At 32.7% G+C, this 247347-nt stretch overlaps 7 protein-coding genes and 2 long non-coding RNA genes across 14 annotated transcripts; 4 read left to right on the top strand and 5 right to left on the bottom strand.

Annotated features, from left to right (window-relative positions):
- The first annotated feature begins 5904 nt into the window (after nucleotides 1-5904).
- On the top strand, nucleotides 5905-12135 carry LOC148622717 (tyrosinase-like protein). Its single transcript, XM_088572788.1, has 3 exons — nucleotides 5905-6257; nucleotides 6631-6743; nucleotides 9423-12135. Exons 1-3 carry the CDS (start codon nucleotides 5943-5945, stop codon nucleotides 10321-10323), a joined length of 1329 nt encoding a protein of 442 aa, XP_088428914.1. The 5' UTR covers nucleotides 5905-5942; the 3' UTR covers nucleotides 10324-12135.
- Nucleotides 12136-12576: 441 nt separating this feature from the next.
- LOC148622716 (E3 ubiquitin-protein ligase RNF4-like) lies at nucleotides 12577-26239 on the bottom strand. 2 transcript variants are annotated; one of them, XM_088572789.1, is made up of 7 exons: nucleotides 26195-26239; nucleotides 23270-23432; nucleotides 22273-22385; nucleotides 18737-18758; nucleotides 18421-18496; nucleotides 16260-16362; nucleotides 12577-15196 (listed from the first exon to the last, which is right to left on the bottom strand). In XM_088572789.1, the coding sequence occupies exons 1-7, from the start codon at nucleotides 26198-26200 to the stop codon at nucleotides 15047-15049; spliced, it is 633 nt and encodes a 210-aa protein (XP_088428915.1). In that variant the 5' UTR covers nucleotides 26201-26239; the 3' UTR covers nucleotides 12577-15046. The 2 variants fall into 2 exon arrangements, with proteins under 2 accessions (XP_088428915.1, XP_088428916.1); XM_088572790.1 differs by having other exon boundaries at nucleotides 26009-26201.
- Nucleotides 26240-29309: 3070 nt separating this feature from the next.
- Nucleotides 29310-200008, top strand: LOC148622713 (phosphatidylinositide 4-phosphatase SAC2-like). Of its 2 annotated transcripts, XM_088572779.1 has the most exons (21): nucleotides 29318-29541; nucleotides 35535-35977; nucleotides 36593-36673; nucleotides 39124-39257; nucleotides 41880-42011; nucleotides 42369-42413; nucleotides 42976-43167; nucleotides 44782-44971; nucleotides 45543-45610; nucleotides 62079-62190; nucleotides 181178-181370; nucleotides 185384-185461; nucleotides 186349-186469; nucleotides 188040-188168; nucleotides 189314-189384; nucleotides 190107-190337; nucleotides 191250-191321; nucleotides 192397-192470; nucleotides 193029-193184; nucleotides 195838-195931; nucleotides 196401-200008. In XM_088572779.1, the coding sequence occupies exons 2-21, from the start codon at nucleotides 35947-35949 to the stop codon at nucleotides 197389-197391; spliced, it is 3195 nt and encodes a 1064-aa protein (XP_088428905.1). In that variant the 5' UTR covers nucleotides 29318-29541; nucleotides 35535-35946; the 3' UTR covers nucleotides 197392-200008. The 2 variants fall into 2 exon arrangements, with proteins under 2 accessions (XP_088428904.1, XP_088428905.1); XM_088572778.1 differs by lacking the exon at nucleotides 35535-35977 and having other exon boundaries at nucleotides 29310-29541.
- On the bottom strand, nucleotides 96028-120828 carry LOC148622715 (octopamine receptor 2-like). Its single transcript, XM_088572781.1, has 2 exons — nucleotides 120600-120828; nucleotides 96028-99004 (listed from the first exon to the last, which is right to left on the bottom strand). The coding sequence occupies exon 2, from the start codon at nucleotides 97737-97739 to the stop codon at nucleotides 96090-96092; it is 1650 nt and encodes a 549-aa protein (XP_088428907.1). The 5' UTR covers nucleotides 97740-99004; nucleotides 120600-120828; the 3' UTR covers nucleotides 96028-96089.
- LOC148622714 (carbonic anhydrase 1-like) lies at nucleotides 169724-179770 on the bottom strand. Its single transcript, XM_088572782.1, has 8 exons — nucleotides 179607-179770; nucleotides 176445-176477; nucleotides 174338-174511; nucleotides 173805-173950; nucleotides 173450-173545; nucleotides 171837-171903; nucleotides 171031-171194; nucleotides 169724-170820 (listed from the first exon to the last, which is right to left on the bottom strand). The coding sequence occupies exons 1-8, from the start codon at nucleotides 179689-179691 to the stop codon at nucleotides 170257-170259; spliced, it is 1329 nt and encodes a 442-aa protein (XP_088428908.1). The 5' UTR covers nucleotides 179692-179770; the 3' UTR covers nucleotides 169724-170256.
- On the bottom strand, nucleotides 188163-221962 carry LOC148622712 (uncharacterized). Its single transcript, XR_015920684.1, has 3 exons — nucleotides 221132-221962; nucleotides 200225-200388; nucleotides 188163-188278 (listed from the first exon to the last, which is right to left on the bottom strand). It is a non-coding gene; the product is annotated as an uncharacterized LOC148622712 (long non-coding RNA).
- LOC148622711 (uncharacterized) lies at nucleotides 215669-223643 on the top strand. The gene is made up of 2 exons (XR_015920683.1): nucleotides 215669-216349; nucleotides 223136-223643. It is a non-coding gene; the product is annotated as an uncharacterized LOC148622711 (long non-coding RNA).
- A 387-nt stretch (nucleotides 223644-224030) lies between these two features.
- LOC148622710 (uncharacterized) lies at nucleotides 224031-230949 on the bottom strand. 4 transcript variants are annotated; one of them, XM_088572786.1, is made up of 5 exons: nucleotides 230930-230949; nucleotides 229168-229290; nucleotides 228709-228886; nucleotides 226505-226687; nucleotides 224031-226287 (listed from the first exon to the last, which is right to left on the bottom strand). In XM_088572786.1, the coding sequence occupies exons 2-5, from the start codon at nucleotides 229285-229287 to the stop codon at nucleotides 225533-225535; spliced, it is 1236 nt and encodes a 411-aa protein (XP_088428912.1). In that variant the 5' UTR covers nucleotides 229288-229290; nucleotides 230930-230949; the 3' UTR covers nucleotides 224031-225532. The 4 variants fall into 4 exon arrangements, with proteins under 4 accessions (XP_088428912.1, XP_088428910.1, XP_088428909.1 ...); XM_088572784.1 differs by lacking the exon at nucleotides 230930-230949 and adding an exon at nucleotides 230694-230766; XM_088572783.1 differs by lacking the exon at nucleotides 230930-230949 and adding an exon at nucleotides 230415-230653.
- Nucleotides 230950-231239: 290 nt separating this feature from the next.
- On the top strand, nucleotides 231240-242106 carry LOC148622709 (uncharacterized). The gene is made up of 4 exons (XM_088572787.1): nucleotides 231240-231399; nucleotides 237770-237847; nucleotides 239390-239506; nucleotides 240328-242106. The coding sequence occupies exons 1-4, from the start codon at nucleotides 231316-231318 to the stop codon at nucleotides 240370-240372; spliced, it is 324 nt and encodes a 107-aa protein (XP_088428913.1). The 5' UTR covers nucleotides 231240-231315; the 3' UTR covers nucleotides 240373-242106.
- The last annotated feature ends 5241 nt before the right edge of the window (nucleotides 242107-247347 follow it).

Genomic DNA, 247347 nt, shown 5'->3' with positions numbered 1-247347 from the left:
GAGTTTCTCTTCATCACGGTTTTAGCAAATATTTTGGTATACATTTAATTAGATCGATTCATTGTGTGAATTTGTTTTTGGATACCCTGTTTTAAAGGGAGCAAATTAAGGCAAATACCTGTTAGATATATTTGGCTAAATGATACTCACTCTAATTATTTTGCTTCATAAAATACTTTTATCGTGAATGTAAACAGCTGGCGCCAGGCGTGCAATGAACGTCAAGCGTGCAATATCTCAAAATGTAGATGTGTCAGAAATACTTTGTTTAAAAAATGGATACTGTACGAAGTTTAATAAAGGGAGTCAACTAAGGTCATATCAGTTTAAGGGAATATGTGCCATTTAATAGCACATCAAGAATATTGAAATCACAATTACATGCTACCGGATCCTTAAAGTACATGTATTTGCTGTATGTGTTTAAGATTCAGACGATTTTTGGCCGAACTTCAGATGTGAAAATCGGATTATAGGAAATGTCGGGCGCGTGGGAGGGGAAATTATTTTCGTAACACTTTTCTCAGCAACTACTTATCATAGCCTCTTGATGTTTGGTATGCAGCATCAGGTACATGTAGTCCATGGGCTGGGACGGTCCATCGTGCACCCCCTACTCATCAACTTCATGGTGATTTTTAGGGACCTTTATACCTCCCACTACCGAATCAATTTGTCGCCAAAGAATATTCTCGGATTCTTTTTTCAGTATAAGCTTATATATGTAACCCGCTGGGTAAAAAAAACAAGATTTTTGTGACTCAATTGTTTGAGCGTCAAAGCCTTTCTGGGATAGCACGTGTAAACAAACTAAACAGGTTTAGGTGTCAATATGTAGCGCAGTGTCTCAGCTTTCAAATGGTACCAAGAAAATTGCAGTAACTTTCAGTGTTTTGCGGTAAATGAAAGAAATGTACCCCTACTCCGCCGAAAAATCGCTTTAATAGACAAATTTTTCAATGTCAAAACTCCTAGAGTATTGATGCTTCAATAAAAAATGGCTTATTTAGTATTTTATGTTTAGGATTATCACAATTTATACTTCTGGTGTTCTTTTTCATGAATTTTGGCGATTTTCGTAGTCAGAATTTATCAAAAAATGCGAAAAATGGGATTTTGGATTTTTCGGTCAAAAGTCATATAAATTCGACTCTACAAGTTATTGCTTAATTAAAACGTCTCAAATTTGGTGTCATTCGATATATAATTTAATTTTCTGCATAAATAAACAACGAAAACCTAATTTTCAAGAACGAATTTTCAAAAAAATGTTAAAAATATTACCCCTACCCTAAGAAAACTGGTCTCAGTATCAAACACAATTCTCATTCACAGCATACTGACATTGTAGAACTCATATTTTAGGCATTTATAATTAAGATAATGATGTTCCCAACGTATCTGATAAATTCAGGAGCGTAGATTTTCCTTTTAGGGTGACACTTATTATAAAATCGGAAAAAATGCGAATTTTCAGAATTTCAGAATTTTCTTCTATTTCACCCGATATTGTCTTTTTTCGGTATACCGTACTTTAAGTGATACGGTACATTAGTATAGTGTCTTAGTTTCAAAATGAGCCCAAGAAATAAATATATGAATTTTTCCAAGTCAAGTTAGGTGAAAAATTGCCACTCCTACCCATGAAAAAATGACTCTAAATGAACTAAAATGTTAATTTTTGGCATATAAACGGTGTATAATAGACATGTTGGGTACAATTATTTTAATTATCGATATATTCAACATATCTTCTCATTTCAGGCGCGTATTTTTCAATTTCAGTGTGACAATTATAAGTTTTCCATAAAAAGAGGAATTTTCGGAATTTCATATTTTCTTCAATTTCACATACAATTGGCAATTTCTTTTTAATACTGTACTTGAAACATACTTTTGTTGCTCAAATGCAATTACATAGTGTCTAAGCTTTCTTACGAGCCCGAGTAATAAATATTTTAACTTTTCCAAGTCCAAATTGGTGAAAAATTGCCACCCCTACCCATGAAAAAAGTACCTCCAAATGAACCCAAATGTTAATTTTCAGCATATAATCAATGTAAAAAACAAATTGTGTTTTAGTGTTTCAATTATCGATATGTTCAATATATCTGCTCATTTCAGGTGCATATTTTTCTGTTTCAATATGACAATAAAGAGTTTGTCTTAAAAAGAGGAATTTTCGGATTTCCATATTTTCTTCCATTTCAACGGTAATTGGCATTTTTTCCCCATGTACCATACCTCTAACAAGCTTTTGCATATATAAACACGTCTATGTAGCATATAAGCTTTCTAATTAGCCAAGGCAATACATACTTTAACGTATTCCAAGCCATATAGGCGAAAAATAATGCACCATACCCACTAAAATTTCCGTGAAAAAACCAGACTTCGTATGTGATAGATTAGCGTTTTTTAAATAGTGTTGGATATATGTATGTTAATCATTCATCGTAGTTGCCTCTTTGAAACCTTATATGTATAAAAATAAAGACAGCAAACAAAATCAAATCATGCATGTCGTCTTCATGACAGTAAAAGCATAATTTTGCTTGACAATGTAATTGATACAGGAAGATCTCCATAATAAATGCCAGACAGACATTGCGTACAGTTCGTGTATGCTATTAACAATCATTTTCTTTCACATTGTGGCAGATTTTACTGGGTAGGGGTAACATTCTTTTGACCAAATGGCCTGGAATACATTTAATTGTGTATTGCCTTGGCTCATTAGTAAAGGTAAGATACTATATAAATGTGTTTGAATATACATAAGCTTGTTTAGGTAGGGTACTTGGAAAACATTGTCCATTACAGGTGAAATGGAAGAATATATAAAAATCCGAAAATTCCCCTTTTTATGAAAAACTCATTATTGTCACATTGAAACTGAAAAATACGTGCCTGAAATGAGAAGATACGTTATTTATATCGATAATTAAAACAATAGTACCCAACATGTCTCTTGTACACCGTTTATATATCAATAATTTATATTTGGGTTCATCTTGAGGTAATTTTTTCATGGGTAGGAGTAGCAATTTTTCACCTAACTTGACTTTAAAAAGTTCATATATTTATTACTTGGGCTCATTTTGACGCTAAGATACAATATTAATGTACTGTATCACACAAAAGCTTGATTAAACTACGGTATTCTGAAAAAAAAGGGGAAGTAACGGGTGATATAGAAAGAATTCTGAAAATTCCCGTTTTTCCGGTTTTATAATAATTGTTACCCCAAAAATAAATTCTAAGCGCCTAAATTGATCAGATATATTTGGAACATCACTATCTTAATTACGAATGCCTAAAACATGAGTTTTACGGTGTTGGTATGCTGTGAATGAGAATTCTGTTTGATACTGAGACCAGTTTTCTTGGGGTAGGGGTAATATTTTTAACATTTTTTGAAAACCCTCTCTTGAAAATTAGGCTTTGGTGGTTTATTTATGACGACAATTAAATTATCTATCGAGTGATTAATAATTTGAGACGTTTTAGTCGAGCAATAACTTGAAGAGTCGAATTTATGTGACTTTCGAAAATCCCATTCTTCGCATTTTTTTTTTATATAAATTCTGATTACGAAAATCGCCAAAATTCACGAAAAGAACTCCAGAAGTGTAAATTGTGATAATCCTAAATAGAATATACTAAATAAGCCATTCTTACTGAAGTATTAATACTCTAGGGGTTTTGACAATGAAATATATGTCAATTAAAGCGATATTTCGGCGGGGTTGGGGTACATTTTTTTTCATTTTGCCGCAAAACCCTGAAACTAACCGCAACTTTCTTGGTATTATCTTAAAGCTGAGACATTAGGCTACATGTTGAAGCATACATATGTCAGGTTACTTCATTCGTAGAATCAAAACACCTAAAGAATTGATTTTTGCCTCAACGAGGTATACAAACTAGCCAAAAAATACAAAAATGCTTCAGTTCATTTTTGGCGACAAAACAAAATCGTAAATGGGAGGTATAAAGGTACTTTTCCCAACATACCAGTAATACCAACTAGTTCTTTCCCAACATACTAGTAATACCAACTAGTTATTTACAAACTTCGCTTCATAAAACATCAAAAAGGACCCACACTATACCTTATAAACTATTTTTGAACACTATAGGCATTCGTACCATTGATGACATGACAGTATATTTGTGGGCACCGGACAGTTTGTTAAAACACAGCAAAAACATACTCAGCCAAAGGCTTGCTTTTTCATGATAATAAGACTTCGTTTTTTGTTTTTGTTTTTGTTTTTTTTATTTACGGTTATTATATTAACATCATGGTGGGGTGGCATTCAAAGGGAAATACATCTGACACGCCGATAATGTTATCTTTAAATAGATCTGCTAAAAGTGAATGATATTTTATGAATTATTTTGTTAGCAATGAAAATATCATTTCTGTACGAAGATATAAATTCAAGTTCGATTAGAACAGTTCTTATATACGGTTAAGTCTAATATGCAAACTTGAGTGATTTGATTAATACAACCCACAAAACAAAAACTAACCACAGAATCGATTCTTTACATACTGGTCATTTTGTTCGAGATTCTATCCAAACCCATCGAAATAAGCACACACAGTTTTGAGTGATAAATGCAGTATTAGACGTACATGTACGTAAAAACTCATCGAAAAAAAAAATCATCCGTTAAAATGTAGGACAATTCACACACCCACAAATATATGCCCACTTTGAATATTTAATTATCAGGACTGTTCTAGATCCCATTGAATGACTGAACCGAATCAAATATGCATCATATAAAAGTTCCAATTACAGCTGTTGGTCATTTTTTACCAGGTCTAATTCATATGAGTAATACTGAAAGCAGGGCTGCTTTTCGAGACACAACAAACAATATTGACTAACAAGAGAAGAGTTACCACCACTAGTCACTGTCTAATAATTAGTTTGTCGCACACTTGAAGTGAAATCATGTCCAATCATTACAAACATACTAGTACAATATTCATACGTGGAGGAAAACTACAATGAATAAATATATATTACAAGTAAAAAACTCCAAAGATGGTCTCGATCCTCGTGACAAGTATACATGACCAAAATTTATGTTAATACATGGCCCATCAAGGGTCGATCTTACAGGATAACAAAGCTAAAAGAATACATGTATTACAAATAGTAAATCGGAATTCTGATGAGTACTATCTCAAAAGAAATAAAATATTACACCTATACAGAAATAAATGATGGAAGATCTTTACCAATCACAGTCATACACTTGTTCTTGCGTTTTATATTTCCACAAAACACGGACTTCGTGAATTACTCGCGTTATTCAAATATTAGTCTTATACCAAACTTAATTTTAGAAAAATTTAAGACTTGAACGAGTATTTTTCTATAAATAACATTTTTGTGTAAAGTTATTAAAACTTTATTAGTTTTATGCTGAGGAAAGATATCGGTTATCCGAAATATTCAATGTAAATTTTACCATCTTTTGGTGATGTTAAACATATTTAGACGTTTATTTAATTTATTGTTTCGCATCGTTTTTTTTTAACGATCCATCACCCCGTAGGAGTGATTGTTGACTTTTATTTAGACGGTTAATAGATATGATAGTCATTTTCTCACGGTATCACATGTCTACTTCATCCATAAAGACATTCGCCAATTGCTGAATCGCAATTAAGTATTAGCATTTGATCATAATTTAAAAAATGATGCTATGTCAATACATTAACAAATGGAGAAAAAAATGTATAATAATATAGCAGAGAATTTTCATTAAGCTTTTCTATTTTTAAAACTTTGCAAATAATCCTATTTGTTCATGTATGACCATGACCAGACACTATTTATGAGTACATGCTAATGGTATATAATAAAGCTATGTTTTCGGGACATCTTATGATTTATTATTTTAGAAGTTGAAGGAAGATGAAAACTTTGATTTTAGCTTATATTTGCTTTGTAATATTCCTTCCATCCGACATTGAAGCTAACGGTAAATCAGATGAAACGTGTGTTGTCAAAAATGAAGGCGGTTTCAGTTATGCTCAATGTGATTCAAACCTGGCGAGAAAATACAGCTGTTCCCTATCACAAAACCAACAATCATGGCTGAAATCTTTATACGATGCTGCCCTGTTGGACCGAACTATCAATAAAAGGAAAAGACGAGAAATACGACTTTTGAGCGAGGAAGAGCGGAATAATTTCTTTAAAGCAGTCAATACACTCAAACATGACAGGGTATGCCATAGATGCTAATGATATAAGAAAATTTAAAACAAGAAAAATATTCAGACTATATTGAAAATAATTGTATGGATATATCACTTAACGTTACACCTAAGCCGTTAATTTCGACGTTACGATGAGTGGTACCATCTTGCGCGACGTCATAATATTACCACAAGCTTCATAATATGTAAACGATCAATGTATCTAGCGTTCAGCTACATCTTGTGTATATGCTGTTCGTGGTTTCTTCTTTTAACTAAATTGTCTTTTAACTAAATTGTAGAATTAACTTACTTTTTTTTTAAATCTTCACATGTTTTATGAATGAGTCTAAACCATAAATATCGGTGTTTTTTTTTTTTTTTGTTTTTTTTTTTTTCAGTCTGTACCTCCAAATAAGTTTGATGTGCTTGCACTTGTCCATACAAACAATACCATCTGCTCAGTCCATCGGGGGTCCAACTTTTTAGGATGGCATAGAGTTTATTTGCTACTGTAAGTAAAGTTTAAACATTATCAATATACTCATATATCATATATTAACTTAGGATTAAAATATGTTTTTTTTTTGTACAATGTAAATGCATTATAAGTGATTGTTTAAACGCTATGTCGCATCCCAACTCGTATGTTAAAACATATCATATAATGAACATGTCAAAATGCGGTATCAACCCTCGATCTATGTCACTCCACGTGGCCTTTGAGGTGATATAGGAGTCTCGGGTTGATATGATTTGGCATGTCATATTTAGTATATTTAGGTATCGTCAACTTCGGTAATGAAAACAATACATCGAAGCTTTGTTTTTTAGTTCAAATGTATTGTATACTAAAGTACATTTTCTTCGTTTTATTCGACCTATGAAAAAAACCATGTATATATATCCGATTTCATTTAGGAATAACTGTAAAAAAACCTCGGCTTGATCATTTCCATGTTTGAAACAATTAGACGGATCTAACCACTTGAAAAGGATTGTCAACTGTCATTAGGAACACTGGTGTGTCTAACCGTCACGTGAAAGTACAATATTTTTACGCAAACTTCAACCGAACAAATTTAGAAAGTTCCAGTCGTTTCAACTTCAAATTTCTCAATTTATATATTAAGAGCTAAATAAAAGGTTTTTTTTTACCCTACAAACTTCAAAATTTTATCTGAAATTAAGAGTTTAGCAAGTGTGTACACAATATTAGTTTCTGACACACATGATTATAGGGACTTACAACTCAATTTGGACACAATATAGCACAATATTTGAAATTTAATTGAATATTTCCGCAAATCAACAAAAAATAAATAGGTCGATGTTTTGGGGTGTGGCCTCTTTGACACCTTATAACACGGAAACCGTAAGCCATGGCAGAGATTTTCATTTGGAATCCAAGAAACAAAAATTTTGAAATCGGACCAAAAAATGGAAAGATTATTTGGGGGCGTGGCCCAATGATATCTGAAACATAAAAATCGGCCGACAATAAGCCTTTCCTATCAATTCTAATGATAACACATCTATTTCCCCTTTTTGCCCCTTATAAAAAGGGGTGTACACATTACCAAGAAATTTCTACAGATATATGATATTTTTTTCCAACTGTCACACAAAGCGTAAAATTGATATCCTAATTGAAAATATACCATTAAGATTAAAATATGAATCATTAGTAAACAAGTTTAAATTTATGATAATGGGTAACATGTTATAAGCATTACAAAACCAGTGTCCATCTTTTTTGGGGGCAGGTCCCTCAGACCGAGTTGTCGCGTCAAGTCTTTCTTTGGTTGGTTGTGGTACGAACTGCGTCAATATATCGATCAGCGCCTTTCATTTAAAAGTAAATAGGAGATCATTTAAGTGCTTGAAGTCATTCAACACAATTTTTCAAAAAAGGTGTCAATGAGTAACAGATATACGAAAAGTGCTATCTTTTTTCAACTTTATTCTTATAGTGGTATTTATTAATAACTAGATGAAATTATACATGTAAGCTTTAACTTCTTAAAAATGGCCGATTTACATAATTGAATATTAGGGTCCAGGAAATATTTATCATTGGGATGGGACAGATACAAAATAAGTTACCAATATAAAAAATACTTGTCCCGTGACCATAGTTTAAAAAAATGTCCTATGTACTTGGTTGTTAAAAAAAGTCTATGTCTCATTCAAAGGAGATTACAATGGGCTCTTTAACCGACCATCTTTTATCTTCTTACGTTTCATAGTAAATGAGGGCCTATATTGTACTTCAAATTCTTAATTTAGTGTAGATGAGAGCCTACATTGTACTTCAAATTCTTAATTTAGTAAGACAAAAATGTACATCTTTTTTCTCTCTAAATAATAAAACATTTTCAATATTTTACACAATAATTACATTGACTATTCAAATAGGGAGTAGTAATTAGCAGTATGATGCAATAAGTTTATCCCATTTTCATCAAAGTAGAAAATAATGGCATATAGATGCTAGGGGCCATCTTGATATGGTCGTGGGGTATGGGCAACTGTCGACTCTAAGACCAATAATAAAAAACCCTATTCCTTGATAACTGGGCACTGTATATGTATGCTCTTGTCACATCTGAATTAAATCAATAAGTAAACTATGCAAACGTTTATAGCTTTCATTCCTACTCTTCATCTTGAAAGTTGTTTGCAAGGCCTTTAACAAGGAACAAGTAGATCAATAAATATAGAAGTCCAAACATATATGTCATGTGCATTTCTGGTATTAACACCACCCCCTAAAATAGTAAAGTCTTGAATTAAGCTTTATATCTTTATTCATACATCTCCATACAGAGGAAATAGCATACACAAACATAACTTAAAAAAATTGTCCCATACTCATTTCATCTGAAAAAAACTTGTTCCATAGTTTTCCATGAAGGAAAAAAATGCCATGCCCATTTGTACCAGCCCCATCCCGGTAATAAATATTGCCTGGTCCCTTATGGCCACCAGAAAAAATATTTGATTCTGTTTATGTTTACATCTGTAACCACACAAGGAAGTCGACCCATTCACGTAAAAAAGTATGTGTAAAGATTATCACATTCACTCATGGTTATAGAACATTTTCTGATCTTAAGAGTGCATACATTAGTGGCAATAGTGATCAGTGTATGTTAAAGCACCTTATTAATATAGTAAATTATACTTGTAGGTTCGAAACTGCCTTACGACAGACAGACAAGACCGTCGTCTTACCTTACTGGAATTCTGCCATGGATAACAACGAAATAACACGACCAGTCAATAGTGTCATCTTCTCTGACAAATTCCTTGGCAACGGGAATGGTAATGTCAATACAGGTCCCTTCAGAAACTGGAAAGATTTTAGAGGTTGTCCTTTACCACGTAATATCAGTGTTGGTAAGCCACTTCTTTCACCCGAGATTGTGAACATGATAGAAACTTGCGACAGTGTTAATTTGACGGAATCAGTAGTTGACGGAGGACCGTCTTGTGCTTCCCTCACTATTGAAGGTCAACATAATCTGGTACACGACTGGGTTGGAGGTGATATGGGAGATTTGGCCCTATCTGCAAATGACCCAGCGTTCATCTTACACCATGCCTTTGCAGATTATATTTGGGAGAAATTCAGACAAAAGCAGAGAAAACTTGGTATTAATCCCGAGATGGATTACCCCAGTATAGGTAAAGTAACTAAAAACTCAGACCTACGGAAATTTCATGTAGCAAATAGAACAATGGATTGCTTTCCATGGATTACTAATATGGAAGGATATTGGAATAATTTCACAGACTTGTATGAGTATGAAGACTCTCCAACATGTCCCAGTTGTGGAAATTCTAAGTATCTGACTTGCAACATGGCGATTAATGTGTGCATTGGCAATGTACCAAAGCCGCCAAATGCACTTATGTCAACACATCTTACTTTGATTATTGCCGTTGTGTCTATCCTGGGGGTTTTAACTATTTTATCTGCCGCATTGGCGTGTGTCAGTGGGTATCGGTCAAGAAATAAACCCAGAATAGGTGAAAAGGAAAGGCTTCTAGCGAATTCAGCCGATCTCCACACTAAAATACATACTTGAACTATTATTTCATTTTAAGTTTTTTTACAAGAAGTCTGATAACTAGTTCCATTCATCAAAATGTGAATATAAAAAGCAAAAATCAAATAACAAAGATCAAGTCATAAATAATTCAATGTCCGCAACCTAATGAACTACCCCGAATTTGATTGTGTTGTGTTTCACAAAGCCGGTACTGGGTCCGTTCGCCCTAGTGGACCCAGTTCATTTACCAACTACCGTCTAGCTAAGACAACAGAGCAATGCCATCCCCACTCCTACAACATAAGAGATTTGAATTCGCTTCCTCAATAGTCCACCAAGTCAGAAAATAGATTGTCATCTAATCCTTGATAGAGTATCTGTATTAACACCCTGGCTTGAACTCTAAAACCAGACCCATCTCCTCTACCTTCCCTTATTAATGATAACTTTCCCGGGGGAACATATATTGCTGTGTTCATCGCTAAGCTCAGACATACATTGTTTTATAAAGAACAAGGTAAATATGAATATACAAAATGTAACTATCTGCGAAATGTACAATAAAATACTTTATTGTATTGACTATAAAATACTTTATTGTATTGACTAATGTTCGAATATTAGCCTTAATATGATCACAACTGCCAATACAATACAAAGTATAAAAAGTGCGCAAATACGGAATTTAGCTGTCCAATACGTCATATTGGCCTGTTTAAAATCCATATTGGACTAATTAGTGAATAAAGGTATAATTGTCTAAGGTTTTCTATATTGGCCGAGTTGTTGGTCCTTGGCTAGCAATATTGGACTTCGGCTAAGCCTCAGTCCAATATGGGTAGCCTCTGACCAATAACTAAGCCAATATGGAAAACCATATGCAATAATACTAAAGCATTATACTAGGGAGTGTATACTGTATTATAAATTTCATGGTCCTGTATTAAATGTGCAGGGAACAAGTAATTTCATCATGTTATCAAAAAGTGGTCAAACATGTTCTGCCAACAATTCAGTTGTCCAAATTATCAAGGAAACCTCCAATTTCAACCACTTTCCAATGAAATTCAAGAAAACCCCTATTCCCTGCAATATAGTTATATCATATAGTACTTGTTCCATTTCACACCAAAATATAAGCTTAGAATTACAGGAATTCTGGGCACCTCTTCATATCATATCTTTTCAAAGGTTAGTAGACACATCAACATAGAATCTGTTGAGATAAGACAGCATTAAAACCTCAGACCTTCAGTCATATGAATGTACCTTTGTTAAATAGTATATATTATTTAACAAAAATAATGTGTAAATATTGACCTTAAAATTGTAAATAATCATGCTCACTGTTTTTCCTATGTTGTTTTTTTTTTCGTTCTCATTTTGTGTATTGACTAAAGGATGTTTGTTGCTCATGTTCAGCTAGATTTTCAAACTCCTCTTGTTTTATCCATTTCATAGCATAAATATTTGTTGCCCAGTGACCCCATCCACACTTTTCTTTTCATAACTTCATTAAACACAGCTTTAATTGTTATTTGAAAAAATTTCTTGTGAAATCATAGTTCAAGATCTTTTAAATGGATAAAACTTACTAAGACAAAACCTATGAAAAATCAACAGAAATCATTTTCTCAGCAAAATTTAAAATGCTTATATCTCAAAAACAAGCACACTGACCCATATTTTACTATTTATATTATTCTATCATGAAAGATCTTATAAGCTTTCACAACCCTTTGAGATCCTTGTTATACTTAAACAAAGCAGCAAACATATTTAATGCTGGTAGAATTTTGTAAACTCTGTCCTTTTTTTGGGCCAATAAAAACTTGTCGTTCATTGCAAGTTGTACTCTATGTTGAAGGTTGAACTATGCTCTTTTGTTGTTCATTTGTTACATGTCTATTGCATCTGGTTGGTGGAGATGCTGTCTCGAAATGTTTATCTCAACTTCTCTCTTTCAAAATTCTTTGACATATTTGTTTACACACAAAAGTAGTTTTTGGCATGCCAAAGTTCGATATTCTCAAAGACCTTTGTCACAACAAAGAACTATGGAATATACAAATGCTCTACAAGTTTCATGAAAACTGAAGTATAAACTAACCAAATTATAATTGAAACTCTTCTTGATCTTTTATTTCAGTTAAATAGATTTAAATTTTTGTTTGCAACTTGAGTTAATAGCTCTTATCTTTGAAAAATCATCCCATTTACAAATATTCAGAAAATGTTGCATTTCTCTGGTGATACAATCAATGATCAAATATAAAAAAAACAAACAAAACAAAGCTATGATTTATTTTATGAATGATATGTTACATCACTTTTAATGACACAGTTGAGAATTACATACATACAAGATGTACAAAGAATCATTTTTTTCATTCATTCTTTTGAATATTTTTTATCCAAAATAAATACATCTGTTTGAGCAACTATCTTTTTTTGATTTCCTGATTGATATGTTCTTAGGTAATATACTGTACATATAAACTAATGAGTGTATATCCTCACATAGACCATCAAATAATGCAAAACGCTGTCAAATTAACACTCACTGAGGTGGTTTGCCAAAAATAGATGTACAAAAATATGTATGTCCAATCAAACTACAGAATTCTATCTATAATTAATAACTTATATATAAGGATAATTTAGCCTGAGATAACAGCACCTTTAGAAATTATGAATGTACATGTAGTAAGATCATACTGCATACATTTATAACTGTTAATTTTATATTTATCAATATTTTCATGGATGTCCTGTTGTTATTTACTTTTGCAATGAAATATTGCTAACATTTTAATTTCATTCAAAATCTATATAATATTTTGACCAGAATGGAAGCGGTCATATAACTTGAATACTTGCAATAAAACTTTTAAAAGACAGCACAAATGGACAAAAAGACAGATGGACAAAGAACTGTCAATAAATCCCAAAACTCAAAAATGTAAAATCCAAAAGACATAAAAATCACACTAATAGAAATAAACTATTCCCCAAAGTTTCTTAAAAATTGCTCGAAACATAATGAAGTTAATGCACAAATATATGAAAGTTTCCTTTTTTTATGAATAAAGTCCCATAACTCAAAAATGAAAAATCAGAAATTTATAAAAAAAAAATCCAAAGGTAGCTCACATCAATCAACTAAAACAATTCACCAAAGTTTCATGAAATAAGCTTGTAAACTGCAAATGTCCACCTTTTATAATTAAAACCACATCATGAACTCTACATTGTAAAATCACAAATTTGCAAAAACTGAAAGGGAGCTGTCATTTATTTACAATTAACCATAATTTCATTGAAATTGCTCAAGTATTTTAAAATTTATAGTCCTAGACAGAAAATCACCTCATTTTTTTTGTACAAATAAAGTCCCATAACTCAAAAACAAAATTACTAAAAATCGTAATGGAACTCACACCAATCACAGGAAACAATTCACAAAAATTTGTGGTAGCATTTTTTGTTTTTGTGCAAAGTGTGAATGACAGCTGGAAAAGACGAACACTGGTATACCATAATACAGCCCAATTTTAAAGATAGGCATATGATAACAAATAGTTTAAATCAATTTTATCAATGTACAATGGCAATCAATTTACAATACAGGAAAATACAGTTTTTTTGCAAGCAAGGAGTTATTTGTTTTTAGTTAATTCTACAGATGAGATATTCAAATTTCAAAATATGGCAGCCTCTGGAAGAGTTTAAATAATAACTTCTGAGAAATACAAAAATTAACAAATGACAAAGAAAAACTTTCTTCTTGAATATTTTAAAAATCACTTTTAAATTACTATTCTACTTTCATAATAACAAGAGTAATGAAAAAAAAGAGACAATTAAATAATCAATAATCAATATAATATCTGTATTACAGCACAAATAAACAAATCAATGTCTTGCTCTATTCATGTACTACAGGTAACTTCATACAATCAACACAGTCATATTTTCTTAAAGAAGACTCCATACAAGTTCTACAATAACTACATATGACAACATTGTCATACCATCTAGTCATGTCTGTATTTATATGTACTGATTTATCACAAATTACACTACAGAACCATAGCATGATATGTATTGAAAAATTACAAACAAAAGTTTCAACAAAAAGTATTCATTATTGTTCATTTCATAAAATTTCATCAAATGTAACTATTTCGAACTCACCTCCAATGACCAGAAAGTTTAAAGCAAGTATCATTTCTGATACAAAACAAACAAAAAGTTTTTTTTTCTCCAACTCGAAAATAAAAAAAATCAGTAATTCATAAAAATCCAAAGGGAGCTCACATCAATCAAACAATTCACCAAAGTTTCATGAAAATAAGTGCAAGTTATAGTTTGAAAACTGTGATATTAACCTTTTTTATTTTTAAAGTCCAATAACTATAAATTGTAAAATCACAAATTTTCAAAAATCATCAGTATAAATAAACAATATACCAAAATTTCATTGAAATTGCTGTAGCTGTTTTTAAGTTATACAATGTAATCCTAAACAAAAAAACATCCTATTTTTGTATAAATTTTATTCACACAACTCAAAAATGAAAAATCTGAAATAACTATAAACAAAAGGAAGCTCACATCAATTAAAAGAAACAATTTGCCAAAGTTTCACAAAAATTGGTTGCAGCATTTTTGACTTATTGTGAAAAGTGTGAAAGATGGAGGAACCAACATTTTTTCCTTGTGATGGATATTTATGGTGTAAGCTAGCAGATTGTAATCACACAAATATTGGATGAATACCTTTCTCAGTCAGTCTCTTTCGACAAGTTGGGCATCTATGGTTTGACCTAATGGAAGCTTTGATACAAGGTTTACAAAACAAATGTCCACAGATAGTTGACATCAACTGTACTTTCTCTTGTTGTAGCTGATCATAAAAAAAAATGGTGGAACTTATTTTTTTATCATAGAAAGTAATTAGGTCTGTTGTAATTTACTTAGAACATTATCTATCATCTCTGATGTCATAAAATGCTTAAGTTAAGATAATTATTGCCATATGCATGGAATGCCACATAAATAAATCAAATAGTTCTACCACCTCCTATAAATGTTTCCTAATGGTACTATGCTTAAGTACTAGTTTTAAAGTTCACACAAAATTATTTTTTTTCTAAAATATTGAATTGTTTAAATCAGGTGACATTGTTATGAATAATCTAGCCATATTGCATTTGAAAATATATTTTCTTATTCCCAAATTTTTGAAAATAAATATTCTGCCCCAATCAAAACTGTCAGCCCCCTTCAGAATCAAATGGGTATCCTCTTGGTGTTTTGACTAAAAACAAACTTTACTACAAACACCAGAACTAAATTTTTCTTGCAGGTCATTGTTGCTATCTGTTCATTTTCAATTTTTTCTGGAAATAACACTACTGTCAACAAAGAAATTAGAACACATCTAGGATCATTATTTGTCAACAAAGTATCAGTAAACTGAAAAGGCTGAATAATAATAGAATTTTCTCAAAATAAATTGCAAAATTCAGTCAGCATAAACAAAAAGCCATGACTTGAGAATAGCTCCTGAGACAATTATATAATTTTAGTCAATGAGATTAAGTATATTCATCACAAATTAAGTTCTGACAAGCTTTCAAAAAAAATATTTGATAGATTTCTACAAAAAAACATGAAGTTGCAGCCTACCTATATTAAGCCAGGTACCAAATATTGAATACACCTGTCCAATGGAAAATGTCAGTCCATACGGTGAAAAAATGGGAAAGTCCCACAAAACACGAAGTTCATATCAGACATCAATCAAAATTTCTAAGTATGAACAATCTAGATGAAGCCACCAACCAAACTTGAAATCAATCTACTAAGTGTGATTCCAATTTATATTTTGTGACGACAATTTGGATGGATTGAATGACGGATGGACAAGGTGATTCCAAGATACCACAATTTATATTTGCACCTACCTCTTTATAATCGTCCATGCAGACAGGACAGGCTATTCTCCTTATACCAGGGGAGGAACATGTAACTTTATCAGCAAGAGAAGAACTGGGACTTTTATCTGTTCTTTATAATAAATAAAACAAGCATTTTGATAATACTGCATGCCAAGCTATAATCCCCTAATGGCTGAATATCAACTGACAAGAATAGAATGCTAACTTCAATTGTGATATATTGAGCAATGTTTTGTTTATACAAATGTATGTGCATTATGTTATTATGTTATTATTGTGTCATGACCATTTAATGTGTTTGAACAGTACCGGTATGTAATTTGAATTTGAATTTTCTCATTTGGTATGGATTCAAGTCTCCAAATTTGCAATAAATTTTTTCAATACTTCATGACTAATTTTCAGGGTATATGAGGCTAAGGAGAGGCTTTATTGCTCATTCTCCTACTTTAATATCATGAAAATCCATCATTTATAGTATGTTTGTCAGGAACAGAATATATGTCAATGTTCAGGATATCGGAAATATTTTTTTTATGCAGTGTATGAGACATCCTAGGTTTTTTTCAGTACAATATGGATGATTCTCTCTTTCAAAATTCTTTGACATATTTGTTTACACACAAAAGTAGTTTTTGGCATGCCAAAGTTCGATATTCACAAAGACCTTTGTCACAACAAAGAACTATGGAATATACAAATGCTCTACAAGTTTCATGAAAACTGGAGTATAAACTAACTAACCAAATTATAATTGAAACTCTTCTTGATCTTTTATTTCAGTTAACTAGATTTAAATTTTTGTTTGCAACTTGAGTTAATAGCTCTTATCTTTCAAAAATCATTCCATTTACAAATATTCAGAAAATGTTGCATTTCTCTGGTGATACAATCAATGATCAAATATAAAAAAAAAACAAACAAAACAAAGCTATGATTTATTTTATGAATGATATATTACATCACTTTATGATATCGGAATTATTTTTTTTATGCAGTGTATGAGACATCCTAGGTTTTTTCAGTACAATATGGATGATTACAATACTTTTGTACACTAAACTGTATTATAGCCTTATTATTATACAGCTACTATAGAAAATATGAGTACAATAATTGTCCATTGCCATATATGAGTGAGCATAAGTAAATTTTGTATGACCAAATTTATGAGGGCCCAATACAAAACTATTTTGAACAGTAAATAATTGTCATGATATCCAATTACATTCCATTTTTATTCAAGTTATCGTATACCCATATAGTTCAGGAAAATATTTGTTTCTGACCCCTTTATTCCTAAAATGGGCAATGCAGCAACCCCTAAAAAAATCCCAGTCTTCCTTGGACAGTATGACAATTTGAAGAAAAAAAAATTCACTTATAGTCAACATAATGTCGGGATTTTTTAAAAATGCAGAAAAAAATTTTGGCCCCTCATTTGTAAACAGTATATATCATAATCACCATAATCATTACTACTATGACTTTAGTTGTATAGAATATTGTGGAAAAATATTATAAATGTAAAAATGTTTTTAACTGAAGTTATATAATTCAATTCAATGAAATGTTTACTTTTGCCCTATAGCTGGGGCCATAACCATAAATTTGATTCCAACCTTCCTTTTGTGATTTCAAACTTTGTTGTAAAATTTCATGAAAAACAAACAACTAATACTTGTTGCATGAAAACAAGGTCTACAAATGACAATGATCCCATGCTTTTATATGACTCCTAATTTTTTAGATCATCTGAAAAGGAAGAAATGGATTGCGGCAGGGAATTTACTATCTGAAGGAGGCTCCAAGGAGTCTTCTCTGACAGTAATCTACGGATGGGGTCTTTTATGTGCAAGAAGAATGGCACTTTCTGCACAAGCTGACCTACTGTTTTAAGTGGTCAGGTTTTCCTCTTATGGCTTGACGTCACCAAGCCTGGGCTACCCCATTACGCCACTTTTGGTTCATATCTTAAAAGCTGTGGGCTTAGCATCAGACCGCTAGCCAGATTTCTAATTACTCATTCCCTTTCCTTTCTTTGACAAGCTGGGCTCTACTTCAGGCCAATACTTAATAACACCCATGTCCCACAGTGGGTTCTCAAGTTTCGGTAAATAATGATCTGATAAGTTATTTTTCCAGTGCTTATAACCAGCATACTTACAAATCTGAAGATAAATCCAAATGGTCAATGTCATTTTCAATATCATGCACATATCCTCTTTCCCTCAATGGTGATGCTGAAAGTAAACAAAAATATCTCGATATAATATGCAAATATTGCAATAACTGATGTATCATGATTTTTAATCACTTAAGAGTTTTCTTTATGATATACTTGTAATAGGCCTTTTTTCCTTTCCTGTCTATAAAGTGTACAGTTAAATTTGTCTAAATGTACTTTGAATCTAAAGGAACTAATTTACTACTCAGTCCACCTTTTTAGTGTTATATAATATGAACTTATTAATTTAACTTACATGGATCCCTTGAGTTCAATACCTGAAATACACAATGTACAAGTGTTTGTATTTTCTAATATTATGTTAACTTAATTCAGTTTAAATAGGTAATGAAACTCCAATGGCACTATACAAAGCCAACAAAATAACGGCATTCTGCTGTAAAGCAGGATTTTTTGGGGGGGCTCCTAATTTTAACATATTTAAGTAGTTTGTTTAAAACATATGGACCAACAAACAGAAAGGCAGACAATGTGATTTCTACATATCCCTAAATTTGGCTTCTAGAGTGTATGCTATTCAGTGTAAAATAAAAAGCTTTGTTGAGCACAACATGATACGACTGCAGTAATCAAACCCTGAACACTTGGGGCAAGTGTGGACATAATATCAGTATTTGACAAACTTAAGCATAGGAACTTACAATTCATTACGGACACAATAAACAGCTTGAACACTATATTGCAAAAAATTTTAAATTTAATTAAAATTTTAAAAAATCAGACCAAAGATAAAGGAGTACATTTTTTTCAGGTGTAGCCCCTTTGATGCCTTATAACTCAAAAATTGTAAAAGATATCTGACATCTGATTTTAAAATGCAGGCAGGGACTTTTATGAGAAATCCAATTATACAAAACATATATTTAAAATTGGTCCAAAAAATTTTAAAAAGTCAATTTTTTCGGGTGTGGCCCCTTCGACACCTTATAACTTGATAACCGTAAGAGATATCTATACAATCTGATTAAAATAGCTGGCAGGGAATTATATGAGGAAGCTAATAAAAAAATTTTGAAATCTGACCAAAAATAAAATAGTTGAATTTTTTTTTGGCCTTATCCAACTTTAACACCCTATAACTTGAAAACAGTCCAAAACACATAAAATGTACTGATACATTTGTTTACCAGAATTAAATAAGAAACAAAAGAAAAGAAGAATAATTAAAATGGAAAAAAAAAACCAAACATTCTATATGAGTTTCAATAAAACACCTATTTTTAACTTTTTGGCCCCTTTTTCTAAAACGGTAGGGCCATAATGTCTAAATTAAAAGGAACCTTCCTTGAGTGGGTTATAATTAGAAAAATCATACAAAAATTTCAGAAAGATTGGTCAACCACAACTGAAGTCATCACACGGAAATGAAATGCACCATAACATTATATGATGGCAATTTTTTTGCGGTTGTATAAAAATGGAAAGGGAACTTAAATTAATCAAAATAAGTAATTCACCAAAGTTTCATACCAATTTGTGGTAGCTATTTTTTTTTAAGTCCGAAAAGCTGGTACTTTTCCCATTTCCATAAGAATATTAAGTTTCACAACTTGAAAATGTATAAACGGAATCGTATAAAAATCATAAGGGATCTTATATCAATAGAAATAAACAATTCATCAAAGTTTCATAAAAATTGCTAGAAGCATTTTAAGTTTTGCCTTTATTAAGAATTAAATCCCATACCTTAAAAAATTAAAATAAGAAATTTATGCTTCTTAAATCATTTCCGGAAGTTAATCATAAGTACCTGTCCCATTCTTGGAGATAACCAGCTGTATCTACTGTTTACTTTTGGTTTTTTCTTCATTTGATCAATGAAGAGTACAAGGGCTTCCGCCGCAAAATAAAAAAAAATAACCCCAAAACAAAAAACAAAAGGACAGAAATAAGCTATTTCTTAAAGTTTGTTAGGAATTGCAGACCTGCTTATGATACATGATAATCTGTACTTTATCATATACTAATTAAGTTGCATAAAAAATAATATTGGAATTTTATAAAAATTGATTGGTGATCAAATCAATTAAAAGAAACAATTCATCAAAGTTTCATGAAAATTGGTGGGAGTGTTTTTGAGTAATTAAACTTTTTGTAAAAAAAGGGAAAGGCAGAAAGACAACAGTACACCATAATGTATCCTGTCTAAAACAATAGCCATATAAAAATTGAACATTGGTATTTTTCAACATTTAAGACATACCCGGTACATTATTACAGAAGCAGAAAAAAGCTTGCTGCACCAGGGTCCACATGAGCTGTTTTAGCATGGTGGGCTGCCACAGTTAAAAAATCAGTACCTTGATTAAAATATTTTCTTCCCATGCCAGGAAATTAAAATGACTCGTGAAGACTCCCACGCTTACCATGTTTACAGCTGTTATTCATAATTTTGATCAATTAAATACTTGTTGATTTACGAATGTTATTCACATTTTAAAAGATTAGTTGGTAGTGTATTAACTTGATATCGATGACTGGAGGGGAGGTCCTTGATGACGTAGTTTATGTTGGCAGAATTTAGGGTGTTGTTTAATTTATTTTTTATGGTTTTATTCATGAGAAAAACAGATCCTCCCTCATTTCTCTCGGGGATTACAGGATTAGTCCACTCTTGATAGTTAAAAACTCGAGTGAAGAAATCCTGTAATATCCCCTGGAGACTCAAGGAGAATCTATATCTCCTCCATCGTTAAAAAATCAGTGCCACAATTAAACTGGCATTCGCCATCATTAACTTTTAATTTCCATTATTGGCATACAATGCCACAGAAACCCATCAATTACAGACTCAGATTATATAAACCAATTAATAATGACAAAAATATGGCTGAAGCCAATCTGAAGATAATTATGACATTCATAAGAATCTTAATTATTTATCCCAAGCTAATTTTAAGGGAAGTGTCAATCAGATTAAAAGATTTATAGTGAGCCAATCAAAAGTGACTATGGTCAAAGGTAAGTCAGCCTTGGCTAAATGCATGTGGCTATTTTTTAATGCAAAGTTTAATATAGGTTGAATATTAAAGCATTTTCAACATATAGAAACTGATTTACCTAATCAAGGAACATATAGAATCCCAAAAGCAATGTTTATTCCATCTCGATACTTGCTACAACACTTCACATTAAAAATTCATTGGCTGGCTTTTGTTTACACTGCCGTGCTATTGTCTTGTTGTGTATCTTCCTGTCAGGAGAACACATGTTTTTTGGCAGAAAAATAGATTAGAATTCTCAGTCTAAATATAGTATCAATAGCAGGATTAACAAAAATGAATTTTTCAATAAATAACCACATGCTTTGACCCATATTAATCCAGTTTTATGACTGTAAATGGTTTTTTTTTCAATAATGAACTTCTTATTAAAACCCCTTCCCCAAGTCAGCTTCTCTGATTCATGAATGTATTTTTTGCACCTAAATGTACATTTTGTATATGCTGGTTCCATTAAATAACTTCCTGAAAAATGGCAGCTGACACTATTTCAGGCAACATATTTTTGAAGACCAGAGTAATACACGTACATGATATTGTTAATGCTAAAAATGACTAGCAAAGCTGGAAAAGTTAGGGAAGACATGGATATCATAATTCTAACAAAACACAAAAACAATAAAATGAAAAATTGTTATATCTTGACTTGGGATGGGGGGGAAATGGGTCAGTTGGGTAACTGTAACCAGACAATTTTTTTTCTTGACCTTTCTTGAACTAAATGACAGCATATTGAGGTATAACAAAGTATGCTTATGGATGAACTTACCATTACTGGTGAGTTAATGATCCTTGTAGGAGCATTAGTATGTGTTGGACTTGTCAGATCAATAACCAAATCTTCATCCTGGTCACTGGTTAGATCCACAAACTCAGCATGGGCTGAAAAATCAATTCTATCATGTATCTAAAGCATATGATGTACACTAATGCTTAAACAAAAGATAAGAAATTATTGAAATTCTGCTATTTTCCATATTTTTTATATGATAAAGATTGTAGATATAAGTGGCTACTGAGTTTATAAATTACCCCCATGATCCTAAATTGACAAAAACAACCTTTCTTCTAGCAGAATAATCATTTAACTGATACATATTCAGGGCTACTTTATTATTTGTGGGACACTACTTTCATGTTTTTCTGGGGGGGGGGGTACTATGGAACAATAAAATCAAGAATCCAATGAACAATGAACTGCATGGAGGAACATTGACTCCGATAGAACTACTAATACTGTTCAATATCAGTATTTTTGGCCATAGGTGGATTGTGACATTCAGTATCCTATAACTTCTGTTTTCTCCATCTTTCCTAGGTGAACAGGTGTCACTAATGTGGCATTCTGAACATGGGGCTTTACCACTTTTCGTTTAAAATAGAAATTGCAAGGAGTCTGAATTTTTCATTCAAAAGAATTTGACTTACTTAAACTTTTACTTGTAATCAGGGCATTGAAAGGGGTAGTCTGGATTCCCATACAAATATACCATATATTTACAAATACAGGTATGTAACTTATAAATGACTCTTAAATGTTATTGTTGTTAATAATTTATCTGCAAAAAAAACCAACTAAATGTTCACAAAATTCTGGCTTTAAACTTTGAGTGAAAATAGCTTTGCTTTAGTGATAAATGCAGATCATAGCTGATTAGCATAGATTTTTTTCTATTTCATTGACCCATAAAACCTGAATTGAAGTATCAAAAACAATGTCTTTTCCTTGAAGCACCAAAACTGATAATCATGAAAGTACAGTATACCATCTACATCCACAACATCATTTCTCTCACTAAGGGGCCTCCACTGGCTCCTAGCACGTCTAGTTGGTACAACCACTGGTGACCTTTGACCTGAGGAACTTCTTGATACAAGTCTTCTGATCCTCCTTATTCTATTATGGTTTCTGTTCAATCTTGGCAACTCCTAATAAAAAGAAAATATCAGACAAACTGCAGAAAGGTTAATTGAAATGTTGCAATATAAAATGTACATTAATGATTCTTGTGTGTTTTTAGTTTTAGTTGATGTAATGGTGAGCATTACCTAGAGGAAGTGCAGATTGAGACCATCTTTAATCTTTAATGTTGCAAAGTAGTATGAATTAATAATTAGATAGGGAATACATGAAAAAAAAACTTTACTGTATTCAGTACTCCATTTTACATGTATATAAAGGGTTTTGTTAACACTGTTGGAGCCTATTAATGTAATGTATCAAACATGTACAATGCACAAATTTATTTGAAAAACAAAAAAAAAAGGTTGTATTGATCTGTTTTGTCCCATGAAAAGTCTCCTTTGAGTTTTAGACTTTGACATTATGAGAATAAAAGGGATATGGTATATTGTACAAATGTATGTTACACCTTACAGTGGTTTAAAAACACTATCTTTACATCCATACATATAATTATGATACATATTGTATCAGCTACAGTGACTGAATTAAGAATATGCAGTATATGACTGCCCTTTTACTACCAAATCAAATCAAATTTAAGTATAAGATACATGTACATTGAATATTGAGTCAGGAGATTCAAGCTGACACTAAAATAACATAACTACTGGCAATATGTTGACTATAAATTGACATGAAACATGGCAGTATGGCAAGCAGTAGATGCATTGAATGTACATGTATTTGTGTTGGTTACTGGTAGTTTAAAGTGGTGATATCTTACACAGCTCTCAACAATATTGTATAAATGTGGACTTTTTTTAGCTATCTTCATGCTTATTTTATATAATATACATGGATTAAACATTATGTACATACACTTCTTCCATAGTGCGACCTTTCTGCTTGAGCAGTCATAATATACATGTATGCACTGTATATTTACAGGCAAAATATGCTCACTGACTGTCAAAAATGTCATTGTTTTGAACCTGTCTGCTTTGCATTAAAAACCCCTTTTTATAACTGGCCTAAAAATTTCTCTTTTAAAAATTTTGTTGGAGTAATAGGACAACAACAATCACCACACATAACTTTGCTATATTTGGCTTGCAGTATTAAGTTCTGATATCGGGAGTGTCTAAGCTCCCATCGGGGAGTTAACACGAAAATTTAAGATTCAGGAATTAGTTAAAACTTCTTTTAGGGCTATTTGTAGCATTTATTGACAACATTTAATGCTCTTGTGATAATACCCAAGTTACCTTCAACAATTTTCCTTAAATAACTTTAAACTTCTTTTTCCTCTGACCAGTGTATACATTTGTACCTCATTCTGGTGCAATTTCAGAATTCCGTGTTTTTTTTAAATGAAAAACATACACATGCACATCTGGATCATTCCTCATCAAGAAAAACAAGGTATTTCACCTTTGCACCAGGAACAGATTACACAAAAAATAATGGCAACAAATGACCCTTGCCAATGGCATTCATTCATTTGTTAAGAAAGCCATAATTTGCAATTATGATAATTTACTTTATTTAAGAAAAAAAAAAACATATGAATATCCAGAAATTTTCAGAAAGATCCATTGACAGATAAATGAATAATGGGTCCTGAAATGGATTTTTTCTAGAATTTTACATTTTCAACTTCGAAAAACTTCTACTCTTAAACTACTAAATGGATTGAAACAAAACTTAGCATGAAAGGTATGTAAAGCATCTTTATTAACAATATGTGCATAGGCATTCTTAATCTTGCGAAAAACATGGCCATTGTTACTAAAAATACACCACAGGGGTCAAATTGCAGAATTTTGCACAGGTCTCGAAACAGCTAGGTTTAACTAAAATCTGGCAGAGGTAAATTTATTCATCATGATGGGATGGACCTATGCTGAAATTTTCAGAAAGTTCCATTGATGGATGAATGAGTTACTTGTATGGGTCCTGAAAAGGATTTTTTCTGGAATTTTACATTTCCAACTTTGAAAATCTTGTCTTCTTAAACTCTTGCATGGATTGAAACAAAACTTAGCATGAATATTCAGAGGAACATCATTAACAATTTTTGTACTGAGATTTTTGATCTTGTGAAAACATGGCCATTGTTACTAAAAATTGACCATGGGGATTAAATTGCAGAGTTATACATATATTAACTAAAAAACTTGGGTTTAGCTAAAAACTAGCATAGGGTAAATTTGTTCAGCATGATAAGATGGACATATGCTGACATTTTCAGAAAAATTTGTGGACAGATGAATGAGTTTTGAGTCCTGAATTGGATTTCTTTCTTGAATTTTACATTTCCAACTTTGACTATCTTCTCCTCTGAGGCTACTAGTGGATGGATTTCAACCAATCATGGTATGGATGTTTGTTTGGCTATACTTAACAATCTGTGTAGAGTCAATACGATACGAAAACTTTATTTAGATTCCATAGTAATAACAAACAACACAAGCTCTTGTGAGCTTTCAACCAAATGAATATACATTGCACACACAAGACATTCAAAGCATATAGACTGCACATACAAATAGGCATGCATAGCTGAAAAGCAAATGCGCAGCAAATTACGTACACATACCAACATGAATTACACAAAACGGCAATAAACCAAATAGTACAGCAACAAGTGCATTATACAAGGCAACCCCGCGTTTGCTTTGTTCATAAACGAAAAGCAAACACGAAATGTCTACATGTTTGGCAAATTATATAGGATTCATAATGAGATACAACAAAGGTACATTGTATGTTTTGTTTTTCTTACACTCATTGCAGCTGGTTCTAGTTGGAAGCACTTATAAATTGAAAAACTGTCTAAAATTGATATTTAGAGGAACGAAACTTAAATAAAAATGAAACACATTGACCGAAATTTACTTCAGCTCCAAAATCCCCCCCCCCCCAAAAAAAAAAAATCTATTAAAAAAAATGATAATAATAATAATAATGATACACCGCCAAAAATGGGTTTTCTTGCAAGTTGGTTATGTTAATTCAACGACATCATCTATATATATATATATATATATATATATAAAGGTCTGAAAAATTCCCAACGATGTTAGAACTATCAAATTTGCGATGCAAATTTTTGGTCGTTCCCTCCGCGGGACTCGTACTCGTACCGCTGTGACATCTATGGCAACACCGCCTGCACGAAGTCCAGCGCCCTAGACCACTCGGCCAGCTAGGCTATATAAAAAATATAGCTTTCGCTGGCCGGGTCATTCCTCCTCGTAGGATTAATCTAGGGCAGTAACTTAGTACACGATGTATGGCAGTACGGGACAGTTCATCTAGATGTTATTATGTAGGATAGAGGATCAAATTAATGATGCATGTCACAACAAATCAATATTATACAACGTCTCAGAATGTGACGACTCTATTCGCTAAAAATTCCCAACGATGTTAGAACTATCAAATTTGCGATGCAAATTTTTGGTCGTTCCCTCCACGGGAAGCCATAGATGTCACAGCGGTGCGAGTTCGAGTCCCGCGGAGGGAACGACCAAAAATTTGCATCGCAAATTTGATAGTTCTAACATCGTTGGGAATTTTTCAGACCTTTCTATAAGTTTACGTTATCTTCCCTGTATCAATTTGATCCGATGGAGCAGTGTAGCGAATAGAGTCGTCACATTGTGAGACGTTGTATATATATATATATATATAGATTTTCACTGTCCTTATTACATGGTAATTGGTAAAAATTTGTTAAAACTAAATTTGGTAAGATGGTGAAAGGATTAGGCATGCATTTGTAGCTTTCGTAAAACATAACTTAGTATAATAATAACTATGAATATTACATAATAATGAAATCTAGATGTAAATCTTTAGGCACTGAGATTTTTGTTAAACCCAGGTTCGGTGCAAATAAAAAGAATTGTAGTTGAGTAACAAAATGCAATTTTACGCATGTTACACTAATTAAGTTTGTGAAGAAAAGGTTGATTTGTAACGCGGTCATAATATTGAACTTTTGATTTACACTACAGAAGTTTTATGGTTGTCATCATGAACTCGTGAATCGTTACGGTGTATCAATCTGCACCATAAAAACTTATTTGTTCAACGTGTCATAGTTTTCCTTTCCTCTTTCGTCTACCCCGGACTTGACTTTTTATGAGCAACTCGGCGGGTGTTTCTAGAAAAGTAGAGGACGCTTAACCTGTCGCTTCACCTGGTCCATGCCCCCAGTTTTTAGATGACTTAATAGTGCTCAGAACCCTGGTCGGAGCTAGGGTGCTCTGTCTACAGAGCAACTGGGTTGTGTGCACCAGTTGGTGGAATAAGGTATTCCTGGTATGTTACATGCTAGGGTCGTCAGACCATAATACTGAAAACCTGACCGCAAACCATAGTGGTGCAAGGTGTTGAGGAAGATGTGACCACGTTCCTCGCACGTTTAAGAACCCTTCTATATGGTTTTCTATCGGAGTAGGAACCACTGGGCTCTGCCACAGGATGATAAATTATCCGACCCTACCCAACTCTCCCTATTTCCAGTTGCATTCAAAATTTGTCGACCCCATTATACCTGTGTCCCATCCATTTTTTATACCATGTTCATTTTATCACCCATTTCATGTTCATTGCCTGGATAAAGCCGAAATATTGCTGCTCGGTCATTAAACCCCAACAATCAATCAATTACAATTTTAACTTTTATATTTTTATAAGAAGAAATCTGTGTCAATTTTTAAATGTTAAAATTTCTATTTTACTTTTATTAATGTGTACAATTTTTGAAAATTTTATTAAAAATTGAACCTATTTAATCATTTTTTTATGACAGAAAATCTGTAAATTTCTAATGATTAGAATTCCTATTATGCTTTAATTTATGTGTAATTGTTTTATACTTTTCATTTAAAATGTCATGACTTTTTATAAAATTTCATTCTACATCATAACTCCAGTTTTATACTCTCTTTTGGTTGTAACCATACCTATTATAGGGGTTACAAATGTTGATATATTGGGTTTTGCACACATTTCTTGCCGTAAATGACAAAATATTCTAGATATTACAAAATTTGAATTACTAATACTTTTTTTTTTAAAATTATACCATTTATAAGAACATTTTCATTTTTTGCTCCGGATATTTTTTTTACCGTTAGATAAACGGAATTTTGATAATTGTCATGAAGAAATTTTTGTTAAGGTGAGGAATTTCACGAGATTGATACCCTCAGTACGAGAGCAAGTCATTTTTTAGCTTTTTGGTCCTGCAGTTTGTTACACCCGACAAGCACAAGTCGTTTTGACGGGTCACGTCCGACAAGCACTTGTCGTTTAAACGTAATCCCTTTTGGGATTCGGCGCTGGAGATATTTTGGCGGTCAAAACAAAAAAAAATATCTCCAGAGCCGAATCTCAAAAGGGGTTAGTTTAGACAGGGTTTTTGACAAGTTTGATTAAGACGGTCATATTTTCAAAAATGTGAAAAATACCAATATTGTCCTGATTCAATAGTATACAGGTTTTACAGCTTCACTATTCTATTTGTTTACAATAAACATGTAAAGTTAATATGGGTGTATTTTTCAGCATGGTCATAGTAACTTTTGTTTGCTTGTTGGAGTTTAACGTCCGAGTAGCAATATTTCAGCTATATTCAGAGGACATTGCGTGTTACAAAAAGCTTCAGCATTGTCTTTGCTGCTCTATGTTGTTGATAATGCTTAAATTGTGTATATTTAAATATGTATGCGGGTTTTAAAGATTTTGTAGTTAGTGTTGTTCGTTTACATGATATATAAATCCATATCACCTGTTCATGGAAAGACGCAATTGTTTCGGTTTATCAAATGTTATTGCCTGCCCGTTTCGCATTTTTTAATAACTTCAGAACTCTCTTTGATAGAAGATATAAATGGTGTCGATTTCCTGTAGCTGTCAATTTTCCCGAAATTTTTCTCCTACATCGATTTTTCGTTCAGAACGACTTGTGCAATGATAATGAAGTGAAAATATACACTATTTAAGAAAATATTTCTATAATGATACAAGTTTTTCATACAGAAGACCATTATATTCTTCAGGATGGGGATTTTACCCTGTGGTGTAATCGAACCACAGGTGCACTTGAGCCAAAGAAAGGTATCTCACATGTACAGAACACGCATGAATGCCAGAATATGTCATTTAAAATTATTATAATATCTCATTGATATATAAGCAGGTGTAATATGTAGTCTTACATCACAAAGTCATGGGGTAAAGTTATCCATTTTGGGATTCGGCGCTGGAGATATTTTTGGTTTTGACCACCAATGCAAAACAAAATATGTCTCCAGCACCAAAACCAGGAATCCCAAAAGGAATTAAGGGTAGAGATGCCTTAATGAAAATATGAAATGTACATGAACACCATGTACATTTTGAAGCTGCCAATGGAGTATGATGAAGGGTTTTTCTGGGATTTCATGTACATGTAGATGGGCCAAACATCGATGTGAAATCCAATGGGCTTTAAAAATCAGGCCAGGTTGATTGTTTTGGTTGCTTTAGAGTAACACATCAGTGATGTATTCTCTGAACATGATGAGGTGATAGTTTTTTTTTGTTTTTTTTTTTTGGGGGGGGGGGGCATGTTTATTTGATCTAAGGGACAGAATTTTATCATCTTTTAATTAATTGTAGATATATGAATTTACATATCAGTGACTAGATTTAGACACAATTTGATTAAGACAATGTGCAAAAGGAGTGCAGATATTTTTGAATTTAATTATACTCAAAAACCTATGATATCATGCTATCAATTTGAAAATGGGAACTATACATTTGGAAACAAAAACATGAATTTAGACTTTTAAAAAGGAACTGGTTTCCAAGATGTGCTGTCTTATGAATATCATTGTAGCAATTCAATAATCATCCAGTATAATCTAAACAAAGTCACTGATGACAAACATACAAATTTCATGGAGGTAAGCACACTTAAGACATTTGATGGGGCATTTCAGAAAATCAAGTGTCCATGAAATGCACTGTAACTTTAATAGTGCAGCATGTGTTGATTCCATGTCCAAGAACTATCCCTGATAATGAATTGAGATAATTGAATGAGACAAGACAGTCTTCTGTGTTGAGTTGTGAAAATATTTCTTAGTAGACATTTAACATAGCGTGGGTTTCATATCAGATATTTGTGCATGCATGTACAACACAGTGTAGTTAATACAAGTAATGATCTTTAATATGTGTATGATGATTCCCCCAAACCAATTTGAAATAATGAATACTTTAAATCCTAAAAAATAATAAATTTGAAAACAATAAAATGTTCACACAACTACAATTAAGGTTACTGCTGTTATTGAAATACATTGTGCAAATCTTCCAAACTTTTTATGGTCGTCATCATGAACTCGTGGATCGTTATGGTGTATCCATCAGCACCATGAAAACTGATTTATTCAACGGGTCATAGTTTGCCTTTCCTCGTTTGTCAACCCCGGACTTGACTTTTTATGAGCAACTCGGCGGGTGTTTCTAGAAAAGCAGAGGACGCTTACCCTACTGGTGTACCTGGTCCATGCTCCCAGTTTTTAGTGGAGTCCGAATTGCTCATTTACTTTTGTTACTTTGTATGTATGATTTTAGTTACTTTATGTTCTTTGTTGTGTGTGTCTGTTTTCCATGTCTGGTCTTTTTACCTGGATTACATTCTTTTGATTACTGCTATAACCTTGGTTCCCTTAATTACTCTTTTAAAGAGAAAAAGATGAAGACTTTTGGCAGAAAATATTAATAATTATTTTGCAGGATAAATTCATGAAATCTTCACAAGTGTGTCATCCTAAAAAGATGAACTGTCTTGATGAATTTGATGACACTTGTTTATATTTTAATAGCTAGTGCTTCTTTTATATTTACTGGTAACTGTCAGGTGAAAGTTTCAGGAAATATAACAATATTCATGATTGCTGATACAAATTTCCAAAAAAAATAATGACTACATTTGTATCCTATAACTATTTCAAAAAAAGGCTTTCATCAGGGGCAGATACAGATACTTTGGAGTGGAAGGTTACCAGCTGGGGTTCCTCAGAAAATTGGGAAAAGGTGGGGTGCCAAGACATTATTTATCATTTTTTGTCAATTTTACACATAAAAATGGGAAATTTTCCATTAAAAAGGAGAGGTGCCAACCCCAAGCACCCCCTTGGATCCACTGCTTTAAGACACTTGGTTTTACAAAATTTTAAACTGTGGAATTGATGTAGACTTGCTACAAGTCTAGAATTGATGCTGATGATCATAGTAATTTTACAGTAGATATTAATCATAAACAAATGGTTTTCACAAATATGGTGATGGATCCATTCATATAAATTTTTTACTTCTTAAAAATTTTATTTGGGAAACCCTTATTAGCTGATTGTTGATAAACTCTATGTATTTAGTTATCATGTATAAACATGTGGTTTGTATATAGAATTTACTTATGTCTTTCAACAGTCTCTCATAAATCTTTTTAAATTGGTGCATACAGTGCATATGTTTTATTTGTTCTATGTAGATTTTAAATATGTATGTTTATATAACAAAATATTGAATTTGAATTTTGCTTTTTGTTGATCATTTACCTGTCATTAAACTTCTCATTACCTGTTTAGACAGCAATTAAAGAAGTTAGATTTATGGCTCTTCTAATCATGGAAAGGGGATTGGAAGATTAATTTCAAGAGACAAATGGGTTTTCTGGGTCATTTATACAGAGTTGGGTGAAAACCTGAAATGCATCAGAAGAAAGATAAGTTCATGCCACTTTTTTCTTTTGGTTAGACTTTTCACATGTTTTGTTGTGATGTCATGGTATTGCGGTAGTTTGAGAAAATTTAAGTACCAAAAATCCTCTTTCTCCATCTTGCAGAATTTTTTTGGGCCCATAGTTTATCAGATCCTTAGTCATCATTTTATCATTATTTGACCTTTTCTATCACTTAACTCCCTTTGAAGTATATAAATTTGAATATACAAATGTATTGTGCTAATATGAGTCCGGTGAAACCTAAAACTCTACTGAAAGAATGTATAAGTTCATAATCCTTATTATAATGTCTGAGAGCTGCTTTATTCCATCAGTTTTCTCATGTTCTGATGTGATGTCATAATAATACCTGAGTTAGAGAAAATTCATGACCAGACACCCTTTTTTTTACCATTTTACAGAATTTTTTTGGGGGGCAATTATGAATAGTGTAACAATATCATAATTTAAATTTTTTCCATTCTTGGTGGTCTCTACCATTTAGCTCCCTTACAATAATACATGTATAACAGGAATACAGTGCACCTGAAAATACAAATTCTTTTTATATGACCACAAAAAATTTGCGGTCATATAATGGTATCATGCTGTCATTGTTGACAGGGGTGACCTCAACCATAGACACTTCCATATCCACTCAATAAATTGAATACAACTGTAAAGATCTGTATGAAATTACACCACAAGGTTCCATACCACAAAAGGAAGCCTGGGATTGTTTTTTGGAGGTTGCCATACAATATGAGGAAGACAAGGTTGGAATTGAATTTGGGGGTTGTGACTTGAACTATTAAAGAATGAAGGCCTAAAAAGGGCTAGAAACCAAACATTTTTTAAGTTGAGATAATGACTTTCGTAAAATTGATTGTATCTCTTTGAAATTGTAACATAAGCGGCCACACCATCAAAGGAAGGCGGGGTTCAATTTGTGGGGGGAGGGGGATTGTGACCAACCATTTCAGTTTGTTTGTTTGTTGGGGTTTAACGTCCGAGCAGCAATATTTCAGCTATATTCAGACAATTCAACCATTTCAGAACGAGGGGCCTAGAAAGAGGCTAGAAACAAGCATTTTTCTGATGTCCTGACAATAATTTAAGATCTCCATGAAATTATATCGCAAGGTGCCATACAGTAAGAGGAAGACAAAGATTGGGCTAAGTTACTTGTATTGAGTAGGAATTAGTGGCCAAAAAGGGGCCACATCATTTCTGGGCAAATACATCCTGTGTCAAACATTTAACCTCAATTCTGAGCTTGAATGTTGTGTCCATAATTGTTAGATATAAACATGTGTTAAAATCTGTATCAGTAGTGTGTTGATTATATTATAATACGTGTCCATGAGGTACATGAGATAAGGTAAAAATACTTAGATGGAATTGCACAACACATAAATTCTATTTTTAGGTGTCACTCATTATAGTTGCATACTAACTGTTATTTATCTGTTATAAATAGGGTTCATTAAATTGAATGTAAGAGTATTATACTATTATAATTATTGTATACTGGTACTATGTGGTTAGAAATTCAATGATTTTTTTTAAATTTCTACAACTAGCTGAGTACCTAACAATTTATATAAATATGAAAGGTTCAATGTAATCATTTTCGGATTTAACTTGCAACCTCTTGTTACATTTTTTATTCAATTTTTATTACTGGGTATATTTTCATGGATGGATCCATGGAAAGAGGGGTGACATTAACCTGCCTTTTATGAAATTAAGAATTTTTCAAAGTATTATATATTCTACATTTTTTGTATGTCAAAACATAATATCAAAGGTTTATTCCATGTGGTCTCACATAAATAAAACTACTGGTATTCTTTGACTTGCTTTGGGCTATATATTTCTCTGCTTCTGTATGGGGGTAGGCTTAAATATTTGATATATTGCTTTAGCATGATGACTTTGACCTCTTTTTAGATTCCTCGCTCATCTACTTCATGTTTACTGATCACCTTAGTGCCTCCCTTTCTAGGTTGAGTTGGGGTATTCTTAGAACAACATATCATGCAACATCTTGTTTAATTTTTAGTTCTGAAAATCAGGTCAGATTAAGAAAATATTTATGTTAAATTTTAAAGTTTTTTTAACAGTTTCATTCTGTATCAGAATCCTATCTTGTGTCAAACATTTAATCACAATACAAACTCTGAACTGTTACAAGTTTGTATGATGAGTCCATATTTGGCCCAAATGTTCAGGGTTGACCAATGTAGTTGTATCAAGCTGCTCCCTGAGTAGCATTTTATTTATTAAGATCTTTTTAAAAGTTCTGTTGTAATGTCATGGTATGGTGGAAGTTCGTTTATGACAAAAACTTCTCTTCTCTTCTGTGGAGAAATTTTACATGCCAAAAACCCATTTCCACCATCTTGCAAATATTTTAGAGCCTATAGTTTATTACATGTAGATCATGAATGTTTTCTTTACCAATTTTGGACTTCTCTACCATTTAGCTCTCTCTGGGAGCATATTAATCCAGGAATGGATGGGATTACTTTTGAAAGACTAGTCTTTGGATTGACTTGTTGTCATCTTCTATGTATTATTTTGTTGTGACAAAATATTTTGTTCAACAAATTTGACAAAAATAAAAAATCTTGGCTAACAAGTTACCAAAATGAAAAGGTTGATCTTGATAAGATTTACAACAAGGTTTGTGTTGATTTTTGAGGTTTTGACCTCCACCATTTTGGAATTAGGAGTCAAATAAGGGCAAAAAGAAAGGATGTCATTAAATTTCACCACATACATAATTGTAACTCTTGTGTAAGCATTTAGGTCTTTATGATATTGTACCTCAAATGTCAGACTTCGATGGATTTTTAGGGGATATGACCTATAAAGGGCTTGAAAAGGCTAAACATGAGTGTTTTTCTTATTGCCAAACAATGGCATAAGTAAAAGTGTTTGGATCTCAGTGAATTGTAACATATTTTGGGTGTATGTATAAGTCCCGTATCACAGAACAAAGGTTCTGATAGATTTTTGAGTTACAGCCTTTGCTGTATTGGATAATGGGTCTTAAAGGGACTAAGAGCAAGCAAAGACTATATAAGTTATGTTAATGTATATAGATCTTTTTGAAACTGTATCTCTAGGTTACATGCCACCCAAGTCAGGTAAGATTTTCAGTTTTGGTCTTTTGGGTGATTAATGCATCTAGGAGGGAATTAAGAACCAAAACAGGGGGAACAATATTTCTGTTATCTTTGCAATAACTTGTGTAATTGTGAATGCTTAAATATGGAATTATTCTGCTAACTTTTCATACCATAAAAGGAGTTTTTTTTTTTTTCAGGAGTTAAGGAGTAAAAAGGGGTCAGAAATAAGCATTTTGGTTATCTCTTATGTCTGACTGTATTCAGGAGTTGAGTGGAAGATCCTGGACTGGTTGGAAAAAAAACTGAATAATTCATTTAATCAAACTGTCTTCAAAGTCTGACAAACTCTTACTGTACAAGGGTGTTTAGTTCTCATAATGTGTTCATTCTATGTGAATATAAATGGGGTTGACACTATAGTTAGATAAAAATATTGATATGATTAAACTACTGCTTAACATGAGACATGGGGCCCTAAAACTGGACAGAAGTAAACTGTTTAAAATTCATACAATTCTTTTTTATTGGGAAATTGAACTAATGTAAGCATGATTTCATAAAAATGAAAAAGAAAAGTTGAATAATAGCAATTTTACATCATTTTTAGAAATGGTAGTTTCCTGTTGTTGTACTGTTACGTGTAGGTTCTACAATTTTTATATAGAAACACAAACATTAAAGTATATGGTTTTTTTGAAAAAGATTGTACTGATTAATTTATTTGTAAACTTAATATATAGACAGATAAAAAAACCAGAAACTGTTAAAATATTATCAGTACTAGAAAATGTTAAAAGAGTAGATACAATGGAGATAACAGAATCTACTGATATAATATAGCAATACTAGAAAATTAATAATTGGGATACTAGAAAATGAACAATAGCAATACTAGAAAATGTTTAAAAAATGGAGAAAACCCAAACTGTTTAATTAAGGAAGATATTTGATAATAAAAACATGCATAAATTATTTCCTAAAGTCACAATTTTTTCCCAATTGCATGGACACCAGGCCCATCCCCCAAAACAGGAAAAAAGTCACTGGAATCATAAAGGAGTATAGTGAGACTCAAGTATTTAAAGTAAAATGTTCAAAGATGCTTATCTAAAAATATTGATTCTTCCAACAGGCCAGATACAGAAATCATTTATGCAAGACATTTAACATGTTATCTTAATTTAAAAGTACTTAATCTTCAAATATAGAATGGCCTTAAAGAAATTGTAAAAATAATTTGTTGAATCTATTTCAGGCATTGATTTGTGTTCAGCATGGAACCCAATATGTATGGGTATGGTTTATGGTGTCATAGGAAAGGTCAAAGTTCATCCAGGTACATGCATAATACCAGTTTCTCATTAATAATCAAATATGTACAAAAAGGACTTTTAGTGCATCATATTTTAATCTAAAAACAGTAATACATAATGAATGGGTAATGAATTTCTCTAATTATATAACATATTTGACTGATAAATACATCAAAGTATAACATCATAGACACTTTACATTCCCTTAGGTATTAGTGATGTAAAATTTATACAGTTACCATGCAGATCAATAGTAAAAGCTGACAATACTGTGAAATATCGTTTAGTAATACAGGCCAGTGATAATTCTGACAAATGAACCCTGTTGATGTGTCTGAGAACTTTTCATTTATCATGTTTTTTCACACTCATTATTTAGTCTGATGAACGTATATGTAAAGATTAAGAACATGTCTCATCACTCACCTTGAAAATATTTTGATTATTCTGGAGCAGACTAATTTAACAGGAGCATTTCTCGGTCCGTCCCTCATAATGCAATTGAGATTCATATATGTACTTATATATACTATGATTATAAAAGTGAGAAGTCAGTGTAGTATTATATGCCAGGCCATCACATATACAATGTACTCTCCTTATATACCTGGCCACCAAATACACAATCTACCTAGTTATATACCAGGCCACCAAATACACAATGAACTCTCCTTATATACCAGCTACCAAATACACTATGCACTCTACCTATATACCACTAAGACTGAGACTAAGACATTTAATTTAAAGTCGGGTTTCAATATAACATGAAACATAATTCTGTAGAACTTTTAGCCGACATACATATAGCAAAACATAATAAATAATAAATCTAGACACATACAAGAAGCACAGCACATAAAATTCACAAGACACACACAGTACCATGAACTAAATAATAAGTGTTAGTTGAGATACTATGTAACTAAAAATGATTGGAAAAATAAAACTAGAACTAGAAACAACTAAATATTAAGATCTGCAGGAGCCACATCTACATGAGATGCCATTCCAGGTATTAATGAGGCTTTTGAACTGGTCCAAGTTTGACTGAGAACGAATTTCATTTGGCAGCTCATTCCAGAGTGTGGCCCCAGCATACCTTACTGAGTGTAAACCAAATCCTGTTGTTCTTACCCTAGGAACTTCTGATAAATTGTCCTTCCTAAAAGAGTAATTAGATTTTTTTTTAAGTTATAATGTCATGTAAATAAGAGACTTGTTATGGATTTTTTACCAGACCACCAAATACACAATGTACTCTACTTACAAACCAGGCCAATACACAATGTACTCTCCTTATATATTTGGCTACAAAATATGCAATGTACTTAAGTAATATACCAGGCCACCAAATACACAATGTATTCTCCTTATTTATCTGACAACCAAATACACAATGTACTTTCCTTATATACTTGGCCACCAAATACACAATTTTCTTTAGTTATACACCTTACCACCAAATACACAATGAACTCTAGTTATATACCTGGCCACCAAATACACAATGTACTCTACTTATATACCTGGCCACCAAATACACAATATACTCTCCTTATATACCAGGCAAATAAATACACAATGTATTCTAGTTATATACCAGACCACCAAATACACAATGTACTCCCCTAATATACCAGGCCACCAAATACACAATGTACTCCCCTAATATACCTGGCCACCAAATACACAATGTACACTCCTTATATACCTGACCACTAAAACACAATGTACTCTACTTATGTACCAGGCCACCAAATACTCAATGTACTCTCCTTATATACCTGGCCACTAAATACATAATGTACTCTACTTACAAACCAGCCCACCAACACACAATGAACTCTAGTTACATACCTGGCCACCAAATACACAATGTACTCTCCTTATATACCAGGCATATAAATACACAATGTACTCTAGTTATATACCAGACCACCAAATACACATTGTACACTCCTTATAAACCTGGCCACCAAATACACAATGTATCCTACCTATTAATCCTTTCTACCAAATACACAATGTACTCCCCTAATATACCAGGCCACCAAATACTCAATGTACTCTCCTTATATACCTGACCACCAAATACACAATGTACTCTAGTTATATACCAGGCCACCAAATACAAAATGTACACTCCTTATATACCTGACCACCAAAACACATTGTACTCTCCATATATACCAGACCACCAAATACACAATGTACTCTCCATATATACCAGGCCACCAAATATGCAATGTACTCTCCATATATACCAGGCCACCAAATACACAGTGTACTCTCCATATGTACCAGACCACCAAATACACAATTTACTCTCCATGTATTCCAAGCCATCAGTATACATAGTAGTCAATTTAAGTTCATGCAGCAATGTATCATTTACAGCAAAAAACTTATTCATCATAAAAGTAGGGCATGCTGATTTCTTGTATTATTCATTTACTTTGTACATTTGAAGACTCGGAATGGAACTTGTTGTTGATCCGACAAAGAGCCCATGTAGGTAGAATATACCATCATGACATCTACAAAATCTTCAAGATAGCAGTCTTACCGCTGTCAGGGAATGAACCAGGGGAATTAGATCTAGAGGTATATACATAAAGAATATTAATAGGGGAAAATCTGTAGACATCTATCTGACCTCTGTGCGGAATTACATATTGAAAAAAAAAAAGAAATTGATGAAGTGCTTAGACCTTTGATTAAGAGTTTTAAATCAGTATCTTTTTCAGTAGTACTGTGAAAGTACTATTGTTCGTGGGGTACCAATTTTTGTGGTTTTTCGTTGGTAGTCCAAATTTCGTTATCCAAAGAAAAGGAGATTTCAATTGATGTGTATACTGAAAATCTCAAAACTATGAATTCAAGAATCCACTAACTTGTATTTCTTCCCTAATCCACGAAAATTGGTATCCATGAAAATTAGTGTACTTTTACAGTATTCTATGATTGATTGATTGATTATTGGGGTTGAACGCCCGAGCAGCAATATTTCAGCTATATTCAGGTGATGAACATGAAATGGATGATAAAATGAACATGAAATGATGATGAAATAACAAATCAGATGGGTCAACAAATTTTGATTGCCACTGGAAATAGGGAGAGATGGGTAGGGATGGGCAATTTTGCCTTCTGTGGTGGAGCCCTATGGTTCCTACTCCGTGAGAATACCACAGAAGGGTTCTTTAACGTGCGATGAACGTGGCATCTTTTCCAACACTGTGCACCACTATGGTTTTCAGTCAGGTTTTCTGTGTAATGGCCTGATGACCCTAGCATGTTACACGCTAGGGGTACCCTATTCTACCCATGGGGCACACAACCCAGTTGCTCTGTGGGCAGAGCACCCTAGCCCCCAGCCTTTTACGACAATCTTAGCACTGCTGCGGGCCTATTCTTTTGACACCCGGACATGTACGGGCTCACAGTATTCTAATATTCTGATTAAAAATGTTCTATTTTGTTTGTGTCTTTGAAGTCAGAGATTCATGCGTTTCAAAACGTTGTGGTCCCAACAATTAGGAGACAGTTAGACAGGATGTATAGATATTAATAAAACCACCCAGATTAAAATTTATAAGAGTTGGCAAATTTTTATATGTGATATTGGAAAATTGTTATCAGTCTTTAGCCAAGTTTGTTGGTCAATGACTGGCATTTTTTCACATTTCCTGAGCCTTAGTTTGGACTTATGTTTTGACAATAATATTCAACTTTGATAATTAATTGATTAAGATTACTCAATCTTACCACCATTAGCATGTGTTATAAGGAGTGGCTTCATTTGGGAAAATTAGAATGAGTCACCTTTCTGTTAAAGGTAATGAACTTGTTAGCCTGATAGTAATATAATGTAACGTGGTTGTTCAGTGCTAAATGTACATTAACCTGAGTTTTATTATACCACCTGTAAACAAAGTTTGGTCGGTTCATAGGAATACCCCTGTCTGTCTATCTGTCTGTTCGTCTGTTCGTTTGTCCATATTTCTTGTAACATAACTCTACCTTAACTACTGAAGGTAGTTCGATGAAATTTCATAGGAATGTTGGGTATCATATGTAAATGTACAAAATGGTATTGTTGGTATCTGGAAATTCCAAGGTGGGATAATTCAATTAAAGTGTTTTACATGTTGAAACTATTAGCACAACTCCCCCTAAACCATTAAATGAATTTTAATTAATCTCTACAGGAAGGTATTGCATCATATTTAGATTTGCATGAAGTAATATAATTACTGTGGGATTACTCAAAAGGGAGGTGAACCAGTATAAGAATTTTCCAACATTGAACTCCATTTGCTCACAATATTTTTATTTATTATACCCCCACAAAGTTAAACCCTGTCTGTCTGTTCGGCTGTATGTCTGACTAAACTATTTTCTAAGCAGCTTGCAGCATTGTTATGAAACTTTGTGGGATTAAATATAACCATATGTAGATGTACATAGTGTCAGGACTTAATGTTTGAAAAAAAAATTGTAGGAATGATGCCTGTTGGAACTCAGGCATTTTTCAGCAAAATTTGGTTTGATGTGTTGTTGTTCACAACTCCTCCTCAGTAACTTGCAGGATTGTTATGAAATTCTGAGGAGTGTAAGAATATCATATTGTGCATATTGTCAGGAATTTATGTTTAGACAAAAATTATAGAAAATTATCGCTGTTGAAACTAAGGCATTTTCAACAAAACTTGGTCTGATGCATTGTCCACAACTCCTCAATGACTTGCAGGATTGTAATGAATCTCAATGGAGTGATAGATTATCATATGGAGATGTGCATATTGTCAGGAATGAGGCATAAACTGTTATTGTGATGTCAACAAAATGGCAGCAAATTGTATGTTCTGTGGGGGTATTAAAATCCTGTTAGGAGCAAAGTCTAGATTATACATTTTTATATTTAAATGGGAGTTTGATCTTCTGAATAGGATGACTGGAGCCAACCTATTAAAATTGGAGATTAGACTTTCTTTACAGGAGGTTCACAACTATGCTTGTGTATAAAAATAAATTTACATTCTTTTTTTCTCTTTTCATGCAGATTTATAATCAATTTTAGCAAATTAATTTGTCTTGTTTGTTGAATTTTAAAGTTCTTCTACAGTATTTTGATGGAACCAGTATTTTGTTAGAACCAGTATTTTGATGGAACCAGTATTTTGTTGGAACCAGTATTTTGTTGTTTAAATGTATGTTTTGTAGCTTTGTAAAATGCATCACTTTGGTATAAAGAAGGCATCACTGACAGGAAGTGAAGGGAATGCTGGGAAACAAATACAAAAAACATTGAAGTCTATCAAAATTGTTGCTACAGAAAATATTAAACCAAAGAGGGTAAGCAATGTATTTACAAACTAAATAAAGGCTGGCATTGATTTTTGGAGTTATGACTCAGACTATTTAGGAATTAGGGGTTAAAAGGGGGTAAGAAAAAATCATTTCCACCATGTCCAAACAATAAGTGAATGAATTGATGTACCCTACAACCATGGTTGTGTCTGGAACCAAAAAAGTGACCACTATGATTCTGGTTAAATTCTTATTCTTTTTCAAATATTTTATCAAAATCAAAATTTAGAGCTATATCAAGATTGAATGGTGTGTCCATACTTGTCCCAACTGTTCATGGCACACATCCTTGGTTGTATCAAAGCATTTTATTAATTTTGGAAATTATTTTCTAATTATCAGAAAGAATCCAAAGACAGGGAAAAGTTTGTCAAAAGAATAATGGAGGTATGTTCTGTTCTAAGCAGTGCAGTGGCTGTTAGTATGTACAATATATTAAAACTTAACTGTACCTTACTGGAGATTTTCACTGAAGGGTACTTACTAGTCAAAACTTATTTGTATCTTACTGCAGATTTTTACTGAAGGGTGCTAACTAGTCAAAACCTTACTGAACCTTTCTGGGGATTTTCACTGAAGGGTACTTACTAGTCAAAACTTAAGTGTATCTTACTGGGGATTTTCACTGAAGGGTACTTACTAGTCAAAACCTAATTGTATCTTACTGCGGATTTTCACTGAAGGGTACTTACTAGTCAAAACCTAATTGTATCTTAGTGGCTGCTTTTTGTTTTACAAGGCAGAATTTTAGAAGCCTGTAAGATTTGTGTAAAACTTTAATCACTGTTACATTTAGGCAATGAATTATAAGTGCTGCTTTATGCTAAAGGCTGACCCTTCATGTATTTTCTATATAAATATTTAATTTTTAAGGTTTTTCTGAAATTATTGTGTCTACTATAGCCATGAATTAAGGGTTCATTAATAAGAAAGGTGCTTTATTTTGTAGGAGCTGCTAAAAATGTTCAATGAGTCTGATTCATTCTACTACAGTGAGACATTTGACCTTACAAATACTATAGAAAAACAATACATAATAGATGGGAATATGAAGAAATTTCCATGGCAACGAGTGGATGACAGATTTTTTTGGAACTATCATATGACAAAGGAAATCAGGGAGACAAAAATCCAAAATGAGGTATATATTTTTGTTGTAGACATGCAGATATATACTGTATCTATTTCAATGATGTGCACAGTGTGATAGAATGACAATAGACAATTTCAATTGTTCAATTATAGTGAGTTAAGAAGGAATTGATCTCAAGTGAAAGAAGAAATTGCTCTTATGGAAAAGTCTATTTACATTGAAATGAAAGCTGATGATGAAACAATCAAACAGATTAAAGTCAACTGCATTAAAGTAGTTAAAGTGATAATAAAAATAGCAAAGATGTATAAATCACAATTGATTTATAAAGTGTGCAATGTCTGCATGAGGGTTTATCAAGCAGTTAAACACAAAGTGCATCATTAGTTGTTAAATTACTTCCTTGAATAGATTGTGTCTGGTCTGTTGTAGCCCATTTTCATCATGAATTACTAAGAGATGACATTGTAGTTCTTTTTGTTCAAAACTTATCATAACTTTGAGACATTGGGCAGTAAAATGGATTTATATAAAGAATGTGTCTCCATTCAAGTAACTAAAAGATTTATCTTTTATCCATAAATTGTTTATGGCAGTATTTTCTCCCTAGTAAAGATTCTCTTGTAATCATAAATGCAGACTTAATTGCATACAAACTAAACCATAACCAATTTGTAGCAGTTGACCAAAAACCTTGGAACTTTTGGTCGTGAAATTTGCTTTAGCACTAGAAAGGTTGCTCTATTAACAATTTATACTTAGTTTTAGGATACTTCTATAATGCAAAGTTTTGCCCATCAAGTTTGAATTTTTACAATTTTATGGGAATGGGAGCTGAACCCAGTTAATTTTTAAGCCCCGTCTATCGGACATGATATGTCATTTTGCATATTATCAGGAATTTTGTTAAATATATGTAAAATACAAGAGCAGTGCTCCAGGTACCCCGCCTCACACCCAAGTAAAATTTCATGGAGTATTATTTCCTTACCCCATAAGCCTTCAACAGTCCAAGTGGTGATATTTTATGAAGGCTTTCAAAAGCTACGCTCCGGAAACCAAAGTTCATCTAAAAAATTCTGTTTCATGAAGTCCATGTGACCTTGACCTTCAACCTACTGACATCAAAATCAATAGGTGTCTTAAGTCTTCAACTATCCAAGTTTAATGAAATTCTATGAAGGCGTGCAAAAGTTATGCTCTGGAAACCAATTTTAGATGGACAGATACCCAATTTTATACTCCCCCTTCGTTAAAGGTGGGGGACAATAAGAATGCTACATTTGAGAAAGTCTAGATATTTCATGAAACAAGTGCTTGTGTAAAAAAAAAATCTTTTCAAACTGAGCAACTTTATAATCATAAAAACGAACAAGTATCCTGTCACTTACAAATATCCCATTCATATCACTTATATTCTAAAGGGCTAAAATTGCATCTCAAATAACTTCCTTCTTTTAGGAACTTTACTGCAATTCTTTAAATTATGATAAAAGTATAAATTCTGTTGATGTTATATCCATCAAAATTCTGTCTTGTTTTGAGTGTAAAGTTATTGACTGTTAGTTTTTTATAGTGATTTCAGTACAGATTCTCATCTGAGAAAATAATTCAAACTCCTAAAAAAATTGTGACTGGACAGTAGATACAATTGATTTTCAGGACCCTGAGTTGTGGTCTCACTGGATACTGCCTGTAATACAGGGTTATATACAGATAGAGAGATGTAAGATGGATTTTAAAGAGGATCAGGGTCTTGGAGACCATATATCAGACTTTGGCAATCAAAAATATACCACTCCCCTCGAGTATACCTTTGGTATTATATCCAGAAGGAACAGACATCGTGCAGGTATAGCTATGTACAGCACTTTTTGTAAGGCAATGAATGTATGTACTGTATACTAAACATACACTTAATCTCTTCACAGAGGTCTAATTTATTGGAAGTGAAGACAAGTGTTAAAGCAACAACTGTTGTGTTACACTTCCACTAGATATTCTGTCCACTGTGAAAATAGCCAAAATTAGCACACTGTATACACTTGTTGGCTCGACAAAATTTTGCAAAACTGTTATGATTCCATTAAAACTGCTATTTGTTCATTGATATGAAATATTCATTGTAAATATGTTTGTTCATTATTTAAATTTAGTTCAAAGTTGTACTATTATGCCACCAATGAGGCCTTTAGTGAAATTAAAGTATCAAAGTTTCAAAAGTTGTGGAACCTTGAAAATATATTCTTAGATATGCACCCAGATTCTACTGTGTGAGTTATAGGTAACATTTCAGTGGTTTCTCTGATCTCAGTGAAGGCATATTAAAACTTCATCAAAATTCTGTTATATAAATGAGAAGATTTTGTCATTATTAGATTTGTTTTTATGATGTTTTAATATATTTAAATTTTGTTAACTAGGTACAAGATCAAAGAAAAGAGGATTAGAAGAATCGGGAGCATGTGCTAACTATGTAGAAACAGAGCAGGTATGTGACTTTTCTCTCCCAATTTAAATACAAAGCTGGTAGGTGATGAATTTCTCTCCTTAGGTACAAAGCTTTAAGTGACTTACCTCTCTCTTGTAGGCTCTTGTTATAAAGAATTTATTGTCTCCCTTACTACACTTTTTTATCTTCAGTTATTTTAAGAAACTGTACGTGTTAAATGTTGCACTAATCATCCGTACAGTCTATATATGATCAACATTTTACATGAAGACTTTTCTCTAATTTCAATACTTTGGATGGAGGGAGTTACTGAAAATTATACTTTAATAGTTGTACTAAAAGTAAACAGGTAACACCCATTAAAAGTAATAAAATGTATTTGATATACAATCATTTTATGTCCAACACCTTAAGGATACATATTTCCTTGAACAACAAAAACTTTAGAGTCAGCAACAGACATGTTATACATTATTTTTATTCATGTTTTATACCATTAGATTATATCCCAGAGATTCCAGAAAGGTGATTGCTATTCTTTGTTTTGCTAGATTATAGACTTGTCTTTTGTAAAAGAAAGTATATCCATTTGCTATAAGTTAATGTAGAAGAAAGTACATTTGTTGTCTACAGGAGACATATTTTTGCAGTTTTTAAAAGTTTTGAAATAATATGAATCTATAAATCACATAAACTCAAATTATGAAAAACCTCAAATATTTTTTGGTGTATGGGATTTACCTTATCTAAGGAAATTCTATGAAAGCCATACCTCAATAAGTAGAAATGTATATTGACTACTACCAGTGGTATTTCCTTTAAGATCAAAGGGATAGTTTTAATAAATGTTTGATATTGATTAAAGACCTATGACACTGCTTTGAATAAAATTATTAGTGTGCTGTGGGCAGATGGTACTATATGTAAGCAGCATGTTTATAATAGAAGTGTGTGCATCACATTCAGTATGTGACAAATGTAGTGGACTAGAACTTTTATGTCTTTCTTTTTTTTGAAACTTGGCTTGTGGGTAGACAACCTCAGGATGATGTCGGCCACTAGATAATGGAACCTTTGACCTTGAACTTGATATAGGTGTTGAAATTTAGTGTTTTCTTTACTTTTTATATTTGACTGGTTGTGTGTTAGTTGTAAATCATGTCCAGGTTAACTTTAGAAATCAAGTAATGGGAACTTCTTCTGGACTGTAATTTTTATAGCCCTGCTCCAAAGGAGTGGAGGTATACTGTTTTACCCTTGTTTGTGCATCTGTGTTTCTGTCCATAACAATTTTTTTCGGCACAGTTTTCTCAGCAATTACTCATCACAGTGGCTTGAAATTTTTACATTCTTCCTTTAGATATGACATTTGACCACAACTTCCTGTTTACTGAGGATTTTTTTCCTTACATCATGATTGAAAGCAGGGGTATCACTAGTGAGTCATTGTTCTCAGATTTCTTATTTATGTATGGAATTTTGAAATTTGGGTTACTATCAGCCTGTGTATTTTCCATAAATTGAATACTTTTAAATAGTACAATAGAAGGGCCAGAATGTGTAGTTTTATCTGTATAGACTCAAGTCTACATGTTAAGAGGACCACCTCGTGTAGACCTTTCTCTATAGACCTATTGTTCATGGTGTATTTACTGAATGTGTGACAGGTGTTCATATATTTCAGTCTTAATCAAATTGGTCTTTACATAATATTTGTTTTAGATATGGATTTAACTGGAATTCCTTAATCATGGATCATAGATTTGCAATGTTTAATGTCAGTATAAATAATGTATGATTTGATTGTGTTACTTGATGATTTATATATGAATGTGGTACATTTTCTAAAAGTGTTTATATTGGAAAAGTTGGTTATGATGTTGGTATATTATAGATATGGTTCCAGACAATTCCATTGAACATAGAAATCATTTTGAAATCATCAGTTCTTGATATAGAATTGAAATATGATCTGACTTGTTATGATCAAAGGCATAGATATATCTAAAGGTCTGATGAACTTCTTCCAGTGAAGATGACCTTCCATCTAGTTAAATAGGAATATCATTACAAAAATGTCCCAAGTGGATAGTATCAATGGATGTCAGTTCCTAGTCATATTAATAAAAAAAAACTCTCAACCAGATAGCTTATTGGAAAGTCTGGACAGTGCAGGCTACATGTTGACATTAAATCGAAGATTCTTGATATTATCATGATAAATCTAATGATGATTTTATAAAAATGAAGCCTTGTGTTTTTCTTACGTCATGGTGTAACAGAATAATCTACAATGCTAATCAAAAGACATGATATGTCTGCCCAGGATAAAATGTCACAATCTTCTCATAGATCAACAAATACATGTAATGGCCTACGTTTCACTCATTTTTTACTAAGATGTTTATATGAATAAGGAAGCATCTACATACCTGACTTTTTTGTTCAGTTTCTGATACTGAAAAAGCTTTATTGTTCAAATGAGGATATTATCTCACTCTTATATTAACAGAGTGAGAAGTATAGAATTCCTAGTAGGTTTATGTAGCATTGGTTGGTTTCACTAACAGACAATGGTTACATTTATTGCTATTATGTTGAACTTTTTTATATGAAAAAATGGGATGTGGTATGATTGCCAGTGATATAGTCATTCACCAAGTGACTGTCATGTTTATTTTTAATAATACAAGTCTGGCTATACATATCATTTTTTTATTTTCTATACCTTGACAAACTTCCTGTTAAACAGATACCTTCATATCAGATTATATAAACTGTAAGAGTCAGGCAGTAGATAAATCATGGTCTTATCATCCCTGGGTAGTGTAATAAAACCCATGTCTCTGACTGTGTAATGAAAGTGTAATAAAATCACATCTTTCTGACAGTGTAATAAACCCATACCTCTGACATATGATAAGACATATTTCTTAAACATTGCAATAAAACCCATCTCTCTCTTTCTCTCTCTCTCAAAACAGTGAAAGAAAACAATTTTTATTTTCAGTGTAATTAAAGCATCTGACATTGTAAAGCTAATTTCTATGACAGTGTTTTATCACTCATCTCTGACATTTTAAGAAAACCATCCAATTGACAGTGTAAAAAAAACATCTCTTTGACAATGTTATCAAAACCATCTTCCTGACAGTGTTATGAAATCCTCTCTCTGACAATATAATAAAACCATCTTTCACTGTGTAATAAAAACCATCTCTCTGACAGTGTAATAAAACATCTCTCCCTGGGTAATAAAACCCATGTTAAAATGTGTTATAATTTTATTGAAATACATACACTGTATAAGAGTAATTAAGGGACAAAGAACTCTGTAAAACAACATTCAGTAAAGTTACTTTTATTAGTGATTGTTAATTTCTGTGTTTTTTTTTTAATTTCTTAAGTTAATGGATTTTCAAATTAATTAATTTATCTTCCATCACACAATCCCAATATAAAATTGACATTAAAAAATTTCCAAATGTCTTCAGATAGAGACCAATAATCAGTATTAGAACATTCAGATACCATTATGAGTTAAATTTCTGTTCAATGGAATTTTTGTTTATATGCATGCATCAGATTTTAAACACATTGCCAGATTATAACAAAGATTTGTACTTATGAAATAGTTTTGTGAGTGTTAAGACATTTTTTATTTTGTCTTTTGCTTAGTGTTGCTTTTGCATATTTATATTTTTCCTTTTGCCACATGATTTGAGCGTATCAGTTTGTGCAATATGAGTAATATTGTCTAAGACCAGAACATTGTGCACAGCTTAGTTTGTGCTAGTGCAAGTTTATTGTATTTACCTTTTACTGGATTAATTAAAAATTCATGCTGAAAATTGTACGAATGGTAATAAATGCTTGGTTAGGGATTGAGTGTTTTATTTAATACTTTGTGAAGCAGTTCCTGGAACATGAATATTCTGTTATGCTTAACTGTTATTCTTTAATATAAGAACAGGGGAAAGGTATATAAACAGTCATACATTTCTGTAATCAATCTTGAGTCACCTAATATCAAGTAAATGCTAATTACAGGGATATCTTGTGAAGAGACTGTTAATTATAACTTTCAGGAGAGCTGCCATGTGAAAAAACAAACTCATTTATAATTGTTGCCCATAACAGCAATTTTCACGAGTGCCATTTATCCATTACCCATATGAAAAGACTGTTATTTATAATTTAAGTGTTGTTCTTAGCAACAACTTTTATACCAGAGTGTTGTTTGTATCTTACTTAAATACTGCAAAATGTACAATTTTTAGTGAAATCTGTCAATAATGTCAAATTGAAATTCACATACCCGATTGAAGCATTTATGTCATGCTAATCAGATTTAAAAGTATGTGGGAATTTGTTTGATATGAAAATCATTACTATTTCAGTTTTAACAATTATGATTTCCAGTAAATATATTACAGCAATCATAAGGCATTTATTTACTGTCAGAAGACTTCATAATGAGATAATTACATCTGTAAAAATAATATTGAATGTAATACTCTCTTCATGAGCTTGCTTACCATATATCTAGTTTTTTATTGACCCAAAATTAATATCTTGGTGTAAGTAAAAGATATGCAGCAAGACACATGTGGATATTAAGCTGTCAGCATCATACATTACATATTTATAAACTTCTATGAAAATATTGAACATAAACAACAAAAAATTGTGAAAAAATTTGTATAATAAAAAATACATTACCCAAATATCTCATTTTAATGTAGAAATTATTCTAGATTTAGATGCAATCATATTACAAACTGCACGCATGTTTGAATGTTGTGTTTTCAATAAAATAGATAAAGCTCAAATATAAGTAAAGCATTTCTTGTCAGGAAATAATTTGAATGAATAATATTTTATTTGTTACCAAATTGTGATTTCAAAATGCATGGAATACCATATGAAGAATGAATTGTTATATAAAGTTTGATATTGATTAATGATGGATTGTCACTATGTGTTTTATATTAAATTTCTCCAAGACTTCAAATTTGCTTTAATGTACTTCTGTCATGTTGTTGATACATTCCACCTTTGAAATAAAAAAAATGGGTGACACAGAACCAGAGTAGCATATGATATATAAAATTGTCTAATCATAATGACTAATGCAAGGAATTTCTCTGCATGTTTTGTGACTTAATGAGTTTATGTAACACTAGTGACTTATTACTTCTGCTTTGGCAAATACATAATTATTAGATTTACTCATCGAAAACAGATTTTTAGAGACATAGAAATGAGATATAACAATACTTTTCCATTGTTGATGAATTAATCATAAAAAATAATAACTCAAAATTTCTGATATTATTAATGTACACGACTTGCAATAAGATAGCAGAAAGATATATTGTAAAACATGGAGAAATGAATTGAAAATTCTTGTAACAGTTGGTATAAAAATCAGAGATTGTTTTATGTTTATTCATATCTTAGTGATATTTGGCTGGTAGATTTTTTTTATATATCTATGAAATATTGTAGCTTGTATACATACCGTCTTTGTGCCCCTATAAAAATATTGGTTTACAAAACTTGAGACCCAAATGAAAATTGGTACTGTTTAATGATACCCTGAAAACAAAGTTTTAGGGTTACATAGTAATCAATCAGCATATCTGTCAGTCTGTCTGTCCACTCACATTGTAAGGACAAAAGTTCACATTGTTTGGTGGATAAAACATAATGCAAAGGTTTGGCATCATATCTGGAGATTTTGTTAAAACTTTAAATGGATGTTAGGCACCAGGTGCAGTTTGTTATTGTCAGGTAATTTGCAAACAGACATAATTCAGGGTGACACATGTTCGGGCCTTGCAAAAACTCCTGAACTATTCAATAGTTTTGATAAAACTTTAGAAGGGAATGTTTGGCATCATTATAAGAATGAAGCTTTATATTGCTGTATACATGTACTTGTATACAATATGAGGATTTCACACATCAGGTCTAGTCTGTTAAAAGCATGGATGACCTTTATGAACAATGTATAAATAGGGAACACACTGAACCCAGATCTATGGAAATGGAAGTGAATTACCTGTTGCCTATGATATTCCAAAGAGCTGAATATGTATTAATGACCAAAGTGGCACATACCGGACTATATCCACTTCTAACACTATCCAGTGTCATTTATAAGGTTTCTGTTCAGTGTAAATATATTACTTCCTGATGAAGCCCTTCTATTATCTCTAGATTATGTCATCTTTTTGTGGGAGCCTTCCTAGGAAATCTTTTATAGATATTTAAACAAGTATCTTGTCCTTTTGACCCATTACATTTATCCACCTGTTTTGGAATGTATTTGCATTTTAATACTGATTGAAATTTTTTGCTAATCCTGAGAATTAAGTCAGTGATGCATGCTGGGAAAGAAACCTGATTTGAAGAACTTGTCACTGGCGTTACTTAATTTGGTATAAATTACCTGTAATGTTATATAATGATTGAAGCCATGAATAGTTGTTGCATCATTCTGAACTGATTAAAGCTATCTGTGTTGTCTTACTCAAGACAAATTAAAGGTCAGATCACTCAGTGCACTTAAGGGTAAAACCACTTAAATTTTTTATGATTTCAGTAACTCTCAGATACATATGAGAACAAACAGTTATTAAAATTTAAACATCGAAGGATAAGTATAACCAAACTATTATAAATTTGCAACTAAAACAACAATTTTCAAAACAAAAATAACTAACAAACTAAAGTCAGGTGTATCTGTTTGGTAAGCACTCCTCAAGTAACACTTTTAAGTTGCTGTTACAAGATAGATGAATTGGTTATCAAAAGTGTTTTTATCAGAAGCAGTTTCAATTTTAGCGCAACGGTTACACACTATATATTTGTAGTTGTACAATGATCTCACTACATGACAGTGTAAACTGTGGTATATTGTACTTGTAGTTGTACAATGATCTCACTATATGACAGTGTAAACTGTGGTATATTGTACTTGTAGTTGTACGATGATCTTGCTACATGACAGTGTAGACTGGTATATTGTACTTGTAGTTGTAAGATGATCTTGCTACATGACAGTGTAGACTGGTATATCGTACTTGTAGTTGTACGATGATCTCACTACATGACAGTGTAAACTTTGGTATATCGTACTTTTAGTTGTACGATGATCTCACTACATGACAGTGTAAACTGTGGTATATCGTACTTGTAGTTGTACAATGATTTTGCTACATGACTGTGTAGACTGGTATATTGTACTTGTAGTTGTACAATGATCTTGCTACATGACTGTGTAGACTGGTATATTGTTCTTGTAGTTGTACGATGATCTCGCTACATGACAGTGTAGACTGTGGTATATTGTACTTGTTTAATTACACTCTACTTTGGTCAAACAAATGTTTTCCACTGCATTATCTAATCTAGTGCTGTCCCTATTTGCATGTTGTGAAATACAATCCTATTTCCAATTACAACAATGTTTGTTTATTATTTTTAAAGCTACATATATAGGTGATTGAGATATCTTTATATAGTTCTGTCTACTATACTGTCTTTTTTCTTCTATAATTTGAATTCAGGCCTACCTACAATTCACACAAAGAACAAAAAAAAATAGGTGCATTCAAAGAACATTGCAGTGGGTATATTTATAAATATCAGGTTAAACAATGGATTTTGATATTATTCCCCATTACTCATGTTAATATTTTAAGTGTGTTTATGTTTTTTGTTTAATGCTTTTAAAACAGAGTGAATTTCATAATCTTATTTTATATATCCAGTATGATTAAAAAAGATTGCACATGTCATCACAGTTATGATGAAATGGTATTCCTACTTGTGCAATACAAAATATTTATTGGAAGTTTATGAAGATTGTTTTTATTTCTTGTTAATAGTGAATATACGATTTACTGAGTAAAGAATGCTTCTTATTTCTATCAATGTTATCACATTTTAATTTCCATTGAACTTCCATTTATTTTATGTTTTTTTATACAAGATTTTAGAATATCAGACCTTCGTATTAATATAGGGTTATGAAACTTAAATTAAAACATGGGGTTTCTGAATTGACAGAACTTATTGATATCTTATTATGATCCTGCTTTGTATTGTATATAGTGTTCAGGATGTCTGGTTTCTTACACTTGGTCAATTCATTCACCCATCATATTGTCATTAGACTTTTAAAATGTTAGGATATAACTATTAGTGGATGCCAATGTATACTTGATATTTTTATTTTTTATCTGAATTATTTTGATTGGGATTAGGGTGATATCAAGTATTAGGAAGATCAGGAATTATACCCAGCATGAGGGGGATCAGGAATGGTAAACAGTATAAGAGGGGTCAGGGTGATACCCATTTTGAGGAGCATCAGGGGTGATACCCAGTATGGAGGGGATCAGGGATTGTACCCAGTGTGATTTTTTTTCAATACCTTGTGATCTGAGCCTATAGTATATCCAAAATATTTTAATATCATAGAGAATAGATGAACTAAAACATTCAAAGTGTAATTTACAGTTTAATGTGTTGTTTGCATTATACAGCTATGACTAAACCTCATTCTTTTTTCTTTAACTGAACAAATCCAAAAATACTTCATTCAAAAGTGCATTTACTTTGTACTTTTTTTAACAGTCATTTGTCATTTATAATTTAACATTTCCAGAAATGATAACATGCAATTGTCCCATCTGTTTTAACTGAAACTCTATTACAGAATAATTTGGAGCTGAATCCAAATTTTAAAGTCACTCCATTGTCTAGCCGTCAGCCATAAAACTAATTAGTGAGTAAATGGATATTTCTCAATTCCCCTTGCATGAGTTGCAAGTTTATACCTTTTCTTTTACATGTGTCAGAGAAATTTGTCTTGTAAAAAAATTATTTTTGTTTGTGTTTTATAAAATATTATTAACTGTAAGAGTTTGAATATTGTTTATTTTTGTAAAGTATCCTCAGCTATGTCTTTGATGTCTATACATTAGTCATTGAATCACTGACTATATATATATATGCTTATGTTGTATTGTATTTATATGTATGTAAGTTTCCACAATCTTTTAATTAAATATCAAACCTGCAATCATGTTAATTTTGACAAATAATAATTTATCATTTTATTTCTTGATATATAATTTCATTCTAAGTTCTAAAAAGAATATTTTATTATTGAAGGGGACTATTCTCTCAAGATAGTTTGACTGTGCTAATCTTCATTATTTTTCCACTGGTTAGATTTTGTTGAAACCATGTATCTGTAGAATATCATTCCTTTTGGTATTTGAGGATTATCTGAGGACTATTTCATTGATCTTGAGAAGAAATAAATTTGAAATAATAAACAAGGATACCTCTTATCACTTATTGTTTTTTCTCACTTTTCTTAATGTTATTTAAGTCAATATCTCAAATCATTACCAAGGGTATAAGCTGTCATTGTGAAATTACCATCAGATTTTGTATATAGTTAATATTTTCCATTGAAAGATCAGTAATGAGATTTAGTTTTGTTTAAAAAATGAAGTAAATTTTCATTTCCTTAGATTGAAATTGTTTTCCATAATTTTTTCATTACATTTTTTCTGACGTCAAATTAAAAGTCGTCCAATCAATATTGTCTTTTGAATGACAAAACAAATCAAGAGAACTGAAGTTGATAACATGTAAAAGTTTAATTGCATTTCTGTACCATTTCAGATCAAGAAATTGAAATAAACATTTAAATAAAAAGTTACTTTGTATGTTTACACCTTTAATGTTTTTGACAAAAAGAGAAAAATGAGTCCATAAATTATTGGTTGAGTTAATTATAATTAAATTGTTTGCTAATAGCATCATAATTTAATTGTTTGACTTTGGATAACTTCTGGCATATGATTTAGTACATAAAAAGTACAAGTGATTCTCTGACTGTAAAGTGTTTTTATAATTGCTTGTAAAATTTATTCATAGTGCCTTTAAGATATATTCTAGTAATGCACATTTGAGTAACTGTGATGTGTACAAAATATTTTAATGTTCTATTCTAAATCAAACATCAAGTAACTTACTTGTCTGAAATACCACATGTTCTTAGGATGTTAAATCTATTTGAAACATTTCAAGAATTAACAGTATATCTGGACAAATCAAAGTCAGTGCCATGCCTTGTCAAATTTATTGAATCTGAATGGTTAAGACAGTAAATGTAGTTACATGTTGATGCTGTTTGATTATGTTTTATAAACGCTATATGCAAGTTGGTTTTCATTTAGTTCAGAATTATTTCTAAAAAACAAACCAAACACATTGCATTTCAAAAATGTCTGGTTGTTTTTAAAAGTCAGACAGGTCATGTACTTAAATTTTAAAGTTGAAATGGTAGTAGGGTAATGAAAGTAGAGTTATTTAGTATATTGACCAATGAGTTTCCTGTTCTTCTGAATTACAGTAAAATAATAGGATGTAAATATCACCCATTTTGAGTCTATTATTGTAATAAAAACATTTAATTAAATGTAGTTTATTGAATGTTCTGATATTGTAAGATGTAAACAGTCATATTGAAGTATGCATTCCCCCCTCAGGGCATTTAAAGATTTTTTTGTCTGAGCATTACAAAAATTGCCTCATTTTTTCTTTAAAAAATCCACAGAATATGAAAATCTGCAGGTCAATAGGTCAGTCATTCTAAAAGTTTCTATGAAAACAAGGAAAGTGGATTTAAAATTTCAGTAGAGCTTTCAGTCGGGCACTGTAAAAAGATTTTGGACTGGAGAGGACAGATGGTCAAGTATAATTCAATAGGTCTGATATGAAGCTGACACTTGGTTCACGTTCTATAACTTGAATATATGTAGATTGATCTTAATAACATTTTACAAGGTTCAAAACCACCAAAGGAAGACTGGTATCCATTTTGGGGCTTATGACTTTTACTGTTTTGGAATTGGGAGCCATAATAGGAACTTCTAAGAATTTAGCGATATAACTTCATCAAATGCGTGTGGGAGTTTTTATGATATTGTTGAACAATATTCTTTACCACAAAGGTCAGCTTTGGATTGATTTTTAGGGTTAAGTATAAAACTGTTGAGGAATAAGATGTGAAAAAGGGGCCAGAAGCAGGTATTTTATTGAATTCCAAACAACAACTTGACTATACTAAAACTGATCTCTTTGAAATTTGAAAAAAGTTGTAATACTACCACTGGAAGACTGGGATTCAATTTTAGGAGTTGTGAGGTTAATTAACTGTTTAGGGATTAGGGGTAAAAAGGAGTCAGAAACAAGATTTTTCCTGGTGTCTGGATGATAACTGGAGTAAAAGGGAATGTATCTCTAATGTACCACAGGGTGTCATACACCAAAAAGGAAGGTTGGGATTAATTTTGGAAGTTTTGGCCTGGAACCATTAAGGAATTAAGGACCAATGGCAATTTGTTTACTGTAATCCTGATCAAAGCTGTATCAAGCTTGAATGGTGTTCAGCAGTCATATCAGGCTGTTCCCTGTAAAGCATTCTATTTGCTTTGTTCATATTGAGGTCAAAAGGATCTTAAGTTAAATTTTATCTGATTACAACAAACCTTGATTACTTTGGGTTCTTTGGCATGTTAAATTTGTATCTGTCAAAACCTACAAAATTAACCTTTTTGTTTGATTTCATGATTAAATTCTATGAATTCTTAGATATGCTGAATCTTTTAGTTTATTAATTTTCTGTAACCCTGTTTTAAGTAGGTACAAATGAGGGTATAAATATTACTTTAACAATTTCTGTGAGGGTTCTTGAAATGCTGAATCTTACCATGTATTTATTTCATATATTTTTTTTTAAATTGAAGCATCCAAACTTATCCCAAGTGTTTTATGTGTGGGGTTTTATCAACCTGCACTTTGTTGAGCATTAACATTGGTAAACAACAGAAGTCATTTTCTGTTTTTAGCTGATACAAGAATAAAATTATATATACATTTTATTGCATAAGATAATGCAGAAATGTTACAATTGTTGTAGGTGATTAATTTAGTTTTTGTAATGTTTGTTGTCCTTTGGATAGAAAGATGAAGGATTTTTTAACATGTACAAATTAGATTGCATTTTTGTTTTACAACACAGCACATGCAAATTTCTTCAAATCTTACAGCTGTGTAGAGCCTCTTGTAAGATTTTTTCTTGCACGATGTAATAGAAAATAAATTAACATGTGATGAATATTTGCTGGCATATTGGTGAAAACACACCCAACTCTAAAACAAACAAACTGAAAATTTATCTTGTGTATTTTGGGTGATGTTTTTGAATATTTTAAAAAAAAAGAAGAAGGATGAATTCTGCCAATTGGAATTTAATTTTGTATAATTTGGTGTATTCTTGAGTAATACATGTAATCTTTATTTTAGCATTATATTAATGTATTTTATCCAAAAGCATAATAAATGATCTAACTATACTAGTAACTTACAGGAAATGGTAGGAGAATCAGATCAAAATAATGATACCATCAATTGCTTTAAGCATCAAGATTTAACTGCAGTATGCTTCAATTAAATTATGAGCAATTATTGGGATTTTTTTTTTGAGATCCTTAAAGACAAAATCATAACAATTTGTTTCCAGATCTTTTTCACATAAGATGAGTACTGGATTGGGACAATAAGTATAGATTTGTTGTAGATGAGTCACAATTTAGGAGAATTAAGAATTAAATGATCAAAATAAATATACAATGGTAACACTTAAATATAGACCATACCTAGTAACAACTTTATTTCTATAGAAACAAATGTGTTTAAAGTGTACAACACTAATCTACTTCATATGTTTAGTTTACTTTAGGCATGCCAGAAACCTCCTAATATAAAATGCACAATATAAAAGGTTGAATTCATCTTGTTGACCAGCACCAAGACTACTTTAGTTTAATGGGCTTAGAGAGTACTGTACTATAAATAAACAGAAAGAGTAAGACAAATTGATGTAGTTTTAGAAGATCCTAGTTTTTCAGTGAACTATTGGATACATCTATAAAAGCTGTGTTGTTTGAAGATTTCAAAGCGATTAAAAAAAATCAAACAAATGTTGAACTTGTCATGAATTCTGCTGTATTACCGATAGATATTTTTTGACATGAAGATTTGGGTTTGTTTGTCTGGCAAGCTCTTTCTCCAAGTTTAAGGCTTGTTGGTGCACTCATTGATTCACTTAAATTGTTTGATGTTTGTCATTGGCATTTTTTCTCCACAAATGGTTTTAACTAAAAATACCAACAATAAATAAATAAATACAATACTAGAAATATCCCCACATGATATTATTAGTTTATGGTATTAATTTAAAATTGGTGTGATGCCTTTTTTTTTTATTTGGTCTTCAATTAAAAACACTGAGAGATTTATTGCCCTTTTATATATAATACTCAGGAATGTTTTACTTTGAGCAGTATAAATCAATATTGGTGCAATGACTCTTATCATATGATATCAATGAAATGAAAAAATGTCAACAAAAGAAAAAAAAAACAAAACAAAAAACAAACAAAAAACAAAAAACAAAAAACAAAAAAAAAAAAAAAAAAAAAACAAAAAAAAAAAAAAAAAACATAACATCCATCAGCTTTAAATGGCCGTAAGAAAGAAGAAATTAGACAATGAATTATGACATCAAACAAACTCGTTTTCTGCAGCAGTGTTGTCAAGCGTGATGGAACATAATGTGATAATGGGATCGTTTGTAAATAGTTTGTTTAATCTCAATTTGGTTAAAATATCATCAGGATATTGTTGGAATGCTTCATAGAAAAAGCGATTAATTCAGAAGCGTTTTACTTTGAAAATAGAACATTATCGTTATCGTCTTCCCAGTGAATTACGTTAAAAGTGACTGTATCAAAGAATTGTAGGATTTATTTGATGTAAACTTATCATTGGTAATAATCAACACTAGACAAACAGAATATAAGTTAATCACTATTTTTTTCCTACTTCCTAGTAGACGGAAAATACTTGATTCTTCCCACAGTTTATGTAATTAATGATATCTACAGAATACATTAATTATGATTTCATACATTGTATTAGAAATAGCAGTAAATTTTTACGCTTAACGAAAACAGTTGGTTGAATACTAACATTATCCAGCAAAAAGAAATATTCATAATGACTTCCTCTGTAAGGGCTCGTATACTCACTATTACTTCTTATGGCAATGATGCTGTGGAGCCATAAATATACAATAAACAGTTACATTACATTATATTATTTTTATTCATTTATTTATTTTTACTTAATGCTTGTTCTTTAGACATTACTGTGTTTATACCTATCTAGAGATTAGCTAGTTGTTTTGGAAACGTTACCACTTACCTGGAATTGAGTATTTGTGCTATACATATATAGCGTACAATCAATTCAACCGTCTGAGCACGTGACACATGCACAATAGTCATACATTCTTGTACAGTGGAAAAGTGCTCACTTTAATTTACAAATTGAAATTGGTTAAAAACTTTTTTGAACATTTTATAATAAAAACCTTTATTTTAATGTACCCCCTTATTTGTTAAATCGAAGGGATTTCCCGTGCTATTTATAGATACTTTAACTCTGGTGGTCAGTATTCCGCTGAAAGTCTGTTAATTCTGTATGCCATTGTGAGGATTATGATCTTTAGGTAAAAATTAAGCTATAGTCTAAGGAAGCTGTCTGGCCTTACATGTATGAAAATCGAAATCTATTGGAAATGGAATTAGTGGTTTCTAATTTAAAGGTAGTTGGATGCATCAAAAATGATTTATTTGTATGTTGAAATAATGTGTCACATCAACATGACTAATTATTTCAGTATGTCATAATATCAAAGGTTTATTCCTCGAATGCCAACATCCTTTGATCTACCGATAATTTACCTGTAACATTTTGTTGGCGTTCAAAGAATTGGTGTTAGTGGTTACCACAACAAAAATGCATGCTTATCAAACATCCATACTAATTAACAGATAGATAAGTCTCAGGTGACTTACTCCAGTTCATATCTAGGTAGTTATTCCAATTGTCAATTTTTTTTTCTTTCTGGCTGTTTCTACTTTCTTTTTTGCATTTTCTTCACAAAATCAGACATATACATGTATAGCACAATAGACTTTTGAATTAGTTTTGTAGTCCAATAACTTGAAGATATTTCAATCTATCATTCTACTTTCTGTAGGAATACTAGTACTAAACACTAGTACTAGTTACTAAGTATGCGGTTTTTGTTCAATTTAATAAATATTTGTAATTGCTACACAATAAATACATTCATATTAATTAGTTGAAACGTTAGAATGATAAAGAATGAAATAAATCAGTGTCTTCAATATTGAAGTTCAGAGGTTGAAATAATGTTTATTTATGTTAAATTTCTGAATTTCTTTAATATTTAGGATAGAATTTATACATGCCTTTAAATAAAAGTTAAAAAAAAAAATGTTACAATTTTATTATATTTTTACAAATTTTTAATGATTCAATTTTATTATGTTCTTACATATTTTTAAAAATCTGCTTTTTTTCATATATTAAGGTATAAAACGTTCCATTTATCAACTTCACTAATTAATTTCAACAGTTAAATACTTATAAAAAAATTTAATTGTTATAAAAACTCCTATTGTTATAACATAAACATCTATTGAAGTATTTTTGTTGGCATTCAAGGAGTAGGTAACGTAAAAGGTTGGCATTCGAGGAAGACACCATATCAAAGTATGTCATGCATTTAATGGTATTTTTTAAATAAAAATCCAGACTACTTATACACCATCTCAATAAATATTGAAAAAAAATGTATATAAATTTTACAACAGCAGTTATATAGCATTGTGGAAGCTAAATCCTGATACAAGGCACGGTTAAAAAGCGATTTTTGACCTCGAGCTGTCAATACGCCCAATCAGTTAATCTGGACATCTGGATTGTGACATTTTAAAGGAAATCAAATGCTGAAATTGATGAATGAATGCAATAATCTGAAGTAAACCCCAAATATAAGTTTCAGGACCCAATACTTTACTGAAGCAAAATTGTTAATGTTGAAACTTCATTTCCGTAGATGATATCTGGACTTGGTTTCATAAAAAATCTCAAATTGAGATTTTTCTCAAATCTTCATTTCCAGGCAATTTTATTGGTCTAAATTTGTCTTGGGAAAGGTTTTAAGGAAAATCTCAATTTAGGATTTTTCATGAAACCAAGTCCTAAAATCTGTATAAAATCTTAAATCTTGCGACTGCTTTGCCAGTTCAGATCTTGATCTAAGATCTTTATTGACATTGACAATGAAGTTTAAATCAACATAGCTGTTTTTGAAAACTCAATGAAACACAACACTTCTTAGTGTTGTCAAAATGTTGGCTGTAAGTTTTCATTTCTTATGTACTTTATATCTGATTTTTTCATTATATGGAAATGTGTATTTTCTTTAGATGATAAGTTAAGGAAACTTGAAGCTAATTTATTGTTTACCTTTCAGTTTATAGAATTCATGCCTCACATTGTGTCCTTTGTACAAGTGAGAGGATCAATACCATTATACTGGAGTCAGACTGGATTTAAATATAGACCACCTCCTCGGCTAGATAAAGGTAGGTATTCATCAATATCTACAATTAATCAGCATGTAAGATCCAGAATATACTTGCACCACATAAGGAAAAAACCTGTATGGCATTGCATATAGCTGGTCTGATGTTAAAAATCGATAATCACTAGTAAGGTAGATCAAAAGTATTAGCAAAAAAAAACAAAGTTTGTGGAAAGATAAATATATGTTTTGACAGACTTCTGTAAAATTAATTGAAACTTGCCAAGATCTTAATGCCAGAGAACTTTGAAGACCAAACAGTTCTTATACTTTAAATATTGACCTTTTTACTTGTAAATATATTGGGAAGTTTGTCTTTTATAAAGAAATAATCCATGGATAATATAAAAACTTAAGACACATACTGGTACTGCCTTATTTGATGTAATTAACATTGTCATACAAAATATTCAGATTGTTGTTATGTAACACCCAAATCTTACCAAGTTTGGTTGCATTTGGTCCAAAAATTACATGATCATCTTTTTGTCTATAAATTATTGTTGACCTCTCCGGGCATTACTAGTTGTAGATAATCACACCCCTCTTAAATTAGTGCCAATGGTATAAGCTGTTGTAGGTAGTTGAGTTATATAATAACTTTGCATCAAGCGCAAATTCGGTTAACCACACGAGAGTAAGAATTGTTTACGTGTTGTGGTCACTTGATACAATGTTCAACACAAATTTATGAGTTACTATGAATGACCACCACGAGTGAAGGTAGAAAACTTACCAAGACTATCTGGATATATTTTAATTAATAAGTATTGATATGCATGAATGGGGTGTTTGAGTCAGTGCAAAATTATTCAGAAATTTTATAGCGAGAAAACATCATGGTATCAGGAGTTGGCCTATGTGTGTGGCCTTTAGTAGTACTTCTTTCTGTACCCCGGCGTCTTTAAATATATCATTTTAACGTTCGGACATAGGCATTGCACCTGTTTGTGATATCTACCTGAAACAGAGTTAACATTCTGATTGTCTGTTTTGGTAACAAACACGGGTATGAAAGAATGTTAATTTTGAGGGCATGCTCTAATAAAAGCGAAAAAAATTTTTGAATTATATGTAAACAACTGGGGACACGTTGTTCAACTAGTAAAGTATAAGTCCGGAAAAAGTCAACCAAATAATAATCAAGAGCTGGGCTTTCCACTATTTCAGATATTTAATCCACTGTTCTAAATAACTTGTTTATTATGATGTTATAAAGATGTTAAAATAAGTTATGAATAACATGAGTAACGCTCGATGTTACAAGAGCGGAGCATGATGTTAAACTATCTCAAGATACAAAACATGCCGAGAATATAACACCCCACAAACTCCTCCCACAAATTGTAAATAAAACATTAAAAATTCTAAGTCTGACCAATGGCTAACTTTCTAAAGTTCAATCAAACCAAAATATTTACTTGTCAGAAGCAATTGATTAAATCTGTGTAATGTTCAAGTCGGATAGTGTCATAAAATGTTATGTAAATAAAACTATAGATCTTTATCATGTGATGCTGGGATCAATCAACAGATGGTCCCGAGAAAGTCTGTGCATACAATTGTTAACATTAATCTTAGTCCTGATCTAGCTAATTACCATTTACAATTTACTTACCCATAATTAACCCAATACTTAACATATATCTTACAAGCGAAGATGATGGTGAAATATAAATCTAAAAATTTATCCTGGTAATCAAACTTAAAATGCTCTCGGCTAAATTATTACATAATTGTAGAGCAAAACTACAGGAAACTATCATAGTCCTATCGATATTGCAAAAAAAAGAGTAAATTTGGGAGTAAAACAAAGTCAGAAACAAAATGACGAAGAAGACAACACAAATGAATTAAAACGTACCCACGGATACAAATACCAAAAACATCACTAGAAACTTGGTTACGCCATGAGTTAACCAAGAAACTTGGTGAGGTCATTAGTTCACCTAAAAACCTGCTGAGGTCATGAGTTCACCAATGGTTAGCAATTCCTTCCCTTTGTAAGACATCTAACGTGGAGATCATTTGTCACAGGAATTCGATATTGGTCAATCAGGTCGCGACGAAGACGGTTATACATTTGAAGTTACGACCTTAATCTGTACATGTAGCATATGACCTTGTCCAAATAACTTTGTGTAGGCCACTGAGTCCAGTTGGTGCAACGGTAACAATTTGTAGCAAATCCAAAGCATCTGTGAAAATACTATAGGAAAGATTATTTGACAGTAGAGAAATCAATGTCGTCGCATTTGGCATCCTGTTTAGTTTTACCAATTTTGGGATGAAAATATGAAGCAGTCTTAAGTGTGTCTGTAGTTTTCTTAATTGCAAGCTCTTTTGGAACGATGAGACGAAATTGAGGATTATTTAATGATAAAACGTGATCTTTATAGCGGAAGCTGAAGTCAGAGGACTAGCATTTCTTTTGCTTGAGTAAGTTGATCTCATAAGAGTGTAGAAAAAGAACGTCAGCTAGGCGTACATAATTGATACATCGTCTGTTGAAGCACTATTTCTAAACCGCATAGAAATATTATCGCTCTGAAAGGAGATATAAAAACAACTGAAACCGAAAAAAATACAACCTACTACTTATGTAAAAGTAAATTAGACATCTGAACCAGGTGCAACTGCAGTGTCCTGTTCTTTGAATAAACAAGACATTATCTTTTTGTCATGTTCACTAATCACATGATATTAAAATTGATATGAAGGATATAAAAAAATATAAAAAGGTACATCAAATTGGTTGACAAGTTCATGAAAGGGACCGTTGTAGTTTTGAGGTGATGACTTCTGTACAATACAAATAGAAAGGTGAATATAACTGCCGTAAGCTGTCATATAATGTACCTACGGAGACATCAGATATAACCGCCGGAAACTGTCATATAATGTACCTGTGGTAACATCCGGTATAACCACAGGAAGCTGTCATATGACGTACCGTACCTATGGTGACATCTTATGTTATTTACTGTTATACACTTGTGCATTTGTTGCGTTTCACCATAACCGTTCTCTTTCCACGTGAAACTAGTAAATGAAATAGTGAAATATTGGCAGTTCGAAATGAAAAGTCGTCTCGTTTCCCGTAGTGTTGAATCATCACAAAATCGTGGATTATCATGAAAAGTGAGGACTTGAATAAATGTCGTTCTTTTTTTAACAAGGTACATTATAAGAACTCTCACACAAGTGTACAAAAATATGAAAAACGACAAAGAATTCGCTGTGAAGGTAATTAATGATATGGAGTGAAATGTTATCGTACTATAAGTCATTACTAGGCATAGTTCACATGACAGGACAGAATACCGGTACACATATAGGGGATGACCCGGAATGAATACGTCACTATAGCATGTTTACTATAAGTGGTTCTCACGTGTTTAATATCATTTTAGGTACATTTTCAGTTGATATCCCTAACAACTCTTTTTGGCATAAAATATGAACTGTGTGGCAGAGTAATCAAGGGAACCAAGGTTATAGCGGTAATCAAAAGAATGTAATCCAAGGACAAAGACCAGACATGGAAAACAGACATACACAGCAAAGAACATAAAGTAACTAAAATCATACATACAAAGTAAAAAAAGTAAATGAGTAACTCGGACTCCACTAAAAACTGGGACCATGGACCAGGTGCACCAGTAGGGTAAGCGTCCTCTGCTTTTCTAGAAACACCCGCCGAGTTGCTCATAAAAAGTCAAGTCCGGGGTAGACGAACGAGGAAAGGAAAATATGACCCGTTGAATACATCAGTTTTCATAGTTCTGATGGATACACCATAACAATCCACGAGTTCATGATGACGACCATAAAACTTCTGTAGTGATGACTTCAATCTTGTAGCAACATAACCCTGTTCCAGAAGCCTATTTGTTAGAGTTCTAGCGCGATACAAAAAGTCTGTGTAGTTTCGGCAAGCTCTGGCATAACGTATGAGTTGTGATATGAACACGCCATACGCAGGAGCCGAAGGGATGTTACCACAGATGAAAGGAAAGTTGATAATTCTGAATGAAAAGTCATCACGTTTGTCGTAAAGTTTGGTCAATAGTTTTCCTTTACCATCGATTTCTAAGTGTAGGTCAAGTAGTATTTCCATGAACCGATTGACTGTCAGTACATTATTTAGTGAATAAGAAAGTCTTGAAAATAACCGTGCGCCTGAAGCGATTGTTTCACCAGGTAATTACTTTAATGTAAAATCCTTTCGGCGAGACGAAATTACCATATTTTTCTTTTGTTCTACCCAAGCCCTACCTTGCGGAAGTGTATATTAACCATGCTCATCAACTTACCACAAATGGGTGTATTTGGTCTAAAAGGACTGACAAGGATTCTAGTGGTCTCGAACTGTTACATTTGTACACGTTTAACAAACACTTTAATTGTCAGTCAACGCTTACCTCGTAAAATGAAAATCGAGGTGTTTTTGTTTGTTTTGTGTTTACATGTTACACCATTTGTTGTTTTTACAGGAAATAATGGATTGCTTAATGAGAATTGTAAAATTATAGAAAGAATATATTGTAACTATTTATCCGGATGAAAACATGTTTGTGCAATGAAATAAGCTTGTTATGTGTACCCAGATAGTAGAAATTCAATCTTGCATGATTGATGATTTAGGCCAAATTCATCATGCAATGCACGATTTCTGTTTGCTAAAATTAATTACTAATTGCTTTTTAATGAGGAAATCTTTTATCCTGCATGGGGCTAAAATGATCTTCCGCATTGTGCTTTCTATTGTTTTTCAAAATTCCTGACAGGCTTAAAGATCTTAAGCTTTGTGTCAGGAGATAAGGAATAACAAGTGTCAGAACAAGACAAATTTTCCATGCATCAAGTTTTGCGAATTAGCAATTTATGATCACGCTCTTTATTCTGCATGAAATATATGTTTAGACAGAAAATGAATGGTGAACATGCAATCGTTGAACTTCACTTCTTTTAATACTTTATCAGTTTTATTCTTGCGCATTTTTATGCTAGTACGTGTACAGTTTACGTTAATTTTTTGGTGTTGAAAATTTGTAGATCTCCATCAAAACTATCTCGAAGATGGAAGAAAAACAATGGATAACATATTAGGCTCTCGTACCACAAAGCTAGAACGTATGTTTCAGTTCAAATTTAATTGAAATTAGATGGTGAAATTTAATTATTTATAGAATTAGTAAATCATTAAGTTTTGTTTCAATTGGTCCTTAACACAGATTTGAGGCACAAAAGGTTATAATTTATTTGAAATTATCACTATATATTTCTGTAATGTCATGTTTTTTTGTATCTGTTTTAGTGATAATATTCATCTAGAACACGTGTATGAAACTTATAAATCTTACATCTTTCATTGGCTAGCAATCATGTTAGATTTGATTATTTTTATGTTCCAATGTGTTGATCTAGTGATGTAGTATTGATTTATTTTATTAGAAATACTAGTATCTTTTTGATTTTCAGTTCAAAACTTCCCAGGAGTCACTTGGTTTTAAAACGTCCAGTTTCTCAGTGAAATATATGCATTATTGTCTCTAATATACCATGACTATAGTAAAAATACCACATGGAGGATATTACTACTGATATTTTCATGAAATGTTAAATAAGCAAATAAACAATGGATAGACAGTTTTTCTCTGTCTGTGTGACACATATAACTTGATTCTTTGATAAAAGTGCTCTTGCTTCAGTGTGACGTATTCGTCTTTGATTTCAAACAGAGATTAGGTTTGCCTGACACAATTTTATAAGAAAACTTTCATTGGTCTTTGTTATAATGAATGTAAGAACACCACATGCTTCGTACCAAACCAAGTGTCCTACGTCTTCATGCCAACAATAAAGCAGAACAAAGGCATGTGTCTTACTAAACTGAAAAATGTCAGGTTTTATGTTAATTCATTCAGAAAGTACAGTTGGATCATGAATATTTTATTTAAGGAGTAGAAGAGAACAGCATGAATTCACAGTTTGTCTGTAAAATGTCATTTTCACAGTTTCGTATTTATTCTCCGACATTAAAGTGGGTCTGCCAGTCTCACTGTAGCAGTATATATATATATACTGCTACAGTGCTATACTGAATATTACTTGCCACCAGCCCGCAGGGTGATATAGGCAGAGGGTTGATACCGCATGTGATACAGATTTTGACATGTCATGTTCTTTATATCATATATTTTAACTATACTTTAAGTATTGTTTGTGAAGAGGTGTGATATAGGTTATGCGATATAGGTCTAGGGGTGTGATATAGGGTATACGATATAGGTCTAGGGGTGCGATATAAGGTAAACGATATAGGGTTTATACACACACTTATAATGTATATGCAAAAAAGGTATACTTCTATTTAAATATTGCAAGTCTCACTGTATCTGTATAATAGTTGGCTATTGCCATCACTTGGCGTCCGTCGTCGTCGTCCGTCGTCGTCGTTAACAATTTCACAGAACTCGTCTCCTCTGAAACTACTTGACTAATTAGAACCAATCTTGGTATGAATGTTCATTGGGGTATCCTGCATAGAACTGTTATGGGGATTTTTGATTCGTCAAAAACATGGCCGCCGTAAAAAAAAGAAATAGAACATAGGGGTTGGACAGTAGTTTTTCACATATATCTCCTAAACCGTTAGGTTTAGCTGAATTCTGACGTGGGTAAAATTGTTCAGCATGATGAGATTTTTGATTCATCGAAAAACATGGCTGCCGTTACTAAAAATAGAACATAGGGGTCAGACAGTAGTTTTTCACATATATCTCCAAAACCGTTAGATTTATTCAACTTCTTTCAATAGCTGAAATGATCCATATTATTAGGACTACAAAAGTCTTCAGACTCCTTGTAAGAGGTATTGCCCTTGAAAGGGGATAAAATGACTTTTTTAGTAGTTTTCAGTTAATATCTTGAATACTATGATAGGTTGAAAGAAACTTTCACTTGTTGAAAATATCTTGTGATAAATCCTACCAAAGACTTCTTGAGTCAAAATTGTTGGACAACTTTTTGTTTAATTTATTGCCTTTGAAATGCAAAATTCAACAAGGTGAGCGATTCAGGCTCCTGGGAGCCTCTTGTATATCTTCGAGTCTCACTGCATCGGTATATATCTTCCAATCTCATTGATCGGTATATATATATATATATAGAAGGGTCTGAAAAATTCCCAACGATGTTAGAACTGTCAAATTTGCGAAGCAAATTTTTGGTCGTTCCCTCCGCTTGACTCGAACTCGTACCGCTGTGACATCTATGGCAACATCGCCTGCACTAAGTCCAGCGCCCTAGACCACTCGGCCAGCTAGGCTATATAAAAAATAAAGCTTTCGCTGACCGGGTCATTCCTCGTCGTAGGATTAATCTAGGGCTGTAAATTAGTACAAGATGTATGGTAGCACGGGACAGTTCATATAGGTATTGTTATGTAGGATAGAGGACCAAATTAATGAAACATGTCACTACAAATCAATATTATACAACGGGGGATTGTGTTAGTAGATGTCTGTTAGTAATTCAAGGTAGCGGACCCCAGCTTTCGAGATTCCTGACCGAAGAACTCAGAGTATGTCCTACTTGTGGCTTGGCTGCTCTGTTGACGCTCTGTCCGAGCCCCAGACCGAACGTGGGTCCCAGAGCGTTTCCCCACTCTAACTGTTTCTGAGTACGTCAACGTGTAGAGTGATATCTTCCAGTAGATCTATGCAACAGTCTTTTTTTTATTGGTTATTATGATCACGTGATGGATATTCCACATAAATGAATTCTTGTTTCTATTTTGAAATATATTGACGCTATGTTTCTATTTATATGTATATTGATGCTATACTTCTAAATTTAGATCCGGATATAAATTGGTCCGTTCCGTAATTACTCTCAGCCAATCATGGCGGAACTGCCGCAGACGGAGCAAAACACTCAAGTCATATCCAAAATATATTATTTATTCAACGCATCATAGTTTTCCTTTCCTCGTTTGTCTACCCGGTCTTGACTTTTTATTAGCAACTCGGCTGGTGTTTCTACAGAAGCAGAGGACGCTTATTCTACCGGTGCACCTGGTCCATGCTCCCAGTTTTAAGTGGAGTCCGTGTTGCTAATTTGCTTTCGTTACTTTGTATGTATGATTTTAGTTACACTGTGTTCTTTGTTGTGTATGTCTGTTTTCCATACCTGGTCTATGTCCCTGGATTAAATTCTTTTGATTACCGTTACAACTTTGGTTCCCTTGATTATTCTCTCATCTACATTTGTAATATATAAATTAAGGACATTCACTCAGTCAGTACGTTGTATATGGATCTATTAGAGTATATTGACCTCGGACTTCTTGCTCGGTCAATTTAATCTGAACAGGTCCATATATAACGTACTGACTTCATTAAAAGTCCATAATTGATAAATATCGTTTAGTCTCGCCGTATCTGTACGATATATTTTTACTGCATGGAATGATAATGAAAATTACGTCACAAAAATCTCAGCTGCCACTGGGCGAATCGACTTAAAGTGTGATATTATTCTTTAACTGGGATTTTTTGCTCTTTCTTTTTTTTGTTGCGTCGTTGATTAATCTTTTTTCACGTAGTTTTGAATTCGCAATCGTTCCTCAAATCTAAATATGATATTCTACAAAGAAATTCTATTCGCGAAAGTTTAATTTTTGCTTTACAAGTCGTACTGCGAAAATAGCAAAAACTTAACTGCTGCAAAATTTGCACAGTTTACTGTATATATTGTGCATTAGTTGAAAACTGACTGATACCAACTTCCTGTTTTGTGGGATCACAGTGCACGCGGGAAATACGTAGCACGACAGCGCGTGTAACTTTGTGATATTTAAAACAATGCAAGGTACAAGCCAAGCAATGAAACCATGAATTTACCAAACGTTTTTCCTCTGAAATTTCATTCACACCTTTGTTAATGAAACCCACAGCTTTAGAAGATTTGTTATTTTTTTCAGTTTGCAAACCTTCTGTTGGTTATCTTTTTCGTACAGTGAAATTGGAAACCGTTATAATGCACATGATTTTAAAAGTTATTTTCCCCAACAAATAACCCAGAGCATAGCTAATGCAATCTTCCAATGTTTAATTTCTATGTAGTCTTAATTTTTACCCAGTATTTTATTGCATTATTACTAGAATACGAAAGCAGAGGGATTTTCTATTACAAAGAAGGTGATGAAATAGTGAGGGAGTACTCTCTATCAAACATCTTAAAGTACTTCTGGTGAGAACTTTAACTCTGGTCAATTGTTTTGATCTATATATGCCAGGGTAAATTAACATTGAGTGGATGAACTTGAACCGTTGATTGATACTCTACATATTATAACAGTCTGGTAATGGTTGCTATTGTCTTCAAAGGAGACATTATAAATGAAATGGTGAGTCAATTATCGGTATGCTCTATTCTGGAGACACATTTCTTGTTGATATTAGCAACAAATATTGCTTATATACGATTATGTTTGATGTGGAATTGTATGTGAAGTATAAAGGAGATAGATATCAATGAGGATGTACTGTTGGAAAAACAACAGATGAAATATTGATCATATTGCATTTATCCACACAACATACCAGAGACACTCAGATCATGTACCCAACCTAAACTTCCTCAGCGGGACCTTCTCTTCTCTGACATCTATGGCAACATCGCCTGCTCTATTTCCAACGCTCTAGACCACTCGGCCAACTAGGCTGTATATTTATAGATATACATTGCGTTCCAGTTATTTTTTTTTCTAAAGTAAATATATATGTACCCCACTTAACGAGTGGATGGTATTTTGGAATCACCATTTCCGTTCGTCCATCCGATTTTCGTTGCAATTTTCTCGGTTCTTAATTGGTGGATTGATTTCGAAGTGCTTGAGCCAGCTATCCCAGTATTTTGTTCATATTACAACACCTATTATATTTATACGAACTATCCTTTGACAAAAGGTGGCTAATCGATTATTGAAACAAAGAAATGGCATTATAATAAGAGCATTTAACGAAATGAAATAAATAAAATAAGATAAAATTTGTCAGGATCAGGCTCGAAACAAGAACCTTTTCAATATCAATGAATGCAGATTAGGACTGTCAAGTGCATGTTGAAAACTTTAATTTTGTGCACCGTCTCGAGTGGAGAAGTAACTTAAACCACTCATTACTGAAGGGGTTTATTTTGATTGTATGATGCTTGTATAGTTTGTTATTTATAAAAAAAAATAAATAAGAACTCCAACATGGCATTTGTGCACTGTTTAGGCAGGTGATTTGTTGTCTGACTCCAAACAGACGGTTTGTTTATTTTTAATGATTGTTATTACGTCTGTGAGTTTCTTTATTTTAATTAATATTTCAATTAACATCTGCAATACTGTTATAAAATAACATCTTGAGAATATAAAGTTTTATATTAAGTGAAGGTGTGATGACATTATATAAACATAGTGATGCTAGGTACAGGTGCTTGATGTTCGAAATATGGTTTTGTATTTAAAATACTCGTAATACTGCCAGGTAAAATACTCGTAATACTGGCAGGTCGAGATGATTTACTTCAGAAATTCAAAGGGCAATTAAATGGTCGAATGTTTCATTACATATGATCAAAATGTGGAAGTTATTACATGTACTCTTTAACTGTCCATAAAGTGGATTCTGTTTTATATTTTCGTCGTGTGAGTTGTAAAGTGGGTAAATCATTATATCTGTTATAATAGTTATTTTCATTTGAATGGCAAACGATTATATATCAAATATTTTGAGTGATGATTCGATATGTAGATGCTATTCGTAAAACTATTATACATTTACGACTACAAAAGATATACGGTCGTATTATTTTCTGCGTCGTCATATGTGTCGTCGTAGTTAAAAGACCCTTTTAGCTCACCTGGCCGAATCGTCCGTCGTCGTTAACAATTTAAAAAAAAAATGATAGATGGAAAGAAACTTTCAATTTCTAAAATGATCATTATGATAAGTCCCACCAAAGACTTCTTGAGTCAAAATTGTTGGACAACTTCTGGTTAAATTTATTGCCTTTGAAAGGCAAAATTCAACCAGGTTAACGTTTCAGGCTCCTGGGAGCTTCTTGTATTTTCATGCAATAACTTTGGTTTTAATGATTAGTATAACTATGTAAAATTTAGACCTAAGTTCTTACCGAAAATGTGGTTCCTATGATATTGAAATTAGGGACCAAAAGGAGGAAAAGAACGGTTTCTGTAATTTAATCCAATTAAAAATATTGTTATTAAGACAATGTACCCTACAACCGCAGCAATATAAACAAATCTGACACAGAGTGATGAAACATGTTGAAATGGTTTTTTTTACCATTTTTTTATTTTCAGCTTAAACCTCCAAATCTGTAATTATAGCTAAACAATAAATTAAATTTCAAACTCTATTATCATACCATTCTGTGTCAAATAATTCTAACTGAGAAATATGTCAAAGAGTCAACACAGGAACCGAGATTCGAAATCAAAAGGATTTATTCCCAGGATAACGACTAGACAGGGGAAATAGACGCACACAACAAAGAACATGAAATAACCAAAGTAACACGTACTAAGTAACAAATTAATATAAACGATTAGAGTAGAAGTTCGTTCTTACTTGGCCCATCATTCAAGTTTTGGCATTTCAAGCTACGTTCTTCGAAACATGTTGTGATTGGAAGTAGAAAAGCGTCTTCCTAAAACCAATTAAATTTGAAATATGACATTTTGTCCTTTACTCATTCAAATCTTCTTTCTAGCAACCATTAGCTTCAAAGATCACTAATTTTTTTGCAAAAAATGGGAAAAAAACAAAAACGAAAAAAAGAAAACAACAAAACAAAAACAACAAGCGTATCCCCAAAGTATTCCACATTCCTTTCTTACACAATGTGATTTAAGCTGGAATTTTCCCAAATATTACTTAAACTTGTTTTATAGTATTGTATTAAATGTAACTTTTAATGGTTCCAGGAACCAATTAATTACATTTCATGGTCTAGAAAGTCCAATAATGTATTCATTTGAACAATGACAGACTTGGTTTATGTCATATCCTTTGTCCCAGTGGGACATTGTCTCTAATTATTTATTAAGTAGATATTCTATTGATAGGATACCAAAATAGTTGTCTGTGATGGAGATACTGAATTGATTCTCACTTTGTGACCATTGCAAACAAAACAGCCTTCAAAACACTAACTCAGTTATGTTGTTTACTGGTCATGTTGTCACTCAACTAGAATTCCTCCATCATGTTTAACCGAAACTGCTTTCACAGAAACGGATATATTCAATTAAGATGTCTTTTTTCGTGAATTCATCATTCTGTGTTATATAAAAATTCGAAACTGACCTATTTAACTCTTGTAAAACTTTCATTTCTGAAATCTTGATTTCTTTAAATGCAAATATTTAAACATTTATATGTAAATTCCAGAACTCTAGTTGCACGCATGTTTGAAAATTCTAAAAGATTGTACGTAATGGCTTCTAAAGGGAAGTTGTATACATGCTACGTCAACATGTTAAGGCGGTGGGTTAGAAAATACAGGTTAATCTCTTGGAAATATTAGATGTAATTTCTACAGATTTATGCAGTGATTTCTGCCTGGATGATTTTAAACGAATGTGAAACCTAAGTATGACTTTAATGACAGCATTGGTTGACATTTGAACTATTCTACTTGTGCTTTACACGGGAACATTGACTATATTTCGTGGTTCAAAGGAAATGTCAATAGTCTTTCCATCCTCACAATATATTAATGTAAACTTTATCTATCTGTGAAATTTCCTTATATGTCTTTAACAAATACATTAGTTAATTGGTTTTTCTATAAACAGTAGGGTTAGACTAAGTTCAGAAAAATAAGACTAAGCATCTTTAACTAATGGATATGAAAGCTGAGTGATTTAATTTATATTAGCTGCAGGGATGTTGCTATGACTGTCATTCAGGGTAAAGGAGTTATGTTTTTCATTAAATAATACAAATTCATAGTTGCTTTATCAAGCTGGTAAGAATTTCCTCTTGGAGCTTAATAACTTAAAATAATTAACATTTTTATATTTATCTCAGAATGCTTTAAACATTTAATCATGGTAACACAACATTACGTCGTAACAGAAATGTCGTGCGTCCGTTTTATTACACTAAATGTCATGGACATATAACCTTCTGACCACCTAACAATTATTTCGGTCTAAATGTGTAGATTACTTCTTATGTTATCATTGATTTTGCTGCATCTGCTGTTCGTTGATATGAAAAATTATTTAAAACAATGTTTATATATATTTTTTTAACATAGTGCAATAACTTGAATAAAAGGCTGTAGATCTTGATAAAATATTACATCAACATTCCAAAACACAAATCATAAAATGAAGATTGGTATTAAGTTTTGTTGGATACTAATATTGTCCCTGTCGTTTTGGAATTAGGGACATAACCTTTCATAAAATTCAACTGCGTCACTTGGATATACGCATATGGGTTTCTATGATATTTTAAAAATATGTTCTACACTACAAAGTTCAAAGTGAGATTAATTTTTTGGAGAAAGGGGGGGGGTGACCTACATCTTTTATAATTTATAGATTGAAAGGATCAAAATAGAGTTTTAATATTTCCAAATATCGGTAAAATAAGCACTCAAGCGTTAGCTGTGGGATGATCCAAATACATCAAAATCCAAATGAGTTAAAGTGCAGGGCAGCGAATTTAAAAGTTCTTTTACTACTTCCATTCGGCCCTGAGACTTGTGAAAGTGATAATAATCCAAATTAAGAGCTATCAAGTTTGAATGTTAGTCATATTGTTTCAGTTGTTCAAAGTTGGACCTCCGCTGTCATCAGCCTGTGCCATGCGAAGGATTTCATTAAATACCATACAGAGTACACAGCTACCGTAGAAGACTTATTGATATTTGGCATTGTTTGCATGCATATTTAATTGCTTATTGTGTCATTGTAGAACGATGAGATATTATTACTAAATTATTTAATTTCCACTGGGTGCTAGGGTATTCTTGGAAAAGTTATAAATTTATCGTAGCCTAAAGTAAACATGAATTTGCTTCATTAACAAACCATAACGTGAGTATATAACTACCCTTTCTTAAATAGAGGTAGTTAGAAATGGTTTCTTTTCTATAGTTCTATGAATCAATTGGTTGCTTGACATGGTACATGCTAAGTCTTAAAAATCCACCCTTTTTTTAATAATGGAATATATTCCATTTCTATGATATTATTTTCACTTAGAAGAATTTAAAAAAGAAAAGGCTGTACACTTAACAGTAAGTTTTTTTAGGTTAAAGTTATCAATTTATAGTAAACATACTATGCTTTATTGATATGTCTTAATGGTGTGTCATTCCATTCATATTATTATGGTTGTCTAGAGCATGTTTTTTTAATTAAAGGGTTTATTCTCTGTACCAATAAATCCAACTTATTTTTGGAGTTTTCGGTTTCGGTTTTATTATTATTTTTTTTTATTTTTTAATTTGATTCAGCGTATTTGTATATTATTTGTTCCTTGTAATAAAAATAAGCTAAAAACTAAATAAAAACAGAACGTATTTCAAAGCTCGTGGCAATAATTGAATTCTTCTCAGAATAAAATGTAGATAAATATAACTGGATAATGTTTTTGTGATTGCAACCAATTTAGTTCCTGTCATATTCTGGAAGTCTAAAACTGTTAATTACGCAAAGGTTATATTCTTACTGCAATTACTATATTTAGTGTCTTTTTAAATCACAAACAAGAGAAAGCAGTTACTGTTAGGGCCATAGTTCCCTAATGTCTGAGCATTGATTATTTTGTCTGAAAGAGTTTGTGCAGGGTATAATTAAGCAACGTTCTAAGTGAGACTAGGAATAAAAAGCAATTTAAATCAAAATGTCAGCTATAAAAACTGTAGTTTGATTTTATGCAGCCGTTAGAACATCCTAATGACAGTCTGTTTGGTAGTTGTTGGGTAGCATGTTCTCCCCTGAAATGAATTGTTATCTACAAGTAGATTTTATTTGTTTGTGTTGTTTATGTGTTAATTTGACTGTTACTATTAATGTGACTTATATGGGTTCATCGATCCTCTATAAAGCCATGAAAATTTATGGTTAAGTTGATATAAGTTCTGTTTAAATCAGGCAATAGTTGTAACCACCCCGACGATTTATAAACAGTATAACACTGACGATGTATAAACAGTACAACGCCGACGGTATAAAACCACTCCACTCCGACGTTGTTATTTGTTAATAAATATGTAATTCCATATTGGCCCTGTTATAGGTTTGAGGTCTGTCATTTTGGTCGTGGCGATGCCTCGGAGCCGATACGGCTGTCGAGGCCAATATGATCGACCGAAACCTATAACAGGGCCAATATGATATTACATATTTATTGACAATTTTATTAACCAACTCAACTAGATGATTTGCAGAACAGTTGTTTTCATGTTTTAAGAAGAACATGAAGGTTAATTTGCATTAATCAGTCTTAAGTATCCTTTTGTATAAAATGGAAGATTTTTGTGTGTTTCTGCTGCTTTTAGTCCTGTTGATCAAAGTTCCTGAAATAACACAATTCTGAAAGCACATTTTAGATATACAAATGTACAATTGAAGATATATTACGCACTTTTGCTTTAGACATTACAATGGACTTGCCAGGTGTAACAAATTATTGGTTTTCACATCATAATTATGTTGGATTCCCTTTTTTGTCTTCTATGTGCACATCCTTTCATTCTAGTTTGTCTTGTTTATGTTACATAATGTATGTTTTCATTTTTGGTCTGAAGCTCCTTGAAGCTTGTGGATGTATTTGAATGACGTGCCAAATCAAAATAAAGTTTTCTTGCCTTATTCTAAGTTTCTTATTTGTTTGGTAAATTATATACATGTTAATTATAGAAGGTACATATGCATAAATAATCCAGCAGGATAATGAAGTGAGAATATCAAATTCGAAATGGCGGTTTCAAACGATCGGAAGTTCTGATGCCGTATTGGCCCTGGTTTGATCCATATTTGCCCCCTTTTTTCGTATTGGCCCCGTATAGATGACCGATTTGAATTGATATCAATTGGTCAGTTTTTTTTTTAAATATTTTAACGTATTTGGGTAGTTGGTTAATAAATAAACAGTACAACACTCACTGGGTTAAAGCGGATGACCGTGTAACGGCCGTTACGGTCATCCCAAGATGGAGTGAGGAAATTCGGATAAGAATATGTTTCTATAATAAAGTTGTCTATTCAAGTTATTCAACAAAATAAATATGACAAATAGTTAGTCATTCATCAATGCTTGATATGTGGAGCGGGCAGCGTATGGATAAAATGTATGATTAATGAGAAATTACGAGGTAAAAATATCGGCAGGTTGACCGCAACAGAACAAGAGACTGACGAACGGGATGACTGTAACGGATTTATTTGATACGAAATACCAGAAATACGAAGTACTGGCGAACAACATATCGACGCATCAACATAGACACTTCAAAGACATCAAAATCAAATGCATGGTTATAACGTAAAACAGGAGCGGATCCTTACGCGTTGAAAAGGAGGGGTGCTAGATGAGGTTCCTCAGAAAAAAAGGGGCTGCTAGGACATTATTCACTATTTTTTGTCGATGTTATTAATGAAAATGACAAATTTTCCAATAAAAAAGGTGAGGTGCCAACCCACTAGCACCCTCCCCTGGATCCATCACTCTAAAGCAGGACACGATATATACATATACAATGTAGCTAATAGAATAAAATACAGTTAGTTTAGACCATAGGTCTATGTAAATAAAAACTGAAGATATAAATGCATATTATAATTGTATATTAATATATGTTATGTAAAAGCGAAGGTGTAAAACAATTATTATGTATGCTTAAACTGAATTAAACTGAAGCAAATATAACTAATGTAGTTGGGAGCTTAGTCACGTGAATGGTTCACGATTCATGGAAGCCTTAGCTGCCCCCTTCTCTATCATTGTCATAGTATTGTTCTGTTTTAATGCCAAGAAAAAAACACGTCTATTTAAGGTTTCATTGGATGAAAAAATTAAAAGGTAGGTAAAACCGTTTTATTTGGTTTTAATTATTTTACATTTAAAAAAATATATATCAATTTCAACATTATTCAGTGAAATCTTTTGCAATTTAACGTTTATCATTATGGTAAAGTACCAACTCTTATCACGAAATATTTTTTGTTTCTCTATAACGGACATCCTTTGTCGCATCTGACGGTCATCCTTAGAAAAAGAAGATTCTTCGTTACGGTCATCCTGCCGATATTCTAACCTTGTAATTTCTTATAAATCTTATAAATATGCTTCCCGCTTCAAATATCAAGCATTGATGAATGACTAACTATTATACTCATATTTATTTTGTTGAATAACTTCAATAGATAACTTTATTAAAGACAATTATTCTTAACCAAATTTCCATCTTGGGCTCCATCTTGTGATGACCGTAAAGGCAGTTATGGTCATCCGCTTTACCCCAGTAAACACTGGCGGTGTAAAACCACATCACCTCGACGGTGTAAGAACCACACCACTTCGACGATGTATAAACATTACAACACTGACGATGTAAAACCAAATCACTTCGACGGTGTGTAAACAGAACAACACTGAATGTGTAAAAGCCACACCAATTCGAGTGTGTATAAACAGTACAATACTGACTGTAAATCACCACTCCTACGGTGTATAAACAGTGTAAAACCACATAACCAACACCGACTGTGTAAAAGAGTAATCAAGGGAACCAAAGTTATAGCGGTAATCAAAAGAATGTAATCCAGGGACAAAGACCAGACATGGAAAACAGAAACCACACCACTCCGACGGTATATAAAAATACAACACCGCCCCTTCGACGTTGTATAAACAGTACAACACTGACGGTGTAAAACCACACCACTTTGACGGTGTATAAACAGTACATCACCGACGGTGTAAAAACCACACCATTCCGACGGTGTATAAATAATATAAAACTACATAACCAGTACAACACCGACTGTGTAAAACCACCACCCCTTCGACGTTGTATAAACAGTACAACACCAACTTTGTAAAAACCACACCACTTCGATGATGTATAAACATTACAACATTGAATGTGTAAAACCATACCACTTCGACAGTATATAAAGAGTACAACACCGACGTTGTAAAACAACACCACTTCGACGGTGTAATTACAGTATATCACTGACTATGTAAAAACCACACCACTTTGACGGTGAATAAACAGTACAATTCTGACGGTGTAAAACCACAACACTCCGACGGTGTATAAACTGTGTAAAACCACTTAACCAGTACAAAAACGACTGTGTAAAACCACACCACTCCGACGGTGTATAAACAGGAACACACTGACGGTGTAAACCCATATAACCAGTACAACACAGACGGTGTAGAACCATCCCACTCCGTCAGTGTAAAACCAAACCACTGCGACAGTATCTGTGTTGTTATGCGCCATCACATTTTTGTGGTTTTACTCAATCTGAGCTGTGTTGTTATACACCATCTTAGCTACGTGGTTTTACTCCATCTGAGCTGTATTGTACTATTCCGTCTGAGTTTTTGGTTTAAACACTAAAATACAGATGGAATTTGATATACATGCATCTTTTTTGGTAAAATTAGTAATATTTCGTTTGAAATACACTGAAAAGAATATTTTAGGACCAACTCAATTTGGCAGAGGAACATACTGAATTTTTTTTAAATCAAAATTGTAAAAGACCATTTCAGGTGACTATTTTTGTCATATAAGCAGATTTTTTAAATTGATTGATGAATATTTGAAATATTTTTAACCATGTCTTCTTTCAGTTAAAAACTGATATCATGTTTTTGCATTTGTAAAGGAAGGAAAAACATTGAAACTAACACATATTCCTTACGATCCACCCTTATAACCCCCCAGTACAGTTCTAAATAGAATTTTCAATTATCCACAAATAACAGTTGATTATAGTACGTGTGCCTCTGGATCTAACGCGTTTTCATACAAACCGAATTGATGACAATTGACAATTATTTTCTTGGTGATGAATGTTTTCTAGGACTTTGATTCGATTAAAACTCTCCCTGTTCTGTGCTCGTGTGATTCTGATTAGACTGTCAAAGATTGCAGCAGTTGCAATTGTTTCTTATTTTCTCTGTCAGGTCTGCTGTAATGATATCCAAGCTTTTCTCTTTTATAATTGCTAATTCTGTAATTTCCTTTGGTAAACACTTCGTATGACAGGACTTACTGTAGTTTCCCAGGAGATGACAGTTACTATATGCGCTGTCATTTTTTCCATCACAATTTTTCCGTTTGGTTTTGCTTCATCTGTTTTTAAGATGTTTTTTTTTTCTGAGATTAATAAAATATTCAGTGTCATTTTGAAATTTGAAAGATAAAGCTTAAGAACAAAATACGGTCATTGAATAATAGATAGTTTGTTGTGCGGAATACTAATGTAGTACAAATGTATTTGTTTCTGTATTATTAAAAAAAATAATGATCAACCTTAACTTATTTGAATGTTTATTTAATTTTTTGTAGTTTGTAATAAATAGGTAATGAAACAGTATGTTGTAGACTTCCCTGACAAGCTTCCACACAAATCTCACGGTTTTATAAATTAGAAGTGTTTTTAATCGGCGGTTAGATATTATATGTAGATACAGGAAATATACATGAGTATTTACAAAGTAAATAAATAATTAAAGTAAAAGAATGAAAGCCATGGAATAGAACTCTAAGGAAGAACTTTATGTAGCAAACTTTTTTCCGACTTTGAACTTGCTAAACTAAATTCATTGGCAAACCAGTGAATTTTGTTCGGACTTCTGTCCAGAGTTGTTCTATATATTATTGTATGTAAATTCTTTTCAAAGAGAAAGTAAACCTGTTTAGATAGGGAAATTGTTATTAAAGCGATGTTAATTGTATTACCAGTCTACATACATTAGACTTATGTCATTCTTTTGAATTTCCAGTTTTGTTCATTCTAATCACATTCTGTCGCTTTAAACGATTGCGGGAGCCTGATTCGTGTTTAAATATGATGATTTTCTCAGAACAATCCCATAATAACTAGGTTACGAACAGCTATTTCATTCAAGGTAATTAATACGTCGATTTATGTCTGCGGAGTTGACATTTTGAGTGGACACTATTTGTGTTCTATCAGAAGTACAAACAATGAAACTAGCATAGTCTTTTGGGTTAATTTCAGGAAACACGGATAAAAAAGGGGAATAAATGTCTTCAATACTAATCATTTAACATTACAAACTGATGAACCAAGACTGGTTTTATTTCTACCGAGAATGCTTGTTGTGTCACACCCTCCAACGTAGCTGAAGATATATAATGGTCATTATGTCATCATTTCCAAACTTCTCTGAAACGGCTGAATGGAATCTTATGGAACATCCACAAACTCTGAATTACTTTGTACACCTCCTATACTCTGTTTTCTATCAGAAATACTTTTTGGTTTCTTTATCCATGGACTTTGCCTTTGGTCGACCGGGGGCATAATCTAATCCTCAACTCCTCTAAAACCATTGAATAGAATTGATGAAACAAATTCTTTATCATTATGAATCTTTTATTTCATTTTATATACCCGTCTAAAATGGGACGTATTATGGTATACCGTTGTCCGTTCGTCCGTCCGTCGTCAACAATTCGGACAATAACTCCAAAACACTTTCACCTACTTTTATGATACTTTTGTGCATTGTCTATATCTACTGACATAAGCTCCCTTTCGATTTTTATAAATTTAAAATTTTTCGTTTCCGTGTAATGAATTTTTAGACTTAAAAAGGTGTATTTTCAAGTTTTCGGACAATAACTCAAAAACACTTTCACCAACTTTCATGAAACTGGTGAGTTGTTCATATCTATTGACGTAAGCTCCCATTCGATTTTTATAAATTTCAGATTTATCGTTTCTGTGGTATGTATTTTTTACTTAAAAAAAGTGGGATTTTCAAGTTTTCGCACAATAACACAAAAACACTTTCACAAACTTTTTGGAAACTTTGGTAAATTGCGCATATCTATTTAAGTAAGCTTCCTTCCGATTTGTATAAATGTATATGCCTTAATAAATATTAAAGGTACTTGGTAACCTTGTCAGAAAAGTGCGTTTAAACAAGATAGAGAAATGTTTTTGTGAAAAATCAAGACAACAAACTCAGTTAAACTTGAGGTAGCCTTGATAGTGCCAATTTTTTTGTGCATTTTTAATTACTTTTTTGGGAGGTGGGGGAGGGTATTTGACAGGGCTCACATTATTTCTAGTTGATCATATAAATTCATTAAAAGCTTAAGGACAAGTTTAAAGGGCAATCGGCGTATCATGCGCTTAAAGCGCAGTTCTTTATTCCATCTGAATGAGTTATGGGGTTTCATATATATTTTTTTTGTAATCAAGGGAACCAACATTCTAGCGGGAATAAAAAGAATGTAATCCAGAGACAAAGACCAGACGGGGATGCATCATGGGGTGGTATCACCAAGTGACTTGTGCCCACAGTTTATTTTTTTCTAGTTTAACTTGTTTCCGATATGTATTGAGCAAAAAAGGTCTGATTTCTATTGAGTTTTGTGACAATATTTTGTTTTTAATTAATTCTTTGGATTTATCTCCGCTGCCATTTCCTTAAACAAAGAAATTTCGTATTCAAATTATTTGATTGGCAGGTATAAATAAAAAAACTCTTGTAATCAATAGAAGCGAATTTCCTAAAATTGGTGTACTCTTAAACCTTATTATCTTCTTCTTTTTCTATTTCTTCCTGTAAGGGGATTTGTGCGGGAAAATTAACTTTCCCTTTGAATTTTCAAATGAATTTATTGGTGAATAAAGGGAATCATGTAACTAGAGGGGATTTTACGCTGTGCAATTAAATCGAGCTATAGCATTCGTATTTTTTTCAGCATTCATGGAATTTGATTTGAACAGTGGTTTTACATGAAAATCTCCAGATATTAGATGCGATGAAATGAATTTGTTCGTTTAATTAATGTCTTCATTGGTCGGTGTTACATGCCGACACTTAAACAACTTTCTTCAAGGCCACTATAACTAGTTTATCTTCTTTAAATATTTTACCATGCATTTGCCCAATCTTCTCGGGGTAAGAGTGCATTTTTATACGACGCTAAAGAGTAATCAAGTGAACCAAGGTTATAGCGATAATCAAAAGAATGTAATCCAGGGACAAAGACCAGACATGGAAAACGGACATACACAACAAAGAACATAAAGTAACTAAAATCATACATACAAAGTAACAAAAGTAAATGAGCAACTCGGACTCCACCAAAAACTGGGAGCATGGACCAGGTGCACCGGTAGGGTAAGCGTGCTCTGCTTTTCTAGAAACACCCGCCGAGTTGCTCATAAAAAGTCAAGTCTGGGGTAGACAAACGAGGAAAGGAAAACTATGACCCGTTGAATAAATCAGTTTTCATGGTGCTGATGGATACACGATAACGAGTTCATGATGACGACCATAAAACTTCTGTAGTGATGACTTCAATCTTGTAGCAACATAACCCTGTTCCAGAAAAATGCCGTATAATAAGATCATGATGTCGTTGTCGTCCGTAGAAAATTTGGTTTCCAGACATTACTTGAGTATAAGAGTATAGATTCTTATGAAATTATACCACAAGGTATAGTTCAAAATTCGAGACAATTCGAAATTCCGAGTCGTCCTAATTATTTTGGTAACATAAATTTTCATTTGAAATACTTTAAGGATAATATACAAAGTTGAGATTTTAACAATAACTGAGTTAAGCACTGCGAATAAATTAGATGTATGTTGATTTCCAAATAACAATATCGGGTGATTTATTTTGGCACACCCTTGAAATAAAATACTAGTAACATATATTTCATGGGAAGAAATTGCAAGTACGCATTAGCTTAGCCTGTGTTACTGCATTTCCTTTAGATGTAATTGTCACAAGTCCAGGGAGGTACATAGACGAATAAATTGTCTCCAGGTCAATGTCACTAGTTTGTTGTGTTCATGTTGTTAACAATTTAAATGTTCATTTTAGTCTACTCCATGTTTGTCAATTCTGTTTATTGCCAATTTAGCCAAGATGTTTCCTTAGATTTTGATATGTAAAATGTCTGTTGTTATACAATTTGCAATTAAGTCCTGCTTTTGCTGTGACTAAATTGAACAGTATTGATATAAAGTTCAATCGTTTTATTGTCTGATGATAATCGAGTTGACCATTTTCTATACAATGATACCGTCTTAACCCAGATGAGTAATTGACCTAATTTTAAAGCCAATTTTAGATTTTTTTTGCGCTTTGACAAGTCAAATTAGGCAGCTTTATTGCGTTAATTTAACTCATTCATTACAAGAGGTTTTGTAATATTGTGCTGATACAAAGTCAATAAAAACTGAATGGGAATGAACAATATGGAATGAATCTCTTGAGAAAATGGTTGTAATGAACACTTTAACTAGGAACTTTTTGCGGGGTTCATTATTTTCCCTTACTGTTATAGACCTATTGTCGGCATGTTTTGATAAATCGGGCTACATTTGGGATTCTATGTCATGTTCGACCAGACAAACATCTTGAAAAGAGTTTAATTATTTCTGATGTGCTTCTAGAGTGTCTTGATTAATCAGTCTTTGGTGGTAGATGTTTGACAAAAGTCAGAAGAAAATTAAATTTCCAGTTGAACTTTGACGGCAACTTCGGCTTCCCATAGTAAACATAGTCTGGTTGTGTATAAAGACAATAAAGTTTACATAAAGGAAGAAAAAGCAATAATTTATCAATTTATTTTGTAAAGCCAGTATTATATATATAAAATTCCCAACGATGTTAGAACTGTCAAATTTGCGAAGCAAAATTTTTGGTCGTTCCCTCCGCGGGACTCGAACTCGTACCGCTGTGACATCTATGGCAACACCGCCTGCACGAAGTCCAGCGCCCTAGACCACTCGGTCAGCTAGGCTATCTTGTAGGTATATCCTCTCTGTGTGACTATCATCGTAAGATTCTCAGTATTAGTTGCTCTTCGAAAACCATAAAAACAAAACACTATTTTTTTTTATTTCGTTTGCTTGTATTCTACATATAGATAAATATTTCTTGCGTGCATCAGTATTCACATCATAATTTTGCTTGTTTCTCCCCCAAACGAATATATTAAGAAATAATAATAATAATAATATTAACAAAACTACAAACAACATTAAAGCTGTAAGTGGCTTTGTATTTGTAAGGTGTAACTACATTTAGTACATGAATCATCAATGTCTCTGACAAACCTCGCCTTATGGAGATAGTGATACAGTTGTTGTTAATACTGCCAAAGTAGAATTTTCAGATTTAAAGTACTAATTTAAAAAAAATAAATTATCGTCCTTGCATGACTAAGTCAAATTAATTATTTGAAATTGACGAGTGCAGATATATGCATAGAATACATGTTTGGAATAAGCTTTCAGATTTATGGGATGGCATCAAAGAGAATCGCAAGGATTAAAAGATTATGTTGCAGTTTGCGCCTACATTAATGACAGTTAGATGACATTGTATTCATTTTAAGATCCTATTATCGTCAAGATGACATTAACGTTTATGGATAATTTGCATTTATTGTTTTAATAGTTTATTACCAATGTCAGTCTGACTTTTAAATGAACTCCAACCGGCTTTTAATGGGATATGTAACTTAACAGTGCCAATATTCACCTGTCTTGGTATCATCGTTTTAACTAGTCCAAATGGCAGACTGATGGTCTGTAACAAGTACTCAAAGTGACTGTAAAAACTGGCGGCTTTAATGTTCTGAAAAATGCTAGAGGCTTATTTGTTGCTTGTACATATGAGCTGCTCATGGTACTGTAGATAGATGAATATTTCTATCACTTTTTGAAAAAAATGACATAATTTAATTCAAAGAGTAATCAAGGGAATCAAGATTCTAGCGAAAATTAAAGAAAACAAACGCTATCAAGTGACAAAGACCAGACGGGGAAAACACACACACAAAAAGGAACATAAAATAAACAAATTGATACGTACAAAGGAAAAAAAAGTAAATGAGCATCTCGGACCCTACTAAAACTGGGAGCATGGACCATGTACTCCAGTAGGGTAAGCGCCCTCTGCTTTTCTAGAAACACCCGCCGAGTTCCTCATAAAGAAGTAACATGCGGTGTAGACGAAAGAGGAAAAGAAAATTATGGCACGTTGATTAAATCAGTTCTCATCTTGCAGATGGATACACCATAAAGATTTGCGAGTTCATGCAAACCATGAAACTTCTGTTATGATGATTTCAATTTTGTTGCAACATAACCCTGTTCCAGAAGCCTAATTGTAAGTAGTCTAGCGCGGTATAAAAAGACCGCATATTTGCGACAAGCTCTAACATAACATGAGTTGTGATATGAAAACTCCATACGAAGGTGCTGGAGAGATGTTGCCATACATGAAAGGAAAATAGTTTAATGAAGTCCAGTTATTTTGTTGTTGTCTAGCTATGCATGGTCATCGTTTATAAGTGCAGCGAAATTGTATAATGTTAGTCAAAACTAATTAAGAACATAAATTTATGATACATATGATTGATGATTATACATATCCACAAAAAATTTAAGATCATGATGATTTCAAACAAAAATTAAGGAAGAGTCTATACAATCTGCAGTAACGATCAGACTTATAAACAGACATAAAATGCCAAAATTCGTGATTTCTTTCCCAGGGAAATAGATATAGCTTAAGGTTGATATCCACTTGATATTATCTGTTTTACCACAAACTTTACATATCGTGCTGTATAAATATCCCTAACGTCACGAGTTATATATTCTTATTTTGTTATCGGTGATAACAGTCTCCACAATGGTTTATATTTGGAATTTAAAATTGAAGGTTCTTTTTTAGAATTCTTTTAATTCAGGAAATAAACAAAATTAAACGTCGATATAGCCGTCTAATGATAGCATAACAGGCGTCAGTGTTAAAAAATGACTTTATCGTCTTATAAAACGGAGGTAAATACAAATACTTTATAGCATGTAGTCAACAACATGCCAAGAGTTCGTTAAATTTTAAAATTTTATGGTAAACTCTTGACACTTATTAACTTGGATTGAAGTAAACATTGTGGACTACTGGTACTGAAATGTTTTCGGTTTTTATATAGAGTATTTAAATTTTGTTTTCCTTTCGTCGTTCTTTCTTCCTTACAAGGTCTACTATGAACAAGTCTGTACTGTTGTTTGTTCTTCCTGAAACATTCTCTATGAGAATCCATCTGATGAGCAAGTCATCATACAATTCATTCTTTACGAGAAGTCATCATACGATTCATTCTTTCTGGGAAGTCATTATTCGGTTCATTTCTCCTGAGGAGTCATGTTATGAGCAACTCATTGTACTGTTAATTCGGCCTTAATAAACCTGTACTGAACAAGTCATTGTACTTCTAAACTCATAATAAAAAATGGGAGGTTCATGATATATGATACACGAACTTGCGAAGTCAAGAAGAAACCGTAAAAAATGCACTATGATCCTGACTTTGTACAGACATTAAAAGTGAAATGGCAGGTTAAACAAGGTTAAATGGCTAGCCAATTACTCGGTTCAGTTCAAGTGGTTTGAATCATCCATGTCCCAAATGCCGAAATGTTAGTATAGGGAGAATGGATATGGTGAATATGTCAAAGATACAATATCCTTACCGTGATGAAAAGTGTCTGCTCAAGGCCACCCATGGGTCTTCAATGAATGACGAGAAAACCCTCACACTACTGGGCGAGCTGCAGTTGGCCCAAAACATCATTATACACAGTTACAGCGAAATAGTTGCTTCTATTTACCCCAACAACATAAAGTAAACTGAAAGTGAAAATGGAACAAGACATACAGAGACCAGACATTCCTGACTTGGGACAGGCACAAACAATGCTGCGGGGTTAAAGTACTTTGTGTTATCACCCCCTTTTAAAAAAAAAACTGGCCACTGTGGTAAAAATATTACACAATTATAAATATCTTAACTATATCCCTTACGAATGGGCCTATCCAACGGTTTAGTTAACATATTCTGTCCGTGTGTTATAAAGAATATTGCCTTGAATATAGGACGGGAGATTCCTGCACATGTAAATCGTTTACAAGTACATCTGTATTTGAAAATTAGTTCCTTGTGTCGGTTGAAAAAAATTGTGAATGTTTTTACGAGCTTGTGATATCGAAAATCTGGATACTAGTAGTTAACAGTGGGAAATGAAAATCATCCCGAATGTCGTAAATGCTAGTATAAATATCTGAAGGTGTTATTTAATTTTTCCACCAAATATTGTATAGAAGGGTCTTTATTGATTCTAGCAATAAATTGCGATTCGTAACAATACAGGAAGAGATCCGCAGTAATTGATGTACATTTGGTTCCCGTTGGAATTCCAATAACCTTACGATAAACGGTATCGCCAAAGCGAACGAAAATTTGGTGTTACAGGAATTCGAGTGCTGTAAGCATATCAATGGAAGTCGAATTAACGTAGTTTCGAACAAATATATTCAAACCCGATTTATCACATGACCGTTTGATAAGCTGTGCAAAGTTTTGTTTTATTAGATAATGTGGGCTGTATATAGGGTAGAAAAAATCAATCAAAACTTTGAACAGATTCGAAAGTTCCCAAGTGGGCATGTAATTTATCATGCAGTTCAAGCAAATTTTTAACACAGTTGACTCCAAAAACAGATAATTCCACTATTTTCATAAGTTTATAATTATATTTTTTATGATATTGAGTGCACTAGTAAGTAAAATAGCATTTCAGTGTTGTCAAGTCATTGTACGGTCCTTTTTTCCTCAGAAGTTCTGATTTTAACAAGTTACTGTATGGTAAATTTTTTTCCTGAGACGATATGAACAAGTCATTGTACTGTTGATGTTAACTTAGTAGTAAATTTAATTTTTTTGCAGTTCTGTGGCGAAAATGTCATATTGCTCGATCGTCGATAACAGTCATATGACCCTGTGTCAGTAAGAGACCGAATGAATTCCGTTTGCCTATGCTATAATTTGATTACTTGATTTAATCAAAATAAGAACAGCCCCAATCGTGATAAGTGATAGGATTATTAGTGTTTTGTCCTTTCATACTATAATTTACGTTCTGTGAATTTATGCAGACAATAGAAAGATGTTCCATGCTGGGCGACCGGAAGTCAATAACCTTGCGGTCTGTTATGTGGGACTTTATTCCCATAGTTTTGTTTATTGTTGCCGATAAAGATAAAATGTCAAGGTAATTTTCACTTTTTGGGTGCGTTACACGAGAAAGAATATGGAATTTTCTAACTGTAAATCGGCCAATCTGATTTAAGTCTACGTGGATGAAGGGACATTATGTGAAACTAAATGTTTCCTGGCTAAAATAAAACAAATAGTGTCTTAAGTACTTCTCTGTCTAAGAATCAGACAAAATGTGTATAAAGTGTGGCACATGAAAGAAAAAAAACGCAGAGATTTTATTGCATTAACCAAGTATTAATACCCAATAACCTCCCGAAAAAATCATCAAAGTGTTTTTAAAATTTGCCTTTTTAAGATAATGATGGGTCAAATTAATTTGAAATGCACTTTGGAAAAATGGCGGGAAAATATTCCAGCACTTTTCCTTACATAAGCAGTCAAAAATATCTACGTCATAGATGCTTCAGGATAAATTTTAATAACTTTTCAGTTGTTTTCTAGATGTATTGAATATATTTGGGGGAAAAAACGACACAATTGAGAAATATTTTGTGCCACCCATTGCTTGATTCTTACACAGAATTGGTACTTAATTGTATATGTGAATTTAAAAATCTTGAATGTATAAGTTTTCACGAAACTGGTGATTATCATTGACAATGTAGGTTTACATAAACCAGTCGGAAATTCACAAGCTTAAAAAAGGGAGCAGGTTTATTTGGTTTCTTTAGGAAGATATTTTTACTGATATTTGTTTTAGTTCGAAGAATGTTAATAGGTCATACACTGTATATCTGGTGATTAACATCAGCTTATTTAGGAAAAGAACATACACTCTATTGAATCTGAATCAACGTTGCATTGCTACCAATACATTATTTAACACTTGGGACATGAGTGATTCTAACTACGCGTCCGTTTTCCTCGGAAACCAATATTTCTTTTCGATTCGTTCTCAATTTCTAGGCTTATTTATTAAACTCCGATTCTGCTAAAGCCAAAACGGTAAATGCATGCAACACCAGGATGGTTAGGAAATCTTCCTCATATTCACATTTATTTATCGTGGCAGATAATCTGTGGTATATAATAATTTAGTTGTGTAAACCCTTGTAGTTGTAAACCTCTTTCAATTTCATGCACAGAAACACGGTAGTCTTTCGTATACTACCCACATTAAACTTGCTGAATATTCTGAATTCGAATTGAAAGTCTTCGTATTTCATAAGTCTCGAAAGTGGGTACGTAGTTTTTCGCACAAATGCAAGGCCACGTGGGGGTATAGGGTAATCCGAACTATCTGTGATCTTAGTGTCTGTGCTCATGAATTATTCTGTTATATTCTTGTGTTTATTTTACTGGAAAGATGACATTATATTTAATGAACGAGTTTCATGTTAAATTCATTTAAACTTGAGGCTTTCGAAATAATAACGAACAATGTATTGTTCAATGATAGATAGCCTAGATGTTATACAGAACTGGATGGGTGTAATAGATTACAATTATTCTCTTGTTTCAACTACCACAAGTGCAAAATGAGCCGTGTTTCCACCACTATCACTGGTGCAAAATGCGCCTCGTATGCACAATAACTGGTGCAATACTCGGCGTGTTTCCATAATCAAATGCGAAAAATCCGGTTTGTGGTATATTTTTTTTGGAACTTAATACTACTGAGTTGAATGATCTTCATGAAGTGTTTTTTTTGTGATTTCCTGAAAAGTCGCATTGGCAGATTTGCATGAACTTTTACAGGTTTATTTTCGTTTGTGGTCTTCATCAAGAAAGGAAAATCATATCAGAAGTCCTTTAGATAGCAATAACACTATGAGTTTGAAGGAAATGACGACTCGTTTTACTTGCAGTACTGATTGACTGTTAATTATGATGTGAATGACCTATCGGTGACCGGTTATTAATCATATTGACAGTGTATTGTCATATTAACATCATAAGACGATACATAGCCATACTGTCTTAGTTTCCATCTTCTTCATATTAATATTCTCCTTGTTTATTTCTTATTTAGTATTCTGTACAAGTTGCTAATGTCTAAAAATCTTGTTGACGGTTTTATCTGTTCAATTATACAGTTTTGTATGAAAAGCTTTGGATGTTGGAAAACACTTGCCGGTTATTTTATTGTCTTAACAGTTCGCTTGATGAATCCAAAGCATTGATCTAAATCTGGCTGTAAAAGCGATTTCTTCCAAGTGATGATTCCATAATTGTAGCCATAAAATATACTGATAAAAATGTATTTTTTGCACGGTTTGTCAAGATAAGGAACATACACTTCGGTTATGAAACATCTACTCTATATCATTCATCCTAGTTGTGATAAAAGGAGTGACATAGCCTATAACGAACTAGTTTGACAATCTTAGGATTTTTTTTCTGTGAAATATTTACATAAATGCGTTTTCTATGAATGAAATTGTTAGCAACGATAACGGATAATTCATTCATTTATTTCGTTCTTTATTTGTTTCAATCCCCCATGAAATTTAAGGGCCTTAACAACTGGGAAGTTATATGAATCAAAGCGTCTGCTTAAAAAATAAAACAAAATAATTCGATCTTTCAGAATTTTTTTGATTGATTTTGTTGAAACAATAATTCGATTATTACCTCGTTTATCTAACTTGTATAAGTTGATTGCATTGGGATGTTGAGTCTGGCGTTACCCACACTGTTGAAAAAAGTTTATAAATTTTGAAATTTCTTAAAACGTAGTACCGGCATTGGTTTATTATAAGACAGTATGTTGACCTAAGAAATATAAAAAAATGGTATTATATTTGCAACGTCAGATATATATATATAAAAAAGCAGTTTCTACGCATTATTTAAGAATTAGAATCCACAAGAGAATCTATTACACATTTCGTTACGGTTATTTTGAGAAGCGCTAACTCTTGAGAGTTATTCATAGACACAAATATATAATATCAGTGGATTGTACAAGATAGTAGTATTTTTATCGATGGCTGTTGTTAAAGTGGTTGGTAACAGCTGGTCTGAACAATAGAAATATTTCCTGGTTAATTACATCAGTAATATATCGTTTTCAGTGAAATTGATTGCCTTTTGTGATCGTTATGACATACTGTGTTTTGTAAATATATGATACTACCAGAGATCATTTTATTTGGTTAATTTCCAAGCCTGTTAAATGAATAGTCTAGTTTTTGTTTGTGGGTTCACGTTTTGAAGTCTTTCATAGCCCTTTTGTGCAAGATTTTTTTTTGTGAATAGCGTTGACATAATATGCATATTATTGGTATACGTAGCAATGACATGTTATCATAGTGTAAAATGATGAATTGATATACAATTTATATGAAAATTATAAAAATTGTATGAAATGAATAAAAGGCAAATAAAATGATAAGTAAAAAATTATAAAAACAATATAAGACAATAAAAACAACAATTTACGTTGCTAGGTTCTGGTCATATTTGAAGTCTGGATGGTATGAATGTCCATTATTGTCTTAGGAATCTAGTGGATGTTTTCTCCACTACAATGACTTTATTTTGTAGATCTGCATTTTAGCTACGTTAAATTTAGCAAATTTACATAGTTCAAGATTTTAGTGAATATTTTGCATAGTGTTTAAACGATTTGTTAAATGTGTTTCAATGGAAATAACTATTTATTATAGGTATCTTTGTAAAGTTGCATTTTTATAGCTTTATTTTCAACGGACCTAGAGTAGTATCGTTTTCATCTTTAAAACTTCAACAACTGAATGTGTGGAACCTGGAGAAACTGCAGACTTACAAGTCAAATAAACATGTTCCTGTGGTTTTATATATTTGTTATATAGTTAGTCATTAATTACGGTCGTATACATTAATTTCTTGTCCAAGGTATCAGATTATAGTTTTATGACATGTAAGCACGAGTTTCCCTGGCTTTGTATTTGAGACTAGTAGCTCTGTGATTGTAGTACCTTATATATTGAGATGCAGTGTACTCTGTATTTATTGTAATTGTGCAGAATTTCTTTTAAAAGTTAAGTATTTTACAAGAATAACAAATAATAATAATAACATATTATCAAAATATTTCCCACTTTTTTCCAAGTGTTGTCTTACCCGTGTATTATATATGATGAACCGTTTTTACAGCTGTGATATGGCGGTGCAGTACCGTACACTTAAGAGGAAATTGAAATGATAGATTATGAAGGGCACGGTGTTTTCTCTTGCCAATCTATTGTATTTTAAGACAAGACAAACATAAAATGATAGATTATGAAGGGCACGGTGTTTTCTTTTGCCATTCTATTGTATTTTAAGACAAGACAAACGTGTATCATCACCAGTAGTTGAATAAAAAATAAAAACAAAGAATGAAAGAATGGAAGCAGAAATGTAGAAAAGGTGTCATAGGATCAAAAACTAATTTTAATATTCATATAAAGTTATTATTATTCGTTAAAGTCTTTGCCATCTTCTGTTTTAGTATACAAAATGGAAGATATTTTTCCTGTTTTATATCATTTTCTTGAATCGTCCTTGAAAATTGATCTTTGATCTATGGTCAGTTAAGCGTTCTGATTAATGTTTAAGTACCATGAATCTCTAACAAAGATCGTGCAATCCTTGTCAGTCCAGTTTTTGCTGTAGGTGTGAAGTTCTCTATGACATTGTCATTCATGATTTTAGCTGTATTCAAATTTCTGCTGAACGTTATTCTAATCAACCATGATTAAGAGTTGAAATGTCCTTGTGAGTGATTTTCTCCTGGTACTAGGTACCATGCCTATAAATGGACATTTCGTGAATGACTTTTACTCTCTAATTTTGGTAGTACTTTTATTACCCATGCGTTATTACCAGCTTAACTTGGCATCGTTTATTTTGAAAAGATTTAGTTTTTTTTCTGCAGATGTTACTGGTCCATCAAATGTCACTTCTTGGCAATCCTTTTATGAAACATCTGTAGTACTTTGGATGATACTCAACTAGATAATAGCGGTGGTAGAAGTTCAATGTGGCTATTTTGGGGGAATCTAATTACTTTTGTACGTTATTATAGATATAATTTATCTTAATTGCTCTCTAGAATAGTTTATGTTGGAAGTCTAATTACCAATTTAATGTCTAGTTACTGTATTTGCAAGTGAAAAATGATTTTAACAGCACGGACAATTTCATCAACTTTAGGTTAAAGTTATTTTAATGTGAATAGTAAATGAGTAACATTAGTCATAGTAATGAAGAGAAGTCATTCTTTCTCTTATTGTTATTAATAAATAGTGAATGTAGCATTATTGTGTATGTGTTACAAGTCTAATTTAAGTTGTATATCTAAAATCCTTATAGAATGCTTCTCTTTGAATGAACTTGAAATGCTAGCTGCTTAATATCAGATAGTTGTTTAAACATTTCTTTGTTGGGTCGTCATAGGAAAGTGCTATATCAAATATACCGAAGTACAATGTCACTGACAAAAAAAAATTTTAATGTTTAATGCCTTACCTATAAATGAAATCAATGTAATACCACCAACATTAACAATCCTATTGTCTCCTTTTCTTATGCTTCGATCGTCTAATTCCTAGAATTATTTCGAAAGCTCTCCTAAAATCGTCATTGAATAGAGTATACAAGATAGGATTTATACCAGAGTTTGCATATCCAAGCCATATTATAGCTGCTTGGATATGAACATCAAGTTCACAATTATCACAGAAGCTTCGTATTAAATACATGAAAAGAAAAGGTATCCAACAAAAGCAAAAGCATGCCATAACAATAGCCATACGCTTTGTAGCTCGCTGCTCTCTCAGTTCATATTTACTCTTTATTCCACTCATACTTTTGTTTCTTAGTTTTATTGCACGCTGCTTTAAAGAACTCCCCTTTTTATGTTTTAAAGATCTCTGTCCTTCACTATTCCGTCTGTGATTGTTATTATTTTTTGACGAATGTCTTAGAAGTAGACAGTTTAACATAGGAGAACACTTTTTACACTCACAGGAAGTACAGCATACATTTTCTCCATCATAACTGACTGTATCTCCTGAACTATCGTCCATTATAATCCCGTTATCATCGTCACCAGATTGACTCGGCTCGCTGTATTTTTTTCTCCCATTTAAAGCAGATTTTGGCTGTTTAGTTTTGGGAACAGTCAGAAGCTTCTGTTCACTTGTGCCTTTGACATCGTTGCTAACTGTCAGTAACATAGAGGAACTGTTTGTTTTTAGGTCTTTTTCATTATTCAAACTCTTCTTAGATTTCGAATCATCTGTCGTTTTCTTGACATTTCTTTTTGGAACAGGACTAATTTGTGTTGATTTGTCTTTCATTACTACTTGTGGTTGTAAATCGACTTGAGTTGTACATGTTGCTGCTGGTGGATTAATACAACTTGTCTCATTGTCATTGTCTATATTACAATGTTTCTTTTTCGTTCGTGGTTTAAGAATTCTTGTTCTTTTTTTCAGTACAATAAAAATTCTCACATATAAAAATGTCATAAGAAATATGGGGATGACAAAAGAACCCATTGCAGAATAAACTACGTACCCACCGGTTTGGAAAAGTACACATTCATATCTGTTTATACGTTGATTAAAACGGTACAAATTTTGTATCATGTCTCTCCATCCTATAAAAGGTGCAAATGATACGATGAGTGAGAAAACCCATACAAAAATGATGTAAACTAGCGCTCGAACAGGTGATCGTCTTTCAAAATACCACACTGGATATATAGTAGCCGTGTAGCGGTCAACAGCGATAGTACACAAGCCCCATATAGATGCTGTACAGTTTAAGACGTCAATGCATAACCACAATGTGCACATTGTCTCTCCAAAGACCCAAAAGCCGAGCAAGTCGTGAACGGACGATAGTGGAAGAACAGTAATAGCCAGAAGTAAATCGCTTACTGCTAGATTACCTATCAAACAGTTCGATATTGCTCGGAGATTTGGAAACTTGTAAAGAGCGCACAAAACAAGAATATTCCCAAATATTGTCCAAAGAGTTATCACAGCAAGCAATAAGGCAACCACAACTAATAATGGAAAAGATGAAAAGTTTATGGAACAAACAGGTCCAGTAAGTTTCCAGATAGTACTGTTTGAGTCACATTCATAAATGAATGATCCATTCTGAGATAAATTGAAATAAACAGTTGTATTTTCACGAACAAAACCCATTTTTGGTTCTCTGAGACGAATGTTGACCAATCATTTACTATCACCGGAAAGTTTTTTTTACAAGTCTTTGCTAGGATGACTGCATGAAGTTCCTGTAAACGGTTGGGATAATCCACTATTTATTCATTGCGAAAGGCCCTTAATGAAACATTGGTTGAATATTAACCGTTAAGTCTTAAATCCATTTTGATCCATCGTTGGTATTTATCCGATACTGTAGCGCTTGTCAATATCCTCCTTCACTGGAGCTCCTCATTGGCGATAAAATACAATATTGTAAACAAATCATATTCACATAATAAAGAAATCAAAATTAATCAACGACAAGAAGTTGTTCTCTTGTGAAGACAATCAGATAAAATCACTTTACTGAATCAGTCGATGTCTTGGGCAATGTTGATGGGTGCAATAATAGATTATTCCATTGAACCTCCATGATTCACCAATTCGCTCGGAACAATGCCATTTCAGAATTTAATTTGTTTTTCCGCCATAAGTTCTACTATTTTTCAATACACTAATAAGAAATCCTTTGAGAAAACAAATCGACTAACTAGTTGCCGTTCTCTGCTATAGCTTTCCTCTGTTTGCTTAAAATTTGATGTTTTTAATATTGGCTAAAAAACTTTCATGGTCACGTGAATGACGGATTTAATTCATGGTTTCTCGCAATACAATCTACACTCTTTATCGCGACAACCTCGTTAAACCTTTGACCTTTTAAAATAAAGAAAGTCGATTAGTCCAAGGCATCCGTCTTGACTTGATATTTAGTTCGTTGAAATCTATACTTGTAACGTTTGTCGGTTTACCAAATCAAATCTAGCCTTAAAACAAATTATATACCACAAAGAAACCTATTCTTAGAAGATTTGTTTAACGTTAGAATGAAGAACCTCTTGTCCAATGAAATTGACGATATTTCAAGTATCAATATCTTCAGTTTACTGATTTCGTTTAATCAAACGAATACCGCTTCACGCCACTAAATCATTGGAGAGCGGACAGTCTACATACAACATTTATCTAAATAAGCCTAGTCGTGATTAGCTCTGTTTGTGTTCGCTAATCCGTCTCTCTGACCAATATAATTACCAATCTACCTAAGCTTAGTTTAGTCTGTCTGTTCTAAATGCCTGCAATGTAGCCGTTTAGCAAATACTTCGCAAACGTCGGAACCTGGATGAGGGTTTATTACCCATCCTTATCGTGTAAGTGTCTAGCAACAGTCCTTCGGTTTCCCTGCCAGTTATGAGGAACAGTTTCTGCAAATAGAAAATAAACATTCATGACAACCCAGTATCAATCTTCTATTGTTTTGTCTGTGTAAGGTTGCTTGTAACATGGCTAAACCGTGGAAATGGATGGTTTCTTTCATACATTTATTGGTGGCAGGGATCTGTTCTTGAGCCTGACAAATACGAGGGCAACATGCAGTAATATTATTTTTCTATGTTTTGCGTTTCACAGTCGTTTCAGGAAGTCAGCTTTTTAAATGTTCAGGAAGTTTTTTCTAAAATAGTGAACAAGATATGCAGATGAAGTTTTATTTGTTTTTGATACAATACATCGATATCACGTCTATACGTTGTTTTCTCGAATGACATAAGAAGTGTTGTATTGATTTCAAAATAATTTTATGTATAAAATGGGTAATTTCATGCGAAAGCTACACCAAAACATTAGTGAAAAACAGGTTTTATGTGTGGCTTATAAATGAGACCACAGAGACAATTACATTTGGCTTTTTAACCCCAAATGGTAAAACGCAGAAGAGAATATAAAAAAAAAACCATACAAACGAACATACCGGCTTCAACAAAATTATGTCATCCGACGTCACTAAAAAATATCAAAGAAATAATACAAAAAAGACCAACAATTAGCATAATCTTTCAAGTCAACAGTGACGCCATTAGCTTTGTGTTAGGCTCTCATGATTAACCCAGTATTATCTTTATTTTAAATCTTAATTACTAAAAGGTTAATAGAAATTTAGTTTGTACAGCTAAAACCATGATTGAAATAATTACTGATAACATAACGACTGTTTTCGCCAAACTTAATTGCTTATACACTACGTCGTCGCCTGACCATGTCTGCACGACTGACTTTGCCAAACATAACTACCTGACTATGTCATATACCGATCATGTCTAAATGACTGACTTCACTGAAATTAATGTCATCGCTTGATCATTCCAGATGATACTTGGTAATGGCAACTAGTTAAGGGTTTTTTAATTGACATTTCTCCTTTCTTTTTTTGCGTTTAATGCATTGGTGGATAGTAGTAGCCGTAATACGAAGATTATGGGTAAGTCTTATATTTACAGCGTGACAGAAAACTTCTATTAACTAATATTGGTCTGACAGAAAATGTGTTGTTAATTACGGTTTTGCTCCATTACGTAGAGAGAAATGGTTGCTTATTGTTCACTTAGATTGTGCTTCTATTCACTCATGTTTTACTGGAGTTTTTCTCCTATATATTAATGTCAGGGATTATGTACGTGGTTAGGACTGTTTAAATAGACAGAAACCTGAACTTTTTAATACGTTCATGAAAGGTAATAACAAAATTAACCGAACTGATAGATTTAGGCAATAGTCAAAAGGATAAGTTAAAAGAGAAAGTCCATATAACAAAATGCAATATCAAGGAAAAAACCGGAAAGTTGGAAACCACCGTAATGGTACTGACTTGGTTCAACCAAGTTTTATAGAGCGCCTTACCTCCGCTTTCATTACGTTCATGTCATTAGATTTAGTCCTAATAGATGGTTAAGGTGGGCAATTGTATGTTACTTCGATTTTTTTCGGCCGTGAATCAACACTTCAAGACTTCCATATCAAGACCGAGAGCTCTACTCAAGGGCTGATATGAATTGAGAGTTGACGCAAGAGGAAATATGAAACAATGCAATGTCATAACTTTTTTTATCAGATATTTGAATCAATAAAAAGAAACTCTAAATTTACTTTTCAAGTCATATTTCAATATATTTTCTGCTTTGATAAACAAATGATGTGATTTACGTTTCTTTCTTTACCTATGACGTTACCAGTGAGGACGGGCTGATATCGATGACGTTGCCTATAGCGACGGATCAATAACCAAGTATCAGCCCGGAACTGACGTTCAACTTCCGGTGTTACTAAAGGATAAAAACGTCCCCATCACTTTCAAATATGTGAAAATATTTTTTTACGTAAAAATAAGTTATAACACTGCACTATCAGTACTGGTCTTGGTGTTGTGAAAGTCTTGTTTTTTGAAATGTTTTTTTTTTTCTGAAAATGACTTGTTACTGCAAATTAATTGCAAGAACAACGTAACGGCATGTGACATCATTCTACCGACACTATGAAAAATAAGATGAAATGTCCTTTTTATATGAAACTAATAGGTCCCTGTATGTCAATAACAGCTGTAATGGTAGTATGATATTGTCTATTAATTGTATACTGTTGTATCTGTCGAACGTTCTATCGCCATGTCACGGAACCATTTTCATATTTTCGTATCGTTCTCTTATCAGTGGAGGAAGTTCGATGCTATAATTTGTGACAATTGAATTTTAATTTCAGCTCCTTGTATCCTCCAGGATACATTCTTGCCATGTTTGATGAATGCAATATACATGTGATGGTAATAACAAAGTCATAAATTTCAGTTAATGTATGTTGTAATTGTCGATTATACAAGAAAAGTTAGCCAATAATACTTGTATACAAATGTTATCGACTTACTGTAGAGGAAAAATAATCTTTATGAATTTCGATTCATCTGAATTTGACTGTTTCAGCTGTAGTTGCAGCCGTTTTCGTGTTTTCTAGTTATGTATCATCTCTTAATATTACCTCCAATTTTATTTCAAGACCTTTTTTTATCTTGACATCAAAGGCCTATCATTAAATACATCAGATCAATTCTGTAATGATTTGGTGCAGAAAGGAGACAGTAATAGACATTTATACCTTTTCGTTGCTGAAGATAGATAAATTTCATGAAATAATGCTACCAAGATAGTTCAGTGTCTCCTTTTTGTCGTTGGTTGGTCCCCTGGTGAATTGAAAACATGATGAATTATATTTTAATAAGTATTAAAGTCACCTAATGTTGTTCCGAAAGTGTATTACTTGAAACCAGATTGTAAATGTATGGGGGAAAATAAACTCAACTTCCAATACAAGGATCAAATAGATAAATGTTTTTTAATTGTTGGGAAAGTAAGCAAGGGAACTAAGGTTCTAGCGGAAATCAAAAGAAAGTTATCCAGGGACAAAGACCAGACATGGAAAAGAGACAAACGCAACAAAGAACACAAACTAACCAAAACCATACATACAAAGCAACAAAAGCAAATAAGCAACTCGGACTTCACTAAAAACTGGGAGCATGGACAAGTTGCACCGGTAGGGTAAGCGTCCTCTGCCTTTCTAGAAACATCCGCCGAGAGATAACATTAGAATCAGAGAATTTAGATTATGATTCTTGAATGAATCTAGTAACAATTAATAATATCAGACAGTATATGCACCGAGGGGTCGGTAAGAAATGAGCAGGTTGGTTCTAGCATATACTGTAGTAACATAATATATATTGATAGAAAGCAACCAAATTTCCAGTTTCCATGATATACAATGCTGGATCAAAATTAAATAAAGAATATGTAACGATAAGAAAAAATTTTAACAATGCATCTTTTGAAACGTATGTTTTTTTATCGCTGTGTGTTTTATTTTTTTATATAGATTATTTTCCATAATAGGATAAAAGTATTTACTATTGTTTTCAAGAACACTATTATTTGGCTATCAACCACGATCAAAAGTATGTAAATTGCATATGTTACATGCATAACATTATATTGTTAGGAGGGTATTAACACTGTATTTCGTTATATTCGTTGCAAACGTGTATGGTAGAGGTAAACTTGTATGTTTGTGTTACATATAGGATACTCATGTCATATTCGTTGCATGCATAAATAATTACCCTGGCATCAAAATAACACAGTTTTAGCGTCACTATCAAGAATCTGACATATTTATGAAGTGATTCTGATTATTTCTCAATGTTAACTTGGATTAAACCTTAGAAATGAAAGGATTTTCGTGTCAGTAAGCTGAGGACGTTAAATTCACACATCAACTTAAAAATTAACTTTGAAGTGCTAGTCCTTTGATAATATTCACTGGAAGTTCGTGTTGAACAAAAAGCTTCCTTTTCCAAGTTCATTCAACTTATGACATTTGATTTAGTAATAACAATTCATATTTCATAAAGTTTATTCGTTTAAGGTAAAAGCTTTTAAGCAAAACTATTGTTCTCAAGATAGAACCAATTTCATATGTAGTCAGTCAGACAAAAAATCATTACTTTTTTAAGATAAGCACATTTTCTAATGTGTTTAAAGTTTTTTTTGTGTCAATAGTGAACAGCTAGTTACAGGTATATATGGAACACTTTTCTAAGCGCTAAAACATTAACAATGAAAGATCATGGTAACTTTCTTTTTCTCATTCTGTTGGATAATTTTTCATCATCTATACTAGTTTATTCGAAACACATATCGATGATTAGTATTATTCCTATCCTTTATTCTTAACGCACGATTCACTATCTACCATTTCAGTATCATGACTCATGGTTCACTATCAATCATTCCAGTATCAAGACTCATGATTCACTATATACCATTCCAGTATCAAGACTCATGTTTCAATATCTATCATTCAGGTATCAAGACATGATTCAATTTCTACCATTCCAGTATCAAGACTCATGTTTCAATATCTATCATTTCAGTATCAAGACTCGTGATTCACTATCTACCATTCCAGTATCAAGACTTATGATTCACTATCTATCATTCCAGTATCAAGACTCATGATTCACTATTTATCATTCCAGTATCATTACTCATGATTCACTATCTATCATTCCAGTATCAAGACTCATGATTCACTATCTACCATTCCAGTATTAAGACTCATGATTCACCATCGCTACTTCCTATTTATTAAATCATTATCCACCAGTTACCTGTCCCTTTATATGCATTAGTTTTTGCATCACTCAATCATGAATCAGCATTGATATGTTTTCCTTTTGACCATTCGTCAATCCTTACACCGCGATTCAATTTACTTCTTCTTCAGCTTTCGTCGGCTCACTGTATTTCTTATTAGCTAAATTCCTACTCAACGATTCACTCTATTTCTTCTTCACTATTTCTAAATCCCTACACCATGATTCACTCTATTTCTTCTTCACCATTAGTACGTGGGCTGAGATAACTCCCATGCACATCCATTAATCAACCAAAATATGATTTGCAGGTACCCTTATACCTCCCATTTACGAATCTTTTTTTTTTATTCTACGAACTTCTTCTTTCTACAGAACGAAGTAAACTGACATATGTATATATCATCTTATTGCTGAATGTCTCAGCTTTGCAGTGGTACCAAGAAAGTTGTGGTAACACTTAGGGTTTTGCGGTAAAATGAAAAAAAAATGTACCCCTACCCCGCCGAAAAATCGCTTTCATAAGAATCTATACTCTTATACTCAAGTATACGATATGATGGATACATCATTAACTTAATTATGAATGCCTAAAATATGAGTTCTACAATGTCAGTATGCTGTGAATGAGAATTCTGTTTAATACTGAGACCAGTTTTCAAGGGGTAGGGGTAATATTTTTTAACAGTCTTTGAAAATCCTTTCTTGAAAATTAGTTTTTTTGTGATTTATTTATGTAGGAAATTAAATTATCTATCGAATGATACCAAATTTGAGACGTTTTATTTGAGTAATAGGTTGTAGAGTCGAATTTATGTGACTTTTGACCGAAAAATTCAATATCTCATTTTTCGCATTTTTTGATAAATTCTGACTACGGAAATCGCCAAAATTCATCAAAAGAACCCCAGAAATATAAATTGTGATAATACTAAACAGAAACTACCACATAGACTGTTTTTTACGGAAGCATAAATACTCTAGAGGTTTTGACATTGAAAAATATGTCAATTTAAGCGATTTTTCGGCGGGGTAGGGTACATTTTTTTTTCATTTTATCGCAAAACTCTACGTGTTACCGCAACTTTCCTGATACCATTGTAAATTTGAGACATTGGGCTATATGGTGATACATTAATTTGTTTAGTTTGTTCACACATGATATCACAGGAAGGCTTATACTGAAAAAAAGAATCAGAGAATAGAATATTTTTTGGCGACAAATTGATTCGGTAATAGGAGGTATAAAGGTACCTAAAAATCACAATGAAGTTGATGAGTGGGGGTGCATGGTGGACCCTCCCAGCCCATGGACTACATTCCTAAATCCCTATACCATGATTCTCTGTATTTCTTGAATACCACTGGCGATTCCCTACACAACAACTCACTGCACCCGTCTTCTACAATTGTGAATCTGTTTATCCTTGTTCAGTTGATACACCATGTTTTATGATGCACTATTTCGTACACTACAGTTCTTATTAAGTTCACCGTGAAATCATGTCTAGAAGCCGTTCAATTCCGTTCGCCTGTCCGCCATTTTAAGGGTACATACTTTTTGTAATAGAAGGTATTGAAACATTATGAATTTCACTTTATATAATGTTTAGAGACACATGAAAGGTGCACATCACCATTTTTTTCAGCATCACTTATAGTAAGACCTATAATTCAATACCGTTTTTTTTCCAATGGGTGCTGAACGAGTTACTACAGGGAACATTTTATGCTTTTTCCTACAATTGTGGTATATTTTCTTGTTCTGCATCACTTTGTTTAAACGCGTTTTAAATTATTTTTTGTATCATTTAATCTGGTCAAAAACTGTCATATGTCACTTTATGAATGCTCTTTGATATTCCTGGTATTTTATGCAATGCAAGCATCTTAGTGGTCATCGTTAATTCACCATGACTAAGATGTCTGATAAAATCATGATCCTCGTATCATGGTTTGATAGCGTCCACCTCTGGTCGAATAAAATGTCAATGAAATCTGCATTATATATTAGCTGGATTTTTTCTACCTAATCCTTTAAGGGTTTTTTACACTATAATAAATTGAAGAACATGTTAAAAAATGGATTGCGAGCTGCTCGCGATGACAGATAAAAACTGATATTTAAAAAGAAATGAATGTAAGTCATGCAAATACTACGTACAAAATCAGTAACAAACTAAATCAATCAAAAGACATAAAAATAAATAAATATATAAATAAAAACATAAATAAGTAAATAAATAAATAAATAAATAAATGAATATATAAACAACTTCACGAAAACTTTTCATATATTCTGCAGAAATGTTGACAGTATTAATTACAGTCTTAATACGGCTGTGTTATCAATTGGGCTACAAACACTAGAAGTTAAAAACTTTATTTGACAATTATCCTTGCAGCTATTTTATCTACCTCCAAAAGTTATTTGTTTACCTTGATGTCCTTAATCAACCAACCTAATAATTTCTTCATTCACAGAATGTAAAATTTCATGTATTGTAATTATGAATTCCTGAGAGAAATCGTTAATTTAAGCACCAGCCATTTGATAATGGAGGGGGAGGTTTTTTTTTTAAATTTAAAAAAAATATATCCTGAACTTTAAACAGAGAATTTCTTGATTTTTTTCTTATAAATATATTTATATACAGTCGTGTATTTTGAAGATTTGCAGATCTGACCGACTACTATTTGATCAAATAGGCAATAATCATAGTAATGGTGATAGTCTTGCCATCAACAAAAATGGTTATGACCATTCAAAGCTATGGCAATACCATGATTATAAGGATTGTGACCATCATAGAAACCTTGACTTAAGAACTATTGATAATTTTTAGGGGAATCTACTCCCGAATGTAAATAAGAAAGTGTTCCCGTCATCAATGATTTAGTGTCCGATATTATTTCTTTAGAGTATTAATCCAGTACTGAGACCTGGTTCATAATCAGAGTTCTTCAGTACTGTCATATTCAATACTAGAACCATAAATCAAATGTTATCTCCTTATAATGTAATTGTTCTCATAGCATATGGACAATAGTTTCTGTGTTATATTGACATAAATCTTTCTAATTTGTTGTAAAAGGATAATGGAAGACTTCATTATTGCCAATTCTCCAAGGAAATTGTGTGAACGATTTATTTGCCAAATTTGTTATGCAAATCTCGGCAAAATGTTAGTGGCTGTGATTTTATGCTAAATCTTTAATCATTCTGGAAAAGTAAACAACTGGTGACTTATGGGAAATCGAACGTTATATATTAAAGATATATTTCACGGTATTCTGCCACGGAAAAGACTGTGGATCAACAAATTCCTCATCAACCTGCGAATAAGTCTAAACTGTTTGAAATGATTTATCAAATTACATATTTACATTTAGTTACTTCCAAATTATGTTACACTTTCTTCTCAATAATCTAGTAATACTTCATGCAGAGATCAGATTTTAATGACGCTTCAAGTGTTTCTTCGTACTTGTATAGATTTTCAGGTATCGAGATTAACATCATAGTCTGCTTCGAGAACATGGTGATATTATTCACCGGAGGATGATTTGTTATGAAAACAATTGTATGATTTTAAAGTTTCATTGTCATATAGATTCGTTCCACCATAAAATATTGATAATGAGGAGTTTTACTGTTTATTTTTCACTGTGACTTGAACTTGTGTGTAAATTTTATTTCCGCTACCAACAGTTGTTCGTGTTTACACCACAGACGGTGCATTTGGCAAAATTAATTATTTCTGTAGAAATAATAGTTATATAATCGTCAATCATAATCATTGTATAATTATAATTAAAGTAATGCTTGCACTGTAAGAAAGGGCAATATAATGCTTAGATCAGTAATAGATTTTTTTTCTGCATTGCGGTAAAAGGTATGTTGTCATGGAGACCAGTTACTGACCATTTCCGCAGTGTGGTTAAAGGTAAATTGTCAAGGAGACTGACCATTACCTTCGACATTTTACGACATTGAAAAAAAAGATAATTCCTGACTTTGCAAAACAATGTATTATTATGTTTAAACTGGAGATGTTTTTTGAAAAACTAGTTGAATCCATTGCAGTCAGTCGATAGATGTTGGTCATTTTCACGCTATTTTGAAAAAGTTCTGTTACCGTGGATTTTGTAACTTTTGTTTCCGGAGCTTTTCAGAGCGCATTTAAAGGTTTACACTTGTTGAAGACCTTTTGGAGATCTCTTAAAGAATTTACTATTTCGTACTTTGGTTTTACCCTGGTGAATTTGTTGCGTTTCGCCATATCATTTCTATTTTATGGCTGTAAATCTGACAAGATTTGGCTTCATGTTTTTTTGAAATACATACTTTATTTTCAAAAGATACAAATTGTAGAATGTTAAGATTAAAAACTGTCAACAGTAAAAATATGGTTCACGATAGAGTATGTAACGATACTATTCTGAAAAATAAAGAAAAAAAAATCATTCATTATTAATTTTTGAATTTTCTGAATAACTCTCTTTGTGTAATCGTTCCTTTAAAACGCATATTTTAATAATTGTTATTGTAACCAAAGTAAAGAAAGATATATCAACTGTCCAATTTCATTAAGCCGATATACATGAATAAGAATTCTGCAGACAAAACAGGGTGTTCATTATGTGTCAACCACGCTAAACACTTTTTTATCATTCTAGCAAAAATATTTATGAGCCAGAAAAAAACCGCTGCAAATCTGTGGGCCCATTAATTTCCCGGTCACATTTTTTTTTCAGGCTTGTAATAACTTGCAGACGTTTGACAAGTATTGAAATAATCTTCATCTCTTGTTCGTTATAATTTGTAGAAAGCAAAAATGTCGATTCCTGCGTACAAAGAACTTGTATTTAAACTTTTTGTTATCATCAAATTTGTTTTCATTTTATTTATTTCCTGTTCATATTAAAGATGACCACAAGTAAACTTTTTGCTCTGGTAATAATAAACGTAATGATAATAACAACAATAATAGTAATAATAAATTTGATATTACATAAGTTAAGTGTATATGTTTCTGTAAAAGTATTGATCCAGAAACAAGTTTCAGAATGTTTGTTACAGATTATGAAGATTTGCTGATTATCTTTATTTTATGGTCTTAAAACGTACGCATGCAAGAAAAAAGTGAATATCATAGATTTCTATTAATTATTCCAAAAAACCATTCATTTAGAAAGCGTTATCGGTAATTCTGACAAACTTCCAACGGAATGCGTGATCTGCTAGACCTAGTAGTGATTAAAGATCGATAGCCGTATGATGTTGTCTAACGAACCACGATGCATACATTTTCTGTAAAATTGACCAGTGTTGTTAAATGTTAACGTGGTACTTTCAATCTCCAGATTAATGTTAAGAATGTCAACAGAATTAGATGAACCTGATTTAACGTAGATCATTTCTCTATTAGGGGAATTGGTCTTTTAAGTGAAACCAATATTTTCAATTTATATACAACCTAGGTATACTTGGTTTTTCTTAACATTTTGCAATCAAAGCGATTCTATGACCGATCTTTTGACTTACAGAATACCATAAAACTGGTTGCATTTAATTTTAAGAAAAAAAAAAAGAATCGTGGCGGTATTTTCATGCACGTTTTTAAAGCGAATTTTCTATGAACTTTTTACAAAATGTAAATACAATTAATAAGAAAGTGGTTGTATCTTTATGGCTTGCTTCAGATAAGTGGAGCAGTAACTGTATTAACATTTTTGTATTACAAGTCAAAATCCGGCTCATTTTTTATACTGTTTACACATAGTTCAAAGTCTATATGACGAAAACAACAGAAATACAAATACAAATTTGAGGAATGTTTTTTTGTCGCCAAAAAACATTAATCAGTCTGTGTCCTCTCGGAGTTGACACGATGGTATTGACCTAATGTATAAGACATTTACAAACATTACTGATATTGGTATTTTGAGCTGTTACTGTTGTTTTACCCATTCGATTTGAAAGAAAATGTCTGATTGAAGTAATCTATGCTTAAAACGTTACTGAAATGATATCAAGTTCGTTCAGCAAATAAAGATTAAAACAGAATATTCCAGGAAAGAAACTTGATCCACAATCGTAATGCATGCTATTGTTATAATAAAGTGAAACCTCTCGACTGTAAATATAACAGGCTTCTTCGGAATGCAATTAAGGCAATGCACTGAATTTATTGAATTACTACAGAAAGAGCCGTCTCAAAACGACAACTGATGTGAGAATTAACTCTACTGTATTATATATGCTTTGTAACACCTTTAGCATAAGATTCTGAAGTGAAGTACTTAAACATTCTATAAATGTTTGAAGAGTATGTCGTTTAAAAGCCATTTCATTCCAAAAAAACGAGACTTGACACTTTATTTGTGGATGTTTGGATGTTGACATTTCTCATTTAATGCTTTTTGTATCATGGATGAGATCATCTGAGTAATACGTCAAATGGTCGAGGATTCAAATTGCTTTTGATTTTATAAGATACCGTTGTACCTCTTGGTACTTTGTTTTCTGCAGTTTACCCTCAATTTAGGAGATTTATTCAAGTTTTTGAGAAAAATTTAATATTGTTCCGCTAATCTAGTTTCTGCTCTTGGTTCTTGAAATTTAATCACGTATTTTTACATGATGAATTGTTTTAATTTAATCTTAAATGATAACTTAGTCCGATCAGTGTAATAAATCAGGTTGCTTTTCTGATTAAAGATGTTGTAGATGTCAAAAATTAACTGGTGGTGCAGCGAAATATACAGGAGTCATTAATGGCCCAGTGATCTATTAGACGGGATAGTTTAGGCCCTTAGTAAGAATCATGTCTTATCGAGCAAGTGTCTCCGACTTAGACACATTATTGTTGTATTCTTGATTTATAATCTTATATTTTACCAAATATCTCCATAAATATGAACTATTTAGGATACAGATATTATTCTTTATGACTTCTGTTCTGCACGGTAACTTCGAAATGGGCGGGTTGATTTAATGATGCTCTTATTGTTTTACTTCAGAACCTTAGATAGAAGGAATTCCAATTTTCGGAGTCTGATATAACCAACCATTTATCATTGAGGTAGAAATAATTAAAGATAGCATCGAATGAGAATTGTCTTCGCCTACAGAGTTTGTCTGAATTTCTAGGTTAATTTAACCATTTTTATCTTTGAGCGTGAGTATAATGCTCAATACATACTTTGTATCTCTACATATACATGTACTTTACTTAATATAAATAAAATACATACATGTATATAAATTTTCGTTTAATGATTATGCATATTTAACGCTTAATTTTTATATTACAGAAGCTTATTATGTAAATAGAAATTGTAATGTATATGGCCAAGTTTTTTTATTCGTCGATATGTTTTGTTTGGAGAACTAAACCTGTTTGAACAATTACTTTGGGTTTTTTGTGATACTCATATAGAATAAAAATTTATCACCGTACCAAACGTGACGTCTATGCTTTTGCATGTCTGGGTCAAGAAATTTACTTTTCACGAGCGGGTTGGTTCATGAATTATTTTGTATAATTTGTTTTTCATATATTTGTCTAACCTTTAAGTGAGTTGAACTGAACTCGACACTTTAACCTGCATTTAATTAAAAGCAAAAAATAAAAACACCTATGAAAATAGCTAGCTTGCTGGAAACTGTTGCAAAAGTGTAGATTACTCTATGCTTTGCCATATTTATTTTAAGTCAACTCGACATTTCAATACCATTTCGTCAATTAATAAAACTTTTTGTTTATTGATATTATTTCAAAGCTGTTTTTAACACATAACACATTACTAGCAGTCGATTTAGGTGTGAAATGCAACGATTGATACTTCAGCTTAATGCCGTTTCCGCTCACAAGAACCGGGTAAAGGTAGTAATTGTATATTTCAGGATCATTTGGATAGGAGAAATGTGACGAATATTTTTAGTGGCAATATAACAATTTACTTCTTTGGAAGATGAACAAAATATATCAAATATTACTTGTAATATACATATTGTTTATGATGTAAATAGACCCAATTTGAATTCTTAGCGCCATTCTAGATACAGGACGCAGTTCAATCGTGGCAAAACACCATAATTCATTTAATTTTAGATAAGCTATGGATGCTCCCTTACAGGCAAGCAATTTATAAGAGCTTATCAGTGAATTCAGGATGCCATATTAGACAATAAAGAAGAACATTAATATGGTTCTGTGTGGCAGATCAATTCCAAGTTTTGATGGCAAGACCCGTGATCAATGCTCCTGAGTTGTATGCATGATCAGGAATCTCGTTTACCATGAAATATATATTCGATTCAACAATTAATACATCAAGTTTATATCGACAAAGCTCCTGTATATCGGGTAGTGCTTTATTTCCTTCCGTTTAGTTTTGACATGGTAGCTTTTTCTTTCATATCGTTCACAAGAGAAGATAACTCACATTAAGATGATGACAATGAATAATGGCAATGGTAAAGGAATGCATTTAAGTTTATTTCAATTATTTTTGTTCAGATAAAAATCGAACTACTGAAATGAATTTCAATTATGCAAATATTATTGACAACCGGGAATATAATCGTAAAATTTGTGAATAAATCGCTGGTAAATGCATTATTACCAATTCCAATTAAATAAAAGCACTTCTACCTTCTACCAGAACGTTTGCATGCGTAAAGCTGTTCGGAATGCCAACTGTCCTATTTTACTTTATTTTTCAATTCAACTAATTTTCGGGAAAAAATCCGACAAATTTACATTTGTTCTACATTCTTTTTAGATGCAGCGTAAAATACGTGTTTAAAAGTTTCTGAATAATTATTATCATTTATTTATCTCATTTTGCATTTATTTTGCGGAAGTAACAACGAAAAACAAACAAGCTAAACATTGTCATATAAAATATTTATGTTCATCTTCAAAATAGTTTTTGATGTATAACTCTAAGATTTTAGATAAGAACGAGCATTATACAAGCACATGTTTTCTTAAAAATATAGGTTATATGTGACAACTGGGGAAAAACCTGCGAAAATACATGATATAAAAACTTTTTAAAGAAATATTTGTAATATCGAAGGTACAAAATTTGTTGACAAAACAACGCCGGGAACACCGACAAGTACAACCTCGGGAACACCTAACAAGTACAACAGGGGAAATACATGTTGGGAACATCAACATGTACAACAGAGTAAAACAGCATCGTGGAACAAAACAGAATTTCTCTCTATTTGAAAAGACCGTTATTTGATCTCTGCATCATTGGATTTGCTCGTAATTTTATTGTAGAATGTTAGAAAAATGAGGCTTTGACAGAGTTATCTGCCCTTTAAATGTTCATTTACAGTGTATTTCATGGTAATTATATATCAACGCACCAACATGATATGGGAAATCTTGTTTTTTGCCTCGATTTTAATCATGCAAAAGGTAAAATCATGCTATCAAAGTGATGGTTTTTTTCATACCATGTTTCACCCACTGCCTGATTCTTACAGAGACTGACAGAAAAAACACGAACCCAATCAAAAAATAGGAGTGACCTCCGGGGCCAATACAGAGAGAGCAATTTCTGCTTTTTGTAAGAGTGTGTTTATTCGTTGAAGGTCGAGTTTGGTGAGAGAGGAAAAATATCAATGACAAATTGAAGTTGTTTGTCATAGATGTTCTACATCGGCCAATCAGATCAGATAATGGTTACGACCACAGAAATTTAAAAAAAATAATGACTTTTAACAATGGGAGTCTTAAAAGATCTAAGTGGAATAATGACAACTTGTATCTTTGCCTACTCAGCAGAACGCGTGTAAGTCCTTTTAATGGAAAGGAAAGGTATTTAAAACCGAGTGCAAATCGTTTATGACTCCATTGCGACTTAAAAACAAAATGGATTTGAATTGCATTCTTTGAAATCCAAACAACACACAGAATTATTTAACTAACACGTTCGTTAAATATTTGACATACTTGCTTCGATGATTCAATTGGTATTATCCAGAATACATCAGTATTTGTTATTGGATAGACATTATGCATGAAGAAAAATATGCTTTGTACAACACTTTTATTCATATGTTTTACGACTGGATCCACCAACCATTGTTTATGTGTTTAAAATATCCAAATATACTGTTATTTTATAAAATGGGGCATATTAACATATATGTACTTAGACACGTGAAAAAAGTAATATAGTGGAACATACGTATCCGCCTAAAAATTTTGCTTCTCATTACCATAAAACTAAATAAATACCAAGCTCCATTGTTTAACTTTCTTTTATCATAAGATGTGCATTTACACCCACTAAACTTGAAGTCATGTATCACATTGTCAAGTAGAAAGTGTCATTTGATATTATCGTTGACTGTTAGATCTGATTGTCCTTTATAAATATCGAGGGCGGATTTTTATTAAATTGTCCATTTAAGCCAGTTTTATTATATATTAAGCATTCGTTGTAAAATTAAATTTCCCTTAGTTAAAGCTGTATTTTGGAATAAGGTTAACTCATTTTAAAAGTAAATGATGTATCTCCAAAGTGTATCCAAACGAAATTGCGTAATAAATTACTGGTGTGGAGCCCAGGGACGCTCGCTTCAGTGACCTAGGCTTAGTGTTCCTTCATAATCTTCAATTTTATAGAAATTGTGGGATGCATATTTATACTGTAATATTCTGAAGAGTTTTCTCTAAATAACTGTACTAAAAGCGGTGAGTTCAGTTAACTTCGCTATTTCATATGTTTAAAAAAACAAACAAACAAACAAAAACAAACCAAACAAAAATAAACCAAACAAAAACAAACAAACAAACAAACAAACAAACCAAACAAACAAGGAAAAAAAAAACCAATGTTTTCACTCTTGGGCGCTGTAGTCCCAAACCATCACATGTTACACTTGGGCGCTGTAGTCCCAAACCATCACATGTTACACTTGGGCGCTGTAGTCCCAAACCATCACATGTTACACTTGGGCGCTGTAGTCCCAAACCATCACACGCTACACTTTGTTGCCATTGTCTTGAAGTCGCTTACGGTTCGGTAATTGATAGATTGAAGAAATCAGATGTTTGCTAAAATTAACAATAATTAAAATTGATAACATGAGTACTTGAAGACGTTGAGGTGCATTTCTTGCATTTCATACACTGAAAGAGATAATCAATTGCTAATTTAAAGCGAAAACTCAAATATAGTAACTCGTGCTGAGATCTCTATTAGCATGCACTCGTGGTCATAATTTTGTTATTCACTCTTTCAAATGAGTGAATAACCAAAATACGATCACGAGTGCCGAAGAACGCCTATATTTAACGAGTGTACGGAACTTGTTCCACACACGAGATAAATCTTAATGCATTCTGGGCACGAGTGATCGTATTTTGGTTATTCTTGATTCCCAAATGATAACCCTATTTATGAGGTAGATGTTCTTCATTATTCGTTTGTACTTACAACATAGATTGTAAATTTAGTGAACGGCGGATTGATATTCGTGTTGTGACGTTTTGGCGGGAGAAAGTGCGAGAGTGAAATTACCGAATTTAGTTCACAGTGTGAATTATCAATTTTGTTTAACACCTGGAACCTTCGGTAAATCACTGCTTTATAAATCATAAATGTACCGCCAAAGATTAAGAATGAGATTGGAAGTTGATTCAATTAGAAACAATGAATTTTACAAAACACTATTTGGAGGGAACTTATTAAACATATTTTTTTAGTGAGAGCTAATACCATTTAGTTTGCATGTATTAGTTAATTAATCCTATAAATATATTTTTGAAGCATTGTTTCTTTTTAAACATTGTTAAACAAATTTCTTTTTTATTACGAAATTTAAATATACCAGAAGTTTTTTTAATCATCTGCTATTATTTTTATCATTTACAGTTAATCAGCTCTCAGATTTCTGTCGTTTATTATTTGTGAATTTGTTTAATGTTTGGTTTCTAGTAGGTAAGTTAAAAGCTGGTCATATAGTTTCAACAGTTCCTTTCTGGAGTCTTTTTGCATCACTATAGATATCTAGGATTTTCAGTAATTCTACTAAGATAATGATGGAGTTTTGCCGTCCCAACTGACACTTGACATCTTAACTATGACAGTGGCTAGCCATGACCTGTCTTTGAAAATTTGATTTAAAGACTGATGACAGAGATTATTTTACAATTGGATTTTGGTTCCTCGTGACGCCTGTCAATATTAAAATGTCAAAGATTTAGTCTTTCTTGTACATTTATGACAAGAATATACCGTTGTCGTCTCCAATCCAATCATTTCCCTTAAGATAACAGCTATTTACTCTACACATTCTGAGCATGGCATAACCATATAACTGTCACGTTTATTTCCTGGAATGGCTCTCAGTGGACACAGAAGAACAAATAGACAAGACGGACAAAAATGAACATGACTTCAGTACATTTGATTTAAACCACCAAGAGATCGTTTCAAAAGTAACATACACCAGCGAGATAATTCTTGGTGATATCAAGCGTTTGACTTACTTAAGCACGAGTTAATTTTTTTTTCTGAAATGTTCCTAAGTCTATAAAACGAAACCAATAAATGCATAATGAAAGTTAAAAGCCAGCTGTTTTAATGAAATTTATTGTAATTGAGAGTTCTCTTTATTACAATGTTTATACCCTTGTCCCACCAAAAGAAAATGAAACTTCAACATTTATTCATTATCTCAAATATCATTTATGCCGTACATTATATTTATAGTTACCCTTTTTGTTTGATGTTATAAGTTAAGTAATTGTAAATGCGTTTCAAGGACACTAAACATTGTTAGTATAAACATGTTTTTGTGAGGTATTAAAGTGTATTTTAGTCATGTTTTGTCATGAAAAATTTATTGGTACAGTTTTATTATCTATTAAGATATTTTTCATAACAGTTGAACGAAGAGGTAATAACCTTTGTGTTCCCAGTGTCTTCCCTGCTAGATAGATATGTTAAAGTAAAAAAAATTAAATTACTGTCGTGTATGTGACGTGCTTTCTTAGTAGAGCGAGAGCTTGTAAGTCAGGAGTATGTTCAGCTTTTTTGATATGATTGACGTTGAGGTATTAATATTTCTATTACACAGATGAGACAAACTTTTACGCCTTACGAAATTGACAACTTATCGAATTGTTACCGGGTTTTACTTATTTGTAACAGATGCGCTGGAGGAACAGGACGTTTGCAACATTTCAAAGTACCTGATGTGACTGCCAAATTAAAAAAAAATAATATTGCAAGTGCATTATTTTAGTGCATGGTGTCTTGTTTTCTTATTTTCAACTGTTTTACATAAATTTTATTTTATTCTGTAGATCTTTTCAGTCTACTGTTTTCTTGTTTTTGCCATGCCTTTGACTTTAGAAGTCTCTGTATTGATATTCTGTTTTGATATTTTGGTAGTTTTTGTCAATATGTCTATATTCAATGTTTGTGGAAAGAAGGGCAAGAAAAAAATATTATGCAATTTCTGTTGTGGTCAGTAGTTGTGTTTTCATTAATAAAATCTTTATTGGTTTAAAACGAAAAACAAATACCCCCCCCCGAAAAAAAACTTCAGAATTGAACTAAGGACTATAATCTTCCATATTTTGCAATTTATATACAGCTTCATGTAGATACACAGACAGATATATAATAAACAGCAGTCATAGAATATTGTCAAGTACTAAAAGTATAATTGATACAAAAACCAAAACATTTTTAAAGAAAGTCACGTTTAATGAGAAAAAGACGACTTTAGATATTAAAAAAAAATGAAAGCTTACTTCAGAAGAAATATTAATTCAAAAGCAAATCCCACCAAGACGAAGTAAACAACAATGAATATATTATTTTGAGTAAATATGCTACATTAAGTTTGATATTCTCATGATGACAATATAAATATTTATTTCTGTCTTTTGTTGTATTTCATTTTGGATCTAATTTCCTGTAACAGATTTGCTTTCAATCACAGTAAAATTATGTGAAAAGCAAATCAGGGCTAAATCAGTTCACATTGATTAACAGAAATGTCACATCTTGAAAGTGATTTTTAAAGTATTCGAATTTCATTTACTTCATTTGTTACGTATGACATTTTGGCAGAAGAACAATCTTAGGTAATCATTGATTCTGTTATGTCAGTTCATCGAACGAACTCGGGTTATGACGTCAGAATTACTGGACTAACAGAAAAAAATACTTCTAGACTATGTTAATAGAATTTCACAAATACAGTTCCTGTTCAGTGCTTCGTGGATTAGACTCACGATATCATTTGTTGACATCTCGGCAGTACCATATCAGTTGTTATAGATAACTTTGCAACTTTGAGCAAATCCATAAAGATAAAACAAATCGAGATGCATGAGAGAATAAATGAAATCGTAAAATTGCTTTGAACAATCTCCATGCACAGTGACGTAAGAAGAATCTGATGATAAATTCTACTGTATTTTTCAGCACAAATGCTAGAACTTATAAAGTTTCAACCAGTTACTTTTCTCATATAACAGCGAAAAGTAGAATTGTAAAGCGTTATACCGTCACTATTTATATTATTTCTTTACCATAAAGGTAAGATTTTTGCTTAAAATATAACACATTTAACGAGCTTAGGTAAAAGAAGAAGGAATACCGAATTGTCAAACGTGAGGAAATCCGGCAAACTATGTATCAAACGTGATGAAATCCGGAAACTGGTCTTTCAAACGTGAGAAAATCCGGTAAAACGCTGAATCAACCGTGAGGAAATCCGGCAAATTGATTTGTCAGACGCGAGGAAATCTGCCAGACTGATGTATCAAACGTGAGGAAATATGGGTTTGATGAAATTTGGCAACCGATGTGTCAAACGTGTGGAAATTTGGAAAACTGATGTGTCAAACGTAAAGAAATTTGGCAAATCGATCTGTCAAACGTGAAGTAATTCGGCAAATCAATGTGTCAAAAATAAGGAAAATCGGCAAACTTGTGTGTCAACTGTGGGAAAAACTTGGTTTGAGGAAATCAGACACACCGATGTGTCAAACGTGTGGAAATCCGGCAAACTGGACGTTTGGAATGCGATATCTGGCGAGGACAAAACGAAAATGGAGAAATAAAAAGACAAGACACGAAGTTAGACACAACTCAAAAGGACATAAAAGTATTCACGAAAGCGAGGATCACAATCTCACTATAAACCTGGTGAAATCAGATGCTTCAGAAAGGTGTAAATCACTGTCTGGGAAAGAAGAACATCTCTTACAAATGGAAGTCTTTTGACATGGTTGAAACCGACACCACTCCATTTTCGGTCAATCAAGTTGTGACTGCGATTACAATATTTTCAAGATTAGGGATAGATGAAATTACCAAATCGAGAATTATTATACTCGGCGTCACATAAATAACATACTGTTAAAATTTGAATAAAAATATTTTCTACGACTTTATTGACACCTACCGTCGTTTAAATTGTCTTAAATGACTTGCTCGTTCGTTTAGCCAAACGGCTTCTCCCTAAACAAGTCGCTTATTAGCTTAAATCATGCGTAACAAATCCTTACGGGAAAATCCCATACTAATATCCGCCATGTTGGTTTCTACGGGACGATTTGTTTACGAACGAAGTTCGTAAGTTCCCGTCGAACTCCGGTGACAATTTTCTGCTTGATCAACTTCTCGGTATTGTACATTGTTCGCGTAAAATAAATCCGAGATATCCGAAATAACGCCGAAATGCATTCTGGGTTCTTCGGTTTTTGGACAAACCATTTAAACGTAAACAACATCTCCTAGCAACCCGATCACTGTAAACATGGCCGACTTTTTTACAATGTAAATATTGGCACCGAGAATTAAAATCCGACCGGAATTTAAAGATTCAATATTTAGGGAGAAGCCGTTTGGCTAAACGAATGAGCAAGTCATTTAAGACAATTTAAACGACGGTAGGTGTCAATAAAGTCGTAGAAAATATTTTTATTCAAATTTTAACAGTATGTTATTTATGTGACGCCAAGTATTAGTAATATACATCATAGCGGAAGCTGAAATAATAGAACAACTGGTGTTTCTTTTGCAGGAATAACATGTGATCAAGTTTTCTCATATGCTTATAGATAATTGGCACGTAGGGATGTACAATAAATGCCAATTGAGATGCCTATGTGTATATATATAAACACATTTTCACAGATTAAACGCTAAATTGTATATTGAAATGTCAATATATATTTTTTTAATATGGTATCCCTCTGCTTATAATAGGGCACTATAAAAAGCAGCAATGAATTAAAATTGTCAGTCTTTCATTTAGCTATGGAATCAGAATAGTAATGATAGTAGAAAATGTTTATGCTTTTACATAGAGAAAGCAACCTCATTTCCTCATTATATATTTTTGCCGGAAATGACTTTTGTGCAGAATAAATCATGTTACTGAAAGGAAAAAAATCAAAGTATCAGTCGAATTATTTGACCGATGAGGGATGAAAAAATATAGAGCAGGATTGTATTAATGCATTTAACGACTTGTTTTCTCTCTGTGTCCTTTTTGTTAGAGCAACACTTTCTTCATTTAGAAGAATCATTTAGAATTAGAAGACAGCAACGCAATTGTAATGTCATGGTTGTCACACCATGCTGTTTGTAAATGAGATAGATTAGTAGAATCTTCAGGTACAACAATTTTTAAAACAGAAAAGTGAAGAACCAGAGCCGATGCAAGAAAAAACAAACAAACAAACAAACAAAATCAGATTAGAGCATCACTGAAGACAAAAAAAGGAACATAAAGTAATGTACTCAAATGTACTTACCTTCCGATTCTATACAAGTCCTAAGTTGTAAAGATAGCTTAAATATATATTCAGCGAGTAAAATGTCCTTCTCAATGATATTGCCTGGTAACAATGCTCTTTACTCATCGATGTAAACTTTTATTGTTGCCGATAGAACTGAAGAGCAATACTCTGTACTCAGAGAGTAATCTGTCTATGTTACTGTTGATTTGCAGAAATTGAAAATAATTTACTAACTGCAGATAGGTGCTGAAGTGTTTGCTAAGTGGAAACCAACAAGATTACCTAAAAGATCAATACGATTTTCTATAAATTTAGAAATCTACACCCATTTACTCAGAAACTGATTGCTGTGCCAATCAAATGTTTTCTCTGCTTCAAAGTCTTTTACTCGGAGAAAATTTAATCATTGTCAATTTCCTTTACATTCATATTTAGTTAACTTTCTATCATTTTGTGTTATTTTAGGTAGAATTTACGTATTTAGTTTTATTTTTTAAAGTAACATGATTACTAAGAACACGTTTTCATTCTAGATCATTGGTACTTGTTATAAATCATCTGTAGCAAGTAGCAAAAATATCTTTTGTTTTAGTAAAATGATGTTTGTTAAGTATGTGATGAATTTCATTGCTTAATAATATTTTAGTAAGTTATTTAGTTTCTGATTTTATAACAATAGAATATGAATCTATCAGTTACTCCTGTATATATATGTATTGTTCTTTAGATTTCATTAGTTTTGATAAAATCCACTAGTAGTGTCTCTTTGCTGGAATTCTCACTAGTTCACTCGAACGGTTCTCCTGGATTTGAAACACAGTTGCTTATTGTTGCTGATTGTTTAATTGACTTATACTTTTTTGGTCTTTGTCATTTAGATGTAACAATGTATTTTGTTCTTTGATTTGTATTGCAGAATATCTTTGACGTTTTCTTAGAATTCTTTGCACATTTAGACATTTTTGTTAGGTATACGTATACTTTTCACAAGCATATAATACGGCTAGAATAAGTCCTGCCTGTAAGTTCCTTTATTCTGAAACGTTTTCTGCTTGACCTACAAACATTAAAGACAAATAAATCCATTTTAGCTGATGACAAAGGGTACAATTGTCATAGATTTACCAATAAAAACAAGGTAAATACCACTCTCCTTAACTCTACATCTTACCAGGAAACTGTATGCATGGTCATTACGTTATTAACAAGATTTACTGGATACTAATAAATGGAAATTGCTAGGCTTAGTAAGAAGAGTTCTGTATTAAATTGAATACTTAAGACAGTTCGAAACATAAATCATGGCGTCAATTTAACGTATAGAGGTGATTCTAGGCTGATTTTAACATTTGAAAATGAAAGAAAATAAATGTCACAAAAAATGTTGCATAGTCTATAGATTTGTCAGCCTACACATATATATAATGTAATCTCAGACGTGTGAATATTAGAATCTATATAAAAAGGAAAGATAGACAAGAATTTTTGGTTCGATGAATTACCGTTTGTAGGTAATTTTATTGGCGCAGTGGGATTCCTTCTGTCTCAGACGTTATTTTGTTCTGTATGTACCTTACCATGAAATTGAAGTTTTAAGTCCTTACCGATTTATTCTCTGCTTGATTAGCTTACGACCTTTTCTTCAATTAATGTTACATGGAAATGTCTTTTACTAAATTACAGTAGCACGCTTAGTCAGTGTTGTGTCATAACGTCGATGTCGGGGAAAATGGTTTAAAGTATGTTTATTTGTCTTGTTAGCACTTTTGAAGTTAGAATTAAACACGGTCATATGATTAATAAAGCAAGATATGATATCGATTAGCTTAGTTTTGTTAGTTTTAATGTGAGCTGTTTAAAGACTTACAAAAACAAAAAGAAACAAAGGAAAACAAAAAACAAAACCACTTGCTTTCTGAAAAAAAACCCCAAATAAACCTGAAGTTGATCCTTCTTAAGCTTCCATTTTATAGAAACTGTTTTTTTTTTGTGTTTTTGTTTTTTATTTTCATTTTTTTTTTGGGGGGGGGGCATTTTATATCTTGTTGAAGATGCTATATTATGGAATTATAATTTCAGTTTAAAGAGTCTGTACGTTGTTGTGACTTGGTATTATCACGATATAGAATAGAAACATTTAATCCGATTCAGATATATCCCTAGGGACAAATGATTCTACCATTTAATGCATTACCATCCTATTTTGTCAGCGCCTGATTTGATAATAGTCTCCTCTATGGTTATTTAGTAATTAGACAGTAAATCCCCGTGAAATCTTAGCTTTTACACAATCTGCAGATACTGCCATAGGGTCGGTTAGCTCCAATTTGTTGATAAATAGACTGATGGCCAAGTTTGCTCTGCCTGAGGCAAATGTTACTGCCAAAGTGCTGGAAGTACGTTATGGCATGTGAAAGCCAATTAGATTTAGAAAGTGATACCCTTGGCTACTTTCGTAGTTCATGGCGTAAATACTTATTATGGTAGTATGTGATAATAACGGAAGTAAAAAGCAGTGGTAGAATTAGTATCTTGCTAAGACGGCGACATTCAGAAGTCTGTTTAACCAATTTATTTACTTGGATTGACTCTTAGCTATTCGAACTGAATTTTTTTACTTGTTTAAAATTTGATTTTCTGAAATATTTTCAATGTAATTATAAGTTTTTTTGTCAAAATATCTACCTTAATGTTGGTAAACTGAACATTTAAGGAAAATGTGTAAGATTGAATGAATAGATCTTTATCATGAAATACTTTTCCCCCTTATGGCCAAAGAGGTTGCATTTTATTCATCAACATTGTCATTATGATACATTAATGGCGACAACAATATGGCATATAACTGTAAAAAATATTTAAGGATATTTTGGGGAGAGGTTTCCTGTCTTTGCATTTGATGTATGTATGAAATTCCTATAAACAGGCTTAACATTAAATCGGGAAATACGATGATCACGTTAGCAGTCATTCTGCATCGAAACTGTATACCATTACAAAAACACCCTATCTCAACAAACATATCGCACTGATGTAACGTGTATTAAAAACAAGTCTACCAAAGGGACAAAGACCAGATGGAAAACAGACCAACACAACAAAGATTATGCAATAACTAAAATAATACATACAAAGTAACAAAAGTAAATGAGCAACTCCACTGAAAACATGGGCATTGACCAGGTGCACCGGTAGGGTTAGCATCTTCTGCTTTTCTAGAAACACCCACCGAGTTGCTCATAAAAAGTCAAGTCCGGGGTAGACGAAAGAGGAAAGGAGAACTATGATCACGTTAGCAGCCATTCTGCATCGAAACTGTATACCATTACAAAAACACCCTATCTCAACAAACATATCGCCTTGATGTAACGTGTATTAAAAACAAGTCTACCAAACAATCCTTTCTAAGATGAAAGAGTAAGCAAGGAAACCAAGATTCTAGCGGAAATCAAATGTATGTAATCCAGGAACAAAGACCAGATGGAAAACAGACCAACACAACAAAGAACATACAGTAACTAAAATAATACATACAAAGTAACAAAAGTAATTGAGCAACTGGTAGGGTAAGCATCTTCTGCTTTTCTATAAACAACCGCCGAGTTTCTCATAAAAAGTCAAGTCCGGGGTAGACGAAATAGGAAAGGAAAACTATGACACGTTGAACACAGCAGTCTCCGTTGTGCAGATGGATACACCGTAACTTAGTTCATGATGAGACCATAAAACTTCTGTAATGATGACTTCAATCTTGGAGCAACACAACTATTTTCCAGAAGCCCAATTGTAAGAAGTCTAGCGCAATACAAAAGTCTGCGTAGTTACGGCTAGCTCTGGTATAACATATGAGTTGTGATATGAAAATTCCATATGCAGGTGCTGTAAGTTTGTTGCCACAGATGAAAGTTGTGTTTTGTTTCAAAAGTGTATTTTAATTCTCTTGTACGGAGGAAAAATAGCAAGCGTTTTAAATTCAGATGACATCTACTTGAAGAAGTGGGGGTGTCACTGATCAGAAATTTGAATTTGAATGTTTTATTTATTGATTATATTAGTAAGTTGAAAAAAAAACGCTGAAACGTTAAACTTTAGCAAAAGAAGAGGGTCAAAACGTTAAGCAGTAGTGAAAGACGAAGTGTCCAAGTGTTAAACAGTAGTGAAAGACGAAGTGCCCATGTGTTAAGCCGAAGCGAAAGACGAAATGTCCAGTTGTTAAGTTGTAGTGAAAGACGAAGTGTCCAAGCGTTAAGCAGTTGTGAAAGACGAAAAGTCCAAGTGCTAAGCAGTTGTGAAAGACGAGGTGTCCAAGCGTTAAGCTGTAGTGAAAGACGAAGAGTCAAGTGTTAAGTATTTGTGAAAGAAGAGGACCCAAGCTTTCAGCTGTCGTTAAAGAAGAGGGCCCATGTGTTTAGCTGAAGTGAACGAGGATGTCCCAAATGTTAAGTTCTAGCGACAGAAGAGCTCACAAGTGTTAAGCAGTAATGAAAGAAGAGGACCCAAGCGTTTAGTACTAGTGAAAGAAGAGGACTCAAACGTTAAGTACTAGTGAAAGAAGAGGGCCCATCTGTTGTGCACTACTTTCACCTGTGATAAAAATTCTTTGACTCGGACATTAACTTCTCTTAAAACTTTCTAAGTTACTTATTTCTTTAAATACACAGACATATTATAATTACCTGGGATAGGGGTAAGTATTGTATGGACATATCGGTTGTTTCTTTGCCCAATGATTTACTCAGAAGGTTTTTGTTATTGACACTCTATATACTCTAGGGCTGAGGATTTGACCTTAAGGTTAATGATGAAATGACCTGTCATTGACATGTTTCAATTACCCAAGTGAATTTTCAGAACATTTCAACAAGATACGTATTAATATATGGAACTAGTTTTCCTTTTAGACATACGTCTCGGCTCAAAAGATGTTTTGATAGGTAATTACCGAGGAAGTGAATACAAAATCGTACTTAAATATACATGTTTTACTCGTAATTATCAGTTGCATTTTTTTTAATTTAAGGTTTTATATTTGGATTGCTTGAAGAAAATAATCTATATTACAAATTGATTAATTTCTTTTTCTTTAAAGTTTCTTTCTATTTTGTTGTAGAAAAAAAATCACTTTTTTCAAGCTGATAGAATTCGTGATAAGCAAAATTGTAGCTCAGTTAACGCGGAGTTCACCACTACTTCATCTGAATTTAGATTGAACCAGTAAGATTTCATTTATTTACTCCTCTTTATGTTTACATTTCTATTTTGCATTGACCTACTGATAACCTGAAAAGGAAACGTTATTTGAGGAATTAAATATTTCTTCCAATTTATTTGAGATCCGGAAGTTTTATTGTTGTCATGATTAGAGCACAAACGTTACAACAAATTGGATCATTCCTTTCTGGAATGCATTTTACGTAATCCTGAATGTCATTCTCTCGATTGATATATTCTGACATCTCTTTCCAGATTGGCTTTTCGTTATTATCTGATTTTATTACTCTTTCTCGCTGGTTGTTGCCTTTGAATGACAGTATACGCGTGGTTTTATTGGTTCTTTGTTTTTATGTAGGGTAAATCGCGAAACTGCCGTTATGTGGACTTCCTAAAATCTGAAAACCATCATTGTTATCGATTATTTTGATATATGTTGATATTCATACACTTGTACATACAATGCGATGAATTTATTTACACGTTTGCACATGCGCATATGATACTAGAATATATTATTCACATATACATACATTACGTAGAGTCATATATTTTACATATTTACATAGGATAGGAAGAGTATATATTATACATATACATACATGATACGATGCTTAAAATGTGATTCACACATTATACATATTTACTTAAAATACAAAGAGCTTTTTATTGTCCACATACACATACGATTCAATGGCCGTATATTATACACATACTCAAATGATGTAACGAGTTCATATTATGTACATGAACAACTGCTACGATTAATTTATATCCTAATTGATAACATATTTCTTACATTTGGAGGAGCTATTTTTCAACAAGTTGGCATTCCAATGGGAACTAACTCTGCTCCTCTCCTAGCCGATTTGTTTTTATATTCATACGAGACTGAATTTAATCAGAACCTCGTAATGAATAAAAATTTAAAAGATGCTAAATCCTTGAATTGTACATACAGATATATTAATGATGTATTGTCCTTCAACAACCCATTCTTAAATGTTTACCGTCAATATCTCCAGAGTTCGAGGTAAAGGATACTACAGAAACAGCCTGTTCTGGATCTTTTTTGGATCTACATCTCGAATTTGACAACAGTGGTCATCTCAGCACTAAGATTATGATAAAAGAGACGACTTTAAGTTTAATATCATAGATTTTCCTTACCTGTGCATCAATATGCCCTTATCTCCTGCATATGGTGTTTATATTTCACAATTGATTCGCTACGCTAGAGCAAGTACTAACTACTCTGATTTCCTTTTACGCCATAAATATCCGCGTAACAGAGTCCTGAATTAGTGGTATGAAAAAATGCGTCTTAAAAAGTCTCTTACAAAATTCATTTTTTAGATATCAGTCCTTTTTTGAAAAATAATCAGTTTCTTCTAAAACAATGAGTAATGATTGCTTTTTGCAAAATGTTCTTTGTGCTGATGTGACAGCTGATTTACCGATTATGCCAATAGTATGCAAATGCTTTTTAATCACCACTAGTATAGTCATACCGCAATCGAAGAGGGAGGTTTAGCGCGCTGTAAAACCTAGATTTAACCCACTATTTTGTCTGAAATACCTGTACCAATTCAGGACCATTACGGCAGCAGCTGCTGCGGTGGTGTAATATCTATTTTGCCTGATTTAATTTGGACTTGACCTGATTATGAATCGGATCAGTGTTTGGTAATTTTTTTTGTTCCCCTGATTACTAGTATACACATACATGTGATACGTGGAGTTTATATTATGCACATTTTTGATGATATGAAGAATTTATATTATACACACATACAAATGATACGATGTGTACATATAATTCACCTATTATAGACATTTACAATGAGTTTGTACAGGGTGCAATATAAAAATCTTCTCCGCATACACGATACGATGAGTTATTATTAGGTACATACTGTATTCGTATTTCGCGGTTACTAATTTTCGCAGATTCATCAAGTGAACATTTTTGCGGGTTTCAATTTTAGCGGTTTCAAAAAATGATAAGTGTTATTAGTGAAACAAAAAAAAGTGCGGCTTCCATTTCATCAGTCGCGAAAATAGGGACAATTAGTACGTTTACAGTACGTGATATAAGATATGATGAGTTTATTATGTTGATTAACATACACATATTGTATGTATGACTGTGTTTGTATGATACTTATTCACATATGATGCGATCCCTAGCAGAAAGTATTGACGTTGAACAACAGGAAGGCATCTCATTAATAAGTCACATATTTAAGGGTGTTCAAAATATTCTTTTTAATTTCAGAAGTATTAAATGTTTCACATTTAACTGTGCCATTTCTTTGACCAAACATTTTTATTGCCCTGAGAGTCGTCGTTTGAATGTATGTATACTCGACGTCACATACAACACATTTTCGAATTGAAGCTCTACTTTTTAAACCGTCGGGACTTACCGGTAGAGTTGTCTCTCTTATATCTAATATGAAGATAGTTCGCATATATGCATGACGTGTTAGTACCAACAAGTCGCTTATTAGCATAAATCATGCGTAACGAATCATTACGGGAATATCCCATACTAATATCCGCCATGTTGGTTTCTACGGGACGATTTGTTCACAAACGAAGTTCGTAAGTTCCCGTCGAACTCCGGTGACAATCGTCTGCTTGATCAACTTCTCGGTATTGTACGTTGTTCGCGTAAAATAAATCCGAGATATCCAAAATAACGCCGAAATGCATTCTGGGTTCTTCGGTTTTTGGACAAACCATTTAAACGTAAACAACATCTCCTAGCAACCCGATCACTGTAAACATGGCCGACTTTTTACAATGTAAATATTGGCACCGAGAATTAAAATCTGGCCGGAATTCAATGTTTAGGGAGAAGCCGTTTGGCTAAACGAATGAGCAAGTCATTTAAGACAATTTAAACGACGGTAGGTGTCAATAAAGTCGTAGAAAATATTTTTATTCCAATTTTAACAGTATGTTATTTATGTGACGCCGAGTATAGTGAGTGTAGGTTTTATTTGAATTAAAAAAAAAAGATTGCGTGACCATCAGGCGATTTAATCTGAATATTTAAAGTAATGGGAGTTTTTACGTGTCATCAGAAGTGTTAAATTAGTGTAAAGTTCTTCAAAATCACAGAAGTAAGGTTCCACTCTTTATTGAAACCACAACTTTCTAATCAAGGGTAATTAAATCTGACATTTCAGTAGCGAGTTCAGGAAACATTTATTTCAATGAATCTGTCGATACTCCACAGTCTTATGTAATTCTGATGTTTAACAGTGACAAGAAAAAACTGAAAGACCTTGTTAAAACTATCAATGAAAAATAATTACACACCAAGGTTTTTAATCTAACATGTCAAACGATGATTAGGTTTACCTTGAAAAGTACTTTCTTGGGTATCTAAGTTACTATTATATCTTTAATCTTCACCTGAATATTAATTAAAGTATGCTTTATTAGTTCCGTGATATTCTTCCAAACGTAAAAGATCAACCAGTACGATCTAGCTTTGTGTCATTGTTATGTATTTTTCTCCAATTGTTATTCCCTTCTGATTCCAGTTTGTTCTTCTCTGCTTCCTTTGTTATTGTCATGTAATTGATGTATGTCAGTTGCCCCTCTGGTGTTTCTGCTTCCTGTTGTTCAGTTTTTGCTGCCTCTTCATTTTCCGTTTAAAGTACAATTTTTGACCAAGAACACACTCTTACACAGCTTGTCGTCCAATTAAAAAGTCGATACATTCATACCAGACATGTTTACATATAAGATCCAATCACGTAGAAGCAATATATCTATTGGTTCACTATAGGAAACTTCTTGGAAATTATTTCTTGTTGGAGGCTTTCATCTTAATCTTATTAATAATTCCCATCAATATAAAGAGTAACACTTTTTTGATTCTATGTTTGGAGTCGATTGGCTCTTCAACACTTCTCAAACTTTGGCTGAGGACGGGTGAAGCCATCTTGTTGCAATACTCTCTACAGAAATCTTTTTAGCTAATAAGAAAAGCCTATTGAGCCGAATAAATAATCCTTAGGTATTTCATTGTAAAGACACTTGAGACATATTGTGTATATTAGACATTGCCTGAAACGCCGAAATACTTACGTATAAAATTTATTTAAGAAAACTGAAAATTACATACTATACTTTATTTATTTGTAGTACTCCGTCATCTTAATTAATAATAAAACGTCTGAAGTGTTCTTGCACTTTAAGGGTTTGTTAGTAGTGATTGACTTAATTTTCTAGAAAAAATCGCGAAAGGCTTCCAATATGTCCTATATTCGTGCATATTATTGTTTTAAAGAAAAGAGGTTGGGTGCTTGTAGTTGTGTTTATTGACTATGTGTAATTAAAGGACTAAAGTCTTGGAAGAAATTGTATTGAGGAAAATAGTCAACATTTCATACATACGTTTATTTAAGAAAGGCATCAAGCTGAAAAAATATACTTTTATGGTTGTAATGTAAAAACACGGGTATGTTAGCTATTTCGGTTCTTTTTTTATTCTTACATTAAAGGGAGGTGGTAAATCCCTTATAAAACTAGTTTAATCCCACTGCAGATTTTATACGTCTATCCTCAGTCCTGTTGTGTCACTGAATCGTTATATTATTTTGTTGGTTTGATTTTGGGTCATCGTCTTTGACCGTGGATTTTATAACTTTTGTTGTTGAGCCCTTTCAGAGCTTACTTAAAGGTGTTTGTACACTTGTTAAAGGTAATCTCTGAAAGTATTTAGTATTTAAGTTATACGCTGGTTAATATAAATTATACACGTGGTCACAACAGAATACAACTACATATACAAATTGAAATAAAGGAAGACAAAGGCAGGCAGCAGTGTGAGACGAAATACACTCAAACATTTGCAATATGAACTCTTACATAAATAAACGAAAACCAACTTACAGAAATCAACTTTAAGAATATCAACAGGAGCAAAACAAAACAAAGAGGGAAAAAATATTTAATATATAAATACCAGCTTACACAACAAATATAGCATAGACCCGTTGAATACGAGCTAGAACAAATCATTAGTTATACGAACACCAGCTTACATAAAATATTTATCATAGGAATGCGAGCTAGAACAAAACATTTGATATACGAATACCAGCTTACGCAAAACATTTAGCATAGGAATACGAACTAGAACAATACATTCGACATACGAATACCAGCATACGCAAAACATTTAGCATAGGAATACGAACTAGAATAAAACATTCGACATACGAATACCAGCATACGCAAAACATTTAGCATAGGAATACGAACTAGAACAAAAAAATCAATATAGAACTCTATTGAACAGAAACAAAACATTCAGTAGAAGAATATCAACAAGACGAATATTGTTATATATCACAATACCATCTTAAACGAAACTTCAACTAGAACAAAATATAATATAATACAATCTCCATGACGAGCTAATCATTTTCTATAACAATCCTTAACGAGCTTATCATTTTATATAACAATTCAGGACGAGCAAAACATTCATTTTAACAATCAATGCCGTACAAAAAATTCAAAATAATAGTACAAGTTGGAACAAATTTTGAATACAACTTCTTCAGAAAGAAGCATTGGGAAACCAAGGGAAACAGGATTCGAACGGTGATCAAAAAGAACATAATCCAAAGATAACAATTAGACAATGAAAATAGACACATACAACGAAAAAATAAAATAAAATAACCAAAATAAAACGCATATAGAATAAAAAAGTAAATGAGAATTACCAGAAGATCTTTCGAATTTTTTCAGGATCCACATCGATGTTATCACACTACAAGAATAACAACAAATCATTTTTATACCAATACCTGGAACACACGAACACATTTGAAACTTCTATAAAGCCTTTAATACTTTCCTGAATTCGTTGCCTCGAAACATCAATAAATTCAAAGGCCAACCAGTTGATAAGGACTTTATGGGATCTTCATGACTAATTCGTTGTCGTTCCAGCAGACAAAGCTCCTAACAACAAAATGTTTGTGTGCAAAAGACACTATTTTGACTATCTGATTTAAGAAATTGGTCTTGGCAGTTCACTTGGCAGTCCAACATACTTGCTTAGTACTATCCGTATATGGAAGACAATTTGGAATGACATGTCTGTACTAACGTCCTTATGTATTTCTGTAGATGATGATGATATGGCTCTCCCTACTGTATATTGGATACCAAAACTTCATAAGTGTCCTTACAAACAGAGGTATATTGCCGAGTCTGTCAAATGCATGATTTAACCTCTTTCAATACTCCTTACAACTTTACTTGCGGTGGTCAAAGATGGACTTAAAAGTGGCTTGAATCAGATGTGGATTCTCAGGAATTCTAAAAAAAACCAAGAGTTTCTTTTTGCAGGAGCCTAACCTTTTGTACCACTATACAAACTTTTAAGCTACTACAGAAAAATAAAGAATAGCCCAGTCTTTCAATTTCAGTTTCCGTTTTTAAGTGAATGTGTATGTGTATGTAACGAATTCCTGTTAGGCAACATTTTCGTATGCATTTGCGGAACCGTTAATCGTCAAGTTATTGGAATTCCAACTGGGGACCGATTGTACACCACTTATTGCGGACCTCTTTCTGTACTATCACGAGTCACAATTTATGGCTAGGATAAATAAAGACCCTTTCAAACGACATTTGGTAGAAATATTTAATAACACCGTTAGATATTTGGACGATATTGTGGCTCTAAACAACGATGACTTCAATATTTATACTAAAGATCTATATCCTGTAGAACTGTCTTTTAATAAAATTCAAATATTGATAATAAAGAATGTCCGTTTCTCGATCTTAGTATTCATATCGATAATGGTGAACTTAATATTAAAATTTACAATAAAGGGATCATTTTTCATTCCCTATTGTCAACTATCCGTTTTTAGTTGGTGACGTCACCTTTTCACCATCATTGGTGTTTGCATATCACAATTGGTTCGATTTACCGTATTTGTAAAATGTTTCAGATTTTAACGAAAGGAATCTTTATATAACCGAGAAATTACTACATCAAGGTTTTCGATATCACTACCTCATAAAAACATTCACATTTTTTAACCGATACAAGGAACTCATTCTCAAATATAGATGTACTTGTAAAGATACGTGCAGGTATCCCTCACCCATTGTTTTACGGTAATATTCTACACAAAGCACGGAAAGCTTGATACTCACTCAATAAGCTAACTGAAACGTTGAATAGACTCATTCATAAGAGATCTAGACATGACATTGTTGTCAAATCATTAAAGATAGCATGTTTTGGTATTGACGTTAATTTGCCCATATGGTATTTACATAGAAATTAAAACACTGTATTAAAAGCAGTTGTTGGCATGACTTGGGTTGTGTTCTTATTGTATGACTTATGATGTACCGTGGTTCTCAAGTCCGCGTGGGAAGAATTGCGATTTATTTTACATACGATGGGGACATAACTTTTTGTAGGTTTAAACTTTTCTGATGTTGGCATGTCAATTAAATGCTAGAAGTTCTTTGATTTGTGTAATGTACATTCTGTTTCTATATTTCCGTTGTAACAAGGAACTCAGACATTTTTGAACTGATTTTTAGGTGTGTTTAATTGTGTAATATTTTAATATTTTTCCACAGTGGCCAGATTTTAAAGGGGAAGGTTATAATCATAGCAAAGTACCTTAACCCCGTCGCATTTTTTGCGCCTGTCATAATTCAGGAATTTCTGGCCTCTATATATCCCGTTTCGTTTTCACCTTTAGTTTATTTTTATGTTACTTAAGAATATGTGGCAACTATTTCGCTGTACCTATGTATAATTATGTGTTGGGGCCAGCTTCAGTCTGTCCTGTGGTGTGGGGGTTTCCTTGTTGTTCACTGAGGACCAATGTGTGGCCTTGGGATGACATTTTCATCCAGGTGGGGTTGTTTTCTCTTTGACATATTCACCATACCTATATATCTAAATTATCCTATTTTTAAGGATTTCTTGCATCTAATCTACCCAAATGAGCTTGAAATTAAAAAGACAACTGATACACCTTCTTTTGTGTCATACCTAGATCTTAATTTGTACATAGATAATACAGGTCGTTTGAATTTATGTCAATCGTGTTGATTTTGACCTTTTCCTCTTTTAATTGCAGTTTACATCTTCAGTCTGTGAAGTATCGTGTCATAGTTGATCCGTTACTGTAATGTACACGGAATTTCTCTGTAGAACGCGGATATTGTCAAATAAACTTCTTAATCCGGTGTACGTTCAGTCTTTATTAGTATCATTACAAAGTCATAACATTCACTTCTTTTTTCTAAGTTACACTTATTAATCACAATACCATCATGCAAGGACATGGAAATTACACAGATATACATTTTATTGTCTTGACACGATGTCATTTGTTTGCATGATTTATTGCTATGTTATATCAAGTTAAAGATCAAATGTTCCGCGTTTTTAAACATAGTGTTAGTACTGTCCCAAGTTTTATGGTTTTGTTTTTTTTTATTATAACAATTTTTAATTTGTCTAATTGGAATAATTGTTAACCTATTCCGAATTATTTACTTCATTTTCATCTTGATATAAGTTTTTTTATGGGAATCATGGCTGCATTATTGTTGATAGAATATTACCGGATTACATACAAAATGACAGATTCCGTTAGTGGAACAGGTCTGGTGCACCTAGTATAGCTCCCGGTTTTTATGGGATTCATATTGCTAGTTTTTTTTGTTTTTTTTTTTTGTTTTTTTTTTTTTTTTTTGCTCTACATCTTGTTTTCCTGATATTCAGCTTTTGTGATATATTTTCATCAGTTTGGTACATTGTGTACGTTAATCGTCTGTTTTCACCATCTGGACATGTATTACGTATTAAAATTGTCCCATTGTTCACGCTTCGATATTTTTTATGATACACGCTTAGGAACCACATACAATGTAGTATATGGGAAGGAATGATCAGATCAGGCAATGTGTTTATGGTCATTGAAAAGTTGTTGAAGGTAATATACGTGTCAACACTGTCTGATGTCAGTTAGATATCTGTATATTTTCAGTTTATACTCACATGATGGTTATGGGTTATTCATTTGGAACGTATTGGATTTGCTAAATTCATTTGACAAAACATTTTGTGTCATCATTTTGGACTTTTAAGAAATAAATCACGTAAAAGTACGTGACAATTTGTTAATCCTATTTTTATCAGTAACAAATGTATAGGAATGCTAGCTTTGTCATTGTGTCCAATCTGTGATGCAAATCTGACGAAACAAATACGTCAGGGGCCAAATAGGTCATCATTAGCTATTAATCAGGCCTATTCGTACACTTTATTTGGTACAAAGATTTGTCACAGTGGACAAAGATAAGTGTAAAACAAATAATTGGTCATTTCCAATGCAAGATCTGCCACGCTAATTTGTCTGTAAAATGTCCAGAACAACTTTCTGAGGAGACGTGGTGAAATATTGATGAGGTTAAGTGATGCATGACATTCACATTTTCCCTTTTAGCCACTGCCGATTTAAAGATGGTAATGACCATGCACTGTCGAAACATTACTAAGACAAATTATGTATTTTTTTTACGTTAAAGCTCATTTTGTCTTGCTCAGTCATATTTTGACCATCTCAATTACACTTGAAATGTCCATCAAAACATGAATTGTTTAACACAACACAATAATGTTTTGTTATAGACATTTTTAACATATCAAAGCATATCTAGTGTTGACTTGGACGTAAAATGTCTATGCCAACATTTTGTTCGTTGAGGTGGGCAAAATATAGCTACAGTAATATTAAATGTTTCAGGTGGATGTATTTTGTCTACCTCAACTAAACAATTTTCGACGCAAGACATTTTTCGACTGATTCAACTAAAACGCGATGACATAGCCAACTGTTGTCTAACAAATCACATATTTTGATATTTCGACAAAAGTTGAGAGACGCAACACTTTTACGATTGTAGTAGACAAAATGTAGACTTTTTTATTTATATTTTGTGTCATCTGTATATTAATGTTTCGCGTTTTTGCTATCTTAACGGTGAAGCATAACTAGTTTTGTTTAAGGCATGCTTCACAATAACCAGGGTTTAGTATCAACAACAAAGCAGATGAAACTAAGTTATATTAAGTAAATTATTAAGTATATTTTCTATCGACTTCATCTTACAAGTGACAGAATGATGAATGTGTTTTTTTTATAAATATACTGCACTGTTGCACAATTTGATATTTTATCCACAAATGCAATATTTGCCAGATGTAAGGGTAATGTGAGCGTCACTCAGTGTGACTTCAATGATACGTTATAGATTGGGTAAGTTCAAAAGGAGACTTTTGGTTTGTATTCTGACGTCAGGAACTGTTATATGATATTTATACTGATTTTGTATGGGAATATCCCGGAAATTAGAATATCTTGTGTTGGTCAGCTATCAAGGTCGCTTTATTGTTATTCATGCTTTGTTACAAATAAACTTTGTCAAGGAACATCAAGTTCAAATAGGTTTTAGGACGGTGTTATGTACGACCTAGCTTAACAGAACACAGGATTAACCGAAATATGATAGAACAAGTTCTTTGCTTTTGTCATAATGCTACAATGCTACCGGTGCATATATAAATTACTTTTTTTGTTCCATAATTTGTAACAAGCAATTACTCTACTTAAAAAAACTTTGAAAAAAAAAGAAAGAAAAAGAAAAAAATGCTCGAAGATACTCCACCCACTGTTTTTTTTTTAATAATATACAGGTATGCTGCTGTCGTCATCGACTCTTTGTTTTCGTGCGATAACTTGAACATTACATGTTGTTCTTTAATCTTCAGAACACGTTGTATAAAGATTCCAAATTTTAAAAAGGAAGGTTGGTATTGATTTTGGGGCATGGTAAATTCAGACTTTTAGCATGCAAGCTATAGCGAGCATGTAGTTTAAACTTTATCATAAAGTTGAAAAATATTTTAATTCAAGAACAGGCTAAAGGAGAATTTGTTTCTCCTACAAAAAAACTGGGAAAAAATGGCAGGAAAACCCAGTAGGAATGGAAGAACATATTTGAACTTTTGTTTTATTAAACACGTGTATAATCAGTTATTAGTGGATATAATCGGTCGGTTAATGCTGTAAAGCCTCGAACGAGATGTTATTACTGAAATTTTCTTGTGGAAGTTTATACATGTAGTTCGTTAAATAAATCTCTGAGTTGGACTTTACTACGAATGTCGGTAAAATGACTAGGTCGTTTGAATAAAGACCAACAAATGAAGTTACTGCATTGAAGTGCAGTGCATGTAAAATTCTTTGTGTACCGCTAATGGCTTAATTATAGAGCCCCAGAGCGCTTTTATCTCCGGTCTCCGTCCTATTCTATTTGAGGAATACAACATCTATTCAGGAATTCGTTCTAAAGGGAATCGAACTAGTTGCGTGTTAAGGTCAGAACTTCTTTTTGTTATTTCAATTTAGGAAGTGAAACAAATTTTCAGTTGTGAATGGGAATTGCTGCATCAAGAATTATTTTACTCTCTGGTACTTAGTTTTCTCGTATTAAGGAAAATTCGATTTATTATGGTGAAACTCAATCAGTTTCTCCTGTGAACTACATTGTGGTTTTGCAAATATTGCAGTGATTTGAACTTTAATATCACTAATGGCTCCATGCGGTGTATTTTTCTGAAGTGGGGTCATTGACCACTGTTACTTGTATTAAAACAAGGCCTTTCACTATCTAAAAACCTACTAGAATTTCGTGTTTTTTGGCTTGAAAATTTTTTCTGTGTAGTCGTTCGTATATAGACTACTATAAATCACAATATAATTAAGATAAGACGTATCATTAAGTCACTGCATTTAGTGAAGGAATGAAACAATATGTCTAATTAGGTTATTATAAGTCACATACCAATTTATGTAAAACTATATCAAGTTCAAGACTGATAAAAGAAGGTGGTGTTATATATCATTAAATGAACAAGACATTTTAACTTCTAAGGTTTACTATTTTTATTTTGTACCCATTTTGTATCTTGTGAGTCTCTAGATTAATAATTTTCTCATGCACATTTTAATTCGAGTCTTCGCTCATTAACTTAAAATATGATAATATATCTGTATTCTCCGTAAACACAATTTTCGTATTGGAAGTGCTATGTAGCGTTTAATGCTCTTGTTAGTATTGAGGAAGTGCACTGCATCCATACAATAGGTAATACAATCCATTTATTAAGATGACGGTTTTATTTCATAGATTAAATTTAAAATTCTGGTTGACAAATATTTTTTTCAGTAGTGGTGTTTTCATATGATTTAACCTCGTTGTCTTGCATGAAAATAAATGCTTAGCTTATAGAAAAGCAGGACTTCTATTTAAAAAGAGAAATGTTTATTTGCCTATTTGAATTGCATGCCGTGCATAGAATGATGTTTAGAATGTGGTAGTTTTGTTGACAAGGGAACATGGTTGTTACATTCTGTCATTGGGTTTTGTCAGAAATAAACAATCAGGCGCATAGCTGAGGCCAAATTGAAGTGTAGGCGAAATTACGGCAGAGGGTTTGGGGCCGCTTTAGGCCCCCAGCAGGTCCAGGGGGCGAAGCCCACTCCCCCCCCCCCCCGAAGCTCCGCGGAGATAGCGTTTTAGAGCATCATTTATGCCTCATCTGGATGTATTTTATCTAAAAAAAATGGCAAAATTAAGTGCAGGCAAAAGCTTTTTTGCCTAACGGCAGCTACGCGCCTGACAATGAATCAATTATGATTCAGCATCTCAAAATCGGATCTTTACTTTCTTTACGAATGGGGAGGCTGGTTCACAATAAATTCCAGTTTAGTTTTATTTTAGCTACGTATTTAGAGATTTATATATTCTATGAAAACATAAATAATATTTCTTCGTCTTTGAGATTTTTCATACGATAAGTATCATGAAAGCCCCAGACGACGGACAAATCTGCTGACATCTTCTTTAGAACGATTTATCATCTTTTGTGACAACTTTATAAAAGACAACCCTAGACCGATTTGCGTCGAACTCATGGCAATTCTATCCTTGGACGATCTGTGAAAACTTTACCGATTAAATATTTTAGCAGTTAAACAGTATTTGAATATAGGACACATTGATTTAAAGTTTAAGAAAATAACGATTGTGTGTTATATGGTCGCTAATGGTGACAATACTCAATGTTGCAAAATTATGACATGAATGACAGTTCTACTTGAAAAAAAAAACAAAAAAACATTTATGACAATTCTACCCCAGACCGATTTTGTAACTGTTCTACACTAGATTGATATCTGAGAGGGACAATTCTGACTTACTGACAGTTCTAGAATTATCTTGACTGATAAAAGTCAGAGTTGGTCACAACTGCATGGTCATGTTTCACTTCATCGGACTTCGGAAAGGGTCTATGGTCATGTAAGTTTTGTTTCACGCCTCAGAGTAATTTCCAAGTGCCAATGATCTAGTTCCATAGTGCTATACTACGGACCAATCAGCCATTTGGTCCCTGCCACATGGTATCGGTCTATAGAACTATAGCTTGTGTTAATGAGCTATAGATCAGGGCTGATGATCCTGTTTCGCGTCACCGTACTGCAGGCCGAAGTATTATTCACGCCACCGAACTTAAGACCTGGACGAAGGAGCAAGGGCCATTTGATAACAAGTGTATATGGCCCTGTTACATAGCTAGTGTAAAAAGATCATTGACTTGCTTGCTATATTTGTAGATGTCCTTTTTCTGAATTTTAGTCTTGTCCGTAATTGAATGTTGCATTTAGTGTAACTTTTTAATCATTAAATATACGTCTTATGTTCAGTCAGTGATAAGTTGACTAAGAGTACATGCAGTTTCCGTAACTTATTCATTCATACGTGTCTCAAAAGACTTTTTATCTTGATTGATCAAGCTAAAGATGGCGATTAAGTAAATTTGTTTTAGTGTTTTGCATGATTTAGATGCTTATAACCGTCTTCTGAATAATAAAAGATTAATTTGTAGTACGCTCCCAATAGCCAGTACAATCTAAAAGTACATTTGTATATAATTGTGTCCACAATTTCCTTAGACGACAACAGAAAGACATAAAATAAGTCTTAACGCATTCTTTGCTAGAAGTTAGACAAAACACTCAAAAGCAATGGGTATGAAGGTTTCCTGTTTAATAAACAAACCAAGAAGTATAGAAATACGTGGAATTAGTACTAGTAATCCAGCGAATAATATCGATTATTTATATCTTTGAGGTTGGACCTCAGTACTTAGACAATATGCGTATGTTTTGACAGAATTTTTTGTTCGATTTTATTTGAAATAATGTTATGTAATGAAGAATCAAGTTTGGATAAAGGAAACGTCCTTTACGTTTTATACACACGTTGATAAAACTGGCAGCAAAATTCTAATATGTCGTTACGTACGAACATTGAAAAGGGATCAATATAAAAATAGGAGAAGTGGTATGATTGCAATGAGACAGTCATCCACCAGAAGCCAAGCAACAAACAATTAAACTTCTACAGGTCACCACACGGTCTTCAATGATAAACAAACCCATATCACAAAACAAGCTGTAAGAGGCCCCAAAATAAATGATGCGAAACAATTTATAAAAGACGAAGACCGACCTAATCTATACAAGAAACGTGAAGTGAATATAAAAAAACAACGACAATCTCTGGACTACAGGTTTCTGGCTAAGGACAGGCTAATAAAGTATGTGGCGGAGGTTAAACATGTTCTTAAGCACTCAATCCTCCCCTAACCTGGGACATTGTTGGGAAAATACAACAATGAAACGAACTATAAAAATCTGTCGAATTCGGATTTAGCTCTTGCGATCGATAGTAGTATACTTTTTAAACAGTCTATTCCCTACTTTTTGATTCATAGCTTTGGGGAAATTCATACTTAATGATAATCTAGAACATTTATCTACTATACGAAAATTTTAATGAAAATTGGTCACCACTGTGGTATGATTGCTCATACAATACACATACGATTAGATTACGTACGTACACGCATGGTCCACATAATAAAAATATGTTTTTGAGCGTACTGTTTTCTTATGAATGCGGCCTAGCATCAATTCTAGAGTTTGATGTAGCTTTACATGTAGCGTTTTTTTTCAAACATAATTCTTAACGTTATCATCCCGGTTTTAAACAATTTTGATAGAGCTGTGTATCGAGCAGAGTCGACAATTTCTGAGACTTATATAGGATATTTATTTGATGCGACTAAAAGTCCTTAATTTGATCCGAGGGGGCTCTATCCTACAAACAACACCATCTGGATTAGTGTACTAACTTACAACCTTAGATTATAACCTACGAAATGGAATCGACGGTCAGTGAATGCTATATTTTATATCCTATATGGCCAACTGGTCTAGGACACTGGACTTACCGGCGGTTTTGTCATAGATGTCATAGTGATACGAGTTTCAGTCCCACAAAGGGAACGACTAAAAATTTGCTTTGCAAATTCTAACATCATTTTCTGACCCTTACATGCTTACGTTATCTTCCTGCAAGTTGTTAATTTAAAATAGTGTTGCTCACCCTATTTTTGTTAGTATTTAAAGAACATTCTTTCAAACAAAAAGGTTTGTCGCTTGCTCTCAATAGATTTATTCATAGAGGATACGATTATCAAATTATTGTCTATTCTTTAAACCTTGATTTCACAGAGGTATTTGACTCCTAATTGCAACCCTACGTTAAAACTAAGTCATTTTTTTAGTATTGCACTACGTATTTAATACTTGACATTACTATTCCAAATGCAGGCCAATAGAATTGTAGTGACCGATAATTTCTAATGCTGATAGTTTTGATGATTATATGCTCTGAGCTAGTTTTATTTACTGCGAGCTTTCTTTAAGTGGATATCTCATTATGTTTGTATGTGTACTATTGAGTGAATTTTATGGCGTGCTTGGTGATTCAGTTATTACGAATTGACATTAAATGGTAATGGTTAAGGCTTTATAATGGCCTTAACGCCACTGCAGATTGCACGCGCTTCCCCACGGCCAGAAGATGTTGGTCATTAATGTGTATTTTTTTGTTTTGTTTTGTTTTGTTTTGTCGTTATATTACTTTTTAGTTCGATTTTGAAGAAATGTCATCGTTCTGTTACCATGGATTTTATTATTTTTGTTGTCGGGCCTTTCAGAGCGTACTCATAGGTGTGTGTTTACACTTGTTTAAGGCCATTTTGTGAACTTTGAAACTATTTATTATTTTGTATTAGGTTATACGCTGGTTTACGTACTTTTATATACAAACTTAACGATATGAATTATTGTGATGTGTTCTTTGTATTGGATGTCGGTAGACAGTGGAAACGGTTTGCAGTTATGAATAGAGATACAGTACAAGATTTTTCGACGGAGTACAAAAAGGAATGAAACTACGGAATATATAGGATGAAACAATAAAGGGACTGTAATTATGATAACTGCAGTAGATCGATAATATTTTAAAGATACAGCTCTTATTTTTTTCAGCAACCTTACTCTTGGAATAGTATAATCAAAGAGTAATCAAGGGAACCAAGATTCTAGCGGAAATCAAAAGAATGTAATCCAGTTACAAAGACCAGGCATGGAAAAGACACAACAAAGAACATAAAGTAACTAAGTAATACATACAGAGAAACAAAAGTAAATGAGCAACTCGGGCTCCACTAAAAACTAGGAGCGTGGACCAGGTGCACCGGTAGGGTAAGCGTCCTCTGTTTTTCTAGAAACACCCGCCGAGTTGCTCTTAAAAAGTCAAGTCCGGGTAGAGGAAAGAGGAAAGGAAAACTATGACAAGTAAAACAAATCAGTTTTCATGGTGCAGATGGATACACCGTAACAATACTATTGGAGACGAATGTCTTCAATTCATCCCTTTGGTTGACTGCTCTGTTGGAGATGAATGTCTTGAATTCAAACCTTTGGTTGACTAAACTGTTGGAAATTAATGTCTTCAATTCAAACCTTTGGTTGACTGAACTGTATGAGATAAATGTCTTCAATGCAAACATTTGGTTGACTTCACTGTGGGATATGAACCCTCTGGTTGACTAAGCTGTGGGAGATGAATGTCTTCAATTCAAACCTTTGGTTGACTAAGCTGTGGGAGATGAATGTCTTTAATTCAAACCTTTGGTTGACTAAGCTGTTGGAGGTGAATGTCTTCAATTCAAACCTTTGGTTGACAATACTATTGGAGATGAATGTCTTTAAATCAAACCTATGGTTGACAATACTACATGTATTGGAGATGAATGTCTTCTATTGAAACCTTTGGTTTACTGAACTGTGGGAGATGAAAACTCTGATTGACAATACTGTTGGAGATGAATGTCTTCAATTCAAACCTTTGGTTTACTGATCTGTGAGAGATGAAAACTCTGATTGACAATATTGTTGGAGATGAATGTCTTCAATTCAAACCTTTGGTTTACTGAACTGTGGGAGATGAAACTTCTGATTGACAATACTGTTGGAGATGAATGTCTTCTATTCAAATCTTTGGTTGACTAAACTGTGGGGGATAAAACATCTGGTTGACAATACTAATGGAGATGAATGTCTTCAGTTCAAACCTTTGTTTGACTGATCTGTTTGAGATGTCTTCTATTGAACCTTTGCTTGACAATACTGTAGGAGGTGAAAGTTTTCAATTCAAATCTTTGGTTAACTAAACTGTGGGAGATGAATGTTTTCATTTCAAAGCTTTGCCACCCGGGTTGACAAAACTGTTGGAGATGGATGTCTTCATATGTCGGTCATTATTTTTGTTGTATGTGGCGAGTTTTAATTGGCTTTTAAATCACACGTAAGACAATAATTTGGATTTGATCTTTACATACAAAAAAAAATCATCTCATTGCTGAAGGACTTGATAAGAGCAATTCAATGATTATCAATTTTATTTTTATAATTGAAACAAAGGGTCGCATGACAAAGAATAAAATGGAATTACAGTTTTTATAGCACTTAAAAACCATTAACTCTTCATATTTCACTGTAAACGTATCTTATGTTTGACCAAGATACTTTAGTTAGCCAGTCTGTTAAAGGCAATTAATTTAAGAAAATCAACTCTAATGACGGATTGAGGGAATATATAACTTTAATGAGGATTGAGGGAATATATAACTTTAATGAGGATTTAGGGAATATATAACTCTAATGGGGGATTGAGGGAATATATAATAGGCAAAATAAACACAGAGATAAAATTATTTTTTTCCCGGATGAAGATAACCATAAAACAAAAACCTGCAATCCGAAATAATTTCTATACAAGAAAGGCAATAACCTTTGATGTACTTTACTAATTACGTAAAGATGATGCTCATTTGTGATATAAAGCCACCATTTTGTGATGGAACCTGTTAACCAGTATGTACATCCTCTAATAAAGTCAGGATTTTATATCTGAATAATTAATTCAAACCATAGCTATTCTATTTGATGTCTTTCTATTGTATCCTGTCGTTGTCTTTTAGAATTCGATCCTTAAATAAAAAAAAGTAATGATCGATGACGGTGTACTTCTATTCCGTTTCATTATCAGTATCATATTGAATCTCATACATCAGATATAAGGTGAATCACGGAAGAAATCAAACAAGCAACAAACTATTAACAATTTCGTTAAAAACGCGATTCAAATCGACTTCTATGTCTTTGTGTATTTCTATGTACACACGCCTGTCTTTACAGACGGAATGTATAATGGTCTACTTACTGTCCCCATTCGGTCTACCCGTTATTCACACTTTGCAAAATAACCGAAAAAGCAATCTTTCTATCAATTACAATGAAACTAAGATGAAGTGCATATATATTTCTGTGGTTGTAAGCTTTTGACTTATTTTTTAAATCTTGATATAATTTGTAAGTATGCTTTCTAGTTTTTTACATCTTAATAATAAAAAAAATATGTTAAACTCACTTTATGTGTATTTGAATCGATCGATGCAAGGCGTTCGTTTGTTTGTTTTTCCTTTCTTTTTTCTTTTCTTTTCTTTCTTTCTTTTTTGTTTGTTTGTTTGGTTGTTTTAGCGGTCTAATTTAGAAGTGTCCTCAATCATTCAATTTTAAGTAGAGAGACGAATTAAAGAGAGGCGGGCGTATCATGCGCTGATTGTGAAGCACCTTATTCCCTTTTATTAACAAGTATTAATGAGTCGGGATTTGTACCTTTGTTGTTAAGAAAATATTTCCCTCATTTTTTTTTCTCACTTAATTTTTGTTTTACCGTTATAGTTTGACATATTTTTAAAGAACATTGTGTACTTATGTCATAATAATTTCTATTTAATGAACCGCTACTGACTTTTCTCTCTAAGCATGCGACTATTTTTATTCTCTTCATTAAGCACTGATTCGTATGTTGCAAGCAGAAGCGACGACCGACAATTATATTAGTTCCCCGTGATAGGCCACCAAATGATACAGTGCATCGTCTGATGTATGTGCTGTTTTGAATAGAAAGACGGGACTTATCGTTATCGTAATTAAGCAACAGACAGTCGCTTGTTGCTATAAAATGTTCATACAATCCTTTACAGAGCTGTAAACAATGATGACGGCAAGTGTTGACATACTAAATTTTTAAGAGAAAATGGCAAAATCGTGTCGAAACTAACTGAAAAATTTGTTAGATATTGTGAGACACCGTTAATATTTTGACTCTTGTGGTATACATAAGTACAATGTGACATACCATGTATATAGAATTAACGTTTAAAAGGGAAACTATAGAACTGATATGTAAGATCGTGCTTTTTATACCTGTTTGGCATATTTCATTATGTAATCAAAGTTGAGCAAAAACATTCAGACAGAGTTATCTGATAATATAGGCCTTGAATTAGATCTTTATATGTATGCTTCATTACCTATTCTGTGAACGAATCCAGCCTTGCATTAATCATTTCGGTTTTACGTAGTCTCTGCCTTTACCAGCGAGTTGTAATGACTTGGTAGAGAAATATTTTTATGTGATATACGGAATAGCAAACTAAGTTAACATGAATCTGATCGTAAAGGACATTTGTATGTGCTGTGAATCTGAATTAAACTTTTTCCGAATATTCCATCCGTATTTCAATCATAAGCGACTAATTTTATTAACACAGCAAGAGCCATTTCGTGGCAATTGCTAGTAACCGCAGTCAAAAAACTTGTGCATTTTGTTCTATTTTCGCCCCTGAATTAAATGTTTTAAATATTTTCAAATTACCTGTCATTTATTCATTACTTAATCAATTTTCCTACTGCCTGGAGCTTACAACACTTCGATTGTACTTAAACTACTTCCTCTGTATAGTTAACATTATTTCTAATATTTGGTCAGTCATGAACATCTACTATTCTGCGTACCGTGCATATAAACACAAAGATGTCAAATGTTCAAGAATTTAAAGACTCGTCAAGCGAAGAATATAATATATAAACCTAGTATAGATTATATAAAAACACATATTTAGTATATGCATTATCAAAGGCTATATCGTACCCTCAGAATAATTGTTTCATATCTCAGTATATTCATTGCTTGAAATATATGATTATAACATACTATTGCCATATAATACAAATGTACCTAATACTACTTGTCATCGACCCTCGGGCTCCTGGCCAATTAACTGCGAGATTTCGGTGTTGGGGTTGATCATATGGTTTTCTATACAGATTTTGATGTGTTTTAAAATTATATATTTAGTACTTAATACAAGGATAAACATTTCTGCAATCAGTGTATATCATCTAGCCCCTTTATAACCAGTGTCACATAGCACGTTCAACTCGTTTCTTCCCCCATTTTAGCATTATATAACATTGCCTTACTCGGTCTGTGGAATTTTAAAAAAATCTTTGCTTTATGATAGCGCAATCAAATCGTGCGACCGATACTTTTCTTAAATCATGCACCGTCTCTTTTGTATTTTCATGTAGCTTTGTTCTCGCACGATGTAAATTACTTCTTGTCCTTATTTAGTGCCCGATTGTCCAAAAGATTTAACCGCTGGACAAAATTAAAGTTATCCGCTAGATAAGTCTATGCTCTGGATAAAGTTTTGATCTACCGGGCCCTTGATACTTATCATTTTATTGGCGCCATACGGAACTTGATGTCAGTTGTTGACAATATTAAATCTTTTATATTGCTTTTGAACATGTGCTCCCAGATTCCGTGACTTTTTTTGTTTTTTTGTTTTTTGTTTTTTTTTTGTTTTTTTTTTTTTTGTTTTTTTTTTTTTGGCAGATAGTCTTGCAGTCTTCGTGACTTGATTCTTGAAGGTGTACTTTTTTCAATGTAACGATTATTGAATATTAGAAATTACAGATTACAGATTTAAGAATTAAATCTTTAGCACTATTTGCACCCGAACAGTGCAACAAATAAAATAATTACATTAAAAGTCTCTCCCTATCGTTCTAAAATCTGATGGAAAATATCAAGTTAGTCAAGTTAAGTGCTGAGGATGTACTGTTTTATTTGATAATCATTTGTTATTTTGTCGCAATGTAAGACTTATAATTAGTTTGGAGTAGATTTAAGAAGTCAGTATGCATGCCTTTAGGATGAAACATTAGGATTTGATCACATTTCACGGTAAATTATTCATGATTTCCATTATCATGGTTCATGTCAAGATGTCGGTTTTGTTTTTTATTTATCTTTAAATAAATCTCAGATCACTTTATTCGGCATGATTTACGTAATTTTCCCTTATATAGAACATCAAATTTTTCAGTGATAAATCAAATGAGTTCCATAATACAGATCGTCTTCGATTTTTGAAAACAATTACAAACATATTTTTCTAAGACTTCCATAATATGGAAGTCTATTTCTGTCATCAAGATAAGTAAAAGTCGCGAAAAATTACCTCTAAAAATCATGATAATTGGTGTATTTTGTCGACATAAATGACAGTTATATCTAAAAAAATCACGATAATTTTTCGCCATAGTTAAGATAATTATGTCGATCGTTCGAATTTGTTACCACGACTTTTAGAGAGTCATGCCAATATGAAGCTTTGACATAAATACTCTTGCGATAACTTTTTACCAATATTACGACTTCAGAGGTAATTATTGTGACAAAATCGAGACAAGTTATCTCAACCTTTTTTAACGTTTTGATATCTGTCGACATAAACTATCGCAATTTTATAGTTTATAAAGTCATGAAAATGCCAAGTAGTGTCAGCCACAAAATCTATCCATTGTGATAAATCATGTTGACTTTTTGTGAAATAACTTGAATTGTTGACGTCTTATTTCGACGAACGCAAAATTTCGTTATAAGATATCGTAACTTACCACGAAAAACTAGCTTTTGTCGAGATATTAAGCCAATAAGTCAAGTTAATTCACGAAAAAGTCAACATAATATATTGTAATTCACATGTTTTGTATTGACACTACTTTGCATTTTCACAACTTTAAATTATCAGATTGCGATAGTTTATGTCGACAGATATCATAACTTTTAAGACCAGTTGAGATAATTTATCACGATATGTCATGATAATTAACACATAAAGTCGTTGTATTAGTATGAAGTTGTTATAATGTATCGTGAAAATATTTTATGTCAAGGGTACAAGTTGTCGTCGGATCTGTTAAAGTCGCGATAATTCATGTAATTATATCGAACGGTCGACATAATTATCTTAACTATCACGAAAAATTATCGTGACTTTTTGAGATGAAATTGTCATTTATGTCGACAAAATACACCAATTATCACGACTTTTCGAGATAATTTTTCGCGACTTTTATTAATCTTGATGACAGAAATAGACTTCCATATTCTAATTCTAGAAAAAACGATAACAATTTTTTTTTCTTATCCTAAAAACACAACAACAAAAACTATTACACTTTTACGAAACTTTGAATGTGCCCCAAAGCCGGAAATGACTCTCCCTATCTGTCAGTTTCCTAGATTTAAAAAACAAAATGTTTTAACATAATAATTTATATTTTGAGTGTTAAATATTCATATCATATTGATTATGATGAGGGTTTCTCAAGTACACTGGAAGTTATTTTGGCTCTTGAACGTGAGAATATGGCCAAAATGTCCGTTTTCTGGACTTTTGCGCAACATTTGAACCAATTTATTGACACGTGGCATATTCTATAGTGTCTGTTAATTAATCCGTGTTTTATTAATTGTCAAACAGCAGTGAAAATTAAAAGAAAAAATATGTTGTGCCTCTTAATAGTCATACTTGTACATATAGTTCGTATGATAAATACCTTATATACAATAAGCCAATAAAACAGGTTGCTTTCAATGGAGAAAATGTTGGTTAAGATGAAAAGATTTAGTATGTCATTTGTTGTAGAATTATTTGTCTGTGGTGGTTATCAGTCTACATGTTCTATAGTCTGAGAGGTTGAAAATTGATATTCCATCTGTTATAGCATGTTTAGAAAATATTCTAGAAAATCCTCAGACTTTAATGGAAATATAAAGCGCCTATTGAGACAATTTGAAAACAAATGGAAGAGACATTTCTTTTCTTATTTATAGTTTTTCATTTCATAAAATTCTGAACGAAGTTAATTGAAAAAACTCAAGTGACAAAATTGAAGTGTAATGATGTTATTGTGTTTTCTTCACGATTGTCGCATTACAAAATATTTTCCATTTCAAGGATGAATTTTGCATGTCTTTATACCCCTGAAAACAAAGTGTAAGGGATTATAAGATGTTTATTTTTCGTCTATCCTTATATTTTATATAGGGAACTTCTAAAATTTTATGATGCCTACAAACGGAGATAATCCAAGTTAAAAGTTTTACATGTTAAATCTCGTAAGCGTAGCTGAAAATATATTGAGGAAATTCATAGAAAGGTTGGGCATCATAGTCATGCAGATGTGCATGCATGAAGCAGAAACATTTGTTGCCCTAGGATTTCAAAGAGACATAATCTATCTTGATGTGGCCCCTAGTAATTAAATACATTTTGCTGGAAAATTATGCGTCATGTGTAGATTTGTATGAAGGAAAGTTATTTTCTGATACCCGCAAAAAGCGACATTATACGTTTTACGTATATACTTTTGACATTTTACTGCTTAGCTGTACTTCAGGCATTTGGTGTTTACAATATTAAGATTTTTTTATAGAACAAAATACCGTTAATCTACATGTAGGTGTTTCGATGTAAACTAATATAGTTTGTTGTTGAACAACCCCATAGAAAAGGGGTGTAAATGCTAAGATAAATGTTTTTTTTTTTTTGTATTTAAGCAATGCAGTAGTAATTTCGATTTCATGTTGAAAAGCATTGCATTGTTTTTATGTTGTATAGTTTAAATACTACTGTTGTTTGTTGTTGAAGAACGGTGGAGTGCTTGAGTGTTATTTTTGAGGTCACTATGAATTGTTTTTGAGCAACGTGGTAGTGCTTGAGTGTTAGTTTTAATGTCACCGTGGTTTGTTGTTGAGCAACGTGTTAGTGCTTGAGTGTTAGTTTTAATGTCACCGTGGTTTGTTGTTGAGCAACGTGGTAGTTCTTGAGTGTTAGTTTTAATGTCACCGTGGTTTGTTGTTGAGCAACGTGGTAGTTCTTGAGTGTTAGTTTGAATGTCACCGTGGTTTGTTGTTGAAAGATTCCGTTGTGCTTGTGTTTAAGTTCTAATGTCATTGTAGTTTGTTGTTGAGCAACGCGGTAGTGCTTGATGTTAATTTTGATGTCATTGTGGTTCTTTATTGGATAACACCGTTGTGTATGTGTTTTAGTTTACTAAAAAAATGCTAATGGTTTGTTGTTTGAATCGACGTTGCTTTGATTGTTTGTTTTATGTCACCGTGGTTTACTGTCAAACAACATCGAAGTGTTTCGGATGTTAGTATTGACACCTATTTTACATGTAACAACGCCGATAGGGTTGGGTTTAAGTCAAGGTTTTGTTATTGTTTGCAGGTAAAAGTTAATATTAAAGTCAGCGTGAACTTTGTTGTCGTTTCTAACCTATTTATGGCTATAATAAATAAAGAATATTAATCTCCAAGGAGTCTTGTATCATATTTGCATCCTCAGAACCCATTTATAGTGTAAGCTGACACCATATAAAGTAAATGATTTGCTAAATGTGGTTCTGTTTACAACACAGGCTAAACAAACAATATCGCAAATGGATCTTAATTGGTGATCGATATAAAGAAGCCACACTTTGATTCTTTGGTTTTTATGATTAATTAAGTGGTGTCATAATACGGTATTTAGAAAACAGAATGTAATGTGAAATGACTGTAGAAGATGGTAATCATCACACTTGTTTTGACGTTAATTGGAAAATAACTAATTCAAGTGAAATTTTATCCCTATGTTGTACAATTATAGTACAATTAATCATAGAAATACTTCAATTTCAGTTCCAATATGGCCGTAATTGTCTCATTGGATTGATTACTAATGTCTTTAGCTGACACAGCTACCGATGATTGCGATGCCTTTATAACCAATTTTGTCAAGAGCTCTGATATCTGAGATTAAATACAAGCGTTATACGCCTAAGTAGGCTGAGGTACACTTGAAGCTAAGTGGGTGTTATCTCCTATAATTCTTGGTTGTTTTCCTACATCAAGCAGAATTAGACTTAATAGACGATTCAAGGGCAGTAATTAGCGAGGGAGTTAAAAAACAAGCAATTGCCTTGTTTATAAAGTTTTGATGACCTACTGGCTATTATATTTGGTTACGTGCGTTCCAACCAAATGATTACAGTAGACATTGCGTACCAACCTACTGATTACAGTAGATACTGCGTACCAACCAAGTAGTTACAGTAGACACTGCGTACCAACCAAGTGATTACAGTAGACACTGCGTACCAACCTACTGATTACAGTAGACACTGTGTACCAACATGCTGATTACAACAGACACGTTTTTCAGCAACGACTGGTTTCATATTACAACTACATTGCGTACATTGTACGATTTTCTTTTGTAAACCTAAGAATTAAAAGTGTTTTAGTCTCTTTACCTTGACACCGTTGCTGATACCGAAGAACTTACAGTATATTCACGATAAAAACTTCACAAAAGACCCTAATCATTGACATTTCTCAGCATCCCTAGTAAAGTTTACACAAGCTTGCGTGTAAAGCCATGTAAATATGTAATTATCCTTTTAAATACTTATATATCAAGGATTGGTTAGGTTTATATAATCCAAAGTTATTATATTAATATTCCACTGTCTGTCCTCGCATCGGGGGATGCATTCAAAGTGAAGTACATGATATTTTGTGCAGTTAGCGCATATCCTACAGTAAACCCTGAAATACATAGAAAAAAATCAAATATTTTCTAGTTATGATTTTTTTATCAATTCAACAGTTGGGAGTTTTATTTCCGTTATACATATCTAATTGAGAAATATTCTGTTTCTGACAAAACAGATAATAGATGATGAATTTTCATAATGTCATTTTTTCTTCCGTGCTCTTACTTGTCATTATCATTTTCATCTTGACGCGTCTTCTCCAGAAAGTTCAAGACTTATTTTGAAGTTGATTTACTTGTAATTTAATTGTATTTAGTTCTTTATAATTTTCATTTTTGCTGTTCTTATTTTCTGTACTGTTTTGACTAGTGATTTTACAAATTTTGACCCGTAGAAACTTTATGCTGCTTGTTTATATTGTAAAATACTGGAAATAATTAACCGTACTGGAAGCAGGTGGTTTAACGCGCTATAAAACCTGGTTCAAACAACTCACAATTTTCAGTACTGTACATTCGTATATGATTTGCATAATTGTATAATTTACTACACCACCTTATGCTGGTGATCGGTGCCGTAGAAATGTCAATTCTAGTTTCATATACGAGTTCATAATGTACCTCTTAAATACTATACGTGTACATGTGTTCTACGTGTGTTTTTATTCGTATGAGAGCGGAAAGTTTACATTAAAAGATGAAATAATCGGTTAGCATTGAACTTTCTGTAATATAGCTGAGAAACGCCTAGTCTTCGATTTGTTTTGATTGAGAAATATTTGGGCCCTCGCGGTTATGAATTCGCCCGATTTTTAATAAAGCATATCTATCGCAACTGCGCTTGAAAGTTGCCGATCTTAGCCGATTGACGAATTGTTGCGTTATACGACGAAGTTCAAAGTTCAAAAGTAAAGTTGGTACATATAAAACGTTACAATTCAAGCTCTAATGAGCTTTTAAAACCGTCATAAGCTTTGAAACGTTCTAAAATTTTAGAATTCTGAACCAAGTCTAATCACTGATTGATTGGGAGTTTAGTAGAGCATTGAATTCCCGTACATTAACTACATTGACCTGTAAATGACCATGTCACACTTCAGTCTATGATTGAATATATTGCCTAGAGTTTAACAGCGGTATTTTGGTATTAGGGACATCATTTTTTACCTCATATATCTGATTAATGAAAACAGAAAATATATATTTACCCCTTCAAAGATGATTAGGAAAAAATACCCCCCTTTAGCCCTTCTGAAAAAAAAATGACGTCACTGTTTTGTTGTAGATATTCGTAACAAGAAGTATATTCTTCTTGTTTAAATATTATTTATTTATTGACGCATATTCAAATAAAACATGTCTAGGTTTCTGCTTTCTCCCTGAACGAGTTGTGACACAAGGTACTTACTTCGTCATATCAAAGTTGAAGACTAAGGACCTTCCCCACTCATTTAGTAACTTGATAATATCAATTTGTTGACATATAAAGGTCAATCTCATTGTCATAATGACCTGTGCAGGTCCGGCTGTCAAAAGAATAGGCCGGCAGCAGTGCTAAGCTTGTCGTAAAAGGCGACTAAATAGTGCTCAGAACCTTAGTCGGGGACTAGGGCGCTCTGCCCACAGAGCAACTGGATTGTGTGCCCCAGGTGGTGGAATGGGGTACCCCTGGTATGTTACATGCTGAGGTTGTCAGGCTATAATACGGAAAACCTGACTGCCAACCATAGTGGTGCACAGTGTTGGGAAAGATGCCACATTCCTCGCACGTTAGAAAACTCTACTGTGGTATTCTCCCGGAGTAGGAACCATAGGGCTCCGCCACAGGAGGCTAAATTGCCCGACCCTACCCACCTCTCCCTATTTCCAGTGGCAGTCAAAATTTGTCGACCCTATTATCCTTGTGTCCCATCCCATTTTTCATTTCATCATCATTTTATGTTCATTTTATCATCCACTTCATGTTCATCGCCTGAATATAGCTGAAATATTGCTGCTCGGGCGTTAAACCCCAACAAACAAACAAACAAACATCAATGTCATAGTCACTTGAAAAAAAGAAATCTTACACACAAGATACAAATTATTTCATTTATACAACAACCTTCTCCTCATTTTCTTTGCTTGATAACAACGCATATATTTGAACATAATGAGAACGAAGGTTTTTTCTCTCTCAAAATTTGACTATAGCGAGATTGTAAATCAAGAAAACAGATGAAACACTGACCACTTGAAATCAATGCACATACAGACACTCCCTAGGGGTAAGAAACTATAAAAGATATGTCAAATGTCCCCTTTTGATTTTCTACACACACAAAAAGTGACCCCTTTAAAGTGACTTTCTTCTTAGAAAATTATCCCAAATCAGAAATGAGGGACCCACCACCCTTGCCGGTAAAAAAAATATAAGTCACTTACTCTTCATTAAATGTCTGGGTTATTGTGTTTTTTAAATGATGTTCTATACTCATTTTTATCCCATTTATATTTAGACACCATGGAATATAGACATTGCTATATAGAACTAGATAATCCCTCATGAATTATACAGGTCTGAAAATTGTCATTAAGATCCAACTGTCTTCTTAATAGTTTTACTAATAGTTAAATGTTTTTGACAAGTTTTCAAAATTGTTTCTTAGAACTATTAGTCCAAATCATTATTCCATCACGAATTACTGCAATCGTAATGTCTGGAGCCTATTACGGGAGAGTTCTGTGACCAGCATATGGATACGGTTTGTCATATTTATTATTGTCTCTCTAATGTCAACCTTTGGTTGATTATCTATTGTGAAGATAGATTACCTTATGTTAGACTGTAATTAATTTTTTGGCATGTAAATTCTAGTTGTAGTACAGAACTATGAACATTGTATTGAAAGGCCTTGTAATATGACCATCGTTTCTCTGATGTTATAACGTCAGAGAAAAGCAGTGCGGCGTTAAGATTTTCTGCCTGAAAGAAATTTTATGCATGTATCTCACGGTCTTGATATGCAAGAAGTCTGGCCTCTTTATTCAGGCATTTTATGTGCTGTTATTTTGATCTGACATAACATTGTTTAAGCTCACAAATAAGATATTGAGGTCTTGTAAAAACCTATTATTGGTAAGTAAACTATTCTTCACGCACATGTGCATGATAGTTAAAATTCCATTCGCAAAAAGTCTGCTCTTTCAGATGGTAATAATTTGAATTTTGATCTGCAGCTTAACTTTGATGAGTTATTAATGCACACTGGGTACCACAACTCTCTCTTAGTCTTGATACAAACTTTCTATATTGAGTGGAGCATACCTGGTATGGCAACTTCATGTTTTCTTTGTCCATAAAATCCTTGTTTGTTGTATTATATACATTTTACGACCTGATTGTTCTGGTCAGTGCTAAGATAGTGACCTAAATAGGATACCAATTTGACGGTTCTTCCGCTGTTCAACTTGAACTGGCTTCCGTCTTCAATCATTGTCCACGTAGAATAGCCAGTAATTGAAATCATGACAGTTCTGAATTACCTAACCATCCATTACGAATATTAACTAATCTATTACCAGCTAGACGGATTTTATCTTTTGTCGACTGTTTTCCTTCGTGATATTGAACTGGTACCGAAAGAATGATTTAAAGTCAACAGATATCGAGGTTCGATTTCATGGTTTTGGTAACGGATGCAATAAATAGGATTGACATTGGATATATGCCGGAAAGACATCATCCCACGAGTATGCAAATGAAATAAATAAATAATTTAAATGTGCTTTGCGCCTTTGATGAATCAATTTTGTTAGCTATTCTATTGATTTCAAAACTGAAAAATCGAGATGTCAGACCCATTACGTTTACGTTATAAATAAAAGTTCGACAAAACAATACTAAGACTAATATTATCTGTGGAATGTAAAAGTTTAATATATGCTACACTTGGATGATATATTTGTAGTTATTTTCTGTGATCCTTTGAAAGGCATTGTTAAACCGTTTATTATTACCATAGCCTGCAAATCTGACAAAGTAGTTGATTCATTTCCTCCCTGTTCTTCTGCGTGGATCCTTTATGCACTTTATATTATATTCTTATAAATGGTGTGGTCGTCACTGATATACATTGGCATTTATTGTTTATACTAATACGTCATTGGCCCCTACATAATTTAAGTCAGTAATTACACAAAGATAGGTTTTTATATTTTTTTATTTCTTCAAGTGACAGGAATATCATATAGATTTTGCTTTTGGCCCCAGAGTAACTGCAAGACATTTTGAAAAGAAACTAATTAAAGTTTCCTTTCTGTAAGTTTGAAGGCACTTTTAACGAACATCCTTTTTATGACATCCGTTACTTGCATGTCTCCATTACACACATTGGCTCGTTAACGTTACATCATGGTGTTCGTCCATAGAAACTGTTGGATCAGTTATTGTGACGTCATCAGACAGTAATACACTAATTAGCCAATCCCCACTTACTTACGGGGTAATGTTTCTATCTTAAATGAAAAAAAATTGTTTCTCCCCTAAAAAGATTACGTGAAACGAAATATGATTCTTGAATAAAATTATTTCTGTCAGTATCAAATTTCAAGGATATTGATAATTTTCTGTGTTAACATGGCCAACATCCATCGGGAAGCAATCACAGCCAACCTCAATCGGGAGGCTATCACACCCAACCTCAATCGAGAAGCTATCACAGTCAACCTCAATCGAGAAACTACCACAGCCATCCTTAATCGGGAAGCTATCAATACCAACTTCAATCGGGAGGCTATCACGGCCAACCTCAATCAGGAAGCGATCACGGCCACCTCAGTCGGGTAGCTATCACGGCATATCGATGTAAGCTGTTTGTCTAGTTATTAGTATATGATACCGTAGGTTTGATCTATATGGTGTTTGTAAAGTATTTGTCTATCTTTAGCGAGTTTGCAATCTCTGTATTTAGCTATTTGATGGGTGTAATCTGTGTCTAGCTTTATGATGAATGTAACCTATGTTTCTAGTTTTATGATGATTGTGATCAATCTGTTTGACTTAATGATGGAAGGGATTTGCGTATCTAGCTTTATAATAGGCGTGATCTATGTGATTAGCTAAATTATGGGTGTAATATATTTGTTTACTAGCTTTATGATGGGTGTGTCCATCTTTCTAGCTTTATTATTGGTGTGATCTATATTTCTCGCTTTATGATTGGTGTAACCACTTTGTCCAGCTTTATGATCGGTGTGATTCGTCTGTCTAGCTTTATAACGGGTGTAACCAATTTGTCTAGCTTTATGATGGGTGTGATTCATCTATCTAGCTTTATGATGAGTGTGATCTATGTGTTTAGCTATATGATGGTTTTTATCTTTGTGCCTAGCTATTTGTTTGTTGTAATTTATTTGACTATTTGACAGTTCTATGTGTCTAGTTCCATGTGTGATAGTTGTTATCTTTATGTCTGGCTATGTGCTTAATGTAAACCGCATGTCAAGTTATTTGATGGTTGTAATGCTTGTGACAATTATGTCATTAACCTGAAAATTGTGATCTGTTTGTCAAGATACGTGATTCTATGTCTTTTGCTTACCATGCTGTTTTTTGTTGTTTTAGAAGGGTTTTGTTAGAATCCCCAATTCCTTTGTGTACATTTTGGAAATTACTAGTTCAATGTTCACGCGGATGACGTATGTCATCACCAGTCTTGTTCTGACGACAACCTTATATTTTAATCTATTTAATAAGCATTGTCGTGTTGCTGCTTTTTTTGTTGTTGCTTCGTCATGCGTTTCATGATAATAACAATTAGGAACGTTGTAAAATAATGTCATTCCGAAATGATGGAGGCTACAAATTTAATGGCATATTTATCAACTGAAATGCGACCATCTACCTTCTAGTAGCGTAACAAACATCAACTTCTACTCTCCTAGAGCAAGAAGGAAATATTTTACCCTATTTTATGGGCTAGATTTGACATGGAGATTGTGTGTGTAAAAGCTCCTGTTGCATAATTTTAATTTTTATTATAAAACGGACATGTTGTGTTGGAAATTGTAGGCAGTTTAATGACCGTTTTGTCTTTTCTTGTCATGTCTGAAATAGATTCATTAGGAATATAATTCAAGTAAATCTTATAGAAGATATTTACGTCTGTATGACGTTTTTTACCGACGCAGTTAGTATATCACCCCAATGTCCTTTGGCACCAGAAACGCTTAGTCATCGAAACTATTGCCGAGAATTCCTGAATACTAGAAACGCCTCTGATTAGTTTTCATATCCATTAAAGGTACAGAAAAAAAGTTTTATTTGTTCTAAAATACCGACGTCCTGTTATAGCATATATATTTAAATACATTCTTATAGAACGCAAAAATAAAATAAAATTAAGGAGTATAATAAGCCTGTTGATTTTTCTCAGTAGACGAAACCACTCTGATATGCCGTGATGAGATTAGAACTATGTACAAACTTTATAATCTCATAATCCGTTAGATAGCTAGTAGATTTTTTAAAAGTGAATTTTGCAGATTTTATATATATGAAGTAAAATTGATCCTCACTCCAACAGCTAATGTATCTTGAAATTATCTTGTAAATTTCACTATCACATAAAAAGCGTCTTCTCGACCTACAATTACTGGATGAGGAATAAGTTACAAAACAGTTTTCTGTTTATTTTCAATTCAAGCTTCTGAGAAACAGTTATATATTTTAGTATGTACAGTTGCAGACCTACCGGTATATTGGAAATAAGAATTTCATAGTCTACTTCAGAAATTCTTGATTGAGGAGTACAGATAAAATTGTAGATTTATTCCTTACGATAGATCTTTGTAAGAGTTGTTACCCTTGATTATAATCAGAAAGACTCGGAAACTATTTCTGATTAATGCTATTGAAAATGTGTTGTGGTGTTCCAAGCAATGCTTTAAGAACATTATTTACTTGGTGGTCGTAATGACAACCGTTGTCGGTAGATTCAACCCCACAAAAGTAAATCCAAATTAATTCTTGGGGTTGGGATAAAAACGAGCAATTATTATTGAGGGGCGTAGCTAGGCCTGTTTTATTTGTACTCAAAATTACGGCGAGGGGTCTTGGGGGGTCGCTCAAGGCCCCCAGTGAGTCATTGCATAAAACCTTTATTTCATCTTTAAAATGTGTGTTTTTATTTTTGTTACTTTTTCCGAAAGTACACAACTGCGTATTTGCTTATATTCAGCTACGCCCCTGTTATGTTTTGTGTATAATTGCTTATATCTTTCAGTTGTCTTGAATTTTTGAGATTCTTTGATGTATGATTCTAATTGTGCACGTAGATATTTTGGTTTTTGGCTCCATATAAGTTGCTCCACACGAAAGTCAGAAATTAATTTTTATATGTTTTGATAAGATATGAACATTCGGGATTCTTCGATATGCTGAATCTAAATGATTATCACAGCTCAGTTTTTGGTCACCTTTGCTCCCTTTAACTTTGAAGATGGATTCAGAATTCCAGCTTTGGCGGATAAAACAACCGTTATTATGATTTTAAAAAAAAATTCAACCATTTTTCATATAGGGTCCAAGTTAAATTTTGTTTAATTTAAAGAAATTCTGTGTTCTTTAGTACATGTATGTAGAATGTAAACAAAATTAATATTTATATTTATTTTAACAGAAAAAGAAAATGTTAATTAAACTAATTCTAGCCGTAAATTTTGATTTTCGAATTCGAACCATATAAAGTTGCCATTTAATTCTATAATGTTATGGTTTATGACTAAACTTTTTCTTTGTTTTCAATCTATGCTATGTCGAAAATTTAATGACAATTAGAAATAGAGTTGTTGCTTCAACTGTTTCTGGTTGGATCCCTGCGGTTGTACCAAGCTTTGTCCCGCAGAGCATTTCATTTGGTTATTGTGTGTGGGTGCTTTCAAATTGATTTCCACTAATGATTTTAGCCTTTACAAAAATGTCTCATTTCATCCGCATTTTGTATTTATAATTTGAATATAAACGCTTATTCTGTAATGTGTATTTTTAAAATTATAGAATTCTTAAATAGTGTTAGTTAAAGGGAAAAGGAAAGCACCGTTTCATCTGGCTACACAAATTATTTTTGTATCTAGTTTTAACCAGAAAAAAATGTTTGTCTTAATTATGGAGCATTATTTCTTGTTAACTTGATTGTTAATTGCTATATTCTCTGTAGACTTTCAGTATTCCATAAATTATCTTGCGCTGTCTTTGGGCAAAATACAAATATACGTTATTTTTTAATGCAATACTGCATTTGACATGTAATTTTATTGTGGAGAAATAAATATGCATATCATCTCAAAAAGGCAATTAAAGTCGCCGTCCATTTGCGTCAAGTTTGAAGGCTCACTGTAATGATCTTTTGAATTATATATACTTCCTCCTTGTACATGCTGCAGTCTCAGAAAATATTTTTCTTGATCTGAGAATTATAAATCAATACCATCAAATATCCAAAAATTACGTAGATCTGGTAGTCTTTAAAACTTGTTTATAGAGGTTACTTCCCTATCGAGAACCAAATGGCACCGATGGTTTACATTCCGTCCGTCTATCCACTATCGAGGTCCGACACTAATGGTTTACATTCCGCCAGTCTATCCCCTATCGTGAACTGACGGGCACTAATGGTTTTCATTCCGTCCATTCCCTATCGAGACCCGTAGGGCACTAAAGTTTACATTCCGTCCGTCCATCCCCTATCTGGAACCGTAGGCACTTATGGTTTACTTTCCGTCCGTTTATACCCTATCGAAAACAAAAGGGCACTAATGGTTTACATTTCGTCCGTCTATCCACTAGTCACGCAAAAATGATTTTACTCAATGTTAAATGCTTCATCGAAATTCTGCCGGATTTTAAAGTGATAAATTCGCTGATCAATCTGAGTTTGTCATAATTATAAAAGCGATTGGAATACCAGTTGGAATGCCAGTTTTCCGATTTTTTTTCTTACAAACGCTTCAGACAAATGCAGTGATAACAGTTGTATGCTAATGGAATAGCTTTTTGTCTCGTCTGCGACGGTTGTCGCGAAAAGTGGAACTAGGTCAATTGGTAAATTGGACTTGGTAAATTACTTTTCCGGCATCAGTTTAATACGTACAAGCACTTCAATCATATTTTGTATACAGTAGTATCAGCATCATTATCATTATTATACCTCAGTATATTTTTTCTTTACAAAGTTATGTGAATAGTGTTACTATTCTGATGACGCGCCACAAGACGATTTCGTAATTATTTGACACAAACGCAATTATATTATTGGCTAGGTTTTTAACACTCCATTTGGAATTCTCGGGATTCATCGTCATTCAAGGTCCAGTCCGTAGATTTTAGACGGTGCCCAGTCGACAAGTCGATATGCGTGTCTGTTGTCTCTTCGAGGTAAAAGAAATATGACTGTATGAAACTACTAGAATAGGTATATGGTGTTCCTAATTTCCTTGGAACTAGTATGTTGTCTCTTTCAGTCTTTGTTATGAATTTGTGTCTATTGTCTCTTTCGGTGTAATAAAACACTTACCGACTGTATATTCGGGGAAAAGTAAGTTTATTTTCCCCTCGGTTACATCTATTGCCCTTTGCTACACCTCGGGTAATAGTTGTACCTCAGTGAAAATAAATGTACTTTTCTTCTAATATCCAGTAAATAATAAGTATAGGTTGCATAAACAATTTTGTATCCATCGCATGCATATTCCCCTGCAGTCATGGTCTGTTTACTTCGAAATTTCAAATTTGACGTTAAGACGTTATGTTGAGTTTTCTGGTTAGGTCTTGTTCAGTTGTGTCTGGTATGTAGTTGCATAAGCATCATTACTTCATAGTTCCCCCATCCCTTTCATGAACGGTCTACATCACTTCGTCACTGTTCCATGTACAACTAACAAAACCTGAGCAATCTGTCCACTTCGGTGGGATCAAAAGATTGTATTGATATATAATATATAGAATTAAATTCTGCATCGCTATGCTCCCAATTTAAAGCATTTCATACTTAAGTTCGAACATCGATGCAAGTCCAGCGCCCTAGACCACTCGGCCAACTAGGCTATATAATTAATGTAGCTTTCGCTGGCCGAGGCATTCTTCCTCGTAGGATTAGTCTAGGGTTGTGTTGCCATATATGTCACAACGGTACGAGTTCGAGTCCCGCGAAGGGAACGACCAAAAAAAATAAAAGCAGTAAGTACTACGGAAGTTACCGTGTGCACTTTCGGTTACGGAATGTCCACTACCTGAGTATTAATATAACTTAAATGACCCACCCTCATAACCGCCTAAAAATTCCTCGTGCTATCCTTCGGAAAACATACAAAGTTCAGGTTCTATATATGCTACGTATTGTATCTCCTATAAGTAACCCAAAACAACTGAATTTAACACCCTATCATCAAAATAAAATGAAATTTATTAAGTAACAATATCATCGTGTGCAACTCTGTGATAACAGATTAATTATAGAGTTATTCCCGTAGTAAATACTGATTTTGACGAAGTAAACATATGTTGCATTTTACTGACTTAGTATATATGGAAAAGATTATTCTATCTTATCCATGCATTCTTATCTTTCTTTCTCACTCTCTTTCTTTCCCCATATTTTGATGCTGCATATATTTTTTGAATGATGAAAGACCGGTGCGAAAAATTATCCTGCATTTCGTTTATATACCTTCTTATTGAGAAAATGTACAATTAGTCAAAAGATTAAAACATTTCTACCGGGAATTACAAACATGCATTTTTGTCAAGTTAACCGAGGTGTAAGTTTTCGTGTCAAAAAGAGGTTTGGATGAAGCACTTCACTTCTATAGTACATGCTTATGATTTTTGGGTTTAACAAATTAATGTTGAATTGTTCGTGTTACAGGCATACATTTGTATACTCAAATTCCCAAATAAAGCATGTAAAGTCCTGATCCTAAATGTTCCTAGTAGTTACCAAAGGTAGTTAAGTTACTCATTACAACTTGGAAATATCCATGTGACAGGTATAAGTTATTTTATGTCAAATGTTCTTTTTCCCCTAGCTATTAGAAATGGAAGCAATTCGATTTTAACAAGTGTACCAAAAATGTCCGCCATGAATGCTTAATTACTAGAATAATTCTGTTCTAATTCGCTGTCATTATCTTGAATTATGTTTTGTCAGTTTCAGTTACGGAAATTAAAGATACGTCTATTATCTGAAATTGGGACTTGTTCTAGTTATAATAAGTATAATTACTTCCATGATTTAACTCTTCATAAACGGAGGAAATAAATCAAGAGGTATAGGCAATATGGCAGAAGGAAATTTTGATGAGCCTGACAATTTATTCTACCAGTCAGAATAATCATTTGGACCGAGATTTATGCACTTTTTTTTATTAGTGAAATGATAGCTGAACATTTAGTTTGTATTTATGTTTTGGCACTTGTTGTTGTTAACCATGTTATTGGTGTGATTTATCTATTAGAGTCTATAATCAATGTTTCTGACTTACCATAACCAAGTTAGATTCCACAGTGTCGTCATCGACTCAGTTCATCATAACAATAAACTTTGTTTACTTTGAATGATTTTCCCTGAAAGTTTATGAGCATTATGTTCTGGTATGTTTAAGTACTAATAATGTTCTGGTCGAGGAATTATTTATTGTTAAATGTATGTTGAGTTAGATGGATTTATTTCTTATAATATTTTGAAGTATCTGTTTTTAATACTTTGTCTTTTTTCCAGCATTTCTGATATTTGTAAGAGTTCTACCGGTTTTAGCATTCTTTATATATCATTTGAATACAGATAGAACAATGACCTGATGTCCCTTTTAACTTGGTTTCCTAACATACATACTGAACATTTTTATCGTCGCAACTCCTTTGAAACTATATATATTGAATATAATTTCATGGAACTTGGTGATCAGTAAGAACACAAAATGTAGTCATCATACAACCAAGAAATTTTGACGCATTTGAATGTCATCACGACTCCTCTCAAAACTACTGAACAGAATTTCATGATTTTGGTATGAGTTAAGTAATGTAGGGTGTGGGATATGTGAGCTTTCTTTTAAGTTCTAGATATTCATATTTTTAATCATAGTTTTTATAGATATTGGTTTGAATAAATGTCTTTTTCTTCGAAAGTTTGCCATTATATTTGTGTAGAAATTAAAACAAAGCTTACGAGCTTATTAGGAGAAAACAATATATGTTTAATGAAGTAATAAAATGGTTTATATTTTAACTAATTAAATTATATTTCTAATATAAATTTCATATATTACATGACTTATAGATGATATATTTATCTTGCTTACTATTGCCTGTTTACACAGGAATGCTAGCCCGAGTCACGTGATTGCTCTAAAGGGTAGTAACCTAATACTTGTAATACGTTTTGACATTTTTGTTCTATTTCTCATATTTGTGATTTTTGAAAACAACTAATTGTGACTAAGAAACTATAGAAAGTATGCAAATTAGTAGAAACTGAAGATTATTAAAATCTAGCTGATTAGTAGAAGTATCGTGGGAATATAAATGCATTTTAGAGATGACGTTCCTTTTAATTTTTCCTTTCAGAGTTTTAGTAAATGTAATAAAGTGTAAAAGAAAAATGGGTTTATAAGAGTCTCTGGCGGCATTTTAATGATTAGAGATAGTTCATGTTTAATTATCTTATACAATATTAATTTACGCCATAAACTATATTTGTAATTTAAATTACATCACCGTGAAAGCCATAATCAGAATACTAATTTTTATTTCTACAAAGTTTGGGAAGTTGTTTCATTTTGAATGTAGAATATTTTGGTGAATTGGCGATCAGTTGGTAAAAAAAACTGTAGAAATCGGAGATTACGTATTTTTTACCACTTTGCTTGCTACAGGGGCATGCAATTAAACAGTTCAGAGAGTATTTCATGCAATGAGCGTGATTGTTCTGGGTTCGAACTGAAAAAATACTATCTACAGGTTCAAAGCAGTATTCTCGGTAATTATGTCAATGCAGTATTTTAAGCTTTCTTGTTTTTCATCTGATGTAATTTACAAATGATACAGAAACACAGGGAAACATCCCCATGTCATAAGATAGTGGAACGGAGGCTCACTCAGCTGTGTCTGGAGCTTCCACAACTCGTGCAGGGGATAGCGAAACTACCTTTGTCGGGACACCTGCAGCGGTGGCTACCTGGTCGTGCCTGGATGCCTAAGACAGCTTATGAAATCGAATTGATTAGTTGTCGTAGGATTAAATATGCACTTCTAAACACATCCAAATTATACTAGTCATATAATGATGTTGTCGCCTTTAGCTTTCCTTGGCTTTTTTTTATGAACTGTTGTACGCAACCAATTAGGATTGTTTCTGTTTCCGTGTTTTCTCGTTTTTGTCATGCTTTTGGGTTCTCTTATCTACTATATAGGATTATAGATCGTCTCTGTTTCTAATGTTTCAGAATTGTCTTTCATTTTTGATGTTTTGGCAAGCAATGATAAAATTAGTAACACTTCTGCCACTTTGGAGTATAAGGTCGGGCCAGTTTAAAATGACTTCTTATCCAAGTTTTGTCGGTCTTTTGATAAATTTTCCACAATTAGAGTATGCCTTTCGATTGGCCACTGAATGGGCCATCGAAACGATAAATAGACCATTGCAGCGTAATATGCATACCATACCCAAACAATTTTGAAAAAGCAAAATTCAAATTGGAATTGCTTTCCTTTCCTCTATCGTCTGCCTTGGACTTTCATCAACTTGGCGGGTGTTTTTAGATAAGAAGAAGACGTTTACCATACCGTTGCATCCGGTCCATGCTTTTAGTTTTTAGTAGAGTCCGAGTTGCTAATTTACTTTTGTTACTTTGTATGTACTATTTTGGTTATTTTATGTTCTTTGTTGTGTGTGTCTGTTTTCCATGTCTGGTCTTTTTTTTACATTCTTTTGATTTCCGCTAGAATCTTGGTCCCCTTGATTAATCTTTCACTCTTGAATTTAATGTTTAATTGAAAAAATGTGTCAAGTTCAAGATCAATATGATTTTAAGTAACACTCCAGCTAAGAATCATGCAAAATGTGATTCTTGGTTTAAAAGCCTTTATATTTTTATTTGTGATTTGTTTGAATTGCCATAGTAAACAGAAATTAACATTCAGTTTTTCATATAACCTGTGTTCTTAGGAGATAAATATTATATAGAATGCACTGTAGAGTTCAAAATTAAGGGGGATAAATCTGTAAATAACACTCAAATACAATAGAATCTATTGGATTTTCTATGTTGATTATCTATTAAGAGCAAGCAGATTTGAACGAATAATTACACATTTCATAGTATAGACCCATAAAACAACTTAATTACAAAAATAAAAATATGTAGTCTTTTTGGGGGTGTATCACATTTTTCAGATTTTGCATGATTCTTACAAAGACTACTAAAGTACCGGTAAGTCGCATAATTTCAAAACTTGTGTAATTTTATAGCTGCAGCTTTAAAATAGTGATGTCGCTTTGTATTTATAGGATAATTAATTGGAAAGAGTGAATAACAAAAATATGATCACGAGTGCCTAAGAACGCCTAGCTTTAACGAGTGTTCGGAACTTGTTCCGAGCACGAGTTAAATCTTTATGCGCTCTTTGCACGAGTGATCATATTTTGGTTATTATCGATAACCAATTGATTATCCTACTTATTATATAGATTTCCTCGTTGCTATTTTCAACTTAAACTTAAAATTTTGTGAACGGCGGATTGATATTCATGTCGTGACGTTTTGGCGGGAAAAAGTGTGAGATTGAAATTACCGAATTTATTTCACAGTGTGAACAAGGAGTTAGACTATGGAAATCCTTGGAGTGAATTATCGATTTTTTTTTACACTGGGAATATGCGGTAAGTCACTGCTATCTATATAATAATTATTGATATCATAATCCGTGTCATGTCAACAATTGGTTTCAAACTACCCTGCTTAATTACGATGCAAAGCTCCAAGGAGGGAATTAATATTCATTAAAAAATGCCGTCTTTATTGACTCGATAAGTACAATGTACTACTCTTGTAAATACGGTTTTACGGATTATGATTAATTTATAAGATGAGTAGTAATATTTTTGTGTTTTGTAAAGAACATTACCGTAAAAATGGATGAGAAATTCCTGAACTTGTAAGATGTCTGCAAGTAGTTTTGAATTTATTAACTAAGCTTTTTTATCGACGATAATTTGTATTAAATATTTTGACAAGTAAACCTATTATTTTTCATTAATATAAGTTTCCTTCCGTTAAAATCAGACAATTTGTTACACACACGAGAAAGTCGGACAAGAACCTCCCGTTTGTTCGCTGATTGTCAGTGTTTGCTATCAACAAATCAGTTCCAGGGAGAGGCGTGGTATATTGAGTATTCTGGTCAAGGCTTTATTCAAAATAAATTTATTTGAATCGTAATTGAAGGTCGTATCTCAAAAGTATTCTCTTATTTTTTGCCAAAAGCTTTTAAGTGAATCTCTTCTGATTCATTATGTAAACAAGAAGCTTCATAGAGCCTGAATCACTGAAATTTTTTGCCTTTCAAGGGCAATAATCTGACAATTTCGACTCGAAGAAGGCTTTAGTAGGACTCATCATAAGGATGATATCATCAATTGAAAGCTTCTATTCATTAAAGTTTTCTAGATGTTTACTGAAAACTGCTAAAAAACATCATTTTCACCTTTCAAGGGCAATTACTCTAACGAGGAGTCATTTGACAACTTTGACCCAATGCAGACTATCTTAAGCCTTATAATGATGATTATTTTGGCAATTGACACAATTTGGCTAAACCTAAAGGTTTTGGAGATATATGTGAAAAACTTGTCTGACCCCTATGTTCTATTTTTAGTAATGGCAGACATGTTTTTCAACAGATAAAAAATCCCCACAATAGTTCTATGCAGAACACCATAAGAAACATTCACACCAAGTTTGGTTCTGATTGGTCTCTTAGTTACACAGGAGAAGATTTTTGAAAGAAATAACTTTAGAAATAGGGAAAAAAACGCTGAAAAAGGGTAACTCCAACATTGCTGGACAGAGTAAAACGAAAATTTAACCACAGATAGATCTCATCATCCTGAACACTTTTACCAAGTGTCAGAATTTTGCTAAACCTAACGGTTTTGGAGAAAAAATTCTGTATGATCCCTATGTTCTATTTTAGCAACGGTGGTCATGTTTTTCATCGGATGAAAAGTCTCCTCATCAGTTCAATACAGAACACTCTAAGGAACATTCATGCTAAGTTTGGTTCTGATTGGTACAGTAGTTTCAGAGGAAAATATTTTTGAAAGAAATCACATGAAAAATAGGGAAATGTCGTCAAAAAAGGGCAATAACTCCAACATGTCTTAACAGAGTTATACAAAAATTTAACCACAGATAGACCTCATCATGATGAACACTTTACAAACTGTCAGAATTTTGCTCATCATGCTGAACACTTTTACTCACGTCAGAATTTTGCTAAACGTAACGGTTTTGGATATATATGCGGAAAACTCCTATGTTCATGATGTCCTATGCGGCAATGTTGACAACGAAATCCTCACAAGAGTTTCATGCAAGATATGTTAAAGAACATTCATATCAAGTTTGGTTCTGATTGATCAAATTGTTCCAGAGGAGAAGGGTTTTAAAAAAAATTAACAACAAAAGACACCAAGTAATGGCAATAGCTCACAAGGCCTACGACCAGGTGAGCTAAAAATGATTTGTAATCAGTTTTTTTTTTTTTTTTTATGTTAAATGAGTTTGTAATGTTATTTTTATTATTATATAAGATTGTATGATTTGTTTACATCTTAACCATGTGTAAGGTTGTTTTTATACATCCGTCTTTTATGAAATTTTCGTAAATTGTTCATATCTATTTCAATTTTTATAAATTTGAGATTTTTGGTTTCCATGTTATGAATTTTTATACTTAAAGAAAAGGGGATTTTCAAGTTTTTGCACCCACTTACTTTTATGAAACTTTGGTAAGCTCCCTTCTATATTGTATACATGTCAAATTTTACTTTTCCATGTTATGAAGTTTTACTCTTTACAAAAGGCAGAAACGGCCAGGGAAATTGTATTTGTTGAAAATAGTTGAGAAATATATGGGTGAAAAATCAAGACAACAGACTTAGACTTAAGGTAGCCTTGATAGTGCTAAATTTTTTGTGCATTTTTTGTTTCCTTTTTTTTTTTTTTGGGGGGGGGGGTGGGGGGATATTTGACAGAGCTCACAGTATTTCTAGTTGATCATATAAATTCATTAAAAGCATAAGGACAAGTTAAAAGGGCAACGAGCGTATCATGCGCTTAAAGTGCAGCTCTTTATTATTAAATGAGTTTATAAGGTCGTTTATGTTCGATGAGATTGTAAGGTTGTTTATGTTCAATGAGATTGTAAGGTTATGTTCGATGAGATTGTAAGGTTGTTTGTGTTCGATGAGATTGTAAGGTTGTTTATATTGTTAGCCTGTTAGGTTGATCGTGTGGTTGTGAAGATAAAGAATATATTTCTTTAAATCAGTAGATATGACTAACAAGCAACGAAGATATTTAAAAGTTTAATATCACACAGACTGTAAAAAAATCATTTTCTCAACATCAGTAAAATGGAACAAAAATTTCCTGATTAAAACATTAACAATATATACAGCATATATATTTACAATTAACTCATGCTTTCTCTTATTCACATTTATAACCATGATACATACATACTCGTACAGATACTCATGATGTTACAATGAATTGGTAATACAATTACAGTAGTATTTTTAATATATAGATGTTCTTAGTATTTTGTTCTCATCACTATTTCATGTAATTGTGGTTTTGAGTTTTTGTTTGAATTTTTGGTAATGTTCAATTTGTCTTAATGGTCACTGTATTTCAGAAGTAAAGGTAAAATTTGAAAAGTTAAAGGTATTTTATAAGGTCTTGTAAATAAAAACCTAACTTATTTTTTTTATAATTGACAACACTCTTAAAGATTGTATAAAGATGTCTTTAAAGGATTATGACATAAAAATGTAAAAGTTAAAAATAATTGAATCTTACAAAGAAAAACATTAAAACAATCTCCTACCTATACAAAGCAATTAGAGCAGACAATAATAGGATGGACCAAGATATGACAATGTTGTTACCACTGTTACAAGGTTCTACATTTTGTGACATTTTATTGTCCTCTCCAATTGTACCCACTGCTGGGAAACTTCTGTATACAACCCGACCATATAAAGGTTGAACAGGACGGAAATTATTGACCAGCTTCAGTCGTTTAATCTCTTCAATAAGTTCTTCATTTTTATGCTCTAAGTCAATCACAAGTTCCTCTAATCTCTTCTCAGGTCCTGTCTCGGTGTAATGGATTTCACCACTCTGGTTGACATGTTTCAAGTTTTTAGCCTCAGGATTTTCTCCGTGGTGTAGGTGGAATTTTTTGGGAGGCTCACCAAGGGATTCTTCCTTATCCTTCTTCTCCTCTAAAGCCATTTCAAGCTCCATTTTCTGCAATGTATCATCAATACCTGCCTCCTCCATAACTTCACGGACAGTTTTCTCTTCTTTTGTTGCACTTCTTTTGTGGTGTTTCTTATCTTTTTTGTGCTGCTTTTTTTGGAGAACTCTTCTAAAAGCCATCATCTGAAACAAAAATGACATGTTTTTTTATTTTTCTTTTGATGCAAAAGGTTATGAATTAACTGTCAAAATTTTAGTTTTTTAAAAGTAATTTTTCTAGTTACAATTACTTTAAACTGTTAAATGAAAAGAATCAACTGAAATATTACACATCAAATTTTTTACATTTACACTTTTTCTAAGATCTGAAGAAAACTTTGAAAAAAAACCAACCTGTCTATGAGAAATATATTGTGGTTCATCAAATACTGTCCATACAATGCTCTCAAAACAACCTGGTGTAGTTAATGATCCATTGTATCTATAGTATTTAGATGTATCCTCTGGAAGAAAGTTCCTCAGACTCTGGGCTTCAATCACCTCCTCAACATCATTTTCTGAAACATCATTTATACAAAGGGGAGTAACTCAAAATGATCTACTACAAATTTTCCTCTTATTTATTTTACACATTACTGAATATGAAATAAAAAAGAAAGTATGCTTAGAGTTCTGTATGATAATTGAATTCAGTAGGGTAACCACAGGAAGGGGAGCTATTATAAGTTCTTAAAAGATTTTGTCAGCTGTACAGTCTGGTATCCGTAAAGAGGTGAAGGTTTATTTTTCTTGGCTGTAATATCACGTATTGCTTTAGTTTGTGTTATCACTGGAAAAACTACATTTTAATTGTGCTGTAATACCAGTAAGAAAGTACTAAAATGATACAAAGAGTCAAATGTACTGGCCAAATCTATTCTAAATCCAGTGCCATCAGTAGAATGGTGGAGTTTCTAGGAGACACATCATGAGGCCCAATGTTAAATTTAATGAATTATTTTGTCTGAGTTCAGTGTTCTGTCTCAAGTTTATTTGTGATACTATACCAATACAATAGCTAGGAGAGAAATTGTGAAGCTCAATAGATTGACCAGAAGTTATTGAATTATATTTCTGAGTTCAGCAGTTAATATGTGCTTTATGCCACACATTAGTTTGGATAGACTCTGAAGGTTGACAGGAATATTTGCCATACATACCAGGGTCTTCTACATGTTTTAGTGCTTGTATGATTGGTTCCAGTGCTTCATTGTCTTTTTCTCCAATCTGATAATTAAAAAAATGATGGAAAGTTTGTATCATTGTGTATCAAATAAATTTTGGGGAAAGTTCCATCAATTTGTCCTCATTTTTTAAACTGTGTAATTTCTCCCTCTCCTACCTCAATGCTTCAGAGTTATATATAATACTAATATTTTTTGGACTTTATTTTCTTGGAATTATGTCAGTAATTGATAGTAACAGGCTACAGCCTGTTTTGTTTATAAAATAATTAATTTTGATAAACTTTAAAATGTTTTCAGACTATATATAAAATATTTTGTATGTGATTTGTTATGACTGATATGATATCCTTGTTATTCTTCCCAACAGACTATTTACTACTATGATGTATAAGATAGGATATGTCATTAGTATTTATAGTTGTAGGTGATTTCAATGACAAACCAAACTAAAGTTTTATAGATTTGCACTCCCACATACAATGTCAATATCATTCAAGGATATAAAATCTGAGGTTTTTACATGGAAAACTGAAGATTTTAATCTGTTTCTACAATGCAGTCATGTTGAGGTTAACATGCTACAGCATTAATCAATTCATCAAAATTTCAAAACATGTTTAAAGAATTAGCATAAGATTTACAAGATTTTAGTTGTTACAAAAAAGCAGAAATAAAGTAGAATTATTTATCAAATACTTTGACTTTTTACTGTTAGGGATCATTTAATGGAAAAACTTTTACTTTGGTCAAGGTGATTCATTTATCCTACCTGAAGTTTTTATTGTAATTCTAAGCTATTATAGGGCAATAAACAATTGTAAGGAACATAAATTTCAATCTCATAATTTATTGTGTAGCATATATAACCTCTAGCAAAATGTGTACTGTTAGTTTTCTTTTTCTAACTATATTTTTCACATAGTTACATGTGCTCATGGATATCCCCCATTTTTCAGAGTTTGTCACTGTGACTGACAACTTATTTCTATGTCATTTTTCTTAAATGTTTATACAACTAAAAATATGTTACTGTTTTTATTGTGTTAACTAATACACAGGCAATATGGACATGGATGGTTTCTGAGGGTGGTTTCAATCAGACCAATTTTTTCTTTGACAACCATTTTTTTTCTGATTGATTTGTTAATCTTATTTAAAATAGAAATTTCGTCAATATAACTACCTGTGAACTGATGAACTGATATATATTTTTGACTGTGTACCAGTAATCCCAGTATGGGAACCAGTATGGGAACCCAGTATGGGTAGGGAACAGTTTTTCCAGTTGTCTTTACATTGGTTTATTATATAAAAAAAACAATAGTGAAACAACATTTTATCACCTTATTAACACAAAATCCAGCATTCAGATTCTAATGTCAAGCTAAAAGATAATTAGGTTGATAAACAAGTACCTTTGGTTTTGTATTAAATGTGCTTAGTTTTGTTTAGTAGCCACAATTGTCTCCTGAGATAAACAGTCAATTGATAACAACATGATATACTGCTATTAATTTTTTTTTGTTAATAATTTTCTTGAAAGGACATGCTCAAAACATGTATAGAACTTTTCTAATACATCATACCTCATACATGATTCCAAGAACAGCAAGCCCCATTGGCTCAACCATGGCCATTGGTAAGCTCTGATAGGTCTCACTGTCCCAGTTTACTATGTGCATCTGGAAATAAAGTAAATTCATTATGTTGAATCTGGCTAACTTTTTATAAAACTTGTTGCCATTTATGATAAAATTTAATATTCAAATCTTCTTTTCTTATCACTATTCTGAACATGAATTGACATAACAGTATGCTAATTTGCATAGCATAGTTCTAATGGTTTATCTGTAAGATGTGTACTTTTAAAATTTCTAATACTTTTGGCAATCTTTATTCTGAGTCCTGGTGATAAGTATGGCACCAAGAGGAGTTACTTACCTCCAGTGGACTAGCTCTGTGGTCAATCAAATGTTCTGAGCCCTGATGATTAGCATGGCCCCAGTGGAAGTGGAACTGAGCAGTTGAGTATATTGAAGGTAGACCACCATTTGTAATCTTGAAAGGCCCATTTGTGTGAACAGTAACTGAAAAATGAAGATAAATATGAGATTACAGTATGTATAGTTTTTTGTCATTGAAAATTTGTCAACAAAATTTGGTTGTAAAATACTTTATGGGTCATCATTGTCTGAAGAAGATTACACACAATAACTTGAGTTTAAGTGTATGTATCTCTGTAAAATAGTTCCATTCCACAAAAGGAAGAACTGATTTTTGGGGTATGACCCAACCTTTATGCATAAACAGGCATTTTCTTGTTTATAAAGTGAAACTTGAGTATGTGTGTATGGGTTCCTTATAAGGTTCTATGCATTATGCATATAGTTCAATAATTACAGTATGTCTGTAATAACTAATTTTTTTTGTTGTTGCTTCATTTTACATCGTAGAAGATTAAGATCATCACTTACTTGAATGTCCATTATTGACGACTTTGAATTGGGATCCAGGTTTAGGTGGGTCATGCCAGATGGCAAAATCATTGAGCTTAGGGTTGTAATGTGCTGCATTGGTGACAATGTCTATAGGTGATTGTTGTCTGCCAGAACATCCATCAGGGAACATCTTATGCCAATACTTTGGACCTATGATACATATCACAGTGAAATATGTGTTCTGTTGGTATCACAAAATGTGTTCAAGTCTTAAAGTATTACAGAAACAACACTTTTACCCAAAGTTTAGAATTAACAATTATTGTTACTAAAAGCACTATCTATAATCATTTGTTTCAAATGGAAAAGAAAAAGACATTAATGTTTCTTTGCCCCACTACTATGTAGATGGGTGGTATTAGTTTTTCAAAAAAACAGTTACCAAATCCCTTAGACACTTTAAATGTTGAATTGAAGAATCACTTCTTTTCAGAGTTCGTTGAAGACTCTTTCAGGTATTGAACTGGTTTTGATAGGCAAGGCCCTTAGAAATAGTCTAATTACTTTCCTGTGGATAGAGGTTTTTGTGTCAATCCAAAACATATAGCTTGAACAGGCCCTTGTACATTGTCTTACTTGACTGTGCTATGGATAGAAGCATTTATGTCATGCCTATACATCTACATTCAACAGACCCTTGGAAGTTGCCTAATGTGACTTTCCAATGGATAATGGCATTTATGTCATACCAACTCATCTAGTTTCAACAGACCCATGCCGTGAAAATATGAAGTTTGATCTTTAAACTTGAGATGAAAGGTACATCTGTTTGAACTCTGTAGTGTTGATACATGTATTTCAATACCTTTGTTCTCACTTCATTAAACAGATTTATACAGTCAAAAGTCTTCATAATCTGAACTGAACCTCATTTCAATTTAACTTATACAATTTCAATCTTTAAATTGTTGTTAGCTTGTCAGACAACAAAAGAAGTTAATCATTCAAAGAAACATTTAATAACATCATGTAAATTTCACTAATGTCAGGTATAACACTTCATCAAGGTGAAGTGGGTCACCTCTAAAATACTGCTTGGTCTTAAGTCTAGAAAATATATGTACTCTGCAATGAATGTAATAATTTGTTCAATGCCAGACTTTTAATGTTCAGAATATAGAAACAATTTAACACATTATTTAAATGATTATTTCTTGACACTTAATGGTCAACCTGACACCTTTTGACAGCAATATGGTGACTATTTGTCAGAATGATTTTGGCTAGAATTACTTTGTGACTTATTTTTGTCATTTAGAATGATGAACAGGTTTAAATCATAGAGTGGTCATCAGATTTATAGCAGGTACACAGATGGTCTTATCCTAACATAAGTTTACAATGGATTTGATATGTATTCTCCTTTGTTTTTATTTTATACAGCAAGAAATAAAATTGTTTTGTTATATAGTCTCCTTCAATGAACAAATTTCTTTTGGAAAAATTTTCCTTCCATGAACAAAATTTTTGTGGTAGTTTCCTTTGATGAAGAAAAGTGTTAAAGTACATAGTTTTCTACAGGGAACAGATGTGTCTGTATATATAGTTTCCTACAGGGAACAGAGGTGTCTGTATATATAGTTTCCTACAAAAAACAAATGTGTTAGGGTATGGTATACAGCTCTTTCAAGGAACAAAGGAATTGGGGTATATAGTTTTCTACAGGGAACACATGTGTTGGGGTATATAGTTTCCTTGAAGGAACACAGGAGCTGGGGTATATTGTTTCCTACAGGGAACTTATATATGTCAGGTATATAGTTTCCTTGAAGGAGCACACAAGTTTTGATATTAGTTAGCTACAAGGAACGTATGGGTTTAGGTATATTCTTTCCTACAGGGAATGCATGTGTTAGGTTATATACTTTCCTATAGGGAACACGTGTTGGGTTATATATTTTCCTTTGAGGAACAAAGTTGTCAGGGTGTGTAGTTTCTTTCTAGTCTGTATATATGAATAGTTGACAGTATTTCAGCTAATTTCAAATTTTGCATGTTGTCAGAAAATGAAGTTCCAATATGAATATTTATAGTGCAGGAGTTATATATTTTTTATAGATGTAAAAGTTGAAATAGTCCTCACCTAAATCTCCCTCGTATGACCAGTCTGAAGCCTCTGTAAAGATAAAGATAATCGGGTTAAAATATTTTTCACATAGACAGTGGTAGTAAATCTGTTATGTCAAAAGGTATACCTAGTTCTATGCTAGTATCCTTTCTTTTTCCCTCCCCATTTGATGTATTTTATGGGTATAACTGAGAGCCACCTGCCTAAATAGATTACTTGGCTTATTTACCCATTTTTATATTGGTAATTATAAAAGATCAAAAGAGATTTTAAGCAGTAAAAGTTTGCTTATAATCTAACAATGACAACTTCCAAAGAAGAAAATATAAATCTTAATATACATGTATATGATTGAACATTAAGGTAAGTAGTGTACTATTGAGTAACCACACCACCTTTGATTGAATGCAGACTTCTTTTTGTTTACAATATGATGTGCCATATATTGACTGGCTTTTTTGAAAAAATAAATATGCTTTTCAGTCAAAAGGTCTCAAGGGGCACTTCTTTTTGGGAGGTTTAGTGTTGTTATGGTGTAAATAAATATTAAAGTACTTCAAAGAAATCAGACTGCAAATTCAATGCAAATAGTATTGTTGTTGATCTCATTACATTGAACTTGGTAAATGATATTGGAAAAGATTGAGGCTAAAATCAAAAGGATAGGGAAAACTCCTGGCCATATTTTCAGTTTCCTATGTGTTAGGTTGGTCTAAAAAGATGCCAGTCTCATAAACACAGATTTTGTAATTGACTAACCAATACTTAGGAAAGCAGTATAGAAGTATTATACCACCCACTTTAACTGTAATGTAAATTAATTATCTCATTTACTAAGTAAACTGCATCTCTCTATTTCACTTTGAGCAGCCAAAATGCATGGATCTTAACCAGTTATATATTTATGAGTGATATATAACATTTTGTTGTGATGTCAAAAACTTTACATTACAATTACCTGGATGTCACCAGCTTCAAATGAAAAATGTGTTTTTTCTGGCTTAAGACATTATTGAGACAGAAAACTTACATAAATGATACTGCTCAAACTGCTGAAAATGATTGGGACAGTCTCACATTTTTTGCAGTGCTTAACTCATATGCATCAGTTTAATTCAGTGGGCTGTTATTGTCTATATATATTCATCACTAACATAAAAAAGGCTTCAGTTGAGATAAGTCAAAAAAAAGAACATGTAGACAAAAACTTGGGGTACTTATATTTTATAACTAAACATCATTAGGAGAGCATCATCCTTTGGTAGTTCTAAATTTAGAATAGTTAAGCAATAATTCAGAAATTGGAGGCATATCTTCAGTTTGCATAACATACTTTTTTACCGGTAATACCCGTTAACGAGATTTAGATTTAGTGACTGTTTAATTAAAGTAGACTATTTTTTTTCAATTGTTGTTCAATTAGATTAATTTGATTAAAGGAATAAATGTTTCATTAATTCTTTAACTGATAAAAGAAATCCAGATTATCAGATTAATTATTATAAGATGAGATGTTATTATAAGAATAGGTAATATTACCTAATGTGTTAACTGAAATGGAAGTAGAACAACAAATGTCAATTTCTTTTACTTTACATGCATAACAATTAGTTTAATTGAGGATAAATTAAATGGAGACACTTAAGTAAAATGACATAACATTACACAAACTTGGAATAATGATATAAAGGGTTATTTACCAACAGAGAATTGGTCTTTTGTTAGTTCTACCGCTATTAGATTTTTTTCTATTAATATAAGCTAATCCAAATTGTTTATAACCTCAAGTCAATTTAGATTAACACTAAAGTTATAATTTGATGGAATTTATTTCTTTCTCTTCAACACCATCATTGATTTGATAGAATGAGAAAAAACTTGTTTAAATGAGACAAAAAATAGAGCATTCTCAATATCTTCTGTTGATTTGTGTGCTTTGTTTGTAATATTATTATTTTTTTTTGAAAAAAGAATTATACTGATAGTATATAAAGTCCCTGATTCATTTTATAATGGCAACTGACATATACCCAAACTACCCTATAAATCATTCCATTTACCCTACTAAACCTAGCCAATCTGTAGTCAGTCTGTCCTTGATGTGACCTTTCTTAATAAGACAGGAATTGTTGTCAAGGATATGGGTGTATACCTTCCAACCAACTATTTAAACATTTAATTGCTTTTCTATAAATGAAAATAAAAGCTTCATCCTTTTGCTCATGACTAAAAATGTACCATCGAAAATTTGTAGTCATCTTAAGTCTTTTTAATACTTTGTGAAAAATCATCCTTCATTTGATTTGTTCCAATGAGATTATGCTTGTTAGCCGTAATACAGATTCTCAATATGAGAGTTCTTCATTGATACCTTGACGGTATAATTAGACCAGTTTGTAACATGATTATTTTAAAGAATAATGATAAATTTATCCCCAAAAATGTTGATAATTTTTCTTTTTTCTCATCAATTTTTATGTTGTTTGTGGTGAAATGTTGATTGTAATTTATTAAGACCCATTGCTTATATCAATGGCTTAACAGGGTCATTTAAAATATGAAAAAGTGATCCTGCAAAATAGACTGATAAACATTTGGTAAACCGTCTGCCAATAAATTAACTTAACATGATAAATATAGGCCTTTTAAAATGCAGTTACATGGTGTAACATGTGCATAGCAATATAGTTATGCACAGTATTGCATTAAACCAGAATAAGGACATTAAGGTATTTAAGTCGAAGGGAAAACCATATAAAGTCCTGGCACAGTGTATTTATACCATGAAGCATCTAACAAATAAGTCAATATTTTTTCTAATTAAAGTAATCTATAGTGTCATGTTTTTGTCTGTTATAATGAGCCATAATTAAGGAATGGGAATGGGATGAGATTAAAGAATCATAATTTTACCTAATATTTACCATACTTTGTGTTTTCATCAAGAAAAGGTGTATTAAACAATACTGAATTCAAGTAACAAAATATACTGGTATGTTTTAAGAGAGCATTTAAATATTGACACTTTCGGGATAACAGTGTAACAGAATGAATCTCAATGATTTTCAATGATGAAAAAATTTAAAGAAAAGGTGTTAAACAAGCAGATATAAGAAAAAATGATCATTTTCATACTATGTTCTAAAAAGATTTTTTTATATTTATAAATTAACTTACCATTTGCAGCAAAAATTGTGAAGATCACAAAAAGTCCTTGAACTAGATGTTCCATTATTAATTTGGCATCTAGAGGTCCTGTCATATATTAAAGAAACCAAATTATAATCTAGCTGTCTTGATTTGTGGTCTCATACCAAGCCTACCTAGGGGCCCACTGAAGGGGTTCTATTATCAACTAATCACAACAAAGTATTTTTTGGACAAAAGGTCTAATTTAATTTGTCAAACTGACTGATAACTCTAAAAAGAGAATATTAAATTAATAGATAAGAAAGGATCACACCTTCATGAAACAAGTAGGTTTAGTTCTCAGTTTTTACACCTTTACTTTGATTGTTTCAGTGTTAAAAAATAAAGGTGGAAATTCTACTATTGATCACATGATATTTACTTGAACTCTTCCCATTCGATCATTGATTGAGATTTTTCCAGATATCTGCAATTTTAATTTCCAGGAATGATAAAAGGGGATTGTGTGTCTTTAAACTGAAATAGATGGATATGTATAACAGTCAGTTATCATATCATAATATTACAACTTGTCTCATGGTTATATTTTAATCATGTCTGAAACACAAAAATTAAAAATATTTGAAAAAAAAAAACTTTATTATCAGTTGAAAAAAAGCTAAATATATAATGTAGCAGGACACAATCAATATTAACATCATAGCTTGGTAAACAGGCAACAATTATTTTAATATTTAAATTTTAAAAAAATTACAATAGGACCTTAGCCATCTGATAAATAATTTATAATGTATTTAGTCTTACTAAATTGGAAGTAAGTCAAAGAAAACTACAGATTTCAGGGTTCAAAGGATGTTGGGGGCCTGGAGTTTTAGAATTCCATTATACAGTATATTACATAATCTTGATGACATGTTAGAGTAATCTTTGTCACATGGTAAATATATATGAAATGTTGACCCCTGCCACTTTATTTATATCACTCTGTGAATTAACAGTGTTGTTCCTGGGAAGTGTGGTACTAATTAAATTGTTTGTTTTCTTCCCCAGTGTGATGCCAAATTATCTTTGTAAGGTCAATCATGAATTCAAGTTTCCCATCATTGTTAAATTACTATTATATAACTTAATGCTTTGAATTAACCTGATTGACCTATTTGGGGTGTCCATTTACAACCTCCTTCTGTAACAGATATTCTGACTTTCACCTCTCAAATGATTCCAGTAATGAAATGAAACTCATAAGTAACAGACAGTAACCTTCTGGAGTAAAATGGCTAATTAAATGGTACTTAACTCCTTGAGTATCAACTGAAATGTTTGCATGTATGTTTTAAGTCAACATTCTTTAGAGAGAGGATAGTGTCAATGATGTCATTGTAATTGAAGTTTTTCTTAATGCTTTTTCATGCATAGACCTCCTTCCTCAGTGTCATCCTTTTTTTATTCTTCTCCTGAAGGCCTTTATTCATGCAGAAGCCTTTTTGTTACTCAACTTGTTTGGCTGAATTTTTTCTGTCAATAAAAAGGAATGATATTTAAATGGATTCTGTAAATCTTCTGTTCTTGTTATATGGTGTTGTTATTCCTTTTTTCAGATACCAAAGAGACCCATGAAGCCTTCACAAGACATGTCAAAGAACAACTGTCTCTATACAAGTCTTTTGTAGCTGTTAACTTGGCTGAATTAACAGGGAAAGAGAAAGCTTTAAGTGATGCATATCTTAGTAATGTACTCAAGTACAACTCACCAGAAATTACTTACATCACATTCGATTTCCATGAGTACTGGTGAGTATATCTCAGTAATATACTGGACCATAACTCACCTCAAATTACATCTTGTTTAATTTCCAGGAGTTTTGGTGAAGTAAATTTTGTGTTTGAGAATAACTTTTAATAATATAGTATGTTCTGATGACCACTGACTATCTTTTGTAAAGTGACTCCAGAAAATATATAGTATGTTTTGATGACTACTAACTATCTGTTTAATGATATATGTTGTAAAGTGACTCCTGAAAATATATAGTATGTTCTGATGACTACTGACTATCTGTTTAATGATATATGTTGTAAAGTGACTCCTGAAAATATATAGTATGTTCTGATGACCACTGACTATCTGTTTAATGATATATGTTGTAAAGTGACTCCTGAAAATATATAGTATGTTCTGATGACCACTGACTATCTGTTTAATGATATATGTTGTAAAGTGACTCCAGAAAATGTATAGTATGTTCTGATGACTATACTGACTATCTGTTTAATAATATATGTTGTGAAGTGACTCCAGAAAATGCAGTAAGGAAAGTGGTTGCTGCATCTAAAAAGTTTATAACACAATATCTTTAATCTAAACACACAAAAAAAATTACAAGCATATTATTTTTATAATTCCTAAGGGATATCATCTAACTTACAGGTTTTGCATGTTAAAACCTTGTAAGTGCAACACCTCCTAAATAAAACACTCAAGGAATTTTGATGAAATTTTATAGGAAAGTTGGGTATTAAATGCAGATGTGTATTTATGTCAGAGAATTCCAAAGGGAGATAATCAAGCTTAAGGCTTTGACCAATCTCTGAAGAACAACTTCTAAACTGCTCAAGGGCTTTCTATAAAATTTCATAGGAAGGTTTGGCATTATATGTAGGTAGAAGAAATGTAACAACTGTCTGAGGAATCCAAAGTGAGATAATCAAACTTATATTTTTGACATGATAAAACCTCATGAGTGCAACTCCTCCTGACCCATTCAAGGAAATTTGATGAAATTTTCATTTTGCTCACAATTACCAATCTTCAAGCATTTGCTTTTCTAGGCTTGTTGATTTATTCCATCACATCTCTATCTTTCTTGTCAGGTATACATTTCTTCTTTTTTCAGAGAACTGGCTAATAGGTATTCATTCATACCAATCTCATGGCGTACAACTTTCAGTCAGTTTGATACTCCAACATATGGGTTGAATGTGTTAAAAGAAATAATAGTTTTATATTATTCCAATCATAATTTTTTTATTAAAAAAAAAAATATCCTATTTAATCGAAAGTTGTGATGTCAAATCCTGTGAAGTTGGTGTAAAGTTCTCTAATCTCTTTGTTGTATTATTGTCACATGTATTTAAATAAGCTGAGTACTTATATACTATTGAGCCTTAATTAAAGTCGTTCAGTTACAAATCCTACATGTGAATGAACTTTTTGGAATTAACCTTGAATGTATCAGCATATAGTTGAATATTGACAACTCTGGTAAAATAGAAAACACATAGTTGATATTCCATTTATCTCCAATTTATGTGAATAGAGTGACCCCTTTTTGTAGAAACATTTTTGTATATAACCTTTGTTTTCTTGAAGGTGTAAACCATACATATTGTTAACAGGAACAATATGATATTCTGATTTTATCAAATGATCATAGTACATCAGGTTATAAGAGAACAATTAGTATGTGGTGGGCTAACAAACTTTATATATTTACTTCACTTTTCATGTGAAATATTATATCCTTGTAAATATATCAATCATGACTATGAAAAAGATTTCCTAATTTGACACCATGGATTTTGTCATGCTTAATGTCTATAAATATACACTAATTCATTCTGTTAAACTAATTGATTAATGCATGTCCTTAAGATTATTTTTGTTTAAAATTCCTAGAAGGTCACCTTGAACAGACATAATGAATACTGTAAAATAGGGTCCTCTACACCATATTCAGTATCCACAAGGTCCTTCTCTAAGCACGGTGGTTCCAGGACTAATACTATACTTAATTGACTAATGAGCAAATATAAGCCTAAATATGATCAAAACTGCCAATACAAAATATAATGCAAAATATAAAAGTGCACCAATATGGTATTTAGCCATCCAATACGGCTTTTGCCAATCATTTTGGCCTGGTTTAGATCAATATTTGCCTAGGCCAATATGACATAATCGACTACTTTGTTAGTCAGTAAAGGTAAAATTGCGTAAGGTTTTCCATATTAGCTGAGGTATTAGTCCTCGGCTAGTCATATTGGACTTTGGCTATGCCTCAGTCCAATATGGCTAGCCTTAGACCAATAAGTAAGCCAATAAAGAAAATCTTATGCAATAAAACTATAATACAAACATGTTTTTATATCCCCACTCTATTTAGTGGTGGGTTATGTCAGACACTTTTCTGTAACTCTTAGCTTCTATTGGAGGCAATACTTGTTTGGTATATCGATATAGCTTTTATATATTGACTTGTCTGTGTCTCCTCTCTTCAGGATCTTTGCTTGTTTGCTATACAACTTGATTTGACAGAAAAGGTTGAATAGGGGTTTCTTAGCATGACAGAGTGCAACTTCTTGTTATAGTAGTTTCAGGCATTTGTTTGAGATTTTTTAATAACTCTGTATTAAAAGAACTAAAGTATGTTATCACACAGATAAATTCTCTGTTCATCTTTAATATATAATTACATTTGGCCATTTTAGAAGTACGTCAATATTATCTACTCTTTACTTGTGTATGCATTCCAAGTCATGCTTAAAATAATTTTAAATGGACTTACATTATGTTTCCTTGTTAAATTATGCATTTTTACTTATTAAATCATCAAATGATAAATGACTTCTAATTGTAGACAATAAGATTATATAGTGTGTATGAACAAAGTTTAATGGCCTTGATGGGACATTCCAGGACATTTCTGGACATTCTGAAAGGAATATCCCAGCTTTCCTAAAAAGTCAAATGTAAAAAAAAATAACTAGTATGTGGTGAAGACAGTTTCAAACTAAAATTATTTATGATAAAAATTGTGTGAAATAGAAATATCTCATTTAGAGAGTAGGAAGTTGTGTTTTGGTGAAATCATTCTTTATTTTTTAGACTTTGTACTTTTATGCCGATATCTAGATCCTGTTGTATTTTTATAGGCTAATAAATTGAAAGTTACATTTGGTTTAAAAGCTTTTCTTCCAAAAAAAAACCAAACATTTTCTGTGTAAGATGGCATTCCAAAATTAAGATGTATGCTACACTAATACATAGATTTTATAGTGAATAATATGTAGCTCCTAAAAGGCTTGCTCACCGTCAGCATATTTTGTTGTTTGTTTGTTCTTTTGTATGACCAGTATTGTACTCAAAAATGCTTAAATTGATATTTACCTGTTTTCTGTTATAACAAAAATATTACTTTTTACCATTTACTATTCCAAAGGCTTAAATCAAACAGATAAAGTATAAATGTAGATTAACATTATGTGTGTCAAAGATGGTTTCAGTTAAATAAGTACATGTACATTTAAAAGAAGTTGTTATTTTTATTGAATTTGACTTTTCTACAATGTACAAGTGAAAAGGATAACCAGGTTCAGGACCTTCAATTCACTCTTTTAATTTAGAAATAAGACCTGTTATCCTTGCATTGGATGGCAACATTTTTTTATTTTGTTCAAGTTTTGTTTTGTTTAAGTTTTTTAATTTAGACCACTTATTCTGTAAGTAGATCATGAAAGAACTTGGATATTCAAAAAAAAATTATATAGCAAGAATAGGTATGGGGAATATGTCAAAGAGAAAACAACCCCATCTGGATGATATTGTCAGCCCAAGGCCACACATTGGTCCTCAGTGAACAACAAGGAAACCCCCACACCACAGGACAGACTGAAGCTGACCCCGTAATATCATTCTTTATAACATTTTGTTTGGGTCCGAAAAAATACTATTGTTATACTTAACTCACTTATGCTTCTGTTTTCATTGAGAAATACCACTGGAATGATGTATTTTATATTTTCAGCCGTGGGATGAAATTTGAAAACGTCTCCATTCTAACAGAAGGCATTAAAGATATCATCAAAGATATGAAATACACATGGTAATTAATGTTAAAAAGTTAAACCCAAGGTCCAAGGAGAAGTTATACCTTAGGTCTGAAGGGTCTGTTTTAACCACATTCTTCCATCCGCTTGTTCAAGGAGAAGTTATACCTTAGGTCTAAAGGGTCTGTTTTAACCACATTCTTCCATCAGCTTGTCCAAGGAGAAGTTATACCTTAGGTCTAAAGGGTCTGTTTTAACCACATTCTTCCATCAGCTTGTTCAAGGAGAAGTTATACCTTAGGTCTAAAGGGTCTGTTTTAACCACATTCTTCCATCAGCTTGTCCAAGGAGAAGTTATACCTTAGGTCTGAAGGGTCTGTTTTAACCACATTCTTCCATCAGCTTGTCCAAGGAGAAGTTATACCTTGGGTCTGAAGGGTCTGTTTTAACCACATTATTCCATCCACTTGTCCAAGGAGAAGTTATACCTTAGGTCTAAAGGGTCTGTTTTAACCACATTATTCCATCCACTTGTCCAAGACAGATAAGACAGATATTTATGTCATTACATTTTCTCACAATTTGGCCACTTGATATTTGTTAACTAGGGGTAGTCCAGGTACCATACTAGTCTTATTTAAGATCCATAGCTTGTCTACTGCTGTTTATCTTTGACAGCAGTATTATTTTAGGAAAAAGCAAGGCAACTCAGTGAGTAGTACACAGATATCTTGTCAAGTCATGTTCCTTACTTTCCACAAATACCATCATGAAACATTTAAAAAACTAGCTTCTATTGCAACAAGGCTACACCAAGTTGACAATTGTTTAAATATTTTGTGTTTTGATAATGTTTTATTAATAAGTAATATTAGAGTGTTTTAATTCTTATTTTTCTTGAACATATAAGGTTGTGTATTATTTATTGAGATGTTATTTTCAGGGTGGATAGAAAAGGTGTTATCTGTGAACAGAATGGTGTGTTCAGAGTTAACTGTGTTGACTGCCTTGACAGAACTAATGTTGTACAAACAGCTATTGCTCGTATCGTCATGGAAACACAGGTTTTTTATCTAACATGTTTTAATAAGAAATCATTACATTTATTACATCTTGATTTAACACATAATGTTATGCTTTAAAAGCGTAATCAGGTCAACAACTTTACTTAAAAATTAATCACCACCATATTTACTTAAATATGGTGGTGATTTATTTGTTAACTCCCAATATCTTTCACACTTAAACTAACCAATGGCAATATGTACTGATATTATAACATGCATGGTTTCTGTTGATTTATAAACAATATTACATGTTTTAGTATTTCAATACGTTGGTCATAATGTCAGCATCCAAAACCTGGGTACATTTTTTGTATTGTGCTGTTGTTATTTTGGTGTTTCTAGTCTTGTTTTGTTGATTGGTATTCCCTTATTTGAATCTTTGGTAGTGCCATTTCTTCATACATGTATGGTATACTTTAAGTAAAAGTATAATATCAAATAAAATAAATCTTTTAGAATGACACTCATGTTATTTCTACAATAATTTCTATGATACTTATGTATGAATTTGACATTGTAAATATTTAAATATTTAATGGAAACCAGGAAACATACTAGCCTAAATAAATGGGGCACAGTGCCCTTTCTCATTTTTTCTGTGCCCCTGTGTCCTTTATTAAACTTGAAGTATATCATTTTCACCATGAAAGTGTTTTTCTTCACTTAAGCAAATACTTACTCCAACCAAGAAATGGTCAAATTACAGTAAATGAATAGACCTTTTTGTCTTAACTGCAGAGTAGTCCTTGTGTAACTGAATAAACCCTGTTGTTTTAACTGCCAAGTAGTCCTTGTGCATGCCAAATATATACATCTGCAAGGAAAATTCTACCCCAAGCCTCCTTTGCGGAAGTCATGCATGCCCATCGACTACTTGCAGATAGACAAAAGGGTCTATTCCTTAGGTTCTTTTAACATAACGCTGGGCTTATATTGTTATAATATCCATACAGCGAAGGAGCAGGGCTATACTGTTCATCTTTTATCCATCTGTCTGTGTGTTCTATGTTCCATTGTTATAATAATATCCATACAGTGAAGGAGGAGGGCTATACTGTTCATCATTTATGCATCTGTCTGTGTGTTCTTTGGTTCATTTGTTTGGAACAAATACTTCATTATATATTTTCATATATCTCAAATGACAGCTACTTGACAATTGATATGTATCTTTGGTCAGTGGTCCCATATCAAGTTTTCCAATTTCATGGCTTAAGCACATTCACTTCCCCTTTTCAAAACATTGATAGAAAGTGCCAATATATTTTGTCACACTCTTCTCAGGAACAATTTATTACCACTTGATGTACAACGTCAATAGAGGGTCTGAAACTGCTTTGACTGATTTCAGATTTGTGTCGGGAATTTTCCAAACATTTGTGTTAAGGGGCAACATCTTTTGTCATAGTTCTCTACAGTAATGTCAAGCTTTGCCTTATGGAGTATTCTATTTAGTATTGTTGTTTTGACAGTAATTTTTTTGTTGCATTCAAAACCAAAGATTATCAAAGTTTAGTCCCTTTATTTGTGAACTTATTCTAAAAAAATATATTAATTAATATTCCAGTGTAGAAAATTAGGCCTCTTGCCACCAGAGGAGAATTTACCTTTGAGTTGTAAGAGGACATTCCAGCAGCTTTGGGCTAATAATGGTGATGCAATCAGCAGGCAGTATGCTGGAACTGCTGCCCTTAAGGTAAGTTGATGAGAATGGTGCTGTCCGCAGGAAGTATGCTGGAACTGCTTCTCTAAAGGTAGGTTGACAAGAATGATGCTGTCAGCAGGTAGTATGCTGGAACTGCTTCTCTGAAAGAGTAATCAAGGGAACCAAGGTTATAGCGGTAATCAAAAGAATGTAATCCAGGGACAAAGACCAGACATGGAAAAGAGACATACACAACAAAGAACATAAAGCAACTAAAATCATTCATACAAAGTAACAAAAGCAAATGAGCAACTCGGACTCCACTGAAAACTGGGAGCATGGACCAGGTGCACCGGTAGGGTAAGCGTCCTCTGCTTATCTAGAAACACCTGCCAAAAGGTAGGTTGACAAGAATGATGCTGTCAGCACATAATTTGTTGTAAAGCTGGAAATGCTGGTCTCAATGCTAGCTCAAAGTAAATGGTCTACATGGTTTTTACTAAAGACCAGTGGTCCTTTTCACCGAAACAGTAAGTTTAAAATTTGCGAGTATCAACAATGATATCCTTTAATAGTTTTGAAAATCAATTTCACAAGTACATTTTACTATTTTTCATGCTTTTTTTGTCCACCACCAAAATACAGAAAATAATACACTGTGAAAATTAATATGTTAACAGTATTTTTACACTTACTAATTTCTGTGAAGCGTAAGGTTTTTATAAGCATTCCCTTTTATCTAAAAATATCTAATTACTTGTTTATGCTGAATATTGAAGAAAAAGTGCTAAAGAGAGAGTAAGTTTTGATGATTTATACAATTGATAGCATAACAAGGTATTGTTTGAATTTGGAATCATTTTGGAATTAAGAAAATGACCAAAAATAAATTTGTAAAACTAACCCTTACTAAGGGGGTTAGTCCTGCCAGCATTGCTAAGGGATAGGGTTAGTAGGGGGTAAGTTATATAAGTAATTATTTCACTTATTTTCTTAAATCCAAAATAATTCCACACTCAAATAACACCTTGTTACATACATAATGTTTTTTTTTCAAAACGATCACAACAATTTCATAACTAATACACCAAATTGAATTCATCTTAAGTTTAGCATTATTAGCAAAAGTTCACTGAGTAGAGCATAGTAGATGTCTCGGTTCTGCTTGATTCTTTAATGACTTGCATCTCTTATAGGGTGACTATACCAGAACTGGTGAGAGAAAATTATCAGGAATGATGAAAGATGGTGTTAATTCAGCCAACAGGTATCTTCAACATAAACACTTTCTTTTGCTTTAAGTACTTACTTTTTTATTAAACCACAATTGTAAAAAAAATAAATTTTCTGACTAAAACAGGTCATACATATTTTTGTCCCCTGCCCCAACACAGAAGTGGAAATAGAAATACTGGTATCTGTCCCTGCATCCTTGCCTGCCTCCATCCATCTTTCAAGCTTGAAGTTTTGTGGACGCAACTCCCTGAAAACTGCTCGACAGATTTTGTTCAAATTTTTTGAATTATTATTCACTATACGAGTTGATCATATTGCACAGACATTTTGATTCAACAAATTTTATAGGAGTTATGGGAATTTGTTGAATTTTTACATGTTACACTATAGGAAAACTTTGGGGATGCAACTCCTTGGAGACTGCGGTATGGATTTTGTTCAAATTTTACAGGATCGTTAGTCATGTTGTGTATTAATCATATTGGAATGTGATTTTGATTCTACTAATTCTACAGGAGTTATGGGGCATTTGTGCTTTAACTTTTTTTTTTGTGGCAACAGGAAACATATGGCTACATGTAGCAATCTTGTTAAGTTTTATTTAAAAAGTGAGCTCATCCAAATGTGGAACAATACCCCTTTTTTAGAAACTTTAGTAGAGTTGTAGGGGTTCCTTCAAAGAGGATTAGTATCCTTATTATTTCCTTCCTTGTTGATTTTCTAACATTGTTATTACGTCTATTTTACTTGAAGATATTACCTGAGATTTAAAGACAACTATCGTCAGGCAGCAATTGACTTGACTTTAGGCCAACCAGTGGCCGAGGATTTACTGACAGGGACTAGCAAGATAGAAGAAGATAACTCAGATCTTGTAGAGAAAGAGGAAAATCTGAAGATGTTAGTAGAGGATTGTAAAAAGATGTTGATAGTAGAACCTGAACAATGCCTTGGTGGGTGGAGTCTTATAGATGCTGATCCTTCGTAAGTTTTTGTTAAATAGGGGTGTGCACTTTTATATATTGGAGTCTTATAGGTGCTGATCCTTTGTAATTTTGTTTATATAGTAATTGCTGGGAAGCATGCTCACTGTCATTGGTTCTATCCCTGACCATGTCCCACCAAAGATTTAAAATTGGTAGTCTCTGCATCTCCACTTTTGATATGGTATCATGGGTATGTAGGAGAGGTAATGCTCACTAGTTTGCTTGTAGTCAGAATAATGTGTCTTACTATGGTGTCATGCCTGCTAAAAAACTGTTGCTTCTGTGAGCTAGTGCAGTAAAAATTTGGCTCAGTTTGTCAGTCTAGTACCTGAACAAATCAGGGACTGTTTGATTTATCAAATGTTCTTGACCTGAAATGCATGAAATATTTGCTGTAGGACATTAAGCAATGTTCAATCTTGTTAAATAGGGTTATACACTTTCAAAGATTTGAAGATTTCAGCTAAAGAATTGAAATTATATGCATCACATATAAGATATTTGCTACCCATGTTGTATAGATAGCATTACATGTTCTATGCCCCTTTGCCTTTAACTGTTTGTACGTGATTTTAAACGCAACAAGCAAATTTAGTAATTGAAATAAAAGAATTTGTTTAATTAGTACCCTTCTTACTATTTGTTTGTTTTAACTCCCTGATATTGTCTGTCCAAGACTTCTGCCATATGATGCAAAAAATAGTAGGAATCCCATATGACAATGTAGATTTTACTTACTCAAAATCAATATTTTGTATTATATAATTCTGATAAACTAACCAGCATATGATTTTTTTTACACATTTGTCACAGTCAACTGTTACAAAAACTTTGAAAGTAGATTATAATTTGACTACGATCTATTTACTATTGATAGTGTAAGTAAATAATGTTGATGACTTTGTTTCAGTACTGGAGATCCAGACAGACAGGAAATGGACATGATACTTTTACTGAGTCAGAGGGCAGCCTATGTTGCATGGTAAGATATATTTACTGAGTCAGAGAGCAAGCCATGTTGCATGGTAAGATACTATTCCTGAATCAGAGTGCAACCTATGTTGCATGATAAGAAACTTTTACCAAATCTGAGTGCAGCCTATGTTGCATGGTAAGATACTTTTACTGAGTCAGAGAGCAGCCCATGTTGCATGGTAAGATACCTTTACTTAGTCAGAAGGCAGTTTATGCTGCATGGTAAGATTTCTTTACTGAGTCAGAGGGCAGTTGATGTGGCATAAGATACATATACTGAGTCAGAGGGAAGCTGATGTTTGTATTTGACATAATGTATTATTATGAAGTGCAGTTGTGCATATTACCTTTGCTAAGAAAGGTGAATAAAAAAATAATATGAAATTTGTCAACAGATGGTTGTCTTATTCACACTGTCATTAGGTTATGGACTTCAATCAAGAGAAAGTCAGTTTATCATCTGTTTACTTTTTTACTTACTGTAATAACCATGTTACTTATTTGTATTTTGGTAGCAGTTTCAACAGATATTATTTGGTTGAATGCATCATTTTATAATTAGACAGCCACCATTTGATTTTCTTAGGGGTGGGGCTATGGTTTTTTTTGCAAAACAAACTTATTTTGCCTATGGCAAAAACCTATTTATTATTTGACAAGTTGAAAACATTTTTTTCCATATTTATGGTTAAAACTAACAGAAGCTGAGAGTAAATTCATTGCCCCACCTCCAGAAAATCACATGGTTGCTGCCTTGACAATTTTTAAGGGATAATAATTCAGAAGTTCTATTAATGAGTATTACATGTGATGTCATTTTTATTAAAAATTACCATATCAAAATGCTGAAATAATATGTACTATTACCAACTGTTTCTGAAAACTTTATGTTAAAAAAAAATGTTTCTGATTTTATTTTTGTAGAAATTTAAATAACTTTCTTTTAAGTTAATACATAAGTGTACACTATAGCAGTAAAAGGATTTTATAACTTTTGTTGGGCCTTTTATAGATAAATGTGAGGCACATGAGTAGAAGATAGTCTTATTAGCATAACTGTTTGACTTTGTTTTATTGACTAGGTATGATGATGAAGAGGAAGAGTTTACCTGTTACCAAAGAATCTTTCTTGAGGACATTGAATTGATTGAAATTGGTAAAAAAAAAAATGTAAAAACACAAAAAAAAACCTGAATTGAATAATATACCCTAAGCATTAAAGGAATAGGTAGCCATTAAAATAGATTTTGTCACATTACATAAGCATGCAGTCAAAACAGTTATTAGTGTGTTAATGTATTTAATGGAACTATCCTCAGGGCAGAATGTTTCTATTCAACTTAAGTCAACAGTATATAGCATATAGTAGTCACTGGTTTATAACCAAAAAAAAACTGATAAATGTTGTGATCAACATGTGATTCTTTGTTTTCAAAATAATCTTGTGGAATTAGTTCATTTCAAACACATGGGTTATTTCCAAACTTCAGCACAAAAATGTAACATAATGTACTATCCCTGTGTACAAACAGTGACATACTTGATGATTACTTCCCCTCCCCCTCATTGTTTTAGTACAAAAATTAGTTGTCTGAGTGAACCAATACATCCATTCATATAATGTCTGTATTTTCGATATTGAGCCTGCTGTATTCAAGTCTGTTTGTATGACTACGTCTGTACTACCATCATTCATGAAATGTCCTTATTTTAGGTAATGAGCCTGCTGTATTCAAGTCTAAGTTTGTTTGTCTACGTCTGTACTACCATCATTACACTGAGGAAGGATTTTTCCACACTTTTCGTACACCTAGCACAAGACTGTTCAATAACATTGTAATAGCAGTGAAGAATCGGGAAGAGGCCAGGGGTAATCCTTATTAATCTTAAAACAACATATGTATAAATTTTCAATTTTATATATAATTATTACTTATGTCCTAACAATTTTTTACCTAATTTGTTTATTGCATTTCTACTGTTATAATTTTCATAATATTAAGGATAAGGATGAAATGTCTCAGTAAGAATTAAGCCGTGGGTGAAACTTAGTTGTATCAAGCTGTTCTTAGTCATGATATTATTGGGCATATACTGACTTTAAAGACCATAATACTTTTGTATAATTCTTACAGACTTCAACTACAAATAAAAAACAAGAAGTATTTGTTGTTGGTGAATACTTGTTCAAGTACTGAAATATATAAGTAACTAAAAATTAAAAAATTTAGAAGAAAAAGATTATGTGAATAGATCAATGTATTTTTATTTGGCTGCAAAAAATGTGTTGTCATATAATTGTATGGTGCTTCCGTCGTTGTCATCCATGTTGTCAGTGGTAGACACGTGGTTTTCATTCAGTAACTTGAATATTAGTCCAATTATCTTTAACAAAGTTCTAAACCACAAGAGAAAGGTTGGTATTGATTTAGGGGGTTATGGCCTCAACTGTTTTAGAATTAGAGCAATAAAGGAGACAAAATTAAGCACTTCATGGAATCTAGTGAAAGCATATGGATGTCTATGATAACATTCCATTCCACAATGGTCAGACAGGGATTCATTTTCGGGGTTTAGACTTGGAACATTTTAAAAATCAGGGGCCATTTGGGCCTCAACAAGCATTTTCCTGATGTCCATACAATAAAAGAGTGATCAAGGGAACCAAGGTTATAGCGGCAATCAAAAGAATGTAATCCAGGGACAAAGACCAGACATGGAAAACAGACATACACAACAAAGAACATAAAGTAACTAAAATCATACATACAAAGTAACAAAAGTAAATGAGCAACTCAGACTCCACTAAAAACTGGGAGCATGGACCAGGTGCACCGGTAGGGTAAGCGTCTAATAACTAATAACTTGACTATTAGTGAATGGATCTGTTTGAAATTGTATTACATGCCATACTACGGAAGACTGTGATTGATTTAAGAGTTATGACTTGGACCTTTTTGATATTTTTAGGAATTAGGGGTCATAAAGGGGCCAGAAACAATCATTTTCCTTATGTCTGAACATTTAACTTGAGTAAAGGGAATGATTCTTTTTTTATTGCCATCACTTGGCGTCTGTTGTCATCTTTGTTAACAATTTTTCCAAACTCTTCTCCTCTAAAACTACTAGACCAATTGGAACCAAACATGGTATGAATGTTCTTTGGGGTATTCTGCATAGAACTGATGTGGGGATTTTTGATCCATGGAAAATCATTGCTACCATTACTAAAAATAGAACATACGGGTCAGACAGTAGTTTTCCCATATATCTCCAAAACCGTTAGGTTTAGCTAAGTTTTGCCTGGGTGAAAGTGTTCAGCATTATGAAATCTATCCGTGGTCATATTTTCGTTTTCATCTGTTAAGCCATGTTCGAGTTATTGCCCTTTTTCAACAATTTTTTTCAATTTTTAATGTTATTTCTTTCAAAAATCTTCTCCTCTGACACTACTTGACCAACTGGAACCAAACTTGGTACGAATGTTCCTAGGGGTATCCTGCATAAAACTGATGTGGGGATTTTTTATTCATAGAAAAACATGGCCACTGTTACTAAAAATAAAACATAGGGGTCAGACAGTAGTTTTCACATATATCACCAAAACTTCAAGGATAAAAGTTGTCAGACCACTTCTTGTAAGAATTATTGCCCTTGAAAGGGAAAAAATGACGTTTTTTTTTTTTTACAGTTTTCAGCCAATGTCTTGAAAACTTTGATAGATAGTAAGACACTTTCAGTTGCTTGAGTCAAAATTGTTAAATTAATGTATTGCGTTTGAAAGATGAAATTCGACCAGGTGAGTGATTCAGGCTCCTGGGAGCCTCTTGTTAAATTTTACTACAAGTTGCCATATCACAAAAGGAAGACTTGGATTGATTTTTGGACTTGAGCCATGTAAGAATAAGGGGTCACAAAGGGGACAGAAGAAAGTATCTTATTTCTGGATGATAACTTGAGCTGAGTAAAAGTGAATGATCACTTTGAAATTGTGCCACCAGGTGCCATACCCCAAAGGGAGGTCAGGATTGATTTTGGAGGTTTTGACTGCCACCATTAAGCAACAAGGGACCACAAAGTGGCCACTTTGATTTGCCCAAATTTTTATCTTGTGTCAAATGTTTAATCAAAATCAAAATTCAAACCTGTATTAAATTTGAATGGTGTGACCATATTTGACCCAACTGTTTATGGTTCTACCTCTGTAGTTGTATTAAGATGTGCTTCGCAAAGCATTTATTTATTAACTGATAAAACTTCAAAATCTTTCAATGCTGTATACCAGGCCTTTGCTATGCATCAACTTGTTTTTTTACAGAGTTGCACAGTGCTTTATGCCTTTGCTATAAATAAACTTGTTTTTTTAAAAGTGTCTGTCAGTGCTATATACAAGGACTTCACTATGAATAAACTTGCTTTTTTTACACAGTCGCTCAGTGCTATGCATCAACTTATTTATTTACAGAATCTCTCAGTGATGTATACCAGACCTTTGCTATTTGCATTAATTTACTTATTTACAGAATCTCTCAGTGCTGTATACCAGGCCTTTGCTGCTGCCACACAAGAATTTTTATCACTAGAACTGCCTCTGATCGATATTCCTAAATTAGAAAAGTATGTTGATAATTCTTTTTGTGTTTGTTGTTTTTGGATTAGAAAAAGATTCCAGTTCACATGACCCTTAGAATTACAGATTTTAAAAGTGCCAATTAATTGTTCTTTCTATTATTTTTTTAATCACTGAACATGAAAATATTGTTCAATCTTAAATGGTGTTAAATCTAAAATTGAAATTTGAATACCTAGCAATTAATTGGTGGACATTCTTTTATGTTTTTAATTAAAAAGAAAACAAAAAACACATGTTTGTCAATACAATTTACAAGAGTAAGTTTATTATACTGCAGAAGTAAATTATGTCAGTTACCTGGTAACAGTTACCTGGAAACAATTACCTGGTAACTGTTATTAGTAAATTATTTGGGTCATAGAATTAATGTAAACCTTCCTTCAATATTGAGAGTTTTTGGTGATAAAAAGACCATACTTAACATGATTATACAACAAACTCTTTTATATTCAGGAAAAGATCCCGAACACACATTGAAGTGATGGATATCCATAAACAACAGCAGGAGAATTCTTTGTCAGGGATACATGTACCCAGGGATATATCTGCACCAGACCTATCTGTAATGAAACTTTCTGCTAAAAAGTCACCTAAGTCTAGCCTTACTCCCAGTCCAGTAGAGCCCAGCTCTCCAGCTCATAGCCCACTGAGAAATAGAAGAAATATTATGTCTGACCTGAAAAAGAATATAAACACAGGCCTTAAGAGCATTTCTAAATTAAACATACCAGGAATAAAAATTAGTAGAAGTTTAACAGGAGAGAGATCTACAGAAGATGGTGGGAGTGTATTCTATAAATTAGATAAATCTGGGCTTGAACAAGAGGATAGAACCCATTCCTCAGAGAGTGTAACACTACCGATAAAGTACTCATCAGGGGCAGATAAATCAAAGAAAAAGTCAGGGACAGATAAACCAGACAAAGGCTCAGGGGGAGATAAGCCAGATACAGATTATGGGGTAGATAAACCAAATGCTGCTTCAGGTGGCAATAATTTCAATAACTGTGCTGGAAAGATGAATTCATTATCGCAACAAAATATATCACCTGAGTATCCTAGTGATATTCAAGATGATAGCATAGAACAAATCTCTCAGGACATCACTGATGGAGGAACTTTGTCTCAGTTATCTAATATGTGTGTAGAACAAGAGACTGAACACAGTAAAGCAATGTCACAAGGTATAGAGCAAGATATAACACCAAATCTTCTTTCATTTACAGAGGATAAACAGGGAAGTGCAATACCAGAAGAGGATGAACAACAGAAATCAGGAGACATAGTGATTGGGCAAAATGAAACTCCATTGTCAAAAATACCAAAAATTATATTTCCTGCTACAAGCAATCCTAAAACACAACGAATAGCTGAAGTTTTAGAAAATGAAATGAGAAAAAAGTTCGGTGACAGAAAATGTTTTACTCAAGTCATCTTTTTATAAAAAGATTAAGTATAGATTATTAACAAAAAATTGTATCGTAGTTAAACTTACCTCCCCTTTTATTGGTCTTCCAATTTTCAAATTATTGATGTATTATATGCATGGCTTACTTTGTCATTGAAACATGTTCCTTATATGATTCAATAGAGGTATTTTATCTATGTCGTTGGAGAAATAAAATCATTTAACACTTGGAATAAAAGATATTGTAAGACAGCATTTAATAGGACCATCAATGCATTCAAAATTTGGAAAAGAGGTTGTTTACATTCTAAAATTTTAGAATGAAATATTTAAAAAGTGGTCACAATATTCTATTTGTAAATATAATAAAATTTTAGAAAAGAAAAAAATTGACAGTCTTACTTGGAAAAGAAAAATTAAATTATACATGATGCATAGTTTACAAATTAGCTCCCCTTTTATTGGTACAAAAATGGCATGTATAGTGATGGTTATTTCATAGGAGCTAGTATTTAAAGCATGGTTGTACAATGCTAAGTATATGATTCTTGGAGAAGTTGAGAATCTAATACTGCTAAAGGTGCAAGACAGAGATCTCAGATTCCCACCAGTAAGATTTCCAGTTTTCTAACAAGGCCCTGCCCAATTAGAGATCATCAAAACCTTACCCAGGAGTCTCAGATTTCCTAGTCTTCCATTTTCTGGTGGTGTTTGATTCTTTTTCTCACTTTCAAAATTGATTCTTTTTCTCACTTTTAAAATTGAACTTTGTGATAACTACACCTATTCAGAATTCCCTGCTTAGTTCAATTCTATATTATTTACAAGACATTATAAAATGTTTTATTGCTATGTAATAAACATCATGTTTTATCTCACCCATGGGTGAGATAAGGAAATCTCGCATGGCTGAAAATATTAATATCCTTGTCTCAAGAGTGAGAAACTTGAGTCTTTTGATTTATGATGAACAATGTAGCCCATGGATGTTAACATGCTACTAAGAAGGAATAATATAACAGGAAATATTAGTATGGGATATTGTTCTTTAATGAAATTGATTTTTTGGCATCTATGAACTATTTAAAAAGAGAAATGAACAAAAAAATTATGCTCTCATTGTCACAATTTTATTCCTAATCATATATTATATTCATTTTTAATGCCTTGTATCAAACTATTTTTATTTATACATGCCTTTTTAGTGTTGTCCCTTTTGACATACTTTCTCCATACTCCTAGTAATCATTCCAGACATTGTCTCAATGGATCCTTCTAATGTCAAAATTTAGTAACTTACCTACCAAGCCCACCCTGTCAAGGGATATATTGCCTTTTGCATTAAAAAAAAATGTTTTATTGAAATAAAAGTCCCATTTCTCCACCACGACCTTTGCAAACAATATTCATTTTGACAGACATCTTCACTTTGTAAAAGTTGCAGATTATCTGAAATTGTTGAAGAAGTAACAAAATTTTTATTCACTATCTTAAAAATCCTGTTCAAGAACAAGTTGCAATATTTGACATCTATTGTAGATCTGTTCACAATCATTTCTCTAGCTTGACAATGTGAAATTCCTTAATATTTATTTTCTGGTCTACATTATATTACAGAATGGTATCAACTGATTTATAGGCTGTTTTTTAAGTAGAAGGAAAATATTGTCTGTTGCTATTCATTGTCTTAAAGAAATGTTGTTATCAATAATTGTAGTAAATAATTGCATCAAACCTTTCTTACACCAATTTAAAAAATAAATTATTAATAGGAAGTGTAAGCTTTCCTTGACTGGTAAATATAATATATTTCATATACTTTTCTTTTGGTAGCCCTTTTGTATATATTACAAGAACGCTGGCTGTAGTAAATTGACTTGAGCAACTCTTTCTACTTTAGTTCAATATAAAGAGTATCACATGTATATCTCTAGTTTCATAAGATTTATGATTGAAGAGCACTTACAAGATTTTATTCCACCCAGTAATACACATGTAACTCAAGCAATTGTAACTTAAAATACTTATTCTTACTAGTTTATTGTCTATTTTTTTTTCACTTGTGTTTCAGGAATTGTGAATGGCATTTTTAAAACATAGTCATGTTACAAGTTTTATGGCATTTATAATTTTAGATTTTGGAATGTTTTACATCAAAGGTTTGTGGTTTTATTTTGCTTGTTTTTTTTCTTGTGTTTTTAGTGAATAGTCAAATAATTTGCCTGATTGGGAATAGCTTTTATATTTCTGTTGTTTTTGTTTTCTTTCAATATTGATTATTTACATCATATGGAGCAATCAAATTATTGTTTTTGAAAAACCACATCATAATTCTTTCATAAATTATTTTGACTAATTGGTAAAGAAGGCTTTACACACCTAACCATGAACTAGAATAATGTTTTCTATAAAATGTTTTTTTTCCAAAATACCTTTCTAAGCACTTTACTTATGAAAGTATATTTTTTTCTTTTGACCTACTGAAAATACAGGTGCAATATGCCATATGTATATGCAAGACATTGTTTTTATTTATATTCTATCTACAAAGTTTTAGCATGTGTTTGTTTTATTTCTTTGTTTTACATTCCTTGTTAGTTTGTATGAAGATTTTAGGTTGTACTACACCCAATAAAACATTTTCGTCCACCAAGTGTTGTCAAGTTTTTCTTACATTGATTTAACAACATAGGTAGATGCTTATAGCTTATGGCGTTTATTGTGGGAAGGACAAGAATCAAGATTAAATTTTCTTTTGGGCCAAAAATCAGCATTTTTCTGATGTCTAGACAATAATTTGAGTATTGGTGAATGGATCTCTGATATTGTACCAAAAGGTGCTACACTATAAGAAGTCTAGGTTTTTTACCTATTTTGGAACTAGGGACCAAAAGGTGCCACTTGGTTTTTTTCCTAATTCTTACAATCATGTTATTGCAATCCTTATTCAGAGCTGTATGAAGCTTGATTGGTGTGTCCATGCATGCCTCAATTCTTCAGGGTTTGACCTCTGCAGTCATATCAAGCTGCTTTCTACAAAGCATATTACTTATTATAAATTTGATCAGATGCCATATAAAATTCATGAATTATAATGATACAGTACAAATATTTATTTTAATTTGATGGAAAACATTGTGTCAAATATTTACTACTATGTTGTCATCAATCTCATATTAATGGAGTTGTCTGACCTTGTTGTCTTACTGGCCTACTAAAAATATGAGTTGCATGTATTAAATAATTTTACATATTTCCTGGTTTAGGATTTTGGATAAATGATTACATTGTTTTCAATCTCAGGTGACAATGGGAATACAAAAATGTACATATTTCTTATGATTTAATGCTTTATCTAAGCAATAATAAGCATGCAACAATTATTGCCAGAATTCCTGTGCTAATTTTCAATTTGTCTTTGCAAGATCTGTCCTACCGCTATTTTGAAAACAGCAGCTTATGCATAAGTGGATGATTATGTCAGGTAATTGCTAGAATAGAACACAATGCCAGTCGTCATCAGCTACTGAATGTGTCTTAAGGTTATTTCATACCAGGTAGTTCAAAATATAGGACATCTTTGGAGAAAACATCAAATGTGTTGGGGTAAAACTAAAATTATATATATATATATATATATATATATATATATATATATATATATATATATATATATATATATATATATATATAAAAATTCAATTGAATTTCTAATATTAAAAAAATATTTTTTAATATTAGAAATTGATTTTCTAATATTAGAAAATGGATTTGTCGTATTAAGTTACGATTTTTAATATTAGAAAATCATTTTGTAATATTAAAAAAAATGAGACTGATTTTCTAATATTACAAATTCATTCATTTTCCAATATAACATTAACAAATTCATTTTATAATATTACTAAATCGGGAATTTGTAATATTAGAAATTTATTTTCTAATATTACAAAATATTGACTTTTGTCCACTTTGACTTGCCATATCTCTGAATGTGACGAGTGGTTTAGGGCGCTGGACTTAGTGCAGGCGGTGTTGCCATAGATGTCACAGCGGGACGAGTTCGAGTCCCGCGGAGGGAACGACCAAAAACATGCATCGCAAATTTGACTGTTCTATTATCGTTCGGAATTTTTCAGACCTTTCTATATGTATATGACGACTCTATTCGCTACACTGCTCCATCGTATCAAATTGATACAGGGAAGATAACGAAAACTTATGGAAGGGTCTGAAAAATTCCCAACGATGTTAGGACTGTCGAATTTGCGAAGCAAATTTTTGGTCGTTCCCTCCGCGGGATTCGAACTCGTACCGCTGAGACATTTATGGCAACACCGCCTGCACGAAGTCCAGCGACTTCGTCGACTACACAAATCTGAAATGAATGGCAATACACCATTCAAAAGCTCTTAACGTTCCAAATGTGAACATCAATTGTCAGGATAATCATTAGTGTTTAGTCAAAATTTCAAACTGAATACAAAAAAAAATATTAGACATAATTAAACAAAAAACAATGATAAAAATGTATTTCTTAGTGGTAAACATTGCACAACATGTTATAATCTCCTTACAACTGTAATGTATTCATAAAGCACAATAAAAAGCGGTTAAAAATCAATAATCAAAACCCCCCTTCCTACGTCAAAAGGCCCCCATGTTCCACCTATTGGCCCCCCATCTAAGTCCACTTCCGGTCAAACCAAGGTCCACTCCCGGGTCCCCTCCCTCTTTCGGTCCCTTCCGGTCCACGGCCACCAGATGTAACGTCATGCACATGCGCATTGGGTGAAGTTCCCTGCACCACCCGAAAAATCGATTAAAAATTCAATTGAAATTCTAACAGTAAAAAACTGCAAATGGATTTGTCGTATTCAGTTACGATTTTTAATATTAGAAAATCATTTTGTAATATTAAAAAATGTGACTGATTTTCTAATATTACAAATTCATTTTCTAATATTACACGCTATTGATTTTTGTCCACTTTGCCTTGCCATAAAAATGTGACTGATTTTGCAACATTGCAAAGGGATTTTTTAATATTACAAATTCATTTTCTAATACTACAAATTCAATTTGTAATATTACAAAATGTATGATTATTACTAAATCAGGAAATTATAATATTGCAAAATGAATTTTTAATATTACAAAACTAATTTCTTATATTAAAAATAATTTTTAATACGTTTATGGTTGTATTATCAACTTAGTTCTATATACTTATGGCAAGAAAAAGCATCAATATCCGGTTTGTACCTGCATTTTCAGCAGCTGAAAAACAGCATAATGGCAGTGTCATTTGCGTATACTTGTGTATGTGCGATTGAGCGCCAAATATTTGCTAGTTTCCATAATTAAATACAAATCGAATCATAGTTTTTCCAAGATAGGGTCTGCTGTATGACTCCCGGATGTTTACGAAAATTATGTCATCAATATTACCCATAATTCTCGGGTCATAAAAATTGCGAAACGAAAACGAACCAAAACGAAACGAAAATAATCGATAAAAGAAAGAATTGAACGAAACAATTCGATAAAATGAATCAAATCGTAATAAAAACATAATCAAACTATACTCAATGAAACAGAATGCAGCGAAACTAAATACAATAAAAGAAATCTTTTAAGACGTTTCGCAAATTTTAAGAACCATAATGTTAACCAGTGCCGGACAATTCAACCCAAATACATTTCGGACCAAGAAAACCAATAATTCTTTATGAATGGCGGACATTTCGGCCAATAGACATATCAGACCATGACAATCAGTATAATGCTTAAGGGCAAATATATATCATTACAAAATTTACCATACTTGAAGGTATAACATATCAAATAAGAGCTGACAATTTTTTTTTATTAATGTTTCTTCGGGAGCGTTAAAAGGTTTCACCTTCATCATATTATTAAAAAAATTATTTTGTAATATTAAAAATTCATTTTCTAATATTACAAAATATTGATTTTTGTCTACTTTGGCTTGCCATACTTTTTTCCCTTTGTTCTTGAACAATTAGGGTCATCACCCCTTATATCAATCCTTGACTGAATCTTTACAATTTACAATTTATGAGCCGGCTTTTACAAGAGGAGTGGGGGTATCACAGTACACTGATCTTAAGTAGAAATAGGTGTGTGAACAGGGTTTTGACAGAATGGCTCAAAATCAATTAGACTGTAAATAAAATGATTATCTGGGCATAGTCTGATGCAACTGCAGAAGTTGAACCCAGAATGGAAGGGACAAGTATGGACACGCCATTCAAGCTTGATACAGCTCTGAAGTTAGATTGAGATTATACGACCTACATAAGCTAAGATTATGACCAGAATCAAAGTTGCCACTTTTCGGCCCCAAATTTCTAAATTCACAACCGCCAAAATCAATCCCAGCTTTGCTTTGATGATATAGCACCTTGTACAATCCCAATGATTCTTATACCTTTGTTCAAGTCTGGACATCAGACAAATGTTTGCTTCTAGAGTTCAGGTCATTTTTATCCTCCTAAGTCAGGGTTTTGAGTCCACCCTCGCTCCCTCAAACCCCAGACATCACTCACCCATATTTAGCAGGTATCGTCCTGCGCCATCTATACTCGGCGTCACATAAATAACATACTGTTAAAATTTGAATAAAAATATTTTCTACGACTTTATTGAGACCTACCGTCGTTTAAATTGTCTTAAATGACTTGCTCATTCGTTTAGCCAAACGGCTTCTCCCTGAACAAGTCGCTTTTAGCTTAAATCATGCGTAAAAAATCCTTACGGGAAAATCCCATACTAATATCCGCCATGTTGGTTCCTACGGGACGATTTGTTTACAAACGAAGTTCGTAAGTTCCCGTCGAACTCCGGTGACAATCGTCTGCTTGATTAACTTCTCGGTATTGTACGTTGTTCGCGTAAAATAAATCCGAGATATCCGAAATAACGCCGAAATGCATTCTGGGTTCTTCGGTTTTGGGACAAACCATTTAAACGTAAACAACATCTCCTAGCAACCCGATCACTGTAAACATGGCCGACTTTTTACAATGTAAATATTGGCTCCTAGAATTAAAATCTGACCGGAATTTAACGATTCAATGTTTAGGGAGAAGCCGTTTGGCTAAACGAATGAGCAAGTCATTTAAGACAATTTAATCGAGGTAGGTCTCAATAAAGTCGTAGAAAATATTTTTATTCAAATTTTAACAGTATGTTATTTACGTGACGCCGAGTATAGATGGCGCAGGACGATACCTGCTAAATATGGGTGAGTGATGTCTGGGGTTTGAGGAAGCGAGGGTGGACTCAAAACCCTGACTTAGGAGGATAAAAAGGACCTGAACTCTAGAAGCAAACATTTGTCTGATGTCCAGACTTGAACAAAGGTATAAGAATCATTGGGATTGTACAAGGTGCTATATCATCAAAGCAAAGCTGGGATTGATTTTGGCGGTTGTGAATTTAGAAATTTGGGGCCGAAAAGTGGCAACTTTGATTCTGGTCATAATCTTAGCTTATGTAGGTCATATAATCTCAATCTAACTTCAGAGCTGTATCAAGCTTGAATGGCGTGTCCATACTTGTCCCTTCCATTCTGGGTTCAACTTCTGCAGTTGCATCAGACTATGCCCAGATAATCATTTTATTTACAGTCTAATTGATTTTGAGCCATTCTGTCTAAACCCTGTTCACACACCTATTTCTACTTAAGATCAGTGTACTGTGATACCCCCACTCCTCTTGTAAAAGCCGGCTCATAAATTGTAAATTGTAAAGATTCAGTCAAGGATTGATATAAGGGGTGATGACCCTAATTGTTCAAGAATATAGGGAAAAAAGTATGGCAAGCCAAAGTAGACAAAAATCAATATTTTGTAATATTAGAAAATGAATTTTTAATATTACAAAATAATTTTTTTTAATAATATGATGAAGGTGAAACCTTTTAACGCTCCCGAAGAAACATTAATAAAAACAAATTTTTTGTCAGCTCTTATTTGATATGTTATACCTTCAAGTATGGTAAATTTTGTAATGATATATATTTGCCCTAAAGCATTAAACTAATTGTACTAAAAAATGTTTTTACCGTTACCATAGCAACAACCACTCCCTAGCAACCATCAATTTAAGGCCCAATAATCACAAAAATATCACAATTTGAATGTATTTTTTATATCTAAAGGTGGAAATTTACCAAACTAAATAATTATATTAATGAAGTGTGTCTTATGGAAAGCAATTTACAATAAAGTACAAAGCCATCTGATTGGTTAAGATCTGATTACCATAGCAACCAAAATTCTTAATTTTTGACAATATGAAATATACAAAAATAGGCCATGTTCAGACCCGTTTTGCTAACAAGAGCAAGAAGATATTATCCAAATGTATGCATGGATGTGTAGTAGATGCTCTCCACTGAAACATATCAAAAATAAAAATATGTAGCATATCTTTGTTTTTTTGCTCATTCGGACCTCAAATCACCCCATAAAGACTTGTCTTGACGCTTTTCATACAAACTTTGTCCAGACCATAACTTTTTTTGTCTTTTGACCTAGACTTCTAATATTTGGTATGTTGGTATATTCTCTCGGGGCAAAGTGTCACGTACCAAAGTGAGTGACCTTTGACCTTGACCTTTAATCTCAAGGTCAAATAACATACAAATTTTGGCAAAATATGATACACAATTTTGTCTGTGCCATTACTTTTGGTCTTTTTACTTAGATATCTGACCTGTTTAACATTTAACTAAATCACATCAAGTTAGAGTATAATGTTCTAGATTGGATGACTTTTGATTTTTGCCTTTGACTCCAAGGTCAAATGACATACAAAATTGTGGCCAAATATACAAAATTTTGTCCGGGCTATAATTTTCTACTGTCTTTTTACTTAGAAATCTGATATTTGGTATGGGGTTATGTTTTATCAAGGCTAGGCGCCTCGTACTAGATTTGTTGACATTTGAACTTGACCTTTGACCTCATGGTCAAATAACATATCAACTTTTGACTTGATGAGTGTTAGTGGGGACAGATGTCATATGACTGATAGTAAATTGTTTTTATCAATTTCTGTATTTTGAGAGAATTCAATCAGACCCAAGAATAATATTTCTTGTTTTTGTTGATCAATTCTTGTCATTATATCCCATTTCCATTTTTTAACTCCTGTTTTACTGAAATGCACATCTTCTTATCAAAATGTCCCAGGATTACATTCTTTTGATTTCCGCTCGAATCTTGGTTCCCATTATTGCTCTTGCAAACATGAAGATGTAGGTTCTTGTTTACAAAATATTTCAAAATGTTTTATAATTTTGTTGTTTAAACATAATGTCACAATATTGTGAATTACTCAACATGGAATTTTGCGCCAGAAATTTAGATAAGAACAATTGGAAAATCAACATTAAATTTTATAATATATTATAGACACATTATAAATGGATAACTAGAGGCTTAAGAGAGCCTGATTTACCATGTGCTTATTAGAAAAAATGACAATGAGGCAGGATAAGTTAAAATTAACTGAATAGTAAAATGCAGGAAATGCTTTTAATAACATTTTATGACCTGAACCAGAATTTTGCTGAAGGTATCATTTTTTGAATTATTTTTTAAAAAACTCTTCTGACCCATATGTTCCAGTTTTAGTATAGGCAGCCATATACATTTTAAATGGATTAAAAAACACAAGTCATTTTGAGCACAATACACTAAAGAATTAATATGCTTTATTTCCATTAACTGATCATAAATGGTTTTAGAGAAAAAGATTTTCAAAATTGTACATGTACATGCGGAAAAATTAAGAATTGTTTCAGGAACCATAACTCTTACATTAGTAGACGAATCGTTTCGAAAATGTCGGTATTGGTCAATCTTATGATGCTGAACTATATAACCCTCCAAAAAAACCTTTGAGTTGATTGCAAAAAATTGGCTTCTGACCCCTATGTTCTATTTGTAATAACAGGGGTTATGTTTTTGTCATGGATCAAGAATCCCAACATTTACTTTGTGTGGAATACCATACAGAACAATTTTTAGGAGAATATTTTCAAAGTTGTACATACGAGGAATGCCAAAAAAAACTTTTATAGGTGTCATAACTCCTACATCAGTTGTAAATATTGTTTACAGAATTTCGGCATAGGTTTTCTCTTTATCCTGGACAATATTATCCCCTGCCAGAATCACGCTAAATGCAACGTTGTTTTTTTTTTAGCTATTTAAAAAAGCCTTTAGACACCTATGTTCTATTTCTAGTAGCGGCGGCTATTTTTTTTTTTTCACGGATCATAAATCCCAACAGTCATTTTGTGCACAATTATCTAGAGGAGGAGAATTTCGAAAATTTGTAGATGAGGAGGGACGCTGAGTGATGGCATAAGCTTACTTGGCCTTTGGCAAGGAGAGCTAAAAATAACATATGATTGTTTACTGGCATGTTACCCTACATCTATTTACTTTATTTGTTTATTACTGTCTAGAAACTATGTGAGAAGCAAACATGGGTAACCTAAAATTATACATTTCATCTTGTCGTGGCATTTAAGAATAAATTGCATAATTGTAAAATGCGAACTACTTTAATTTATAGGCAACAAGTTTACATGATCTTTCTACTTAATATGATGAAGGTGAAACCTTTTGATGCTCCCGAAGAAACATCGATAAAAACAATTTTTTTTTGTCAGCTCTTATTTGATATGTTATACCTTCAAGTATGGTAAATTTTGTAATGATATATATTTGCCCTAAAGCATTATACTGATTGTCATGATCTGATATGTCTATTGGCCGAAATGTCCGCCATTCATAAAGAATTATTGGTTTTCTTGGTCCGAAATGTATTTGGGTCGAATTGTCCGGCATCGGTTAACATTATGGTTCTTAAAATTTGCGAAACGTCTTAAAAGATTTCTTTTATTGTATTTAGTTTCGCTGTATTATGTTTCATTTAGTATAGTTTAATTATGTTTTTATTACGATTTGATTCATTTTATAGAATTGTTTCGTTTCAATTCTTTCTTTTATCGATTATTTTCGTTTCGTAATTTTTATGACCCGAGAATTATGGGTAATATTGATGACATAATTTTCGTAAACATCCGGGAGCCATATAGCAGACCTTATCTTGGAAAAACTATGACTCGATTTGTATTTAATTATCGAAACTAGCAAATATTTTTCCAGACTGGTTTGGCGCTCAATCGTACATACACAAGTATACTGAAAATGCAGATACAATCCGGATATTGATGCTTTTTCTTGCCATAAGTATATAGAACCAAGTTGATAATACAACCATAAACGTATGTTGCCCATACACGATATCATTAGTCAACTTTCATACAGTCAATGAAATGTAAAAATATAGGTTGCAGACTTCGTTTGGATGCTGATTCAATATTCTAATGTATCCGTATATGACTTCAGTTATATAATCCTGCCTTTTATATTTAATGATGTATGATAACAAAAGTACTAAATCGTGATGTTTTTACAAAAAAGTTAAGCTGTTTGTCTTCTTTGGCATCTTCCTCGGGTACTACTAAACAAAGAGTGGTAAAGAGCACAAAAGTCTGGTAAAGACTGGTACCGAAATATTGGTTTATTTTATTGAATAAAAGTTACTTTGTATCTAAATAGTGATATTCTATTATTTTTAGCTAAAATAAATGTTTTTGGTGCATTTCTGTAGACATTTATTTACATACGGTCACGACTTCAACATTTTCGTTTCTCCAACATGGCGGCCGTAAAGTCTGGAGGTGCACAATTCATGACAATTTCAGTGTGTAATATTGTTTTTATGCGAGTTGTAGTTTAATCATGTTATTTTGTCATTTCCATATGTTTTTAAAACTTTTTCAGTCTTTAATATTGTATTTTATCACTCATTTATAACTCCCAGATGTCACGACAGATTCGTTGTAAACAAAGGGTAGACTTAAGTATAAAATGGATTCGGAGTTGAAAAAAAAACGTAAAGAATGTTCAAATAGATATATTAATTAGTGGTGTTTTAAGCCCGATCAGCATAGAAAGGCTATATCCAGGCAATGTTCATATTAGACAACCATTACATACAGTAATTATGTAAATAATGGAAGAGCCCCCACGCCACGTCAAGGCTATGAAACGTGTGGGTGTGCCCCCAAAATTCTTTAGCCAAAGTTTCGGTGATCAACCATACCCCCTCCCTTCATTTCCTTTAATGTCGGATAATTTTGGTTTCATATAGAATATTTATTCTGGAATATGAATACTCAATCAACCAATCATTGATAATTCATTTTTTCTGTTATTTACCTAAAAAATTATCTAAAATTATTTTATATCATTTCTATTTAAAAAAAAACGTATGTCGGGTCTTTTACTCTCCTGTCTCCTGTTATATGCAGAAAAAAAAGTAATATTCAAAGTATTGCCGTATGTAAAGTGTTTTATCCTCCTGTCTTGCAGGCGAATAAATGTCCGTTACGTAAGTCAAAATTTCCTTCTTTCAATTTTATTTTAACGAATCATTTATTTAAATTTATTTCATTTCAATCTATGTTACTTCATTTCATTTCATTTCATTTTATTATTAAGTTCATTTAATTCTGTTTAAAAATTTAGTTCACGACAACGACGCTATGTTGAATGACTCATTACAGTTGTTATACCAGAGTCGGGGTAGCCAGGGGTGCTTTGAACGGGGCTTGAAGGCAAACTCCTTCAAGTTGGGCAGTAACCTGTTATACAGGTAAGGGATGTCATACGAGTCTATCAGTTCGTCGCGTATTTCGTCAAAAGTAATGAAGTCGTCGGAGGTAAGTATACCGTCAGGGCCAAACAACTTGGCAATAATCTTAGTAACCTCAGGTTGAGGTAAAGATTTACCAAGATTATGTACCGCGTTGTCCTGAAGATGCTTCGCACAAAGGACACGCGAAGCATTGGGAAAGGACAACTTAATAGCCTTCATACAGGCAAGTTCCTCATCTGACCCAAATATCACGTGGGACTGGTCAGTATCAAGAAACTTTCCCTGAAGGTGGGAGGTGAACTTATGATAGGGGTCAAATTGACCATCCCAATGTAATAACATGGGACCTATCATAACTGGATGCCGAGACGTCTGTGTGCTCACCAAATTAAGATTTGGGAAGCACAAAGTGGTGAGGAGACGTTTTTGACGGATAGCTGCAGACAAACGCTGTATTGCGTTGTCAAACTTGTAACAATGACCACTATACAGACAGCGGTAGCAAATATAAGACAGTGGTGTCTTCTTCAGGAATAAAAATTCCTGGTGTGAGAGATTCTCACAAGAATAATGTAACCACTGGTTACATGTGTCACAAGCGATAGCCATGCTATTGGAACAGTCAGACTGACAGACACCACACTAATGGAAATCCATGGTAAAAAAAATAAAATATGATAAAAATGAATATCAAATTACCGAGAAACAAGAAGAAAAATAAACAATAAATTATCAGGCCAAACGGAAAATGCCAAAACAAAAAACTGCAAAAATAAAAAGTTAGCACTAAATTATTCTAAGGTGACAAAAAAATCACAAATAGATTATTTTCTTCAAATTTAATTTACTTAAGAAGTACTAGATTTAATGAGAATTTCAGAAGTGAACACTAATAGCTAAAAAACAATCTGTACTATATCAAAGTAGCACTAAATTGAATACAAAATATCAAGACTATTTCCACATACACAAACAAAAACAAGAAAGAAAAAAATCAAATAAAAACTAAAATAAAGAAATAAATAGGAAAGTTCTAAGAATTAATTAACTATTTAAAAAAAATAACTTAAATTATAATAAAGTAAATAAAAACAAAGTTAAGCAAAGTTAAAAAAAATTTAGATTTGCAAAAATAATTTAGCAAAAAAAAAAACAGTGTGAAAAAAGTAGAGTATTTATTAGAATGTTTGTTTTCTTAGGAAAGTTGAGTTGAGGAACTCATACTCATACTCAATGTCAATTGTCATAACAGTCCTTTAATCAAATGCTAATTATTATCAATTAATGGATTTAATTAAATCAGTGGCTAATTCAATTAAGATAATCTAATTAAAGATAATCCAATTTACCTTAAATGACATGTTTATTGGTAATTACTTACTAGGTAGTTAACATTCCAAAGTGACAAGTATTTACTTACATAAACAAATGGGCTAGTTTTTTTTAATATGTACATGTTGTATAAAAGTTTGATGTCTACTACTGTGTTTATCAGAAATGTAATTTCACTCTAAACTCATATTACAATTAATTCGAAGAAAAATGTCTTTAGCTATTATTGGCCATAGTTTTATCAGGAGAGTTCAGGAACACCCTTTACTTACCTTTGACAACACAAATTTACATGTAGCAGGAGTCGGTGGAGCCACAATTGAAAAAAACTTTTATCTAATGACCAGTTTACACAAGTAACGCTTTACAGACCCACTAGAGTGTTCATTCTAACTGGGGGAAATTATATCAATACAACAACATCAGCAAATACCGTTTTTAATCGCATTTGTAATTTTGTAGAGACATTAATTCAACAGTACGGGGTTGGAGAAGTTATAATTGGTAGTTTATTCCCACGTTTTAAACCAAGGGGTACGACAACAGATACTTATGAGGAAAAAAGAAGTTCTATCAACAGATTACTACAAGACAAATTTAGAAACAGTAACAGAGTTATGTTTTGGGAAGTAAGAGGACTAAGGAGAGTGCATTTCTTCAAGACGATGTCCATTTAACCGAAGAAGCAGAAAAGACATATGTCAGACAAATTAAATTAGCCATGTTTTGTAAACTTTTTAAACATTAAGTATTATTTCGCTTGTTTTAGCATGTTTGATATTCGTTTTCTGATAAATAAAGTATAGAAATTCCATTTATCTTTTCATCAAGATGTTACGAAATGATTGAATATTACATATACTATAACACATATTACCAGTGGCAACATTTATTAGTACATACAAGGTAAACAACTATATTATTTACCACAATAAATAGATGGAATATTTTGACATTCGAATCTCTTTACTGATTAATTACGTTTCCTCACCGTCACGGTAACATTATTAGTTTATTCATCTAGTCGCCATTTTGAACAGTCTACGAGTGGAAATACATACTCCAAAAATCATGTTTAAATTTAAAAAGACACGTTAATTTAATAAAATAACTTTGAATCATAACAAGTTATATACCATACATCATTGTTTTTGTTTATTTAAATGCAAATAAATAGCTATTTAACTCCTTCACATCACCAGACTTTGCGAATTGATCGCGCGACAATGTCTAGATGCCGATCTATGAATAAATATCCAGAATAGTAGTTGATATATTATTTTCAATGGTCACATAGAAAATAAACACTATATAGATACTAAGAAACATTTATTTACTCAAATAATTCAAAACTACGATACCAGTCTTTACCAGACTTTTGTGCTCTGTACCACTCTTTGTTTAGTAGGACCGTATTCCTTTATATATTTTTCCTATATTCAACTATGCTGGAACACAGACATAAATATGTAGGTAGATTTATAAGAGAAATACATTTAGAAGGACCTAGATAAAAAAGGAATTAGAGTGTTAAATCAGGTATAGAAAAGATTGCAACAAAAAATGAAATTAAAAAAAAAAGATTTTTGAAAATGATTTTTATAGGCATTAGAAAAGATTGCAACAAAATAAAATTTAAAAAAGATTTCTGTAAAAGTCAACAATGACAACAGACAACTACAACGAACACAAATCAATAGTTCACACTGACCTTCGTCCCAGATGAGCTTAAATATACGATGAGAAAACCAACCTCTTCTAACTAAATTCTGTTACTCAGAATGTTAGTTTAAAACGCCAGACTTGAATTTAAGTTTTAATTAATCTAAATTAAATATCATCTATTGGTACAAAATGTAAACTTGACCTGTAACCTATCATAGTGAACTTATCTTGTCATTATCTTGCAAGTGTTTAGGAAAAAAGTCCTTCAAACGATTATTTCTGTACATTTTGCTAGGTTAAAGGCCCGTAATTTCGGTAAAATCATCGAAGTGAAACCAAACACAAACTACCGCGGTTAATTTATAATAAGAATCATGTCAATATCTGCAAATGTTCAGAAAAAAATGTCGGGAAAACGGTTATTTCTGTGAATTTTGATAAGTACAAAGCCCGTAATTTCGGTAAAAATTATCGAAAAGTAAACTTGACCTTTAACTTATCATGGTGAACTTATTAACCAAAAAAATATTTCAATATCTGCAAGTGTTTAAAAAAAAAGTCCGGAAAGCTTAAGATGGACTGATGGATTAACGGTCAGACGGACGGGTCAAACACATTATACCCTGCGCAACTGCATTGCGTGGGGTATAATTATGTAAGCTCAGAGTTCTTCTCCTTTGAAATTAAGAGAATACATATTCCATAACAGATGTAAAAGATTAGTACTGCTACTGGAGCTACGCACAATCAGGTGATAAAGGGCAAGTGATTCTTTACATTTACGACATACTGTGAGTTGAAATATTGCATGAAATTAGTCATTAACTTAAGCCAAAATTGTGTGTCATTTGACCATAAGGTCAAAGGTCATGTTCAAAAGTCACACACCTTGGTACATGACACTCAACCCTGGCGTGAAATACCCACATACCAAATGTCAGATATCTTAGTAAAAAGGCAAAAAAGTTATGACACAGGCAAAACTTTGGGTGGTATTTTGCCAAATTGTGTATCTTATTTGACCATGAGGTTGACAGGTTAAATTCAGGTAAAATATCATCTATTCTGGTACGCAACACTCCACCTTGAGAGGATATACCAACATACTAAATATTAGAAGTCTAGGTCAAAAGACAAAAAGGTCAAGGTCAGAAGTTATCCTATCTTGAATATTACACTCTACCTTAATATGATTTACTTATATACCAAAAAATCAGACATCTTGGTAAAAAGACAAAAAGCAGTATGGCCAAGACAAAGTTTTTTATGCTATTTTGCCAAAACTTTTATGTTATCTGTCCTCAGGGCCAAAGGTCAAGGTCAAAGGTCACTTACCTAAAACATTACTTCCTGCCTTGGTGTGATATGTTTACATGCCAAAGATCAGATATCTAAGTAAAAAGCCTAAAAAAATAATGGCACAGACAAAATTATGTATCCTATTTTGCCAAAATTTGTATGTTATTTGACCTCGAGGTTAAAGGTCAAAGTCAAAAGTCCCACTCTGGTATGCGACAATCTACCCTAAGAGGATATACCAACATACCAAATATTAGAAGTCTAGGTCAAAAGACAAAAAAAGTTATGGTCTGGACAAAGTTTGTATTACAAAACGTTAAGAGGAAGAAAAGTCCTCACAGGGGTGATTTTGGGTCCAGATGAGCAAAAAACAAAGATATGCTACATATTTTTATATTTGATATGTTTCAGTGGAGAGCACCTACTAAACATCCATGCATACATTTGGATAATATCTTCTTGCTCTTGTTAGCAAAACGGGTCTGAAAATAGCCTATTTTCGTACATTTCAAATTGTCAAAAATTAATAATTTTGGTTGCTATGGTAACCAGATCTAAACCAAATAGATTGCTTTGTACTTTATTGTAAATCGTTTTTCCTAAGACATACTTCATTAATATAATTATGTAGTTTGACAAATTTCCACCATTAGATATAAAAAAATACATTCAAATTGTGATGTTTTTGTGTTTTTTAGGCCCAAAATTTGGTTCATCACCCACTGCATGATTCTTAGGTGGACTGCTACTTAAAATAAATACGAATTATAACATGTTCACAAGAAGAGACACGGTCATGCCACCAGAATAGTTTTATGAATATATCGCCTTTTGCCCAATTTTCTGTTCTCTCCGGTCGTAATTCTTTTTGTCTTCAGCTTATTTCTTCACAGTCAAGTTTTGTATTGCCGTTTTAAATATTCTATTTCTTCTAAATGTCACGGGAAGGTCAATTTAGCTTTCCGTATTTTTGTCACGGGAAGGACCATTTAGCTTCCGTATTTTTGGTTTTATTCAATTAAAACTATTGATTTTGATAAAATATGATATTCATTTTATCCAAGTCATTCCATTCATTAATCATTCATTACATCATCAGTTCATATTAACTGACGGACCTAATTTAAAAGTCAAACGCACCTTAATTTGAATGCACTCTTGCATGAAAAACATCATCTGTTTACTAACTGCCTGTCACACCTGTAGTCATTACATTGTATGGGCATACGTGGAACAGAGTGGATTGTTTTGCAACAGTTCCCTGTATTTTCAGGTTGGTCAATTTTAAATATAATAAATGTTCGAAATTATTTAATAGTTCAATACGAGAAATGTTAAGCTCGCTATTGTAATTTTATATTACGAAGTTGATTAATTGTATTTTCAGAATAAAAAAATATACAGGACGACATTTTTCTTAATGCCACAAACTCACAACGTTGTGTATTACGATGATACTTTGTACATAAAGTGGGTTTTTGTTTCACGACGACAGAATAAGAAATGTTCCGTTTTCTTGAAGCGCTTTCTGTTATTTAATGTCATTGAATTACTCATTCTAGTTATTGAACTTTCATTTCGAATTCAGAACACCAACATTGCATCGACATTCCGATCTATAAACTGTAAACATTCGAGTGCACCAGTCCGTTAATTTAATATGTTTCATGGAAGAATGTGCAGTGTCCGTTAACTTTATTCATGAACATTCCTAAATTTCCAGCTATTTTTCTTTATTATATTGACAATAAAAAAAAACTTTAAATTGAAATATTATAAATTGTATATAATGTTGTTTTTCGCTAAATTTCAATTTACCCATATGTTAATTCATGTTTTGTAGTGCATGGTGTATTATGAAGACTACAGTTTGCATGTTTGCACCATTATTAATATGACTTGCATGTACTTGACTACTTCGGGGACGGTAAGTGCATCATATATATCATTCATTTTCATTCATTATCATTTTTGCTAAGATTTTACTAAGTGCCACTCAGACACTAAAATGGCGACAGATTCTGACAATTCTGTTACAATACAGAAGTTAGATTTTTTTGGGTTTAGATACCACAGATGTACAGAGAATGATCAGTTGTTTGAATGATCATACAGAGTATAGGGTTGTTACTGAGGCGGAGTTCGATAAATTTCAGTGTAGTACCCCGGCACCCAAGGTTAAGTCCGAGCACGCACCCCCTAGACCACACCCTCCTACTCCTATAAAGAAATACTCCCTGATTCCTATTGACCAGAATGGGAATAATTCCCATGGCAACTGGCAAAGGCCTAGGATTCCAACTTTTTCTGGTGATCAAAAAGGGGAGGCAACTTTTGAGGTATGGAGGTATGAGGTTAGGTGTATACTTAGTGAAGGGAATTTTGATGAAACTATTATAGTTCAGTCATGCGAAATTCATTAAAAGGGCAAGCCCGTACCCTTTTGTTGACTTTGCCAGAGAATGTAAAGTCCTGAGCAAATCATAGATAAGTTAGAAGGTATATACGGTAATGTATATTCGAGCGAAGCATTGCTCCAGAAATTTTACACTGAGAAACAGCAGCCTAATCTGACAGTGGCTGACTACGATATGAATTAAGAGTCTCTTTTACAGTCTGCTATTGAGCGAGGCCATGCAAATCCTGAATCTAAGGATGACATGCTAAGATCTAAATTCTGGTCTGGTTTACGTGACCCTTTATTGAGAAATGCCACCCGACATAAGTATGACTCTGTTTCTAGTTTTGATATGTTAAGGCGAGAGGTCCGAGCAATCGAACTTGAACCAACAAATTCGAGTCCGAATGACACAGCGGCTACATGTAATAGTGTACAACAGAGTTCCGTTTCTGTTGAACTCCAGAAAATAACCAAAGTGTTAAAAAAAACTAGACCCATACGGCAAAAGAATGGATTCAATGGAGTCGGAACTTAAAAGTCTGAAAACTGATAAATCCTCGAACCTATCGATACGCGGCTATTATCGAGGTAATGGAAAGAGCCGAGGCTGGAATCGTAACCGAGGTCGAGGAAATAACCTGGGCTGCGGTGGAGACTCAAATGACGGACATCTAAACGGGTAGGAGTCTCTAACGTAGGGCAGGTTAGGGACTCGGGCGAAAGAAATGATGGCCCATTTGATGATAATTTGTTATCTAGACTAGTTGGTACAGCGAACGAGTCCGACGTCACAATAAATGGTAAACTATGTAAAGCTCTTTTGGATTGTGGATCTATGATTTCGACGATTTCTGAAACGATGATAATCAGTTAAAATTGTCATCAAAAGTTAAAGAAATCGGTGAACTCATATCCGTAAGTGTAGCTTCTTGTGACAAATTACCTTATTCAGGTTATGTAGAGGTTAACTTGACAGTACCATTCATGAACAACGAGACCGTTCCAGTTCTTATGTTGGTAGTTTAAAATACTGAATATAACCAGAATGTCCCAGTTATTATTGGTACAAATGTACTGAACATGTTAAGATCATATACCGAGGAATATGAAAACATTCCGCCGGAATGGAATGTGGCGTTCCGTTCACTTACACATACAAACTCGATTCTAGTCCATTCAACGAACAAAAAGCCTATTACGCTTATGCCAACGTCAAGCAAAACTCTGTCAGGTGTGGTTCGTAACGGCAACAGTTCTGCCATTACAGTTGTTACAGAGGGTGTCGATAGTCAGTTTTCTGATAGTGTTATGGTTTGTCCTCGGGTTGTTGAGTTGAATAAAGAGGGTAAATGTCGAATTCCGGTACGAGTTTGTAACATGACAGCAAAGGTCATTAAGGTTAAGCCCAAATCAATTCTTTGTAGTGCAAGTGAAGTTAAAGTATTAACGCCGATCCTTTCAACGCAGATAACGAGGCCGAGTCAGAACGCAGCGCTGATATATCTAAACGAGACGCTCGAGAGTATTTAGATGCTATAGGTTTTAACGTAGACGCGGATCTAGCAGACGATGTCAAAACGCAATTTTACGATCTTATAGGCAAGTGGAAGTCAATATTTTCTACGGGACCAACCGATTTATGTTTCACTACGTTGTTGGAACACGAGATTAAGTTGAGTGACGAAACTCCCTTCAAAGAGCCATATAGACGAATTCCTCCGGCTATGTTAAACGAAGTCCGTGAACACTTGAAGGAGATGCTAGAAGCAGGTGCGATTCGTGAATCGAATAGCCCATTTTGGAGCAATATCGTGCTTGTTCGTAAGAAGGATAATTCACTTCGTTTCTGCATCGATTACCGGAAGTTGAATTCTCAAACGGTTCAAGACGCGTATCCGACACCACGAGTTGACGAAACGATCGATTGCTTAGCTGGGTCTAAGTATTTCTCTAAAATTGACCTCCGATCGGCGTACTGGCAATGCGGAATTAAGGAGTCCGATAAATTCAAGACCGCTTTTTTGGTGAGTCCGCTCGGGTTCTATGAATGCAATCGACTCCCATTTGGTCTAACGAACGCCGTTGCTTGCTTCCAGAGACTTACGGAAAAGTGCATGGGCGAGATGCATTTACGAGAATGTTTGGTATTTCTCGACGATATAATTATATATTCGAAAACTTCTGACGAACATTTAAAACGCCTCGATTCCGTATTCAGTCGGTTAAGGGAGAATGGTCTTCAGTTGAAAGGAAGCAAGTGCGAATTTTTCAAGACTGAAATTAAGTACTTGGGATTTGTGGTCTCTGAGGGCGGTATTTTACCCGATGACGAGAAGATTAGGGTTGTTAGAGATTGGCCAGAGATTAAAAAATGTAAAAGATCTAAGGAAGTTCTTAGGGTTTACTTCATATTATCGCAAGTTTGTTAAGGACTACGGTAAAATAGCAAAACGTCTAAATGATCTCCTTGTAGGACACCCTACGAACAAATCAGTTGGTAAGAAAACAAAGCCGAAGGCTAAAACTCCTTGGCGTTGGACATATATTGAGCAACAGGCTAGAGATACCCTTATTGAGAAATTTACCTCTCCTCCTATTCTAGCTTATGCAGATTATAGCCTTCCGTTTGAAGTTCATACAGATGCGAGTTTAGATTCGTTGGGGGCTATTTTATATCGGCGGCAAAACGGCATAGACCGAGTTAAAGCTTACGCGAGTCGTGGTTTACGCGGTGCGGAAAAACTTTATCCAGCACATAAGAGAGTTTTTGGCTTTAAAATGGGCTGTAGTGGACAAGTTCCATGATTGTTTGTTTGGCAGTCGTTTTGAAGTTAAAACTGATAATAATCCTCTTATGTGTTGGGTAAATTAAAATTAGACGCGACTACACAGAGGTGGGTTGCTTCATTGGCCGACTATGACTTCACTATTACTTACAGAAGCGGTAAAACTAACGTCGACGCCGATATTCTGCCACGAATATCTCATTCAGTTGATTGTCATGTTGTTAAGGCCGTGTGTACATCTGCTGTAGTTTCTGATAATCCGAGTGTTGAATCTATATTTTTGGCTAAGGATGCTGAGAGTTTGGATACGTTTCACCTATAGGTCATACTATAAGTGATGTTATCTGGTCTGATGAGCAACATGCGGATCTGAACATTTCACAGGTTATTGATATATTTTTGTCTGGTCGAAAACCGTCAAAAAGGGTTTTAGCGAGGAAATCGAAAGAGGTTCGTAGAATTTTGAATGAGTGGAATAAATTGTCACTATAAGATGGTGTATTGTACAGGTTTTGCGATATGAATGGCGAAAAAATACAACAGTTGGTTTTACCTGAAGTGTACCGTGATGTAGCCATTACTGGACTGCATGATGATGTCGGTCACCAGGGACGCGACCGTACGTTGTATTTGGTCAAATCTAGATTTTATTGGCCAGGCTTAGATAAGGATGTTGAGAGATGGGTGGCTACTTGTTCGAAATGCATTATGAGGAAGTCGAAGGTTCAGAGGTCTGCTTGTCTAGTTAATATACAATCTAGTCAACCACTTGAATTGGTTTTAGACTTCTTAGGGCTAGAGAGATCAAAGGGAGGTTACGTGAATATACTAGTAATTACTGACCATTTTACGCGTTTCGCGCACGCAATTCCAAGCAAAAATCTGTCCGCGCATACGACAGCGAGGGTATTATGGGAGTATTTTATTCAACATTATTCTTTTCCAGCTCGATTGCATAGTGATCAAGGGCGGAACTTTGAATCCAAAGTTATTAAGGAGCTCTGTAACCTAGCTGGAATTAAGAAATCTCGCACGACCCAATGTAATCCTCAGGGTAACGGACAGTGCGAGAGATTTAACCAAACGCTTCTTGATACACTAAATGATGACCAAAAATCAGATTGAAAGAGCTTTGTTTCACCTCTTGTACATACCTATAACGCGACGCGCCATGAGAGTACGGGATATAGTCCACATTTCCTACTTTTTGGTTGGCATCCGCGACTTGCTATTGATGAGTTTTTCGGTACTCAGACTGATTCTTTGAGCGATAAATCTCGCGATTCGTATGTTCAGAGATTAGAACGACGTCTCCGGTTTGCTTACAAACCAGCCGAGAAGGAAGCAGAAAAGGCGGGTAAAGGACACAAGGCTAGATACGACTTGAGAGTTCGTAGCTCTGTACTTAAACCCGGCGATAGAGTTCTACTTAAGAACGTGGGTTTGAGAGGAAAGCACAAACTCGCAAACAAATCGAATTGTATCCCATATGTTGTGAAATCTCACCCCGATGTCAATATACCTGTATATGTCGTGAAACGTGAGTATGGACAGGGCGGTGTGAACACTGTCCACCGGAACTTATTGCTTCCGATCGTTTCGTTACCACACTCTGAGAAGTTTCATCCGCTGATACGTGTAAGTCCACACTAGAGAGAACTCCGTCAGAAGATTGTGCTGATGTTACATGTACGTCCGATCCTATTACTCATTCTAAGGAGGAGCTGGAAGATTCTAGATCTGATATTTCAGAGGACGATGAGTGTTTCGTACCATATAGGAACACTGTACGAGTTACTGTTGCGAGGGAATTGAATCCTTCCGCGCCCGAATTTACGCCGTCTCAAGTAACGGACACTGTTACGAGCTATGATCCCCGCGTTACGGTTGAATCTCACGATTCGCCACTTTACAATGTATCACCTAATTCAGTCGATAGACAACCGTCCCTTGCTCTCTCTCTAATTCTAGTTTTCATGGTGAGGATGTTCATGATAATACGGATCAATCTGTAGTTGAGGATGTTAGTCATTCAGTTTCTAACAGTTCTGAACAGTTAGTCCACAGAAGTAGAAGGAATGTTAATCCTCCGGATAGATTTGGAGATTTTATTTATTATTGATATTAAGTTAAGTCGAATTGGCTGTTGCGCGGCCATTGCCACAAGTAGATCAGTTTGACACCAGTCGTTTATTCCAGTTTTACTTCCTTGTTTAGTTTTATTTCGTTTTTATCTTCAGATCATGAATTCTTATGTCTATTGTTCCAGTAGGGGAAGATGTTTAGAAGGTTTAAGTTGTTCTGGAGTTGTTGTGAGGCCCGATGGGAAGATTTTGAAATTATTGGTCATGGCTTAAAGAGACTTACGTTCGATTGAAGGGACTAGAATCGTGTATTTTGTATGTGGTATACCAGATATTTGTTCGTTACGTTCAAAGGAATATCCTTTATATCAGGAATCTATTTTATCTATGAATATTAATGTTAATTCTATTATTGATACGTATAAGAACTCGATGGAAACCGTATTTAAACAGTTGCGACGTATGGGATGTTATGTAGTTTTTGCTACTATAACAACTATGAATTTTGAGAAAAGGAATCATCACCGGTTGTCAGCACGTAGAACCATATTTCTTGAACACGAGTCCCAGTATAACGCCATGCAGGACCGATTAAATTTTATTCTTTTTAACTCTGAATAGATTCATTACCGAGTTTAACTCGCGAAATGAGTTATGTACTCCATTCTTACACAGCTATGTGCATCAGAGATGTTCTGATAAAATTAGATATAAATATTCACATCTTGTAGATGGGATACATCCATCACAGGGTCTTGGCGAGAAATGGGCGTCACAAATGCTGAAGGTCATATTGGACAATGAAAATAGTTCCCAATTAATATGTATAACTCGTGTTGTTATTTTATAATAGTATCGAGGCATTTGCCACATACTATTCATACATATATCATAATTGAATTATTTTTGTTTAATTATTTATTTAATTTGATATTTTTGTATTATATGTACAGAAATTCGGGGACGAATTTTGTCCTTTGGGGGGACTATGTTACCGGAAGGTCCATTTAGCTTTCCGTATTTTTGTCACGGGAAGGTCCATTTACCTTTCCGTATTTTTTGTTTTATTTAATTAAAACTATTGATTTTGATAAAATATAATATACATTTTATCCAAGTCATTTCATTCATTAATCATTCATTACATCATTAGTTCATATTAACTGACAGACCAAATTTGAAAGTCAAACGCACCTTAATTTGAATGCACTCTTGCATGAAAAAACATCACCTGTTTACTAACTGCCTGTCACACCTGTAGTCATTACATTGTATGGGCATACGTGGAACAGAGTGGACTGTTTTGCAACAGTTCCCTGTATTTTCAGGTTAGTCAATTATAAATATAATAAATATTCGGAATTATTTAATAGTTCAATACGAGAAATATTAAGCTCGCTATTGTAAATCTATATTACAAAGTTGATTAATTGTATTTTCAGAATAAAAAAATATACAGGACGACATTTTTCTTAATGCCACAAAATATTCGGCGACATAGCCATTCCGTCGCTGACTTTGACGTAACGTCATCCAACATAACATCAAACTCCGGAGCATTGGTCTGTTCCATGCCTGCACTACTTTTGCCATTCCAGTGGAGGAACGTCAACGGTACGGAACTGGAGCTGCCTTGGAGTTTGACATAACATTTGGAGTTGGAAACGTCCAATAACCAAACAAAATTCTGCGGAAATGGTACACAAATGTGATTAACTTTCGTATTTGATAGGTGACCCCCACATTTTAAAGAGTTTATAACATCAGCAAATGGATACCTTTTCATACCGCAAGTTTGAAAAAAATCTTAACGTGAGAATTATTTCAAATTACTGTGAATATGGTTCAAAAGTTAGTTTTCTTTGGCGGGAAACATTAAGATTCTTTTAAAACTCATTGTATTTTGTTTTTATTGTTTTATGAATGAAATATAATTTCCAATCTACTGGAGTATGGCATGTGTCATTCGTAAAAATATTGTCACGATCAGACACGTCTGAATTGAATTCGGAAAATGACAAAAATTCCCGATTTTACGAATTTTTGAACTGCTATATCTTTGCTAAAAGCACGGTGACCATATTTTTAGAAGCTTATTTCAATGCCTTTATATTTGAGACCATTCCATTAAAATTTTACGAAATTCCTAACGTCAGAACTGGTTAGTGTAATTTGTCTTTAAGACGTGTATTCCTAAGCCGTTATAGTCACACCCAACAATATCAATACTAGACTTTCTGTTAACTTTATGCACATCAACAGCAGTGTCACACTACTATATGAACACAGATATTATGCAGTTGCAACAAAAACAAAAACAAAAAAAAAAAACAATTAACACAATAACAATTTATTGATAAAAATTCGTGAGGATAAGATGAAAATGTATTCATTAAGTTGCCTATAACTATAATCAATCTTGAACACACAGTTTAAAAAAAAAAACACACACAAGACAAATAGTAATCAATCTTGAACACACAATTTAAAAAAAAAACACAAACAAGACAAATAGTTCTACTATTTGTCTTGTGTGTGTGTTTTTTTTTAAATTGTGTGTTCAAGATTGATTATAGGCAACATTATGAGAATATCTGATTTAATCACAGAATTATAATACAACACTGTCAATGAAACACAACTTACACTATAAGTGTACTCTTGATAAATATATACAACTAGGCCTAGATTTATTCTCTACATATGATACTAAGAACTAGGCATAAAACTGTTTGTCATTTTTCATGATAAATAAATGATTTAAACCAATATGTGAGCTTTAACAACTTGTATCTCACAAATTTATTCGATTAAAAACCCAACAATATTTCTAGCACCTATCTTTTTGTCACAGAGAGAGGTCCAGACTATAGTCTAGAAACCCTGAATGATCAACAAACTTCACAAACCACTCCCAAATACAGGAATTTACAAAACCATTCTTTTTACTTGTTTTAGTCACAAAATGGAAAAAAATGTTATTTAAAATGCTCTTATTACATTGTTATTGTATCTATAAGGTAGAAAACAATGTTCACTTCAAAATCGAAAAACATGAAAAAAAGAAGTGTACACTTTTATCATGTGTACTAAGTTTCACAACTGGGAAAAAAAACTTAAATGAAAGATAATGTGATTATACAAAGAATATGCACTATTAACTAAAAGGCAAGAAAAATAACAAATCTCTTATCTTGGCTTAAATTAAGAGAATTATCAAATCCTAAAATTGGCATCAGAATGAATATGTGATAAAAAACAAACTAATGCTATTAAAAAGTTATGTTTTGCCTCATTAAGCAGAGCTTCTTGTGAAAATAAAGCGTTTGAAATCATCAACAAAACAAACAAATATAGACCAATATGCACTTTAACCAAGCTGAAATAATGAACTAAAAGAAATGAATTATTCTATCTGAGTTAAAATATAGATCGATATGCACTTAAACCAAGCTGAAATAATAAACAAAAAGAAATGAATCATTCCATCTTTGAGTTACATGTATATTTCTATCATATCTAAACAGCCAGTTAGTAGGTTAACTAAGGGGTAATACTGGTACAAATAAATGGAGATTTTACTAATACTTAGGACAAGTTTTCTCTATGAAGTAATAGAAAAATATGGACTTATTTCCCTTGATCTATGTTTACAAAATCATCCATAACAGTATAAAGTGCATTGATAGAATATCTTGTGCATTTCAGGAAAGGAACAGTATGTCAATCAGACATACCCTGCTTATAGCAACTGGCCAGGCCAGCATTATAAGTAAAAACATATAAACCACCTTATATGCATATTGTGTGTGTTACTTGGTTTTCACAAGAAGCTGTATCTAAAGAGACTTCTTAAGAATCATGCCAAACATTACGCATGCACCCAATGCGCAACCAGCACCAATTAAACCAGAATTTGTTTTAGCCAGGTCAATTACTTTATTCTTAACATTCTTATCCCCAAATTTCATGTTGTTATTTTCAGAATCCATGATTATGTCTTTGTTCCTAGAATGATGTGTTGTCTGACTTGAATGATGTGTTGTCTGACTTGAATGTTGTGTTGTCTGACTTGAATGTTGTGTTGTCTGACTTAGATGAATGTTTTGAGTTCCCCTGTCACTCATGCTAACAGTTGGTTGCTGTTCATTATTTTCTAGTGAAAAGATCTCTTCAGAACATGATTTCATTTGATCAGTCTTGTCAGTTGGCGAATGATTATATTGAGCTACAGTTCCTTTTCCTGTTATGGAACTAATAAGTGTTGAACTTTTAGCAGCACCACCACGTGATGAATGATTTCCCAACCTTTTATCCGAAATGCTCTCAACAAATGATCCTCTGTGTACAGATGGTTCTGTAGAGTTATGTACAGTATTATCAGATTTAACTGGATTAACAAATTTATAATTAAGAATGCTTTCAAGATCAGTAATGATGTCTTTCCTTTCTATGCGATCAAGAGCTACACATAGGTTCTCCAGATTAGCTTTAATTAGCTTATCTCCATTTGACCATTCTTCTATCAGTTTTTCTGAACAACTTTTTTGACTGCTACAAACTTGCAACTTTTGTACTGCTTCTACAGTATAATCTGAATAAGAAACAGGCATAAATCTTTTGTTTGAATACTTATAATTTGTTTTTATCAATTTTAATTTCTGTTTGTTTTCGTGTGCTTTTTATATTTTGGTTGTTGCCTCTATATTAAGTTTCCTGGCTTTTTCTTTCTTGATTAAATTTCACCTTTAAAATATCACTTTAACATTTTCCCCCTTATTTGACTTTGTCTTAATTTGTAATCATAATACCCAAGTAAGCTGCAAGATCCTTCCACTTTTCTTCATAATCCAAACGTGAATAAACTTTTTGTAAAGCTTTGTAAGGCAATCCCCTGATTGGTGTATCACTTAATGACTTCTTATCATAGTTGGCCTTGTTCTGGGATTCACAAATTGGCTTTAGCTTTTGAGGAATATCTTCTGATATCTGACCTGCAGAAAAGTATTATAAAATGCAGAAATTGGGATGTGCAAGGATCAAAATGAAGTAAGGCATGTACTTGGCATTTTATCAATAAAAAGTACTATTTTATTTGAAATGAGACATCACAGATTTATGACTAAATAACTGAATTAAAAAATCAGACAAAGCAAGGATTTACTTCAATACATTTGTACATATGTTTTAGATCAGGAACTCATTTAACGTCTTCTCATCATAATGAACAGTTACTGGTCCAAGTCTTCTTTCACCTATCCAACATTCTTGGGTCATTTTTTTTTATTATCAATGTGGTTTTGAAACATTTTTTTTTCATTTTTTTACCATATTCAATGAAGTGACTAATACAGCATATTAAATGCATTGTTAAGTATGTTAAGGTAAATCTATTGTAATTTGTAAAGAATAAGTATATATATATTTATTTTTTCATCTATGACTGCATTAAAATTGTGAATCTGAATATTCAACAAAACATATGCAAATTATGGGTGAAATATTTTTTTATAAGTGGCATGTAGACAAAATATAATTGAATAATAACAAGTTCAAGTCATTTTCAGAAATTTTTAAATGAACCATGAAAAAAAAAACCACATTTTTAAAAATATTTTGCAGCAGTAGTTGTGGATAATCAAATACAAAGTATTTTGGATGATTTATACAACACATTTTAATAGATTATTTAATATTTTTTGAACGAGATGCGCATGAGAAACTCCCACGAGTTGAAAAAATATTTAATAATCTGTTTATCGCTGTTTTGCTGAATTGTAAGGTATAAGTTTTCTTTTATTTTCAGTTTTCTTTACCTATATATGTAAGTTTCATAAGCACTGCAAAATTTCCTTTCAGGACTATTTTTCAGCAACATGCTACGTGATGTCACATGTGTTGTGTACCTGTGATACCCAATTTTTGAAAAAAAAAAAAAATCGGTTAACTATGACGACCACGTTTAAAATTTGTTATATAATTTTGGGTTTTATTCACTCTAATCGGGTAAGTTACTGTATTTAATCATTTTCCAATGTTGACTAGAAAATACATGTATTGCCACAAATTAGCCATTATTTCATATACAGTAAACAAACAGATGGTTATTTGGGTTGTCAAATATCCCTACGCTGTTGCTTATATGTCACACAAGGACATAGAAACTAGCGATAATTTTCATTCTCACTCGACTAGCATGAGATTGCAAATTATCGTATAGGAGAGTTCACCAATCTCATTAGTGATGTCATATTCACTAATTTGCATATCATTATGTGTCAAATTGGTTGGCAAATGAACAACTTAATAAAGAATTGACAATTTCATGATTAGAATCCCAATTTTGAAAACTTTATAACTTTGTTCCTTTATATCCAATTTCGGTTCTGTAAAATGTTTCATTTAGATGAAATAATTCACATTATGTATGTGAATTTATAACTCTTTTACTTGAAAAATAAATTTGTAGTGATTTTTATATGTAAAGTCTATTTTTGTATAAAATTATAATTAACATTTTATGTACATACAGTCTAATAACTGAATATTTATTTAAAAATTCCATTGATAAAAAGAATTTTATTTGCGATGTTGGGAACCAAAAGAATTTTTCAATTATCTTTAAAAATGAAAATGACATCACAAAGAACTCTCCTATAGGAAGATCAAAGGGATTTTAAACAAAATAGCGATGATTTATGTAAAGATACAGGTGAATGTTTTTAAACATTTCCAGAAAAAATTAGTCAAGTTTCAATTTTTCATGAATAAATATCTTACATAATGTACTTTTGGCAGATTTGTTTATGTTACAATTATCATGTCATTATTGCTACATGTACATGTAGAAGTAAACATTAACTCCTAAGCTACATGTTTCTGTTTTGATTCACATTCATATTGTTTGCACCCAAACTGTAAAATGTGTGATTGGGTTTACATATTTCTTGATGGTACTAATAAATTATAGGAACAAATATTGTCCATAAAAAAATACAAGGGTTAACATGTATACCTTTATCATAGAAATGATTAGGATCAAGCATATCAGCCAAGTCTGACTGATCAATGTCATCATGTCGTAAGGCACATATAAACTCATACAGACATTGATCTTTTTGCAATATTCTCTTTAAAAGTAGAGTTGCAGCTCTTCTTTCACCATAATTTCTCTGTTCACACTTGATCTCTTCCTGCAATGGACATTTTCATTATACTTTTGTACATTTCAATAATTATCATGATCCTTATTGCAATCATTTGACATATGTATTTTTGGTCTAGATCTATTGCTGTCCACTGGTCCATCCTGAAGGTATATGATTGGATATATACCACTGTGGGACCTTGAATATGGAAATAAACTATTTGTATATCATTGGCAATTATCCCAGTATCTGTATAATTGTTATCGTGTATAAATATTTCTGTACTATGATACAAAATGTATAAACAGATAAATCTTGATCATTACCTTGTTTTGGTCACACAAACTTTGAAGGTATGGAAGAATATTTTCTGGATTCAACTGGGAACAAAAAAAAACTTCCTTCCTCTTTAGTATTTGCTTTGCCCTTTGTCTATCAAAGGCCATAATCTATAATAATAAAAGCATATCAATCTTACACATTTTACAAAGTTTTTGAATGGTTTGAAACGAATGTGGATATTTTTTATTGAATTTTTAACTTCTTAAAAGAGTATACTGACAAAGGACTAATCATGTACTCTAGTAAACAGCATAGAGCAATGTTCTCACGACCAATTTCATGAACTATTTACTCAAAATTGTCTACACGTAATCTTTAAGTCAATCTAACTTCATATATTCACAATTAAAGGGCAAAACAATGTTAAAATTCATCTTAATAGGGTGTTACCCACTGAAGATTTTGGTCGTCAACTTGTGTCAATGTCTTTGACATGTATTTAGGTGATCTTGAAAAATTTAAATTTGAATTGAAATTACCAATGTTCAACATCCTACTAGATGTATACAGCATGATGTGTCTGAACTTAGTCAGTTTTAATACGTCAAGTCAGTGTGCTGATGTCAATATTATCAACACCCTATTGGAATTACCTAATTTTGTGCACAGACTCAGTATTTCCATGAGGTAATTGCTACAATACCCGTAAAAACAGTTTCAACTAAATCCCAAACAATTATGCCATCTTGGAAGGCTAATTCTTATTTTGTTTGGTCGCCTCCCTTCGTTAGTGAGGCAAAGATGCCAGATTTAAAAAATACCTCAGCGAACATCATGACTTTCTGGTCTAGGGAGTCTTATTCTTATTTTGCTTGGTCGCTCCCTTTGGTAGTAAGGCATACATGTCAGATAAAAAAATACCTCTGCGAACATCATGATTTTCTGTACTAACTAAATTTTACAAGAAAGTTTTGCACCCACCTCACAGAACTTCAACTAAAGCCCAAACTAAATAAGTCAGTTAAAAAAATATTGCACAGATGGGTCCATCAGATGATAAGTGAAATTATCTTTTAATTTGAAATTGTTTCAAATTTGTTCAAAGCAGTTTTCAGCATCAATCATTGAAATTCAAGCAACTGTGGTCAAATATGCCTACCTTTTTAAAATCTATGAGTCATAGTAAGAATGATCCTATTATACATGTTATGAACCCTGGTCTTGTTGGCTTGTACACTTTCGTAACATGTAGTTTGTCTTGTAGTTAGATTAATCGATGAAAAGAACTTACTAAAAATAACATTCTGAGCTATATCTGTCTGGATTCCACCCAGCTATAAATATTGGGATTTCCTTGAACGTGTATATAAATAACGACAGTTCATAGTTTCACCTACTTTCGTTTTGAGTTGTCTCTTTTGGCACGAGACCGCAATTGATTTTCAAGTGCATTTCAATATACACATTTGAGCAGATTAAAAAAATTCCACCGGCGCAAACTGAATAAAACTTCGCTGGCCTAAAGATATGTACAAACAGAATTTTATATATAAATTGTAGAAAATATTACCATCATTTTCTGAAATTAATACATATAATTCGGAGATGGGGTAAACATGACAAATGAACTGAGTTAAAAGTCCTAAATTTTAACCTTCTTCCACTGAACCAAATCACAACTTTTAGTCAGAATTGATTAATGAAAACAAATCACATGTAATTTGAACCTATTTTCTACCAATTAGTGGCAAAACTTCAGCAAATAAGTTTCCAGTAAAAAATATGAAAAATGTGGAATGTACCTACTACCAAAGTTGGAACTATATATATAAAACCAAGGGGGAATTAATTGTGTTCTCGTACCTTTTAATTTTTTTAAGCAAATTTGGGACATTTTAAAACCAAGAACCTAACTATAGTCTGGGGAGATACATTTATATGGCTTTCATTATATTTATATCTCATAATTCTACACAGTAATTCAGAAAGTGTATGTAATTATAATGTAAAGTCCCAGAATAATTATATGCAAATTCATCAAGAAACGTAATTTTGTTATAATTTATAATATAAACCATGAAAAAAAAATACAGTTCATGAACTCGTTCCATTGAATTAGCTTAGGTCGTCCAATTATTTCTTACTTCCGCTTGAAGGGGGAAGCGTGTAATTAAACAACTTTTAGCTCAAAGATGTATTGTAACAGAAAAAGACAGCTCCCTTTTCCGTCAGATGAATGTGACATCGAGAGGAAGTCAAAATGTTTCTGCCCACAGGTATTATTTGTCTGTAATCAACATTAATGTCACTCGCACATTTACACTTAAGTTACAACAGAACTGTCGAAATCTTTTTGGTGTCGGCCAGACAAAGATAAGAAAGGGTTCGTCTTTTTACTCAAATACAATCAAATATAGTCAAATATACCCAAATTGACATGTTAATGCCTTGAAATACTATTTAAATGGCAGTTAAATAGATTTTCAGAGCAAATTAATCATATTCATAAATATTTTTATTGGGGTTAAGCCTTATGCTTTGATATTGCCAAATTTTTAACGCATATGTACTATGACGGATATGACACAAATTTCTGTACCGAATTTCAATTTTCAGCATAATTGATATTTTATTTGAAAAAAAGTCTGTTGTCAGTGTTAATTGCAATTTATATTAGTCAGCCTTAATGTTTGTTTGTTTGTTGGGGTTTAACGTCCGAGCAGCAATATTTCAGCTATATTCAGACAATGAACATGAAACTGATGATAAAATGAACATGAAATGATGATGAAATGAAAAAGGGATGGGACACAAGGACAGTGGGGTCGACAAATTTTGATTGCCACTGGAAATAGGAAGAGGTGGGTAGGGTCGGGCCATTTTGCCTCCTGTGGCGGAGCCCTATGGTTTCTACTCCGTGAGAATACCACAGTAGGGTTCTTTAACGTGCGAGGAACGTGGCATCTTTCCCAACACGGTGCACCACTATGGTTTGCGGTCAGGTTTTCCGTATTATAGCCTGACAACCCCAGCATGTAACACGCCAGGGGTACCCCATTCCACCACCTGGGGCACACATCCCAGTTGCTCTGTGGGCAGAGCGCCCTAGCCCCCGGCTAGGGTTCTGAGCACTATTTAGTCGCCTTTTACGACGAGCTTAGTGCTGCTGCAGGCCTATTCTTTTAACACCCGGACCTGCACGGGGCGTCAACCTCAATGAAAATTCAGTTTAAATAAGGAAGCAAACTGCATTAAATGTAACTGTTTAAAAGGGGGAACTAATATCCTTATCTATTGTAGTACCAGTTGACCAAAAATGGAAAATTTTGCCCTTGCAAGAACATACCACAGACCTCCATATGTATTAAATTCAACTTCCCCTTAACAGAGATGAAATTCGGAAAATTTTGACTTTCTTTTGAACTTTTGAATGTTCACCATATTACTTCATCGACTGGTTTAATTGGTGGATAACAGCAACTCTAGCAAGTCAATAAAGATTTCAATAATCTTTATTAATTCATAAGCAGAATTCTTGTAATTTGAAATAAACACATCCAAATCTCTTTTTATTATTTCAAAGCAGCTGCTTTAATGGGACTGGATGTTTTAAAGTATAAGTTCACAATATTTATTCTAAATAGATTTATCATCAATAAAGGTATTGCAAAAGTTTGTCAAAGACCAGTCAAATGTAAAAAAAAAAAACTGAAGCATTACACATATTTCGTATAAAGTTTCCACATAGTGGGCTTAATTCTATTCACAATTTAATCAAACCGTTTTTGTGAAACAGAAAAACTGTACCTTTGTTGATAGGATTGCAATGAAATCAAAAAAAGGTCATGAAGAATGAAAATACTGGGGGAAAAATTATGCGATTCAAAAATAATGCTTATCAATATTTTGTGGATTTAATTTTTTTTAAACTTACTAACGTCAAAACCTACAATGATACGTTAGTCAGTGATTGGTATTGCCATGCGCCATAGTCGCATTTCCTCTTAGAATGGCACATTGAGTGACTAATATGCTGTGTCATGTGCATTCCTTAAGTTTCCATCATTGATGATGGAGTGTTGTCCACTACTTGTGTCAGTAAAATCAGCATGAACATGTCTTTTAACAATGTTTTTATTAGCTGCAGGCTGATGTTTTGATCATCACGTTTTCAAGGAGATTTGAAGACTGGGAATGAAACGGTACTTTGTCGATTTTTTAGATTACATATTCTCGATCGCTTATGGGTCTTACTGTTGGGGGATCTTTGGACTATGACAAAAGACTAGACAATACATTAGTTTAAGAACTCAAAGAACAGAAAAGAAAAGTGATGTGACAATTAATTGACACATTAATTGTTAACTCTTAATAAACATTTGATCTGCAGTGTAAATTAAAGTTTGTTTATGCCAGAAATGTACATTTGGTCTTCAATATCTTTGTCAAGCCAGCCTTAGCTGTTAATCCAAATTTTGTCCCATGTTTTTTTTTTTTTTAGAATGGCCCATTGAAATTTAAAATGTCCCATTGAATTGAAGAGTAAGGGGGCCATAGTCCCATTGGCAAAATTTTAATCCCAATCACTGATGTTAGTACCAGAAAAGTTTTGATTGATAACAATTGTTTCAAAGAATAGATGGAAATATACAAATAAAATTACCACCAGACTTCTTTCAAAGAAGCTTTCATCAAAGTAATTTTCACAGTCTCATTTTCGTTGACTCTGCTGTATACATATGTTGAAGCAGTGACAGGGAAATTTATACATGTATTTACCAATCATAGCTCACACAATGAAAACTCATCCCTTGGGTCAGTGATGATAAAAAGACTTACCAGAACCACTGAACATGAAACAACTGTCTACCTTGCACTGTATATTGTAATAGACTAAGTCAGTGTATGTTGGGTCACTTTGAATTTTTGCCTTGCAGTTATTAGACATATCGATGACAACGCCCACAATTGAATACAGCGCCACCTGTGACCAATCAGGTGACCTTCATAGTAAAAGATTCTGATATTTCCATGCCAATTTTAGGCTTATTATAAATATTTGAGATGTAAGAGTTCTTTTTTATTGGTCAATACAGTGTTCCAAAGGCATATGCAAATTTTGAAAAAAAAATCGCGAACTTACACTTTAATTAATACATTTTATTTGCAGGAAAAGATTAAACAAATGTTTTTTAAATTGCAATATCAAATATCATTTATATATAATTATATGAAATATACATCTGTTTTTTCTTTAATTATACAAATATTTACCAAGGATGATTTTTTTTAATGAATTTTTACAAATATTTATTTCTACTAGTATTATATTTTTATAATGTACTTACAAATTGAAATACTGTAAAGAATATATTACTGCTATGAATTCGTATTCATGTTTAACAGTAAATTTATATATATTTTTTAAATATAACACAAAATAACATTAAAATTCTTAGACAAACTCCATTAATACAAAATTCCTACATTTTCTAATCTTGATAAAAAAAAAAGTACAATAATTATAGCCCTAACTTAATCTAAAAAATAAGTCAGACAGGAATTTTAATGAATGTTAAATATTTAATTGTTAATAAATATGTTTGTTGCATAAAATGATTACAAGCAATATGCGGAACATTCTTGAAACTGTGTGTGTGAGTTATGTCTTTCTATATGTCTGCATGGAAACACATGTAGCTTCGAGCTAATTTATAAAAAGAGGTTCCTTTATAAGCCATATACATATTTTACTTTCTTCACTTGTATATGTGTGGATGGGTTATCCGTCAGTCTGAAACTTCCAGTACTGTACAGTGCACGTCTTGTGTCAATAAATTGTAGTCTGATAATACTGAAAAGTTTCTCCACAAAGTCAGTTGTCTGCAGCTTCCAATTAACCACAATTTTCATCATATGATTGATAGATTCTGTATTGCTACTAGTCCAGAGTTTTGTTTTTTTGGTCCTACAGCATGGTCTGTACACGAACAGTTCTATCCTTGGCTTGTAGTGATGGGTGAAATACACAATGCATTTGGAATTTTCTGTTGTTGAAATAATCTTCCATGATATCTCTTCAAATTCAAATGTGTCATCGGCATTCACTAGTCCTTGGGTTCTTGAAATAAGGTCAGTGATGGAATCTCTTTTGTGTTTTAGAATTGTTGCCTTGTAAGTTAAATAAAATTTAAGATTGTCTTTCAGGTGTTTAGTACACAGAATCCTTGAAGAGTTGGGAAATGTGTGTTATAGGGCTTTTGTAAAGGCTTTCTCGTCGTCTGTTCCAAATTCCATAAAACCAGAAGTCTTAATTAAATGCCATCAATATCTGTCTCCAACTTGCTTGATATATGATTGAAAAAGGTTCTGTTGGTGTGATAATCTGCAGTTTGATGCATAAATAGAGGATTATCCTTAGTTTCTTTTCTTAGAAGGCGCTGGTTTTTGTAGACGAAGCTGGTAGTTCCCGAGGTTGAATGTGCAAGCTATGCCAAGTTTTCCAGTCTTATTCAGGACAAAGTGTTTCATGTCTAACAATTGTTCTTTGGGAAAACAAATGATCACAGATACGCACTGCTTCTGAAAAATCATTTCCTGGAGGAATGGGTGGTTATTCACCATGTTTATCACTTCCTGCAATTTCATCAGCTATGTCGTGTAGAATTGTTCTGTCTGTTTCTTCTTTTCCCTGTACTGTAGGTTTGGAATTTGTTTGTTGTTACAAGATCCCAGTACCAAAATGTTCTTGTTGGGGTAAATTACTTGTGGGCATTCCTTCCCCACTCTGGTGCACATGTTTTCGATTGTTTGTGGGTCTGTTCTGAAGAACAGTTGGTGTCTTGAAGATGGGAACGTTCTACGATATTTGTGGCAGCTACATTCGATATAGTTGTGTAATATTTGACATTAACCAGGTGACAAACTTCCAATAACTTGAATCCATCTTCAGGGTAGCATAGTATTGGTGAAGCATTAGTACATCTTCATCTGCTGGTTGGGGTTAAATACATGCAATACATGTCTCCTCTCTTTGTAACTTGCCATAGATTTTGCGACACATTGTGTGCAGTTTTTGCAGATTCTGCTTCAATGGAGTCCCATACACGGCAGTTATCAAAGAAGATTGATCTTCGACCTCCCTTTATTCTTGATGAGCTTATTTCATTATTTTCAAGGAACAATTTGTTGATTTTCTTGCCATTTGGTACATTTGGAAAAGTACTAGTGTCAGTATTTGACTTAATTTGTTGGTACACTGCTTGTGTGGATAACCATTTGCCTTCTTTCATGTCTTTACCATTTACCATGAAACTTACTATGTTTTGATCTTGCTGTGGTATCAGGGTTTCTATTAGGTGAACTACATACTTTTGGAGTAAAATTCTTCTGTGTCATCAAAAGATGAGTCTTGATCTAAGACTGGTGGTACAGAATTGCACAGTATTACGTTTGGGTCTTTGGAACTAGTGTGGTAAACTTTATTTATAAGTCTGCAAGACAAATAACAAAAAACATAAGCTCTCCATAAAAGATACATGACATACATTGTACAGTTATACACAGTATTGCAGCTCGGGTTTTTCATAGGACGGTCTGCCCGCATTTTTCTAAGTGGAAAATGAATCGTTTATTTTACTTCTTCGTAATAATCTGCCATTTTTTTGAAGAAAACGTGTGTATCATTACTGATCTTCTAGCTTTTTACTTGCCAATAATAGCCAATTGAATATGATTTAAAGTATTAAAATAATAATTAAACTAAATATAACTTATAAGAACCATAAATTTTACTGAAAAGGTGTTAACTGCTGTCTAAATAGATAAGGGAAAGTTATTTGACAGGTAAACAATCAGCTGATTAGGGTTATTGATGATGTTAATGGACAGCCGAGCTTCTACTGGACAATAAATCTGATCAAAATACTATTGATTGAGCAGGTCTAAATTTTGCACAAAAGCGTGAATATGCAAATTACTAAATTGCACATGTTTGCTAGTTCAGAATGTCAGTTGCCTCCCTTCAAGTTTTCAATCTGTTTAACATTTTCTGTATTTTTAACAGTACATTGTAGTTGCCAAAAGTTTTGCTTGCAATAATGATAATAAATATTATTTTATAAATTTTAAACTATTTTGGAACTTTGGTAGCAGCAATCATCAATACAAATGTACGTCCTGAAACATGTTGCCTTATAGTATGCAACTCGTAAGTTAATGATTTTAGATGGCCATTCATTAAAAATGTCCAAGGAAAATAAGGCATCTTTGAAAATCATGACTTCACTGAAGAAACAGCATTTAAACAGAACTAATGTCTGAAAAAGTTCATGTTTCCTAGAAAAAATAAAATTTAAGAATTAAAACTTCAGTATTTTCACTTGGTTTGGATACAAGGGTTGGTTGACTCAAGGTCACATTGATCAGTATATAGACACCCTAATAATTCTTGACAAAATTTTTTTCAGGTGTTTATTGTTTTATGTTCTCACATGCTGATGAGAAAAAATGTTGTTCAGTGTTGGATAGTAAGTCAGAGAAAATATTATCATTTGCTGTTAATGAAATAATGATTGGAAAGTGGGCAAGGTACTGGTATATTTACATTGTATGTGTCAGTTTTGCAATACATTTTTTCTCTGACAGGTTGAGACGAGAGATATAACTGTGCATGGGACCAATATAAAACCAGTTTCAGAGGATTCTCAACAGGAAATGGAAACTGTAAGTTGTATAGATACTATGTTAAGGAGTTGTACAGTGTGTACTATACTAAATGTAAATTTGACACTAGAAAAAGTGTTGTTAGGCATATACATGACAATTATATCATAAAAAACTGAAAAGCATCTTTGAAGAATTTGCTTACTTAAAGAGGTACATGTAGACCTAGGGTAAGGAAAATAACTCTTGAGAAAAGTGAAATGTTTGTATAATATTCAGTTTCACCAAAACCTTTCAAGCTTTCCTTTGAAAGATTGAAATCAGTTTGATGCTTACATAAGAATGGTGTCTAATGCTGAATACAAGTGTTCCAGTGATTTGTAAGAGTTGTCCCTTACCCTAGGTCTTCCTCCTTAAGATAGATAATGTATAAATGTAACAAGAATAGGTATGGTGAATATGTCAAAGAGATAAAAAAAAACCACTGGGATGAAAATGTCAGCCCAAGGCCACCCATTGGTCTTCGATGAAAGATGAGAAATGAAATAACTATTATATAAAGGTCTCATTTATCACTTTCAAGTCAAATAGTCACCACTGTATATAGTATCAAAAACACACTGAACCTTGGTCTGTGCGTTGTAAGTACATAATTTGTGTGTATACTAATCAAAAGTAGTCAAAATAAAGTTGAGAATGGTTGCTTAAAAATCATATTTGTAATTTACTACAAGTGTATATATATTGTTAACATGTGTGAGTTATTTGCCTCCAATTTGTCAGTTAGCAGAAAAGATAAAAATGTGGATTTTAAGTATAATTTATTCAAGTAAATTTTGAGAAAAATTTCTATAGTCATTGTACCATTAAGATAATGATCTTGAAAGCCATATTTTCCAAGCTTCGCAATGGTATGCAACTTTAAGATATGGTAATATTTGTCCTGGGAATTCACATTGAAACTTTGAAAATTACTTTTTTGACATGTAAAGTAATGGATATGTTAGAAGTGGTTAGTGAGACCTGTACATGGAGCGTCATATCTTTTTAGGTCTTCTTGCAATTCATATAAAAATATGTTTTACACAAATATTGCAAACATTTATTTGAAAAAGCTTTATTCAATGGGGAGATAATTTGATGGAAATGAAATAGTAATTGTAGTGAATTTTTTTTAAATGACAAAAAACAAAATTAATTTAGAAGAATGTCAGATAAGTATTCTTTTTACAAAAAAGTAAGAAATTCTGTGAACCAGTTTTTCAGTAGAATGTTTAATACATGAAATAGAAAAATTCTCTGTATAATCTATAAAAAAATTGCCAACAGTATGGTCCAATTATCTCAAAATCAAGTTTTTGTGACTTATATTTCTTAAATTAAAATTCAGAAGTATGTACATTCTAGGTTATTCTTGAGAAAATAAGGACAATCTATAGACAAAAAACTTGTTCTTGATCTACCTTGATGAATTATTAGTGATGTAAATAAAATTTGCTATACCAGGCAGTAATTTGTACATCAAATTGATTGTGGCCAAATACACTCATAGTTGTTTTTAGCTGAAAGTTTGATATTTACAATATATTTTGTACATAACAGGATTCACGATTTACTGGTTGCAATAATAATGAACAAACAGAGCATGACAGAAATACTCGTCCATCATTACCCAGCACTACACAACATAACTGTAGACAGTGTCTAGCAGGACAAGGGGTAAGATCTTCTCGATTGGCATGTACCATTAACCAATTGTTAAGTTTCTAGTCAATATATATGAACAAACCTAAGTTGGCAACCATATAAAAACATTTTAAAAAGTACCAGTAAAGGAACGTTTTGGTGATACATTTATTACAACCATGCTTCAGGTCAAAATAAGTCAAAAGAAACCTATCACCAGTGACATGTGAAAACAAAATGCTGAATTTATCAGGTCTCATAAGGCTAACAAAAATTAGTAACTAGATTTTCATTTATTCTCCAAAAATGAATGGATGGGCTGATCTTATTTTTTGCATCTTTCACTTTTATTGAATCTATCTCAAATGAGATTCATATGAAAGTCATTTGCTTTCTTTATCAGACCTCTGACATCACATAGATTATATACTGTTTGATCACCTTTGCATACAAACCTATCATTTAAACAGGCTGGCACAGTTAGACAAGTGATAAAAATAATGTCATAGTGTAATAAATAGTTGTACTAAGTAAATATGATAAATATGAAAATCTGAAAATAAATATTTGAAGGGAAAAAGATTAAAAATTGGGTTTAGTGAATTTTTTTTGTGATGAATTCACTAGAGCCACAGTTCAGATGTCTGTAGAGGAACCTAAGACTTTTTCACTCTTATCTTTGTCTTACCCTTTGATCTTAGCCAAAATGCTGAGAGGCAAAAGAGAGCTTACATAGGCTTAGCCTGCTGTCTTATCCTATTCGTTTTATGTTGAATAAAATATGGTTTAAACTAATCTTTATCTTATATTGAAACATGATGTACAGACTAAAGGGGATTGTTTTCTGTTTTCAGGGTCATTTCATGCACATTTACTCAGACATGAATAACAACACATAGCAGAAAAAAATACCAGGATCCTGCTGTAAAGTTTAGATCTCCACCAAATGTCTCAAATGTGTTCATTTTTTTCTATATTTACTATGTTTTTTTTTTTATCTAATCTTTTAATGATGAACTATGGTGAGTTGATGTACCAAAGAAGTGTACTTAAGATGTGTTAGACCATGAATCGTTGTCACATGATCCGTTTTAATTAAGAACATTGTGAACATGTATTTTACAATTCATGACTACCAAATAGCTTTATTATTTTCTTCCTAGATTTTATCATGTACACATTTTAAAATATTTTACTGAACATTTTGTTATGTCTTTTATATAACCTCAAAACATACACATGTATGCAGTCGTAATGGGGCTGTCAGAAGTAGTTACAGCATCAATCTAATCATAGTACTTAGACATTTGCTTTCAACACAAGAACTTGATTATTAGAGAACATACCTGTATGAAACTATACAAAATAGTTTGGGTTATGACTAAATATTTTCTAGGTTCCAACAACTTGAGTAAGCATGTGTGGATGTTTATGAAAATGAACCACAAGTCTAAATGACACAAGAACACTGTCTAATTGTGAATTTAATGTTATTTTACCACTTCCATTCTAGTCAGAATCCTATATATACTGTGTCACAATCAAAATTGCTTGTATTTTATGCATAAACTTGCCCTAATTGTTTTGGGTATACTTTTGTGGTTGAATAAAGCTGCACCCTGTAAAGCATTATTTTCTCTCAAATGAATTGAGTTATTATATTGGCTTTTCATGGTCTTGATTTACCCAAACTAAATGAATGGGAGGTATTTTTCAAATTGTCATTGTAATTCATGTGCATTGTAAGAGATATGTAGAGACACAGCTACTATCAACATTTAAGTTATACAGTAAATTCGATTGACTGTGTGAAACAAAGTATGTATTTCTTATCCATTCTTCATATTTTAATATTCTTTTTTACTGAATTATTTACTTCATTTTTAAACAGTTTTATCTATTGAAGGCAGCGGTGTAGTGTACCCTTTTGAAGAGATATAGAATCTTTCTTAGTGAGCAAATGATATCACTTTTACACAGTTTAGATAATTTATCTTTGAAATACTTTTGGCAAGAAATTCTAAATAAAATTTTTAGTACCTGAAAATGCAATCATCGACTATTTTAAAAGATAGATTCTGCTTCTCTAAACTTAACAGAACATTACATTTTGGCCCCAGATTATGGCTACCTTGTTTTTAAAAGGCCTTTATTTATCAATTACTTGGGATAGAAGAGGACATGTCCTAAAGTGTCCTATTAAAATCAGAAATAGTTGACAAAGAAGGTTATGGAAATTCTTCTGACCCATTTATTGAAATTCTTATGTCTTTGTTTCACATTCTTTCCAATTTTGTATGTTCTGAGTTAATGTGATGATAAACTACAACAAGCTGTTATTTAAGAAGAAAGTCATGTGTTTAAAAAAATCTCAATTTGGAATTTTTTTTTAATCAATATGACTTGCTGTCTTTAATTTAAAAGAGTGTAACATAATAACTTCATCATGATTATAGAAATCATAAAATACATTACATTTTATAGAAGCGATATTGCTAATACATGAATATTATGTTATTGAAGCATTGAGTTCTTGTATTTAGAAGGATATTTTATAATACTGTCCTTGCTTTTGTTTTTATATAGTAGATATAAACTTGGCAACTTTATTTAAATAAAATAGATTTTTTCTACATATTTTTAAATTATTCCTAAGAACAGTGAAAATATTAAGCTTTAACATTATGTTTTTGACATGTCTAATGTTTTACATTACAAAATATTCTACTACATTTTAGTTGGATTATTGTTGTGGAAATTTTACATTCCTTCTGCATATAGTAAGACAAGAATGATGTGTATCTGAATTACTCATGGTATGTAAGAGGTTAATAATCTGTTAATGATACAATGTATGATGAGAATTGATATGATAAATATGTCAAAGATACAGCAACCTTACTGGGATGAAAAATGTCAGCTCAAGGCCATCCATGGGTCTTCAGTGAGCAACAAGAAAACCCTAAGACCACAGGTAGGCTCCAGCTGGCCCAAAAACAACATTATACACAGGTACAGTGTAATAGTTCCCTTGTATACTCCAGGAACATCAAAGTAAAGTGAAAGTGAAAACAAAACAATACATACAGAGGCCAAAAATTTCTGACTTGGGGCAGGCAGAAAAAATAGGCCAGGGTAAAAGTACTTTGGCATGATCACAACTCCCCTCTTTTAAATTTGGCCTCTGTGGAGAAAGTATTGCACAAATAAACACCTAAATATCAGTTCAAAAATATACAGTATAGAACTGTGCACAAATAAGGCATACTTTGCCATGTTTCAGAGCAATGAATTATGCATATTAAAAAACAAGCATATAAAAGCTGTACATGTTGAACTCCTTGCTTCAAGTGTGGAAAAATATTAGCTATTGCCACACTGAAGCATAGGGACTTACAGTTCAATGTGGACACAATATGGCACAAAATTCGAAATTAATCTGAAGGTGAAAAAGTGTTGCTTTAAATGTGCTTATCATAGACCCCTGCTTTCAGCCCCTGCAATTAATGAAAGTGATAAAAAAGCAGTGATTTTTATAAGATTCCAATAAAAAAAGACCTTCAAAATCAGACCAAAAATTAAAATGAAGATGATTTTTCGGGGCACAACCCCATATAATACAAAAACAATATATCTGAAATCTGATAGAATTATACAGGCATGGATTTTTTATGAGGAAGAAATGTGAAAAATTTATTTTTGTTCGGCATGGCCAAATTTTGTACCCCTTTACTTCAAAACGATTAAAGATTAGTCTACCATGTTAAAAAAACTTTTAGAACAGTATTTCAAAAGGTACATATTTACCTGTAAATTATCAAAATTGGATGTACAATAAACTTTTTCTATCAATTCTAATGATAACACCCATTTTCCCCCATTTTAAAGGGGTGTAAAATTGTAGGCCCTCTGTTTTGTTCCAAAGAATGATGTGTTAAATATAAAAAAGATCAAACAATTTTCACCCAAGTAAACAGAGGCCAAAAACATTTTGCAGTAATAAAAAACGAGAGGCTCACAGGAGCCTATACGCTCACCTGGTTCAATTTTGCCTTTCAATGGCAATACATTTAACCAGGAGTTGTCCAACAATTCTGACTCAAGAAGACTTTGGTAAGACATATAAGTATCATCTCAGTGATTGAAAGTTTCCTTTCTTTCTATCATAGTTCTCAAGATATTTGCTGAAAACTGTAAAAAGAGAAAAATCTTCATTTTTCATCTTCCAAAGTCAGTAAGTCTTACAAGGAGTTGCCAGTCAACTTTGATCCATGGAGACTTTTATAGGCCTTATAATAAGGATCATTTCAGCAACTGAAAGAATTTGGATAAACCTAAAGGTTTTGGTGATAAATGCGAAAAACTACTGTCTAACCCCTGATTTCTATTGGTAAACGGACGGAAAGTCACAGGACAAAAAGTCACAATTTCGGTAGGACAAAAAGTCACAGGACAAAAAGTCACAATTTTAGTAGGACAAAAAGTCACAATACTTTATATAGCACCATAGACATTTTATACAAAACAATAAACAAACAACAATATAAGCACAGAAAGTCAATAAATAAAAAGTTTTGCAAGTTTTTCTTTAAACACACAATATCACTTTGAGCATTTTGTTTAAACACATGAGTTCATTTTCACTATTGTCACTGTTTTAGCAAACACTGTTGAAAGTCTATTTAGTTAGAAACGTCTAACTCTGCACCTGCAGCTGTAGTACGTCTACCCAGGCAAATGTTGAAGGCGACACCATTCAGGAATTCTGGAACTGTCTTTCTGCCTGATACACGGTCTTGGCACAGATTCTGGAGTCGTTTCTGGAGATGAACTATCTTCTGCGGAACTCTCTTTGCTGGCTGTGTACCGATTGCGTCTTTGAGAACGATCGTTGTTACAGTAGACTGCTCACGCTGAAACCACTTGAGGACGGTCCAAATACTAGGACGAGACGTACCAACCAGTGTGTAGAACTTACTATTCCAACCTTCGCAGACGTTGTTTGTTCTTGGGTTGCATTCCATAGTGGCTTTGTGGACACTCCAAACAGCAGGCTGGAACATAGGCGGTGTACGGCGCATCATCAGCTGAGGTTGTTGGTCTGCGTTTAGTTGCTGTACTGGACGGTAGGTACCACTAACGTAGGTTGCGTCAAAGTAGTCGACTAAGTCTGCTGTCTCTGCTGTCTCTTCTGGTGTGAGGCGTCGGATGTAGGCAATACCCTCTGGTAAGTCTTCTATTGGAAGGAAGGCTAAGGCATCTAAGGTGTTGCAGAAGTGGCGGAACACTGGATCACTCATGTAGTGGGTAGCTAGTCTGAATTTCTGTATCTTACGCCAGGTTGCCTGTATCAGGTGGTAGAAACAGCCTTGGTGCTCAACTTGACGACCGAATACTGCTGAAGTTGCTCTGAGTAGACCATCTTCAAAGTCGGTTACCACTTTGGTGATGTTGATCTGTAGACCCATGTTGTTGCACTTGTCGATGATTGCTTGGAAGAGTTCTTCATATGCTTGGCGTGGCTTTTTCTGTAGTAGGCTGTAGACGACGGTGATGAAGGTGTTGCCGAATGGTATTCTAATGGTGAAGATCTGCTTAAATAACGGTGGTGCTGTGTCGAAGGTACCATCCATGTATAGTGTGTCTGCTGCTGCTAGATGTCCAAGGTTGTCATCTGTTGCAAAGGCAATAATTCTGGTTCTGGCTTCTGGACCATTGTCGTGGAGGAGGAAAGTCTGCGGGTTAGGAGGTAGTCTGCAATTAGATTGTTGTTTTAATTAGTACATGCAGGTCTGTCCAGATGTTCATGCATTTCCTTGGAAGCCATACATCTTTAAAATCACACATTGATTGGTCAAACAAAACTCACAACTTTCACTATGCGCCTCCTATCAAGTCATACAGATTTTGTAGCACATTCATTGGTCATAAAAAAACGACTGGAAATTTCACTTCTACAAATGTATATCCAACAAAAAAGAAAAAAAATAATACTTCAAAACAATCTTAATACCTTTTTCATAAAAATTAAATATTTGCCTGTAAACTTTAGCAAAACTCTTATTATTTTACCATAATTGAAAAAAAAAAACTATTTGAAAAAAAAAATACAAAACTAAAAATTAATCCCCCCAAAAATTAAAAAATATATATTTCTATTTCATATTTGCCTTAAAAATTATCAACATTTTATGATTTATGACTTTTTGTCCTGTGACTTTTTGTCCTCAATTTCCACTGTGACTTTTTATCCTGTGACTTTCCGTCCTACATTCGTTCTATTTTTAGTAATGGCAGCCATTTTTTTTATGAAAAGGGGCAGTAACTCCAACATGTTTTCAAAAATTGAAGACTGATAGATCTTGTCATGCTGAACCATTTTAGTTTGATTTTGGCTTAACTTAAAGGTTTTGGAGATGTATATGCCAAAAACTTTTGCCTCACACCAATGTTCTATTTTAAGTACTGGTGGCCATGTTTTTGGGCAGATCAGAAATCTAAACACAACTTACCCGAAGGAATTTCATATATTTCCACTCTGTAGTTTCAGATGAGAAGATTTTTGAAAAACTGTCCACGGATGATGGCGACAACGGACGCCAAGGGATATATAGCTCACATGGCCTTCAGCCAGGTGAGCTAAAAAGTGTGAAAGATAAATAAAATCCTTAGATTTGTTCTGCTGTAGTCATCTATAAATCACAAAAGAGGGGTTGCCCCATTTCCAAAAGCATATAAAAGATACTTGGGGTGATGGGGATTTGATTTTTTTTGTCAATCACGACAAATAAATTTGCATCATCACGGACCACGAAAATATAAAAAGAGTATCCAGGCGCGTAGCTGCCGTTAGGCAAAAAAGCTTTTGCCTGCACTCAATTTTGCCTTTTTTTTTCTTTTGAGATAAAATACACCCAGGAGAGGCATAAATGATGCTCTAAAACGCTATCTCCGAGGAACTTGGCCCCCTGGACCCCCCAGACCCCCTGCCGTAATTTTGCCTACACTTCAATTTGGCCTCAGCTACGCGCCTGGTATCCCCAATCAATCTCGATAATAGAGATTCAGAAGCTGGTTGTTTGTGTTATAGATTGGTTCAATTAAGCTACAATCAAAATACATTACTTGCTCATTACTTGTTTACGTGTTTAATTTCTTCTGGTTCTAAATTAAATCACGCCACTTCAACTTTTTAAGCCAAGAAAAACAACTCATTGGAACTCTTGATTTCCGTAATGGAAAAAAAATTATGAGAACGAAACTTATGTCTCAATCACGAAGAACGAACATAAAACTCCAATGAAAACGATTCACGAACAATGCTTTCATCACGAATCAGCAGAAAAACGGATCACATTAGCGAAAATGCGCCGATCACGAAGAACGAAAATAACCCATCATTACAGGCCCCTCATACATGTTGAAATCTTGGTGCAAAAGTGACATTTTCCAAAATACCATAAAGGTATTAACTAAATTTAAATATTTGCTGAAATCTTGTTCTGTAATTTACGGTACAAAACAATTGTGCAAAGTTCTGAAGTTATACAAAAGTCACATTTGAACAGATGCATATAAGTCGGTTAAGTTGGAGTGTATCACAGACATATTGCAGGGTATGAGAGCAAACACAAAATAATTTCACAATTTATTATGTCCTAAAGCCGATATCCAAATGTTAGGAACCACAAGAACCAACATTTTGCTCTGTTCCTTTGAATATATTGCTAGTGAAACAATTTGTAAAAGTCCAATAATCAACAAAGAATTAACTGCGGTCATTTATCTGCTGTAAAGAGCTTAAGTTACACAGGAAACGTTAAGGACTGATATGGAAATATGTTTGGTGCCTACAGAACCACAGGGAAACATAC

Source organism: Perna viridis, chromosome 3, assembly GCF_037379345.1.
Source record: "Perna viridis isolate PV_CMFRI_1.1 ecotype Kerala chromosome 3, ASM3737934v1, whole genome shotgun sequence".
NCBI lineage: Eukaryota > Metazoa > Mollusca > Bivalvia > Mytilida > Mytilidae > Perna > Perna viridis.
This window is presented reverse-complemented; position numbering and strand designations above follow the sequence as displayed.

Coding starts and splice junctions, on each gene's coding strand:
- LOC148622713 (XM_088572778.1), top strand. CDS start 29,442: ATGATACAAGTTTTTCATACAGAAGACCATTATATTCTTCAGGATGGG. Junction 43,168..44,781: donor AGACAAAAATCCAAAATGAG/GTATATATTTTT, acceptor ATTGATTTTCAG/GACCCTGAGTTGTGGTCTCA. Junction 191,322..192,396: donor AGGGCAGCCTATGTTGCATG/GTAAGATATATT, acceptor TTTATTGACTAG/GTATGATGATGAAGAGGAAG.
- LOC148622717 (XM_088572788.1), top strand. CDS start 5,943: ATGAAAACTTTGATTTTAGCTTATATTTGCTTTGTAATATTCCTTCCA. Junction 6,258..6,630: donor ATACACTCAAACATGACAGG/GTATGCCATAGA, acceptor TTTTTTTTTCAG/TCTGTACCTCCAAATAAGTT. Junction 6,744..9,422: donor CATAGAGTTTATTTGCTACT/GTAAGTAAAGTT, acceptor TTATACTTGTAG/GTTCGAAACTGCCTTACGAC.
- LOC148622710 (XM_088572783.1), bottom strand. Junction 228,887..229,167: donor GTTTGTGTGACCAAAACAAG/GTAATGATCAAG, acceptor TGTCCATTGCAG/GAAGAGATCAAGTGTGAACA. Junction 226,288..226,504: donor GGATCTTGCAGCTTACTTGG/GTATTATGATTA, acceptor TTTCTTATTCAG/ATTATACTGTAGAAGCAGTA.
- LOC148622709 (XM_088572787.1), top strand. CDS start 231,316: ATGTATTGTAACAGAAAAAGACAGCTCCCTTTTCCGTCAGATGAATGT. Junction 231,400..237,769: donor CAAAATGTTTCTGCCCACAG/GTATTATTTGTC, acceptor TTTCTCTGACAG/GTTGAGACGAGAGATATAAC. Junction 239,507..240,327: donor AGTGTCTAGCAGGACAAGGG/GTAAGATCTTCT, acceptor TTCTGTTTTCAG/GGTCATTTCATGCACATTTA.
- LOC148622714 (XM_088572782.1), bottom strand. CDS start 179,691: ATGACAGGACCTCTAGATGCCAAATTAATAATGGAACATCTAGTTCAA. Junction 173,951..174,337: donor CGTCAATAATGGACATTCAA/GTAAGTGATGAT, acceptor TTCATTTTTCAG/TTACTGTTCACACAAATGGG. Junction 171,195..171,836: donor AAAACATGTAGAAGACCCTG/GTATGTATGGCA, acceptor ATGATGTTTCAG/AAAATGATGTTGAGGAGGTG.
- LOC148622716 (XM_088572789.1), bottom strand. Junction 18,759..22,272: donor TCATTAACTCACCAGTAATG/GTAAGTTCATCC, acceptor TGTGTATTTCAG/GTATTGAACTCAAGGGATCC. Junction 15,197..16,259: donor GCATGGACGATTATAAAGAG/GTAGGTGCAAAT, acceptor TTTTATGATCAG/CTACAACAAGAGAAAGTACA.
- LOC148622715 (XM_088572781.1), bottom strand. CDS start 97,739: ATGGGTTTTGTTCGTGAAAATACAACTGTTTATTTCAATTTATCTCAG.